Here is a 227,004-nt window from a genome sequence, read left to right on the forward strand (position 1 = left end):
GAGGAGGGGCCCCAGTCTCCAACAGGGCCCATAAGACACTCAAGAGCCACGAACAGTGGACAAGGGCCGTGCATGCTGGGGAAAACACAAACACCTCTGACTAACCTGCTTTCTATGGTTTTTTTTTTTTTTTTTAAGATTATTTATTTAAAAGTCAGAGTTACACAGAGAGGAGAGGCAGAGAGACAGAGACAGAGACAGAGAGAGAGGTCTTCCATCCAGTGGTTCACTCCCCAGTTGGCCGCAACAGCTGGAGCTATGCTGATCCGAAGCCAGGAGCCAGGAGCTTCCTCCAGGTCTCCTGCGCGGGTGCAGGGGCCCAAGGACTTGGGCCATCTTCCACTGCTTTCCCAGGCCATAGCAGAGAGCCGGACTGGAACTGGAGCACCCGGGTCTTGAACTGGTGCCCATATGGGATGCCGGCACTGCAGGCCAGGGCATTAACCCACTGTGCCACAGCACTGACCCCAGCCTGTTTTCAACTTTCTGCTTAAGCAATGCACCAGGACCTGAGAGCTGTGGGGCCAGCTGGACGTCCGGGACACGCCGTGGCCACTGTAACACTCAGGTGCTCACCTGTGTCACCGCCACCGGCCTCACAAACACCAGGTGGAGCAGGCCTGCTGAGACCCACAACGATGCTTCAGGACCACGCGGCCACATCTGAAGGTGCAGGCCAAGCTTGTAACACCTCCCAGGCTCCCTCTGTGCCAGCCACAGAACTGCGTGAGGCTGCCGGTTACAGGCATGACAGTCACCCTGCACAGGGGGCTCCCTGATGCACCCCTTTACTTCAGGGTCCGTATTACGTCCACGAAGCCACGCTGTGTCTATAACCGATGTGCTTTTTACACTTCCGGTTTAGGACTGGCAGGCTGTTTACTGCAGCGGCCGTGTCTAAGTGTAACAGGCCATGCTACTTCGTAACTTCAGCTAACATGGCTTGTCCCTAACAGGAACCGGAGCCAGACCAAGGGGATGTGGAGACCAAAGACAGAAAGCCAGGGCTCCTGGGGAACTAGCATGGGCAAGCACGGTCTCCGGCAGCTCTCGCCTCCCAGGCCCTTGTAGGCGGAGCTCCAGGTAAAGCAAGGGCGCCGCGCCGGGTGGTGGCCGCACTGGGATTGACCTCACCGCACACCTGCCCCAGGTCCTGAGGGGAGGTCCAGGGGGTGCGCCACACGCGCTTCTGGAACCTGCTGGGAGTTTCACCTCCCAACAGCATCAGTTTAGAATTCCAGGTGGCCTCTCCAGGTATAAAGCCCTGTGGAAAGTTTTCATGCTAAAGACAAATTTGTTTGGGTTAAGATGCACCACCACTCAGGGCGGGCGCTGGGCACCGGGATTGGAGACACTACTTAGGACAGCCGTACCCCATATCAGAGAGCCTGCTCCGAGTCCTGGCTTCTGTGCTTCACTCTGGCTTCCTGCTGATCACACGCTGGGAGGCAGCAGATTCAAAAGCACTTGGGTCCCAGCAGCCAAGTGGGTGGCCCAGCCCGAGTGCCCAGCTCCTGGCTTCGGACCGATCCAGTGCCAGCTGTGGCAGGCGTCTGAGGAATGGACGGGTGGATGGAAGATCTCTGTGTCCCTTTACCTTTCAAATAAAATGAAAATAATTTTTAAAAAAATGTTGGTCACTAAGTATCATGGAACTTGAACTGATTTTTTTTTTTTTTTTTGGACAGAGTTAGAGAGTGAGAGACAAAGAGAAAGGTCTTCCTTTTCCATTGGTCCCTCCCCCCCGCACACAAATGGGTACTACAGCCGGTGCTGCGCTGATCCGAAGGCAGGAGCCAGGTGCTTCTCCTGGTCTCCCATGGGGTGCAGGGCCCAAGTACTTGGGCCATCCTCCACTGCACTCCCGGGCCACAGCAGAGAGCTGGATTGGAAGAGGGGCAACTGGGACAGAATCTGGCGCCCTGACCAGGACTAGAACCCGGGGTGCCAGCGCCGCAGGTGGAGGATTAGCCTCGTGAGCCACAGCGCCGGCCATTGAACTGATTTCAACTCTCAAAAACTAACTGCTCACAGTCACTCAGGGGATAGCAAAAGCTCCCCTCACTCCAAAACACAAATCCCCAGGGTGGCGTGGCCAATGCTTTCATGGGGTAATGGCCATAGTGACAGCTGTGTACAGAAAAACAGGATCTGAAGTGAAATAATTCATAACCAAAACTTGAAGCCCCATCACCAAAAACACCATGACAAAAACACCCCAACTCCAGCTGCACAGTGTGTCTGAGCTTGGCAGGCCTGGGTATTATGAAATGGCCCGGTGCACTAGGAGCCTCCGCATGCCACATAGAGCAGCCACGGGGGGACTCAGGAGACTCCACGGGACCCAGACGCTGTGCCAGCCGGGCGGGTGGATCTCCCAACACCCAGAGTCTAACAGCGCAGCTTCTGGCCCCTGGACAGCTTGTAAGGGTTGTGGGCACACAGATCAGGGCACTGCAGCCCCCAGGAAGGGGCAACGGGAGCCCGCTCAGTTCACTGTACCTGCTGCTTCCTGAGGGCGGGGTGTAGAAATCCCAGTATAAAAGGAGGAGTCTCTGACTCCAGCCACTAGGTCCAACTTGGCGTCCTGACGGCCTGCCACTAGGTGAGCGCTCGCACCTGCTCTGCTCCATTCCGGCCACACCTCTCGGGACCCCACCTGGAGCTCGCTCAGGGCAACCCCTCCGCGGAGCACCGCCCGCCCCGTGTTTCACACTCCAGCTTGTCGCTCCCCCTCTTCGTGGAGGAACGACACTAAACCCTGCCTAGGCTTCATATCTGAGTCACGGCACCATTATGTCGCTCCCCGTCTTCGTGGAGGAACGACACAGGACCCTGCGCTGTTCTTTCGTCTGCTCGGCCCTCCCCGGGTTTGCTGCTGGTTCTTCCCGGGTTGGCTACCGTCCCTTCCACCTCCGTGGAAGGGCGGTTCCCCCTACCACATTCCCCACTTCCGCAGGGGAGCGGCACACCGCCGGCCAGCTCTCTCGGGGGCTGCACAGGTGTTCCTTCAGATAGATGTTCCCCTTAGATGTTCCTGGTGCATGTTGTCTCTCTCCTCCTTTATAGTCCTCTTCCACCAATCCCAACTCTGCTACCCACACGCCGAGTACGCTGCTCTCCTCCAATCAGGAGCAGGTCCTACAGTTTATTGGTTGAACTGGAGGCAGCTGTGTAGAAGCTGTTTCCCTTCTCAGCGCCATATTGTGGGAAAGCAGATGCATAGAATAAGTCTTAATTCCAGTAACTTAGTCTAGTCCGAGTTGCTCCCCACACCAGCTTTTTGTGGGGCGTCCTAGAGACAACATGCAGGCTGTCCATGATTTTATCCATTCTCCCACCTGTTTGAGGCTGTGATCTTTCTAACGGGCAGGACTCGCTGGCATCGCCACAGCTCTGTAAATGCCCCACAGCTTTCCCAGTCCCTCATCTCCCGCACCCTTCTCTTCTGTGATTAGCTGTTGTTGCTTTGTGATCAATGTTTACATTCATTCCGTTTCCTCAGTGCATTCGCTGTAGTATTTCCTTTGTTGTAACTACTGGATTCACATTCAACATCTTCATGTTTCACTCTCGTCGGAACCTGCGCCACAAACTGCCCCGGATGAGGTGACATACGCACACCTTCGGTGCCCCAGAAGAGAAGCTAATTATTCACCGGTCCCTAAACCACGCAGAACACAAAACGTGGATCACATGGTGGCGCTGGCGCCAGCTCACTCTGAGCCCCTGAGAGCTCCTGCCCAGGGTCTTCCTGCAGCCGTGTGACTTCCCCAGGGGTCTGCTGCAGCGCAGGTCTGGTGCAAACTCCCTCGGTGTCCACCTGGGGTCCTCACTTCGCCCTCACTTTTGAGGGACAGCTTGGCCGCCACAGGCTTCTCAGTGGGCCGCGTTTTCCTTCTCCTGAGAGCAATCTCTCCGCACCTCCCCGGGGACTCCTATGGAAGCCGCTCTTCTGTCATTTCAAGACGCAGTGTCTTCCACAGGCTTGGAGGTCCCGAGGGGTGGGAGTCCCTGAGCTAGCCCTCCTGGGAGCTCCTCTGCTTGCTGGGGGCTGGCATCCATGTCTCCCCTCTTCCAGTGCTGCTCTCTCCCTGGGGCGTGCTGTGCCCCTCCCTCTACTCAGTTCTCCTCCCCTCCCCCCAGGTTGCTCAGGCCCAGGCACCGGGCTGCCTGTCTCCATCTGGTCAGCTCCAGGATCTCAGCTGGCTGTGACTGTGCTGAGGCCGCACGGAGGTGCAGGCCACCCTCTGGATTTCCCTGCATGCACAGCTGAGTGTCTTGGTCTCCAGAGGGGGTAAGTGCAGGGGCGGGGGCTTCAGACACAGTGGCAGGGCTTGTCTCCTCGCTACTGACCAGAGCACAGGCCTGCCCTGGCTCCACACTGTGTGCACCCGTGTGCACCCATGTACCCATGTGCGGGCTGTGCCAGCACAGCAGGCAGCTGCCTGCCAGGGCTGGGCGGGGGCTGCCGCTGAGCGAGGAGCCAAAGCTGAACCAGAAGTGACGGCCCTGAAGTCGCGGCCTCTCCAGAGCCCCAGAGCAGCGAGGAGGCGGAGCCGCGCCCCACCACCTGGTGCTTCCTGCTCCGACTCCTTTCCAGAACCTTCCATGCTGTCATTCCTTTCTGAAGGGGAAACCTGTGGAATTCGTCTCGACCTTTAGGGCTGAGGAAGAGGCCAGGGAGCGCACGTGCTGTGAGCCGCAGGGTGGGGGGAGGGGCCCTGGCCGGGAAAGTGAGATGGAGCACACAGAGCTCGTTGAAAATGCCCATGCGCGTTTTATTAATAAAAACTAACAGTGCCGAGTTAAACAAGTCAAACAATTAAAGTCTCTTTATATTCCATAAAATATTACAGAAAAGTCTATTTGTGTTTCAATAAAAAGACTATCGTTTCAGAACAGGCAGCTGACAGCAACTGAGCAGTTAATGTTTCTGTGAATAAATCTTAAAAGACACTACTGCCTGTCCTTAATTTCCTTTTCTCTTTATAAAAAAAGAACTATTAAAAATGATTGACAAATTTTGAGTTAAAAAACTGTTAAAACATTCTCTATGTTTAATTTCAACTTTATAATAGATTACGGAAGATGCTCAGGAAACAAATCCCACATTTGTTTCGGTACGTGTCTTTAAATGACAGACTCATAGGTATGTAAACAACTATTTAATAAAAAGTTTCCAAACGCAGCCTGTAAGAAATCAGGCAAATTTTACCATAAGCAACAAACCTTCCAGAGTTTCCGCAGCCGCCCCAGCGGGCAGTAAACGTTGCCCAGCAGACCAAAACGACAAACAAAAAGAAAGAGGACTTTGCAATTTGTTGCTGCAATAGAGAGAGAGAGAGAGAGAGACGTCAGCTTGATGGAGTCACACCAGTCAGTATAATTTACGGAGCACACAGTCACGGCAGGACGCATGGCGCTGAGTGTTCGCTTCCGTCTTTGGACATCGCATGATTCACAAGAGGAAAACGCATCCTGCATCCGCCCCCCGCCAGCCCGACGCAGGGCGCCACACGCCGCCGGCGCCCGCGGCCACGGCAGGAGAGCGTCTTATTTTCATTGATGTGGATGAAGTAAGATATCTTCAGCAAACTCAGCGAGAGCTGTGAAGGGGCAAAAACGGACTCTGAACTTTAAAAAGAGCTAGAAACGGAAAGCAGACGCCTGCAAAGCGAGCAGTGCCCTGGCGGCGGCCTGGGGCCTGCGGGGCCCTCTCGCAGCTCACCAGCATCTTCTTGGGGGAAGGCCAGAAAGAAACAGAAAACCCCACGCTTAAAAAAAGTCTCTTCCCTCGCCGGCTCCTGAAGCCGGATCTGCGGGGAAGGGGCCGGGACGTCAGTCCTCCTCGTCATTGTCGTTGAAGTCGTCGTCGTCCTCGTCGTCCTCCCCAACGTAGGACACGGGCGTCTCCACCCTGGAGCCGCTGTACTGAGACCCGTTGGAGCTCGTGGCCAGCATGCCGTCGGCACCGTTGGTCAAGTCGCTGCAGGGACAGGAGGCAGACGAGCGTCAGGCACGGCCTCCACCCAGCCTGGCCTCAGCCTCAAGGGGAGATCGAGTCCCACAACATGGAACCCAGCCCTGCAGCCCCCGGGCCCCCACCAGCCCCGTCCTCCTGAAGCGGCTGTGCATGGCTCAGGTCAGGCCCCAGGTGAGAGAGAAGCCACACATGCACAGGCTCAAAGACGGCAGCCACGGCAGGTCAGGATGCCCGGGTGAGGGGCAAGACCACCACCTGGCAACAGGGGTAGCACCCCCAAAACCTGCCACAGCCCAGAGCTGCCAATGTGACCGACTGAAGACGTTTCTCCAAGGGTCGAAGTCAGGACAAAGCAGTTAAGCTGCCCCGCTCCCCCACCACGTCCAGACCGCATAGCGGAGTGCCTGGGGCTGACTGAGTCCTCCCCGGCCACGTGCAGACCACATAGCGGGGTGCCTGGGGCTGACTGAGTCCTCCCTGGCCACGTCCAGACCGCATAGCGGGGTGCCTGGGGCTGACTGAGTCCTCCCTGGCCACGTCCAGTCCGCATAGCAGAGTGCCTGGGGCTGACTGAGTCCTCCCTGTCCGCATAGCGGAGTGCCTGGGGCTGAGTCCTCCCGCGCCATGTCCAGTCCACATAGCGGATATAGTGGAGTGCCTGGGGCTGACTGAGTCCTCCCCGGCCACGTGCAGACTGCATAGTGGGGTGCCTGGGGCTGACTGAGCCCTCCCGCACCACATCCAGTCCGCATAGCAGAGTGCCTGGGGCTGACTGAGCCCTCCCGCACCACGTCCAAACCGCATAGCAGAGTGCCTGGGGCTGACTGAGTCCTCCCCAGCCACGTCCAGTCCGCATAGCGGAGTGCCTGGGGCTGACTGAGTCCCGCCTCTGCTTCTGATCCTGCTCCCTCTGATACACCTGGGGGGCAGCAGCTGACACCTCAAGTGCTTGGGCTCCTGCCACCCACACTGGAGACCTGGATGGAGATTCCTGGCTCCTGGCTCTGGCCTGGCATTTGGGGAGTGAACCAGTGGATGGGAGACTCCTCTGTCACCCTTTCAAATAAATAAATAAATAACTGTAAAACACAAGCGAAAGACTCCACACAGGCAGGGCAGCATTAGGTCTGGTGGTTAAGCCCCGGCTGGCCAGGCCCTTCACGCCCCAGACAGTGACGGGCGGAGTCCCAGCTCCCACTCCTGATTGCAGCTTCCTGCCAGTGTGCACCTGGGGGGCAGAAAGAAGGTGGCCATGGAAGACGCAGACTGAGCGCACGGTGCCCAGCTTCAGCCCAGCCCAGCCCAGCCCCACGCACTGTAGGTGCCTGGGGAGTCAACCTGGGAGTGGAAGCAGCCTGCGCCTCCTCCTCCCCACCTCTCAGTTTTAAAAACGTTAACGGTTAACACAAAGCGATACTGCAAAGCATGAGCCACGCAGGTCAGTGAAACCATGGTTTGCTCTGTGGACATTCACTGCAGAAGCTCCTCACAGCACCAAGTGGACACAGGGACAGCTCCTGCTCTGTGGCATTGCAGACCAAAGGTCAGGGCACGTCCACGGTCATCACAAAGCCCCTTCAGTAACAGCAGCGAAATGTGAAGTGAGAGAGACCGGAGAAGGAGACGCACGCACGCTGATGCCGACGCACGCGGCTCGGCGGCCGTCCGAGCCGGGGCCGCAGGGGCTCTGTCCCCTTGACAGCACTCTCCTTTCTAAACCCAGAAGTCAGCGTTCCGGGGGAGCAGCTGCCGAGAAAAGCCAGCTCTCCACGAGGGCGGCCGGCAGCCGCGGCCAGCACAGACAGCGTCTCCCCCGCCCATCACCTGGCAGAAAGCCTCGTGCCGTTGGACGTGGAGCCCGCCGCCGTGACGAACACACCGCCAATCGATCCCTGAGCCATTTCTGGAGAGGAAAACAAAGCAAACGATCGGGAAACTGCCACACTGCAAGCACCGCAGCAGGGACGGGGCCACAGGCCCACCAGGGCGGCAGGGTGCCTTGGCACACGCTTGCTCTGTGGTCTGGGGTCATCCTTCCTCAAAAGGCACGAGAATCCCTCCCCCACACACAGCATACCCTCGTCACACCCACTATGGAAGACACCGGCAGGTGCTGGGAGCAGCAGTTGAGCCACCGTGTGGGACACCCACACTGTGCCAGGGTTCTGGGCTCAAGTCCCAGCTCTGCTTCCAACTCAGCTTCCCACTAACATGCCTGGGAAGCGGCAGATGACGGCTCATGTACTTGGGCCCCTGCCACCCATGTGGGAGACCAGCTGCAGGTCCAGGCTACTGGCACAGCCCTGGCTATTGTGGGCATCTGAGGAGTGAACCCCTGGATGGAAGCACTCCATAAACATTTTTAAAAAAGACACAGACAGAAAGCAGAGGCACCAGAGGATGTAGCCAAAGCCCACAGTGGCACAAGGACCTCTGCCACCTGCCACTCCCACCCTGGGCCCCACCAGGAGCCAGACAGAGGGACAAGAACCTAGATTTGAGGCGGGGTCCTATCCCCCATCCCGTGGTTGCTGGAGGCGGGACCTGGGCCAGGAGCCCAGCATCACACTGGTGGGGACAGACCAGACTTCTGCTTGCCCTGGGGTGGGGATGGCAAAGGTCCTCCGGGTACACGGAGGAAGCTGACCACCCAGGAACAAGTAGAGGGCACAGCAGAGACGGCCTCCGGCAACTCCTCACCACAAAGCCAGTCTTGCTGGTGGTCAAAGCTCACTGCACACATGGACAGCTCACCCTTGGCAGGAGCAGGAGCCGTGCAGGGCTCTCTGTGGTCACTTGGAGGAGTGGTCAGCTTCCCTCAGCACTTCGATGTATAAACCACACAGGCAAATCCACAGAGGCCACTGTGGATGCAAACTGCCCACGGCCAGCAGGTGGGCACTGGCTGGACCCCATCCCTGCCCTGGCCCCACGTCTCTGCTCCTGGTCCCCAGGCAGGACTGACCTGTCACGTACGGTTCCAGAGCCTTGGGCACCAAACTTCTGGCCATTTTGAGGTCCTCGGCAGAGCAGCTCCCCGACTCCAGCCCGCAGGCCATGCCCATCCGCTTGAGCACCTCAATGTCGTCATGGATTTCAAACGTGTTGTCGAAGTTAAACAGGTACTCAAACCTGCAGGGGGCGACATGGTGAGAAAGAGCCCTGGACGGGGGAGGCCCGGCCACCTCAGGGCATCATCAGGCATCCACTACACATGCAGGCCCGGAGGCCAACAGCCTGAGAGGCCCAGAGGCAGCCCCGCCCGCACGCCCGTCACGCACTTGTCGTTGGAGATGCTGCAGTCGATGACGGTCTTCTTGCTGGTGTTCACGATGATGAAGGGCAGGTGGATGACCGAGTTGGGTGGAGGTGGCCGGCTGGCCTGCTGCTCCGCTTGGCGGTTTCTCTGCACCAGGTTCTTGAAGGCAATTTGCTAATGAGGAGGAACCAAGAGACACCCAGGTGGCAGAACCCCCAGGGACACAGGGCCACAGCGCCTGCCACCCTGGACACGGGGCAGAGGGAAAAACGAGATTGGGGAAGTTGAATCCTCTAAGTCCGCCTGTGCAGGCCACTGTGGCGGATCCTCAACAGCGGACGTCCACCTTGAGGGCCAAGCTCCCAGGAGACGACTCCCCCAGTCCTGGTGGACAGGGCGCTCCCAGCCCACATTCTCCAAGCAGCCACTCAGAGAGGAGCATCAGTGTTTTGGGAGGTCGTTGTGGCCTTGCCACACAGCCAACACCTGGGGTCCCCCACACACTGGCCCCCAAGAATGCTGTGTCTTCCTGGGCTGGTGCCACCCCTGTTGCCTGCAAACCCTCACCACTGGCTCTGTGCACTGCTCCCTGGAAGGTTCTAACACCTCACCAGGAGCCAGCCCCTCACAGACACCTGTGTTCTCACTACCACCCATTGTGCCCAATGCAGCTCCCCACACTCTCCACTGGGTCCAGCCCCCGCCCACAGCCATGCCTGTCACTCCCCCACTCAAACACTTGCTCCAGCACCTGGTTCTCAGAACAGGTTAACTCTCTGAGGACATTCTCTTGGGGGCCAGCGCTGTGGCACAGTAAGTTAAAACTCCACCTGCAGCGCCTGCATCCCATGTAGGTGCTGGTTTGAGTCCCTGCTGCTCCACTTCCAATCCAGCTCCCTGCTAATGCACCTGGGAAGGCAGTGGAGGATGGCCCAAGTGCTTGGGCCCCTGTATCGACATGGGAGACCCGGAGGAAGCTCCTGGCTCCTGGTTCCGGATCAACTTAGTTCTGGCTGTTGCAACCATTTGGGGAGTGAACAGCAGATGGAAAACCTTTCTCTCTGTCTCTCCCTCTCTGTAACTCTGCTTCTCAAATAAATAAATAAATCTTAAAAAAAAAAAAAAAAAGACGCAAAGGACATTAGAAAAACAAAGTTCTCTCAGCGCCTCTCCTGCCACTCACACATGCTCAGGACTCCGGCCCACACCACCACCACCGCGAATCACAAAGCAGAGGTTCTATTCACCGCGTGAGTGTGGCCCTGGGCAAGGCTCTGCTGCTGCAGGCTGCGCAGGGGACCGAGCACCTGCCCCCAAAGGCAGACAAACGCCGTGGCCGAGAACTAAGGACAAGGGTCCTTACCTGAAGAATGAGCTCCTGAAGCTGAGACTGCTTCTGCTTTATTCTCTCGAGTCTTCTCTGTCTCTCCACCTTCAGAAACAAGAACCATGCAAGAAATTCTCACAACTGCCTCACAGCAAACCCCACCCACCTCACCGTCACAACTGTCTCACAGCATCAAGTTCTGCCCACAATGCCACTGTCACAACTGTCTCACAGCAAACCCCGCCCACCTCACCATCCCAACTGTCACAGCAAACCTGCCCATATACAACTGTCTCAGCATCAAGCTCCGCCCACAATAGCACCATCACAACTGTCTCACAGCATCAAACCCCACCCACATCACCATAGCAATTATCTCACAGCATCAAGCTCCACCCACAACATCACCATCAAAACTCTCTCAGCATCAAACCCTGCCCACATCACCATCAACTCTCTCAGCATCAAACCCCAACCATGTCACATCACAACTGCCTCGAAGCGTCAAACCCCGCCCACATCACGATCACAACTGGCTCACAGCATCAAGCTCCGCCCACAATGTCACCATCACACCTGTCTCAGCATCAGACCCCGCCCACAACATCACCATTACAACGGTCTCACAGTATCAAACTCCACCCATACCACTGTCACAACTGTCTCAGCACTGAACGCTGCCTACAACATCACTGTCACCACTGTCTCACAGCATCAAGTCCCACGTAACACCTGAGCAAACTCTGGCCAAGAAAGGTGGCCCTGCACCTACTGGCACAGACAGGCAGGTTTCTCCTCATCCTGAGTATGGCTATGGAGCCTCCCATAAACAGGATTCAGAATGAACCCACACTAGGGTTCGAGGCCCTTGGTCAGGCCAGCGGCTACTGAAACCCCATGGCCAAGCATCTGTGGGACCTGGCTGAGGGGGGTCAAACTGCACCCATGCCAGAAGGGAAGAAGGACCTGGATGCACCTGCCCGCACACCACCTGTCAGGATAGCTCAGGCAGCCCCAGAGCCAGCAATGACACAAAGCCCACCACACCCAGCAGCACCCCAGGCTCCCACACCCCAGGGCCAGCACCTCTAGCCTCCCACATATCTGGGCTGGAACCCCCGGCCTCCGACACCCATGGGCTGGTACCTCAGGCTCCCACATCCTGGGACCGGCACCCTCAGCCGCCTGCCCCCGGCCAGTACCCCAGGCTCCCACATCCCGGGACCGGCACCCTCAGCCTCCTGCCCCCGGCCAGTACCCCAGGCTCCCACATCCCGGGACCGGCACCCGCAGCCTCCTGCCCCCGGCCAGTACCCCAGGCTCCCACATCCCGGGACCGGCACCCGCAGCCGCTTGCCCCCGGCCAGTACCCCAGGCTCCCACATCCCGGGACCAGCACCCGCAGCCTCCTGCCCCCGGCCAGTACCCCAGGCTCCCACATCCCGGGACCGGCACCCGCAGCTGCCTGCCCCCAGCCAGTACCTCCAGGTTCTGGCACTCCTGGGCTGAGTTGGTGGGCAGGCCAATCCACCTGATCTCCTTCTTCTCCTTGGAGATGATGTTCATGGCCATCAGCACGTTCAGGGCGTCGTAGACGCGGCGCCGGATGTTCTTTTGGTCGTAAGCCTGGGGGCAGGGCACAGCGTCCACGGCTCGGCCCACGGGCACGGGCGGGGGAAGGTGCTGCTGCCTACGGTCCTCACGCCCCCCGGGGCACGGCCGCGCACTCACGGACTCGCTGGGCAGGATGTGGCTGTCGGCAGCACTGAACTCGGCCACCAGCTCGTCGGCCACCTCGTTGTAGGAGGTCGTGCCCTTCCTCTGCACCTTCTCGCACACCTTCATGGAGAAGTGCCGCAGCCCTTTGCCGTTCTTCTCGCCCTTGCGGCTCCGCTTGCTGCAGCAGGGGAGACGGCAGACGCTACTAGCACTGTGACCGGCGGCGGCAGGAGACACCTGCCAGACCAAGGCCCGCCGGAGGCGGCTCGCCCGGACACTGACGACGGGCAGCGTTTCTGAGTGCCGAGAAGCGGACGAGAGCACACATCTCGGGCCAGATGTCCAAGGGGCTGGGCAACTGCATCTGAGGCACCACCGTGACCAGAGCTGCCGGCCAGCGCCAGATCCGCGCGTGGCAGAGGCAGTTCAGGGGTGTTCACAGCCCATGTTGACACACTGCCCCAGTGGAGGAAGGGGCTGACCCAGCTGCGCCCCCAGCTGGAGGCCACAGGGACACAGGCCTGCAGGCCTCCCGCTGCCAGAGCTGCCTGAGCCTGGGGTACTGTGGCTTCAGCACCAGCGCAGCCGGCTTCCCACTAGCACACTAGGGAAGCATCTGGTTAAGATGGACAGCCGACCGAGTGAAACCACGTCCATGCTAGGTTGTGCTTCAGTGGGAGCCAAGTTCTGGAGGACGTCCAAGGGCTGCAGCCAGAGCCTGCAAAGGCTGCCCGTGACCCTGGAGAAACCTGACCCCCACAGCCGGTGCAGGCAGCGGAACGAGGCTGCTGCCCACGCTGGGCACCACGGCTGGGTCTGTGCTGAAGTCTCCATGGGGGCCCAACCCCGAGCAAGGGAGCACACGGGTTTGGGGAATGCTCACCCGGCCGACCAAGGGGAGGAGTCGGAGGTCTGGTTCTGAGAGGCGAAGTGTGCGCTGGGTGTGTGCGGGCTCCCGACCACAATGGCGCTGGACGCGGCCGGCCTCTGGGGCGTGCCGATCACCTGCAGCGGAGTGCCAGGCCCATCAGAACAGCCCAGCGCCCCGGGCCCATGCTGCAGCTCCCTGCCCGTGACCTAGGCACGCACATAGCAGCGAGGACAGGACAAGGAAGCAAACATGGGGCATCTTCTCCAAACAAAAGCACCGGGGACCTGAGACAGCCCAGGCAAGGGAGCAGTGGACGAGGCCAATGGTAGGGGCGGGGGTGGCGATAGGACCAGACCCCAGTCCGCTGGGCACAGGGAACTGCAGCACATCTCTGCTGCCCACCACTTCCTGTGCTGCCCGCCACTTCCTGTTGACCAGAGGAACGAGGGCAGGAGCTTGACCACGAACAAGGCCAGAAAACAGCTCCCAATACCCATGGGACGCTGGACGTGCATTGCCGCGTTTGCCCCAGCGGCTCTCACAGGGGGCCCCACCTGCCCCAGGCCTCACAGTGCCCTGGTGGTGCACACCCGCCAGCCGCACACAGAGCCACGATGCCCTCGGAAAACAGGTTTGACCTTTGAGTTCTCTCAGACGCTACCTCCTCAAAGACCCTGATCTCCCTCTGCCCGAATCAGCTTCGCTGTTTGTCAAAGCTCTCGGAAAACGGGAAGAGGCGCCACTGCAGACAGCTGAAGTCCTGGGGAGTGGGGGCTCAGGCTGCCGGCCAAGAGCATCCCCCGAGCCCCTCCCAGGGGCACCTGACCAGGCTTTGCAAGGAGGAAGCACACACCACGCATCCTGCACCTCGGGCAGCTCAGGACCCCGCCCGGGCTTTCCCTGTGGGGCTTGCCGCCTTGCGAGGAGCCCGTGACATCCTGTCAGTCAATGCTCCAAGAAGCGCAACACAGAAACGAGAGGGAATCCCCGGGGTACGCAGGTGCTTCCCAAGACTTGCTGTCTTTGTTAAGCGCGTGGGGCACTGGGCCAGCACACAGCACACAGAACCTTCCAGAAGGGCTGCGGTAAGTCGTGGTGGGCAGGCCTGGAGGTACCTGGGCACAGTGCTGTCCTGGGGACAATGCTGCAGGTGAAGTTCCTGCCTCTGTGCTCACCCCACACACGTGTGCACAGCCTGAACAGTCCTGTGGTCAGCAGCCCACACTCTGGGCTGCTGCAGGCCAGGACACCCTCCTGTAGGCCAGGATGTAGAAGCCAAATGGGCCCTGAGCCCCTGCTCATGATGGCTGGGCCCATCAGGAACCCTTCATGTTCTTGGTCAACTATTTCACCTGGAAGTCAGAGTCGACTGGTACCAAGGAAAGACAGGTGGCCCGAGGCACAGGCCAAGGGTCTCCTGAGCCTGTCTGCACCTGCTGTTTCCACCCAAGCTCCCGGCTACCTGGCGTGCCACCTGCACCTGCTACTCCCACGGCAACCTCCCCTCCACCCGCAGTGCCGTCTGCACCTGCTGTTTCCATGGCAAGCTCCTCTCCACCCGGTGTGCTGTGCCTCGCACCATGACTCGAGTTCTTCAGTGCTGAGCCAAGGTTGGCACCAGGAGGGAGTGGCCTCAGAGGCTCTTCAGGGACACACCCAGCAGCCACACTGCTGGTAGAGCCAAGCGTGGGCTGCTCCTCGGGGCCGCGCCGCCCTTCTGGGGGCCCTCCTGTGTCTCCAGCACACGAGGAGCCACCCAGACAGACGCAGCTCTTCTGCATCACTCACTCCTTACACTCCTGCTACCCACACTGCATCCAGAGCCAAGACCTAGGTCAGGGGAGGGTGTGTGGGGCAGGAGGGGAGTGGCAGGCACCCAGACCACAGAGGCCGAGGGTGGCAGGACGGCCGGAAGCAGCAGGAGCACAGCACCAAGGCTGAGTACTAACACAGGGCCTGCGACGCCATATTGGAGTGCCCAGGCCCAGTGCCAGCTCTGCTCCCGACCCCAGCTTCCTACTAACACAAGGGAGTCATCAAGCGATGGCTCAGCTGCTTGGGCCTCTGCCTGTGTAGGAGACCCAGACTGAGTTCTTGGTCCCGGTTTCAGCCTAGTACAACCACGGCTGTTGAAGGCATCTGGAGGAGTGGCCCGGTAGACAGAGGAGATCTTCTTTTTCTCTCTCTTTCTCAAATAAATCAATACTTGGGGCTGGTGTTGTGGTGCAGCCGGTTAAGCCACAGCCTGCGATGCCAGCATCCCATATGGGCACCAGTTCAAGTCCTGGACGCTCCACTTCTGATCCAGTTTCCTGCTAATGTGCCCAAGAAATCAGCAGAAGTTGGCCCAAGTGCTTGGGCCTCTGCACCCACATGGGAGACCTAGAGGAGGCTCCAGTCTCCTGGCTTTGGACTGGCCCAGCTCTGGCCGTTGCAGCCATTTGAGGAGTGAACCAGTGGATGGAAGACGACCCCCCCCCCCCCCGCCGCCACTTCTGCCATTCTGTAACTCTGCCTTTCAAATAAATAAATAAACCTTAAAAAAAAGAAGAAGAAGAAAAGAGAAATGCAGCAGCCACACTGTGGCTGGGGCAGAGGCCACGGTACCCCAGAGAGCCACGGCTGTGGATGGCAGTGCCCACACCAACCAGCACTTTCCGTCTGTCCCCGACATCCAGGAGATGAGGAGTAGTGGGGGGCCAGGCACCCTGCTTCTCAGACCCAGGTGGCGGGAGCTCTTGCCCACCCCTCGAGCCACTGTGTGCTCTGCCAGGTCACCAACAGTCCAGCCCAGCAGCTACAGGAGATGATGATCCTGGCTCCAGGCCACCCAGTTTTCCAACCCCAAAGCTGTATAGCTACTGAGGGCAGCTGGGGGAGGGGGAACCAAGCAGTGGGAACGGCAGCCAAGGACTCGGCGTCCCAGCGCAGCCCAGCAGGTCCAAGCAAGCCCTGGTGCTTCAGGGCACTTTCTGCACCTTCGTGGTAAAAGCCAAGATGAACGGCATCGGGGTGCACGTGCCGGGTGATGGCCCTCACGGAGTCCCCAGTGCAGACCCCACCACCAGCAAGCTCCCCACACCGCATGCACGCTCCAGCGCAGCTGCAGGTTTTCTAGGGCACAGCTCTAAGGAACCTGAGCACTTCTGCCCACTGTTCTATCAGAATCTCAGAACCTGGCCTCCGCAGCCCCCTGCTGGCCAGTGAACAGCCCCCACGAGACGTCTCCCTCACTCTTGTCAGAATCAGCCCTGCTTTTTTTAAACCTTTGGTCTATAGAAAGCTCTAGGATACACCTGTAATTTGTAGGCTTCACAACGAATAGCGCCACCGAAACCAGCTTAATTTAAATCAGGGATTTGATTTTCCAACTCATAAAGTTTAAAGTTCATTCATTTAAAAAAAAATAGGTCATCTTCACAGGAGCTCTCCCCCACCTGTTATACCTGCAACAAAAGTGGGGCTGCAGCTACAATTAACACGGCTATTCCCGGGCCAACTCCGCTATGACATCACACACACAGCGACAAAGCCAAACTATCTGAAAGATAAAGCAAAACCAAAACTAATTTCTCAGCGTTTGTCAAGACAAACTCAGCAGAGAGCACACAGCAGAGAAGCCACAATGCACCTGCCCCAGCAGCTCCTCGGAAGCCTAGCAGGGCAAGGCTGCGGGCACCCGGGGGTTCCCTGACCCGAGAGCTGCACATCTGGATGCAGAGGAAACAAAAGGAGCACGGCAAGGGAGGGAGGGCGGCTCCAGCCCGCAAGGCCCACTCACTTGCCCCTCTCTGAAACCAGACCGAGAAGCTGCCCTGGGGCCACAGGCATGGCCCAGCCCTTCCGCAGGAGCTCATCCAAACAGGAGAGAGGGCCCCGCAAGGCTCAACCTGCGGCACGGCTGGCACCCACTCCCCCACCACACTGCCCCAACAGCAAGGCTCCGGGGGCTGCTGCAGAGGGCGGAGAGGGAGGGCAGCCCCTGTACCCCCTGCCCACATGGTCCTTGCCAGGCCGCCCAGCGTCCGGGCCCCTTACCACTTGCTGCGTGATGTTGACATTGGACTGTCCGAAGGTCTTTGGCAAGAGCTGCTTCCCGATCGTGTTCACAGTGGAGGGGTGGACGGCCACTAAGGACACCACACCTGCAACACACGGGCACAGGTTAGGAGCCACACTTTTGTCCTGGACGATGGCCCGGCTTCTCCTCACGCATCCTTAACCTGCCCCGATGTCCACCATTTCAGAGCCGTGGCTCCATGGCGGCCACATCCACTGAGCTTCATTTTCAATCTCAGAGGCATTGGTGCCTAGGCACCCCCAGGCGACAGCTCCAAGCCCCAAGGTGTCCATTCTAAACCTTGAAGCCAGGCCCAGACCACCTGCTTCCACAGCACCTCCCACTGGCCCCAGGAAGGCTGTGGTCAGTCTGCAGTGTGAAGGTGTCTCACTGTGTGGCCCTGTGCCAACCAGAGCCGGAATCTCCACACCATTCTTGGTCAAGACAGAGACACATGTTCTGAAGGTGGAGGAGTAAATTAGGACAGGGGCCAGAGAGCACGGTCCTGGAGCGATGCTGTGTCACTGCAAGCCTACAGCTAGGCCAGGATGGAGAAACACACGTGTCCCAAACCAGCAGTGCAGGGGGAGGTGTTTCTGGGAAGAAAACTGTCCAGGAATGCTTGTGGTCAGAGCTCCAGACCCGTGAACAGAAAAGGATGCTACGGTGGAACACTCAAATTCTTATTAAGTCTAGCCATTCCATCAATATCTAGAACTCCAAAGATGTCTTAGATGTTCGATGTTTTCTCAAAACGCACCTTGCCGTAACATGCTTACATTCCAGACCCCCAGTAAGTGTATACTCAAAGTAACTTCTGTTGAGTGCCACGCACGGCGTGCAGGTATGGGGTGCCAGTAAGAGCAAAGAGCCATCAAGTGAAGCAGGCAACAGAACCACCACAAGTCAGTAAGAGCCACGCATCCAGGAGACAAAATCCTGAGCCAAGTCAGCCACAGGCATGCGGCCGCCACATCTCACCTCACATGCCTGTACCCACATCCTCTCCTCACACCCCTGCACCCACGTCCTCTCTTCACACCCCTGCACCCACGTCCCCTCCTCACACCCCTGTACCCACATCCTCTCCTCACACCCCTGCCCCCATGTCCTCTCCTCACACACCTGCACCCATGTCCTCTCCTCACATGCCTGTACCCACGTCCCCTCCTCACACGCCTGTACCCACGTCCTCTCTTTACACCCCTGCACCCACGTCCTCTCCTCACACCCCTGTCCCTGTGTCCTCTCCTCACACGCCTGCCCCCGTGTCCTCTCCTCACAACCCTGCCCCCGTGTCCTCTCCTCACACCCCTGCCCGTGTCCTCTCCTCACACGCCTGCCCGTGTCCTCTCCTCACACCCCTGACCGTGTCCTCTCCTCACACCCCTGCCCGTGTCCTCTCCTCACACCCCTGCCCCTGTGTCCTCTCCTCACACGCCTGTCCGTGTCCTCTCCTCACACCCCTGCCTGTGTTCTCCTCACACCCCTGCCTGTGTCCTCTCCTCACACCCGTCCGTGTCCTCTCCTCACAACCCTGCCCCCGTGTCCTCTCCTCACATGCCTGTCCATGTCCTCTCCTCACACGCCTGTCCGTGTCCTCTCCTCACACCCCTGCCCGTGTCCTCTCCTCACACCCCTGCCCCCGTGTCCTCTCCTCACATGCCTGCCCGTGTCCTCTCCTCACACCCCTGACCGTGTCCTCTCCTCACACGCCTGCCCGTGTCCTCTCCTCACACCCCTGACCGTGTCCTCTCCTCACACGCCTGCCCGTGTCCTCTCCTCACACCCCTGCCCGTGTCCTCTCCTCACACCCCTGCCCGTGTCCTCTCCTCACACCCCTGCCCGTGTCCTCTCCTCACACCCCTGCCCCCGTGTCCTCTCCTCACACCCCTGCCCCCGTGTCCTCTCCTCACACCCCTGCCCGTGTCCTCTCCTCACACGCCTGCCCGTGTCCTCTCCTCACACCCCTGCCCCCGTGTCCTCTCCTCACACCCCTGCCCGTGTCCTCTCCTCACACCCCTGACCGTGTCCTCTCCTCACATGCCTGACCGTGTCCTCTCCTCACACGCCTGCCTGTGTTCTCCTCACACTGCTGCCCCTGTGTCCTCTCCTCACACCCGTCCGTGTCCTCTCCTCACACCCGTCCGTGTCCTCTCCTCACACCCCTGCCCGTGTCCTCTCCTCACACGCCTGTCTGTGTCCTCTCCTCACACGCCTGCCCGTGTCCTCTCCTCACACCCCTGCCCGTGTCCTCTCCTCACACCCCTGCCCGTGTCCTCTCCTCACACCCCTGCCCGTGTCCTCTCCTCACACCCCTGCCCCCGTGTCCTCTCCTCACACCCCTGCCCGTGTCCTCTCCTCACACGCCTGTCCATGTCCTCTCCTCACACGCCTGTCCGTGTCCTCTCCTCACACCCCTGCCCGTGTCCTCTCCTCACACCCCTGCCCCCGTGTCCTCTCCTCACACCCCTGCCCCCGTGTCCTCTCCTCACACCCCTGACCGTGTCCTCTCCTCACACGCCTGCCCGTGTCCTCTCCTCACACCCCTGCCCCCGTGTCCTCTCCTCACACCCCTGCCCCCGTGTCCTCTCCTCACACCCCTGCCCGTGTCCTCTCCTCACACCCCTGACCGTGTCCTCTCCTCACATGCCTGACCGTGTCCTCTCCTCACACGCCTGCCTGTGTTCTCCTCACACTGCTGCCCCTGTGTCCTCTCCTCACACCCGTCCGTGTCCTCTCCTCACACCCGTCCGTGTCCTCTCCTCACACGCCTGCCCGTGTCCTCTCCTCACACCCCTGCCCGTGTCCTCTCCTCACACCCCTGCCCCCGTGTCCTCTCCTCACACCCCTGCCCGTGTCCTCTCCTCACACGCCTGCCCCCATGTCCTCTCCTCACACGCCTGCCCGTGTCCTCTCCTCACACGCCTGCCCCCGTGTCCTCTCCTCACATGCCTGCCCGTGTCCTCTCCTCACACCCCTGCCCGTGTCCTCTCCTCACACCCCTGACCGTGTCCTCTCCTCACACGCCTGCCCGTGTCCTCTCCTCACACCCCTGCCCCCGTGTCCTCTCCTCACACCCCTGCCCGTGTCCTCTCCTCACACCCCTGCCCGTGTCCTCTCCTCACACGCCTGTCCATGTCCTCTCCTCACACGCCTGTCCGTGTCCTCTCCTCACACCCCTGCCCGTGTCCTCTCCTCACACGCCTGTCCGTGTCCTCTCCTCACATGCCTGCCCGTGTCCTCTCCTCACACCCCTGCCCGTGTCCTCTCCTCACACCCCTGCCCCCGTGTCCTCTCCTCACATGCCTGCCCGTGTCCTCTCCTCACACCCCTGACCGTGTCCTCTCCTCACACCCCTGCCCCCATGTCCTCTCCTCACACCCCTACCCGTGTCCTCTCCTCACACCCCTGCCCGTGTCCTCTCCTCACATGCCTGTCCATGTCCTCTCCTCACACGCCTGTCCGTGTCCTCTCCTCACACCCCTGCCCGTGTCCTCTCCTCACACCCCTGCCCCCGTGTCCTCTCCTCACATGCCTGCCCGTGTCCTCTCCTCACACCCCTGACCGTGTCCTCTCCTCACACCCCTGCCCGTGTCCTCTCCTCACACGCCTGTCCGTGTCCTCTCCTCACACCCCTGCCCCCGCGTCCTCTCCTCACATGCCTGCCCGTGTCCTCTCCTCACACCCCTGACCGTGTCCTCTCCTCACACCCCTGCCCCCGTGTCCTCTCCTCACATGCCTGCCCGTGTCCTCTCCTCACACCCCTGACCGTGTCCTCTCCTCACACCCCTGCCCCCATGTCCTCTCCTCACACCCCTACCCGTGTCCTCTCCTCACACCCCTGCCCGTGTCCTCTCCTCACACCCCTGCCCGTGTCCTCTCCTCACACCCCTGCCCCCGTGTCCTCTCCTCACATGCCTGCCCGTGTCCTCTCCTCACACCCCTGACCGTGTCCTCTCCTCACACCCCTGCCCGTGTCCTCTCCTCACACGCCTGTCCGTGTCCTCTCCTCACACCCCTGCCCCCGCGTCCTCTCCTCACATGCCTGCCCGTGTCCTCTCCTCACACCCCTGACCGTGTCCTCTCCTCACACCCCTGCCCCCGTGTCCTCTCCTCACATGCCTGCCCGTGTCCTCTCCTCACATGCCTGCCCGTGTCCTCTCCTCACACCCCTGCCCATGTCCTTTGCCTGGAGGCCTCCATTTCCTCCTCAGTACCCACTGCCTCCCTCCATCTCTCTGCCAGCTGTTTGTGTGCGTCTCACTTTTATGCAGCTTAAACTCCCCTGTGCTGGTCCCACGGTACTGCTCTCTGAGCCTGTCCTGTGGCACACAGCTCGTGCTCTGCACTGTGCAGACAGCCGGTGGGAGGGTAACAACCCCGGCATGGGCCGGCCCTGTGTCCCTGTCCATCTTCTCCCTGCTGACAGGTAGCTGCCTTTCTGGCCACCGTGGGCCTCTCAGGCACGGGTGGGGGTGGGGGAATGTGAATGCCGGGACCCCTGCCCTGCTCTGCGCCATGGCTGCTCCACCTCACTCCCAGCCTTTGCGTGCAGAGCCCCTCCTCTATGCCTAGTACAGTCCCTTCCCAGTTTTACGTCAGTGGCCGCTCACCGTGGTTCTGCTCTGCCCTCGCCTTCCTGGGCACTTGCCAGTCACTTGTCCACTTCTGAAGCCTGAGCTGGCAGAGCTCTCACTCTGCCCACTGTGCTACACACAGTTTGTTCACTAAAATGGCCTAAAGGGTCCCAGACCAGAGCCATTCTCTGCAGTTCTGGCCTGGCCACCACAGCAGGGACGTCTACTCCCCAACACACATGGGGAAAACGGGCTCCACGGGAAATCCTGGCTTGCATTCAAGTTCAGGGCCATAACCCTGGAGCTGGCACAGACAGCGCATCTCGCTCCAGAAACCCCAGGCCCACAGAGCCAGAGGTGGCCAGCGCATCAGCACAGCACACTCCTGATGACCTGCAGGTGCCGGCCCACGTCCACAGGTACCATGTCTGCACACAGCACAAGTCTGCACAGCCTGCATCTACATGTAGCACATGTCTGCACACGGCGCAGCCTGTATACGGCCCAGCCTGCACACAGCACACATCTGCACACAGCATGTGTCCGCACACAGCCCACACCTGCACATGGCACAGAGCTGCACACAGCATGCGTCTGAACACATGGCCCTAGTCTGCACACAGCACACATCTGTACACAGCATGTGTCCGCACACAGCCCACACCTGCACATGGCACAGAGCTGCACACAGCATGCGTCTGAACACATGGCCCTAGTCTGCACACAGCACACATCTGTACACAGCATGTGTCCGCATACAGCCCACACCTGCACAGGGCACAGAGCTGCACACAGCCCACACCTGCACAGGGCACAGAGCTGCACACAGCATGTGTCTGCACACATGGCCCTAGTCTGCACACAGCACACAACTGCACATGCTACACCACCCCACAGTCTCTCCTTTGGCTGTGCAGCCCTCTGGCATCCTGAGCAGCACTTCACTGAAGGGCCATCGTCTTCCACCCAGGAGCAAGGTCACCATGTGTGCAGAAGCTTCATTATTGGGCTGAAGATGGACACTGACTTTTCAAATTGTCCTTTCAGTTAGAAATAGGGGGTAGGGAGTTGGCCTTTGGCGGCCATTTGGAGAATGATCTAATAGTGGATGGAATATCTCTCTCTGCTTCAATAAATAAAGCTTTTTGATACAAGAGGTAGAAGGATAAAAGGAGAAGAAAAGCTGGCTGACGGTGTCTCCAGGAGACTCCCTGGGGGTAACCAGAGGAAGGGTGACAAAAGTTACCAGGGAAGGCAGGCCAGGTTGACCCCACGCACAGTCCACGTGTGTGCAGCCACGTGTGCTTTCTTCCCTCTGCCTGCCATTGGACCCTATTCTGAAGCCAGACGACCCAAGACTGGGGAGGGAGGAGAATAAAGACAACGAGGAGGAGGATGGGGTCTCTCGTGAGTCCACTCCAGGTCACCTCAACAACTGCCCACACCTGCAGGCACGCTGAGGATGAACACTCAGCCCGTGCGTGAGTCTCAGTGCCACAGTTCTTTCCGGAAACCACTGATGTGTATTAACAACCAACCAGAAGAAAGTTTCTACAAATAACATGTCAATCACACACTCCAGTTTTAAACACTACAACAGAAACAGCCAAAACAATGGAACTGTTAAGGTCAAAGAAACCCACACAGGGCCAGCACTGTGGTGCAGTAGGCTAAGCCTCTGCCTGTGGTGCCCGAATCCCATACAGGCACCAGTTTGTGTCTTAACTGCTCCTCTTCCGATCCAGCTCTCTGCTTATGGCCTGGGAAGGCGGTGAAAGATGGCCCAAGTGCTTAGGCCCCTGAACTCATGTGGGAGCGAGCCCACATGACACTCCTGGCTTCAGATTGGCTCAGTTCCAGCCGGTGTGGCCATTTGGGAAGTGAACCAGCAGATGAAAGATCTTTGTTTCTCCTTCTCTAACTCTACCTCTCAAAAAACAAAACAAAAGCCATACATTGTGCACCACAGCTGGAAAGTCAGTGATGCAACAGCAAATGCACAGAGAATACACATTCACACTTCCATGTGCACTCCTAGGTGCAGTGTGGCCGCTTTGAGTGCTAAATGAGGCTTAACTGAGACCCGGGAGACCTGAGCCAGCCCAGCAATCCCCCTTCCAAGTGTGTGCCCAAAGCAACACACACCTGTGTCCATGCACTGTCCAGCAATCTCTCTCCAAGCATTTGCCCCCATGCAATGCATGCCTGTGTCCACACAGGAATGTGTGTGTAAGCGCTTGTATCAGCATTTGCTATTCATAAAAAACAGGAACAACCCAAACGACTATCACCACTGCAGAGCCTGTTTGAAATCTCTTCCCTAAAAGTACACTGGAGGCTCTCATCCTTGGACGTCTGTGCATGCAAAATTTTACGAATCTGGAGTGTTTCTGGGGAAAAGAACTTCCAAGTTGTCAGGGGTGCAGTGGTCATTGTCGTCCGGAACACTGCTGGCTGGCCTGAGGCTCAAGTGCAGCTGCTCAGGAGCCCGTCAGAGGTTGGAAGCCAGGGCGCCGCAGCACGCAGGTGAGCATGCCTCTCGGAGCCTGGAGCAGCAGCAGCCCACAGCCGGGCTGGGAGCATCGGGGTGAGCAGAAGGGGAGAGGCAAGGGCCCAAATGCACATCTCAAAGACACACCACGCTGCACTTGCCAAGCCTGCTCAGCATCGCCAGCTCACAAGGAAATAGTACAGATTTAAGCACAGGCTTGCCAGCAAGAGGAGGAGGAGCGAGCCAGTGTATCGCACAGCAGGGTGCACCTGGGATCCCAGACACAGCAGGAGCTCAAGCAGCTGGGGACACAAAACCCAACATTTCCGCGGTTCCTGCCTCATCACTTAGACAGAAAACACCATGCCCGAAACTTCTGTGACATTTTAATCCAGTAAGCGACAGAGAACCAACACCTGCACAAGCGCCTGTGCGCACCGCAGGCCCAGGTGGACAGCCCTGCCCCCCTCACCCTCAGAGGCTCCGCGAGGCTCAGCAAACAAGCAGGAAAACCGTGGCCCCTGTGTGAGGCGTGCAGGGCACACGGGCTGTAGTGCACCCCACAGGGAAGCGGGAGCCTTCTGCAACCTCCAGCTCAAGCCTTCTGGACCTCTCTGCCCTGAACCCAGGGAGAGACCAGGAAGGACGTGCCCAGCCCTGGGGACATCTGGACCTGGCTCCTCTGGGTGTGGGTGGCTCCTGCCCAGCAGAGAAGGCCAAGTGGAGGCCATCACTACTCCCCACCCCTCGGTTCCAGGAAGCTTCCAAGATCACTTCCTAAGGCCTCACGGTTAGAGTAAAAACACTTTTATACTCGAGAGTAATCAGAAAAACTAGAAACAGGTAATGCTTAAAAACAACCTAAAATGCCACCACTCCACAAGCAAAGGGGACACCTCTTGGCCCTGCAGGCAGAGGATTCTCAGGACAAATGGAGACTCTCCGAGCAGGCTCACTGCAGACTGCACTGGAAGCATCCAGCATGCACCTCTGGCCCTTCATTCGTCCGGGACAGCCGCAGGGCAAACCCCGACGCAACGGCAGACTGAGCGCGCAGCCAGTGGAGAGGCAGGACTCCCAGATCTGCACCCCACTCCCTCTCAGGTCTCCTTGGGAGTCACTGGGTGCAGGAATGAAGTGCACACCCAGCCCCCATGTGAGCAGGCCTGAGGTGGGCACCCAAGCCCCAGGAAGAGCCGGCCTAAGGTGCACCCAGCCCTGGAGTAGAACTGGCCTGAGGCGTGCACCCAGGCCTAGGTGGAGCCAGTGTGAGGTGTGCACCCAGCCCCAGCTGGAGCCAGTGTGAGGTGTGCACCCAGCCCCAGGTGGAGCCAGTGTGAGGTGTGCACCCAGCCCCAGGTGGAACCGGCATGAGGTGCACACCCAGCCCTGGAGCAGAACTGGCCTGAGGTGTGCACCCAGCCCCAGGTGGAGCCAGTGTGAGGTGTGCACCCAGCCCCAGGTGGAGCCAGTGTGAGGTGTGTATCCAGGCCCAAGTGGAGCCAGCATGAGGTGTGCACTGAGCCTCCAGGTAAAACTGGCATGAAGTGTGCACCTAAGCCCCAAGAGGAGCCGGCCTGAGGTGCACACCCAGCCCTGGAGTGGAACTGGCCTGAGGCACGCACCCAGGCCCCATGAGCAGCCATCTTCCCTCTACGGCACCATTAGTGCTCCTGGCCACAAAGCAAACATCAGCCACACCTACACAACTGATGGGCAATTCATAATTCCTGGAGAACTCCATTTTCTTCTCCCAACCTGTCTACGGTTTTTCTCACTGTTGCAAACAGTAAGCCTAAATCAGAAACCAAAATGAACAGCTATGGCTGCGCAGGTCCCGGTGGGTCCTAATGCTGGAGCCCAACTCCACACGAGATGGCCCCTGGAGCAAGAGAGCCGTGCGTGGCGCTTCCAGTCACTGCTTCAGCAGCCACATGTCCGTGATGACATCAAGCTGGACGCACCCACTGGCAGACCCCCACTTCCGGAGGCGGTCCCTTACCTTTCCCGGGGCTGAGGTTCTGGTCGATGAAGACCTTCAGTTCTCCGTTGGCTTCAATCAGGCCGGCCTGCAGACAGCAACAAAAGCACCAGTGAGTTCAGCATCCGGAACAGCCCCTCACAGGCCAAACCCCTCAGAGGGCTCTGCAAAGTAACAGCCCCACAACAGAGGCCGCTGCTGTCACAGCTCACACCTCGGGCACAGGCCATGCCGACACACCGGACACCGACAGGGACGACTTCCAGGGGCCAAACAGCCAGTCTGCCAGGCACTCGCAACGACACAAGAACTCTGTGCCCATCAGCAACGGAGAGCAAATGCTCCCAACAGGCGTCAAGCAAAGGGCAGGGTGAGCAGCAGGCAAGCTCAGGGGGGGTCTCCAAGTGCCCCTCAGCTGCCCCCCCAGGGAACGCAGGGGACCGACCTTCCAATCTCCTGTTCTCAGCAAAGCATCAGCCCCAGGGTGAGGGCTCCCCAGGGAATTATGGGCTTCCTGCAGGCAACATGCATGCACACATGCAAGCGCACACACACACACACGCATACAAAGCACCTCAGTATAGCACATGCCAACTCCGTATACACACACACACGCACACAGCAGCTCAGCGCATGCACACAGGTCTGCAGACACACAAACACATGCGGAGAAACACACAACAGTTCAGCACATGCACATGGCAACTCCGTACACACGCGCATATACACAGGCACACAAAGCAACTCTGCACAACACTGAGCCCAGTGCCTCCACATACACAAAAGCTCAGTGCATGCACACGTGTGGGCAGGTTAGGCTAAGAGGCTGGGCTGTAGGGCAAGGCCTGAGAACAGGGCCAGGATCTCCAGTCAGCTGGGCGACCTGGGCAGGCACAGCCGGGAGTTTGGTCCAGAAGAAAGCAGAGCAGGTAACACCTCACAACAGTAAGGCCCACAGGACCACGCTAGGCAGCTAAGACCTGGTGAGCACAGCCCACGGGGAGCTCCAGGAGAGCGACACACATGTTTCAGGCCAGCGCACAGCAGGACGGGAAGGCAGGCAGGTAGGCAAGGCTGAGGGAAGGAGCCAGGGAGAACTGCTGGGAGGTTCAGGCCAGCTGCCCCGCGGCTTGGGGTGTGCGCGCGGCCTGAGCCCCAGCTTCAGCAGTCATTTCAGCGATTACAGCTGTGACAGATGGGCAGGCTGGGCCCCACCCTGCTTGGGGATGCCGTCCTTCTCTGGGCGCAGGTCAGTCCCACACGCGCTGCTGAGGCCTAACACAGCTGAGGGCCACGCTCACCCCACACTAGACGCAAAGTGGCACGGGTGCCCCTCTGACCACTCAGCCACACCCTAGCACCTGCAGATCCAGGATGACCCCAGGGGTCCCATGTCACGCTCCAAGGGCCTCTCTCTGAAGTTCACTGCTACCTGCCTACTCCTGAGCTACCTCACCACAGCCACTCAGCACAGTGTGGGCAGGGGCGGCGCCTGCTCCAGCGGCACCACGGGGACAGACTCGGAGCAGCCTGGCATGGCCATGGGGCCATGGTGCCCATGCCGCCTGTGCTCAGTTTACGCTGGGGCCCAGGCACTGGCCTCCAGGGTGGACACTGCCAGTTCTGAGACACAGACACCGATCTCCCAACAATGAGTTCTGCCACACAGACATCCATCCCTCCACCTGAGGGTCTCAAAGTCACCAGGGAAACACGCCGCTCCTTCCCGGAGGAATCAGGAAACGGAACAGCCCTAGTCTCTGGTTCAGCATAAGGCGACCTCGCGGAGCCGCAGCTCTGTGCAGCAGGGCCCGCACCACAGCGTGCGGCAGCCCTGTTCCCAGATGCCTGTGCCCGTCCCGGAATTCGGGTGCTGAACGGACGCGGCAAGGCCCGTGGGAGACGCGGTCCCGAGGGCGGAGGGTGGGATCGCACCCGAGACGGGGCCCCAGAGGGCTCTCCGGCCCGCCAGCAGCCGGGGACTCCCGGGCAGAGAGAGCAGCATCTGTGGCACAGAAGCCACCACTGTGCCCCGGGTTTGTGTCACAGCAGCCACGGGGTGAGGATGGCCCTGCTCTCCTCGCTGAGCGGCTCCGGCAGCCCAGGGAGGGCGGGCTGCCGCAGGGCTCTCAGAGGACGGCGCTGTCGCGGGGTCCCTCAGAGGACGCGGCTTGTGACGCGGGGTCTCTCAGAGGATGCGGCTCCTGACGCGGGGTCTCCCAGGGGACGGCGCTGAGGGGGCTCCTGACGCGCGCCGGGTCTCTCAGGGGACGGCGCTGAGGGGGCTCCTGACGCGGGGTCCCTCAGAGGATGCGGCTCGTGACGGGGGTCCCTGGGAGGGCGGGGCTGAGGCGGCTCCTGACGCGGGGGTCTCTCAGAGGACGCGGCTCCTGAGGAGGGGTCTCTGGGAGGGCGGTTCGGCTCCTGATGCGGGGTCCCCGGGGTCTCCCAGGGGACAGCGCTGACGCCGCTCGCCGCTCGTGACGCGGGGGTCTCTGGGAGGGCCGGGCTGACGCGGGGTCTCTCAGGGGACGGCGCTGAGGGGGCTCCTGACGCGGGGTGCCTGGGAAGGCGGGGCTGCCGCGGCTGCTGACGCGGGGTCCTCTGGCGGGGTCCTGGGGAGGGGTCCCTCAGAGGACAGCGCTGACGCGGGGTCTCTGGGAGGGCGGGGCTGAGGGGGCTCCTGACGCGGGTCCCGCAGAGGACGGCGCTGCCGCAGCTGGTGACGGGGGTCTCTGGGAGGATGGGGCTGCCGCGGGGTCCCTGGGAAGGGGTCCCTCAGAGGACGGCGCTGATGCGGGGTCTCTGGGAAGGCGGGGCTGCCGCGGCTCCTTCCGGGGTCTCTGGGAGGGCGGGGCTGCCACGGCTGCTGACGCAGGGTCCTCTGGCGGGGTCCTGGGGAGGGGTCCCTCAGAGGACAGCGCTGACGCGGGGTCTCTGGGAGGGCGGGGCTGAGGGGGCTCCTGACGCGGGTCCCTGGGAGGGCGAGGCTGCCACGGCTGCTGACGCGGGGTCCTCTGGCGGGGTCCTGGGGAGGGGTCCCTCAGAGGATGGCGCTGACGCGGGGTCTCTGGGAGGGCGGGGCTGAGGGGGCTCCTGACGCGGGTTCCGCGGAGGACCGCAGAGGACGGCGCTGCCGCAGCTCGTGAAGGGGGTCTCTGGGAGGGCGCAGCTGCCGCGGCTCCTGACACGGGGTCTCCCAGGGGACGGCGCTGAGGGGGCTCCTGACGCGGGTCCCGCGGAGGACCGCGCTGAGGGGGCTCCTGACGCGGGGTCCCTGGGAGGATGGGGCTGCCGCGGCTCCTTCCGGGGTCCCTGGGAAGGCGGGGCTGCCGCGGCTCCTGACGCGGGGTCCTCTGGCGGGGTCCTGGGGAGGGGTCCCTCAGAGGACGGCACTGCCGCGGGGCCTCTGGGAAGCGCGGGGCCAGGGCGCGCGCCCTCCAGCAGCAGGGGAAGCGCCGCCCCTGACGACAGACCGAGGCGGGGACGGACGAGCCACCCGGCCCCTCCCTGGCGCCCGGCCACAGCCGCCTCATTCTAAGCGGCTCTGAAGGCGCAGAGCGGTGGGCAGCGCCCGACCCGCACCGTGAGCGCAGCGGGCAGAGCCGGGGCAGACGCTTCCGGAGGACCCTGCGCCCGCGTGAGCCGTGAGTGCCCTGTGGGAACCAGAGCCTCCCTTCCCCAAAACCTCACCGAGCGCCCACCTTCCAGAAGCGCAGGCACAGGGAGTGGAGACCTGGGCAGAACCCCCCAGGAGCACAGGCAGCCGGGGAAGCCAGGCGTCGCCAACCACGCGCCTCCACACGAGCGCCGGGCCAGTGCCACTGGCCTGCCCCGCCCCTCCTCCTCCAGGATGGAGCCCAAGCGCCGCAGGAAACGGGGACCCACGCCTGCCCCAAACAGTGCTGATCAGGTGTCTGTGAAACTCGTGCCCAGCATGACCAAGTGTCCAGCCCTGCCCAGGACCAAGAGGGGCTCTAGGGTGCAGAACCTCCCAGGCTCACCCCAGGCAGGACTCGGGCTTGCTGGCAAGAGCCACTGGCCCCAGGAGCTGCCAACAGTGACACACCGGCACAGCTCACAAGGGGCTGCGCCAGTTGGCCCACAACCCTGCTCAGTTCACAGACAAGGGGCCGGCACAGCGACTGCTCCTGTGACCGCGCAAGGTCTCACCTCAAAAGCCAATCCCGTGTGAGTCTCCCAGGATCCAATGCCCCACCTTGTACCTGCCCCACCCGTAGCTGCCACTGGGGCTGCCCTAGGGAGCTGGGGCCTCCAACACTTTAGACATCAAGTCAGCCCAATTACAACATCAAACACAATTATCTGTCTAGGAACAGACTGAAATAGATCCAATTACAGGCTCTTTGACTTCTTGATGTAAGTAATTTTTCTTTTTTAAAAGATTTTGTTTATTTTGAAAAGCAGAGCTACGAGGTGGGAGGCCTTCCATTCACTGATTCACTCCCCAAATGGCCACAATGGACAGGGTTGAGCCAGGCCAAAGCCAGGAGCTTCTTCAGGGTCTCCCACGTGGGTGCAAGGACCCAAGCACCTGAGCCTTCCTCCACTGCTCTCCCAGGTGCACTAGCAGGGAACTAGATCAGAAGTGGAGCAGCCGGAGCCTGAACTGGAAGCTACATGGGATGCTGGAACTACAGGCAGTGGCTTAACCCACTGCACTACAGCCCCAGCCCCAGCCCCAGCCCCAGTGTAAATCATTCTTACAGATTAACATTGACTAAACAGCACAAAACCTCAATCACATAACCAGAAATCTTGCTGTGAAACAACTGTCACGTCACTCACCACACACCATCTACCACACACCATCCATGACTTGAAACCCACCATATGCCATCCCACAATGCACCATCTACCACACACCATCCAACAACTCACCCACCACACCATCCACAACACACCATCCCACAACTCATCTACCACACATCATGAAAAGCACACCATCCTGGGGCCGGCGCTGTGACGCAGTGGGTTAACGCCCTGGCCTGAAACGCCAGCATCCCATATGGGCGCTGGTTCTAGTCTCAGCTGCTCCTCTTCCGATCCAATTCTCTGCTATGGCCTGGGAAAGCAGTACAAGATGGCCCAAGTCCTTGGGCCCCTGCACCCACGTGGGAGACCCGGGAGAAGCTCCTGGCTCCTGGCTTTGGATTGGCGAAGCTCTGGCCTTTGCGGCCAATTGGGGAGTGAACCATCGGATGGAAGACCTTTCTCTCTCTGCCTCTCTTCTGTGTAACTCTCTGACTTTTAACTTTTAATAAATAAAATCTCTAAAAAAAAAAAAAAAAAAAAAAAAAAAAAAAAAAAAAAAAAAAAAAAAAACCACACACACACATCATGCCATCCCAGAGCTTTCCCCTAAAAGCTGTTGCCAGGAGCTGTGAACCATAGGGCATAGGGTCTTTTTTTTTTTTTTCTTGACAGGCAGAGTGGACAGTGAGAGAGAGACAGAGAGAAAGGTCTTCCTTCCGTTGGTTCACCCTCCAATGGCTGCTGTGGCCAGCGTGCTGCAGCCAGTGCACCGCGCTGATCCGAAGCCAGGAGCCAGGTGCTTCTCCTGGTCTCCCATGCGGGTACAGGGCCCAAGCACTTGGGCCATCCTCCACTGCACTCCCGGGCCACAGCAGGGAGCTGGCCTGGAAGAGGGGCAACCGGGAGAGAATCCAGCGAACCGACTGGGACTAGAACCTGGTGTGCTGGCGCCACAGGCAGAGGATTAGCCTATTGAGCTGCGGCACCAGCCAAACCATAGGGTCTTGATGATTACATCAGAATATAACTGCTGCAGGTTTTAAAGTTGGCACTGAAGTGGCCATCAGGTCTATGATAAGGGCTCCACATGAGGCTTAGGGCACAAACTCACAGCAGGTGCACCCTAGGGTCAGTGTGCAGCTCACATCAGGTACACCCCAAGTCAGGACACAGTCCCACAGCAGGTGCACCCCAGGTTAGGACAGAGACCACAGCAGGTGCACCCCAGGTTAGGACACAAACTCACAGCAGATGCACCCAAGGGTCAGGATGCAGCTCACAGCAGGTGCACCCCAGGGTCAGGACACAGACCCACAGCAGGTGCACCCCAGGGTCAGGACACAGACCACAGCAGGTGTACACCTGGGTCAGGACACAGACCACCACAGGTGCACCCCAGGATCAGGACACAGTCCTACAGTGGGTGTCCCCCAGGGTCAGGACAAAGTTCCACAGCCGGTGCACCCCAGGTTAGGACAGCCCCACAGCAGGTGAATCCAAGAGTCAAGACACAGATCACGGCAGGTACACCCCAGGTCAGGACACAGATCACAGAAGGTGCACCCCGGGGTCAGGGCGCAGACCCACGGCAGAGGCACCCAGGGTCAGGGCACAGACCTGTGCTCTCTCCTGTTCCCACCTGCACTGCGTGACAGAAGCAAACACTGCCGCTCTGTTGTCAGCGAGGACAAGGCTATGAGGCACTTGCACTGCATAGGAACAAGCCCAGGGCCTGCTGCTCGGCTCACAAAGGCAGTGTTTTAATGGAAAGCACTCATTTCTAAATCAGAACACAAATCAGAACAGGATGCCTTAAAACTTCACCTATCAGAGCCAGTGTTGTGGCGCAGAGTTAAGGCACCACTAACAATGCCAGCGTCCCTTACAGAACGCCACTTCCAGTCCCAGCTGCTCTACTTCCCATCTGGCTCCCTGCTAATGAACCTGGGAAAGCAGCGGGAAGATGGCCCAGGTGCTGCCACCCACGTGGAAGAAACCCACATGCAGTACCCGGCTCCCGGCTTAAGCCTGGTCCAGACCCTGGCTGTTATGGCCATTTGGGAGTACACCAGCAAATGGAAGATCCTCTGTCACTGTGCCTTTCAAATAAATAAATCTAAAATTTCACCTATCAGGGCCAGTGCTGTGGCACAGTGGGTAAAGCTGCCATCTGCAATGCCGGCTTCCTGTGTGAGTCCTGGTTGCTCCACTTCCCTGCTAATGACCTGGGAAAAGCAGTGGAAGGTGGCCCAAGGGCATCCATGCAGGAGACCCAGATGAACCTCCTGGCTCCATCCTGGCCACCTGGAAAGTAAATCAGCAGATGGAAGATACCTGTCTCTATTTCAAATAAATAAATACATATATCTTTAAAAAAAAAAAAAAAAACCTTCACCTATCAAAGCAAGTTCTGTGCACTTTCAAATTATCACCATCGAACTCAGTGCTGGGAAGGGAACAACTAGACCCTGACCCTCGGTCAGAGGTCAGGCCCCATCTCTACAGAAGGAATCTGGCAGGACGTCGCCGAGACAGCGCATGCCTGTGTGTGCATGTACGTGCATATTCATCTATCACTGCGCACACGCACATGTGCAGGGCTCACGGAGGTTCACTGTAGATCTCAACAAATTTGACAAAAGTTTTAACTGGAAACCACCAGAACCCCAGCAAGAGGCAGTGGACAACCACGTGTGGCACAGCCCCAGGCGGGGCAGGCAGACGCTCCCCTCCCTACAGCTGCCTCCCAAGTTAACTGCATCTCCCACTCCAGCTCCCTGCACACCTGGGCCACGTCCATGGCCACACCCTGTACTTTGTAGTTAAAGCCTGGAGATTCTGCCCAACAGCCTGGAGGCTGCACTTCCACGTCTCTCATCCTCCATCTAAAACAGCAGAGGCCGCAGATGGCTCACCCAAGACACTCAAGCACGGCGGCCATCTTGAAGGGGCCTTCAGTCCACAGACCAAGTTTACAGCGAGGTGCCAAGCCCAGGGCACTTGTACAGTTTCCCAGGGCAACTTAATTTTCCCATAACTGGCGTCTACAAATCCTGTCAATCAAACATACAGCTGCTAAAACCGTGGCAGGAAAAAAGTGCCTGCCATGAGACACTCACCGTGCACAGCGTGAAAGGAAGCCACGAGGGGAGCCAGCGAGCCCCATCTCTGTGCAGGAGCCCTCGCAATGTGGGAACCAGCTGGCACCCACAGGGACAGGCCACTACTCTGCCATCCCCCTGGGGACTGACTGATGGCACTGCTCTCTGCCTTCTGTTTTTCTATAAGTTTCCAAATTTTCTGCAACTCAGCTTACTTCCAAAAGCAGAAAACCACTACCTGAATTGTTCCTAATAATTCAAACTCTGTTCTACAGGACTTCCCACACACGGGCCATCACAGGGCAACCACAGCAGGAGAGGCCCCGGAAGCCAGCGGCACATGGGTCACACGTCAGGAACCTCGAGTTCCAGAGGCTCTCAAAGGAGCCCCCAGCATTCCTGCCACCAGGGCAGAGCGACCCGGGAGAGCAAGGCAGGGGCCAGAGCAGGGCGGTTCTGGGACACAGGCCGTCACTGTCTCATGACCTGCCCAGGGCCAGGGCAGGTACAGGCACCTGAGTGAGATGTGTACCCTAGACCTGCCCCGGAAGATTCCTCAGAAACAGGGTCCTATAAATCAGGGCTCTGGTGGACAGAGCCCTGAAGTCAAGTAAGGGACTCTGACAGAAGGGGCAGAAGCCACGACTCACCCGGGAGCCCCAGGGCTGCCTGTGCCACACCCGGCAGGGACCCAGAACCACCACACCTGCACCGGAGCCCCAAGGACGAGACCAGCTCTGCAGCAGCCTCAAAGGTACACTCCTTACGGGAGGGCTGCACTGGGCCCTGTGCTGGGCACGACACCCACAAGAGGCAGCAGCTGTGGCCAACACCTTGGTAACCCAGGACCACCTGGAGGCAGGGGTCATCGGATTCGACCTCTACCTCAGTTGACCCCAAAGCCCTGTGCATGCTCAGCCACAGCTGTCGGTTCTCTGAGCACAACGTGGGAAGCACCAGTCCTCGTAACACAGCATAGAACCATGCTGAAGGCTGAGCCAAGTACCAACTCCACACATGCACTGAGTGCTCTACAGTGAAAAACACTTTTTAAAGTCCCAGCAGGGAGGAGCTATCCTAAGCAGGTGCCCAGGTGAGGAACACTTCATGCCAAGAGTGCCTGGCAGGGGCTGCGGGTCCCCTCGGGGCTTCAGGGCCAACTCGGGGGACCCTGCCTCCAACACCCAAGCTACAGAAGAGACACCTTCACCTCAGCAACCTCGGGCTAGGTGTTCACACAACACCTGTAAAACAGGATGCGGGGCCAGCGCCGCGGCTCACTAGGCTAATCCTCCGCCTAGCGGCGCCGGCACACCGGGTTCTAGTCCCGGTCGGGGCGCCGGATTCTGTCCCGGTTGCCCCTCTTCCAGGCCAGCTCTCTACTGTGGCCCGGGAGTGCAGTGGAGGATGGCCCAGGTGCTTGGGCCCTGCACCCCATGGGAGACCAGGAAAAGCACCTGGCTCCTGGCTCCTGCCATCGGATCAGCCGCGGCGGCCATTGGAGGGTGAACCAACGGCAAAGGAAGACCTTTCTCTCTGTCTCTCTCTCTCACTGTCCACTCTGCCTGTCAAAAAAAAAAAAAAAAAAAAAAAACAGGATGCGGGGGCCACCGCCTGTGACACTGGCAGCCCTCGTGGGCACCAGTTCGAGTTCTGGCTGCTCCCCTTCCAATCCAGCTCCCTGCTAATGCACCTGGGAAAGCAGCAGAAGATGGACCAAGTGCTTGAGCCCCTGTATCCATGTGGGAGACTAAGAAAAAACTCCTGGCTCTTGGCTCTGGCCTGGCCCTGGCTGTGGCAGCCAGCTAGGGAATGAACCAGCAGATGAAAGATCTCTCTGTAACTCTTTCAAATAAATGAATAACTCTTTAAAAAAAAAAAAAAACGTTATGGGGAAACACTTCTAATTAAGCTGTGGTTTTTCTAATTTTTAATATCGGCTCAGTTTCTCCAAGCTCACCCATGTAGAATGCTCAATTCAGGAGCCAGTGATGTGGTGCAGTGAGTAAAGCCACTGCCCGAGACACCAGCATCCTGCATGGGCGCAGGTTCCTGTCTCGGCCCATCCAGCTCCCTGCTAATGGCCGGACAGCAGTGGAAGATGACCCATATATTTGGGCTCCTGCACCCATGTGGGAGACCCACACAAGAGCTCCTCGCTCCTGGCTTTGGACTGGCCCAGCTCTGGCCATTGCAGCCAATTGGGGCTTGAACCAGCAGATGGAAGACCTTTCTCTCTCTCTCTGTAAACTCTGCCATTCAAATAAATAAATAAATCTTTTTTACAAAAATAAAGAAAAAGAAAACACGAATTCTGCAACATGAAAAGCTGTCTAAGAACAAGCGCCCTGGGAGACTTCTCCCACGCTGAGCCCAGCAGCTGACCTCACTGCCCCGCACCTCACACACAAAGCCCTCTCCTCTAAGGCTGGGATCATGAATTGGCATTTGTCTCCGGAACTCACCTCCTCCAAGCCTGAAGGGGGCGGTCCCTGCTCCCCAGCAGTCGCAGGCAGGGACCCAGGCCTCAGCAGAGAACCCGGCTGCGTCTCTCGGGTCTCCAGCTTCCAACATCACTATGGAGGGATTGTCCCGTAAACTCCCGGGGCGGAAACCGGCATCACAAAGCGGCCTCCAGAAATGAGACACGGGTGCTGAGAGGGACCCACATAGTCCGGCTCTGCCCTGGGCCAGCATCATCCCCCAGCATCCACCGGGGTTGGTTCCAGGGCCCCAGTGGAGCTCAAAACCCACAATGCCCAAGTCCCGGCTGTAAGAGCTGTGGAGAACTTGCAAAGGCGCCCACAGGCCCTCCAGGTACAGAGAATCTAATACAATGTAAACGCCCTGGGAGGGCGCTCCTCATATTGTATTGTTTAGGAAGTAACAATGGGGAAACCTGTACCTGTTCAGTTCTGATACAATGTCTTCCGAACTCTTCCCACCCGCAGAGGACTCCAAACCCGCAGAGCCTGCAGACCGCTGGACAGATGGCTCTCAGCGCACAGCATGGCTTTGTTGGGGCACACACAGGCTGAGGGGTGGGGCAGCACCCTGACACAGCCCCACAATGCACATTCACGTGTATCCTCCCTCTCCACCTGCAGACTTTCCTGAGGCCAGCCGAGTGCTGAGAACACAGCCTCGCCAGAGGGGCAGCAGGGAGGGAGGCCCATGCCTGGCCCCTCCAAGGGCTCACTCCTCCGGGGGCAGGAAGCATGGGCTGTGACCTCCAGAGAGAGCCCTCACCTTTCCCTGCCACGGCCCCACCCAAGGCCCCTCCCGGGCCAGGTGCCTCCGCTGCTCCCAGCCCCTCTGCAGTGTGCTCTGGGGAACGGTCCAAGCACCTGCTGCCCCCCTGGTGAGCAGCTGGGCAGACCCTTTAGGGTGACAGCTTGGGAACTTGCTCAGGCCGCGTGGACCCCCAGCGTGAACACAGAGGAAAGGAAGGGCTGACCCAGGCCCCTGCTGTCACTACGCAGGCTTGGGAATGAACGGTTCCCCTAACATGGAAATTCCTGCCCCAAATGCCCATAGCAGAAGGCGACTCCCTCCTGTTCAATTTCTGGGGCGAAATGAGACTCGGGTCTCCGTCACTTCACTGTGGGGGCTGCTGTGTCTCTCTTCCAAGTCCCCCTCCACACAGGGCACCTCCCTGGGACATGTGTCAGTGCTACTCCATAAATGAATGTCAGAGGCAAAACCCAGGGAGGCAGGGCCCAGCACAGACACGGCGCCTCACAGGAAGGGACGCGTCCCTGACACCCTCCCTCCCCTCCCTGCACCCCCGCACCCATTTCCCTTGCATTCTCAGAGCCACAAGGATCTCCAAGCACCGGAATCGCTCCACAACGCGACAGCCCAGGGAGCGGCCTGCTTAACTGCACCTGGGTGAGGGGCACACAGACAGCTCACAAGAGAAGTACCCTGATGCGGGTACCTGCAACCGTCACACACAGGGCTGTGTGCAGACACGGCTGGGAGTCACAGAGCTCCGTGTTTATTACAAGACAACGGCAAGGTTTTCACCAGATTCCTTTCACATAGGCACGTATTTGTATTTAAGAACCAGAAAAGAGGGCACAAGATGCATACCCACGAGAGAAGAGACAGGTCGAGTGCCATCTGCCCAGTCCTGTGCCAGCCCCTCAGGCAGCCCTGCAGGTGCCAAGTGCATCTCCTTCCTGTCGGCCCTGATGTACCCGTCACCCCGGAGCAGCCACCACAGGCTGTGGCCAGCACGCACCCTCCCGGCCCACGGGCCCAGAAAGGGCTCACAGGATGACGAGGACGAACAGAGACCATCGTTCCTCACACACACCCCAGAGGCCACACAGAGGCCTGTGCGATCAGAAGCTGCTCATGACCGCAGAAATCACCGCATGAGATGAGCAGGGGGCACCAAAAACTAGCTTAGGGGCCCCCAGCGGGCTCTGGGCCCCTCAATTCACACCAGAGGGCCCACTCTGCAACAACCTCATCAGGCAACCTGTGCACAACACAGCCACTGGCCCCCCACGGGCCCTCACCCTTGCTGGTCGCCCATCCACCCTCCAGCATCACCTGCCCACAGCCTCCATTTCCAGCTTGTCCCCGACACCCTGACTTCTTGTCTGCAGAACACGGAGGCCACCCTGCCATTCTGCCCTGCCAGCTGCATCTCAGCCCGTGAGACCCTGCCACCGCCTAAGAGCACGTGGATGACAAGAAAGCAGCGTCACCAGCCACGGGACCAGCACAGCCCTTGTCTGTAGAACACGGAGGCCACCTTGCCAGTCTGCCCCACAGCCACTCCTCAGCCCGTGAGACCCTGCCACCTCCCAACAGCACACACTCCGAGTCCTTCAAATGCAACGATGACCAGCTAGGGGGCCAGCACAGCCCGTGCCCTGGCCCGGCGACCTTGCTGGGGTGGCGGGGTCCCCCTCCTCCAGCACCTGTCTGTCCTTCCCTCCCACGCCTCTCTCCGTGCCACACAGACGGTGCCAGCCACACCAACGTGGAACCACAAAGGGCTTCGAAGATGACATCAGTGAGTATCTAAGCATTTAAAGAGACGAGAGCAAACTGGTCCAGAAACCAGAAGCATGCGGCTGGGCATGGGTCTGGCACCACCCTTTCTGGGCAACTGTGGGAGTCCAGCTGCTTCGGGGCACCTGCCACATGTTGGCACCTCCAGGAGTGATGGCACCAACCAAATGACAGCAGTTTTAAAATGAACATCAAACCAAAACCCTGCACACAGCGCCCGGAGGGCTGCGCGCCTCCCTGCGCAGGCCTGCATCCGAGGACAGGGAGCCCCTGACCGGCACAGACAGAGGACGCGGCTCAGGAAGTTCGGGAAATCTGAGCTGACAGAAGGCGCTCCAAAGCCACCCAACCTGCAGTCGCGCACAGAGGCAGCAGGACCAGCCTGCTTCCAGCTCTATGCAGGAGACGAGCACGCAGCCCGTCTGCACCAGTGTGCAAAGACCCCGCGTTTCAGGGAATCTGACGGCATGATGGGAAACTCAGTTCATTCTTGGACCTAAGAGCCTATTTCTCCACCCAACTTTAAAAAGTTACCGAGAAGGGGATGGTATTGTGGCACGCAGAGGGTTCAGTGGGCACCTGCAATGCCAGCATCCCATAGGAGCACCAGTTCAAGTCCCGGCTGCTCTGCTTCTGCTCCAGCTTCCTGCTAATGCGCCTGGGAGGGCAGAAGATGGCCCAACTGCCTGGGCCTCTGTCATCAGGCTGGGAGACCCAGATGAAACTGTTGGCTTTGGCCCGACCCAGATGTGGCTATGTGGCCATATGGCCATCTGGGGAGTGAACCGGCTAATGGAAGCTCTCCCTCTGTCTCTCACCCTTCCAAATAAACAAACCAACCTCTCTTAAAAAGCCAGGAAATACTAATAACTCAGGTTTTGCCCCTCTGACAAAGGCACAAACAGGAGGGGCTGGTGCCAGGCACAGGTGTTTGAGCATTAAGCAAAGGTACTCACATCTTTTGCCATGTTACCAGGTCCAGGAAACCAATGCTATCAACATTCACTCTCCAAGGAAGAAAAGACTTTTCTGGTTAAAAAAAAAAAAAAGAGAGAGAAAAAAGAAAAATGAGCAAGGATGAAAAACTAAGTTTACAAGATGTCCCACTTTAAAGGAGACGTCTCCCCCGCCTGCACGAGGGCCTGGCGGCTGAGATTTCTCGCTAGAGCCTGGACGCAAGGCTCTCGCAGCGCTCGCCACCCTCAGACCCCGCGAGCAGCCCGGAACCCCCCCGCCCCGCGCACCCCAAATGGCCGGTCCGGAGGCGAGACCGCGGTGAGCCCGGGGCGCGCTGCCCGCCTCCGCAGGGTGGGCTTGGGTCCCCCACTTAGGCGCACACGACCACCCAACAGGGCACAGCCCAAACGTGCAAGTTCCCAGGTCTTCCCCCGGACCCTCCAGGGGCTGCGCGCCGGGCTGCTCGGCCGCCGACCGGTAACTCTGACAGGTGGGCTCTCGGGTCCCCGCCCGCTGCGATCTGTCACTAGGCCGCAGCCACCGCGCGCACTCCAGCCCCGCGGCGCCTCCCGCCCCGCCCCGCGCGGCCCGGCCCCGACCCCGACCCCGACCCCCAAGGCGCGGGCGCGGCCATCGGCCCCGGAGGCCAGGCCCCGTACCCCCGCCCGCCCCGCCCGGTCACCTGGGAGCCCCCGCCCGCAGCAAGGGCGCCTGGCGCGGGGCCCCGGCGCCCAGGAGCGCGCGGGGCCCGGAGGGCGCGGGAGGGCCGGGGCCGCGCGGCGCCCGCACGCGGCGGGGACGCAGCTCGGGGGCCGCCGCCCGCCCGCGCCCCGCGTGGCCCGCGCCCCGCGCTCGCCCGGCCCCGTCGCGCCGGCTCCCACCGCATCCTCCGCCGCCCGCACCTGGCTCGCCCGGTATGGCCGCGCAGTCTGGGGCGCGGGCCGCGCGGGGACACGGCCGCGGGGCGCGGGCGGGCGGCGGGGGCCGGGCGGCGCTCCCGGCCCTGGCGGGGTCCCTGCCCTGGGCCAGCGGCGCCGGGACGCGGGGCTCACCCTGGCCGAGCGTCGGGCCGGCGTGACGTGCGCGCGGCGCGGTGACGTGGGCGGCGGCGGGCCCGCTCCGCGCAGCGCGCCTGCGCGCATTTTCGCGCCTTCGGAGCCCTCCTCCTCCTCGGCGCCCTCCTCCTCCTCCGCCCCTCCTGCTCCCGCTCCTCCCGCCGGCGCTGCCGCCCTGGGGGAGGGGAGGGCCGTGCGCGCGTGTTCGAGCCTGCGCGTGCGCCGGACGGGATGGAGCCAGCCGGCGCTAGGGATGCGCGCGCGGGTCAGAGGGGCCACGTGTGTGCGCGCATGAGTGTGTGTGTGTGTGTGTGTGTGTGTGTGTGTATGCACGGAGCGAGACTGTGGGAGGAGACCCAAGCTGTGTGTGCGCACACAGAGCTGCAAGGGGGCCGGGGTGGGGGGCAGAGCTGGAGGCGAGACATGGGTGTAGGGGGTGGAGAGGAGGCACCTGCAGGGCAGGAGGCCAAGAGCACTTGCTGTGTGCATGGAAAAGGGGGCCAGTTGTGTGCTCGCCTGTGTGCATGGGGCTGGGGCTGCTGTGTACACCAGTGCGTGTGCACAGGGAGGAGAAGGGGTCAGGTGCAAGTGTGCACGTGGAGGAGTAGCAGATGGAGGCAAGCCAAGCGCGAGGGTGCCGCACAGACCAGGGTCCTGGGCGCGTTGGTTTGCATGGATGCAGGGGTGGAGGCAGGCGCTGAGCTGGCGCAGGTGTCTGGGCAGGGAGGGGAGGGGAGGGGAGGTCTCCAGCCCTGCTCCGCATCCCGGCGGCTTCCTCACAGAGTCCCAGCGACTCCACACCTCCTGGGCGCCAGGGCAGGCAGCCTTTCCACGGAGAGTGGAACTGGGCCCTGCCCTGCAGACACAGCTGTCACCTAGGGCTGGCGGCAGGCTGTGGAGGCCGGTCCCGAGCCCAGGCTGCACGGAGTCCCACACAGCCATAACAAGGGCTCTCCCACCCTGCACCCCTCTGCACACCTCCAAGTCCCACCCCATCCACACCCACTGCACCCACTCCTGCCCAGGAGAGCCCCACCCTGGCAGCCTGTCCTCTGTGCCAGCAGTTCGGTTTCTTTGTGGCAGAAACCTTCCTGTCTGGTTAGCACACAGTAGGTCCTTAGAGAAGGTTGATGGGGCTGGGGGGAGCGGTGTTTGGCCCAGGGATGAGGACACTGATCATGTCACCTGAACCCCACAGGGCTTCAAGGCCCAGCTCTGCCTCTGACCCCTAATCTGCACCCTTGGAGGCAGCAGGTGATGGCTCAAGTACCTGGGTCTCTGCCACCACATGGGGGACCTGGATGGAGTTCTTGGTTCCTGGCTTCTGCCTGGCCCAGCCCTGGCTGTTGTGGGCAGACTGAAGATCTCTGTCTCGCACACTCCTTCTCCCTCTGCCTTTCAAAGAGATAAGTAGAATAAGACAGCTCCTGACTCCAGTCGTGGGCGGCAGTGCTGAGAGCCCAGGAGCTGGGTGCCCACCACCCACGTGAGTGCCCTGCTAGGCTGGTGCACAGCCACGTGGGCATCTGGGAGTGAGCCAGGGGTGGGGCAGTCCCTCCCGCTCTCCCTCCGTCCCCCCGCCTCTAAGATCAAAACCCTAAAATCCTCCTGTCCCGGGAAAGCCTGTGTTCCGTGCAGTGGGATCGCGCCGCCGCCCGCCAGTCCCGATTTGCAAGTGTGTCTCCTGCATTCTGTCCTCAAAAGCCGTGCGTGTTCCTCGCTCTTCCTTTCCCTCGCTCTTCCTTTTGTAGGATCTTATTTTTCCCTAAACTCGGGTTAGGGACTCTCAGCAGCAGCGAGCCCCCTCCCAGCCTCGTGGAGCGGCCTGGACAGCAAGCTTCCCGAGCCCACAGGCCGGGGTGACCCACGCTGGACTCCAGGGGCCCCACAGCAGCGGCAGCTCCTCGAGGACACCCAGCCGCCAGGGAGCCTGCCTCTCGCTAACAGTCGGCGGCAGCTCCCTCATTCTGGGTGGCGGGTGCAGATGTCTTACAGGGCCCGGGATGCAGCCTTGAGCAGGCCGACCCCACGCCCTGCGGTGAGCTGACCCCTGGGCACACTGCGTCTCTGAGCCTGGCCGTGCAGGAGGCCTGGTCTCGGCGAGAGCCGTAGTCGCTGTTGAGCCATCCCATCCCAGGGGCTGGTGTCCAGCCCTGGGTGCACACGGGCACCATGCCGGCTGAGGGTGCCGGCCACGGCTCAGAAATGCTGGGCTCTGCGTTTTACCAGACGAAAGTGACAGGCGCTCCTCTCCCACACGCTCTCGGGTCTGCCTGCCCTGCAGGGCTCCCGGCTCCTGAGAGAGTGAGCGAGCGAGGACGTGGGCCAGAAGGCGCGGGCCTGGGCACACTGGAGAGTGCCCACTGCAGCAGGGCTGGGTGAGGTGCCGGCTGGGAGTGACACAGGCCACCCCTGCCAGGGCCGCCAGCACTGTGGACGCTAGGCCCAGCTGGAGCCTCCAATCGGCCCAGCACCCTCCAGTGCCCTCGCTTGGGCCCTGGGGCTTCCACCGGAGAGGTGATTCCTGTCACGCCAGCAGGGAGCAGAGCAGTTTCCCGAGCCAGAGGTGCTGGCTCACTTCACTGGTGCGCTGAGGGTGCATGAGGCCATGCTGAGGACGGGAGGCAGCAGGCGTGGTGGACAGGGAGCTCCTGGTGTGCAGGACGAGCTCCGAGCACCTGTCACGGGGGAGCACCTGGGCCTGGCGCCCACGGGAGAAAGCTCCAGGCGGACCCATGCTGTGCCCGAGGAGGTGCTGAGGACCCCACCCCTCCCTTCTCTCTGGCTCTGCCCTCCCTCCACGGGGGCCCGACCTCCGGGGACAGCACCCTCAGGGGATGCTGGCCACTTGGGGTCAGACGACGGGGAGGTCAGAGGACGGGAGAAGGGGGTGGGGAAGGCCGCCCTGCCCTCTTCCGGCCTGGTCTCCATGCACAGCCCTCAGGTGTGCAGCCTCCTGGGCCTGGGGCGGTGCTGGCTTCCTGCAGGCCCTCGGCCCCCTCTGCTGGGCCCCTGGCTGAAGAGGAAGGGAGTGGCTAAGTGGGTTAGCAGTGAGGCAGTCAGCAGGTGGGGCAGAGGCCAGGGCCTGGGCTCCAGGAAAGCAGAGAGGAGGTGGGAGTGCCCTGTGGGGGCGGGGAAGGAAGATGGCCTGGCAGCTCCTGGGAGAGGCAGGCGCAGCCACGGTGAGGGACGCGCGCGTCTGGGAGGGAAGATGGGCAGTGGGACCCACGTGATTTCACTCAAGTCCAGCTCCTCACACAAACCCACCTACCGCGCCACTCAGGGCGAGCTGCTCGACCCTCCCCTCCAGTTACCTCACCAGTTAGGAAGCCCCCGACCCACGCCAGAGTGCTGGGTTCAGATCCCGACGGCAGGCAGCTTCCTGCTAAGGCATCGGCCCTGCCACCCACGTGGGAAACGGGTTCAGCCCCGGTCCCTGTGGATATTCGGGACTGGCCGAGTGGGTGGCCGCCCCACCCCCGCCTTTGCCTCTCAGATTTAAAACAATGCTCTCCTCTGATACAGAGTGGATTTCCTCCAGACCTGGGTTTGCCCGTCCATGACGAGAACACGAAGGTAACGGTGGGAACATTGACGAGGGTGACTCTCATGAGTGGAACCAGGCCATCGGCTAATCCTGAGGCCTCTCGGCCTGGCTGCTCCTGGCTCATGAACTCATGACTGCCTTGGGCCAGCTGTCCCCGGCCCCGCAGTCCCCAGCTCAGGAAACGAACTCCACTAGCCACAGTGGGGTGCACATGAGTGTCCCCAATGTTCCACGCTGACCCCACAAGAGCCGTGTTAGTGGGCGGGGTCACTGTGGTGACTGGGTCTCAGGATGGAGCTGAAATGGGACTGGGGTCTTTGTCAGAAGCCAGATTCGCCTTTGCCCTTTCCACCACAGACAGCCCAGCAGAAGAACACTGTCCACAAACAGCCAGCGAGTCCCACATGGACACCTGCCAGAACCTCCCGGAACCCTGGGAGTACATGCCTGTGGGTTATCCGCTGCCCACTTACAGTCAGTTTCTCTTTGCTGCAGTCCCAGGTTTCCTAGGAAGTTTAGGGCACAGCAGACTCCAAGGGCTCCTCGTGGGTGCTGAGTGCGTCCTGGGCTCCCTTCTCGTCCTCACGGGTCTGCTGATTGCTCCTCCTGTCACAGAGCTGACCTCGCTGCCTCCCACTGTCCATGTTTGCACTGTACACGGAAGCCCTGGTGCTTGGTGGTACAGACATGAATCCTTTTAAAGATTTATTTATTTATTGACGAGAGCCACAGAGAGACAGAGAGAATCGAGATCTTCCATCCTATGGTTTACTCCCTGGACAGCTGCAACAGCCAGGACTAGGCCAGCAGCCAGGAGCTTCTTCCAGGTCTCCCACGTGGGTGCAGGGGCCCAAGCACATGGGTCTTCTGTTGCTGCTTCCCCAGGCCATTAGCAGGGAGCTGGATCATAAGTAGAACAGCCAGGACTCAAACCAGCACCCACATGGGATGCTGGCGTCACAGGCAGTGGCTTTACCTGCTGTGCCACAACACCAGCTCCATATTTATAATTCTTAAGTCTTCGTGGTGAATTGACCCCTTCTAGAAATTTTTAAAATTTATTTATTTTCATTTTATTTGAAATGTAGAGAGAAAGAAATCTTCCATTCCTCTGTTTCCCCCAGACAGCCACGGTTGAGCCCAGGCCAAAGCCAGGAGACCAGAGCTCAATCTGTATCTGCCACATGACTGGCTGCGATGCAAGGACGTGACCCCAGTGGCTGCTCCCGGGATGCACATCAGCAGGGGGCTGGGCGGAAGTGGAGGGGCTGGGACTTGAACAAGGCACTCGGACATGGAGTGCAGGCGTCCCACGTGCCGACCCCTGACCTGACTCATCTAATATCCTTGTCTCTTGTGACAGTTTCTAACGTTACTTAAAAGGCAGAGAGACAGAGTCAGACAGACACCCCCCCCCATCTGCTGGTTTGTTCCTCAAATGCCCCTAGCAGCCAGGGCTGGGCCAAAGCTGGGAGCCGCATGAGGGGCGGGGACCCAGCTACCGGGACCATCGGTGCTCCCAGGGTGCACGTCAGCAGGAAGCTGGAAGTGGGAATGGAGCTGGAACGTGAACCCCGGCACCTGCCCCGTGGCAGTGTTCGACTTCCAGAACGTTCTGTGAGATCAGCATGGCTGCTCTTGCGTTTTCAGTCACTCTGTGTGCAGTCTCCCCTTCCTCTCTCTTTGAGTCTCTGCATGTCTTAGAGCCGAAGCAGTTCCTTTGTAGACAGCAGTAGTTAGATCCTGGTTTTTAGCCCATTCTGCCAATCTTGTCTTTTGGTGGGTGAATGTATTCCATTTATATATTTTTTATTTTTATCTTTTGAAAGGCAGAGTCACAGGGAGAGAAAGAGAGAGAGAGAGCTTCCATCCGCTGGTTTACTCCTCAGATGGCTTCAACAATCAGGGTTGGGCCGGCCAAAGCCCGTGATGCGAAGGTAGTTCAACGTAAGCTAGTAAGTCAGCGTGACTTGTTAGCACATGCACACACACATGTTCACTGTAGCATTAGTCACGGCAGCTACAGGGTGGAAGGACCCTCAGTGCTCACCAACAGAGCCGTGGACACGGGGGATGGAATCGGACGCGGGCCACAGCACAGAGGAACCCTGAACGCTCTGTGCTAAGTGAGGTCAGACGGGGATGGAGACGCTGTGGGGCTCCGCCGTCGTGACCTGGCGGAGGCGACCCACAGAGACAGAGCCCGGTGGTGGCCGCTCTCCGCTGGGCTCACGCCAAGGTTGCCAAGGGTGAGTGCTGATGGCTGCACAACGTTAGCACCAGACCTGTACACTCCCAGTGCTTACGGTAGCAAATTCTGTTACATGTTTCGTATGACACTGTTCAACAGGACACCAGGAAACATTGTAGAATTTAAATGAGCAACTGTATGGCATGTCAACTATGTATCCATAACGCCATTTTCTAAAAGCTATCAAGGACATTTTGGGGAGGACGGGGGAAACTGTTTCTAATGTCAGGTAAGAAGGGAACTAGGGGCCATCACGGCTGTCCCATTGCAGAGACCCGCTCATTCTTAGAAGCAGCATGGTGATGGGTTTAGGCGCCAAGCATCAGGATAGTGACAGTTTCTTGCAGACGGTTCAGAAGAAGCCCGCATCTGTGTGAGAACGCCTTCAGATGGCACACGAAGAGCGGGGGAAGCGGCGCACTCCTGAGGTGCAAGGGCTCTGGACCTCGAACGTTTCAAAACTGGGCAAATCCTGCTGCTCAGCAACACGCATCAGGAGGTCCAAGCAGCACCCCGGGGGACCCTCTGTGCGGAGCTGGCGCCCCAGATGCCGGCAGCGCCACTACAGCCGAGGCCACACACCACCAGCCAACCAGAGGGACCAATCAGGAGTCCTTTAAATGTTCAGGAGTTCCACAGAAAAGATGTAAAGCGCTGCTTTAAGAAGTGGGGCTGGCGCTGTGGTGCAGCGGGTTAGCACCCTGGCCTGCAGTGCCAGCATCCCATACGGGCACTGGTTGGAGTCTCGGCTGCTCCACTTCTGGTCCAGCTCTCTGCTGTGGCCTGGGAAAGTAGAAGATGGCCCGAGTCCCTGGGCCCCTGCACCCATTTGGGAGACCCAGAAGAAACTCCTGGCTCCTGGCTTTGGATTGGCCCACCTCCAGTCATTGCAGTCATTTGGGGGGTGAACCAGCAAATGGAAGATCTCTGTGTGTGTGTGTGTGTGTGTGTGTGTGTGTCTTTCTTTCTCTGTAACACTGCCTTTCAAATAAATAAATCTTTGGGGGGAAGAAAAACTGCTGATACCCTATACTCACAGAATGGGAGACTCAGTATCGTTATGATGGCTGGTGTAACTAACTAATCGACCTAGAGATTCAACACAATCAAAATCTTGGCACTTTTTTCCAGAAATTGACAACTTGATTTTTTTAAAAAAAGATTTACTTATTTATGTGAGAGGCAGAGTAACAGAGAGAAAGGTCTTTCATCTGCTGGTTCACTCCCCAAATGGCCGCAATGGCCAAAGCTGGGCCGATCCAAAGCCAGGAGCTTCTTCTGGGTCTCCCACGTGGGTGCAGGGGCCCAAGGACTTGGGCCATCTCCCACTGCCATGTGGGATGCTGGTGCCATAGGCAGATGCTTAACCTGCTATGCAAAGCACCGGCCCCGACAACCTGATTTTTTAAAAGGCTATTTTTTTTTTTTTTTGGCAGGCAGAGTGGATAGTGAGAGAGAGAGACAGAGAGAAAGGTCTTCCTTTGCCATTGGTTCACCCTCCAATGGCCGCCGCAGCCAGCGCGCTGCGGCCAGCACACCGCGCTGATCCGATGGCAGGAGCCAGGTACTTATCCTGGTCTCCCATGGGGTGCAGGGCCCAAGCACCTGGGCCATCCTCCACTGCACTCCCTGGCCACAGCAGAGAGCTGGCCTGGAAGAGGGGCAACCGGGACAGAATCCGGCGCCCTGACCGGGACTAGAACCCGGTGTGCCGGCGCCGCAGGCAGGGGATTAGCCTATTGAGCCTCGGCGCCGGCTTAAAAGGCTATTTTTAGAGCTGTTTTAGATGAACAGCAACAATGGGCAGAGTTCCCATTAACCTTGCCCTCCCCATCCTCTCCCCAGCCACCCCAGCATGCCCACCAGAGTGGCACAGTCGTCACAGTGGGGAGCCTGGGTTGCCGCGCCACTGTCACCATCACCAGGAGGCTGTCACTTATGTTAGGCTTGCTCTCGGCTGTCCGTTCTGTGGGTCTGGACAGACAGCAGCAGGCTGGCCCCAGTTGGCGCCGCTCGCATACTGAGGCCCCCTCGGGATGTCACACACACACTATTTAATCTTCTATTTAACACGCCCTGAAGCTCCTGGCGCCTCCCGTGGCTCCACGGCTCCTTTCTCTTCAGCACTGGTGGACCACGGCTTGCTGTCCCTTCACCCACTCAGGACATCCTGGCTGCTCCCACGTCCGGGCACAACCAGGAAGGAGGCCCTGGAAGAGGTTTCCGCGAGGCCCTGAGCCTTCAGCCCACCTGGGCCAATCTGCAGAGCACAGCTGCAGGGCCCTGTGGCGAACATCCAGTGTGTCACCATTCCAAGCTGCCCTCCTAAGTGGCTGCACCACTGGCCCTGCCGCCGGCAGTGAGCGAGGTGGAGCCTGGCCACGCACACCCTCACGCATGCCGGTGTCTCCTGCGGCTGAAGGCTCCCTGCTGGCAGACGGCTGGGAGACTTCACCACCCGGAATCTGGAGAAGGCGCCTGCTCAGGTCTTTTGCTCGTTTTTCAACCAAGCTGCCATTTTCTTACTTAGTTTTTTAAAGTTCTTGGTACATTTCTGACAATGATCCTGCACGAGAAAACCAGAAACACACTGGCAAATTACCTCCTCCACAGTGTGGCTGTGTCCCCCTCGAAACAGCGTCTCTCCCAGAGCAGGAGGCACTGGAGAGCCGGGGGCCCAGAGATGACCTTCAGGATGAACCATTAACGGAAATGAAAGTGCCTTTTTTGTTTTTTTTAAAAAAAGATTTATTTATTTATTTGGAAGTCAGAGTTACAGAGAGGAGAGGCAGAGAGAGAGAGGTCTTCCATCTGATGGTTCACTCCCCAGTTGGCTGTAACAGCCAGAGTTGGGCCAATTTGAAGCCAGGAGCCAGGAGATTCTTCCGGGTCTCCCACGTGGGTGTAGGGACCCAAGGACTTGGGTCATCTTCTACTGCTTTCCCAGGCCATAGCAGAGAGTGGGATTGGAAGTGGAGCAGCCGGGTCTCAAACGGGCACCTGTATGGGATACCGGCACTTCAGGCCAGGGTGTTGACCTGCTGTACCACAGCGCCGGCCCTCAGCTTTTTGGTTTTTAAGATTTATTTATTTGAAAGGCAGGGTTACAGACAGGCAGAGGCAAAGAGAGAGAGAGAGAGAGGTCTTCCAAGTGCTGGCTCATTCCTCAAATGGCCGCAATGGCCAGAGCTGGGCCCATCTGAAGCCAGCAGCCAGGAGCTCCCTCTGGGGTCTCCCACATGGGTGCAGGGGCTCAAGGACTTGGGCCATCTTTTACTGCTTTCCCAGGCCATAGCAGAGAGCTGGATGGAAAGTGGAGCAGCCGGGACTTGAACCGTCATCCTTATGGGATGCTGGCGCTTCAAGTGGTAGCTTTACCCACTATGCCATAGCCCCGGCCCATTTTTATTTTTAAAAAAATATTTATTTATGTACTTGGAAGGCACAGTGACACACACAGAGAAATCTTTTATCAGGTGGTTCACTCCCTGAATGGCCACAACAGCCAGGCCTGGGCCAGGCCAAAACCAGGAGCCAGGAGCTTCATCCGTCTCCTGCGTGGGGGCAGGGGCCCGAGCGCTTGGGCCATCTTCCACTGCCTCCCAGCAGAAGGAACCAAAGCAGAGCATCTGGGACCCTCACCAGCTGCCCTGACATGATACCAGCATTGCACACAGTGACTTGACCCACTGCGCCTCGATGCCAGCCCCTAAGAGTACTTCCTAAAGCCACAAACACCATAAAGCAAAGTGCATTTTTAAAAATTTATTTGACAGGTAGAATTATAGACAAAGAGAGAGAGACAGAGAGAAAGGTCTTCCTACCGTTGGTTCACTCCCCAAATGGCTGCTACAGCCGGCGACGCGCTGATCCGAAGCCAGGAGCCAGGTGCTTCTTCCTGGTCTCCCATGTGGGTACAGGGGCCCAAGCACTTGGGCCATCCTCCACTGCCTTCCCGGGCCCCAGCAGAGAGCTGGACTGGAAGAGGAGCAACCGGGACTAGAACCCGGCACCCATATAGGATGCCGGCACCACAGGTGGAGGATTAACCAAGTGAGCCACGGCGCTGGCCCCGCAAATTGCATTTTAATCAGCTATTCTCACTCAAAGGGCGCTGCTGGAGTCCCTGGGCCTGTGTCCTGAGGCTGGGGGTTGCAGGTCACAGGTGGGCTCCTGTCCCACACTGAATTGGATGCAGCCGCAGCAAGTGTTGAATTCTTTCCTTTATGAAAATCCGTATACTCGGGGCCGGCGCTGCGGCATAACGGGTTAAGACGCCATCTGCAACGCCAGCAGCCCATGTGGGTGCTGGTTCTAGTCCTGGCTGTTCCACTTCCAATCCAGCTCCCGGCCAATGGCCTGGCCAAGCAGCGGAAGACGGGCCAAGTACTTAGGCCCCTGCACCCACGTGGGAGATCTGGGTGAAATTCCTGGCTCCTGGCTTCAGACTGGCCCAGCTCCAGCCATTGTAGCCATTTAGGGAGTAACCCAGCTGTCGGAAAATCTCTCTGTAACTCTCTCAAGTAAATAAATCTTTTAAAAATACATATGCTGATTTATTTTCATTTTTTATTGAAAACGCGCTCACACACACACACAGGATCTTTCATTCCCCAAATGCCCACAACAGCCAGGAACTCCACCCGAGTCTCCGAGCGCGCGGCAGACTCGAGCACTGGGCAGCACGGCCACCTCCCAGGAGGCTGGGGCGGAAGCAGCATGGGGACCCAGCCTTTCGAGGGCTCCCCAAGCCCTCCCAGGTCTGCCAGGCTGGCGATGCTGGTGGGAGTCGCTGCTGCAGCGTCAGCCCCTGCAGACTGCAGGACAGGGGTGTCCTCGCAGCTCCCCGTGGCCCCCGAGCCTTCCCGCCCCAGGAGCGTCTGTGGGCCTAGGCACCACCACTCGCCCTGACCCTGGCACTCCCTCGCAAGCTCAGGGCTTCTTCTGCTGGGTTTGGGGATGTGAACCCCAGCCAGGGGAGACTCCCATGAAGTGGCCGTCCAGTCTCAGGGGCACAGGCCATTCGAGCGGACGCCGGCCACAGGCCGGCGCCACGGGGGGTTGTGCCAGCCAGGCCAGATCAACAGGCAAATGCCCCGGAGCCTTTGCGTGAACCAAGGCACCGGCTGGCGTCGCTCTGCGGGAGAGCAGGTGTGGATGGAGGGGCCTCTGAGACCTGCTGGCCGGGGGCTCCGCCCTGGGCTGTGCCATGGGGCACAGGACGGCTGTGCACCAGGTGCGGAGCCGAGAGGTGCTTTGTCGCGGTGACGCCAGGAGCGCCATCTGCAGTAACTCAAGATGCTGCCCGGGACGACGTTCCCCAGCAGCTCCTTGGGGCTGCACAGACGCAGGAAGTGTGCCATCACAGAGCCGGAAGTGTGCCGTCACAGAGCGGGAAGTGTGCCATCACAGAGCGGGAAGTGTGCCATCACAGAGCCGGAAGTGTGCCGTCACAGAGCGGGAAGTGCGCCGTCACAGAGCGGGAAGTGCGCCGTCACAGAGCGGGAAGTGTGCCCTCACAGAGCGGGAAGTGTGCCGTCACAGAGCCGGAAGTGTGCCCTCACAGAGCGGGAAGTGTGCCCTCACAGAGCGGGAAGTGCGCCGTCACAGAGCGGGAAGTGTGCCCTCACAGAGCGGGAAGTGTGCCGTCACAGAGCGGGAAGTGTGCCCTCACAGAGCGGGAAGTGTGCCGTCACAGAGCCGGAAGTGTGCCGTCACAGAGCGGGAAGTGTGCCCTCACAGAGCGGGAAGTGTGCCCTCACAGAGCGGGAAGTGTGCCGTCACAGAGCCGGAAGTGTGCCGTCACAGAGCGGGAAGTGTGCCCTCACAGAGCGGGAAGTGTGCCCTCACAGAGCGGGAAGTGTGCCCTCACAGAGCCGGAAGTGTGCCGGCACAGAGCGGGAAGTGTGCCCTCACAGAGCCGGAAGTGTGCCGTCACAGAGCGGGAAGTGTGCCGGCACAGAGCGGGAAGTGTGCCCTCACAGAGCCGGAAGTGTGCCGTCACAGAGCGGGAAGTGTGCCCTCACAGAGCGGGAAGTGTGCCCTCACAAAGCGGGAAGTGTGCCGTCATCATGGACCTTCCCAGGTGACACCGAGAGCCCTCAGTCAAGGCTGACTGTCTGCTCAGCGCGAGGCTCTCTGTCCCGTAGTTGCATGAATTGATAAGTTAATTCCAGTCACTGGTCGGTGACTCTGCTTAAACCCAGGCTGCCCAGGGACACTGCAGCCCCTCTCCCCCACGTGCCCTGGGCAGCTGTCACCCCCCGACGCCCAGTGGGGTCAAGGCTGGCCCTGGGTGCAGCCGGGCTGCAGGCCACGAGTGGCTCCGCCCACCATGGGCGCCGCAGGCTTCCCGCTCCAGCGCCCGCCCCCATCACCACGAAGGGACAGCGCCGACCCGGCCCCACACAGCCGAGGCTCCCGGCCGTCTCCACCGTGACAGCATGACGGCGTCCCGTCAAGCAGCAGCCGGTGAGGCTCGGTAAGACCTCGGAGGGCCTGTGAGCGGGGCTGAGCTGGCGCAGCGGGGCTCCCTGTCACGGAGACGCCACAGGAATCAGGCCAGGGAGGCCAGAGTCCTTCAGGTAACCGTGAGATGCAGGGCGCCAAGGGCAGCAGACCCAGGACAGGCATGCGAGACACGGCCAGCACCCGCCGCCGCCTCTGGATGCCTGCCACGCTCTGGGTCGGCCTAACCCCTCCTACCCCTCCCCATGGACAGAGGCCCCTCCTATCCCACCATGGACAGAGACCCCTCCTACCCCCCCACGGACAGAGACTCCCCCACCCCCTCCCCATGGACAGAGACCCCTCCTCCACCCCCCCTGGACAGAGACCCCTCCTACCCCCTCCCCATGGACAGAGACCCCTCCTACCCCCTCCCCATGGACAGAGACCCCTCCTCCACCCCCCATGGACAGAGCCCCTCCTCCACCCCCCCATGGACAGAGCCCCTCCTACCCCCTCCCCTGGACAGAGACCCCTCCTCCACCCCTCCCCGTGGACAGAGACCCCTCTTCCACCCCCACCTCATGGACAGAGATCCCCCTGTCTCCCCACAACCCCGGAGGCTGGGGCCTGGGGAGTTCGCAGCTCTCAGCTACAGGCGGTGAGGACAGGATCAGCACCGTGGCCCCAAGGCAGGCGGCTGCCCTTGGAGGTGCGACTGAGAGGGGCTGAGTGGGAACAGCTGGTTTATATTTTCTTAAGTTTTTTAATATTTTTAATTTATATTTTACAGCAAAAGCCAAATGACAATGGCCAACAAACGGCTGGTGGTGGCCGTCTGAGGGTGGAGCTGAGCCCCTGGCGCAGCCTCCGATGAGTGGCTGCTGCCCGACAGGCCCGCCCCAGCCCAATGTCAGGAGCTGACTCAGCGTTTAAGACCCAAACGTCACGACCCTCATGCGTGGAGCAGTCAATGTGTCCCTGGGGCTCGCCCGACCCCGCCTCAGCCGCGAGAGCTGGGGAGGGGGCGGTGCGGCAGGGCCCTGCCAAGGCCTCGCGTGGGTCAGGATGGAGGGGCAGCGGGACGGGGAGGCCGAGCGCTCTCCCCAGGGAGGTCACGCCAGGTCTTACCTGCGTCACCTGCCAGCGACTGAACTCTCGAAGGGCACAGGTCTCCCGTCACCAAGGGCTCGTGTTCACTGCTCCGCTGCCACGCGTGACAGATTTCGTGCTGTGGGAGGACTTCTTCAGCTAACAGAACCACCAAGTCCCGGCAGGCACAGGGGCAGGAAACCTCCGAGGGCCCGGGCGTCGCACGTGCTGATGGAGACCGGGAGCCCGGCGGGACAGGCCCCAGCACCCTCAGCCACGCGGGAGCAGAGCCCTGCCCCTCCTTCAGCAGCGGGAGGTCTAAGGAGTCCCAGCAGGCACACCTGCAGCGTCTCTGCACTGACGTGCTCCAGTGTGCACCTGCACATGCGTGTGTATGTCTGTGTACACGCATGCCCAACGCCTGCACCGCTGTCCTTCAGGCGGAGCGCTAGGCTCTCACAGCCGTCACCCAGACCCACTGTGAAGTGCCTGCCGCCTAGGACATGGCGAGCCGGTCAGCTCTACCTGTCAGTTAGAGCACACGGATGGGAGACAAAACCCGCACCTGCTCTGGTTTGAACGTGTTCGCCCTCACAACCGCACGGCTTGGAAACTCAGCCCAGACGCAGGGGTGTTGGGAGGGGGTCTCAGGCAGTGGTGTCACTGTGAAGAGGGCTGTGGAGGGCTCCCTCTCCCGCTCCCGCCCGTGGGGCCCAGAGGTCTTGGCTCCGCCCACTGGTGCTGCTTGGACTTCAGCCCAGGAACCTGTATGACTCTCTGGGCCTCAGGTGTTCTGCCAGAGCCGCACACAGGGCAGGACGACCCCGCGGGGAAACCCTGCTGCAGTCGGGCCCTAAAGCACAGCACACAGCACCCACAATACACTTGCTACACATCAGTTAGGATTTAAGCTTTTCAAATGGTACTGCACTAATGCAGAGAAGGGTAAAGTGAAGAATGAATCATCCAAATGAGAAAAGTAGCTGGGTTCTGTGCAGATTAGCTCGGTACAAAAGTTTCATTTAAAAAACAATTTTTCAACAAATTTCATTTATACCCTGATCATAATTGCCCTTTATTAAAAATGTATATTCCTGTGATTCAAAACCACATATGGTTTTAAGTCTGAGGGAGGGAGGGGGAGAGGGAGGGAGGAAGGGGGGAGGGGTGGGAGGGGGCTGGTTCCCTTCCCAGGTGCCCTCAATGGCCTGGGCTGGGATGGACACCAGGACTCAGGAACTCACCCATCCGGTCTCCCACATGGGTGACCGGACCCCAGCTGAGCCCCTCTCATGACCCGGGGTCTGCATTAGCGGGAAGCTGGAGTCAGGAGCCGGAGCTGGGACTGGAACCCAGGCACTCCAACAGGGGACGCAGGCGCCTTAACCACCAAGCCCAGTGCATGCGTCCCAAATAAAATACTTGTAGAGTAACGAACCTAATACAAACTGACATGAAAGTGTTTTATTTAAAATAGCTATAATAAAAGGTAAATAGACATCTGTAAGATAGCCGTCTCAGAAAACAGGATTTCAAGATAAAAGTTCCCAACTCCTTAAATTAAATTCAAAAGGATTAAAATTTCATATCACAGAAATGTTAAATAACAAATACTTAAAAAGTAGGTTATACTTCTAAAGATGTACAATAAATAAAAAAGCAACCTAATTTTTCCTCTTGACCGAAAAAATCAAACTGACGAATTAATAATAAAGTTAATTGCAGTTTCTGAAAAAAGGCGCTTCCAGGCGCAACAGCCCCGGCCACCTGATGCCTCTGCGCCTGCGAAGGAGACGCTGCAGGTGCGGGCCAAGCAGACCGGCTCCAGCACAGCTCTGGCCGTCACAAGGCCCTCCCCAAGTGGGCGTCCACACAGTGCTTCAGAGGCTTGACCGCCGCTCAGGTCGGGGCACGCACTTCAAAATGGCAGCTCTCCACAGCACCGGGGCCAGTAAGAGGCTGAGCGTGGTCACACTCAGGATGAGGAGGTACACCTGCAACAGTGAACACAGACTGTGGTCACTCTGACACCGGCAGGTGCTCTGCACAGGTACACGGCCCTGTGTGGTCACTCTGACACCAGCAGGTGCTCTGCACAGGTACACGGCCCTGTGTGGTCACTCTGACACCGGCAGGTGCTCTGCACAGGTACACGGCCCGGTGTGGTCACTCTGACACCGGCAGGTGCTCTGCACAGGTACACGGCCCTGTGTGGTCACTCTGACACCAGCAGGCACACTGCACAGGTACACGGCTCTGTGTGGTCACTCTGACACCAGCAGGCGCACTGCACAGGTACACGGCCCTGTGTGGTCACTCTGACACCGGCAGGTGCTCTGCACAGGTACACGGCCCTGTGTGGTCACTCTGACACCGGCAGGTGCTCTGCACAGGTACACGGCCCTGTGTGGTCACTCTGACACCGGCAGGTGCTCTGCACAGGTACACGGCCCTGTGTGGTCACTCTGACACCGGCAGGTGCTCTGCACAGGTACACGGCCCTGTGTGGTCACTCTGACACCGGCAGGTGCTCTGCACAGGTACACGGCCCGGTGTGGTCACTCTGACACCGGCAGGTGCTCTGCACAGGTACACGGCCCTGTGTGGTCACTCTGACACCGGCAGGTGCTCTGCACAGGTACACGGCCCTGTGTGGTCACTCTGACACCGGCAGGTGCTCTGCACAGGTACACGGCCCTGTGTGGTCACTCTGACACCAGCAGGTGCACTGCACAGGTACACGGCCCTGTGTGGTCACTCTGACACCAGCAGGTGCTCTGCACAGGTACACGGCTCTGTGTGGTCACTCTGACACGAGCAGGTGCACTGCACAGGTACACGGCTCTGTGTGGTCACTCTGACATCAGCCGATGCACTGCACAGGTACACGGCCCTGTGTGGTCACTCTGACACCAGCAGGCGCACTGCACAGGTACACGGCCCTGTGTGGTCACTCTGACACCGGCAGGCACACTGCACAGATACACGGCTCTGTGTGGTCACTCTGACACCGGCAGGTGCTCTGCACAGGTACACGGCCCTGTGTGGTCACTCTGACACCAGCAGGTGCTCTGCACAGGTACACGGCCCTGTGTGGTCACTCTGACACCAGCAGGTGCACTGCACAGGTACACGGCCCTGTGTGGTCACTCTGACACCAGCAGGCGCTCTGCACAGGTACACGGCCCTGTGTGGTCACTCTGACACCGGCAGGCGCACTGCACAGGTACACGGCCCTGTGTGGTCACTCTGACACCGGCAGGTGCTCTGCACAGGTACACGGCCCTGTGTGGTCACTCTGACACCGGCAGGTGCTCTGCACAGGTACACGGCCCTGTGTGGTCACTCTGACACCGGCAGGTGCTCTGCACAGGTACACGGCTCTGTGTGGTCACTCTGACATCAGCCGATGCACTGCACAGGTACACGGCCCTGTGTGGTCACTCTGACATCAGCAGATGCACTGCACAGGTTCATGGCCCTGTGTGGTCACTCTGACACCAGCAGGCACACTGCACAGGTACACGGCCCTGTGTGGTCACTCTGACACCAGCAGGCACACTGCACAGGTACACGGCCCTGTGTGGTCACTCTGACACCAGCAGGTGCATTGCACAGGTACACGGCCCTGTGTGGTCACTCTGACATGAGCAGGTACACTGCACAGGTACACGGCCCTGTGTGGTCACTCTGACACCAGCAGGTGCATTGCACAGGTACACGGCCCTGTGTGGTCACTCTGACATCAGCAGGCGCACTGCACAGGTACACGGCCCAGTATGGTCACTCTGACATGAGCAGGCACACTGCACAGGTACACGGCCCTGTGTGGTCACTCTGACATCAGCAGGCGCACTGCACAGGTACACGGCCCTGTGTGGTCACTCTGACATCAGCAGGCGCACTGCACAGGTACACGGCCCTGTGTGGTCACTCTGACATGAGCAGGTACACTGCACAGGTACACGGCCCTGTGTGGTCACTCTGACACGAGCAGGTGCACTGCACAGGTACACGGCCCTGTGTGGTCACTCTGACACCAGCAGGCACACTGCACAGGTACACGGCCCTGTGTGGTCACTCTGACACCAGCAGGTGCTCTGCACAGGTACACGGCCCTGTGTGGTCACTCTGACATCAGCAGGCGCACTGCACAGGTACACGGCCCTGTGTGGTCACTCTGACATCAGCAGGCGCACTGCACAGGTACACGGCCCTGTGTGGTCACTCTGACATCAGCAGGCGCACTGCACAGGTACACGGCCCTGTGTGGTCACTCTGACACCAGCAGGCGCACTGCACAGGTACACGGCCCTGTGTGGTCACTCTGACATCAGCAGGCGCACTGCACAGGTACACGGCCCTGTGTGGTCACTCTGACACCAGCAGGTGCTCTGCACAGGTACACGGCCCGGTGTTTTCACGGAGCACGAGGCAGCTCACCCGCAAATCAGATATCCCCCAGGTCTCACCTGAGTACAACCCCTCCTGAGGGGCTTCGTGGGTGCATTGAGATCTATGTTCAGTGAGGTCTGGGGTCAGCTCTGATGAGCCAGGTTCTTCGTCTGCAGGCAGTGCTGGCCTGAGGTCAGCTGATGCACCCAGAAGCCCTTAGCACAGTGCAGCTTCGGGCAGGCCCCATTCCTCTGCTCTCCCACACCGGCAGGGTGGGAGAGAGAACGCTGAACACTCGGGCTTAGTCGCCCTTTGCCGGCGCCCCCTGAACCTGCTGCAAGCAGGCAGCCCACGTGTGTGGTGTACGTTTCCGAAGCCTGAGTCCGTACTTCGCTTATAAATGGGCTCTCCTCACAGAAACGTCAGTGACGTAACAGTGCCCACTGGCATTAACTAGCTTTCCTCCGAAAGATTCCACACGTGGCGCGGCAGCGTGCCTGCCCAGCCTGAACGGGCTGCCGGGTGCTGGGCCTGACTCACAGATCCGGGAAGGGCAGCGCTGTCCGGCCAGATGGTGGACACTCACCTCCCGCGAGATGACGCCTGCTCTCCGCGCTCGGCTCCCCAGGACGAAGGAGAACTCGCTGACCTGGGCCAGCCCCGCGGAGACAATCCACTTGATGTACTGGCTGCTCTTGGGCAGAATCAGAGACAAGACCAGCGCTGCCAAAAGAAACTGCAAGGGAAGTGTGCCCATTACCACGGAAACAGACCCCAGACAACACCAAAACACAGGCACACAGGAAGCCACGGACACTGCACTGACTGAGGAACTGCCGGAGAGGACAAGCAGGCAGAGGGGCCGGCCGAGGGCGTGTCTGGAGAGCCAGAGAAAATTTCTCCCTTCCCAGCTGCTGGTAATTCCCGGAGTAACACCCCCAACTCGGGCCAAAACTGCCCGGACTGACAAACCAATCCCCAGCCTGGCACAGCGCAACCCCGCAGGGGGAATGCGGGCCACCTCCCCTGGCCTGGCGCAGTGTGGCCCCACTGGGGGAACGCGGGCCACCTCCCCTGGCCTGGCGCAGATGAACAGCCTTGGTGCTCCACAGCCTGGACGCTCTCCCGGGCTGGGATTCAGGCCCCACAGGAAGTGCCTGTGCCCACAGGGACGAGGACAACGGTACCTTCATGGCCACCACGGAGAGCGTGAGGAAGGCCAGCACGGCGAGCTCGTAGACCACGAACGTGGGGAAGACGTGCAGCCCTGTTGGGAAGGGAAGGGACGTGTCACTGCCACTGTCACGCCTCCGTTGCACAGCACCACCTGCGGCTCAGGGAGCCTCAGGGCAGAACTCAGCTGAAATCCTCGACACTGTGAGGGGCTGACAAAGGCACAGCGGCTGTGAGGGGCTGACAAAGGCACAGCGGACGTTAGGCAGCTCTGTGGAGCCCTGTGCTTCCCGCAGGGATCTGGGTGACCTGGGCGACCCCTGCCCCAGGCTGCCCCCACAGGCTCTGCCTACCAAGGCCCTGGGGGGCAGCTACTCGGCCAGCCTGGCTGGCTATTATGAAAATGCTGTGCCCGGGGCAAAGGGCCCAAGACGCTGGACAAGCAAGAGCAGCCGCACGACAGAGGCGGCCTGGGTCTCATCAGGATGCCCAGTGGCACCGAGATGCACGCCCAGAGGCTGCGGACCGCCAGCACGCCTCTTCCTTTTCCGTATCACTCACCCATTTTGGAAAATCACAGGATTTTCCCTGGACAATTACCGCCACCCCCACCAGCCCCCCTCCGCAGTGACTCCCCCAGAGGCCTCACCCACCCATCCTAAAACCACAGCTGGGTGCTGGTGGGGCCGCAGAGGCCCTGTCTGGCTAGAGACATGCAGGGACGGGCCCCACTCACTGCTCGCCAGCCACCTGGGCCTCGGCCTGCCTTGCTGCCGCTGGCACCCTCTCCCCGAGGAAGCTGGTCATCCTGGGACGCCAAGGCCACCACAGCTTCCCGCGCACATCCCAGGCCTTTCTGGGTTCCTTCCTCTAGCCCAGTCCCTCTGGGGGGCCATGGCTGCCCCTTCTCAACATTTATTTTCCAAGTCAGCTCCTCAAACTGGCCCTTTCACCCTGGACCCCTGGAGACCCACTGCCTCCCCTCACTGCGCGCCCCAGCAGCTTCCTCATGTCCCCTGGGGGCTGTCGCGCTCTCCGGCTGCCTGCAGGGTCCTGTCCCCGCTCTGTCCCCGTCCCTCCAGGACACGACCCTCTGCAGCACTAGTGTTAGCTGATCTGAGGTCACAGGTAGCTGATCTGAGGTCACAGCGGCTTCCTCGTGTCCTCTGGGGGCTGCTGCGCTCTCCTGCTGCCTGCAGGGTCCTGTCCCCGCTCTGTCCCCGTCCCTCCAGGACGCAACCCTCTGCAGCACCAGTGTTAGGGCTGCTGGTGCTGGGACGCCATCCACACGTAGCTGATCTGAGGTCACAGCGGCTTCCTCGTGTCCCAGGCCTGGCACCGGCAGAGCCTCCCGGGACAGTCTGAGGGCTGCGCTCGGGGACCCCCAGCTGCCTCTCTGGCTGCCACCCACAAGTCACGCCAGGCAGAAATTCCAAACCTCAGAGGCATGCACGAGGGTTGGAACCCAACAAGCTCTGAATGTGGGTCTCTGTTGTCATCGGCACCGGAAGGGCGAACCCCTGCAGAAGGCTGTGGTGGACTTTGCCCAGATCCAGGCACCGCTGCCTGGCAGGGGCGTTCCCATCGGGCTGCAGTGAGGGCTCCACACCAGCAGGGGGCGCACGCTGCTCCCGCTGCACGCCCAGCGGAGCTCTGGGAGGCCAGGCGCACTGTCCAGGGGCAGCGGTATTTTCCGAGCAGGTCTCAGCAGGGGGCCTGAAACACTCGGTGAACAGACGTGGGTCGTCGGGGCTCTGCTGCTGTGGTGACAGCACTGGCCGCGCAGGCGGTGTGGCAGGTCAGCCAGCAGTGGCCGCCTGTGAAGTGGCCGGCTGTGAGGGCCCCCAGCAGTCGGCCTGCCCTGTGAGGCTCAGAAGCGGGCCCCGGCTTCTCCTCTGCTGACGCTGTCACCTCCACTGAGAATCCGTGGCTGCAAGGAGCTGCCCCCACCCGTGGGCTCAGTGAGACCCCGGCTCCCACAGCTCCTGCACACACGTGCTGGCTCACGACAGACTGGTCTCACCTCAGCCCTCAGGGACCGGCCTCTGCTGCTCCAGCTCCTCTGCCTGCCTGGGCTAACTGTGGAGCACCCGTGGCAGACCACCCACGGCAGGGCTGGTCTTCTATCCGGAACTTTCTCCACGTTAGCATCAGGCAGCTCCCCTGTCTCGCCAGGCATGTGTTCCCTGCGGCTCTGATCCTTGGCACCTGGCGGGAGGGGCTGAGTGCGGCCCAGCCCGGCTCCGACGTGGCCTCCTCGCTCAGCTCAGTCACTTTTCCTCCTGACTTACAGTGGCAGACGTCGGCTCTTCCTCTCACGTGAAAACGAGAGGCTGTTGCGGGGCTATTTGGGGGCCGGACTTCAGCACTGGTGTGTCTCAGAGAACAGGGAGGCTGGATGGCAGGGACGGAGAGGGAGCAGCCAGCACACACGACCTCTGTGGGTTGAGTTCATGGCTCACCTGGCGCCTCTGAGGCACCCACATCACAGCACAGTAACGAGGAACACGTCTGAACCACGGGAGGGTTCCTGAACCGTGCCCGAGACAGCCCTGAGCAGGCGCCGCTGGAGAACAGGCCCACGGCACTGTGGAGCGCGAGGGAGCAGCGGCCAAGGCAGAGGAGAGCTCACCTATCGACGCGAAGAAGATGATGGCCAGGAAGTCGCGCACAGGCTCCATGTAGGCGGTGATCTCCTCGGTGACTGCGTGGCCCTGAGAGGAGATGAGGGCCCCGGCCAGGAAGCAGCCCAGCTCCATGGAGACGTCCAGCAGCTCGGTGACCTGAGTGAGGACAGGGCCCAGCCCAGGTGAGGACACATGGTGGCACCGGGTCAGAGAGAGGACAGGGCCCCGCCCAGGTGAGGACACACGATGACACTGGGTGACAGAGTGAAAGCAGGGCCCCGCCCAGGTGAGGACACACGGTGGCACCGGGTGACCTGAGTGAGGACAGGGCCCTGCCCAGGTGAGGACACACGATGGCACTGGGTGACAGAGTGAAAACAGGGCCCAGCCCAGGTGAGGACACACGGTGGCACCGGGTCAGAGAGAGGACAGGGCCCTGCCCAGGTGAGGACACACGGTGGCACCGGGTCAGAGAGAGGACAGGGCCCAGCCCAGGTGAGGACACACGGTGGCACCGGGTCAGAGAGAGGACAGCGCCCAGCCCAGGTGAGGACACGCGGTGGCACTGGGTCAGAGAGAGGACAAGGCCCAGCCCAGGAGAGGACACGTGGTGGCACCAGGTCACCCCATCTGCTGTCCAGGGGCCACAAACACAGCCATGACCGAGCGTCTGCGGAGACTCCTGCTCACCTCTGAGTCCCCAGGGAGCCTGCACTGGGACAACCCAGGATGAATTAACTGAACCTACAATCTCTGACATCATCGTTTCCTGGCTGTGGCTGTTTCTGAGAATATGAGCGCATCTTCCAAAACCTTCCGTAAGTGTTTGTGATCCGTTCTCCTCACCTTGAAGGGACGACAGCCTGGCTGTGGCACTGACAAGCATGTTTACCATCCCCAGCCCCAGACACAAACGACGGGCAGCTAAAACACGGATAAATCCCCAAACGCTAACATTAAAACTCATTTATTTTTATTTTATTTGAAAGGCAGAGAGACAGACTTTCAGTTCACAAATGCCTGCAGGAGCCACGCAGGCAAAGGGTACCCGAGCATCACCACTGACTCCCAGCGTCAGCATTAGCAGGAGCCTCAATCTAAAACCCCACGTGGACTACGGAAAGGTCACGGGCATGGGCAAGATGACCCTGACTACAGAGAGGCCACCAACACGATCCTGACACAGATGCTGGAGCCCGAGTGCACCAGACACCAGGCTAAGGACAGCGTCAGAGCAGGCGAGGGTACACTTCACACAGCACACTCGATGCATGGACACACATGCCACTCGTGTAGTCACACACACACATGTGCATGCCACAAGTATGCACATCACATGTATACACGCCACACACATGCACACACATGCTAGTCACAAACACATGCACACACATGCACATGCCACAAGCATGCACACCACGCATGCACATACATGCACACCATACATGCATACCACGCAATGCACACACATGCCACACATGTAGCCACAAACACATGCACATACATGCACATGCCACAAGCATGCACACCACACATGCACACACATGCACACCATACATGCATACCACGCAATGCACACACATGCCACACATGTAGCCAGAAACACATGCACATACATGCACATGCCACAAGCATGCACACCACACATGCACACACATGCACACCATACATGCACATACCACTCAATGCACACACATGCCACACAAGTAGCCACAAACACATGCACACACATGCACATGCCACAAGCGTGCACATCACATATGTACATACACACCGCACATGCACACACTACATGAACACATGTGCACATGCACAGGCATGCACACATCACACACTCGATGAACACACATGCCACACATGAAGTTGCATACATCTCACACTGCACATGCACAACCACATGCACACACACTAGGACACATACACATGACACTGGCACGCACACAGCACATGTACATACACCACACATTACACACACGCACACACTGGCATACGTACCACATGCATGTGCACCACACACATGCACATACTCATATACGCCCCCACACACACCACACAGTATAGACACGCACATATACCAGCATCCTTGCATGCATGCGTGGGCACATATGCACCCACAGTGCACCCTACACATGTGCGCATATGCGCGTACATGCGCGCGCACACACACACACACACACACACACCCGGCTAATTGGATTCTGAGGTGCGAGGAGCAGGCCAGAGGTCTTTCCACACACAGCATTTGGAATTACACGTGAGAAAATGATCACTTGTCCTCACGGCAGACTGCGCTCAACTCCAGACAGACTGCGACTAAACAGAGGAGGCGACAGAGGAGAGCCAAGCGTCTCCCTGACTCGGGCAGCACGGAGATCTTTTACACAGAACATACGTGCCAACCATGATGAAAACCACGGACAATCAGCTACACCGAATTCAAGGACTTCCGTTCATGAAAACACTACTGAGTGAGACGGAGAGGCCCAGACCAGAAGACGTCAGCAAGAGAAGACGTGACGTGGACACTGCTCAGTCGCCAGGAGGGGTGAAGGCCAGCAGGCGACAACAGGGGCGAGCCGGGCGTGGCGCTGAGCAGAGTGGGTGGACAGGAAGCCCCCGCGGCGTCCTTCCCAGTCGTCAGGGCACACGGCGGACACGTGTCACTGGGATGGGGGTGTGACCTGGGGGACTCGGGTTGGGTAAGGGATGGGGACCAGGGCCACACAGTGCTCGGGAAATCACTGCACACACACGTTAACACTGCACGCACACGTTAACAGGGCGACTTTCATCTCAGTGAGGAGAAAGTGACAGTCTGCCAGATACACGGAGAACTCCTGCAAACACGCAGGAAAACAATAACCCGAAGACCCTCTCAGGCACACGGCAAGCAGATGCCTGGACGCCCCAGACATCCCTGGAGGTGCTGAGACGCCACGGCCACCGGCAGCGCTGAAATCAGGGAGTGGGGACGAGCACACCTGGACCCCCGTGCGCGCTGGGGTGAAAACCAGTGCACCACGCCGGCAGAGTGAACAGCCACGCAGTCCTGATCTAACAATGTGTATACGCCACGGCCCAGCAATCCCAACTCCGGACAGCACCTCGTGAGAAACCCGGGTGAGCACGCCAAGCAGCTCTGTCCGCACTGACAGGCAGAGGAAGGTGACCCTTGACGTCCGTGTGTGGCACGCTCGGCACATGGCAGTATGCAAGGGAAGTCTGACGCAGGCCTGACAGAGCGCCCGGCACGCAGAGTGCGGGCACCTGGCGTGACACAACAGATGCCGGGCCCGGGCGGGCCACAAGGAAGCCATCTGGTAGACACGGTTGCTGGAACTTATTCCCAAAGAGAACAGATAAAGCCCGTAAAATGCAGAGAAGTCAATCTTGACACAAGGAAGCCCATTACAGAGCTCTGAGAAGACATGAATCGTAGCCCTCTCCAAAGGTCACAAAACCTGAGCAGCAGTGCAGCGCCCAGAGGGCACGGTTTCTGCTCGTTTTCTTTCTCAAAACGCACCCAATTACTTCAAGACACTTACACACTCACACACAGTCGTAAGAAACGAGAGTGCTCTGCCCCCTCGCTGGGCTCCCAGTGAGGATTCGGCCCTCGCAGGGCAGCCCCGCCCTCCTGAGCCCATCCCACAGATGCCACAGGACCCAGTGACCCCCCCTGGGGCCCCGCCCTCCTGAGCTCATCCCACAGATGCCAAAGGACCCAGTGACCCCCCATGGGCCCCGCCCTCCCGAGTTCATCTCAGGGGCACCACAGGACCCAGTGACCCCCCATGGGGCCCCGCCCTCCCGAGCTCATCCCACAGATGCCAAAGGACCCAGTGACCCCCCATGGGCCCCCACCCTCCCGAGCTCATCTCAGGGGCACCACAGGACCCAGTGACCCCATGGGGCCCCCACCCTCCTGAGCTCATCTCAGGGGCACCAAGGGACCCAGTGACCCCCCCATGGGCCCCCACCCTCCCGAGCTCATCTCAGGGGCACCACAGGACCCAGTGACCCCCCATGGGCCCCGCCCTCCCGAGCTCATCTCAGGGGCACCACAGGACCCAGTGACCCCCCATGGGGCCCCCACCCTCCTGAGCTCATCTCAGGGGCACCAAGGGACCCAGTGACCCCCCCCATGGGCCCCCACCCTCCCGAGCTCATCTCAGGGGCACCACAGGACCCAGTGACCCCCCATGGGCCCCGCCCTCCCGAGCTCATCTCAGGGGCACCACAGGACCCAGTGGCCCCCCATGGGCCCCGCCCTCCCGAGCTCATCTCAGGGGCACCACAGGACCCAGTGACCCCCCCCATGGGCCCCCACCCTCCCGAGCTCATCTCAGGGGCACCACAGGACCCAGTGACCCCATGGGGCCCCCACCCTCCTGAGCTCATCTCAGGGGCACCACAGGACCCAGTGACCCCCCCTGGGCCCCCACCCTCCCGAGCTCATCTCAGGGGCACCACAGGACCCAGTGACCCCCCATGGGCCCCGCCCTCCCGAGCTCATCTCAGGGGCACCACAGGACCCAGTGACCCCCTATGGGCCCCCACCCTCCCGAGCTCATCTCAGGGGCACCACAGGACCCAGTGACCCCCTATGGGCCCCGCCCTCCCAAGCTCATCTCAGGGGCACCACAGGACCCAGTGACCCCCCATGGGCCCCACCCTCCCGAGCTCATCTCAGGGGCACCACAGGACCCAGTGACCCCATGGGCCCCGCCCTCCCGAGCTCATCTCAGGGGCACCACAGGACCCAGTGACCCCCCATGGGCCCCGCCCTCCCGAGCTCATCTCAGGGGCACCACAGGACCCAGTGACCCTCCATGGGCCCCGCCCTCCCGAGCTCATCTCAGGGGCACCACAGGACCCAGTGACCCCCTATGGGCCCCCACCCTCCCGAGCTCATCTCAGGGGCACCACAGGACCCAGTGACCCCCTATGGGCCCCGCCCTCCCGAGCTCATCTCAGGGGCACCACAGGACCCAGTGACCCCCCATGGGCCCCACCCTCCCGAGCTCATCTCAGGGGCACCACGGGACCCAGTGACCCCCTATGGGCCCTGCCCTCCGAGCTCATCTCAGGGGCACCACAGGACCCAGTGACCCCCCATGGGGCCCCCACCCTCCCGAGCTCATCTCAGGGGCACCACAGGACCCAGTGACCCCCCCATGGGCCCCCGCCCTCCTGAGCTCATCTCAGGGGCACCACAGGACCCAGTGACCCCCCATGGGCCCCACCCTCCCGAGCTCATCTCAGGGGCACCACAGGACCCAGTGACCCCCCATGGGCCCCCACCCTCCCGAGCTCATCTCAGGGGCACCACGGGACCCAGTGACCCCCCTATGGGCCCCACCCTCCCGAGCTCATCTCAGGGGCACCACAGGACCCAGTGACCCCCCATGGGCCCCGCCCTCCCGAGCTCATCTCAGGGGCACCACAGGACCCAGTGACCCCCCATGGGCCCCGCCCTCCCGAGCTCATCTCAGGGGCACCACGGGACCCAGTGACCCCCCACAGGCAACCTCCCCGTGCTCTGGGTGAGCGCTCACTGCAGGTCCGTGACGGTGCTGACAGTTTGTGTGCGGCCATGGCCGCTGTCCCCACTCCTCAGGGAAGCCTCCAGAGCGGGTCTTTTCTGTGACAGTGTGCAGTGGAGGCTTCCCATTAACGGCTTGTCAGCACAGACAGCACTCACGTCCCGTCAGCTGCAAGTGGAGGTGTGACAGAGGAACACGGGTTGATACTCCGGCTTTTCACAGCCATAGATGTGTGCTGAGTTCCGCACTCGACATTTGCACAAAGCGCTTGAGCGTAGGAGCGGAAACAGCTAACCAGGTCTGGCTCCAAAGATTCGACAGCCATCAAGGTGGAAACTAAAGAGCTGACCTAAGCGTCCCGGGAAACAGGCTACCAATCAGACGACAGAAGTAACAGAGCCTGGCTTACCGTCAGCATCAGGAAGACGAACGCAGATATTCCCAAGACGAGGATTTCTTTGTTCCCTTTGCCCTCTGCGTGCAGCTTGCGGTAGTAGGGGCCCACGAGGTAGGTCTTCAGGACAAGACAGAGAAGCAGGACGGCGGCCAGTGAGAAGAGGGTCTGCCCGGCGAGCAGCAGGACACGCAGCAGCTCCAGGAGCGCGCTAGGGGCGAGAGAGACCGTCAGCCACCTCTGCTGCAGACACGCCTCTCTGAAGCCCGGCTGCTCCCTCTTATTCTGGAGCACGGCACACGAATTACCCGATTCATACACAGCTTCTAACTACTGCAGTCAAGCCTGTGACCCCTACAGACCTCAGGCATTCGGCCAAGTCCCCTGCGGGAGTGGACGGCCCCCGCTGAGAGCTTCTGGGTGCACCGCCCCTCACGCGGGGGCAGCCCCCCACCCCAGGCCCTGCGGGGCAGCAGCCAAGCGGACACCAGCACAGCGCGCATGTGCCCGGGTGCTCGCCCCGCCCCAAGCCGGGCCTGGGGAGAGGCACTTCCACCACGCGCTGTGAGGGACTACGGACACCCACGCTCAGCTCCCCACTGCTCCGCTGCGTTCTGGCTTCCAATCCTCCTCCTCGACGGAGGAGACCTGTGACCTCGGAGGATCCGTCTCCGATTCCCACAAGTGGTGTCGGGACTACAGCAGAGCAGGGCGCAAAGCTAAGACAGAGGACAAGGAAGTCACCCACGGGCACACCACAGCCGCCGGCGAGCAAGCCTCAGAGGCCGCAGACACCGGGAGAGCCGTGTCTTCAGAACGTGGAGGGCCAGGCCACCACACCCCTCACAGCTGTCCCCATCCTCTAGCCTCGTGCCAGTCTGCCCTGGCTGGGCTGGCTGCCCCCCAGGCACAGTGGATGAAGCCAGACGTCTCTGCCCAGGCACACACTGTGGACCCCACCACGCAGGTCCCGCCAGGACCTGCTGCAATGTCCCTACCTCCACCCTCCTGCCGGACGGGCCAGCCACGCCCCTCAGACTACAGCTGCACCATCTGGCACCTGCGCAGACGCCTGCCCAGGCCCGGTGGTCGCAGCCGTTCACGAGCCCAACGGCCCACTTCGACCCACTGCAGAGCACTCGTGAGAGGAGACGCTTTCCATCCTGGACCCCACATTCTCCCTCCCAACACAGCGGGGGCCTCGTGCCCCTTCCCAGGGACCCCCAGCCCCCGGGGCAGCAGGTACACCATCTTTACTTCCCACCTAATGACTCTGGAAACAAGCGTCTCTCTATCGGCACAAGCCTTATTTGCTTGAAGGCTCAGCCGGTGTCCCCCGGCGTGCACCATGGCTCACTGGGCCGCACAGCAAGGCGGGCGCCTCATGGAAGCAGGCATCCCGGTAAGTAAAAGACCTGACCGCATAGCTTTTCCCAATCCTTTATCTAGCTTTCTGCAGTCTGTTTTTATTTATTTATTTATTTATTTATTTATTTGAATTGCTGTGAGACAGAGGCAGAGAGATCTTCCAGCCACTGGTTCACTCCTCAAACGGCTGCAACAGCCAGGGCTGGGCCAGGCTGAAGCCAGGGGCCTGGAGCTCCACCCAGGTCTCCTATGTGGGTGGCAGGGACTCAGGTACTTGTGCTGCCTGGACACACCGGCCGCAGTGGCCATCTGGGGGGTGAACCAATGGAAAAAGGAAGACCTTTCTCTCTGTCTCTCTCACTGTCCACTCTGCCTGTCAAAATAAATAAATAAATAAATAAAATAAAGGAGAGACCTGGAGACCCGGCAACGGTGCGTGCCCTGCCTCTGCCCTCTGGGTGCCCCTCAGATGCCCCCAGGGACTCGGAGACACGAGCACCCCTGGGGTCACTGTTCGTGGGCTGCGAACCTCCAAACTCGGGCGAAGAGCTCCTCCCTGTCAGAGGTTTCTCTCAGTACTTCAGCTGTGCGCAGGGAAGCCGGAGGAGCGCATCCGTGCTGAGTCTGTTTCTGCTGTTTTTACTGTGAGGTTTCCCTGGTTATCAAAACTGGAAGGCAACCTTCCCTGCCACAGAAAATGTCACACAGCAGACTGCGCTGCGCGCCTTCGCTCAGAGTACCACAGCGGCGCCCAGCTGGAAACCAGTGCCAGCACACAACTGGGAACCTCCCCGTGCCTGGAAACGAAGCCTGCCTCCCAGCACCACCAGGGTCAAGCAGGAGGAAAAGGGGATTTTAAATATCCGCTGAGCTGCCTGCAAGTAAAAATACAACATCTCAGTGTTTGCAAGATTCGGCAGAAACAGTGCTGAGAGGGAAACTGGTAGCACTAAACCCCAACTGTACAAAACAAGAAAGTTTTCAAAGCTATTATCAAAATTCACACAAGTATCTAGAAAAAGAGCAAAAAAACCCAAAGCAAGCAGATGGAAAGAAATAAAGAACAAAAAGGTGGAAACTAAAAGCAGAAAAATGGCAGAGAAAATCAATGAGGCGGGGCCAGTGTTGGCAGCAGGTAAAGCCACCGCCTGCAGTGCCGGCATCCCATACGGGCACCGGTTTGAGAACCTGCTGCTCCACTTCCACTCCAGCTCTCTGCTGTGGCCTGGGAAAGCAGTAGAAGATGGCCCAAGTCCCTGAGCCCCTGCACCCTCATGGGAGACCCAGAGGAAGCTCCTGGCTTCGGATCAGTGTAGCTCCAGCCGTTGCAGCTAACTGCAAAGTGAACCAGCAGATGGAAGACCTCTCTCTTTCTCTCTGCCTCTCCTTCTCTCTCTGTGTAACTCTGACTTTCAAATAAATCTTTAAAAAAGAAAAAGAAAAAGGAAATCAATGAGGCAGAGTCAGTTATCTAAAACCATCAATAGATTGGCCAGACTCCTGGGACGACTGACAGAGAAGAGAGAGGACTCGGGCCACAGTGTCAGGGACAAAGCAGGGAAGCTCGGGGCAGGCCCCGCAGGCAACAGGACGATGAAGGAGCACACGAGCAGCTCTGATCAGAAACGCGCAGCCACACCCTGAACACCTCGGAACCATTCAGCAGGCTGGATGTGAAATGTAGGAAAGCTACCCCAAAGGAAATCTTAAAACCCGCAGGACTTCACAGGAGAATTCTGCCTCATATTTAAGGAAGAATCAACGTCAACTTCATAGAGTATTTTCCAGAAAGAGAAGAATGAACCGTTCCCAATCACTGACAAGCCCAGCGGGACTCAACACCCACCCCGTCAGTGTGCGAAACCCAGAAACCCTCAATAGACGGGCACACTAGAGGCAGAAATGCATGCCTGAATCTGGGGACGCAAGGCTGGGAGACCCGGCGTCGACGTGGCCCCCAGTCGGGCAGCACATGGACAGACGCAGCCCCCGCCTGCAGTGAAAACCCAGCAGCCAGGAGCAGCGCGACCCCTCAGTCCCACACAGACCTGCACACGAGCACGGTACACCACACCGAGCGGCGGGAGGCTGGGCACCGTCCCCGGACACTAAGGCCGAGGCAGGCTGCCCTCTCACTTGACCTCACCGGCAGCATGCTGGATGGCCCAGGCAGTGCCACAAGGCCAGGAGACAGCCATGGCGCGTGGACCAGACAGGAAGCACGCAGGGGACTCGGATGGGCTCGCCCAAGTCTCCCCAGCCGCAAGAGCGACCTCACCGTGTATGGATCTGGGCTGCATGCGGTGTAGCAAGGCAACCTCCAGAGGTGCTTACACACAACACCTACACGCGTGTGCTGAGCAGGCCTGCTCCACACAGACCAGGTTCCTGGTCCTGCTCCCACACACTCTACAAGCTCCACACTTCCCCTTGTGCTCATTTCTGGCTGACATTCTCCGAGTGTGCTTCCAAGAACCCATATCGTGGACAGAAATCTGATCTCCAACCAGGCGGCACAGCCAGCAACTTGCTGGTTAAATGGCGCTCCCTCTGGCTTCCCCTCCACACGAGCCTGTCCACTGTACTCAAGGTTTGGGATTGTAGTGGGAAGATGGAAGGAAGGACTGGAAACACGGGAGCAATGACAAAGAAAAGGCTCACATACAAACCTCACACATGTACACAGATACACACCACACACATGTGCACATACACATATCACACACCACACACACATGCACACATATGCACATACCACATGCAGGATACACACCACACACACAAATATACATACCACATGCATGGCACACACCACACACATACACACACCACACACATGACACATACAACACATATACACATGTCACATGCAGGACACACACACATGTACACATACACATACCACATGCAGGATACACAGCACACACATGCAAACATGCATACCACACACGTGACACACACCACACACGCACACAGATACACACCACACACAGGATAAACACACGTGCACATGTACATATCACACAAGACACATGCACACATATACACACCACACCACATGCAGGACACACATCATACACACATACACATACCACATGCAGGACACACATATACACATACCACATGCAGGATATACACCACACACACATGCAAATATACATACCACATGCATGACACACATCACACACACATGCACACATATACACACCACACACAGGCCACATACCACACATATACACATGTCACATGCAGGACACACAGCACACACATGTACACATATACATACCACACGCAGGACACACATCACACACATGCACATGCATATACCACATGCAGGACACACACATAATCATACCACATGCAGGATACATACCACACATTCATGCACACACATATATACCACATGCATGACACACATCACACACATATACACACCACACACAGGACACATGCCACACATATACACATGCCACATGTAGGGCACACATCACACACATATACACATACCACAAGTAGGACACACATCACACACATATACACACCACATGCAGGACACATACAACACACATACACATACCACATGCCACACATGTACACATACACATATCACACACATGCATGCATATACATAACAAACACAGGACACACACTATACACATGCAAAAACATACACACCACATGCAGGACACACGCCACACATGTGAACATATACCACATGCATGACACACACATATACACATACCACATGCAAGATGCACACCATGCACACATATACATACCACATGCAGAACACACACCACACATACACACCATATGCAGGACACATACCACACACTCATATACACACCACACACAGGACACACACCACACACATGCACACATATACATATACTACACTCAGGATACACACATGCACATATATACACATACCCTATGCAAAATACACACCACACATACATGCACACATATACATACCACATGCAGGACATACATCACACATATACACATACCACATGCAGGACACACATCACACACATATACCACACTCAGAATACACACATGCACACATATACACATACCCTATGCAAAATACACACCACACATACACGCACACATATACATACAACATGCAGGACATACATCACACATATACACACCAAACACAGGACACACACCACACACATGCACATATATACACACCACACGCAGGACACACACCACACATACACATATCACATGCAGAACACACACCACACACATGCACACATATACACACACCATATGCAAGACACACACTATGCACACATGCACATATATACACACCATGTGCAGGACACACACCACACACATATGCACATATACACACAGGACACATATCACATGTGGGACACACACCACACACATGCACACATATATACACACCACACACAGGACACACACACACAGGACACACACCACACACACAAGCACACATATATACACCACACACACATGCACACATTACAGGTCTTGTTCCAAGCATGCCTGTGTCTTAACTCACCTTGTGGGCAAGTACTATTAGCCTGCGCCCATCCCACTGGACAGAAGACAAGGGGAGAACACACCTTCAGGTGACAGGCTCACGTGGAGAGGTGGCCAGGGACAACGCTGGACAGAAGACGAGGGGAGAACGTGTGGCCAGGGACAGCACCAGACAGATGACAAGGGGAGAACGTGTGGTCAGGGCAGAGCCAGCGCCTTGCCCAGTCGGTGCTGCCTGTCAGGACACCTCGGAGGAGAAAGGCAGCAGACACACGCCCACAACTGAACGAGGAACACAGCTGTGTGCAGCACACGCACCTGGAGGACGTACTTGCTCCCGCCTGCAGCATCGTGGGCATCACGGCCACGAGCAGCCCGAGCTGCACGTCCTGCGCCACCAGCATCCCCAGCAGCACGGTGCTGTAGTCGAGGTCCCCTGCAGGAAAGCCACACAGTCAGCCACGTGTGCAGCCCTCAAACGACCTGGGCGTCTCAAACAAGAACAGACCCTCGATCTCTCTGCAGGGAGGGCACTGTGGCTCAGCGGGTTAAGCCCCTTGTGAGACAGCACACCCTGTTACCAGCTCTCTATAAATGCACCTGAGAGGTAGAGGTGATGGCTCAAGTACTTGAGTTCCGAGTTCCTGCTCCCGACCCAGCTGCTGGAGCCACTTAGGGGAGGGAACCAGCTGACAGAAGCTCTCTCCCTCTCAAGTAAAATAAATATTCAAAAGAAAATCTCTTTAAGGGCAAACACTGAAGCATTTTAAAGACTAAAACATCTTTAAAACTTATAGGAGCTGGCACTATGGCACAGAAGGTTAAGCCTCTGCCTGTGATGCCAGAATCCCAAATCAGTGTTGGTTTGACACCTGTCTGTTCCATTTCCAATCCGGCTTCCTGCTAATGTGCCTGGGAAAGCAATGGAAGATGGTCCAAGTGCTTGGGCCCCTGCCACCCACACGGGAAACCCGGATGGGAGTTCCAGGCTCCTGGCTTCATTCATTCAGCCTGGCTGTTGTGGCCATTTGGAGATGAACAAGCAGATGGAAGATCTCTGTTTCTCTGTCACCCTTTCAAATAAATAAACTAAATATTTTTTTAAAATTGTTTATTTGAGAAACAGAGAAGAGAGAGATTTCCCATACACTGGCTCACTCCACCAATCCTCTAAACAGCCAGAGCTGGGCGAGGCTGAAGTCAGGAACCATAAACTCCATCCAAGTGTCCCACGCGGGAGGCAGGGACCCAAACACTTGAGCCAGCGTCTGCAGGAAGCAGGTGTCAGAGCTGGGACTTGCACTAAGGCACTGCAACATGGGGAGCGGGAACCCCAGCAGAACCGTCACTGCGAGGCCAACCCCTGCCCCAAACACTAACGTCCTCCTGTGAACAACATCGCCAGCAGGCGGGCACTTTGTGCAGCAGCTTCAGCCACGCTTGGGAGACCCGCAGCCCACGGCAGAGCCCCTGGTTTAGACCCCAACGCTCTGCTTCTGACCCAGCTGCCTGCTAATGCGCATCCCAGGAAGCAGCAGGCAGGAGCTCAAGCACTTGGGTTCTCGCTTCCCATGGGGAGACTTGCATGGAGTTCTGGGCTCCTGGCTTCACCTGGCCCAGCTCTGGCTTAGTGGGCATTTGGGGAGTGGACCTATGGATCAAAATCTCTTTCTTCTTCCTTTTAGTTAAAACAAAAATAAATTTAAAAAAAATTTTTTTTAAAAAGAGGGAACGGCACAGCTACCCTAGGAGGAGGAAGGGACGGGGACACGTCTTCATGGACATGGCCCTGGTGTAGGGCCCTTCAGAAGTAATGTCATCTGCATCCCAACACAAGGCACTCACATCTCCAAGGAGAGCTGCTGGAATCAGATTTTTAGGCTTACATAAAAGGAAGGGAGAGCCCAAACCAAGGCCAGGGCAGAGCCCTCTGCCCCAGCAGAAGTCTTACTCTGGTCACGAGCCTCCTTGCAGGGGCCGCTTCACTTACTGCACACAACCACATTCCTGGTGACCAGCGTATCCTGGCCTGGGACTTCAGAGTGCTCTGAGCACATGGCCACGGCTGCGCCTCCGCCCAACCAGCACAGAATTCTGGGATATCTCCAAAGTCAGCAGGTTTTCCCCGTCCCGGCTCGATGGAATCTCGGTCACTGCCTCTCGAGCCCTCCAGCTGCAGCCCGTCCTGCGCCTCCTCTTCCCAGAAACGAAGACCTCCCGCCACCCCACACTTCACACACAGGCCCGAGGAGGCTCGGCCAGCCCTGTGACTGCCTTCGCACCTAACACAGGGAACAGGCGGAAACGAGTGGCCAACCGCCAGGACCACAGGGAACACGAGTGAGCACGGCAGTAAAGCAACACGAAGACAGCAGTTACTTGCCGGGAAACGGCAGACGCCAAAGACCCACTGCGTCTCCCACGTCTGTCTGTCCGCACTTCACACTGAGCCCAACTCTTCCTTGATGTTTCCTGGACCGTTCATTACACGTCCTGGATTTTTTTTGTAAGAAATTTACTTGTCTTAAAAAAATCCAAATGCTGGTCTTGCCCAGAAAAATTTACCCGTAAGTTTATTTCCAACTGCTATAAAGCTGAGCTGCTGAAACTCGCTTGCTGACATTCTGACTTGCATTAATGCTTTACGTTCCCGCATTTACGTTAAAAATCCACACACGAACGAAAATGGAAAAACTGCCAATACTGTTTTCTGTCCTGTTTTTCCTCCGGCAATCATATACTTAGGTACCTTTTGACCCCTTGGGGAAAAAACATCTACCATTCAGAACTACCGACAACAGGAAGCCCACAAAAAAACCACTTTGAGAATGTCGTTTCCCGTCACAGTGGATTTTCAAGCATGCTCTGCACGTATGTGGCATGCTGGCTACATGTCTGTTGGCATAACTGTCACTTGTCTGGCACGGATACACACAGGCTAGTGTCTTCAAGAGGCCAGACAGGGGCCGGCGCCGCAGATCACTAGGCTAATCCTCTGCCTGCGGCACCGGCACCCCAGGTTCTAGTTCCGGTTGGGGCGCCGGATGCTGTCCCGCTTGCTCCTCTTCCAGTCCAGCTCTCTGCTGCGGCCCGGGAGTGCAGTGGAGGATGGCCCAGGTACTTGGGCCCTGCACCCCATGGGGGACCAGGAGAAGCACCTGGCTCCTGGCTTCGGATCGGCGCTGCACACAGCCGCAACGCGCCGGCCATAGCGGCCACTTGGGGGGTGAACCAACGGAAAAAGGAAGACCTTTCTCTCTGTCTCTCTCTCATTATCTAACTCTGGCCAGACAGGCCTCACTGGCCCCCTGCAAAGCACCAACTGACCTGCGCTGAGGAAGCACAGATCTGTTTGGAAGTCCAGAGCAATTTCCCGTGCCAGACGTTGGAAGGGGAGTTTGTGAATCAGGAGCTCAGTGCACTTCTGACAAAGTCTAATTTCACGGAGCGCCCCAGCACCAGGCCTGTAATGAGGCTTCTCCACCCCTCCAGTAGAGGGCGCACTCTTGCGAGTGGCTTCTGTAGCCTGTTGCCTACTGGTGCTTGTCCGGCAGTCTTTGCACAAGCCACGGCAGGAAGACCTCCTCGCTCATCCCCCGTCCTCGGCTGCAGCTCTGTGAGTGAGAGGCAGCGCTGGCGCTAGACAGCGATGGCTCCTGCATACGTCAGATGCACAGAAAACAGAGCATACCAGTGCCCACAGGCTCTCACTCACTCAAGCTTTTTAGAAAGAAATTAAGTCCCACAGGTGTGCTACCTTGGAGCCCTGTGACACTGGGCTGCCGGAGCCACTTCCCTACTCCACTCCCCAGCTATTGCTTTTTTTTTTTTTTTTTTTTTTTAGGATTTATTTTATTTACTTGAAAGGCAGAGTCTCTGTCTCTGTCTCTGTCTCTGTCTCACACACACACACACACACACACATCTGCTGGTTCAATACCCAAATGGCTGCCAGCGTCGGGGCTGGTCCAGGCTGAAGTCGGGAGCCAGGAACCCCACCCAGGTCTCCCACATGGGTGCAGGGGCCCAAGCACTTGGGCCATCACCTGCTGCTTTCCCAGGTGACTTAGCAGGGAGCTGGATGGGAAGCGGAGCAGCCGGTGCTCTGACAGGATCCAGCATCCAAGACGGTAGCTTCATCTGCTGTGCCATGATGCCCTGGTTTTTTGTTTTTATTTATTTATTTACTCAAAAGGCTGAAAGAGAGAGACAGAGAGCCCTTATACGCTGGTTCACTCCCCAAATACCCACAACACCCAGGACTAGGTTGGAGCCAGGAGCCAGGAGCCAGGAACACAGCTGGGTGGCAGGGGGACCCAAGTACTTGAGCCTCCCAAGGTGCATATTAGCAGGAAGCTGAGGCAAGGAGCCAGTCAGGACTCAAACCCAGGCACTTCGATGTGGGACGCGGGTGTCTTAACCCTCAGGCTAAGTGCGTACCCCATCACCATATTTCTTGTGTTTTGTCCCTCGAATGAATTCTACTTTAAAGTAGTAACGTCTGTGTATCTAGAAACAGCAGAGTTTACTATTTTCATTTCAAACCTGTAAGCTGACTTTGGTACAACCTGCTCCTTGTGTTCTGCTGCCCTTTGAACACCATCCATGTGGGGCCAGCATCGTGGTGTAGCAGGTAAAGCCCCTGCCTGCAACACCAGCGAACCATATGGGTGCTGGTTTGTGTCCTGGCTGCTCCACTTCTAATTTAGCTCCCTGTTAACGTACCTGGGAAAGCAGCAGAGAATGGCCCAAGCGCTTGGGTTCCTGCACCCATGAGGGAGTCATGGAAGAAGCTGCAGCTCCTGGTTTAGGCCATTTGGGGAGAGGGCCAGTTGACGGAAGATATCTCTCCCTCTGTCTCCGCCCGCCCCCAACTCTGCCTTTGAAATAAATAAATAAATATTTAAAAAGGAAAAGAGAGAGAACCATCTGTGTGACACACAAAGCTCTGACTCTCTCAGTCACAGCAGACCCTGCCTGATGGACACTCAGGTTTCCACTCTCCGCTCTCACAAACAGGCTGTCAGGAACATTCTGGTTGCTCATTTTCCCACCAGAGTTCCTTCCTTCCTCACCACTGGGGCCCCTTACCCTACCCTGCACACATGGCTCCCACCTGTCCTCATCCCTGGGGGAACCAACCAGGCCACAGCACAGGACTCAGAGTTCCCGTGCAGCCCTGGGCTGTGCAGGCCAGGTCCCACCCAGGAGGCCTCCACGTGTCAGTGCTGGGCTGTGTCTCATCCCCGCCCACGGATGAGACACACTTTCGAAGCCAATGCCCACCACAGTCCAGCTGCTGGCTGGCTTCCAGCTGCCAAGACTGAATGGAGCAGACATGTAGGGTGGGCGTACATACTGAGCGCCTTCGAGGGGCTCCCTATATCTGACGAACTGGTTTCAGAAGCAGAAAAACAGCACAAAATAAACCAGAACTCCCCAGGGGGTGTCTCAGCTGTGTGGGCGGCTCTGGGCTGCGGTGGGCTGGCATTAGGTCCGGGTTGTGCAGGAACTCCTGACAGCATTTTCTAATACATGCAGCCGAAGAATGCAAGGAACACCAGGAACACCCAGCCCGGTTTCAACCATCAGCTCGCAGCTGCCTGTGCCCACCGACGCTCCACCCCGCGGTCCCCGAAAAGCACAGCTCCGAGCACCTCTCAGAAGCGAGGCCGGCAGCCGGAGGGATGGAATCCCCTCAGTTCACAGCCGCAGATCCCTCGTGGAGAAAGCAAAAGACTGCAGCGACAAAACCCAAGACAACCCCGCCATTTACTGCAGATCAGGAGCAGGGTGGACCCCACGGGCAACGGGCCTGGATGCTAGACTCAGAGCACAGCCGATAGAGACCCAAGACGCCCCAGTGGCTACAGCACCTCCCCAGCTCCATCCGTGTTTTCTGAAGAAACAGGAAAATCCAAAACCACCCTGAAGAGAACAAAGCTGGACCCACAATTCGTGATCAAAACTTAGGACAAAACTGCAGTCATCAAAATGGCGTGGTTTGGAATCCTCGGACCACGCTTCCACGTTTTAGTGGCTATCCATTGTTTCAAAAACAATTATTACAAGTGCCACACTTGGGACCGACCCTTGCAGAGCCGTCTCCAGGCTTCTAGCGAAAGCTCGGCAGGTTTTCAGAGTTGGTACCCGAGGTCATGACACACGCTACTTCTGCATCTGCGTTCCTCCCAGGAGCTCAGGTTCTGCAGTACCCAGGGCCAGCGTCGTGGCCCAGCAGGTTAAGCTTTGGCCTGTGATGCCAGCACCCCATGTCAGAGTCCTGGTTCAAGTCCTGACTGTTCCACTTCTGATCCAGCTCCATGCTAATGCTCCTGGGAAAGCAGCAGAAGATAGCAAAAGTCTTGGGCCCCTGCAACCTGCGTGGTAAACTCAGATGGAGTTCCTGGCTCCTGCCTTCAGCTGGCCCAGCTCTGACCACAGTGGCCATTTGGGGGATGAACCAGCAGATGGAAGATCTCTGTCACTCTGCCCTTCAAATAAATAAGTCTTAAAAAAAGAAAAAAAAAAAAAAAGAGCAAGCTCTGCAGCACCCCAGCACACGAACATGCTGCTGTCAGCCAGTCACGGGGGGTGAGTGAACACTGCGACCACGCGCCAACCCTGCCACTGACGACGTGGCTGCCACGGATGTGTGCTGATCTCAGGAATCCTCTAGTCTTCTGTCTAGAAATGCAACTTTCGGTTGGCAAAATGGTTCTCTTCTGAGAATGCTAAGGAGTCCTGGAGACCCTACGCTCTTCCTGGTGTGAAGACGTCGGTCTGAAAATCCGTGCCCCTCCCCACGGTCACTGGTGCCTCGCAGCTGCTGACTCTCGCGAGGGCAGCGTCTTCACCATCAGTCATCCTGTTCCCTTCCTTCCTGAGCTATGGCTGTGCTTGGATGTATGGGAACTTCCAGCACATTCTCAACAGTCACCTGTTTTTCTGTCCGTAGTGAACGCCTTCCCCTAGCCTGTGACTTATAAAATACCTTTAAACAAAGGCACCAAGTTAGTGTGTCCACTGTTATTATTTTCTCTTCTGGGTTCTCTCTTCTCCAGTCGCCCACATTTCCTTTCAATAGTTCTGAAGTTTTGCTATTCTCGTTTCCATGTCTGATCAACGGAGAAGCAGATTTTTGCAGTTTTGGTCGGGGCTGCTTTTGCTTTTTTCCATGTGGATGAGTGGTTCTCACTCATCAATGATGCCACTTTCCCCCCTCAGTTTTGAAAAGCAAACATTTTTTGCATGTGCTGCTTGCACAAGGTTAGATTCAGAACAGGAGTAAGTGCATGCAAGGTTAACAAAGGAACATCAGAGGCAGTACTCACACGCTGTGGCGCAAGGCCCTATTCACCTAGAAGCGTGAGAGCGGACAGAAGGGCTGCAGACACTCGCGACGCCCAGGGGAAGCAGCAGTAACTCAGACTCCGAGAGGAGGAGTTGGCCATGGTTACGTCCCTTCCTTGAACTAACGGAAACTAAACCAGAAAAAGATGGGAGGATGGGAGGATTCTAAATTTCTTTACCTGGGGCACCCTGCTGTGCCCCCCCCCCCCTTTAAAGCCACAGCCTAGGCGGGCAGCACTCTGGAACTAGCATGGACTGGGCTGGACAAGTGGCAGGGGCAGGTGTTAGTAACGATTTCTGCCCTCTGGCCGCAGCCTCCCTGGTCTCCTTCCTCCCAGTACCCATCACCCAGCAACTCCTAAGATTCTATCATGGGGTCTTTGGCTTCCATTCCCCGTCCAAAATCGATGTTCACATGGATCTGTTTCCTTGCTTTACCCACATTTCACTCTAAACTGCACCGTGGGGAAGGGGCAGCCAGCGCGGAGCCCTCTCAGAGCAAACCCCATCATCTGGCACTGGAAAGCACTGTGTGACAATATCAATGCAGTGTCAAGTGCAGCAGCTCAAGTGACCTCCCGGGTCGGGGGAGAGCAATCAAGCTTTAGCAACTGCTGCCAGGATCCCAGGCAGGATAGTTAATGTGGAGAAGGGGTGGGGGCAGTGGGCAAGGGGAGATGGGGACAGCTATCCTGTGACCACACCAGGAAGGAGACAAGCGTGTGAAATAAGTTTTCTCACGCTCCGCATTTCCTTTGTCCTCTCATGTTCCCACCTGTCTCCAGGGGTGGCTGGGCTCCTGGGATGGGGTTTCCCTGAGAGGCCGTCTGGGTGTTAAAAGGGGAGATGTCATAGGCTGGACTCCGGCGGTTCTGAGTTGACCACAGCACACTGGAGGACGCCACGCCGAGACAGATCTAAGCTGGGTGGCTCAGTCGGCATGCTTCCATGATCCTTTCCTAAGTTCAACCTTCCAGCCTCAGAAGGGGTCCCTTCCGGCCCGAAATGACCACATCCTTGTGCTATTCTCACATGGAGCCTGTGGCCCCCAGCTGGTGGCCCCTCCTGCAACCACCCGTAGTCCCACCTGCTGGCCGACAAGGCAGGCTGGGGGGACGGGGCACAGAGAGATCTCCTGTGGGGCTGGGGTGGGACATACGCTGCCGTGTCAGCTCCTGTACACGGCAAGGAGCAAGAAGAAGCCCAAGTAGGTGAGAAGGGTGCCCAGAGGACTGGACAGCACTGTCCTCTGGAGTCCAGGGTCCATCTTGCTTGTAGCAGTTTTTATTTTAAGTGAACTTTAGATCAGTTTGACAAGTTTCATGGAAAACTAATATTTTATTACAATAACCACGAGTTTATAGATCTGGGGAGAAACAGCATCTTTACACAGTAACACTTTGTATCCATGACCATGGATTTTCTCCATTGATGTCTTCAATAATGTGTGATTTTAAAAAAATTTCATTTATTTACTTGCAAGGCAGAGTTACAGAGAGAGAGAGACAGAGAGAGAGAGAGGTCTTCCATCTGCTGGATTACTCTTCAAATGGCCACAGCTAAGGCTGAGCCAAGCTGAAGCGAGGAGTTTCATCCAGGTCTCCCACAAGGGTGCAAGGGTCCAAGGACTTGGACCAGGTCCAAGGTCATCAGCACAGAGCTGGATCAGAAGAGGAGCAGCTGGGGCTAGAACTGGCGCCCATATGTGATGCCGGTGTCACAGGCTGCAGCTTAATCTGCTATGCCACAACGCCGGCTCCCATCTTTTGATCAGTAGTCGAACGAAGGACTGGTACTTCCTTTCGGTGATAGAACAATGTTTTGCCCCAGCTCACATTTTCTAACTGGGCTGCAGGTGCACACGTCTCCAGCAGGCTTAACTATCAACTCCCACTGAGATCTACAGCCCAGCACAGAGCCCACACAGTGGCAACGCCTCCATCTCCTCACTTCAGGCTTTAGCTTGGCCTTTATAAAAAGGACACCAAGGGCTGGCACTGTGGCAGAGCGGGTAGGCACTGGCATCCCATATGGTCACAGGTTCAAGTCCCGGCTGCTCCACTTGCGATCCAGCTCCCTACTAATGTGCCTGGGAAAGCAGCGGAGGATGGCCCAAGTGCTTGGGCCCCTGCACCCACGTGGGAGACCCAGAGAAGCTCCTGGCTTTGGATTGGCCCAAGTCCAGCCACAACTGCCATCTGGGGAGTGAACCAGCAGATGGAAGATCTCTCTCTAACTCTGCCTTTCAAATACATAAATCTTGTTTTTTTGTTGTTGTTGTTGTTAAAGACACCAACAGGCGTTCAGCCTGGTGGTTAGGATGCTCATGTCACACATGGAGTGCCTGGGTCGATTCCCAGCTGCAGCTCTCAACCCAGCTCCCTAGTGCAGGTCCCGGGAGCTGATGGCTCAACTACCTAGGTTCCTGCCACCCATGTGGGGGACCTGGACTGGGTTTCCAGCTCCCGACTTTGGCCCAGCCCCAGCCCAGCCCCACTGCATGCTCACGTACGCCCTCTCCCATGTGCAGACACGTCACCTACCTTCTTTATCACCCCGAGCACTGCCCACGAGGAACCTGGACACGAGGGGTGTGCTGGACAAGGACAGACAAGCAGAAATGAAGACGCTCTGCGTGGGCCCGATCCGCAGAAAGTGTCCCCACAGCAGGCCAAAGGCAATCATCAGCAGTGTCATGTAGCACGGGCCTTGCAAGGAGATCTTCCACACCTCAGAGAGATCACAGCAGCGGATGCCTCAGCACAGCACACAGCCACGCGTCTGCTCCGAGACAGCACTCTGCCGCTGTCTACGGCCACTCCTACAGGACAGACGAGGCGCCCTCTGCGGTCACACACCCCGCGGCTGTCCACGCTGACTGCTGAGCCCGTGCCAGCCAGGTGCAGCCCATGCCGAGAACCTGCAGCTCCCAGGTGACGGGGACCTCAGGGAACGTCCACTGTGCCTTAATGGGAAGTGACCTTCCCACAGAGAGCCGTGGTAGGAGGAGTGCACACAGACCACTCCAACACTCAAGCCCGTCAGAACATCCTGCTGACTCCAGGGTGATTGACAACCCCAGGCTGAACCGCGCTGTGTAAATCTGACTCAGCATGTGACCCCTGTAGGGAAGTGTAAACCCTGGCACTGCTTACACCTGACTCAGCACATTTCGCCTGTAGGAAAGAGTAAAACCCAGCACTGTGTAAACCTGACTCAGCACATTTCTCCTAAAGGAAAAGTGCCCCTGGCTCCTGGCTTTGGCTGGGCCCAGCTCTGGCTGTTGTAGGCATTTTGGGGAGTGAACTCTGGATGAAAGATCTCTCTCTGCCTGTCAAATACAATGAAAGTAAAATTAAAAAAAAAAAAAAAACAAAGCCACTATGTTCACATTTTTATGTTATGTAACATTATCACTTACCTTTGAATGCTACAGGAGATAACTAGAATAACTAGGAATAACTAGGAGATTTAGAGACAGGAATGTGAACTCTCACACTGCTGGTGTGTCCTCATGAGGACCCCTCGCACCCGTCTCCCCACCCCAGTCCACCCCGCCCTGAATCACAGCTTTCTATAAACGTCTGTAGCTCTGACACACACAGAAACCCACACAGGCCCAGCGTGCTAGGAAACAGAAGCCTTGTATTCCATGGAGCGGGCCCAGGTGGCATTTGTGGAGGCGAGGCCTGGCTGCTCTGGCTCTGACCACCGGAGCCTGGGTCCCTCCCTGCACACACCTCTGGAAGGGCCGCAGAGGGATGGGCCACTTCTGTCAGGTCCCAGGAACAGGGCGATTCCCTTAAAATGTCTCTGTATGAATTGCTTACTCAAAAGACAGCGAGATAGAGACAGACACGGAGCTCCCATCTGCTGGTTGACTCTCCAAATGCCCACAATGGCCAGACTGGGCCAGGCCAAAACTGGGAGTCAAGAACTCAATGTAGGTGTCTGTCACAGGTGGTAGGAACCCAACCACTTAACCATCACCTGTTGCCTCCCAGGTGTGCATCAGCCGGAAGCTGACCCCAGGCACTCTGATGTGGAATGCAGGTGGATTAACCACTGGGCCAAATGCCCACTTCTTTAAACCCTGGACTCAGAAACTGACAGGTGGGAATTATCAAGCCATACCCTAAAGTAACTCAGAATACCTGTACAGAGGCACACCTGAGAGGTGTGCAAAGGGAGAGGAGCAGTGGGCAGGCACAGGGCACTCTCTGCGTTAGAAGGACCTGGCCCACAAATAGCCAGGGAGCTGTGGCAGGGGTCAGCGACACTGTTACAGGAAACCAGGAAAGTGGAGGAGAAGGAAAACAAGCTGCCCACAGTTACTGGCACACGGCTGCCCACGTGTCTGTGCTTCCGGGTTCCATGGGCCTGTCACAGGCTCATGCTTGTCTGTCAAAGTTAGGGCACAGTGCTTTCTTCCTTCCTGCACATTCTCCGGCAGTGGCTGTGTCACAGGTTAGCCACTGACACTCAGTGTGTAAATTCTTTTTTTTTTTTTTTTCATTTTTTTGACAGGCAGAGTGGACAGTGAGAGAGAGAGACAGAGAGAAAGGTCTTCCGTTTGCCATTGGTTCACCCTCTAATGGCCGCCGCGGCCAGCGCGCTGCGGCCAGCGCACCGCGCTGATCTGAAGCCAGGAGCCAGGTGCTTCTCCTGGTCTCCCATGGGGTGCAGGGCCCAAGCACTTGGGCCATCCTCCACTGCACTCCCGGGCCACAGCAGAGAGCTGGCCTGGAAGAGGGGCAACTGGGACAGAATCCAGTGCCCTGACTGGGACTAGAACCCGGTGTGCTGGCGCCGCAAGGCGGAGGATTAGCCTACTGAGCCGTGGCGCCGGCTGTAAATTCTTTGTTAATCTACGTTTGATCCCTCCTGTGCTGGGAGACCTGGGAGTGCAGAAGAGACGAACAATTCCAGGCTACCAAAAAGGCCAGGAGGCTGTTCCCAGCATGGTGATCACCCCGGGCCACCCTGATGTTAGCACTAAGGTTAATTCAAGAAGTGCATGGCAGAAAATGGAATTAAAAGTGAGTCTAGGGGATGGTGCAGTGATGCAGGTTAAGCCTCTACCCATGGTGCCAGCATCCCTTACGGGCGCTGGTTCAAGTCCCCAGTGCTCCTCTTCCTATCCAGCTCTCTGCTATGGCCTGGGAAAGCAGTAAGATGGCCCAAGTCTTTGGGCCCCTGCACCCACATGGGAGACCTGGAAGAAGCTCTTGGCTCCTGGCTTCAGATCAGCCCAGCTCCAACCATTGTGGTCATTTGGGGAGTGAACCAGAGGATGGAAGCCCTCACTCTGTCTCTCCCTCTCTCTCTGTAACTCTACCTCTGAAACAAATAAATCTTTAAAAAAAAGAGAGAGAGAGAGTCTATTTTGGTGCAAAATGCTTTGTGATCCATGTAGTTTGTTCATAACACATTATCTACATATTCTGAAAAGTTTCTGTTCTTCATACTTTAATTCTGTTTTCCACTCACTTTCTGAAGCAGCCTCGTGCTGAAGGCACTTGGCACCTGATCTTACTTTAGTTTTTTCTTCACCACCAGTGTTCACTGTGTCCCTCTTTTTTTTTTTTTTTTAAAGATTTATTTATTTGAAAGTCAGAGTAACACAGAGAGAGAGGAGAGGCAGAGAGAGAAGTCTTCCATCCACTGGTTCACTCCCCACTTGGCTGCAAAGGCCGGAGCTGTGCCAATCTGAAGATAGAAGCTTCTTCCAGGTCTTCCACATGGGTGCAGGGGCCCAAGGACTTGGGCTGTCTTCCACTGCTTTCCCAGGCCATAGAAGAGAGTGGGATCAGAAGTGGAGCAGCCGGGACTCAAACCAACACCCATATGGGATGCCGGAACTGCAGGCAGTGGCTTTACCTGCTTCGCCACAGTACCGGCCCCGACTGTGTCCCTCTTCTAAGAGCTCTGCTGGGAAACAAAGTGCCCGTCAATCAGTTCCGGCTGAGGCACTTCCCTGACAGTCTGACACCTCCGGGAAGTCCTGCCCTTCTCAGACCTCTGCAACCAGCAAAGCAATTCCAGCTGAATGTATGGTCCAAGAACAGCACCACACTAAGTACCACCTTCTGTTCCACGACACCAGCCGGGAGCAGCCCGACCCCCGGCCCTGAGCTGTGGGGTCTCACCTTCCTCAGCTTCTCTGGGGAAAACTCCAGGCCAACAAGGAACAGAGTGAAGAACACCCCAAATTCTCCCAAAGTCTCCACTTGTACGATAGACTGAAAAACAAGACACAAGGTGGCGTGAGGCTGGTGCTCAGCGGGAACACCCCTCCCCTAGACACCCAAGGCAGCACATTCCCCAGAGGCCATTCTCTGAATGTCTTCTGCATCACAGAATCCGGGCCTCCTGGTCACGGTGGGCTCCCCGGGCTCCGGCTCGGCTGCAGTGTCCACTTCCTTCCACTTTCCAGGAGCCACTCCTGGACTTGCTGCACTTCCATCTCCATGAGTCCTTAATAGGTCACCAACACCGTGGAGACAGTGCCCTCACAGGTAGAGCAAGACAAAGCCCCAGGAGCAGGGCGGCCCAAGTGCGAGGGGCAGACACACAGCTGGACCTGAACGTTTACCTCTCCTGGTAGCAAGTCGATGGCTTGCAATCGTTAAGAAGCACAGGCTTTTTAAAGATCTATTTATTTGAAAGCCAGAGTTACAGAGAGAGCTTCCATCTGCTGGTTCACCCCTCAAATGGCTGCAACAGCCAGGCCTGGGCCAGGCCAAGGCCAGGAGCCTGGAACTCCATCTGGTTCTCTTACATGGGCACAGGGGCTCCTACCCCTGGGCCATCCTCTTCTGCTATCTCAGGCCATCAGAGAGGAGCTGGACTGAAAGTGGAGCAGCTGAGACTCCAACCAGCACCCACGTGGGATGCCAGGGGCACAGGTAGCGCCTTAACTCACTGCCTCAGCACCAGCCTCAGGAAGCACAGGGTTTTCAACTCTTACTTTGAAGTCATAAGTCACAACCTAATTTTGAGAATAAATAAGAAAACAATAGTAGCAAGGAAGTGTGGCAGAGGACATGAAATGAGAGAAATAAACGAGCAGGGGCCGGTGCTGTGGTGCAGCAGGTAAAGCCTCCACCAGCAGTGCCGGCATCCCATATGGGCACCAGTCTGAATCCTGGCTGCTCCACTTCTGATCCAGCTCTCTGCTGCGGCCTGGGAAAGCAGTGAAGATGGCCCAAGTCCTTGGGCCCTTGCACCCACGAGGGAGACCTGGAAGAAGCTTCTGGTTCCTGGCTTTAGATCGGCCCAACTCCGGCCATTGTGGCCAACTGGAGAGTGAACCAGCAGATGGAAGATCTCTCTCTCTGTCTCTACCTGTCTTCTCTCTATATAACTTGGACTTTCAAATAAATCAATATTTAAAAAAGAAAAGAATCATAATTTTTATGGTGTCCAGTGCTCAGGAGCCAGCTCTGCTGTTCAGAAAGGAAGGGGAGTGTGGTAAATTCCATCTGCAAACGCCCTGCCAAAGGGAGGAGTGGGCGGGGCAGGAAGAGGCTGCAGCTCGGCTTCCAATCAGGTGAAGAAAAGGAAGTTGCGCAGGGCACTGCTCCCAGAGGCTACGTCAGCCCAGCCAAGGCCCTGCTCGCAGACGGCCAGGCGCGGCTCCAGCACCTCGGTAGTCTCGTGGGCCGATTCCTCGACTGCTGTTGTTCCAGGCAATCCTGGAGGCCCTCCGACCTGGCTTGCTTGTGAACTGGCTGCAGAGGGCGCCAGGCTCCCAGGGGAGATCGGGAGGTTGGGGGGTCTGTGGCTGCAGGGTGTCACCTTGGCCCGGGGCTCCTGGCCCACACAATGTGTACACTGATGACAGCCTCGGAAGCCCCCGTATGTGGGCAGGGCCATCCGCCTGCCCCACAGACAGCCCCCATGAGAGCAGTCTCGCGGCTGCCCTGCCTGTAGAAGCCGGGTCCTGGTCAGTTTGCACACGTCAAGGACTGTCTAGGACACATTTGATTCAGCGCTGCCGGGGGTGGGAGCTTCTGAAGTCTGGTCCACCACAGGAGACGGAACCTTGGAAACGGACCTGACCCAGGGTGCTCTCCAGCCAGGCCACCCTCCGTGCGTGACCCCTGATTTAGAGGGCCTTCTGACGGAGCCCCAGGGATGCCTCCGGTCACCTGGTCCCCTTCCTAGTCTTCATTCTCTCCAGGGCTGGGGAACCCACTTTCTGCCGAGGGCCATTTGGATCCTTGCAACATCACTCGCAGGCCACCAGGATCACCAGCTGACAAGTCAGTCTGCTACAGCTGCACTGAACTTGGAGCCTTGCCTGTGGTTACCTTGGCAAGGCCAGACCAGGTGACGTGGCTGGCCTAAGACGGCCCGTGGGCCAGACATGCCACACCCGTAAACAGATCCTGCAACAGTCACTCTGCTCTTACCTTAATGCTGTTCAGTCCTGAAGGTCCCAGCAACACCCCACAGATGACGTAACCGAACATCGTGGGCAATCCGATGGCTGTGCAGAGCCAGCCACAGGGCAGGGACAGCATTCCTATGGTGACGATGTCCTATGCAGAGCAAAACAGGCAGCAGAAATGTGAGCTGACAGGTAGCTGCTGGGACAGCAGCAGGGGACGACAAAGCGGCCTCCACTTGGAACGCACGCGTGCCGGGGCCCCACACTGTGCACCCTACGTCTGAGCAAGGCCACACGGCACTCCTCACGGGGGCTTTCTATGTCACTGAAAACGGTTTCCAGAGAGCTGAAGATAGGAGCCTGACAAAAAGTCTTCTAAACTCTCAAAAGCAGAATCACATTTCATTTCAACATTAACATGGGTATTCCACTAGGAAAAAGTTAACATTACGTGAGACATCTCAGATCAGAGACAACGTAGGTCTCTGTGAACGCTCAGAAGACCAGGCTGCAGTGGGATACGCCCGGCACACGTGGTCCCCGCCCTGATCATGTGGTGGTCTGCCCACATGGACACGTCCAGCACACGTGGTCCTCACCTTGATCAGGTGGTGGTCTGCCTGGGTGGACACGCCAGGCACACGCAGTCCCCATCTTGATCAGGCAGTGGTCTGCCCACGTGGGACAAGGCCGGCACACACTGTCTCCACCCTGATCATGTGGTAATCTGCCCACATGGGACACACCAGGCACACGCGGTCTCCACCCTGATCACATGGTAATCTGCCCACATGAGACACACCAGGCACATGTGGTCCCCACCTTGATCAGGCAGTGGTCTGCCCATGTGGGACACGCCCGGCACATGCGGTCCCCACACTGACCATGTGGTAATCTGCCCACATGGACACGCCAGGCACATGCAGTCCCCACCCTGATGATGTGGTGGTCTGCCCATGTGGGACATGCCCGGCACATGCGGTCCCCACCCTGATCCTGTGGTAATCTGCCCACATGGACACACCAGGCACATGCGGTCCCCACCCTGATCATGTGGTAATCTGCCCACATGGACACGCCAGGCACACGCGGTCCCCACCTTGATCAGGTGGTGGTCGGCCCGCGGCATGGTTGAGTCTCTGGGCTTGGTCAGCACGTACTGGTTGTTCTGGGAGTCGATCAGCATGCTGAGCCCCAAGTCCCCCTGCGCGTCGCGCCGCGTCATGTTCTGCTTGGAGCTGGCCTCTTCGTCCTCCACCCTCAGAACTGCCTCAAAATTGACCCCTTTGACCTGAAAGGACAACCGGCAGCACCGACCGAGATCAACTCAATGCTCTTACACTCAGTGTCTAGAAAGCAACTGCCACCCAGGAGAACATTCTGTGAGGTGTCCATCAGCAGGCGGTGGGACTTTGTTCTAAAACAAAGACGTAATTTCCAGGATCGAAACGTCAGGACTTCTGCTACTTCCAAATACCTACTTTAGGGCACACGCTTTCAGAAATCCAGGGCCAATTTTGTAAACGTCCCTTTCTTTCTCCCCCTCTTTGCTCTGGCTTTACTCAGATGTGGTTCACCACTAACTGTTCGGAGTCTACACCGAGACCCACAGTCAGTTTTCGGCATCCATCTTAACTCCCCCTCAGAATCCTGGACACCTCTAACGAGGGGGCAGTCAGAGTCCTGCTCCAGACGCAGATGCTGTCAGCAGAGTTCACGGACCCACCTTCGGCACTGGAGTCACCTAAGCTTTCTAGAGACCAGAGGCCAGTGCCCCTGGGGGCACAACTGGCCAGCGAGACGGGCCCGACGATAATGGGTGACTCACTCCTGGAGGCGCAGTCTCCCAGAGCATGCCCGCATGCCACCTTCCTAGGCCTCCCACCCTGCTACAGCCCACACGGGGGCGGCTCCAGCCACACGGCGCCTACCGCCTTGTTGTCGTCGAAGGCGTGCTCGCCGATCTCCTCCTCCAGGCGGTCCGCCGCCCTCCTCACGTCCTCCAGGATCTCGTCCAGCATGGACAAGCTCTTGTTGCGATGCTGCATGTTCTTAAGGGCTTCCACTTGATGCTTTTCTGCAGCCAGAAGTTCTACGTACTCCGTCTCTTCCTATTTGTTTGTGGGAAACAGAGTGAGGTTTACTAGGAAATAAACCCCCAGGCTTCCGCGGGCTGCTCTGTCCACGGAGGAGGGACTCCGGCGCCAGCTGGCCAGGACGGGCGGGGCGCCCCAGTCCCTGCCTGGAGCTGCGCTTGGCAAGTGTCTATGGAGAGTCTCTCATACACACACACATGCCACAAGTGTGACCTGTGACGGAGCACACAGGTCATATGTTCATGAGCGTGGAGATGCCCTGCCTACACTTTAACACAGCTGTGATACTGAACATTCAGCCGCTACCTACGTCTTTAAGCAAGATACACAAAGTCACTTTCCATTTACAAAGGGGGATTGTTCCAGAAAACATGTAGAAGCTGACAGTGTTACTTACACGGAAACTGATGGGCAGGGCATTTTATACACTCACATGTAATCATTACCCTGACTGTTGAAATATTCACCCACATCTAAGGGGGTGGGGCCGGTTGGGACAGTGCCAGCACCCTGTGACCACGGCCACCTTCTGTGCCTCTGACACAGACGCAGGAGAATCCTGGACAGCAGGGCGGCTGGAGCACTACAGAGCCACACAAGTGGAAAGGACTTGTGGGCGTCTGAACCAGCATCAGCTACTCGAGCTCCTGTCTGTCTACTTCATGACAAACCTGGATCCCTCTTTAGAACGACAAACCCAAACGTCACATTGTGCAGAGTAACAACAACAATCTCGTGCAACAGTAACACCTCATCAAAGACAGCTCCTGCTCTGTCCTCGCCCACAACAGCAGTCACGGAGCTCACACGTGTAACACACACACGTGTACATGGGCCAGGCGACGGGGCTCACAAGCACCTACCACAGGCAGGGTGACTGATGGTGTTCACACATGTGTAACACTGGCAAGACTGACAGGGCTCACACACACGTGTAACACCAGCAACATGACTGATCAGGGCTGTTGATGACCTTGACATAAACATCTGACAATCACCATATTTCTACCCAAAAAAATCTACAGTTCAGTGATAAAAATTTAGTAATTCTGTATCCCCTCGCCCATTTTAGGCTGCGGTAACACCATGGTTTTCCTGTGGTGATGCAACGCTCTTTCATCCGTTCCAGGCTGCAGCACATGCCTGGCCCAGAGCAGGGACTCCAGAAACAAAGGCTTAAGGAGATGTGTGTGACAGCGCGTCTGGTGCCATGGTGTTGGAAGGCGACACAAACAATGTGACATCTGAGATAGGCTCTCATCCTTTTAAAAGTAAACTGGGACAAACTCCTCACTCTAAATGTATACACTGTTTAAAACTGACTTTGAAATTCTTTTTTCAATATGTGGACAGTGACTAGACCAAGCCTGTCACAAACACTGAGGCTATGACATGTGGTGGCCCTCACAGGACCCCGGGGTGGGGTGGGGGGCTGAGGCAGATCATGAGGGGCTGAGGTGGACCCTGAGGGGCTGGGGAAGACCCTGGGGGACTAAGGCAGGACCCTGGGGCCTAGGGCGGACCCTGGGGGGCTGAGGTGGACCCTGAGGGGCTGGGGCAGATGCTGGGGGGCTGGGGCAGGACCGTGAGGGGCTGGAGCGGACCCTAGGGGGCTGAGGTGGACCCTGAGGGGCAGGGGCAGATACTAGGGGGCTGGGGCGGACCCTGGGAAGCTAAGGCAGACCCTGGGGGGCTGAGGTGGACCCTGAGGGGCTGGGGCAGACTCAGGGGGGCTGAGGCAGACCCTAGGGGACTGGGGCAGGACCCTGAGTGGCTGGGGCAGACCCTGGGGGCTTTAGGTGGACCCTGGGGGTTAGGACGGATCCTGAGGGGCTGGAGCAGACCCTGGGGGGCTAGGGCAGACCCTGGGGGGCTGAGGCAGACCCTGAGGGGCTGGGTGGACCCTGGGGGTCTGGGTCAGGACCCTGAGGAGCTGGGCCAACCCTGGGGGTTAGGACGGACCCTAGGGGGCTGGAGCAGGACCCTGAGGGGCTGAGGTGGACTCTGGGGGGCTAGGGCGGACCCTGGGGGTTAGGATGGACCCTAGGAGGCTGGAGCAGGACCCTGAGGGGCTGGGGCGGACCATGGAGGGCTGAGGTGGACCCAGTGTCCGAACTCCTCCTGCACAGCCTGCACCCGACACTCGTCTCTGCGTCAGTTTGCTGGCAGAATGTGGGTAACACTCTGAAGGACTGGGGAGCCCAGGTAAAAGGCCCACTGCCCGCCCCGCCAGGGCTTCCCGGCAGGTGGCCTCACCTTTATGGCGGCCTCGCGCAGGGCCTCCAGCCGCTGGCGGCTGCTCTCCTTCATGTTCACCACGTCCTTGTAGTCCCCCTGCAGGGCGCGCTGCAGCCCGTAGACGGCCTGGAACACGGAGTTCTCACTTTCGTTCAGCTCCTTCTGGAAGATTTCGAACGTGTGCACCTGGAACAGCCTCTCCGCCTCCGACAGCCCGGGGTCTCTCTCCACCGCGCGGACGGCGTTTCTCAGCTTGTCCAGCACCACGCTCTTCTGGTGGAGGAGGCCGGACAGCCTGCGGCAGCCGCCCAGCAGCCACTGCCGGCGGGGAGCCGCGGCGGCGCCCTTGCCCCGGTGCAACTCGATGGCGTGCCGGGCCACCTCCTCATGCTCGGCCGCGCCCGCCGGCCAGGGCAGGCACAGCAGCAGTGCCCAGAGCAGAGGCTGCCCCCGCAGCGCCCTCATGGCCCAGGCAGAGAGGCCACGGGCGGGCAGCGCACAGGTTTCTGCTATGCTGGGCTTGCATTTTAGAGCCGCATTTTCAGCTGGAAAACAGATTTGTTGCCACATGTTAGGACCAAACGATCCGAGCCTGGACACGTCGCCCTCCGGAAGGGGTGCTCTCTGTCCCGGGCTGGTGCCCACCTCAGCCACTCACTTCAGCAACTCAAAGCCAGGCACTCAGACCAAAGCAGAGTCAAATTAGAATTTAAACCACTGAAGGGCCTATCTGGGTACTTGATAAAGAGCTGAGATCACAGGTTAGCTACACCTAAATAAGAAGTAATTAAGAACCTCACAGCACTGTGGCATAGTGGGTTAAGGCTCCGCACACAGCACCGGTATCCCAAATAGCTGCCAGTTCAAGTCCCTGCTGCTCCTCTACTTCTGATCCAGGTCCCTGCTAGTGGCCTGGGAAAAGCAGCTGCAGACGGTCCAAGTCCTTGGGCCCCTGCACCCACATGGGAGACTGGAAGAAGCTCTTGGCTCCTGGCCATTGCAGCCCTTTGGGGAGTGAACGAGCAGATGGAAGAATCTCTCTCTCTCTCCCCCCTCTCACTCTGCCTTTCAAATAAAAACCAAACCAAACATACAAAAGTACTCATATCCACCAGATCCACCATGTACAAAAGGCAGAAACCGGCCCACTGAAGGGCCCACAGGCCACAGGCCAGAGGTGCCAGAGGCCCTGCCACCATCAGTGCACACGAGCCTCCTCTGAGCTGCTGGGCACGCGGCCCTGCCACTCTGCTCACTTCCAGAAGCACCGTGGGGCTCCCAGTCTGTGGCCAGGCGCTGGTAAGGCATTGAGGCGGAAAGGAAGCATCACGTGGTAGCGCTGTACCTGGATGTCCCGGCTTCACTGGACGGCCAGACCACGGAGGTGCCGGCTGCTTCTCTTCCTCTCCTCAGGGAGACCTGGAACGACACGGAGTGAGGTTACCCCGGCCAGTGCCACACGCACAAGAGCCCACTCCCCGATGGATCTCTGACAAGTGGGGAAGCTTCCTGTGGTGGCGGAGTGGGTGTCTGGAGGGCAGGGCAGAGCTCCTCGAATGAGCAGGTGGGAGAGCAGTCGGCAAAGGTCACTGAGCAAGGACGAGCTGAGCGCTGGAAGCAGCGACTGGAGACGTGGGAGAGGGAAGAGAGGCTGCGAGATGAGCTCTGAGTGGAATCCGGGAATCCGGCCGTGGCAGACCACTGACCACAGAAGTTACGCCAAAACCAAGGACACAAACCTGTCACTGACAGAATTTATAACCTAAAGAAAACATTAAGCATTGATGAGGACCCTCCCAGCACTCAACAGAGGCCGAGAGGGGAACACTGATCCATAGAGAACCCAGAGGGGAACCAGACCCTCCCAGCACTCAACAGAGGACCCAGAGGGGAACACGGAACCTCTGAGCACTCAACAGAGGACCCGGGGTGGGACACAGAACCTCCCAGCACTCAACAGAGGACCCAGAGGGGAACCGGACCTCGCAGCACTCAACAGAGGACCCAGAGGGGAACCGGACCCTCCCAGTGCTCAACAGAGGACCCAGAGGGGAACGGGACCCTCCTAACACTCAACAGAGGACCCAGAGGGGAACGGGACCCTCCCAGCACTCAACAGAGGACCCGGGGGGGACACAGAACCTCCCCGCACTCAACAGAGGATCCAGAGGGGAACCAGACCCTCCCTGCACTCAACAGAGGACCCAGAGGGGAACGGGACCCTCCCAGCACTCAACAGAGGACCCAGAGGGGAACGGGACCCTCCCAGCACTCAACAGAGGACCCGGGGGGGACACAGAACCTCCCCGCACTCAACAGAGGACCCAGAGGGGAACCAGACCCTCCCAGCACTCAACAGAGGACCCAGAGGGGAACGGGACCCTCCCAGCAGCACTCAACAGAGGCCGAGGGGGGAACACGGACCCTCCCCGCACTCAGTCGTGGCACCCGCATTCTGCCATGCCCTGCCATGCTACTCAGCCATCAAACACGCCCATATCTCCCCTCCCTGGACCCTGCTTTCTGGAAGCTGCAGACGCACTGCAGTGTTACTGCTGTCGCCAACTCTCAGTCTTCACTCTGGCTTCCAGGCAAGCAGAGACCTTTCCAGACGGCGTTCTCAGCCCAGCAGGGAGCACGGTCAACAGACAGAGCCCACAAACCTCCACAAGGAACCCAGAGGCCTCCTGGTCTGCACTCACTGCGCCCTGCTGGCCGGGCACGCCACAAGGTCAGACTTGGAACCCAAACTCACCTGCAGAGTCTACCGTCTGCTAGGACAAGCTGTGGAACTCAAGAGGCGGCGGCTCCCGAGACCTTTCCCAGCCCGGCCTGCTGCCCCCACCTGCACGGCAAGCGAGAGGCCGAGCTGCTTTCCACACGGCTCACAGGACGTCACCTCCTTGAAAACAAACTGAGCTTGTCACACAGAGCAAACACGGATGTGTGAGCTCAGTGACTCACTCTTGTTCCGACAGGGCAAGGCACACCCTTTCTGGATCGCCCAGAACCAAGACAGAGGCTGGAGAGGCCCCAGGTGGGCTCCCTCGTTCCTCAAGAGTCCTCACATGACGAACCCGTCACGGGCTCCATGGCGTGCCCACGTGCGGCCCTCACACGGAGACCCTGTACGGGCTCCATGGCGTGCCCACGTGCGGTCCTCACACGGAGACCCTGTACGGGCTCCATGGCGTGCCCACGTGCGGCCCTCACACGGAGACCCTGTACGGGCTCCATGGCGTGCCCACGTGCGGCCCTCACACGGAGACCCTGTACGGGCTCCATGGCGTGTCCACGTGCAGCCCTCACACAGCCCGTGAGGGGCTCCATGGATGCCCACGTGCAGCCCTCACACACTGACCCCGTCACGGGCTCCAAGGACGTCTATGCCCGGCCCTCACACACTGACCCCGTCACGGGCTCCAAGGACGTCCATGCCCGGCCCTCACACACTGACCCCGTCACGGGCTCCACGGACACCCACATCCAGCCCTCACACACTGACCCTGTCTCAGGCTCCATGCCCCCAACCCCGCCCAGGGACCCCACATCAGCCACCCCCTGGCCACAGCTAAGGCAGCGTCCATTTTTCTGAATCCACATCATCTTCCTCTGAAACACGCGTCTGACAAGTACATGAGATCCGCCACCCTGCAAGTGAGTCACCCTTTCGTAACTCCTCCTTTCACCTCAAACACGTCTCGTGTCACCTCAAACACGTCTCGTGTCGGCGGTTCCAGGACAAATTAAACCAGCAGCGTTAGCACACTGGTAAACACTCAGCTTCAGGGTCATTTTGTCAGTTACTTTCAGTTATTAAAGACTTCTCGGGGCCAGCACTGTGGTGCAGAGAGTGAGCCAAAGCCTGTGGCACCGGCATCCCACGTGGGCGCCTGGGAGTCCCGGCCGCTCCACGTCCAACCCAGCGCCCTGCTAACTAACGGCCTGGGAAGGCAGCAGAGGACGGCCCAGGCCCAGGCCCGGGGACAGGTGCCTCCGCCGCACAGGGAGCTGCACGCGAGTGGGGCACTGCCGTGGGGGCCAGCGCTGCAGGCGGACCGAGGCCTAGCTCCCAGCCACAGGTCTCACGCAAGGACACGCTGCAGACGCAACGGGCTGCGGGGCGGAGGAAGCAGCAGGGCTCCGCATCTTTCCACGCCCCCACACCAGGGCCCCACGCTCGCTCCCGCCCACTCGCTCTCAGGCACATTCACACTGGTCACTCACCCTCGTATCACACACACTGGCTCTCACACTCACTCACCCTCATATCACACACACTGGCTCTCACACTCACTGACCCTCATACTCATCACGCTTGCTGACTCGCCTGCATTCACTCTCATCACACTCACTGGCTCTCACTCTACACACTCGCTCACACACTGGCTCTCACACTCGCTCACACACTGGCTCTCACACTCGCTCACACACTGGCTCTCACACTCACCCTCATCACACTCGCTCACGCACTCACTGGCTCTCACCCTCATCACACTCGCTCACGCACTCACTGGCTCTCACCCTCATCACACTCGCTCACGCACTCACCGGCTCTCACACTCACACTCGCTCACACACTCACCGGCTCTCACCCTCATCACACTCGCTCACGCACTCACCGGCTCTCACACTCACACTCGCTCACGCACTCACTGGCTCTCACAACCTCACCGGCTCTCACACTCACACTCGCTCACGCACTCACTGGCTCTCACACACTCACCGGCTCTCACACTCACCCTCATCACACTCGCTCACGCACTCACCGGCTCTCACACTCACACTCGCTCACACACTCACCGGCTCTCACCCTCATCACACTCGCTCACGCACTCACCGGCTCTCACACTCGCTCACACACTCACTGGCTCTCACCCTCATCACACTCGCTCACGCACTCACTGGCTCTCACACTCACACTCATCACACTCGCTCACACACTCACCGGCTCTCACCCTCATCACACTCGCTCACGCACTCGCCGGCTCTCACACACTCACTGGCTCTCACGCTCACACTCGCTCACGCACTCACTGGCTCTCACACTCACACTCGCTCACGCACTCACTGGCTCTCACACTCACACTCGCTCACACACTCACCGGCTCTCACCCTCATCACACTCGCTCACGCACTCACCGGCTCTCACACTCGCTCACGCACTCACTGGCTCTCACCCTCATCACACTCGCTCACGCACTCACTGGCTCTCACACTCACACTCATCACACTCGCTCACACACTCACCGGCTCTCACCCTCATCACACTCGCTCACGCACTCGCCGGCTCTCACACACTCACTGGCTCTCACGCTCACACTCGCTCACGCACTCACTGGCTCTCACACTCACACTCACTCAAGCACTCACTGGCTCTCACACTCACACTCGCTCACGCACTCACTGGCTCTCACACTCACTCACGCACTCACTGGCTCTCACACTCACTCACGTACTCACTGTTTCTCACGCTCACACTCGCCTGCCCGCGTGATGCACAGCTGCCGGCGCTCTAGGGAAGGGGCGGGGCCTGCGCCGAGGGTGGGCTCTGGGCTCTGAATCGGTTCCCACAGTGAGTCCGCAACCAGACAGGCAGCCCCATCACGCAGGGGAGCCGAGCGAGCGGGACAACCACGCACGCAGGGGTGGGGGCGTCCGGCGAATTCCCTGGGTGCTGTGCGTGCCCCCGAACCTCCAGACGCCCAGACGGCCCGGGCAGAGAGAGCCCCCGCCCCTGAGCCCGGGAAAACCAGCCCCGCGCCGCGCCCCCAGGAGAGGAACCCCGAAACGTGCTCCAAGGCGGACGAGGACCCGACCGCGGGGGACGTCTGGACGCCCAGGACGACGCCTGCGCCAGAAACGCACCCGGCACGCCCCGACTCCTCGCCCGCGCGCCGGCCGCTGTCCACCGAGGCGCGCCCGCTCCCGCAGGGAGGACGCGGTCGGGTCCAGCGCCTCGGCCGGCGGGAGACGAAGGCTGCGGCCGCGCCCCGCGTCCACCGCGCCCAGGGCCCCGGGGGGGCTCGCGCAGGCAAGTGCGGGAACGAGCGCCGAGCGCCCCCACGCGCGCATCCAGCCGCACGCACCCGCGGGGCACGGTCCTGAAGCTCGGGTTTGTGACCCGACACGCAGGCGGTGTAGGCGGAGGGCGGGGCAGGGACGGGGACAAGCGCCGGGCGTCAGCGCAACGCGGCGGACGCCCGAGATGCCACCAGGCCACCCGCGCCGGGAGGCTGAAGACCCGCAGAGCCCGCGCAAGGCCCGCGGCGACGGGCGTGCGGACAGCAGGGACAGGACCGCCCTCCGCGGGGCGCTTGCGGCCAGGGGCGTCCGTCTGTGACAGCAGCCGGGGCCGCAGGCCGCCGGAGAGCCGGGGGAGGACCGCGCCGCCGTGCGCCCCGCAGCGCTCACCCGGGCGGAGGAGGTCGCGCCCTGCTCGTCCAGCCCCCGAGCCGGAGCGCAGTGCGCGCGGGCCGTCCCGCATCCCTTCCCGGGCGCCCAGGGCGTGACCCGCGGGGAGGACCGGGGCCGCCTCAGCCCCGCGCCGGCTCCGCGGACGCGCGTCAACTGCGGAGGGGTGTGCGGCCCCTTTAAGAAGTCGAGTCGGCGCGTTCCCGTCGGCCCTCGGGCGGCGCTGTGAGTACCGGGAGTTGCAGTTCCCGGGACCGACCTGCTCCTCGTTCCCGGAGCACCTCGGGCGGGAGAGGGGCTTCGGAGAGGCAGGCGGGTCGGACTTCGCCCCTGTCGGAGCGCGCGGCGCGTAGGCCCCGAGGACGCGGGACGCCGTGCACGCCCGGAAGCGGAGGAGGGGCGGAGCGAGATGGACGTCCCGTCGGCCCCTGCGTGGCGCCGTGCACGCCGGGAGTCGGGGCTCTCGGACACAGCTTTCGCCCGGGCCGGCGGCCGGCTGCCGGCTGCGCCTGCGCAGAGCGCGGGCCCACAGACGCGGTGCTGCTGCCGAGGATGGTAGGTGCCGGCGTCGCCCTTGCGGGTCGGGGTCAGGGTCGGCGTTCGGCGGGAGCGCGGGGCGGGGGCGCGGGACGGCGGCGAGGGCCCCGCGCCTGTGGCGGCCGCGGCGTCCCCTCCGAGGCGGGGAGGCGGCACGGACGCTGCGGGCCAGGCTGGGGAGGCCGCCCCGCCGTCCGCCTGGCGAGGGCAGCCCGAGAAACTCCCTGGCGGGGCGCTGAGAGGGTTGTCGGGGCTCTGGCGCGCGCGTGGGTGTCCGTGGCCGTCTCCTGCGCCGTGAACGTCCTGCAGTTTAGTGCATTTTAGCAGAATACGGCGACGAAGCGAAGGCCCTTCCCCTCTACTCGCTGGCCTTACTTTCTGCACCTGCTACCTCCGCGGGGGTTGGTTTTCGGCTTCTGTCGCCTTCAGTCCCGCCTGGGTGGGCACGCGCCCCCGGCCCGTGCGACTGTCAGCGGAGGAGCCGCCTTTTCCAAAGAGGCCGCGAGTTCCCCTGGGCAGGTGCACGGGCGGCCGGCGGTCACTGTTGTTTCCGAGGAAACCTGCGCGGGACCTCTGCTGGCCGGGGTCGGGCGGTGTGGACAGCCTGGGGCGGGGACGGGGTCGGGCGGTGTGGACAGTCTGGGGTGGGGGACGGGGTCGGGTAGTGTGGACAGCCTGGGGCGGGGGACGGGGTCGGGGTCGGGCGGTGTGGACAGCCTGGGGCGGAGGACGGGGTCGGGGTCGGGAGGTGTGGACAGCCTGGGACGGGGGTCGGGGTCGGGCGGTGTGGACAGCCTGGGGCGGGGGACGGGGTCGGGGTCGGGCGGTGTGGACAGCCTGGGGTGGGGGACGGGGTCGGGCGGTGTGGACAGCCTGGGGCAGGGCTGGTCCGGAGGCCTGGCTGCAGAGTGCTGGCTGTCATTACGCCGGCCGGCTGGCCCCACTTCCTGCACGTGTCTTCATGGCTGGCCTGGCGCCTTCCTCTGGGCCCTGGCTAAAGCTCTCAGTCAATTTTGAAGTGAACTCCGCGGCGGTCCGTGCACTCACGGAGCTGTGTTAGCTCGGGAACGTCTAAATCTCCCGGAGAACGCCGGTGCCTACCAAAAGCCGCTCCTCTGCTCCCGCTCTCCGGAGTTGCCGGTTCTAAGTGTTGCATAGAAGTGGGCCTTCCGGGCCGGCGCCGCGGCTCACTAGGCTAATTCTCCGCATGCGGCGCCGGCACACCGGGTTCTAGTCCCAGTCAGGGTGCCGGATTCTGTCCCGGTTGCCCCTCTTCCAGGCCAGCTCTCTGCTGTGGCCCTGGAGGGCAGTGGAGGATGGCCCAAGTGCTTGGGCCCTGCACCCATGGGGGACCAGGAGGAAACACCTGGCTCCTGGCTCCTGGCTTCAGATCAGCGCAGCGCACCGGCCGCAGCGGCCATTGGAGGGTGAACCAACGGTAAAGGAAGACCTTTCTCTCTGTCTCTCTCTCACTGTCCACTCTGCCTGTCAAAAAAAAAAAAAGAGAGAGAGAGAAGTGGGTCTTCAGAAAGTTCATGGGCGTGAATATGATGAAAACAACTATGCACAGATTTCAAGCATTTTTTAATTAATTAATGTATTTGTTTATTTTGAGAGACAGCTCCCAGGCTCTGGTTTCCTGCAGTGGACAGGGGCAGAGCCAGGAGCCAGGAACTCAACCCCGGCCTCCCAAGCGGGTGGTGGCTACTTGAGCCGTCACTGCTGCCTCGCATGTTGGCAGGCAGCTGGAGGCAGGCGAGGGCCCCAGTGGGAAACCAGGCTCAGCCTCTGAAGGGAGACGCAGGCATTTCAGCCCTACGCCCACAGCTCAAATCGCCTTGTAATTCCATTGTTTGGTAAAGCTTTTGAGGTCCAATCACATTTGGCCTTTTTTTTTTTAAAGGTTTTTATTTATTTATTTGAGTGACAGAGTTACAGTGAGAGGAACAGACAGGGAGAAAGGTCTTCCATCTGCCAGTCCACGATGGCTGCAGCTAGACCAGTCCGAAGCCAGGAGCCAGGAACCTCCCCCTGATCTCCCACGTGGGTGCAGGGGCCCAAGCACTTGAGCCATCCTTTACTGCTTTCCCAGGAGATAGCAGAGAGCTGGATTGGAAGAGGAGCAGTCGGGAATAGAACCCGTGCCCATACGGGATGCCACAGGCGGAGGATTAACCCACTGTGCCGCAGCGCCGGCCGCAACATGTGGCCTTTTGTGTCTGGCATCATCCACTCAGCATAATGTTTTGTTTTTTCTTTAAAAGCATGATTTTTAAATTTTTTTATTTGGAAAACAAGGAGACATGGTCAGAGACAGACCTCCACTCAGTGGTTCGCTCCCCAAATGTGCACAGCAGCCGAGGCTAAGCCAGGATCCGGGAACTCGGGTGTCCCGTGTGTGTGGCAGGCACCCAGGTGCTGGAGCGTTCCGCGGTCTCAAGTTGGGCATCGGCAGAGGCTGGATTAGCAGCAGAGCCAGGCCTTGAGCCCAGGCACGCCGGTAGAGGATGCGGCCCCACTGGTGTCCCAGCTGCTGCACCAAACGGCCGTGCCAACATCGTGTTGTCACGGTGTCCGTGGTTCATTCTTCTTTGTGGCTTCGTGGAACTTCATTTTATGGACATAGCAGACCTTGTCCCATCGCCGTGGCAGGACTGACGACTGTCCCGTGATCACGACATTGCGGCTGTTCCTCTTGGGACCGTGTGACTCTCTTTGTCCTAAGGTCGGAGGTGGCTGTCAGCATGGGCGGGCTGCCCGCCTCCTCAGCGGGTGCTGGCTCCCTGCCCGGGCACAGCTCTGCCCTCACGTCGCTCGTGTGATCTCACCAGAGGGCGGCCTTGAGTTCTTGCTGGTGTTCTCAGAACTCACCGTCAGGAAGGTGTGTAGAGCGTCTGTTCCCGTGTGCCTCCAGCCTAGGGTCAGTCGGCAGCCATGGTCACGGGCAAGCTGCGACTTCACACACCACCTTCCGTGCTGTCTGGGCCTGCCGAGGCGGCCACGGGCAGACTGGAAAGTCAGGTCTGTAGCAGCGGGCTCTAAACGGATGGTCTTACGTTGCTGTGAGTGGTGTGATGAATGTCCAGGTGTCCTTGCAGGAAATGGGTCCCCAGACGTCTGTGGCCCAGCGCCTTTCCCACCTGGGTCTTGAAGAGAGTGTTTGCCTCTGCCACCCTCCGCGCCCCAGAGACCACAGGTGGGCTCAAAATGGCTATGGGACCCCCAGAGTTCCTGCAAGACCACATGCACAGGACAGTACCATGTATGTGTCCCCCCGGGAGGACTCCTGATGTACACTATTCTGAATGGGACCCCAGACTCCCTGAACATGGAGTCATGGTCCCGATGGAGGGCGTGTTAGCTCCCAGAGCCCGCCTCTGCCAGCTGCTCACAGGCTGTTTCTCACAGAGCTTCTGCTTACGTTGGAAACAGTCATCAGTGTTTGGCCATGTTGGACATTACATACATTTTCTAAGTTAGCAGTGATAAATCCATTTCACAGCCTTATCAGAGTTCATTTCTCAGATCTCGTGCATTCAGTCTGTCGGCAGACCACGCGTCTCGCAGCCCCCGAGGCCTCTCCTGTGGCTTGTGAGACACTGAGAATTCTTGGGAAGACGGCTTTGGGGAGGCCAGCTGCAGAGCCTGCTGGGGGAGCCATGGCCGAGGCTCCCCGTGCCACCTGCCGACGGTGTCTGGCGTTGGGTGGTAGCGAGCCCTAGGGAGGGAAAACGTGACTGCTTGCCCCGCTGTTTGCTGTTGGCATCCTGGCGAGGACTCGGTGGCGAGGCCACGGTGCGTGTGCACCTTTGGAGGGAGGCCACAGAGCCGGTCCCTCGGCTCTCAGGACAGGCGTAGAGCCACAGGTGAAGCACTGGAGGTGTTCAAGTCTGACTGGAACTGTGGTCAGCGGGGAAGCTGGGAGCCTGCCTCCAGCCCACTACCCCTCTGGCTGGTGGGCCTCTTTCCCTTTCGTGTCTCCCTCTCAGTGTCTCCATCTGGTTCTCCATTCGTACGTTTCCGTCAGTTGTAATTATTCTGTGTTTCTGTAAATCGCCTCATCTGTATTCGAACAAGCTGGAGTGCGGTCCTTTAAATGACGTTGCTCCCTTACTCTAGAGAACATTTGTGGCCATAGAGCTGTTTGGTGTTTCTGTCATGGGGTTTCCCATCCTGTCTCTGGAAGCAGTACGGTGTTACTTTGTTTCAGGAGTTACTATATATAGTACAGGTACTTGACAGTGATTTATCACCTACCACAGCTTCTGCCCTATGTTTCATTTTATTTCTGTCTCGCATACACAGACGTCCTTAGTATTATCATTTTCATTTAACTGTAATTGGCTCCTTGTGCCTCCTTGTGGCACTTCAGTAGTTAGAACATTTTTGTTAGGGGTGCATGTATGTTTTCATCAATGTGGTCCAGTTGAATGTAAAGTGAGGAAACTCTTAAAACGTTCCTAAGCTGTGAAGCTTCCTCCCACGGCTCGCAGCCTGAATTTGAAGACCGAGAGCGCGCAGATGTGTCCCAGGGTGACAGCAGGTGCCTCGCATCAGGGGGCTGAGTGGACGCTGCAGACGTTGTGCCGAGACTTGGAAAACGTTGTGCCGAGACTTGGAAAAATGCTGATCTGCCTGTGCAGAGTCAGCCGGGGAGGATCAGAGTGTGTGTTGTACAAATTCCGTTTTCCTAAGACTGTGCAGTCTTAACTGAAGAACAAGGCTTTTCTCTCCCTGCAGTTCCGAAGTGGAGTCACCCAACAAAACAAAGTCCAGTTAAAACACAGGCCTTGGGGCCATCGTCGTGGCTCAGGGGCTTAAGCGGCCACCTGCAGTACTGGCATCCCAGGAGACCCAGATGGAGTTCCAGGCCATGGCTTCCACCTGGCCCAGCTCTGCTGTAGCTGTTGGGGAGTGAACCAACAGCAGGTCTCTCTCCCTCTTGCTCTGTAACTGTGCCTTTCAAATAAAATTTTTTAAAGATTTATTTATTTGAAAGGCGGAGTTACAGAGAGGGAGAAATAGAGAAAAAGGCCTTCCATTTGCTGCTCCACTCCCCAATGGCCGCAATGGCCAGAGCTGGGCCAATCAAAAGCCAGGAGCTTCTTCCAGGTCTCCCTCCTGGGTGCAGGGGCCCTAGGGCCTGGGCCATCTTCCACTGCTTTCCCAGACCATAGCAGAGAGCTGGATCGGAAGTGGAGCAGCCAGGACCCGAACTGGCGCCCATATGGGATGTCAGCACTGCATGTTACCTGCTACATCTACAGCACTGGTCACTCAAATAAATAAATCTCTAAAAATTATATATATAGGCCTTAGGAGTAGAGACAGAGCAGCCCTGCAGTGTCTCACTGGCTTTCCGGTGTCCCCCATGTCCCACAGCATAAGCTGAAGTCATCTCAGAAGGACAGAGTCCGCCAGTTTATGGCGTGTACTCAGGCTAGCGAAACAACCGCCATCTACTGCTTGACGCAAAATGAGTGGAAACTGGATGAGGCCACGGACAGCTTCTTCCAGAACCCAGGCTCGTTTCACAGAGAGTCCCTGCGGAGCAGTGTGGACCAGAAGAAGCTAGAACAGCTATACGGCAGGTACAAAGGTAAGGGGTGTCATGGCAGCAGAGCTGGACCGAATGCGTGTCTGGCATGCAGGGTGCATGGTATGTGTCTCAAATGTCTGGTCCAGGTTCCCTTCCTCGTCTCCCTGGTTCTCAGCAGCAGGACCCACTTCCCTCAGTCTGAGTGAGACTGGACCGTGACTCAGGATAGACTGGGGAGGCAGGGAGGAGGGGGATGCCAAGGTTAAGCAAGCCCTCGCCCAACTTCTATGCAGTGAGAGTGGCGTCATGGCAGCCAGTCTCAGGCTAATAAAATCACCGAGTGCCCTGGCAATGGGTATGCCTGTAAATACAATGTTTTCTTTCTTTCTTTTTTTTTTAATATTTATTTATTTATTTGAAAGTCAGAGTTACACAGAGAGAAAAGAGGAAGAGAGAGAGAGAGAGAGAGGTCTTCCATCCGATGGTTCACTCCCCAATTGGCTACAACCGCCAAAGCTGGGCCGATCTGAAGCCAGGAGCCTCTTCTGGGTCTCCCATGTGGGTGCAGGGGCCCAAGCCCTTGAGCCGTTTTCCACTGCTTTCCCAGGCCACAGCAGAGAGCTGGATCGGAAGTAGAGCAGCCGGGAATAGAACCGGCATCCGTATGAGATACCAGCACTGCAGCCAGCCCCTAGGGTTACCTTGAAAAATAGTGTAACTTCTTTCTCTCTTCATGTTGACTGCAGACCCACAAGATGAAAACAAAATCGGAATTGATGGAATTCAACAGTTCTGTGATGATTTAAGCTTGGATCCTGCCAGTATCAGCGTTTTGGTCATAGCATGGAAATTCAGGGCAGCAACTCAGTGTGAATTTAGCAAAAAGGAATTTATAGAGGGAATGACGGAGCTTGGGTAAGTAAATTGGTTTCAGTTAAATTTTTTCAGAAAGGAAGATACTTTCAGCATTAATTCTGTTTCACCGTCCCGTGAATACCAGTTTCATGTCTGTGTTTTTCCTTTGTGTGTCTTGGAATTTCTTAGTATGTTTGCACTACTAAGCCTTTGGCTTACCTTTAGGTTCCAGTGTAAAGTTTTATTTACTATTTTTATTTCCTTTAATCACTTTTGTAACTAATTTTTTTAAAAAAATTTTCCCTCTCTGTCCACTCTGCCTGTCAAAAAAAAAAAGAAAAAAAAATTTTTTCCCTTCCAATTTGAATTAACAGTAAAAACAGGATTATTTTCAGCCATTCAGTTATTTTATAATGTTACGTACCCAATGTGTAATTCATTACATTGCTATATTAAACATTAATAAAATATTTTGGTTTTTGCTTGTAACGTTTGTCTATCTATGGTCAGGGTTGGGGTGAAAGCCTAATTTATTAAGTAAATCTGTATGTAGCATGTTTCTCGCCTGTCGGGTAAGTCATGGAAGCCGCGAGAGCCCCGGTGGGAAGCTGAGGGAACTGTTCCGTGGGGTGGTGTGCGTCCAGCCGCTTGCTGACACGTCAGGGGGCTCCGCGCCACGCCGGGGAAGAGCTCGTCTCCAGCTGCCCAGAAGAACTGCAAGCTTGAAAGCCGGGTGGCGACGTCAGCCGCGGTCTGTGGGAGCCCGCGGGGTCGTCTGGTCTCCAGCCTGCCAGGGCAGCCACAGGCAGGACTCGAGATCCAATAAGGTTGTGGCAGGCTGGTGTGTTTTCAAGATTTACTTGTTTATTTGAACGGTAGAGTTACACAGCGAGAAGAAGACAGAGAGAGAGGTCTCCCATACGCTGGTTCACTCCCCAAGTGGCCACAATGGCTAGGGCTGTGCCAGGAACAAAGCCAGGAGCTTCTTCCGGGTCTCCCGCACGGGTGCAGAGGCCCGAGGACTCGGGCCACCTTCCGCTGCTTCCCAGGCTCATTAACACAGAGCTGGATTGGAAGTGGAGCAGCCAGCACTTGCACTGGTGCCCATGTGGGATGCTAACACTGCAGGCCTCAGCTTAGCCGTCTGTGCCACCGTACCGGCTCCTGCAGGCTAATATTTCAGCTGATAAATTCGTGTGGCCTGAGAATGATGTTATAAATATCCAGCTAGCCCCTGGCAGAGAAAAGTCTCCCCACCCCGTGCCTTCAGGTGATCAGATGTTCTCACAGCAAGGAAGGGGGAAAGCCAGCAGTGCTTGTTTTCTGCAGACCTAGTGAGTGCCCTGTGTAGGCGTGCAGTCTGTGAGACTTCTGGTGAGTGTCCCACGCTCCTGCTGGTTGTCGAGGACCAACAGAAGCCCGAGCCTGCAGTGCTGTGACAGCTGAGGCTTTGCAAGTCTGACGGCCTGGGTGGATGGCTGCTTGTTTTTGGAGTGGAAAACACTGCTGGAAGTGGCGTCCCATCAGGGTAGGCTGTGCCATGTCCCCAGCTAAAACCTCCACAGGAGGGGCGGTCCCGGGCATAGGTGCTTCCTGCAGAAGCACTTAGCGGTGTGTCCTGGTTGTGGGCCACAAACACGTCGTAAAGGAAAGTTTCCAAAGTTCCTGTTAGCCTAGTACACGGCATAACCAATTTTAGAGATTTTTGGCATGAATCTTCCCAAATAGGACAGTTTCTTGCCTTCTTGTCCCAGGTAAATGATCTAAGGTTATAAGGTTTATGATGGGTAATAACACCACTCTCCATATCTGACACTGTAAGCCTCGCAAATATTAAAAATCTCTGGATTATTAATGTCCCGTGCTTCTAGAACTGCTTGCTTTAATCTAAGTAGCACTGAGTTTTAAAAGCATTTTAGCTCTTTTGTTTACACTATTTTTATTTTTTCATACTTTTTCCTATCAACTCTCCTGACTGAAGTTAGAAAACCTCCCTTTTTTTTTTTTTTTTTTTTTGACAGGCAGAGTGGACAGTGCGAGAGAGACAGAGAGACAGAGAGAAAGGTCTTCCTTTTCCCTTGGTTCACCCCCCAATGGCTGCTGTGGCTGGTGCGCTGCGGCCAGTGCGCTGCACTGATCAGGAGCCAGGTGCTTCTCCTGGTCTCCCATGGGTTGCAGGCCCAAGCACTTGGGCCATCCTCCATTGCCCTCCTGGGCAACAGCAGAGAGCTGGCCTGGAAGAGGGGCAACCGGGACAGAATCCAGAGCCCTGACCGGGACTAGAACTCGGTGTGCCAGTGCCGCAGGCAGAGGATTAGCCTAGTGAGCCATGGTGCCAGCCAGAAAAACTCCTTTTAATAGTGCTACCTCACTTCGTTGGGGACTTGAGGATTCTTAAATAAACCAGATGAAATTTCTGAGTGTGGTGTGTAGCAGTGGTGTACTTAGAGATTCACATGACTTGGACCACAGGGATAGCTGGCACACTGGACAGGGATAGCTGGAACACTGGACCACAGGGATAGCTACAACACTGGACAGGGATAGCTGGAACACTGGACCACAGGGATAGCTAGAACACTGACCACAGGGATAGCTGGAACACTGGACAGGGATAGCTGGAACACTAGACCACAGGGATAGCTGGAACACTGGACAGGGATAGCTGGCACACTGGACAGGGATAGCTGGCACACTGGACAGGGATAGCTGGAACACTGGACCACAGGGATAGCTGGCACACTGGACAGGGATAGCTGGAACACTGGACAGGGATAGCTGGACCACTGGACCACAGGGATAGCTGGAACACTGGACAGGGATAGCTGGAACACTGGACAGGGATAGCTGGAACACTGCGAACATTTTTTTTTTTTTTTTTTTTGAAATCTGCTTGAAGGATCAAAGGGCTCACAAGGTAGTGAAGACTTGGGAAGCAGAGACCCAAAGAGGTGAGCGCAGCAGCCGGGCCTGCTTTTCCCTAAGGTGCTTGCCAGTTGACAGCCTTTTCTCGGTGTGGAGACAGGAACGGAACTGAAGGCGGCGTCCAGGTGCAGGGACAAGCGGAAGTCCTCACCGGAGCTGCTGTCACCCAGGCCATCTGAGCCTAGAAAGTAACAACCTCTGAATTCTGCATGGCTGAGGCTCAGCGATTGCTGCCAGAGGAAATTGAAATACTATTTGGAAAAATCTTATTTCTACAAACAGGTTTTTCTAATGCAGTGTCCACCACAGTACCAGAAATAAGCAGAAATGTGAGAAGATAGGATTACGTGAAAAGAGCCAGCAGGAACACCGGACGGTAGAAAAGGGCCCGGGGGTTCCAGGTGATAGGATGTTTAAACAGACCTTAAAGAGCTCGACTCGCTTTGCTCAGCAGATGGAAGACTGTAGGGTTACCAGTGAGCTAGACGTTAAAGTCTCGTGCAGAACTTGAGACAGGTGAATGCAGGTGACGTCATGCCGCCTGACGTCACAACAGGACAAAGCAGCCCAGGGCCGGTTTTCCCTCTGAGGAGCCACGGCGTTTCAGTGAGGGGGGGCTCCTGAGCAGGGGAGGGGAAGCACTAGGAGTGGGAAGACTCCAGCCTCGGTCTCTGCCTCCTGGTGTCTGTCAGGGTCAGCCCGATTGCAGAGCCAGACAGCAATGCAAACTGTGAAGTTTTCACACAACAAAAACTATTTTTGTGACTTTGAGCTAAATAGCGCTTGCTTAGAAAGATATAAAGAACAACATAAAAGAAAAGTTGGTAAATGGGACTTGATCTGACTTCACAACTTCTGCTTATCCACAGGTGTCAAGGGAATAGAAAAGGCAAAGGGTCATGGGAGGAAATGTTTGTGTAAATATCTCATAAATATCAAGTATCTTAGAAATACAAACACCAAATACCTCAAATATCAAATATCTCACCTCATAACTATCAAATACCTCATGTTCCCTATAACTCTGTCATAAGTATCTCAAATACCTCATAAATATAAACATCAAATACATCAAATCTCAAATACCTTAAATAGCTCAAATATTAAAATCATAAATACCTCAAATATCAGATATTTCAAATGTTATAATACTTCATAAATAGAAATATCCAATATCTGGAATCTCATAAATACCTCATAAATACTAATATCAAATACCTCATAAGCATAAATACTTGTAAATACCTCATCAAATATCTGACATCAGATACCATGCACCTCAAAAATATGTTACAGGTGTCTCATAAGTACATCGTAGACAGATAGCAAATATCTCCAGCACCGCACGCAGACGCGTATCTCAGAAGCACTTCTCATATCTCACGTGCATGTGGTCGGTATCCCACAGGCTCCTCACGGTTGCTGTGCAGGTAGGAGTCCAGCCACGGTGGTGTTGGCACAGCAGTTAGTGTCTGTGTCCTTATCAAAGGCCTAGGTTTGATACCTGGCTCTTTGTGACTCTGTCTTCCTGCTAATGTGGACCCTGGGAGACAGCAGTGATGCCCAAGTAGCTGAATCCTTGCCACCTACGTGAGAGACCTCGATTGAATTCCTGGCTCCTGGCATCTACCCCTGGCTCATGGCTACAGGGAGCATTTGAGTGAGAAGTGAGCGTTATCAGACTGTTCTGTATCTTTCTATTTGCTAAATAAATAATACAGTCAAAAGAATGCAAGGAAAATTAGGCAGGCAATGGATGATTTAAACCAAAATGTCAGTAACTACATAGTTGTATTAAACTAAATGCAAAATGGATCTTTTTTAAATCAACTAACCAGCTATTGTGCATACCGCTAACAATGGATTTAAAACATGGGGCAGAGAAAAATGAATGTATCATGATGAAGATATAGTCACTTCAAAAATATTCTAGAAACCTGGTAAAAATGGATGATACTGGCCATAAAGTGAATTGGAACAGTTTCAGAGGATCGAAGCTATCCAGGTATGTTTTCTGGCCGTAGTACACTTAAACCAGGAGTGTAACAAGATAGCCAGACAGCTTAAAATATATGTGGATATTGTATATCTCTAACCCTTGGATTGAAAATAAAGGCTACAATGGAAATTGGAAAATATTTTGAATGATGAAGAAAAGTCTGATATGAAAACTTGAAGAATTCAGCTTAAATGCATGTTTTAGAAGAAAAGACAGTAAGTGTCGTGATACCAGTGAGCAAGACATCCTGTCAGGGAGCAGAAAGTTAAAGATGGTGGAAGGAGGGAACTCATTTTTTAAAACTGATTTAATAGAATAATAGTTAAATAGAAACAAGTTGTCAACAGAGAGGTCAGTGAAACCAGAGGCTTGTTATTTGAAAAGGCTTCTAGAAGTAGTAACAACCAATACAGAATAAAAAGAACATCTCTGTAAACTTATAATTTAGAAAATAAGTATTGTGAACAACTTAATGCCAATAAATTGACGATCTATGTGAAATAGAGAAATTCTTTTAAAGAAACAACTATTTTTTATTTAGGATTTACTCTGTTTCTTTTTGAAGGGTATAGTTAGAGAGGGGGAGAGACAGAGAGAGGTCCTCCATCCATTGGTTCGCTCTCCAGATGGCTGGGGCTGGGTCAGGCCAGATCCAGGGGCCAGGAGCCTCTCCCAGCCTTCCGTGTGGGTGCAGGGGCCCAAGCACCGGGGTTGTCGTCTTCCACTGCTTTCCCAGGCGCATCAGCAGGAGCCAGACTGGAAGCGGAGCACCCACGTGGGACACCAGCGGCTGGCCCAACCCGCTACACCACAGTGCCAGCCCTCAAGAAACAACTTGCTGAAACTGACATAAAGAAATGAAGAAGCTTGTTGGATCATCTTTAGGGATTTGAGCCTGTAACGTAGAACTCAAGGGGAAACTACGGGGTGGGATGGCTTCGCTAGCACATCCTTCCAAACTCATTGCGGGGGAAATGTCACCAATGTTATAAACGTCTGGGAGAGAACAGCAGAGGAGGGAGATCCCCCATCTTAAGGCAGCGCAGCCCAGTGACAAGCGCTGGTAAGGAAGGGAGACTTGCAGGCTGCCCTCAGTGAGGAGACTCCAGAGGGAAGACAGAAGCTGCGGTGCCCTGAGCGTGCGGATGACCGGCAGAGTCGAGCTCAGGAGACACGTTGGCCGAGAGGCCGGGAGAACACTCGGGACTTGTCGTGTCCAGGAATGCGGGATTGTTCAACTTTCCCTATCACAGGAAGAAACGCTCCCTAATATTCTTCAGGTAAAATTCAGCATCCACTTAAGACTTTTTAAAAAACAGAAAAACTCCAAACCGGGGCTGTGGCATTGGGGGTTAGACCACCACCTGCAATGCTGGCATCCCATGTGGGCGCCGGTTCTCGGCTGCTCCACTTCCTATCCAGCTCCCTGCTAACAGCCTGGGAAGGCAATGGAGGATGACCCAAGTGCTTGGGCCCCTGCACCCATGTGGGAGACCTGGAGGAAGCTCCTTGCTCCTGGCTTCCCCCTGGCCCAGCCCCAGCTGTTGGGGCCACTTGGGGAATGGACCAGTGGATAATGGAAGATTTTTCTCTTAACTCTGCCTTTCAGGTAAATAAAATCTTAAAAACTGATAGATAACTAATCTGGCCAGAAAAAAAAAAATAACCCCACAGCAAACATACTCATTCAAGTCATAAGCTACTTGTTCCTTGAGGGAAGCAAACCCCGTGCCTACTTCTCACTGGCTGGACAGGAGACCTTGGCTAGTGCTACGAGAAGGACCAGCGCTGGCGGTGAGGTGCCCAGGCCACAAGACCAACGGCGAGCAAACAGCAGTCTCATATTTCAGACGCCATATGAATTTTAGATGTGCCATTTTCAGTATCAAAAAATGCAAAACCTTGAGGGTAAGTGTGGTTAAAGATGTAGGGAAGGCAGTGATTGAGAGGAGAAAAGAACTGAATGAGTTCTACTGAGAAGTAGAGGCACTCAGTATTTTGTCCCCAAGTTTATCTGTACATGTAGTACAGGTGCCGTCACAAACCCCAAGACCATGGATTTATATGTAATTTGACTTGAAATTTTTGTGGAAATGCAGTCAAAAATAACCAACAGAGGAAAATGAAGGCATTGGGAAGATTTTTCTCTATCGGATACTAGGCTTGGAAGCTACAGTAATACAGCTACGAGGTGGGGGTGGGCATTGGGCGCAGTGCTTCCACGGCTCGGAACACCCGCGTGCCATGTCAGAGTGCTTGGGTTCGAGTCCCAGCGCCACATCTGATCAGCTTCCTGCTGATGGCAGCAGGTGATGGCCCAAGTACTTGGGTCCCTGCCACCCACATGGGAGACCCAGATGGAGTTCCAGGCTCCTGGCTTCCGCCTGGCCCAGCGCTGGCTGGTGTAGGTGTTTGAGGAGTGAACCAGCAGATGAAAGATTGTTCTGTGTGTGTGTGTGTGTACCTGTGTGGCTTTTCCTTTTCAATTTTTTTTTTTTTTTTTTGAGAAAATGCTCCGTGGTACTGTCAGTGCAGCAGAATGGAGAGCTCGGAAGCCAGCCCGTGTGGGGATGTTCCAGAGGTGTTACCTGGGAGAAGGGGAGGAAAGACTGTGTGATAAGCAGTCCTGGGCGAGCGGGCTAGTCACAGGGGAAACTGGTCTTGCTCTCGACCTCGCAGCGTGTGTGAAGGGCAGTGGTGGTCAGTAGATTGTGGATTTCACTACAAAAGGTTAAATGGCAAAGTCAGAAAGCCCCTCGAGGGGCTGTGTTGTAGCACCGCAGGTCAGGTTGTCACTTGTGATGCGCAGCCGGCATGGGTGCCACTTCGAGTCCTGGCTGCTCCACTTCTGATCCAGGTCCCTGCTGATGGGCCTGGGAAAGCAGGAGATGGTCCAAGTGCTTGGGTCCCTGCTACCCATGCAGAAGACCCAGATGGAGTTCCCCGCTCCTGGCTTCGACCTGGCCCAGTTCCGGCCATTGCGGCCGTTTGAGGAGCAAAGCAGTGGAAGGAAGATCTCTCCCTCTTTGGTTCTCCCTCTCTCTGTGACTCTGCTTTTCAAATAAATCTTTTTTAAAAGCCGCTAGAAGATAACATGAAACTCTGAAAAGCAGTAAGGGTGGTTTAAAACGTGTCACCAAGAACAGGCCACGGGAGAGACAGAGTGCACTGTGCTGTAAACACTTGATTCTCGAGAAGTGGGAAGGCAACCAGCATACAGACTCCTACAGATCAGTGAGGAAAAGGCAGGCGGATTGAAAAGTGAGCAAGAAATGTGAACAGGCGCTTAGCGAAAGGGGTCACCCTACCGGCCAGTGGGCATGTGAGACGCTAGCCTGCCGCACTCATGACCGATGACAGCCACAGGGAATGGCTCCCTTCCTCAGCAGCACGTCGTGGACGTGTGGGCCACAGGAGGTGTGGGCCATAAGTTACAGAGCTCAAGACCCAGCTGGGCCACTCTGGGACGCACAGCTCGTGGAATGCGTTCTGTGTGTGCCAGGATCTGCGTGCTCGGAACCAGGAAACTAGAAACAGCAGGAAGCTTCACCCTCAGCAGGAGCTGCGAGTTACAAGCTACGGAGTTAGCGGAAGTTCACGAGGCAGACAAAAGGAGAAGCTGTGCCTGCCCAGAGATGGAGCTCAGGCCCGAGTACCACACCGGGAGACCCTTTCTGTGGGCTCAGAGACACCGCGGGTGGGGGTGCTCCTGCACGGGGTGCAGCCAGAAGAGCACCCAGCACAGGAGTCCGCCTGCCCCGTGCAGGAGCAGAGGCTGTGTCCAGGGGCCTTGTGGCTGGTGCTTGTCTGCAGCTGGCCGTGAGCTCCTGTGTGTGGCCCTGTGTGTGTTTCTGCGTGTGCTCGTGGGCTCCTGTGTGTGTTTCTGTGTGCTCATGGCTGCTCTGTGTGCTTCTGTGGGCTTGTGGCTGCTCTGTGTTTCTGCGTGTGCTCGTGGGCTCCTGTGTGTGTTTGTGTGTGCTTCTGTGTGCTCGTGGCTGCTCTGTGTTTCTGTGTGCTCATGGCTGCTCTGTGTGCTTCTGTGTGTGCTCGTGGGCCATCCTATGTGTTCCAGGGGTGCTGTCTGAGGCTTCCTCTCGTCTTTCCTTAGCTCTGCTCTGATTGGATAAGTGGATAAGGGAAGTGTTGCTTTTTCTAGTCCTCGCTGTTCAGTTGGAATAAAACAGGCTCTATTTCCTTTTCCAGGTTTTGCCTTACAGGTCATTTAGGGGTGGGCCATGGGTACAGTGCTTGAGACCTCACTGGGGACACCTGCCCCATCAGAGGGGCTGGACTTGGATCCCAGCTGCCTGCACCCCAGCTTCCTGCTGTGTGCCCTGGCAGTAACGGACGGTGGTTTAAGCAGCCGGATCCTCGCCGTGCCCGGGAGAAACCCTGGTTGTGTTCTTAGCCGTGGCGGTTGCCGGCATTTGAGGAGTGAACGAGCAGATGAAAGGTCTCTCTGTCTTTGAGTTTCTTAGCTGCCTTCCAAATAAAATTAAAACAAAAATTTTTAAAAATTGATTTTAAATGGCTATTTTATATTTCTAAAGATTATTTTTTGGAAGAAATTTTAATTTTAAAACTTGAGATTTTTTAAACTCAGATTTTTAAAAAAAAGATTTATTTATTTAAGGGCAGAATGACAGGAGGAGCAGAGAGAGAGCTCTTCCAACTACTTGTTCACTCCCTAAGTGGCCACAGTAGCCAGGGCGGGGCCAAGCTGAACCCAGGTACCTGGACCCCATCTGGGTCTCCTCTGTGGGGGGCAGGGCCCAAGGACGTGGGCTGCCGTCCTCTGCTTCCCAGGGGCGTTGTCGCAGCTGGATCTGAAGCAGAGCAGCTGGTCTTGAGCCGGCACTCCTGTATGGAGCGGCAGGTTAACCAATGTGCCACAGATGCCAGCTCCTGTACATGGCTGCCTTAACCAGCTGCAATGAAGAGTCCCGAAACACAGCATCTTCATGATGCAGGTTTACTTTTGCCTTGCTCGATAGCACAGAGAGGCAGTAGTGCTGTCCCACGGCCTGTCTACCCCATCATTGTGCTGTCTTCAGTGCCTTGGCCTGGGCACGGTTGAAGCTGCAGCTAACCCTTGCCCTTATTCAGGTTTACAGGAAGTGGTTCTGTTTGGACAGCAGCTTTGCTGAGACATAGCGCACAGGTTGTGTCTTCTCCCCTTTGAAGTCCACAGCCCGGGGCCAGTGGCATGATGCGGCCCCGTGATGCCTGCCTTCCAGGTCAGAGCACCTGTTTGCACCCTGTCCAGCTCTCTGCTGAATGCGCGGCAGAAGATGACCGGAGGCCTGGGCTCCTCGCCACCCGTGAGGGAGACCTGGATGGAGTTCTGGGCTCCTGGCTTCAGCCTGGCCAGCCTTGGGGCTGTTGAAGGGTTGAGCCAGCAGATGGAAGATGTGTCTGTCTCTGTCGCTGGCTGGCTTTCTCCCTTTCTCCCCCTTCTCACCCTCCTCCCTATCTCTCCCCTCTCTGTCTTTCAAATAAATAAATCTTAAAAGTTATGAAGTTCGCCCTCCATGGCTTCAGCATATGCACAGAGCTGTCCAGCCGTCACGCCTGCAGCCCAGAGCCTCTCAGCTCCCTCTGGGCAGGAGGGTGGGCCCTGTGACTCCCCCGGGCCCCGCACTCAAAACAGTGTCCATGTGTTGCATTGCAGGGGACACTGGGCAATGGGCGCCCCGTAGCCACAGCCCTACGGCACAGAGCAGGGAGGACCGGCTGGGGAGAAGTGTCTGCCCTGAGCCACAGCTGTCTCTCTTGCAGGTGTGACAGCACCGAGAAGCTGAAAGCACTTCTGCCGAGGCTGGAGCAGGAACTCAAGGACTCCACGAAGTTTAAGGATTTTTATCAGTTCACTTTTTCCTTTGCTAAGAACCCTGGGCAGAAAGGGTTAGGTGAGTATGACGCGCACCCCTGTGAGAGGCCAGGTCTTAGCGGGACTGTAAGTGGAGATGCTCACAATGATTTTGGCATAGCAAATGGTGATGGTAAGTTTTCAGTGCCGGCTGATTGTGTGCGTTCTGTGTCCCCTACACCTCACTGACCGGTTGGGATGGCCGGCAGTAGGCAGTGATGGTCGGAGCGTGGTGCCAGCTGGGCAGGTGACCTGCAGGTGGCTCGGCGGGTCGTGCCGTGCGCTGAGTGACCGCTGTGACTTGTGCTTTACTATGTGTTGTTCACGGGAAAACTTAATTTCCCAGTTTGAGATCCTGCTCATCTGAGATTTTGATCCTGCTCTGCTCTCTTCCTTCATTTCTGGCTCGCCGCTGTCTGAAAGCCGGGCTAAGTTGATCATACTTGTTGTCTTGCACCGTTCAGGGACGCCTCCTGCCGCTTTGGAGGGGCGGTCATGAGGCCTCTGAAGTAAGAATCAGACTGCAACAGAAGGTGCTCAGAGAGAGACTCCCGTCGATAAACAGTGTTCCAGATGAGAAGCATCGCAGGGGGAGCCGGAGAGGAGCTGGAACCCCCAGGTGGAAACTGCCAGGAGCACCAGGGTTTCCGTCCTGATGCCTCCCCGCTGCGTGCAGGGGCTGCCCACAGTGGTCGCTCCCTCCTTAAGAAGGCGGGGCTGTTACAGCCAGCGCCAGGTGCACCCACAGGAGTCAGAGCAGCTGTGAGCCCCTTCGCTGCTCTCCCTGTCTCCAGGAGACCCTGGCCTGCCCAGGGGAGTCACAGCTGCGGGACGGCCCAGCCTCCAGGCTGACACTCAGCCCCGGGGACGGAGAGCAGGCAGGAGCTGCACCGCCGATGTCGCAGCCCACAGTGAGTCCCTTCCTTGTGCAGCCTCCGCCAAGATGTATTTCTAGAACGCGCAAGCCTGGGCCGCCTCACACTTGAGCCCCGTCGCTCCTCCTGCTCGGTCTGGGTGGGTCTGCCTCCTCCAGGCACCAGCCCAGCTCATTTCTCACAGTGTGGCCTCCCCAGGGTCGTTGCTCCATTCGTCCACCCAGCGTCCTCCTTTGTCTGCTGTAAACACAGGGCCACAGACGTCCATTGAGATCCCTGCTTTGAAGTCGGTGGGGCTGCTGGGCGGGCACCGCCCTCCTGGCCTGCACCCTCTGCCGCGTCTCCCATCCCCACACCCGGACAGTGCCTGATCCGGCTGTTTCTGAAGTGGCGTCCTCATGGCTGTACTCAAGGCTGCTCTTTGAGCACCTGGTTTCTTTCCATGGGGACTAACACACTCCTTTTTTTCTGTTCTCTATCCCACACTGTTCTGTGGCAGAATTCAAGCTGTGACCCCAGTGACAGTGCCGTCATTGGTGTTTTCTAGAGCTTATTGCCAAGCTTGTCAAGAAATGGACAAGCAAGAAGCAGAGGCTCCCGCTGTACCACTGGGCCGTCTGGGTAGGATGGCGCCTGCTCCTGTGTGCCCTGGGCCGTCTGGACAGGATGGCGCCTGCTCCTGTGTGCCCTGGGCTGTCTGGGCAGGATGGCACCTGTTCCTGTGTGCCCCTGGGCCGTCTGGGCAGGATGGCACCTGTTCCTGTGTGCCCTAGGCCATCTGGGCAGGATGGCACCTGTTCCTGTGTGCCCTGGGCTGACTGGACAGGATGGCACCTGTTCCTGTGTGCCCCTGGGCCGTCTGGGCAGGATGGCGCCTGCTCCTGTGTGCCCCTGGGCCGTCTGGGTAGGATGGCGCCTGCTCCTGTGTGCCCTGGGCCGTCTGGGCAGGATGGCACCTGTTCCTGTGTGCCCTGGGCCGTCTGGGTAGGATGGCGCCTGCTCCTGTGTGCACCTGGGCCGTCTGGGCAGGATGGCGCCTGCTCCTGTGTGCCCCTGGGCTGTCTGGGCAGGATGGCGCCTGCTCCTGTGTGCCCTGGGCCGTCTGGACAGGATGGTGCCTGCTACTTTGTGCCCCTTTTCCATCCGGGCAGGATGGCACCTGCTCACCTGCTCCTGTGTGCCCTGGGCCGTCCGGACAGGATGGCGCCTGCTCCTGTGTGTCCTGGGCCGTCCGGGCAGGATGGCGGCCTGCTCCTGCCAGGTGGCCATTTCTCCTTACACTCCAGGGCTTCTACCTCTGTGTCTCCTGGGTCCCCTGTCTTCACAGGGACACTCACTCCAACAGGAGGGGCACCCCCCTGCTTTACTGAACTAGGGCCTCTTCTGGTCTGTGGCCCACCCTGGTTTTCGAGGGGCTTCAGGGGCCCGTTGCTGCTGGGTTGTCCCGGGAGGCGTTCCTGGCTTTGTGACGTTAGCCTGATCTGAGCTTGCGCCGTGGTGCCTGCTGGTTCTCGGGAGAAAGCACCTGCGCACAGCACGTGGCGCGCTCCTCGCTGCTCCGTGCCTCTTCAGCGTTTTCAGAGTAGCCTCCTCCTCCTCATTTGTGCTGCTTGCTGTGTGCGGGCTCGGCACCCTTCCTCTTAGGCTTGGAAGGGAAAGTGCCTACATGGTTGCATTTCCTGCGACTTCCAGGGGCGTGGTGTTTGAGATGCAGCAAGGGACGCGGGGAGCTGGGCTGCAGGCAGTGCCCACAGCACCGCTGGTTGGGTCGGCACCTGCCGCACAAGCAGCCGCCTCGGAAGCAAGGCGCCACACACGAGGGCTTGTTCCATAGCTCACGCTCCCGCGGGCTGGGCGGACGTGCCAGGGAGCCCTCGCCTCCTCCCCTGGGCTGTCCCTCCCAGGACAGCGCCACAGTGATTCCCAGCAGGTGGAAGTCAGGCTCTGCAGTGTCCGATTTGAGGTGACAGCGCTTGCTTTCCTCATGTATCCCAGCAGCATGCAGCCTAAGGATACGCCGAGTTTGACCCTCGTCTGCGATGCCGGACCTGATGCATTTTAGCATGAGGCAGGAGAACAGGCCGGCAAAGCCAAACCGGAGCAGAGCGTGTCCCCAGTTCCTCACTGACAGAGCGTGTCCCCAGCTCCTCACTGACAGAGCGTGCCCCCCGTTCCTCACTGACAGAGCGTGGCCCCCGTTCCTCACTGACAGAGCGTGTCCCCCGTTCCTCACTGACAGAGCGTGGCCCCAGTTCCTCACTGACAGAGCGTGTCCCCAGTTCCTCACTGACAGAGCGTGGCCCCCGTTCCTCACTGACAGAGCGTGGCCCCAGTTCCTCACTGACAGAGCGTGGCCCCAGTTCCTCACTGACAGAGCGTGGCCCCAGTTCCTCACTGACAGAGCGTGGCCCCCGTTCCTCACTGACAGAGCGTGTCCCCAGTTCCTCACTGACAGAGCGTGGCCCCCGTTCCTCACTGACAGAGCGTGGCCCCAGTTCCTCACTGACAGAGCGTGGTCCCCGTTCCTCACTGACAGAGCGTGGCCCCCGTTCCTCACTGACAGAGCGTGGCCCCCGTTCCTCACTGACAGAGCGTGGCCCCAGTTCCTCACTGACAGAGCGTGTCCCCAGTTCCTCACTGACAGAGCGTGGCCCCCGTTCCTCACTGACAGAGCGTGGCCCCAGCTCCTCACTGACAGAGCGTGGCCCCTGTTCCTCACTGACAGAGCGTGGCCCCCGTTCCTCCCTGACAGAGCGTGGCCCCCGTTCCTCACTGACAGAGCGTGGCCCCAGCTCCTCACTGACAGAGCGTGTCCCCAGTTCCTCACTGACAGAGCGTGTCCCCCGTTCCTCACTGACAGAGCGTGGCCCCAGTTCCTCACTGACAGAGCGTGGCCCCCGTTCCTCACTGACAGAGCGTGTCCCCCGTTCCTCACTGACAGAGCGTGGCCCCAGTTCCTCACTGACAGAGCGTGTCCCCCGTTCCTCACTGACAGAGCGTGGCCCCAGTTCCTCACTGACAGAGCGTGGCCCCCGTTCCTCACTGACAGAGCGTGGCCCCAGTTCCTCACTGACAGAGCGTGGCCCCCGTTCCTCACTGACAGAGCGTGGCCCCCGTTCCTCACTGACAGAGCGTGGCCCCCGTTCCTCACTGACAGAGCGTGGCCCCAGTTCCTCACTGACAGAGCGTGGCCCCAGTTCCTCACTGACAGAGCGTGGCCCCCGTTCCTCACTGACAGCAGATCATCTTCTACTCCTGGAGACACTTAAATGTTCACCAGGCGCCCACCAGGGACTTACAAGACACTGATTTTGTTTCTTTGCTTCATGGGAGTAATTGAAGAAAAATGAAATTACATTCAAACCATAGTCTGTTCAGAATTCTGGGATCGTGTGGCTGTTTCCTATAGATTACACACTGTTTTAGAAAATTTAAGAGCGCTTTAAAAAAGTAATAAAGCAAGAAGAATATTTTTGTGATCGTAAACCAAAACCAGAGTGGCCTATTTAAACCATTTCAAATCTGACTATCGCGAGGTCTCTGTCCCCGGGAGCTGGAACGCGTGGGCTCGGGGGGCAGGGGAGGCGTGCCCAGCGCCTCCTCCACTGCCGAGCCCCCGTCTGTGCACTGAGGCTGCGTGTGCTCACATGTCTTGTCCATGGGCATCCCAGTACAGGGGCTCATGAAGGTGTTTCAACTCTGTCTTCACGTAAGGAACTTGAGTGGCTTCCTCCTGGCTCGAGTTTGGAGCTAGCTCTGGGAATGCTGGTTCCTGACGTGGCTACGTCCTGTGTGCCCTGAGGTCCCTCCCAGGCAGAGAACCATCGTCTCACCGTCTTCGTCCGGCCCTAAGCGTTTCACGCTCAGGGGAGAGGGCCCAGGTCCTTGGGGAGAAAGCGGCCACTCTGGAACTCTGGCCCTCGTGCTGGCCACCTGCGGTCTCTGCTCTCAGTTTGACTCTTGTTACTGTGGTGGTTTTGCACACGGCTCCGTGTGGGACTGTGTTAAACGCTGTGCACAGACGGTAGCCATGGGAGACTCGCACCGTGCACAGGCGGTAGCCGTGGGAAACACACACTTTCTGTGAGTCGTGCGATTGTCAATCATGCAGGTCAGGTACTTTGTAAGAAAGGTTTCTAGGACCAAACTGGCCCGGAAGCAAGCAGGTTAAATGTTTGCCGTGAACTTTATTTCTCTTTCCTCCCCAGGTTCACCTCCATCTCTCTGTGAGAGCTTTACACCATTAAGATGAGCTGAATATAGATTGCAATTAATGTTGCTCCTAAGGGATAAGGATGTAGCCTTATAAGCAGGACAAGAGTAACCTCCTTAGCATTGCACTGCGGGCCCAATAGGTAAGGCCTAGAGAGCTGCCCACGCGCCCGTTCCGGGACGTCTGACCCCTCTCGCTTTCTGATCAAGACCCAGGGTGTCTGCCGCTCAGGAGGCCTCTGCGGGCCCTTCAGACACAGAAACAGAGCTCTTCCTTCAGCTGGCTGCTGCCTAGACCCCCTCCGTGTCCCCTCTAACAGGGATCAGCCCTGGCACGCTCCGAGCTCTGGCTTTGTCGCCGTTTAACACACATGGGACTACAGCAGGTTCAGCGGGAGATCTTTTGAAGAGCTTAATTGGGTATTTTGCCCTAAACGAATGTAGTCCCTTGACATATTTATTTTTTTATTTTATTTTATGTTTTATTTATTTATTTGACAGGTAGAGTTACAGACAGTGAGAGGGAGAGACAGAGATAAAGGTCTTCCTTCCATTGGTTCACCCCCCAAAAATGGCCGCCACGGTTGGCACTGCACCGATCTGAAGCCAGGAACCAGGTGCTTCTCCTGGTCTCCCATGGGGTGCAGGGCCCAAGGACCTGGGCCATCCTCCACTGCCCTCCCGGGACACAGCAAAGAGCTGGACTGGAAGAGGGGCAACCAGGACTAGAACCCGGCGCCCATATGGGATGCCAGAGCCACAGGTGGAGGATTAGCCAAGTGAGCCACGGTGCCGGCCCCCTTTGACATCTTTATTAATCTGCTTTTCACATGAGTTTATCTGGTGTGATCAGGAAACTATTTCAGTGTAACTGCTCTGTTGCCCACAAGCGGTACCCACTGTTCAACACACTAGAGGTGATTGGTTTTAAGAAATAAACCTCCTACCCTGTGTATGCACTTGGTCTGTCAAGCACACAACAGCAAACAGGAACCTTGCAGTGAGAGGAGAACAAGTCCGTGTTCCAAAGCCTATGGATGGGGGTCCTGCGAGCACGCACCCCGTCAGCCAGCTGCTGGAGACGGGGCCGACTGCCCTGCGGGCAGCACACAGCACGCTGGCCGGACCGGCGGCAGTCGCGACCTGGAAGGCTCCTGACCTCAGTGGCAGTGGGCGCTCTTCCCTGCGCTGCTCACGCGTCTGGCCGGTCTGGGAGTCGGCAGTTCCCAGAGCTGTTCTTGCTGGTGCAGGGACAGGGCAGGCCCGTGGGAGGGCGGCGTGTCGCTCCTGGACAAGACGCGCGCTGCAGCTTCCTGTGGAGAAAGGGCAGCGGCCTGTGTTAGAAATGCACGCGTTACCAGGGATCAGGTCAGGACCAAAGGACGCGCGCCCGTCTCCCGCGCTGACCGCTGAGGGACAGTCACCTCCCAGTGCAGACAGTGCGGCGCACAAGTCCTCTCCCCTGCGTCTGCAGAGCCCAGGGACACGCAGCCGTCGGCCCTCCTGTGACGCCTGGTGTTAGCCTGCGGGGAAGCTCATTTTCTTGGGCAATAGAGAAAAAGCGACTGGGTTTACTAACTGCCCTTTCTCTTTTTTTGCCAGATTTAGAAATGGCTGTTGCCTATTGGAAACTGGTATTATCTGGGAGGTTTAAGTTTCTAGATCTCTGGAACACGTTCTTACTGGTAAGTAGCGCCCCGTTTCTTGCTCTGTGTGCCCAGCCGGAAGGCGGGGTTGTCGGGTGTGCGGCTGTGTGCAGTCCTGTGGCTGGAGCTGACGCGGGGCAGTTCTGGGTGAGGGGATGTCCCACACAGAGTCCCTCAGGTCCCAGGTGAGCCGGTGCACGGCCTTGGCACCGCATGGAAGGCACGGCGGTGAGCCCAGGTGGGGACTGCCCTGAGGGGGTCCCAGAGAACAGCTCACGGCGCCCCACAAGCACCCTCTCCTCGGGTTCTGCAAGATCTGCCAGCCCCAGCAGCCCTCTGCCTGTCGCCGTCTGAACCCCTTGAACTAAATCAATGCCTCCCAGCAGGAAGCTTCTGGCCCCTAAGGAAAAAGCTTGGTGCAGCCACAGGGCCGTGCCTGGTCTCCAGCTGCCCCACGGCTCCCAGGCCAAGGGCGCTGGGACGTGTGTGTACAGTGGGTTTGTTGGCTAGGAGACCGTGGGGTGGGACCTGCAGCCACATCGGGCCCTTCTGGTGAGGTGGACAGCCCTGAGGGTGGCAGACCCACACGGCTTGTCCTCCCCATGGAAATCAAAGGCAGTGGTCTTCACAGCACAGCCCACGGCCTGGCCGAGCACCGGCGCCTCCACCCTCGGTTTATGGTGCCAGGTGGTGTGTGTACTTTGCCCTGCCACAGAAAGAGCCGTGTGTGCCTGAGTCTCCTCACGGAGGCACAGTACTCGCAGAGTGGGCGCGGGGGCGGCGGGAGCTGACTGTGAGAGGTGTGTTGAGAAACCTGCCCCATCCCGTCTGGCTACGTCTGTCCAGAGGGTGGAGGAAACCTTGCCCATGACGCCTTCCTCCACCTGGGGTCAAACCCGAATTGTAGACATTCCCAGTGCACAGGGTCAGGATGAACGTGCCCCTGGCCTTGTGACCACAGGACCCTGGAGCAGCCCAGTGTCCTCGGGTAGGGGACGAGTTAAACCTCAGCCCTGGTTACAGAGCCGCAGAGTGCATGAGCTCGGGTGGGCGGCGTCGGCCACAGGCTCGATCGCCGACATATGCTGAGTGGAAAAGACGGTGGCAGAAAACCAGGTATAACTTGGTAGGAGTTAGTGTTTTAAAGTGGTAAACAGCTTATAAGCTCTTGATGAGTTTACATATGGACGTGATTAACACGCCAGGACAGGCACGAGAGAGATGAGTGCTGACGGTGGGAGACCAGGCACTCCCTTGAGTCGGGGGCAGGGAGGACACAGCTCTTACATTACCTGTAGTGTTGAGTCACAGGTTACTTATTTATCTGTTCACTTACTTATTGATTTGAAAGATCAAGAGAGAGCTCTTCATCCTCTGGTTCACTCCCCAAATGCCCACACGTCCAGGGCTGAGCCAGGCCAAAGCCAGGAGCTGGGAACACACTTAGTCTCCCACAAGGGTGGCAGCGACCCAAGTCCTTGAACTCTCACCACGGCCTCCGAGGGGCAGGTTAGCGGGAAGCTGGAATCAGAAGCAGAGCCCGTGCCTCACGCCCATCCCCACGGTGTTCTTGGAGAGGTGTCGCGTCCCAGTGGAAGACCTGCCTGGCATATAACGAGATGAGTGTTTACAGTCGCTTGCACTCGTCCTGAACTCGTCTGCGGGAGGCAGAGGGCACGGTGCGGCCTGGTGTCTGAGCAGCGGCAGCTTCTGGCCTGGAGTGTGAGGTGTTCGCGGGGTCAAGTACGCCTGTTCCCTGTCTGGACGTGGGCATTGTTGCTCTTAGCCTGGGTGCTGCTGTCACTGTGACCTGTAGCGTTTCTGCTGTCGGGCTTGCTCCTGGGTTGACGAGGATCCCTCAGTGGGTGTGAACCGCCGGCCTGAACATCTGAGAGCTGAACTCGGTGTCAACCCGGGGGTTTTTCTCTTGCACGTTAGGAGCATCACAAAAGGTCCATTCCCAGGGACACCTGGAACCTCCTGCTAGATTTTGGAAACGTGATTGCAGACGATATGTCCAACTACGATGAAGAAGGTACTAGAGGTTGTGGGAGATGCTGTGTCGGACGGGGCTGTCACCTCTCCCTTTCTCCAGAGGGCTGAGGGCACAGGGGCCTGGAGGAGGAGAGGGGTTGACGGCTTCAGAACCAGCAGTCAGGCAGGTCCCGTTCGTCTCCCGAGACGCGGGGGACGGAGCGGCGCCTGCTGCTTCCTGCTTCTCAGAGCTCACAGACAGCAGCACGCTGTTCCGGCTTATGGTTTCCGTTTCTGTTCACTTACCCAAGTGGTGCCGGGATTTCAGGACCCTGCGTGTGTGCCACACTGGGAGAGCAGCAGAGCCTCTGGGCTGCAGGGTCCCTGAGGCCCCCTCACGTCTTCCTCGTGGCCACGCATCTGGCCAGGGCGTGCTCTGGGACAGCCTCGTCCCACACCTTCAGCCGGGGCACTGGGTGACTGGTATGCGGGTCGTTTTAGTTCATCCATCTCTGTCCTCAGCACCTCCCTTTTCCCATGCCTCACAGGCAGCGAACCAGGTCTGGGAAGTCCCAGAGGCTCAGCTTGCGGGAGCTGCGGGGTGCCCTGGGCCCTGTGTGGGTGGGCTCCCCTGGGGGGATCTGGCCAGCAGCCCCGCCTGGGGTCAGGAGCACCACTGACCGGAAGAGAGCTGCCCCTCATGGCTGCCTCATAGGACAAGTGGGCCTGGCTGCTGGGGGCCAGGCCCTGGAGCACACGTAGGGGCCGGGTGTGGGCTGCCCTCACAGAGCCCAAGTTAGCGTGCACCTGGCCTCCTCGAGCGTAAGGATTGTGGAACCTCAGCCGGCTTAGTCCATGAGCACGGCACGGGATTCTTGAAATGCAGGTGTTTTGTGGGAAAACCTTGTCTGACCGACTTAACCTTCTGTGTTTCCCTAGGCGCCTGGCCAGTCCTGATAGACGACTTTGTCGAGTACGCCCGGCCAGTGGTCTCGGGTGAGCCCCGCCCTCGCTAGGAGGAGAGTGGCAGCGGGGCCGGCTTGTGAGATGAACGCATCCCGCGCGGCCACGCTCTGGTCAGTCACTGCACGCCTGCCACCTTCAGAGGCCATCCGCGACCGGGGTGAGGCCGGCCTAGCCACCTCCGTCCACCCGACAGTGGCGGCCGACTCAGGAGACCTGTCCTCACGCTGCTGCTTCGGGAGACTGCTGCATGGTTTTTCTAGTTACAAAGAAACGGCCCACGCGGCCAGGGCTGCAGGGACGCTTAGCTCAGGGTCCGAGGTGACGCCAGCGGTCACCAGAACTCTGCACTGTGCTGTGATCGCCCTGAGGAGCCGCGCTGTGTCCTCGCGGGGCGCGGCACCTCCAGACAAGTCGGAGCTGTGGCAGATGCACCGAAGAAGGTGATCCTCTGCACGCGTCGTTTTCTAAATTTGTGCCAGAAATTCAAGAGTTATATTTTTTGAATTATCGAATGTCTAGATTTGCCAGATCTATTTTTGTTTGCACTTTCGGTAGTGTTTATCTGGAGATCACTTTCTGGTTTCTAAGACACCGTTGCAGTTTGCACGGGGGCGCAGGCAGCGGTCCCCAGTGAAGCTTTGCTTAGCTGCGTGCCGGAGGGGCCCGCCCCGCGTCTGATGCTGCTAGTCAACTTCCTGGGAAGTCCCAGAGTGTCTTTAATGTATTTTATTACATTCAAGAAGGAGTTTTTCCATGAGAAAGATTTCTGTTGAGTGACGAGTTAGATGTGAAAACCAGACGCGCTGGTTCCTGTCACCCGTGAGTGACACCCGCGCTGTCCAGCCATCGCAGGGTCATGCGCGCTTGATGCCGGCCCCAGGCCCTCGTCTCACCTGTGGGCCGCAGCCCACCCCTGCGCTGGGCACCTGGCCGGGCGTCTGTGCTCCTCCTGCCTCAGAGGGTCTGGACGCCCCCGCCCCTCTGGTGCTGAGCTGTGACCATCGCTCTGTGGCCACACCTCGCTTGCCACATTTGGCATCATAGGCCTGCCTTGCTGCCCGCCTGCAACTGGGCCATGAAACAGGTGGGCTGGGCTCGCTCTGTGGGGGAGGGCAACCCCCTCCAGACACCACAGAGAGCACCCGCACCCAAGGTGCCCTCTGCACTTCAGGGAATGCGCGCTGTTGTCCACAGTTTGTGTGCCCTACCCCAGGTGGGATGAGCCGGCCCTTCCCAGTCATGCGGCGATGTAACCAGTCACGTGGAGACATAACTAGGCCTATGAGGACAGAACTGGGATGTAGGGACAGAACTAGTTGTGTGAAGACCTAAGCAGTCACAGGGAAATAACTAGTCATGTGAGGGCATAACCAGTCACATGGGGACATAACTAGTTGTGTGAAGATGTAACTAGTCATGTGGGGACATAATTAGTCATATGAAGACATAACCAGTCACGGGTATACAACTAGTCACATGGGGTCATAGCTAGTTGTGTGAGGATGTAACTAGTCTTGGGACATAACCAGGCACATGGGGACATAACCAGTCACACGGGGACATAACCAGTGTGAAGACATAGCGAGTCGTGTGAGGATGTCACCAGTCACGTGGGGACGTACCTAGACGTGACTAGTAGAGTCTAGAGCACGCCACGCGCCCTTTCTCGCCTCTGCTCCCCTCTACATGAGCGGGCGCTGGGCCGTCTCTGTTGTACGACTCAGGCACGTCGGGTTCCTTCCAGGCTTCCCGCGTGCAGAGAAGTCCCCAGAGCTCAGCCCCGTGGCGGCCGCGGGTCTGGGCTCCCCTCTGAGACCTAAAGCCCGTGGGCTGTGCACACGTGGCGGAGGGGCTCGTCATTCTGTCACGTGCTGTGTGCCGTGCTGAGATCTGCAGAAACATTAAAGGCGACTGTTCCCTGGCCCTGTGTCGTCTGCTTCTGTTCTGGGTTGTGCCAGCTCCCGCCACTGGAGGGCGGGCCCCTGCGCGCTGGCCTGGGCCCCTCCCGGTGCGCACTCCATCAGCTGCGTCTCCAGGTCTCCAGGGGTTTTCTTCTCCAGCGTCTCGTGGTGTGCTTCCGTGGGAGCAGGCTCACAGAGAACTGAGGGGAGTTTTACAGCAGCACGACCCCCGGGCTTGTTAAAAGTGGTGTAAGGTCGCCTCTGCCCTCAGAATGCCCGGGACTTGTTAAAAGTGGTGTAAGTTCGCCTCTGCCCTCAGAATGCCCGGCGTAGACGCTGTCCTGTCTCAGTGATGTAGCGCATGCTGTGTACAGCTCCGTAAAGCTCACGGGCAACACGTGTGTTCTCTGCCCCACGGGGCCGGAGCGAACTTTACGCCACAGCCGCGGTTCCTGGGCCTGAGCGAGGAAGCCGGTGAGCTCATCTCAGTGTTGCCGCTGGAGCACAGGCCGTGGGGATTGTTCCGACTGTTGTCCGAGACCTGGCCCGGGACAGCGACTGCCCTGGAGCGTGCTGGGCGCCTGACTCCAGCTCCAGAACCCCGGTTTCCCAAGCACTGACACCGCGCCCCGTGTTTCAGGGCAGCTCACTGTCTTGCTGTAACCAAGAAGTTTTATTTTCATGGTGTATTTCCTTCTGCTCTGGAGCTGAGATCGGATCCCCAGGGAGGTGGGAGGGCGGCGTGGCCCCCTCCGGGGCTGGGGTGGGGTAATGACCCTGCTGCACCTGCCTCCTCCTCACAGCCTGGCAGGGCTCAGTGCGTGAGGCCCTGCGGTGACCAGAGTCACCGCCGCCTCCAAACCACAGCCTTGTGTGGAGGACACTTCACTTCTGCAACCTTTTTACAAGTTTTCTATCCCCAACATGAAAAGAAAACAAGCTTCCTAAGAGAGGAAACCAAGGTGGGCGGAGCTTCGCTGGGACAGAGCAGCAGGCACAGGCCGCACGGTGGTTCTAGCAATTTCTGGAAAATCTAGTCTGTGGCAAGGTAGACGCATTCGTTTGCAGTTCCTGGGAAAGGCGAGAGCCAGAGGCAACGGGTGAGCGGGGCGGTGGGCGCGGACCTCGTGCAGCGAGAGGCCCGCTGCCCACATGTGCACACGCCTCCTGCTGCGAGGGACAGCTCAGCTCGCACGGGAGCCCGGCAGCTGCTTTGCTCCGGACGCCAGGGAACCTGACACCTCCCACGTGGTGGGATACAAGCTCATTGGTGGCACCAGCACACAAGAAAGGAACGTCCAGCCCCTTAGAGGACGCGCTGACGGCAGCAGTGACAGTATAAATGTCAGCGTCGCTGGCCGAAGGCAGCAGAGGCAGGGACGAAGGCCGCAGCCGCAGCTGCCGTGCCCGGCCCCAGCGATGGAGAAGTTCAAGGCTGCGATGCTGCTGGGGGCTGCTGGCGACGCCCTGGGCTACAGCAACTGCTGCAGGGAGAGCAGCAGCGCGGGCTCCGTGCAGAGCGAGCTGCAGCGCAGCGGCGGGCTGGACCGCCTCGTGCTCTCCCCAGAGCAGTGGCCAGTGAGCGACAACACCATCATGCACATGGCCACCGCGGAGGCCCTCACCACAGGTAGGCCGGGCGCGGGCGCGGCTGTGCAGAGCTGCCAGCCGTGCGGTCAGGAGGGAGCCGGTTGAAGTCCAACACTCAGCATTGCTGGGCACCCTGAGCCCGGTGCATCAGGCGGCAGCGCCGCCAGCCGGGGCAGCTCGTACGTGAGCGGCCTCTCGAAAATCGTACGAGGTTGATGGAGTTGGGGGTGGGGGGGACAAAGTTTCCTCAGGTGTGCTGTGGAAGTGGATGCGAGTTTCGGGAAACAGCAGGTGTCACGCCCCACTCTCCCTCCCCGCACTGCAGGGTGAGCCCCGAGGGCAGCCGCTAAGTGAATGGGACTCGCTCGCCTGCTGTGGACCGCTCAGTTTAGTTCTGTGGTCATTCTGCAGGAATGCCGCCGGCTTTGCGTCCCTAAATAGCAGGGAGAGCTGGGGCGTGCCGATGGGGTGAGGCACCCAGCTGGGAGGCGGCGACGAAGCCGCCCTCTAGTCCTCCCGAGGTCGTCCGCAGTCTCAGGGCCACAGCGGTCCCCCAGTGGCCTTGGTGGTCACGCACACCCCCCAAGCAGAGCCGGTGCAGAACGGAAGGCCTGTGGATCAAGCTGCTGCACATGGCACCGTCGTCGGTCCTGCAGCACACTCCCCCACAACCCCTGTGCCCTGCATCTGGCGCTGGGCCTGGCGATCCCACAAGTGTGCCAGCCCCCGCGCATCCTGCTCTCTGTCAGCACCTGGTGAGTGTCACAGCCTACAGCCCTGCGTCTGGTCCTGCTGGGGGCCTGCTGAGCCCCTGAGGCTGGGTCAGTAGCACTCACGGTTGGGGCGGGGGTGCACTGAGCTTCTGAGAAGAATCAGTCCCCACGGGAGGGCGTCACGGCCATGGCCAGGGCTGGCAGTCATGGCGGAGCCTGAGTAGGCCAGCGCTCAGCAGAGGCCCCGAATCCCTCGCTCCTCTGCGGGGTAAGCGATTCTCCCAACTCGCTGAAAATCAAGTTTACATTTCATTGAAATTCACTTTCCAAGCAGCCCAGTGTTTTTAACAAATCCCAGCCTCCAGAAGAGGGTGGCAGGAGCCGACTCCCACGGTGCTGCGTGTCCAGGCACTGGCTGACGGCCATGTGTCCTGCAAGCCATTCCCCACCCCCAGGTGGGCTGGAGGCCGACTTGGTCACCATCCGACAGGAGAAGGAGCTGACGCACACAGGCAGCTACAGGAGGACGGCGTTGGGAGCGCCCCGAGCCTGGCGCCTCGCCGCCGCGTTCTTGAGCTTTCTCCCCACCCCCGGGGCCCCCAGGGCCATGCACATATTTCAGGGGTCACCATGTGCAGTGGTTTTCCATTTTCCAAAGCCAGGCATTCACGCGGGCAGCTACATCTTGGGGTCGCTGCCTAAGTTCCACTTGTGACTCCCGGGGGAGGCAGCCCGTGTGGCCTCCCCGTGTGGGGCGTGTCGCTGAGCAGGGCAGAGAGCAGAAGCAAGCAGGGAGGAGCAGCGTCCCGCGCCCGGCAGGCTGCGTCAGGGGCGGCGTGCATACAGCGCCGAACACGGTGCTCACGGTGCCTGAATCTCGCCAGGGCAGGCGTCCAGCGACCGCTTGTGTCCCCTGAGGGCAAGCTCTGGGGCCCCGGCTTGGCGCCACTGACTGGCCGAACACGGCCTCTGCCGAGGGCCGTGGGGGCTGGCGGGAGGGTGGGGGATGCAACCCCGCTGGTGCTCGGCCTGTTCTACCCCTCGTGCGTCAGGGGAGCCAAAGGCAGTCTCGGGAACTGAGTATCTGTTAAGCGACCAAGAGGTGACACGGAGAAGCGTAAGGTGGCTGCGTCACAAAACAGAAACGCTCCTTATTTATTTATTTATTGGAACGTCAGAGTTACAGGGAGAAAGATAGGTCTTCCATCTGATGGTTTACTCCCCAAACGGCCACACTGGACAGGGCTGGGCTAGAACAAAGCCAGGAGCCAGGAGCTTATTCTGGGTCTCCCACATGTGTGTGGGGGCCCAAGCGCTTGGGGCATCCCCTGCTACTTTCTCAGGTGCATTAGCAGGGATTTGAATTGGAAGTGGAGCATCTGGGACTTGAACCAGCGCCCATATGGGATGCTGGCGCCGTAGACGGCAGCTTTGCCCTCTGTGCCACAACGCCAGGCACAGCAACTTGGCACACGTGTTTCCAGTTCAATCCTAACTGCAAGACCATGCTTTCTGTTGATATACTTAATGGGCTTTTTCTTTCTTTTCTTTCTTTTTCTTTTTTCTTTTTTTTTTTTTTTTTTTTTTTGCTTTAAAACAACTAAATTCAGTTCAGTACAGACTTTAAAAAAATATTTATTTATTTTATTTGAAAGGCAGAGTTAGACAAAGGGAAAGACAGGGAGAGGTCTTCCATCTGCTGGTTTGCTTCCCAAATGGCCACAATGGCTGGCGCTGGGCTGATCTGAAGCCAGGAGCCTCCTCCAGGTCTCCCACACGGGTGCAGGGGCCCAAGGACTTGGGCCATCTTCCACTGCTTTCCCAGGCCACAGCAGAGAGCTGCATTGGACATGGAGAAGCCAGGACTCGAACAAGTGCCCACATGGGATGCCGGCACTGCAGGCTGCGGCTTTACCTGCTACACCAGTGCCAGCCCCCAGTACATTCTATGTATCTGATTCCAGAATAAAAGGAATTATGTGAGGGCCTTCAGAAGGGTTAACCCAGGACACAGTGCAGAGAGGCTGCTTGTGAGCAGATCACGCTGCTGCCAAGAGCCACGGCCCGTGGGCTGCGGAGTGGACGGGCCCAGCACAGGCTGCCGGAACAGGGCTCGTGTGCACTCAGAGCTGATCTCACTCCTGCAGGGCCACGGTGTCCACCCTCCCATGTGGCCTGCAGCCCTCGTTCCTCCCAACCTGTCTCCAGCCCGGCTCTGCCACGGGAAGCTCTGGGCGAGGCCTGCCTCCCTGGTCTCTTGCTTTTTTCCACCCTGAGACAAGGTGCCCACCAGCACAGGAAGACACGGCTGCTTCTCGGAGTCAGCCCCAAAGCCCTGAGTTGGAGCTCACTCAGAATGTAAGTGCATGGCTGCTCTCAGGGGACAGCGGCAGGTGCGCCCTGCTCCTGCGTCACCAGCCAGGGCCTGTTCCCTGGTGTGCTAGAGGATGCGTGGCCCTCTGTCCGCCCTGCTGTGAACCGACAGGGCCAAGATCGCACACAGCTTGGCAATCAGCATCCACTGGCAGGCAGGCGTTCAGCCTGGCAGTCAAGACGCCCACGTCCCCCGTCTGAGCCTGGCTGCAACCCTTCTCCGCTCCGGCTTCCAGCTTCCTGCTTCCTGCAAATGTGCACCCAGAGAGGCCGCAGTGGGGGCTCAGGAACCTGGTCGCTGCACCCACAGGGGACACCCAGGTGGAATCCCAGTCTGGCAGTCGTGAGCATTTAGGGAGTGAACCAGCAGACGAGAGCTCTTTCCGTTTCTCTGCCACTCAAAAAAACAAGTGTTTAAACCCATTGATGAGCCCCACCTTGGGCGGGACGCAGCACGTCCTGGAGCGCGGCAGGCGAGGACCTGCACCTGTGGGGAGGGGCTGGGGGCCGTATTTGTCCCCAGGTGGCTCTTGTGGGCTGGGGATCTGGTTTTACAGGAGCTGGCTGTGCAGGGCACAGGGTGTCCAGGGAGACAGGGAGCCGGCCACCACCCAGACACCGCTTCGTCACCCGAGAGCAGGTGGAATGCGGCTCCCCCGTCCCCGCCGGGACGGGGCCAGCAGTGCAGAAACAGGGTCTTGAGTTCTGCTCCAGATGCTCACGTATGTCTCTGATGCGTGCAGCAGCCACCCGTAATGTCTGAAACCTAGGGGAGCCGGGGCTGCTGTGTAGTGGGCTAAGCCTTCCCCTGCAGCGCCGCCATCCCATGTGGGCACCGATTTAAGCCCTGGTTGCTCCTCCTCCCATCCAGCTCCCTGCTAATGCGCCTGGCAAAGCAATGTAAGGTGGCCCAAGTGCCTGGGCCGCTGCACCCACCTGAGAGACTGGAGGAAGCTCCTGGCTCCTGGCTGCAGCCTGGCCCAGCCCTGGCTGTCCTGGCCATCTGGGGCATGAACCAGCGGATGGAAGATCCCGCCAGCACCTGTCCTTCTGCCCATCAAATAAACAAAATAAGTCTTCAGAAATACAAAGAACATCTAGAGTGATTGTCTCCCAGCTGAATTTCCCCAGGGAGCAGGTTCGGCTATGACAGGTCCCTAGAACCTCCCTCGTCCCTCTGAAGCTGGGAGGGAGGCCAGGGTCCCCGCAGAGCCTGCCCCACCCCACGGGAGGCGGGGGCAGGTGGCACTGCTCCGCAGCTCTGCACCTGACACGCTGCTCTCCACTCCCCTCAGACTACTGGTGCCTGGACGACCTGTACCGCGAGATGGTGAGGTGCTACGTGGAGGTCATCGAGAAGCTCCCAGAACGGCGGCCAGACCCAGCCACGATTGAAGGCTGCTCGCAGCTGAAGCCAGATAACTACCTCCTGGCCTGGCACACACCTTTCAACGAAAAGGGTCAGCTGGTGTGCGGGGAGCCTGGACTAGCCTGCCGCGCGCGCTAGCCCAGACACCACAGTCTGCCTCTGCCAGGGCCCCTAGGGCAGGACAAGGACCCTGGACTAACCTGCCGCCCGCACTAGCCCCGACACCACAGTCTGACTCCGCGCAGAGCTGGCCAGGGCCCCTAGGGCAGGGCGGGGTCCCTGGACTAACCTGCCAATCGAGCTAACCCCAACACCGCAGCCTGCTTCTGCTCAGAGGTTGGCCAGGGCCCCTAGGGCAGGGCAGGGACCCTCAGCGGGTCTAGGTGTGGCCTTCCCACGGGCACCAGACTGCCCACTAACACCACAGGAACAGCAGTGTGGGCAGCGTAGCCTGGACACAGGGAGGCTATGTGAGCAGTGTAGACTGGACACAGCGAGTCAGGGTGGGCAGTGTAGACTGGACACGGGAGGCAGAGTGGGCAATGTAGACTGGACACGGGGAGGCAGAGTGGGCAATGTAGACTAGACACAGGGAGTCAGGTGGGCAGTGTAGACTGGACACAGGGAGACAGAGTGGGCAGTGTAGCCTGGACACAGGGAGGCTATGTGAGCAGTGTAGACTGGACACAGCGAGTCAGGGTAGGCAGTATAGACTGAACACAGGGAGACAGAGTGTACAGTGTAGACTGGACATGGGGAGGCAGAGTAGGCAGTGTAGCCTGGACACAGGGAGGCTATGTGAGCAGTGTAGACTGGACACAGGCAGAGTGTGCAGTGTAGACTGGACACGGGTGTCAGGGTGGGCAGAGTAGACTGGAAACAGGGAGTCAGGGTGGGCAGTGTAGACTGGACACAGCGAGTCAGGGTGGGCAGTGTAGACTGGACACGGAGGCAGAGTGGGCAGTGCACAGCGCAGGAAGGCATAGCTGGCCCTGCTGGCTGAGCCCAGGGCCCTCTCCAGGGTGCAGTTAAGGCGCAAGCAGCTTCCCTGTGCCTGGAGGCAGCGCCAGCCTGAGAGGGAAGCCTGGGTCACCCATCAGCGCTGGGCGGATGCGTGCATGGGTCTGGCGGTTTTCCTTCAGACAGCTGAGATGTTCCTGGTGAGGTAAGGCTGCAGCAGCGAGGGCACTGTGTGTGCCGGGGCGCTGCGTGTGCCAGGGCACTGCGTGTGCCAGGGCGCTGTGTGTGCCAGGGCACTGCGTGTGCCAGGGCGCTGCGTGTGCCGGGGGACTTTGTGTGCCGGGGCGCTGCGTGTGCCAGGCACTGCGTGTGCCGGGGCGCTGCGTGTGCCGGGGGACTTTGTGTGCCGGGGCGCTGTGTGTGCCAGGGCGCTGCATGTGCCAGGGTGCTGCGTGTGCCGGGGTGCTGCGTGTGCACTGTCATTTATACCTGCCCCTCCCGGGACAGCCCCTCCTCCCTAAGGTGCTGGTGAGGTTGCCCATGCTGGCTGCACACAGTGCATCTGACCCAACCCCAGCTCTGTCACCAAAGGATACACAAAGAGGGAGAGTTGTACACACACATGTACACGCAGACTGTGTGTTCTGTACACATGTGTGCATGCTCAGACTGCATGTTTTGCACATGTGTGTGCATACTCATGCGTACTGCACATGTACACACAGACTGCATGTCCGGCACATCTGCACATATAGATTTGAATGTACTGCACACATGTGCCATCGCAGACTTGTGTATTCTGCACACACATGTACACAATCACAGATCTGCATTGCTGCACACACATGCAATCACAGCCTTGTGTGTTCTGCACATATATGCAACACAGCCTTGCATGTTCTGCACAATGCACATAACCACAGACTCACATATTCTGCACACACACACTATCATAAACTCATGTTCTGTACACACATGCACATAGATGTGTATGCCCTACACACACATGCATACACTTGTGTGTTCTGCATATGCGTGCACAGATTCACATGTTCCACACACATGTGCTCACTCTTATAGACCCATGTGCTGCACATGCATGTGGACACTATCAGACTCACATGTTCTGCACACATGTGCGCAGACTTACATGTTCCACACATGCACACACTATCATAGACCCGCATTGCTGCACATACATGCAGACTTGCATGCTGTGCACACGCGTGCACACAATCATAGACACGTGTGTTCTTAGAGCCGTTCTCTAAGGGTACTCGAGACTTCACAGTGGAGGCTGGAACTGTGGAAGCCGTGGAGTTCTTGCTTTTTAAAACTCTTTTAGTTCTCAATTGTTTTTTCATCTGATCTGAAAGGCAGAGACACAGAGAAGCCTGCAGCAGCTGCGGCTCACCAGGCCAAAAGCCAGGAGCCCAGAACTCCACCAGGTCTCCCCAGTGGGCGCCAGTGCCTGAGCCATCAGCTGCTGCCTCCCCCGTCCATGAGCCGGGAGCTGGGCTGGATGCACGGGAACTGGGCGGTGGAGCAGGTGCTCCCGTGGTCTGCGTGTGTCACAGCGGCTGCGACAGATGTGGGGTTTAGTTTCAGACCCTCATTCTGTATTTTCACCATGCACGTGTATAATCTCATTATGAAGGCCTAGTTTAAATACTGCTCATTTTAAGAACACAGCCTGGAATCAGAAGACCTGGCCTCTAACCTCGGCTCCGTGCCCGGAGGGCCTTGTGCTCACGGGGTGGTGCCCCACGCAGTCCCCAGCCACAGCCTCCTAGGAAGCCACCGTGGCCTGGAAGCAGGCTCAGAGAGAATCCAGGGAGGACAGAAAGGTGAAATGTGGACTGAAATGCGCAGCTCGCAGGGACACGCACTAGCGTTTCTTTTTCAGATTATTTATTTATTTCTTTATTTGAAAGGCAGAGTTACAGAGGCAGGGGCAGAGAGAGAGGGCTCTTCATCTGCTTGTTTGCTCCCCAAACGGCCACCGTAGCCAGGGTTGAGCCAGGCTGAAGCCAGGAGCTTCTTCCAGGTCTCCCACGAGGGTGCAGGGGTCCACACTCTTGGGCCATCTTCCTCTGCCTTCCCAGGCCATCCAGGCCATTAGCAGGGAGCTGGATCGGAAGTGGCACAGGCATGGCTAGAACCAGTGCCGGTATGGGGCGCTGGTGCTGTACGAGGTGGCTTACCCTGCTGTGCCACAGCACCGACCGCAACTTGCCACCTTTTAACACAGTTGATTTTTCCATTCTTACACTTTCATCCACACAGCAATGGTGCGAACAGCTGCGCGGGTGTTATTATCCCCGTGAGCTGGGCGTCCTGGGAGAGGAAGTGTTCACACTCCCACTGCTACCCCGTGCCCAGATGCCCGCAGCCCTAAAGTGGGGCTGGGAGGGAGCCCTGCCCCGCCCCTCGTGGCCTGGGCCTTCTCTGCTCTCCCACCCAGGGAAGACCCAGGCTGAAAGCCATTGGCTCAAACAAGATTCTTCAGCCTGTGAGGGCGAAGACACTGCCTTGGACCCCGGGTGGTAAGGGCCAGTCATTTTCACTTGTATTTTTATATGTATTTAAAGGCGGAGAGGGCCAGCGCTGTGGCTCACTTGGCTAATCCTCCGCCTGTGGTGCCGGCACCCCGGGTTCTAGTCCCGGTTGGGGCACCAGGTACTAGTCCCGGTTGCTCCTCTTCCAGTCCAGCTCTCTGCTGTGGCCGGGAGGGCAATGGAGGATGGCCCAAGTGTTTGGGTCCCTGCACGCACATGGGAGACCAGGAGGAAGCACCTGGCTCCCGGCTTCGGATTGGCGCAGCGCTGGCCGTAGCGGCCATTAGGGGAGTGAACCAGCGGAAGGAAGACCTTTCTCTCTGTCTCTCTCTATCTCTCACTGTCTAACTCTGCCTGTCAAAATAAATAAATAAATAAATAAAGGCAGAGAGACAGAGAGCTCCCACCTGCCAGTCACCCCACGAATGCCCGTTAACAGCCAGGCCAAAGCCGGGCTCTAGGGACTCTGTCCCATCCCCCACATGGCGGCAGGGACACAGTGTGGGCCCTCACTGCCACCTCCCAGTGTGCACACTCCCAGGAAGCTGGGGTCAGGAGCAGAGCTGGGACTTGAACCCAGGCATGGTAGCTGCCACGTCCAACTTCCTCACGAGGGTCAGAATCACCGTACACCTGCTCAGCTTCCAGAATATTCCAGAGTAATCTGCATGCATCGTCTCATTCAAGGCAAGCAAGGTAGGCACCGCCCCACCCCCAGCCCGCCCCACGACGCAGAGCGGTGCTGGCTCTGCCTGGTCTGTTCATCCCGTGCAACGCCTGGGGTTTATGGGGCCTTCAAAAACTCTGTAGAAAATGCATGTTACAAAAAACAAGTGCACAGAGTTTTTTAAGTTTCACAACCAAACATTTTTAATTACACTTTTCCATGAACATTTTTTAAGATTTATTTATTTGCCAGGCAGAGTTGCAATGGCGGGTGGGGGGCCACGGTAGTTGTCCATCTCTGGTTCACTCCCCAAAGGCTGCAGTGGCCAGGGCTGGGCCAGGCTGAAGCCAGGAGCCTCTTCCAGGTCTCCCATCTGGGTGGCAGGGCTTCTGCGGCTTTTCCCAGCCCAGCAGCAAGGAGCCAGGACATGAGCCGGCACCCACAGGGGTGCTGGTGTCTGCGGCTGTACCCGCTAGGCCACGACGCTGGCCCCTTCCCTGAACATTTAAAGCACCCTCGTGAGATAGGTGATCGAGGGATTGCTGCTTCAGGAAGTGATTTCTCTCCTGCACCAGCGTCTCTCGGAGTCCTGGCTCCTCTGCCGCTGCTCCAGCTCCTGTCAACGCACTCCCAGGGCACAGCAGTGAGGGCAAGAGCTCGGGTCCCTGCGGCACACGTGGGAGACCCAGCCTGGGTTCTGGGCCCCTGCATTCAGCCTGGCCCAACCTCGGCCGGTGCAGGCATCTGGGGAGCGGGTCAGCAGGTGGAGATCTCTGTCTTTTGGACAAAGTGAACACCCAGGCAGCAGGCAGCAGGACCCGGGTCTGCCGTCCTCCCCACGGGGCCACTTCGGCAGCTCTGCATCTGCGGGGCTTCTCGAGCCGCAGCCCAAGTGGCTCATGGGAGAAAGTGAGTGATCACAGCCTCTGTCGCCAGAGTACTTTCTAGAACGTTACTGCCATTATACAAATAGGCCCTCCTCACTAGAACCTTTAGAAAGCACAGGGGTTGTGAGGGAGCACACGGCCATGGGCTCCTGAGTGCGTGTTCCGCCAGTCCTGGGCAGCACCGTGCCTGAGTGTGGAAATAAGCACACCCCTACGTCTGCCAAAATGAATGACCCAGATACACCCTCTGTCTGGAGCAACCGGAGAGTCAGGCTCTGGGCACATTGGTTCCCTGGATGCTGGAATCAGTCCACGAATGGCACAGATCCCGGGAGGGACGTGAGGCCAGCTGTGGCCGGGGTCACCACCGAGGTCTCCAAGCCACAGTGCGGGGAAGGGCACTGAGGCAGAGCCTGCTGAGCCCACTCAGTGGATCCTGCCGAGTGTCCCTTGGGCATCTGGCCGGGCACTGGTCAGCCCTAGCCAGTCAGGAGGAACTCCCAGGGTTCTTCGCCCGCACGAACCAGGAAGCGCGCCTGTCCTCACCAGCAAGGCCACCCGGTTCACAGGGCACTGTAGGAACGCTGCTCTGGTCCTCAGAGTGAGACCCAACTCACCTTTTTTTTTTTTTAAGATTTATTTTTATTATTTTGAAAGGCAGAGTTACAAAGAGACGTAGAGACACACAGAGAGAGGTCTTCCATCTGCTGGTTCACTCCCCAGTTGGCCATAGTGGCCAGAGCTGCGCTGATCTGAAGCCAGGAGCCAGGAGCTTCTTCCAGGTCTCCCATGTGGGTGCAGGGGCCCAAGGACTTGGGCCACCTTCTGCTGCTTTCCCAGGCCATTAGAAAGGAGCTGGACTGGAAGTGGAGCAGCCAGGACTCAAACCAGTGCCCATATGGGATGTCACCGCTTCAGGCCAGGACCTTAACCCACAGGGCCACAGCGCCAGCCCCGAGACCCAACTCTTAGAAAGCAAGACTTGAAAAGGTCAATTATTTCCAAGCAATTAACTACACCCCAAGACAAAGCTCAAATATATCTGTAGGGATACGAAAATATCAGGACTCCCAAAGGAAAATTCACCACGGCTGGCGTTCGGTTGAGATCGCACTGGGCATGCAAAGAACGGGAACCCAGCCCAGAAGGAAGAGTCGAGTCAGTAGCACCTGCCGTGAGCTGACCCGGGGGCTCGGAGGGCCAGGCGGGGACCCCAGGCTCTGAAAGCTACGTGGAGACGTGGGAGGCGCAGAGACCGGAGCCACACTCCTTGAGATGAGAGCTGATGTCTGAGCTTGCCTCAAGAGCAGCTGATGAGACGTCTCAAAGAAAAGATCGGTGCCCTCGAGGGGGCAGCAACAGAGCTGCCCAGCGTGGCCCACGCACAGAGCCGCGGTCCAGACTACACAGGCGCCTGCGCAGCACAGAACAGCCCCAGAAATGCCTGGAAACTGCAGTCAAATGGCCAAAGTCCCAGCACGAGGATCACGAGGGGAACCACACCAGGCACAGAGCAGTCAAACCGCTCCGAGCGGCTGACACGGAGGCGGCAGAGGGACAGCGCAGGGAGGACAGAGTGGAGCCCCTCACCGGGGCTGGCCGCGGACGACTTCAGGTAGGAGTCAGGCATGAAGGCGAGCGGCCTTCCTCAGGACTACAGAGGTCGGTCCCTCAGGCAGACGGGGAGGGGGGAGCTGCAGCCACACGGGGCAGGGGAGAGAGAGAGAGAGAGAAGCTGAGACACATGGGCAGGTGAGAGAGAGAGAGAGGAGCTGCATCCACACGGGCAGGGGAGAGAGAGAGAGAGAGAGAGAGAGGAGCTGCATCCACACGGGCAGGGAGAGAGAGAGAGAGAGAGAGAGAGAGAGAGAGAGAGAGAGAGAGAGAGAGAGAGGAGCCGCATCCACTCGGGTATGTGTGAGAGAGAGAGAGCGAGAGTGGAGCCGCAGCCACACGGGCAGGGGTGTGTGAGAGAGAGCGAGTGGAGCTGCAGCCACACGGGCAGGGGTGAGAGAGAGAGAGCGCCCACCTCTGGCTCACACCCCCCGGATGCCTGAACAGCTGTGCTGGGCCATGGCTGAAGCCAGGAGGCAGACTCCATCCAGGTCTCCCAGGTGGGTGAGAGAAGTCATCGCCACAGCCTCCCAGGGCTCAGATCACGTGGGCAGTAACGAGTTAGGGATGCGCACGGAAGCCCAAGGCCTCCACGGAGACCACAGGCAGCAGCCAACAGAAGGGCTCACGCTGAATCCTTCAGACAACACCGAATCCCGCACTGGCAGGACAGCGCCGGAGGGCGACAGGTGAAGCCCATGGAAAACAAGCCAGCAACGGGCTGAATCACAGCCCCGGCGACATGGGCATCGGCCCTAGGGGCTCAGGATCCCACGCAGCAGGCGGAGCCGGCAGCCTGGAGGGAGAAGCAAGCCCCGCCCCAGGCCCCACACGCACGTGCACAAGTACCCGGAAGACAGGCGTGGTGCCTGCGTCGGTGCCACACACAGCGAGCGGCAGAGCCAAGACCGTGCTGGGGTGAAGAGGGCGGTCTCATCAGGGACGTGGGCAGGTTCTCAGGAGGCCAGCACAAGCCTACGTGACCAGTGCCCAGAGACCCCAGACACAGAGCAACCCGACAGCGTGGGAAGCGGACAAGTCCCAGCGACAGCAGACTCAGCAGCGAGTGGCGCCAGCCACTGCACTTTTCACTGCCCGGAACTAGAAAAATAAGAGCCAATCAGGCGCCAAGGCAGCAGAAGCAAGGGCATAACGAGTTTCAGAATGGAAATCAAAGAAGCCAAGAGCTGGTTCTTGAAGAAGATCAAAAAGGATAGGGTCCTCTCACAGGCCGGGTCCGACGAACCTGGGACGCCGCAAATGGCGCCGCCGCCACCGCGAGAGGGAGTCACGGACGAGGAAACACTGGCAACTTCACGCCAACGCGCGTGAAACGAACACATTCCGCGAAAGACAAACCCCAGCCATTCCCGCCACAGGAAGTGGCCCCTCCGAGGAAGGAGGTCACCAAGCAAACAGGCACCTGTGGCCTCCCGCCGAACGCCCCCAGACGCCTGCTGAACGCAATCTCCAGAGAACTGATGGGGAAGGGGCTCCCAAACCCCTCTCCGCTCTCGAGGCAGCGCTGTTGAAAGGATGGGGAGGGCGGCCAGGACTGGGCAGGAGCCCGGCCAGCACTGCACTGCGGGCGCACACAGAGGGCGGGCAGAGGCCTGTCCTGCCAAAGACAATGCACAGCCAGCACGTGAGCACCCAGCCCGCTCAGCGTCGGGCGTCAGAAAGCACAGGTAAACCCGCAATGGGCACCCTGCGTGTGCACGGGACGGCTGGGGTGAGGAAGGCGGAGCACAGCGAGTATCCCCGGGTGTGGAGCAGCCACCATCACCGGGGATGGGTCAACCCCCTTAGAAGCCAGCTTGGCAGCGTCTTAAAAAACGGAAATGTGATTGGGACTCTCCCTGACTACACACTTGCCTAAGAGAAAACAAAGCCACGTCCACTGGTGCCTCGTGTCCCCGCCAGCTCTGTTGGTAATGGCCCCAGGCTGAAACAGCCCGCTGAGGCTGGCACGGTGCTGTAGCCGGTAAAGCCACTGCCTGCACTGCTGCCATTCTGTAGGGTGCCGGTTCAAGTCCCAGCCGCTCCATGTCCAATCCAGCTCTCCGCTATGGCCTGGGAAGGCAGAGGAAGATGGCCCAAGTGTGTGGACCCCGGCACCCATGTGGGAGATGCAGAAGAAGCTCCTGGCTCCTGGCTTCAGACTGGCGCAGCTCCAGCCATTGCGGCTAGTTGGGGAGTGAACCAGCGGATGGGAGACCTCCCTCTCTCTGTCTCTCTGCCTCTCCTTCTCTCTGTGTAACTCTGACTTTCAAATAAATAAATAAATCTTAAAAAAAAAAAAAAAAAAGAAAAAGAAAGAAAGAGCCTGCCCACACGTCCACCAATAGGTACCTGGGGGACACCCCGGTGTCGACCCAGACAGTGGTCACCCATGAAAAGGGGACGCTGGAACACTGCTGCCGAGAGACAGAGCGAGGGGAGAGTGCGCTCTGTGTCACTGTATGAAGCCCGAGAACGTGCAGCTGTGCCCGGGCAGATCGGTGCCTGCTGGGAGGGGCAAGGGCCTGGGACAGCTGCCGGCCGCTGGACAGGGTCACTCTGTGACCAGGCGTGGCGTCACAGGGGACACGTGTCGAACCTCGCATGCCCCTCATTCTGTTAGGATAACGCTCACCCTGAGCAGGTGTTGTGGCGTAGCGGGTAAAGCCGCCACCTGCAACACCGGCATCCCCTATGGGCGCTGGGTCCAGTCCCGCCTGCTCCACTTCCGCTCCAGCTCCCAGCTAACGGCCTGGGAAAGCAGTGGAGGATGGCCCAAGTGCTTGGGCCCTGTACCCACATGGGAGGCCCAGCCCTGGCCGTCGTGAACAGTGGGGGAGTGAGGCAGCAGAGGGAAGACTGATCTCTTGTGTCCTCCATCCCTCTCTGTAACTCTGCCTTTCAAATAAATAAAATGAATCTTCATTAAAACAAGAAGAACGCTCAGTTCCGACGGAAGCGCACCGGGCACAAGCTCTGCCCTCACGCTTCCCCGAGGCAGGAACGTGTCTTTCACCGGCACATGCTCAGCCAAGGAAAGCCGGTTTTCAACAGCCGGGCCGCGTCCCAGCGTGAGGGTGCCGCGTGGCCTCCGTGCTGGCCGCCTGGAGGTTCGCCTGTCGGCCACTCGTTCAAGTCACACTCTGGCGAGCGCGTGGTTACACGCGGTTTTGCACTTTTCGAAGTATTTGTGAGGCCAGGCTGCCAGAGGTGGGACCGTTGGAGCAGCAGTGTGACGCAGGCGTCCCTGTCACCCGCAGGCTCGGGATTCGGAGCAGCCACCAAAGCCATGTGCATCGGCCTGAGGTACTGGAAGCCCGAGCGGCTGGACACCCTCATCGAGGTCAGCGTCGAGTGCGGCAGGATGACCCACAACCACCCCACAGGTACCGAGCTGCCAGCGGGGCCGCCCCGGCCTGCCCATGGGACTGCGGATTCGTGGGGGGCTTGACTTTTTCAATGTTTTCAACTTAAGAGTGGGACTGACGCTGAGTGCGGTGGTGCTGGAGAAAGTGTACAAGGGAAAGACTTCTCATTGGTTGCTGGTGTTGGTGCCCCTGGTGAAGCCAGGCTGGCATCAGGGACCCGGTTTGGTTGACATAGCGCTGTCGGCTGCGAGCCCAGGGAGCGGGCTCGGCCAGCCCACCAGCCCCGCCCCTCAGTTCCCTTGCCTGTTACAGGGCGACTGTAGCGAGGGAGCGCACACCCCTTCTTGGGCTGTGTGAGAAGACCCTAGGCTTCCCTGGGGTCCCTGCGGCATGGCCGGCTGCCTCCTGGGCCTTCTCCACACCCAGCCGCCCCGACAGGGAAGCAGCGGTCCTCACGGGAGGGCAGGCTGGGCGGCTACCACCACCAGTAGGACTGACACCGTCACAGCTGGTGTCACTGGGGCCGCCACCCTTTCCACTGCTGCCCTCCCTGACCACGATGGCTGCTGTGACCAGCACTACCGTCAGCCTCACTGCGGCCGTCAGCGGCTGGCACCATCACCACCGCCGCCCTCAGTGCCGCTACACCATGACCGTGCCGACCCTCGGCGCCATCCGCACTCCGGTCTGAGCAGGACCCAGTGGGCTGGCTGGCCGGCCGGGTGACAGCACCGCCTTTCTCTCCTTGACCTCCAGGCTTCCTGGGGTCCCTGTGCACAGCCCTGTTTGTGTCGTACGCCGTGCAAGGGAAGCCGCTGGTGCAGTGGGGGCGCGACATGGTGCGGGTGCTCCCGCGGGCCGAGGACTACTGCAAGAGGACCATCCGGCACATGGCAGGTGAGCCGGCCTCCCGCTCCTGTCACTCTGGCAGGCAGCGTCTGGCCTGAGGACTTTGCGGGGGTGGTGGACTGCACACCTCCTCATCCCGAGTCCGCCCTCTTCACCTCACGTTGCCCTGGGTTTTGTGAAGCCAAAGTCATCCCAGCATTCCCAGAGGCCCGAGTCCCAGGGTGGCCTGCACCCTCGTCCCAGCACCTGTCCTGGGACCTTCTGGTCTGCTGTGGCCAGGAAGACACGGCAGGAGCCAACGTCCCTCTGTGGCCGCCCGCCCCAGCCCCGATCTGATCTCAGCTCCGTGCTCCTGTAGGCGGGCGGTCTGTCGCCACCATCATGTCCCTGCACAGCTGGTGGGAGGGGCGACACGGGCCTGCGCTGAGTGCCCGCCTCCACCTGCAGCTCCTTGGAGGCTGTGGACGGTGACTGTGTTGTCAACTCTTTGCTGGGCCAGCAGCCTCCTGCAATGGTCTTCAGCCTCCTGACGTCTCTAGGGCTTAGACCGCGAGCTATTAATCAGGAACGGCGAAGCCCCTCCCTCCCAACTTTGCAGACACAGTGTTCAATTCACGAAGATGCGCAGGTTCAGAATTTGTGGAGGATACACTGAAAGCCTTCCGTTGCCGCCCTCATTTGAGGAGAGAGTTAAGCGACTCTGGAGCTTGACTTCCGCCCATCGCTGCTCCCTTACTGTTCCGAGACAACGGCAGGAGTCAGCATTGCCCTGTTCCTGGCACAGTCGCTCCGTGTCTCCTGAGCGGCGGGAGCTCAGTGCTTTGTGCACCTGCAGACGGAGGGAGACATCCTACCTCCCTCCCTCATCCACTCCGGCTGGACGGCCATCACCTCCGACACAGTCGCTCTCTTCTTCCCTTTAGAATACCAGGAGCACTGGTTTTACTTTGAAGCTAAGTGGCAGTTTTATTTGGAGGAAAGAAAGATCAGTGAAGACACAGAAAACAAAGCCATCTTTCCCGACAATTATGATGCAGAGGAGAGAGACAAGGTAAGTGTCACCTCCACACTGGGGCAATGCCTGGCACTGCTGTGGTGCTCAACAGGTACAAACAAGGGGGCGGAGAACGGACGCATGGATGGACGGTGGGTGGATGAGTGGGTGGGTGGAGTGTGGGTGGGTGGAATGGTGGACGAGTGGATGAGTGGGTGCATGGATGGATATGCAGGTAGGTAGAATGGTGGTCAGGTGGATGAGTGGGTGGGTGGATGGGTGGACAGGTGGATGAGTGGGTGCATGGATGGATAAGTGGGTGGATGAGTGGGTGGACAGGTGGTGAGTGGATGTGTGGGTGGATAAGTGGGTGGGTCAATGGGTGGACAGGTGGATGAGTGGGTGGGTGGATGGATGAATGGGTGGACAGGTGAATGAGTGGGTGCATGGATGGATGAGTGGTTGGGTCAATGGGTAGACAGGTGGATGAGTGGGTGGGTGGATGGACGAGTGGGTGGGTGGGTGGATGGACGGACGGATGGCTAGATAGCTAGATACACAGAGGAATGGATGGAGGGATGCAAGCAGGGAGGGATAAAGGAGGGAGGGACGAATGGACGATAAATGGATGGGTGACTGGGGCTAATGAGCGAGTGACAGCCTGTGGGGACACACGTTGCTCTGACGCACACGGCTGTGACATACGCTGATGTCTCTGCCTCTGACCTGGGTTACCCCTTCAGACCTACAAGAAGTGGAGCTCTGAGGGCCGAGGGGGACGACGAGGCCACGACGCCCCCATGATAGCCTACGACGCCCTCCTTGCTGCGGGCAGCAGTTGGGACGAGCTGTGTCGCCGTGCCATGTTCCATGGAGGTGAGAGGGCCCCTCAGGGCGTCCTGGGGCCAGACACGGAGCGGGCAACCTCTGGGCCCCAGCAGTGGCTTCTATTTCTGGAAGCTGGCCCTGCTGGCCACTGTCCCAGCATGCACCTGCAGGAACGCCACAGGCTCCAGGCGCCTGCCCTGGAGAGGCCAGCCCACTGTGCTCGGGAGGACAGCGTGGCCATCGGGCTCCTCTCCCTCACTGCCCCGGCTCGAGACTCAGAGTTTGCCCCCTGACCACGTGGGGGCTGTGAGGCCTCCTCACGCCTCCTTGCTTCTGCAGCCTCTGCACAGCTCAGATCAGTTTAGAATCAGGGGTCCTGGGTTGGGGTGGCACCACCCCTGGGTGCTGTGCCCTTGAAGTGAGATAGCAAGCACGCACCTCACTCCACATGGCACAGGGCCCTGGCGGGAGGGAGAGGTGCTGTCACGAGGGCTGGGTCTGGTCTCTCCTGCCAGGTGGAGGCGCTAACACTGCCTGGGGCCAGGTGCGGGAGCTCCTGGGGGGCCCGGGGACACCCAGCCGAGGACAGAATGAAGGACCTAAGTGGGGCATGTGGGGTCGGACGCAGGAGCTGGGCTGGAGGTTCTGTGCTGTGCAGTCTCCTTTGTGGGCACAGGGGATGGATGCCAAGTCCCTGAGGCGGGCAAGTGTGCGGGCAACGTGATGGGGTAGGGAGATGGCCAAGGGGGCCCAGCAGAGCCTGGGGGAGGCCCTGCTCGGAAAGGTCCTCTCTGACCGGGCCCCCGGGCAAGTGCTCTGTACAGCCTCGTACGCTTTGCCGTCCACTCCTACTAGAAAGTTCTGTGTGGGACAGAACTTTGTTGCACAGCTGAAGATAGGAATCAGGGTGGGGAGATGCCCAGCAAACCCTGGCCCTCCTTCTGCCTGGCCAGTGCGTGTCCTGGGCAGGGAGCAAGGGCGGGGGCGAGAGCTGCCCATTGGCCAGGGGTCTGTGTCCAGCCTTCCCTCAGGGCCAGCCCCCAGCCTGTGTCCACTCCTGGAGTCCCCTGCTGTGGCCCCTCACCTCCCCCCACCCACTGCAGCCCCAGCCTCATCAAGACCAGCTTCTCTTTCCCACGCATGTGCACGTGTGTGCGTGTGTGTACGTGCAAGCAGACGTGTGTGAAAAGGACAGAACTCAGCGATGCCCTGAGTGTGGAGGTGGGGGAAGCGTGATCCACAGGTGCTGAGGGGTCCAGCCCCAGAGACGCGGGGTGAAGTGCTTCTCACTCCCGTCCCTGGTCACACCCCGAGCCCTGCCGCAGCCTCCGGCTGGGAGCACACCCCAGGTCTCCCGGGTACCTGGGCCCCCACTGCTGCCTCCCAGGGCCACGTTAGCAGGAGCAGGGCCGGAACTTGAGCCCAGGCACTCTGACGTGGGGTTGGGCAACTCAACCACCAGGCCAAACGCCTGCTCCCCACGCTATTTTCCTTTATTATTATTATTCTCAGCAGGGAAATCTCCGAAGCCTCCTGTACTGCTAAAGTGATCGTTCCACATTCCCTGCTTCGCCGATTTTAAAAATGGATCCCTTGGCCGGCGCTGCGGCTCGCTAGGCTAATCCTCCTCCTGCGGTGCTGGCACCCTGGGTTCTAGTCCCGGTCGGGGCGCCAGATTCTGTCCCGGTTGCCCCTCTTCCAGGCCAGCCCTCTGCTATGGCCAGGGAGTGCAGTGGAGGATGGCCCAAGTGCTTGGGCCCTGCACCCCATGGGAGACCAGGAGGAAACACCTGGCTCCTGGCTTCAGATAGGCGCGGTGCGCCGGCCACAGCACGCCGGCCGTGGCGGCCATTGGAGGGTGAACCAATGGCAAAAGGAAGACCTTTCTCTCGGTCTCTCTCTCTCACTGTCCACTCTGCCTGTCAAAAAAAAAAAAAAAAAAAAAGGATCCCAAGGGAGTCGAGCAGCTTGCCCAAGCGCCGACCCCGAGACAGAGCGGGAGGCAGACAGAGCGGGAGGCAGACGTGTGCAGGCTGGATGGCACCTCCTTCACAGCGGTGTCCCGGGGGGGGAGGGGCCATGGGACACAGTGGTGGGGGGGGCTGGCTGAGGGCCGCCCAGGAAGGCCATGGGGGCGGCACTGGCACAGGCCCGCGTTTGCCGTTTCAGGTGAGAGCGGGGCCACGGGCACGATCGCCGGCTGCCTGTTCGGACTGCTGTACGGCCTGGACGCCGTCCCCAGGGGCCTCTACCAGGGGCTGGAGCACCAGGCACGGCTGCAGGACCTGGGCGCGGCCCTCTACCGCCTGTCCACCGAGGAGAAGTAAAGCTACTCTGGTTCCCTCCTAGGCAGCAGGCCCCAGAGTCCACACCACCCAAAGTCCTCAGTGAGGGTACCCCAGGGTTCACACCAATCATGGTCCTCAGAGAGAGTGTCCCAGCGTCTACACCACCCACGGTCCTCAGTGAGGGTACCCCAGCGTCCACACCACCCATGGTCCTCAGAGAGGGTGTCCCAGCGTCCATACCACCCACGGTCCTCAGAGAGGGTGTCCCAGGGTTCACACCACCCACGGTCCTCAGTGAGGGCAGCTCCAGCGTCCACACCACCCACAGTCCTCAGTGAGACGGCCCCAGTATCCACACCACCCACGGTTCTCAGTGAGACGGCCCCAGCATCCACACCACCCACGGTCCTCAGAGAGGGTGTCCCAGGGTTCACACCACCCACGGTCCTCAGTGAGGGTGCCCCAGTGTCCACACCACCCACGGTCCTCAGTGAGGGTGCCCCAGTGTCCACACCACCCACGGTCCTCAGTGAGGGTGACCCAGCGTCCACACCACCCATGGTCCTCAGTGAGGGTGACCCAGCGTCCACACCACCCACGGCCCTCAGAGAGGGTGTCCCAGTGTCCACACCACCCACGGTCCTCAGTGAGACGGCCCCAGCGTCCACACCACCCACGGTTCTCAGTGAGACGGCCCCAGCGTCCACACCACCCACGGTTCTCAGTGAGGGTGTCCCAGTGTCCATACCACCCACGGCCCTCAGTGAGACAGCCCCGTCGTCCACACCACCCACGGCCCTCAGTGAGACAGCCCCGTCGTCCACACCACCTGCGGTCCTCAGTGCGGGTGCCCCAGGGTTCACACCACCCACGGTCCTCAGTGAGGGTGTCCCAGTGTCCACACCACCCGCGGTCCTCAGTGAGGGCGGCCTCGGCGTGCACACCACCCACGGTCCTCAGTGAGACAGCCCCGTCGTCCATACCACCCGCGGTCCTCAGTGCGGGTGCCCCAGGGTTCACACCACCCACGGTCCTCAGTAAGACAGCCCCGTCGTCCACACCACCTGCGGTCCTCAGTGAGGGTGCCCCAGGGTTCACACCACCCACGGTCCTCAGTGAGGGTGTCCCAGTGTCCACACCACCCGCGGTCCTCAGTGAGGGCGGCCTCGGCGTGCACACCACCCACGGTCCTCAGTGAGACAGCCCCGTCGTCCACACCACCCGCGGTCCTCAGTGCAGGTGCCCCAGGGTTCACACCACCCACGGTCCTCAGTAAGACAGCCCCGTCGTCCACACCACCTGCGGTCCTCAGTGAGGGTGCCCCAGGGTTCACACCACCCACGGTCCTCAGTGAGGGCGGCCCCGGCATGCACACCACATCTTCAGCAGGGCAGGCCGCCTAGTGGGCTGCAGCCTGGTGTCAGGCCCAGGCTCAGGACCCAGCTGCCTGAGGAAACCACCGTTTGTCCTGTGAGTGTCTCGTTCACCTGCACCAAACCTTTGGCACCGCTGATGTCCCCTAGGTCTGCCACTCAGACTTGCAAATACAGTGTAACCAGCGGCCTCCCGGGCCACGGGTGTGTTTTATTGTCGCACAGCGGGTGCACCACTCCCCGCAGTGACCCAGCGACAGCCCCGCCCGCCCGTCGGTGGGCAGACCTACCACCTCACCACGCACGCGACCTGGGCCGCAGCTCGGTGCACTTGGCCCTCATGACAGAAAGTCAGTGCGCTTTCCCTCCAGGGCCCGTGTTTTCAGAAACACCCGCACTCTAAGGTCGACCCGTGGGGAATGGCTCATGGGGAAGACAGGCCGTGAGCTGCCCATGCTGTTCCTGGTGTCTCCGGGGCGCGCGGCAGAGATGTCTGGCTGGGAGAGACCTGGGAGGGAGAACACCGGTTCTGCGGTCCCACGTGACTGTGGGCAGGGCCTTCTGTGGCGCAGGCGAGTACAGGCGGCATGCACCCCGTGCTGTGGGGCAGGATGGGACTCCCGCAGCCCCACAGGGGAACGAGGCTGGGGCAGGTGGCAGGGGTGCAAATCAGACCCTCCCTTCATGGCGGGGATGGTGGGATTCTGTCTAAGGGGACAGCTGACAAGAGCCCCCAGCGGCCAGGCCCAGAACATGACGGAGACCACCGTGGCAGGCACGTCCCGGGGTGGGGAAGGGTGGAGGAGGCAGGGCGCCGCGCTGGGCCCGGCAGGCTGATGTTGCTCCCGTTTCTAAACAGCTTGTGGTTCCTTCTAAGCGTTGCTTCTGACTGCAACAGTGTTTTGTGTCCAGTATCTCTGAAATGCTGATGATCTTAGATGTTCTGTCCCCAGTTTAATCCTCCGAGCGCCCCTAACAGGGCGGTGTGGCTGCAGGGCCTTGGGGTGGCGCACGCCGTAAGTCGCGCCTGAGGCCCGGGTGAGCTCTCAAGGCAGGCGTGGGTGGGGCGGGTGACCCGCTGCACCTGCTTCCCCCACATCCGTCAGCAGTACCCCTTGCGGTGGCTTGGGTGGGGGGGACAGCGCGGATGGCCTCCTCGCAGGTGTAGCAGGCCCCGTGCCAGGGTTCTGTGGCCTGGTGCCCGGGGGAGGCCACGTGTGGACAGTGTGCATCAGGAGAGGGGTGCTTTTCCTCGGAAGTTCTTCTCCCCGCATCTTCACATCTGAGGACCAGCAAGAGGCAGGAGTGGCAGGTGCCGCGTTCTGTCCTGACCGTGCGGGGAGCACTCGGGTCACTCGGCTGCAGGAGTCGACCGCAGTGTGCGCTGGGGCCTCCCTAGGGTGAGGCGGCCCCACCCCGTCCGTCCCACTGCGCTGGGGTCCACGCACTCTGCCTCCTGCAGCGCGGGTGCTGACGCGCGGGGTGTGTAGCCGAGGGGTCGGCTGGAAGAGGGGGTGAGTTTCTCACCCAGAGCAAAGCAGCAGGTGTGAGAGCAATCTGGTCAGGTGACGGCCCAGCCCAGGCCCTCAACCCCGGAGTGACCTGTGTGACGCCAGCCCCGCTCACCCGAGCGGCCGGGAAATCAACCCAGGGTCAGTGACGGAACGGGAAACGCCCACAAGGACCTCAGAGCAAGTCTCCTTCACCCAAAAACTCACCCGGGGCCACACCAGCTCAGCTTAAACCCCCGATGGAAGCGACCTGGGGACCAGCACTGGGAGTGACTCTGGGACCAGTACTGGGAGTGACCCTGGGACCAGCACTGGGAGTGACCCTGGGACCAGCACTGGGAGTGACCCTGGGACCAGCACTGAAAGTGACCCTGGGACCAGCACTGGGAATGACCCTGGGACCAGCACTGGAAGCCACCCTGGGACCAGCCCTGAAAGTGACCCTGGGACCAGCACTGGGAGTGACCCTGGGACCAGCACTGAAAGTGACCCTGGGACCAGCACTGGGAGTGACCCTGGGGACCAGCACTGGGAGTGACCCTGGGACCAGTACTGGGAGTGACCCTGGGACCAGCACTGGAAGCCACCCTGGGACCAGCCCTGAAAGTGACCCTGGGACCAGCACTGGGAGTGACCCTGGGACCAGTACTGGGAGTGACCCTGGGACCAGCACTGGGAGTGACCCTGGGACCAGCCCTGGGAGTGACCCTGGGACCAGCCCTGGGAGTGACCCTGGGATCAGCACTGGGAGTGACCCTGGGACCAGCACTGGGAGTGACCCTGGGACCAGCCCTGGGAGTGACCCTGGGATCAGCACTGGGAGTGACCCTGGGACCAGCACTGGAAGCCACCCTGGGACCAGCACTGGGAGTGACCCTGGGACCAGCACTGGAAGCCACCCTGGGACCAGCCCTGGGAGTGACCCTGGGACCAGCACTGGGAGTGACCCTGGGACCAGCCCTGGGAGTGACCCTGGGATCAGCACTGGGAGTGACCCTGGGACCAGCACTGGGAGTGACCCTGGGACCAGCACCACAGCGCGGCCTCGTCCTCAAGCCCTGACTGTGCACGCGTTGCCAGTTAAAACCAAATGAGCCATCGCACACCCGGCACAGCTCAGGGTGAGAACCCACACGTGGCGACATTTCCCTGTCACAGCGAGGGGGCACATGGCCCTGCCCATCAGCCTGAAGCCGGGTTGTTTCCAGGGAGACACAGGCGTCCGGGTCCTCTGACCCCCCGTTAGCACAGCCTCTCCTGGCAGGAGACAGCCAGCAGCCGTGCACAACCTCGTGGCTCGGCCACACCGGGGCTGTCACAGCCGAGCTGGCGGCTTCAGGCCCGCTGGGAGGGAGATCCCCTCCCCCCCCCCCGCAGAAGGCCCCTGCCCCCAGCCCCAGCGTCCGTTTCCATACTCAGGAATCCAACACGGATTTATCTGCAGAACATCGGGAAGTTCCGACTTGTCTCGGTCTATAACCCACCTCACGGAGACCCTGCTCCGGTCTGGAGCCTGGCCCAGGCTGCTGCTCTCGCTGCGACAGTGACTTGCCAAATGGACCCTGGGCCCCAGTGGTCACCGCAGGGGAAGCCGGGCTCCAGGCAGTGCTGCTGGCTCATGGATGACCGCCCGGCCGCAGAGGTCACTCCCCACTGGCCTTTGCTAAAGCTTCGTGGACCCACACCCTGGCCTGGGCTCTGAGCTCTCGACAGCCAGGCAGACCGTCTGTCCTGTGAGGACCAGTGGAGCCCAGGAGGGCACCGGGCAGATGGCCCCGTCCCCTCCGCTCGCCTGCCCCAGGACACTGCTGGGTGCTGGTGTGCGGGGGCGGGGCTGAGGGGGCCCGGCCTCCCTGGTCCTTGTGGCCTGGTAGGGATGGACACAGCAGCCATTGCCTTGAGACTCACAGGCTCGTGTGTCCACAGGCATCGCTGTGTACCACGGAGGACAGAGGTGAGGACGTGGCTGCCTGTCTGGTCCGGGGTGTCACTGTGTGCCAGTGTAGACAGAGGTGAGGACACGGCTGCCTATCTCTGGTCATTGCATGTCCCAGGGTGTCGCTGTGTGCCAGTGTAGATGGAGGTGAGGACACGGCTGCCCATCTCTGGTCATTGTGTGTGCCATTGTAGACAGAGGTGAGGACGTGGCTGCCTGTCTGGCCCGGGGTGTCACTGTGTGCCAGTGTAGACAGAGGTGAGGACACGGCTGCCCGTCTCTGGTCACTGTGTGTCCCAGGGTGTCACTGTGTGTCAGTGTAGACGGAGGTGAGGGCGTGGCTGCCTGTCTGGTCACTGCGTGTCCCAGGGTGTCGCTGTGTGCCAGTGTAGACAGAGGTGAGGACGAAGCTGCCTATTTCTGGTCACTGCGTGTCCCAGGCTGTCGCTCTGTGCCAGTGTAGACAGAGGTGAGGACGTGGCTGCCTGTCTGGTCACTGAGTGTCCCTAGGAGTCGCTTGTGCGAGGAAGACTCCGTGGGGCGGGGGCACTGAGCCCCAGCCCTGTGCAGAGGTGCTCCAGAGGCAGATGTGAGGCCTTGGGTGGGACACGCACCACAGACCTCCTGCGAGCAGGTGACAGGGCCGCCATGGGCCAGGCCACCAGAGAAGCAGACAGGTGTGTGCTGAGGGCAGGCGCAGGGCGGTTGAGTCCCCAGGCGGGGCGGGGCGGGCTCGTGCGGTGCCATCACTCACTGCAGCTGTGGTTCATTTCCCAAGGGCACCTGAGCATCTTGGGGTGGGGGCAGGAGAGCCTGAGACCCCCTCCGAGGGGGGTGGAGGGTGCCCCCACCTGGGCACAGCGCGGCTCCGACTGGCCTCGGGATGCAGGGGGCCGCGGAGGGCAGGACGGTGATGGGGGCCCTGCTGGCGGCCACTCCACAGTGCACTCGTGGGCCTGAGGGTGTGGCCGGGTGGGCCAGGCGTCCCCTGAGAGCGCGGGGTCTGCCGAGGCCCCTGGCTGAGCAGGAAGGTGGCGTCCAGCCCAGGCGCGGGCCTGGGGGTGTCTCCCCGCGGGCTTCCCGGCCCCTCTGATACGCTCTCAGTGACTCTCACCGCTGGCTGGCTGAACATGGAAGGCTCGCGGCGCGGCTCATGCCGGCCCTGGAGGAGCGCACTCCACTCTGCCAGGGCCACGTCTGCTGCATCCAGGGTCGTGACCAGGCCCAGGCGCCTCCATGCCCCCCGCCGGCTCAGGGCCACTGACAGAGTCTGCGCAGTCTGCACAGGTCCAGGCTGTTGAGTGCCACGAGGTGCCCCAGCCATCGTCCCGGGGGCGCACAAGTGGGTGTGACGGGAAACGCAGGCCTCGCAAAACGTGCTTGGCTGCTCTGCTCTGAGGGCCACACTGCCACCCCAACCCAGGCCCTCACAGATCACCTGGGGAAGGGTTTTGAGGGATGAGTAGGAGTCTGCTGGGAGGGAAGGGACTGCTCCAGGCCCAAAGGCCCAGCATGCAGACCTGCAGCCAGAAGGCAGGTTCAGCTCCCGGGTCAGGTGGTGTAGCCAGTGGCCTCGCGTGGGTGTGGCTCCCCTGTCCTCTCCTGCTGGGGGCCCACCCCCATCCTCAGCCCATAGGGCCCAGAGCACAGCTGAGCTCCTCTGCAGGAGCATTCCCAGGGGGCACACATGCCTTCTGGAACCTGCTGGAACCTTCCCCAGAGCTGGAGACAAGAGCCCGCTGCAGTGGGCACAGGGAGTCAGGCCTCCTTCTAGTGGCCGTTAGCTTCGCTGGTTGCCCAATGCTGCCCTGGAACCGGGCCCAGCTGTGTCACTGGTCACCAGGGCCAAGGAACGTGGACCTGCTGTGGCCGCTGTGCTGGGCGTGGGCCCGCTGTGACGTCCGAGCTGTGAGAAGCACCGAGAAGTGACCACGGCACTCCCAGACCAGCGCTCTGCGCGGAACCGTGTCTGCAGAGCCCTGGGCTTCCTCCTGCCTGTGCGCCTCCGGGCACGACCACTCGCATTCCCGTCTCTCTGCCCAGAGCACGGAGCTCCAACACCGTCCACGAGGGTGAGCTTCACGGCCTTGGCCCGCCGGCCAGCACATGCCCACGGCGTGTGGTCAGTGTGGCTATTTCAGTCCTCGTAGTGACTCAGCGCCACAGTCATGCACACACTGAAATAGCCCAGAGAGCAGCAGCTGCTGTGTGCCGGGGCTCCGGGGAGGTGGCTGGGCCTGCCGGAGGCCCGGCACGTGGTCTCTTCAGGCCTGTGGCTCCCACTACCTCCACAGCTCAGACCCACCATCCCCACTGCCACCCGCTCTCCACGGGGCTGGGGCTCAGGCATCCAGCAGTGAGCAGAGACCACACGGGCCCACACGGAGCATGGCTGGGGCTCAGGTGTGCAGCAGAGACCACACGGGCCCACACAGAGCATGGCTGGGGCTCAGGCACTTGACAGAGACCACACGGGCCCACACGGAGCATGGCTGGGGCTCAGGCACCTGACAGAGACCACACGGGCCCACACAGAGCATGGCTGGGGCTCAGGTGTGCAGCAGAGACCACACGGGCCCACACGGATCATGGCTGGGGCTCAGGCACCTGACAGAGACCACACGGGCCCACACGGAGCATGGCTGGGGCTCAGGCACCTGACAGAGACCACACGGGCCCACACAGAGCATGGCTGGGGCTCAGGTGTGCAGCAGAGACCACACGGGCCCACACGGATCATGGCTGGGGCTCAGGCACCTGACAGAGACCACACGGGCCCACATGGATCATGGCTGGGGCTCAGGCACCTGACAGAGACCACACGGGCCCACACGGAGCATGGCTGGGGCTCAGGCACCTGACAGAGACCACACGGGCCCACACGGAGCATGGCTGGGGCTCAGGTGCCCAGCAGAGACCACACGGGCCCACACAGAGCATGGCTGGGGCTCAGGTGCCCAGCAGAGACCACACGGGACCTCACGGAGCACGGCTGGGCTCAGGCACTTGACAGAGACTACACGGGCCCACACGGAGCATGGCTGGGCTCAGGCACTTGACAGAGACTACACGGGCCCACACGGAGCATGGCTGGGCTCAGGCACTTGACAGAGACTACACGGGCCCACACGGAGCATGGCTGAGGTTCGGGCACCTGACAGAGAGCACACGGGCCCACACGGAGCATGGCTGGGCTCAGGCACTTGACAGAGACCACACGGGCCCACACGGAGCATGGCTGGGCTCAGGCACTTGACAGAGACCACACGGGCCCACACGGAGCATGGCTGAGGTTCGGGCACCTGACAGAGAGCACACGGGCCCACACGGAGCATGGCTGGGCTCAGGCACTTGACAGAGACCACACGGGCCCACACGGAGCATGGCTGAGGTTCGGGCACCTGACAGAGACCACACGGGACCTCACGGAGCATGGCTGGGGCTCGGGCACCCAGCAGAGACCACACGGGCCCACACGGAGCATGGCTGGGCTCAGGCACTTGACAGAGACCACACGGGACCTCACGGAGCATGGCTGGGGCTCAGGTGTGTAGCAGAGACCACACGGGCCCACACGGAGCATGGCTGGGCTCAGGTGTGCAGCAGAGACCACACGGGCCCTCACAGAGCATGGCTGGGGCTCAGGCGTGTAGCAGAGACCACACGGGCCCACACGGGCCCACACGGAGCGTGGCTAACCAGGAGCCGCAGATGTGCCACGTGCTGCCACAGCAGAGGGCAGGTCCCAAGGGACAGGAGCTGAGTGACCCTGAGAGGCACTGCTGAGGAGAGCGGGAGGTGGACCTCACGGGGGAGCCAGGAGGGCACAGGACGGTGGCCACGGCCGAGCTTCCGGCAGCTGAGGCCTTGGAATGAGCAGAGGCCCTGGAAGAGGAGGATCGGGGGTCCCGGGGTCCCGTGGCCGTCAGGAGCCTGGACTCCACCCTGAAACAGTGGGCGGCCCCTGCTGGAGCAGGCCTCCTTGCTGGGCCCGGGTGCAGAGCTGGGGGCCTCAGGCCAGCGTGGAGGCGGAGACTGGGGACGCAGTCTGCTAGCCAGAGGTGGCACCGGGTGGGAGCAGCCGACAGAGGACAGTCGGGCCTGGGGCTCCACCTACCCAGCAGGGGACACGAGGTGAGGGCGGCTGGGTTCGGTCACGTGACTTGATGCCTTTAAGACCCCAGACGTCCTGCCAGACACTCTGACCTGGACAGCAGAGGGGCAGCCCTGCGCTGCTGAACTGAGCGGCCATCAGCTGAGAGGTGCCCGTGGTCACTCACAGCCCCGCGGCTGAGGCCAAGTGGCTGCCCCACTGCTGCAGAGACCGCGTGGGAACTGCAGGCCGGGGGACGGGCACAGCACATGAACCCTAACTGAGGAGCAGGGGAGGAGGGTTGAGGGGGGCGCAGGTGCCCACAGTGCCCTCCTGGCCTGGAGACCCTGAGGGACGCCCTGCGGACCACGTCCTAGGAAGCGAAGCCCCCAGGGCCCAGCCCCGTGCAGCCTCCGCCGCTGACCTGGCCCTCGTGGAGGGGATGGGTTGGCAAATGGCCCAGGAGGCAAGGGAGGCAGCCGCTGGCTGTGGCCTCAGTGTCGTGGAGGCGTGGCCTGAGTGCCAGCCTCAGTGGGCACCGCCTGCACGGGCAGCTGCATGACCCTGGGAGCTTCCCTTCTGGTCCCCGAGATGCGGGGTGGGGCGTCTGGGCCCAGGGCGTGCGGCTGCCCCGGGACCGGTCTGCCAGCTGGGAGGAGAGGGGCGGCTGCCTCCCGGGCGGCAGAGCCCCCACGTGCCGTGCAGCTGCTGCGGGATCACTCTGCAGCCCCGCTGAGGGCGAGCTCGCTCACACCCGCCGTGGCCGTGGACGCATCCGGGCTTGGTGTGAGTCTGTCAGTGTCTGCACCAGCGTGCTGGTTCTGTAATCCACGGCTGTCCACGGTACGGGCTGGTCCTGCTCTCTCCGTGGGCTCAGGACGGGGCCCTGGACCAGCAGTGTTGGCTCTGCCAGCTCCCCTTAGGGGTGCAGGTTCCCAGGCCCTGCCCAGAGCTGGGTCACGGGGGCTGTGCCGTCGGTCAGGGCCCCACAAGCCTGCAGCAGAATGGCCACGCAGAGGCTATGACCACCTGGGAGGTGAGGGCAGGCCCGGGGGCCCTGAGGCGTGAGCGTGTACCCCAGTGATTCTGGGTTCTTGGCCTGTCTACGTGAGCAGAATGTGCCCATGTTCGTGTTCCACACGCCCCACCCAGGCAAAGCGGTTTTCCCCTGCTTTCACGAAGCTGGGTTTAAGACGGATTCATCGATTTGAAGGCAGAGTGAAGGGAGCTCTTCCATCCACTGGCTCACTCCCCCACCGCCCACAGCAGCCAAAGGTCTCCCAGGGCTGCGGGGACCCAAGCACTTGGCCCGGCCTCTGCTGCCTTCCCAGGGCGCCGGCAGGGAGCTGGATGGGAAGCGGAGGGGCCGAGACTTGAATTTCGCTCCAATATGGACTTGGGCATCCCAGGCTGCAGCTTAACCCGCCGCTCCACAGCACACACACACACACACACACCCCCCGCAAACACACAAACACCGAGTGTGAGCTTTCAAAGACGCCAGGAGGAGGGTGGGAGAAGCTACGGCGGCTTCGCAGGGAGTGGGCCCTGAGCACCCGTGGTGCCCCTGGCTGTGGTAGCCCCCCCGCCCCGCCCCGCCCCAGCCTCGCTCTTCCTCCTGGACCCCTGGGCACTCAGGAGGGAGACCCCCCTTAGAAACGTTCCGTAGCCCCTGGGAGGAGGCGATGACGAGGCATGTGACTGTGAGTTTCTCTCCACAGCCCACAGAGCCGGGAGCCCGGCGGCAGGGCGGTGCCGGCGCACACGCAGCAGGGTCTGAGGAAGAGGGTCAGCAGGACCTGGGACCCCGCGGCCCGCGCCCTGCTCGGCAGCCTCCTGCTGTACCTCGCCAGCCGTGCAGACGGGCCCCTGGCAGCCGAGGGCCCGGAGCACAGAGCCGGCCGCCCGCCGGGGCCCCAGGAGGCCCAGCGACGGCCCACACGCTTCCAGCTCCTGCAGGCCAAGTTCATGGGCTCGGGCCGAGAGCCCCACCTCAAGAGGACCCGGGAGGTGGGCCGGCTGATCTCCAGGGACAAGCAGGGGCCGGGCAGGAGCCTGGTGAACGCCACCATCCATCGGCTCCAGGAAAGCACCGGCCAAGCAGCCGGCGGCCCCGGCCAGAGGCCCCTCCCCAGAGAGAAGCCCCGCTGGGGCCCCCCGGCCGGGAAGAGCTTCGTGAAAAACATCCTGAAGAAGTTCCTGGCGGTGGAGGAGAAGGAGGCCGGCGAGAGGCCCCCCGCGGGCCGGCCCAAGGCCCCGGGCAGGAGCTCGGCCCTGTGCCGCCTGCGGGAGAGGTTCGAGCAGAGCAGCTGCCTGTGCTCCGAGGCCGGCCTGCTGCCCCTGCGCAAGGACTCGGGCAAGAGGAAGCACCTGCAGCGCCGGAAGATGCACAGGCCCCAGGTGCGCGTGCTGCACACGGCCACCATGGCCAGCACCTGCCTCAGGACGCCGCCCGCCCGCTTCCTGGCCTGCACGGCCGAGCCGCTGCCCGCCCTCAGCATCGCCACCGTGGTCTGCGGCCCCAGGAGCTGGCTGGCTCACTGCGCCAGAATCAGCCACGCGGAGTCCCGGCGCCGGCCCGCCCAGCACCCCACGCTGCCACTGATGGCCCACGGGGACGGCGGCCTGGCTCTGAGCACGGAGCGTGCTTCCCACGAAGGCCACGCCCTCCCCGGCCTCGTGCCTGTGCCATCCCCAGGGGGCGCCAGGTCAGCCGCAGGAGACAGGGCAGTGGAGCCCAGGGCCGGGGGCAGCGCAGGTGCCACCTGGGAGGTGAGGGCCGGCCCAGGGGAAGCCCCCGAAGTCACCATGACGGTGTGCAGTTCTGACGAGGAGGCCGAGGAGGCAGCCCCCGCCTGCGAAGGAGACCCTGTCTTTGCCACCCAAAAGCATCTCCCAGAAGAGAAAGGGCTGGAACTTATCCCCCCGCTCCAGCCGCTGGCCGTGCAGGCCGCTCGGCGGACACAGTGCGCCATGGAGTCCCCCCAGGTGACATTGCGCCTTCCCGTCGTCCACGAGATGCCCCCCGCCCCCCCGCAGAGCGTGGCGAGCACCCCCGGGGGAGGGCACGTGGCCGACAGTACACAGGCCGTGTTTCCCACCATGGCCGAGGACAGGATGGGTACCCGGGCTGCCGGGAGACCAGCTCCTGAGCAGGGGTTCCAGGCACAGCCGGCAGGCACGGCTGGGGCCGGTCCTGAGGGCCCAGGGGCAGCGCTGGGGCCAAAGGATGCTCCCCGCGGAGGGCAGGACGGCAGGTGCAGCTGCCAGGGCCCAGGTGTGCTCGGAGGTCCTGAGTGCGCCCCCGGAGAGCGTGCTCCCGAGCTCAGCTATGAGAAGCATCGGTTCCCGGCCCCAAAGGAAAACCCCACAGGCAGCCAGGGTGCAGCCTCGCATTCGCCCAGGGCCACAAAAAGCCACCCAGGAAAAAGCACCTGGCCGAGCCCCAGCAGTCAGCATGGAGAGGCCGGGGGAGGCTCTGCGGCCCAGGACGGCCGGGGGCCGGAGGGTGTCACCACGGCTGATGTGTGGGAGCAGGAAGAAGGCAAAAGGCCCCCAGAGACAGCACCTGCTCAGCCCCCGGGGGCTGCCCAGGGAGACGCCGGCCGTTCTGCCCAGAACAGGCTGCCCTCCTTGGACGAAGCCACGCCAGGCAGCAGAGGCTCTGGGCAGACGGCGGCCATGGGGAACACCGAGCCTCCCGCGGTGCAGTCTCCCGGCAGCACCCAGAGCCCCGAGACCAAGACAGCAGGAGAGTGGGTGACTTTGGACAAGAAGGAAGGTGCAGCCAGGCCGGCAGGCCGTGCAGTCGGGGAGGGAAGTCGTCTGCCCCGGGGTCTTGCCCCAGAACCGGGCGGCCGCCTCCCAGGGCTGTGTGCAGCTGAAGAGAACGGCGCCCCGGAAGGCACAGGGCAGCGTTACCCCCCGGGGCCGGCACCTGCTGAGCCCCAGCTGCGTCTTTCCAATGGGTGGGCAGCCAGCAAAAGCAGCAGAGCGTTAGGAAGCAGAAGCGAGGCCGTGGGGGAAGACTCTCGGGGTGACGGCGACCAGCCCCAGACAGCAGCTGCCAGGCACCCTGAGCCCCAGGGAGAGCACTCAGCACACGGCCTGGGCGGGCCGTGGGGACCCTTGGTGGCTGTGCAGGCCCAGGGTGGACAGCAGCCCCCTTCTGCCGCCGGGCCCTCCCATGCACATCTCACAGTGCCAGCCAAGGGGGCAGCCAGGCAGGCAGAGGGGGCCCAGGCTGTGTTAGGGGAGGGGGCCCAGGCTGTGTTAGGGGAGGGGGCCCAGGCTGTGCAGGCAGAGGGGGTCCGGGCTGTGCAGGCAGAGGGGGCCCAGGCTGTGCAGGCAGAGGGGGCCCAGGCTGTGCAGGCAGAGGGGGTCCGGGCTGTGTTAGGGGAGGGGGCCCAGGCTGTGCAGGCAGAGGGGGCCCAGGCTGTGTTAGGGGAGGGGGCCCAGGCTGTGCAGGCAGAGGGGGCCCAGGCTGTGCAGGTAGGGAGAACCCGGGGTCAGGAGCCCCCTGTCCCCGAGGCACATCTGACAGCTGTAGCAAGTCTGGAGGCAGAGCAGACGGTTGGCCTGGAGACAGAGTGCTCTGGGAGTGCGGCCCAGACCCGGCAAGCACGGGCAGGCGTGGGGGGGCGAGAAGGTGCCCGCGGGCCAGGCGTGCGGTCGCAGCAGCCCCAGCAGCCCCGTGGTTCTGGAAAGCGGAGGGCAGCCCCTGGGGGCCGGAAGGCTGAGCCTCAGGCACCGTCAGCTCCTGGCAGGCAGGTGAGGAGCCCAGCCCAGGGAGATGACACCCAGCGTGCAGATGCGCCCAGAGGCCAGGCCGCCTGGGGGCAGGCCCAGGCCAGCGGGACAGCAACGCAGGCCCGGGAGCTGCCTGTCAGCATGGTGGAAGGGCCACCCACTGCTGGCCGGCATGAGGAAGCCCCCGGTCCCACCCCTAGAGACAGCGGCCTTGGGAGCAAGAGCACCATGGCCTGTTCCCCAGGGCGCGATGCTGGAGGCCACCCAGGTCCCCAGCCCCCAGCATCGGAGGGAGCCCCAGGTGCCCAGGGGCCAGAGAGGGCCGCGAGGGCCTCAGTGGAGGGGACGCTGGGAGACGAGCGTCGGAGGTCGGTGCGCCTGGCAAAGTACAGGGCCCAGAGCTTCGGGGACCAGAGGTCCTTCGATTTGTCTTTCAGAACCACGGTCAGGGCCCACGAGGCGTGTGAGCTCCCCAAGTGAGGCCAGCTCTGGGCCCGCAGCGTCCACTCCCATCCCCGACGCCGCGGGCAGCCATGTCCTCCGCTGCCGCCCTTCCCCTCCCCTGCACCCGCGCTGGCGTGGACGGAGGTGACCGGCACGGGGCCTGGAGGTCTCTCTTTGCCAGGCCCAGGTTGGTCCACCTGGAGGCATCAGCCTCACTCCCCCATCTGCACACGCAGAGCTCGGCAGGAGCCCCGGGGCCTCCCACTGGGGCTCCCGCTGCTCCCCTGTGGCCAACACGTAGCCATGACACCTGGAGAGGACGGCCCCACGTCGGAGTGGGTGGGTTCGAGTCCTGGCTCTGCCACTGACATAGCCCCTGGGAGGCATCGGTGAGGGCTCCGTGGCCGGGCCCCTGCCACCCCCATGGGAGACCCCACTGGAGTTCCTGGCTCCTGGCTTTGCCTGGCCCAGCCCCAGGTGTTGTACAGATTCGGGGAGTGAACCAGCGGACGGGATATCTCTATCTGCCATTCGAATAAAAACAGATTATTAACACTTGGAGGGACTGCGGCCTCCCGTGCTGCAGGGGCCCTGGTGGGCCACACGGCACCAGGAACCTGGGCCTTGGGCCTGGAAACTCCACGCTGAGGTCCAGAGGGCGACCGCGAGGGGCTGAGAGGTCTCCTCTGTGCCAGGAGCTGCACGACTCCAGGAAGCCCCCGTGCGGAGCCCGCGTGGCCACTGACTGTCCCCACTGCGCCCCGAGTCTTCCACGTGGGCATCGCGTGTAGAAGTCGGCAGGAGGAAACAGTCCACCAAGGCTGTTCCTGTGAGCAGCCGGCAGTGTTCCCCGCGCTAAGTCCCAGCCGCCCGCCGTGCAGAGCCGCGTGCCCACACGCCCCGGGCCTCTCGGGCAGCCGCACACCTCCCGGCACACGGGGCTGCTGTGGCCACAGCCTGCACCCTGGCCCTCCCGGCTTGCTCACGGCCCTCTTTGCAGAAAGTTGACTTTGGCTTTTCAAAGGCTTCCCGGCCTTTGCTGCCTTGGCTCTGCCTCCAACGTCCAGCAGGGGGTGGGGGGTGGGGGTGGGGGGTGGGGATGTCGGCCCCTGGGCCACAGAAGGCCAGCAGAATCATGGTCTGGCCCGCGGATGATGTCACAGATACCCACTCGGCCCTGGGCAGCGGAAGCCGCTTTCTGACCTCAGCTTTGGGGAGGCCTCCCCAAGCCCATCCCGCCCACGGCGAGCCTGGGGCCACCGGGTCCCTGCTGCCGGCCGCCCGCTGCTCAGGGAGTGCAGAGCCGTGTCCCATCTGGCCTCTGCCATAGAGCAGTTTCCTCGAAATCCTACAAAGTTCTGTTGTCCTCCCCGCGGGGCCACGCTGGCTCCCCTTGGCACGCGGGGTCCCCTCCCCGCAGGGCCGCTCCCCTGCCCCCTTGCGGGGGTGGTTGCTTTGCTGGGTTCCTGGCTGCGCCCCATGAGCCTGAGAGTCGCCCAGATGCAGGTGCTGGCCCTCGGGCACAGTGTCAGGGACGAGACGACCCCCACCGGGACTTGAGGGCCTGTGGACTTGGCTTGGGGGTCTTGCTGGGCATCTGGGGAGAGTGGGGGTCCTTTCTCTGGGTGGGGGGCTGCAGGGCCGTGGTGACCCAGCCTGAGGAGTCAGAGGCGCCTGGCCTGGGGGTGGGGGAGCAGGCAGGGCCTGTGGGGCGGGCGTCTGCGTGGGGGCCAGACCGCGCTCTCTGGCTGGACCTGTGGTCGCACAGAGTGCTGGAGCCAGTGCCGGCGGGATGACAGGCAGGGCAGATAAAGATATCACACTCTCGGGCGGAAGCAAGCAGCCCAGGGCCTGGCTCTATTTTTACACAGTGCTGGAGAACGCGTTGAGTGGAATTATTTTAAGTGGTGGAAAAAACGCCCAGAATCTCGTGCGGGTGACAGGGAGGAAAGGCACGCGGGGGAGGGGCTCAAGGTCACAGCGCCCTCCGCCCTCCGCTCTGCTCCTGAAGCCCGCAGGGGCTCTGTGTGGGAACGGTGATTTCCCACGGCGCCCCCACCCCCCACGGCAGAGAGCCAGAACCAGCCGGGGCGGCCCAGTGGGGTGCCGGCTCCGCAGGAGACCCCCAGCCCCCGGCTGCGGCCACTGTTGCAGGCCCCGCCCTGCGCTGGCAGTTTGCTTTATTGGACAAGTTTTCCTTCAATTTCTATTTACTTATTTTTGTTCTCACCTTATCTGAAAGGCAGAGAGAGAGAGAGAGGGAGAGATCTCATCCACTGGTTAATTCCCCGATTGGCTGAAGGCAGCTGTGGCCGGGGCAGGCCGAGGCGAGGAGCCAGGAGCTCCGTGCAGGGCTCCCGCGTGGGTAGCAGGGACCCAGGTCCTGAATCACTGCTGTCACCTCCCAGGGTGCGCGCCCGCTGGGAGCCGGACTAGAAGCAGCGCCGAGACTCAAAGCCGGGCACAGCAGCGTCCCAACCACTGCACCAAAAGCTGCCCCTTGGCAGGCGTCTCAAATAAAAGCCGAGGGAAAGAGAAAAACCGCGTGTGTGTTCCAGCGTCCAGTCTGGTAGCCTTGTCTGCAGAGCTGACTGGCTCACAGTTCATGGCACACCTGCGGGGCTCTTAGTGTTGCCATGCACCGCCTGTGAGCCTGCACCACCCGTGACCTGTGAGCCACCTGTGAGCCTGCACCACCCGTGACCTGTGACTGTGGAGAGCTGGTGCCCTGGGTGCGGCAGACTCTGCCAGGAGCGACCTCCGAGGGCAGCCACAGGCGGACGCTCCGCCTGCAGCGTCACTGTCGGAATCAGGACCGCTGATTCTTCCTGGGGCGCCGTGGCCGTGCGCACTGGTCTGCGGTGATGGATTGAATTTCCCCTCTGTGCCCGTCTCCAAAACGGACTTGTTAGGAAAAGCTACTGAATGTATTCTGTTTATTCTCTTTTGAAGATTTGCTAACTTTATTTCTTTTCAAAAAAAGAAAGAAAGAGAAAGAAAGGAAAGAAAAGAAAACCCATTTCCCTTCAGGATGGAACAGAGAGAGGGCGGGCAGAGGGCGCCGTGGAGGGCAGTGGGCCAGCAGCCAGGGTCTGGGGCAGCGCAGCGACCTCCTGCCCGCCCGTCCAGCGTGGCGCGGGGCTTCCTTATGACTTAGAATTCTTATTTAAAAGCTCTGGCAGGGAGCAGGTGTCTGCTGCAGAGGCTAAGATGCCTCTTGGGACATCGCGTCCCATACCAGAGCTGGGGGGAGTCCTGCCTCCACTCCGACACAGCTCCCTGCTGGTGCAGACCCCGGGGGCAGCAGGGATGGCCAAGCACCTGGGCCCCTGGGAGACCCGGATGGCGTCCTCAGCTGCTGGTCTCGGCCTGGCCAGCCCGGCTGCTGCTGGCGTCTGGGACGAAATCCCGCCCCACTCGCTTTCTCCCTCCGCCTCTTTAAACACTCGCACTGCAAGGGCCCTTGAGCTGACAACCTGCAAATCTGATCACCTTCGTGGCAAACCTTGACGAGCCTGGGTTTCCTGCACAGGACAGCAAAGCCCCGGTCACCACGGAGAGTGTTCGTGACTCACACTTCTGGCACATTTGCCAACTCCTTCTTCACGGTCACGGTGTTTCTGATGGGGGTCGGTGCCACGCCAGAGCCTGCGCAGCCCCAGCCAGGCCTGCCCGGAGGCACCCGGCTCAGCTGTCAGTCTCACCCCAGGAGAGGCCTTGTTCGAGCCTGGCTCTGGGTCTGCACACCCTCGGCCCCTCCGGCAGCGCCCGTCTTGACCTAAGCGCAGCAGGCTGTAGTGGCCACGTTCTGAAAACAGCCCCGCAATGCCGGGAAATGTACCTGCTCTCCCCTCCCCGCACCCGCCCTTCCCACCCACGCCTGCTGGTCAAGGGACGTTGGCTGTCCTGGACACCTGGTTCTGTGTCTCCCGGCCCAGGCCCCTCACAGCAGCCTCTGTCCAGGGGCAGGAGGCCTGCAGGGTGTGCGGCTGGAGAAGCGCCCCTCAAACACCTGGAGCCCAGGGCGGCGGCCAGGCACAGGGCTTGGCAGTCAGGATGCTGGGTGGCCGGCCGTCGGGGTGCGGTCATGTGGCCACACCCCAAACACACAGCACAGAGGCCGCATGGCGCAGAGGCCCAGTTCCTGTGTCCCCGACCAGAGGGGGCTGGGGGCTGACAAGCGGCTGGCTGTGGCCCACACGGGGGCACGTCGTGGGTGGACCATGCCTAGCTCAGGTCCAGCTGACCCAGCCACTCCCCAAAAGGCCACAGCGGCCGAGCTGCGCTTTTCTGAAGCCAGGAGTGTCTTCCAGGTCTCTCACATGGGTGCAGGGGCCCAAGGACTTGGGCCATCTTCTACTGTTTTCCCAGGCCACAGCAGAGAGCTGGATCGGAAGAGGAGCAGCCAGGCCTCGAACCGGCATCCATATGGGATGCTGGTGCCGCAGGCACAGGTTTAGCCCACGCCACAGCGGCGGCCCAACAACTGATCTTCAGGGCTGACTCCAGACCTTGGCTTGGGGAAAAGGACACGGGTGGAGCCCAGGGCGAGCAGTTCCAGGGGACAGCTCCGTTGGCTCTGCCTTGGGCCAGGGACGTGCCCAGTAGGTGCTGAAAACATGGGCGCGTGGCCCAGCCGATAAGACACTGGCATCCCACATCCTCTGGGCAGAGCACTGTTTCCAGGCACCACGGTGCCTCCACCGCCCATCCACGTCCCTGCTGGTGGAATCTTGAGGGGCAGCCGGTGGTGGTGCCCGTGCCCCTCCGTGGGAGCCCCGGGTGGAGTTCCCGGCCCCTGGCTCGGCCGGCCCCCAGCCCTGGAGGTTGCAGGCGTTTGGGGAGTTAAGCAGTGGGTGGAGGTTCTCTCTCTCTCTCTCTCTCTCTCTCTCTCTCTCTCTCCATTTCAAATAAAATGAAAATAAATATTTTTAAAAGGACTCAGCGGAGGGAGGGCGGGAGGGGGTTGAAGCTCTGGCCTTCTGCACAGGCGGGGGTGGGACTTGCAGGCGGGCACAGGCTCTGCCCCACCCCCGCCCCCTGTGTCAGTCTCCCGGGACATCAGGGGATTCAGTGGGCAGCGGCTGAGAGAGCACAGATGAAGCCATCAGCCCCTCCGCACCCAGGGAGCCTCTGCACAGTTGCTGACCAAGGGTACTGCTGGGAGGGACACAGACGCACGAGAGCCATGCCGCCGGCCCTGGGGCGGGCGCTGCACACACCACAGGGGAAGAGCAGGAGCGACCACCCCCTCCCCGCCGCCCACGGGGCAGGACCCGGCCTCGGTCCCTCCCGACCCGGTGGGTGGATCTGCCGTATCAGAGGTGCCCGGAGGCCTCGTTGGAACCAGGGCCTGGGGCTGAGCACCTGCGTCCTGGCGAGGCTCCCGGTGCTGGGCTGCGGTCAGCACGGACTCAGGCTTGGAGAAGAGGCAAGCGAGTGGGTGGGCTTCTCTCACGGCCCAGCCTGGGGTGCCTGTGTCCTCTAAAACACGGCGCACTTCCTGCACGCTCCCGGGGTTGTCATTAGAGTGGTCCATTAGCAGCAGACAAGGGAGCGCACACACACTGACACGCTCAGTCACACGCACTGACATGCTCAGTCACACACTGACACACTCAGTCACACACTGACACGCTCAGTCACACGCACTGACACGCTTAGTCACACACTGATGCACTCATACACACTGACATGCTCACACACAGTGACACGCTCAGTCACACGCACTGACACACTCATACACACACTGACACGCGCACACACTGACACGCTCAGTCACATGCACTGACACGCTTAGTCACACACTGATGCACTCATACACACTGACATGCTCACACACAGTGACACGCTCAGTCACACGCACTGACACACTCATACACTCACACACTGACACGCGCACACACTGACACGCTCAGTCACATGCACTGACATGCTCAGTCACACACACTGACATGCTCAGTCACACGCACTAACGCACTCATACACTCACACACTGACGCACTGACACGCTCACACACAGTGACACGCTCAGTCACACGCACTGATGCACTCATACACTCACACACTGACACGCTCACACACTGACATGCTCACACGCACTGACACGCTCAGTCACACACACTGACACACTCACACACAGTGACATGCTCGGTCACACACACTGACACACTCACACACAGTGACACTCTCAGTCACATGCACTGACACGCTCAGTCACACGCACTGACACACTCACACACAGTGACATGCTCAGTCACACAAACGCACTCATACACTCACACAGACACGCTCACACGCACTGACACACTCACACAGTGACACGCTCAATCACACACACTGACGCACTCATACACTCACACACTGACACGCTCACACGCACTGACACGCTCACACACAGTGACACGCTCAATCACACACACTGACGCACTCATACACTCACACACTGACACACTCACACACTGACATGCTCACATGCACTGACACGCTCAGTCACACACACTGACACATTCACACACACTGACACGCTCAGTCACACACACTGACACACTCACACACACTGACATGCTCAGTCACACACACTGACACACTCACACAGTGACACGCTCAATCACACACACTGACACGCTCAATCACACACACTGACACACTCACACACACTGACACGCTCAGTCACACACACTGACACACTCACACACACTGACACGCTCAGTCACACACACTGACACACTCACACACACTGACACGCTCAGTCACACACACTGACACACTCACACAGTGACACGCTCAATCACACACACTGACGCACTCATACACTCACACACTCACACACTGACATGCTCACATGTACACAGTGTACACACTGACAGCCACACACATACACTAACATACTCACACACACTCACATGTACACAAACGTACACAGTCACACACACATTGACACTCATTCACACACACTCACATACACATATGCACACACACACACACACACACACACACGACAAGCCCCACCCCCTTTGGGTATTCAGTTAGGCTCCACCCCCATCTCACAAGAGCCTGATAACATGGGAGAGGCCCTTTTCACTCTTTTTTAATGGATTTATTTATTTGAAAGTCAGAGTTAGAGAGAGAGAGAGGGAGAGAGAGAGGGAAAGAGAGATCTTCCATCCGCTGGTTACTCCCCAGATGCGGGTGCAGGGGTTTGTCCTGGAGAAGACAGTGGGGGGCCCTGGCCAGACCTGCCCTGAGCCCCAGGCCTGCAGTGTGGGGGTCCCCCGGCCAGAGCCGCCCTGAGCCCCAGGCCCATAGTGTGGGGGTCCCCCAGCCAGAGCCGCCCTGAGCCCCAGGCCCGCAGTGTGGGGGTCCCCCGGCCAGAACCGCCCTGAGCCCCAGGCCCGCAGTGTGGGGTCCCCCGGGCTGTGCTGGCCGTGGCCCGAGGGCAGGAGGAGAGTCAGGAGGGCAGCAGGTCCCCAGCGCCCATCGGTCCCTGGGCCCACGACCGGCTGACCCAGCCCCGCCGAAGCGCAGAATAAAGGCCGTTGTTTTGGACATGGCTTCTGCACAGCCCAGGCAAAAAAATCCGACCGAGTCCCGGATGCCAAAGTCGCAGGCCACTGAGCTGAAACCTGAGCTGCTTCTGTGACCTTCCGAGAAACGGGACCCAGGAGTAAGCTGACGCCGGCCACTCCCTGCCTCACTGCTTCTGGCTGCTCTGCCGAGAGCCCGAGAGCGCCCCCTGCTGCATGGCAGGTGGCATCGCCCGATTCCGGAGCCGGAAACACAGCGTTCAGAGCTCGGCAGGCTTTTAGGTTTGCTGCCGGACGTGGTAACCCCTGGGACAGGGCTGCCAGAATTCGCAACTAAGTAACCCTCCACAGCACAGCTGGTGGACGGATGTCCGCGGGCAGGGGCAGCGAGGGTGTCGGGTTCCTGTGGATTTAAGGACAGGACACGGCCCAGGGCCAGGGGCAGGTTCTGTAGGAAGGCAGGCCTCAGCCTGTGTGTGCGAGACGGGCTTGGGACAGACACGGGACGTCCCCGGGGCGGAATGAGGGCAGACGCGCAGAAGACTGCCCGGGCGGCAGCCCAGCGTCGGTCACCCACCTCGTCCTCGTCCCAAAGCTCGCAGGCGGGCCCAGCCCTCCCCAGCCGCATCCGGTGGAATCTTCCACACCCTGTGCCGGTGCGCCCCTCCCCAGAAGAATTTCACAAATTCCACACCCAGAAGAGACCTCGTCCAGCAAAGTCCAGGAGGGGGAGGAGAAACCACAGGCCCCTTCCCACAAGAGCCCAGGGCTGCCCAGCCCGCCGAGGTCTCTCCGTGAACCTCGCCAGCTTGCTGGCTGCCCAGCTCCGTTCAGGTCTGAAGTGCTCTCCTCGCGGGAAGACGAGGCCCTGGGCCAGGAGGACTGGACCTGCGGGCGGAGCCCACGTGCACACCACAGCAGGGGCAGCTCCTGGGGAGTCCCTGCCGTGCCAGGGACCCGGGGACGCCCGTCTCCAGGTTCACGGTGGGACAGGGCCTTGTTTCTGTGGCGCAGCTGGTTAGGCCGCCACCTGCGATGCCGGCATCCCATATGAGCGCCGGTTCCTGTCCCGGCTGTTCCACTTCCGATGCAGCTCCCTGCTAATGCGCCTGGGAGGGCCGAGGAAGATGACCCAAGTGCTTGCTCGGGTCCCTGCCTCTCATGTGAGAGAACCTGACAATGCCTCTGGCTTCAGCCTGGCCCAGCCTTGGCTGGCGCAGTCATCTGGGGAGCGAACCAGCAGATGGAAGATCTCCCTCTCTCTCTCTCTCTCTCTCTCTCTCTCTCTCTCTCTCTCTCTCCTCTCTCTCTCTCTCTCTCTCTCTCCTTTCTCTGTATCTCTGCCTTTGAATTAAGTAGATCTTTTTTCAAAAGATAAATAAATAAACAGGGGAGGGCCTGTGTTTGGTGAAGCGTCCGCCTCTCCCCCCTGGTGTGCGGCTCCGGAGCTGCCTGCACCTGGCGGGGGCGCCACCCCCGAGAGCCTGAGGAAGCTCCCCGGGCGGCAGGACCGCGGCTGCCGGGTCCAGCTCCTGGGAACACACCCACTGGCCATCACGGCGGACGTGGCTTTGGACTAAGCGCCCAGAGCCCTCCCTGGTGTGAGCCAGGGACTCCCGGTGGGGCCTGGCGTCCAGGGGCGTCGGTGCGCAGGTGTGGGCTGCAGCTCCCAGCGTCCCGGGGGCACTCCTGTCACTGTCCCGCGGCCCTGTCTGTGAACGGCCTCTTTTCCTCCAACGGAGAGCCCGGCTCCCCGCGTCAGGCAGACCCCAGGTGGGCACCTCCTGCTTAGGCTTCTGGACTTTGGGGAGACTTCATACCCTGGTTCCCCTCAGAGATGAGAACCCCAGTAGTGTTTCCACCTGGGTCCTCCTCCAAGGGGCTGCACCCCAGCGAACGGCCGCAGCCTTGACTCTGCCCACCCAGGTCTCCAGCGAGGCCAGCACTGACCCAACGCACCCTGCAGCTGCCTGCCCGGCGGCTCTGAGCACCGAGCACGGGGAACACGTATGGGACAGGCCCTGGGGGTCGGGGCTGGAGGAGTGGAGGAGCTTGCCAGAGAGGAGGAAGAGGGGGTGACAGCCCCCTGCAGCCCCGGGACCTCGAGCCACGCGATGTTCTCAGTGGGCCCAGGACCAGAACGGGCCTGCCGCAGCGCTGACCCGCATGGAGCCCTGTCTGGTTTCAGGCTCTAAGGGGCACCCGTCATGAGGACAGGGGAGGGGGCCAGAGCAGGACCCCCAAGCACAGTCAAGCGGAAAAGCGGGCCTGTGATGCCGGCATCCCAAGTGGGCGCCGGTTCAAGTCCTGGCCGCTCCACTTCCCAGCAGCTCCCTGCCAAGGCACTTGGGAAAGCAGCAGAAGCCGGCCCAAGTGCTTGGGATACCTGGAAGTCCCGGCTCCTGGCTTTGGTGAGCCAGGGGATGGAAGACCTCTTCCTCTCTGCCTCTCTTTCTCTCTCGGAGTAACTCTTTCAAGTAAATAAATAAATCTTAAAAAAAAAAAAAAGATTTATGTTTTATTGGAAAGAGTCTGAAGCGGCCTTTGTGGCCAGCTGGACAGCAGGCGGGGAGCTCCGCGCTTGTCTCCCGCGTGGGTGCAGGGCCTGAGCATTCCCGCTCCTCCGGGCTTTCCCGGGGACCCCGGGCCGGGAAGCAGAGGAGCAGGGACTCCAGCCTGCGGGCGCAGGTGTGGTGGGAGCGGCTTATCCAGCGACACCACCGCTCGGGGCCGGGACGCTTGACGCGCTGGCCCCGCCCCCGCCCCACACGTGGTCCCGCCCCTCCTGGGACACCTGACACGTGGCCCTGCCCCTACCCGGACGCCTCACCCCTGCCCCGACACCGGACCCATGGCTCCGCCCCCTCCCGGGGCAGCGCGGGGCATCCAGACAGGCCTTCGAGTTCCCGGATGAAAGGGGTCTCTGGGCAGGAGGTGTCCAGTCGGGGAGGGGGCGCGGCGGGGCGGAGAACGCGGTGTCTGCGGAAGCCCCAGGGCTTGGAGGGGCGGGGCTAGGTCCGTCCCGGTCCGAGCCTGGGTTCCAGTGCTGGTGCGCGGCCTGCGCGGTGGCTGCGACAGGGTCTCCTCGCCCCGTGTGGGGCACCGCGGTCAGCATCCAGCTCCTGGCCGTCTCCAGCCCAGCCCGGGCTGCTTGTGGGCCCGTGGGCAGTGGGCCAGCCGCTGAGGGCTCCCCCCTCTCTCCATCTCACCTGTGTGTCCACCTCTGTCTCTGCCTTTCAAACAAATAAATAACAACAGTAATAAAATTTAGCACATTCAGAACGGCCAGCAAGCCCACGGAAACGATGCTGTCCACTACGAGCCCCCACGGGGAGGCAGCGGGTACCACCCCTGGCCGCGGGCCCCAGGGACTGGGGAGAACAGGCCGCGGGCTGCACTGTCGCAGGAATGGCCTCACACCGGCTCCCGGGTGCCGGGCAGCCGGCTGGAAAGCACGCTCTGCGATGACGCATGGCTCAGGGCGGCGGCCTGCACGGCTGGTGCCTGTGCTGCACGTGGTGGAGCATCGGCACAGAGGAGCCCAGGAGCAGGCAAGCCTGCTGAGGGGAAGTAGGAGGGGCCCCGGGGCCAGGGGCGGGACCAGTGGGCGGTGACTGCAGGCCGCTGTGGCTGTGCTCAGCACCCCTGGGCTGTGCACCCAGCACGGTCAGGACACAGATGGGGAATAAAAAAACCACGAGGCAGACAAGGCTGCTGGACAAGCCGGGGCCCATCCCTCCCCACCACCTGGCTGCAGCCGTGGGTGCCATGGGCCAGCCGCTCTGAGAGGTGTGGCCCAGGCAGGAGAAGCCACAGGCCAGCATGGAGGCAGAAGGCCGGAAGACCCAGGAGGAAGAGGGAGGAGGTGTTAGGTAGGAAGTCAGATATGAGCTTGTGTGTGTGACAAAGGCCTAGCATCTGCCCAGCATCTGCATCTGCACCTGAAAGTCATCCCCATAACATTTCAGGGCAGCCCGGTATCCGCATCCTGCTCTGCCCCTCCTACCCAATAACCTGCCAGGTGGGGGTCCCCCCCCTTCTGCCTGACAAATCTCCCACAATCTCCCAGGTGCAGCCCAGTATCTGCATCTCAAACACCCTGCTCCGGATCCCCATTCTCCAGGGGGCCCTGCTCACCCTTCCTCTGAACCCAGGATGGCGCCAGCAAGGCTTCCTCCTGTCTGATACCTTTAGGGAAAATTTCAGTTAGGAGCTTCTTAATATTTACATCCATAAAATCCTTTGTTTCAGGAGGAGATGTGTGAAGACAAAGACCCATCTCCTTAACCCCCCCACCCCCCCCACCCCACCCCCGGCCTCAACCAGACTGCGCTCAGCCCTCTGCCTCTGCTGAGCCGTCTGCCTGGCCTGCCCAGGTGTAATCTCTCCACTCAACCACGTAACCTCGCTCCTCCCCCAGTCCAAGCGACTGCACTCTCTCTCAGGTCTGGAGAGGTGCCCATCTGTTCTTACGGATGTCCCTTCCCTAATAAACCTTGCTAATTTACCTCCCACTAATCTGTCTCAAGCCTGAATTCTTTCTTGCACGAAGACAAGAACCCTGCCATTCACCGGTAACAGAGGGAGTCCCCGCCCTGATGCCTGGGCTGCGGCCTCCCTGCCCACGCGGCCAGACCACAGGCTTCTGTTCCCACAGTGGCGATGAGTGGCTGTGTCCTGCAGAACAGCTCAGCAGATCCAGGGAGCTTGGGGACACCTCATCTGAGAGCCTGCGTGGGCCCGGGGCTGTCAGAGCCCCTGCTGCCCTCATGGCCTCTTCAGAACACACCAGCAGTGACGCCTGCTGGCCATGGGCCCAGGGGACACCCGGGGTCCCGACTCCCAGTATCCAGAATGCAAGTTTGGAGACGGGGTCTTCGCAGAGGGTGATGAGGCAGAACAAGGACGCATGGTGGGCCTCTGACCGGCGAGCTCATAGGAGAGGAGGGGCGGGGGTCCTGGTCAGCAGGTGGAGACTCGGAATCCAGTCCTGCCCGCTCCCATCCAGCTCCCTGCCGGCGCGCCCGGGAGGCAACAGTGAGAGCTCACGCACGTGGGACCCGGGTGGAGCTCCTGGCTCCTGGCTTCAGCCTGGCCCAGCCCCGACTGCTGTGGCCATCAGGGGAGTGAACCAGGGGACAGAAGACTCTCTCTCTCTCTGTCTCCACCTCCCCATTTCTGTACTCCGTTTCACACACACACAAAAAAAGAGAGAACTCTTAAGAGGAGATGAGGACAGAGACATGGAGAGACGGCCATGTGGGGGCCGGGGACACAGGAGACGGTGGCATCTGCAGCCGAGGGGAGAGGCCCGGGTGCACCCCAACAACCCCCAAACTCACTGGAGGCATCACCACACCCCCACGCTAGGTCCGCTTGCCCGAGGCCCAGGCCAATCTCTGATGGGGGTGGGGTGGGGAGTGGGTGTTGATGGCAACGCACAGAGCAAGGAGCCGGGCAGTGGTCGCTTCATTCCCGGGCTCCTGAGCAGGGGCGGGGAGGGGTGAAGGTTCCCGGAGACAGAAGCTAGGGCTGAGAGCTGTGTGTTCAGCTCGCGTCCAGCTTCCTGGCCGGCCCATGGTCAGCGGTGCCCTGCTTTTCAGGGAACGTGCGGTGGCCAGGTGCGCTCCGCTGCTCCGGGGGTTCCATGCAGGTGGCAGCTACATTCCGCTCAGACCTGGAATTCCTCCGCACGAACCACCCCGGGACAACACTGCCCAGCCAGGTTCTGACCGACTGAGAAGCAATCACTCCTGCGTCCGGTGATTAGAACCCGCGCCAGCTGCGAGCTCCGTCTGCCGAAGGAGAGGCCAGGAGAGGCGGGGCCCTTTACTGTAGGGCTTCTATGTGTAAGAAGGAGGCCCTGAGCACACACCCGCCCCGTCTGTGAGAACACCCTCTGGCTAAGCCACCCGGCCCTGGCACTGACCCACACTCAGCGCAGGGTTCGAGGTCCCTGCCCCGCCCCCCAGGCTCTGCAGGGCAGACTCGGGGCTGTCCATCAAGGCACAGGCACACCCCTGCTGCCCAGAGACCTGGCTCCCTCGCCCTCCTCCTTGGGACACTTGCTCAGAACTTCTTGCAGTGTTTACACAGTGCCGCATTGCACGCTAGCATCTTTGCTAAAATCTTTATAAAGATTTTATGATCTCAGCATTTCCTCCCAAAGCAAAAGTCATAACTGCCCACAGTGTCCACAGAGCAAAATGTCCCACCGTCAAGACTCTGAGCTGCAGGACAAGGCGGCAGGACCAGACCGCAGATGTCCAGACTGCCCCTGGGCCAGCCCGAGGAGCGCTGCCCATCCCAGACCCGACGCTTGCCTTCGAGGGCTGGATCCCCAGCGCAGAGGTGCTCCCCACCTTTGGCTGGAGGCCAGTCCTTGTGCTCCGCCACGAAGGAAACCACGTGGGCACCGGCCAGCCACGCCCTCCCACCGCCCACATTCACCTTTGGCTGAGCCGAGCCACCCGTGGCCAGGACTGTGGGTGACTGGGGAGGGCTCCCTGTGTGCCTGCCCACATGGACCATCTACTGTCTCTGTGCCCAGCCTGGGTCTCCCCAGAGGGCAGGACACGGTGGGAGGCTGGAGGGCCCCAGGATGTGCTGTGCTGTGGCGGGGAGAGAGCGCGCACCCCCATTACTGGCTCACTCCCCAGATGCTCACAGCCCTGGGGCTCAGTGGGGTCCCCGTCTGGGTCCCCACAGTGGAGACAGGAGGCTCAGCTATGGCAGGAGCAGGAGTCAGAGGCCAGAGGCAGGACATGAACCAGGCGCTCCAGCGTGGAAAGCGGACGTCCTGCCCAGTCTCTTAGCCACTGCACAGACGTTCGGGGGGGGTACAGGGCGCCTCTCAAAACCACACTGTTCCCTTGGGTGTCCCCAACCCCTGACCATTCCTCTGCACTGTTCTACCTCCCACGGGCTCATTAAGTCCCCCTCACCCAACAGACCTGAAAGGGTGGTTCGGGCTGCAACTCCCAGACCATGCAGGCTGCCCAGCAGAGCACTGGGCCTCAGTCAGCATCATTCCTCGTACTGGAGTCAGTGCTAGTGTCGGGGTTAGTCCAGTGTCGGTGTTAGCATCACTGTTAGTGATAGTATCAACATCAGTACTAGCACCTATTAGTGGTTACATCAGTATCATTCCTCATACTGGAGTCAGTGCTAGTGTCAGTGTTAGGACTCCCATCAGTACTAGTGCTAGTGTTGCTGTACTGTGAGCACTAGTGTCACTATTAGTATCAGCACCGGTGTGGTACTGGTGCTGGTGTGACTGGTGGTAGCAGTATTAGCACAAGTGTCAGTGTTAGTGCTAGTGTCGGTGTTAGTACTAGCATCAGTGTCAGTGTTAGCATCACTGTTAGTGACGGTATCAACATCAGTACTAGCACCTATTAGTGGTTACATCAGTATTGTTCCTCGTACTGGAGTCAGTACTCATGTCAGTGTTAGGACTCCCATCAGTACTAGTGCTAGTGTTGCTGTACTGTGAGCACTAGTGTCACTATTAGTATCAGCACCAGTGTGGTACTGGTGCTGGTGTTAGTACTACTGCTAGTACTGGAAAGCGCCACTGCGGAGCTTGGCCAGGACCCTGGGACCCTGGGAAACAGAGAGAGGTAAAGTAACTTCCCTCATTCTTGTTCCAGGAATTGGCACTGCCAGTGTCCCCCGCCCTCAAGGCTGGGTGAAAACGGGTGAGTCCCTCATCCTCTGGGCCAAGCACAGACCCTCACAGCCCAGCCTTTGGCTGGGGGGCCCTGGACTTGCATCCCCTCTGAGCAGGGGCAGACATCCTGAGGAGCAGTTCTGGGGGCTCCCGAGCAGGGCCCCTCCTGAGGTCTGGTCCTCTGGCTTGGCCCCGGGCTAGCGCCAGCCCAGCCACCTGTGTCCCTGACCGCGGGAGCCTGCCCAGACCACAGTGCCAGAATGGCCTTGGTGCAGCCACTGACGACGCACCTGGTGCCCACTGCCCCTCACACCCAGGCGGCCAAATTCTCACCGGTTGTTTGCTGCCCTGGCAACCACCCAGCAGCCACCTGCCTCTGTGGATTTGGCTGATTTTGGTTTTGCTCCAGAAAGAGACAGTGTTGAGGGGGAAAATGAGAGGAAGGCTGGAACTGGTTCTTCACGGCACAGAAAGGAAAGGAAAAGGCAGGGCCGGGGGTGGGCAGAGTGGTGGACACTTCAGTCTGCAGGGCCAGGCACCCCAGGGCCCTGTGCCCAGTGTTAACCCAATCACCCACAGGGCCCTGAGCCCAGTGTTAACCCCATCACCCCCAGGGCCCTGTGCCCAGTGTTAACCCTGTCACCCCCAGGGTCTGTGTACCATGTTAACATCATCACCCCCAGGGCCTGTGTACCCAGTGTTAACCCCGTCACCCCCAGAGCCTGTGCCCAGTGTTAACCCCGTCACCCCCAGGGCCTGTGTGCCAGTGCTAACCCCATCACCCCCAGGGTCTGTGTGCCAGTGTTAACCCCATCACCCCAGGGCCTGTGTGCCAGTGTTAACACCATCTTCCCCAGGGTCTGTGTGCCAGTGTTAACCCCGTCACCCCCAGGGTCTGTGCCCAGTGTTAACCCCGTCACCCCCAGGGCCTGTGCCCAGTGTTAACCCCATCACCCCCAGGTTCTGTGTGCCAATGTTAACCCCATCACCCCAGGGTCTGTGTGCCAGTGTTAAGCCCATCACCCCCAGGGCCTGTGTGCCAGTGTTAACCCCGTCACCCCCAGGGCCTGTGTACCATGTTAACATCATCACCCCCAGGGCCTGTGTACCCAGTGTTAACCCCGTCACCCCCAGAGCCTGTGCCCAGTGTTAACTCCGTCACCCCCAGGGTCTGTGTGCCAGTGTTAACCCCGTCACCCCCAGGGCCTGTGTGCCAGTGTTAACACCATCATGCCCAGGGCCCTGTGCCCAGTGTTAACCCCATCACCCCAAGGGCCCTGTGCCCAGTGTTAACCCCATCACCCCCAGGGCATGTGCGCCAATGTTAACCCCGTCACCTCCAGGGTCTGTGTGCCAGTGTTAACCCCGTCACCCCCAGGGTCTGTGTACCATGTTAACATCATCACCCCAGGGCCTGTGTACCCAGTGTTAACCCCGTCACCCCCAGAGCCTGTGCCCAGTGTTAACCCCGTCACCCCCAGGGTCTGTGTGCCAGTGTTAACACAGTCACCCCCAGGGCCCTGTGTACCCAGTGTTAACCCCGTCATCCCCAGGGCCTGTGTGCCAGTGCTAACCCCATCACCCCCAGGGTCTGTGTGCCAGTGTTAACCCCATCACCCCAGGGTCTGTGTGCCAGTGTTAACACCATCACCCCCAGGGCCCTGTATGCCAGTGTTAACCCCATCACCCCCAGGTTCTGTGTGCCAGTGTTAACCCCGTCACCCCCAGGGCCTGTGTGCCAGTATTAACCCAGTGTTGGATTTTCCTTGATGATTGGTTGTAAACTGTGGGTGGCAATGCTCCCTGCTCAGCTGGTGACAAGAACTGATACAATCACTAATAGGACACCAGCACTAATGCATCACTAATAGTGGCACTGGTACTAACGACAAGACCAGCACTAATACTGGTACCAGCACTAACGCTGACACTAGTACTAATACTGCTACCAATACTAACACTGAGGCCAGTACTAACACTGGTTCCAGCACTAACACTGGTTCCAGCACTAACGCTGATGCTAGTACTGACACTAACACTAACGCTGACACTAGTACTGACACTAGTACTAATACTGCTACCAGTACTAATACTGCTACCAGCACTAACGCTGACACTAACACCCACCCCAGCATTAACACTGGTTCCTGCACTAACACTGATGCTAGTACTGACACTAACACTAACGCTGACACTAGTACTAATACTGCTACCAGTACTAATACTGCTACCAGCAGTAACACCCACCCCAGCACTGACACTGGTTCCTACACTGACACTGATGCTGTGGCGCTCCACTCATCAACTCCAGGGGGCAGTGCCACTGTCCCGTGGCTAGCTCAGGGTGCCCGTCTGTGTCCGTCCGAGGAGCAGTCACCTTCCCTCTGCGCCGAGAGCGCTGATGAGAAGTTCCCGGCAGAACCCCTGGCTGCAGCCTTACATTCATGCGCACCGCTGTGGCCTTTACCCGGATGTCTCCAGCAGGGCCAAGCTCTCGCCCTAGAGACTCACGCCCAGTGTTCCCTTAGACCCAGACAGACTGGAGTCTACCCGCTGGCAGAGGAAGGCCAGGGCGCACCCTCAACTTTGGACCCTGACTCACTCTTACTGCCCGACACGTTGGTTCCCAAGGCTGGACACACAGCTGCAGGAACGCGGGCAAAGCCATCCAGCCCCCCTGCGGTGGGGGCGGGGCGGTCAGGCCCACCGGGTCCTGGCAAATTTCCGGAGCAACAGTGAGGTCCTCGGGCCAAGGAGAGACTCAGGCCGGGGCAGCTGGGGGCCACCCGAGGCAGGCGCGGGGCCGCGGCTCCTCATCGGTGGTTCGTTCTCTGGCCTGAGATGCGGGGGCCAGCGAAAACAAGAGCCCCTCATTTGCTGCATAAAAACTTAAAAGCAGGCGTCAGATGGCAGGTGTCAAGGCGCGAGGGTCGGAGGGGCGCGAGGAGCCAGACCTCCCCAGCTTCCCGGCGCCGGCCCCCCCGGGGCGCAGCAGCAGGTGCAGCCGGGACTGCGAGCCCGGCTCCCCGCGCCCCGCCTCTCCTCCAGCCCTCCCCGCTCCGCGTCCCCTGCCCCTCCAGAGGTCCCCTCCCCCTGCTCCCTATTGGCCCCACCCCCGCCCCGCCCCGCCCCTGTCGGGTCCCTCCCGCTCCGGCGTTCCCCGCCCCTTCCCAAGTCACCCACCCCCACACCCGGCTCTCCACCCGGCGCCAGCCCCGCCCCCGTCCCGCTCCACCGGAAGGACGCGTCCCTGGCTCCGTGCGCGGACTTGGGACCCGCTGTCCCGGCTCCGCGGTCCTTGCGGCTCCGGGCGGGGCCCTGGCCCCCCTCCCGATGGAGCCGACCGAGTGCTTGCAGGACGCGCGCGCCCGGGTGCCCAGGTGGGTAGGGGGTGTCCAGGGTCCCAGGTGGGTGGCGATGGTAGGGGCGCGGGGGTCCGGACGCTCCCGCCAGCGTAGGGTCCCCAGCTCGGCCCCTCCTGCGTGCGGGGCCCTTCGCGGGCCCGCGTCCTCCCCACGACGCGCGCGGAACGCAGGTGCACGCAGAGCGCGGTGCGCGTGCTAAGTTGACCCGCAGCCGCCCCTGCCCCTTGCCGCGCAGGATTGACCCGTACGGATTCGAGAGGCCGGAGGACTTCGACTACGCCGCCTACGAGGAGTTCTTCTCCTCCTACCTCGTGGTTCTCACCAGGAGGGCGGCCAAGTGGTCCCGGCTGCTCCGGCGCAGCCGCGGCGTCCGCAGGAGCGGCACAGGTGGGCGCAGCTCCCCGGCCACGCGCAGCGCTGGGCGGGCAAGAGGAGCCCGGGGCCCACCCTGCCGGCAGGAGGAGGCTCGAAGGCCAGGGTCGCCGCGGGTCCGAGGAAAGCAGCGTCTTCCTTGTCTGGACCGGATCGGGCCTGGGACAAAACCACCCTCGCAGGACCCACCTCGGCCTGCCGCCCCTCCTCTGTCCCCCTCACCCCTCTGGGTCGCGCCTGATCCGTGCCAGCCCTAAAGGGAAGCATGGGACCCCTCCCCTCTTGAGGGGGTCCACCAGCCGGCTGCTCCCAGGCGCCCGCCGTTCCCTGCCTGCCTTTCTCAGCGCTGTGCCAGCGGCACAGGTCCCCCTGGGTTCTCTTCTGCTTGGGATCAGCACCCTACCTGCTCCGGCCGCCAGACCCTCAGTACCTGGAGCAGTGCTCGGTGGAACAGGACTCCAGTGTTGGCCGAAGCAGTGGCTGCAGAGACAGGACGGGCTCGGGGGGCAGAGTGGGGTGTTGGGGCTCCCAGTGAGAGGGGCAGCCCGGACCAGATGTGGGGGAGCATAGGAGATGACATGGGGACCCCGCACCAGGGCCTGGGGCTGGAACTGTGTGGTCAGCCAGAAGCCAGCAGAGGGAGGTGGCGACTAAAGGACTTGAGGAGGTTAGTGGGGTGTCTAGAGTTGCGGTCCATGTGGGCCCTGGGAGGTTAGTGGGGGTCTAGAGTGGTGGTCCATGGAGGTCCTGGGAGGTTAGTGGGGGTCTAGAGTGGTGGTCCATGGAGGCCCTGGGAGGTTAGTGGGGGTCTAGAGTGGTGGTCCATGGAGGTCCTGGGAGGTTAGTGGGGGTCCAGAGTGGTGGTCCATGTGGGCCCTGGGAGGTTAGTGGGGGTCCAGAGTGGTGGTCCATGGAGGTCCTGGGAGGTTAGTGGGGGTCCAGAGTGGTGGTCCAAGACAGGTCCTGGGAAATGCTGCCTGGTTGGAAGGAAGGGTGGGGGAGGCGGCCCATCCTCTGCGCTGTCCATGGTGGACTGCAGGGCAGCAGAGGCAGGAGCTGGGCTGGCAGAGTGACAAGGAGGACCTGAGAGAGAGAGAGAGACCGTCCATCTGCTGGTTCACTCCCCAGATGGGAGCAAAGCCAGGAGCCAGGGAACCCCATCTGTCTCCCATGTGGGTGGCAGAGACCCGACCGAGTACTTGGGCTGTCACCTGCTGCCTTCCCGGACGCATTAGCCCAAAGCTGGAATGGAAGCGGAGAAACGGAGTATCTGGGAGGTGGGAAGCCAACGCGGCAAGTAGCGGCTCAACCTGCCGCTCCACGGCGCTGGCCCCGAGCGAGCCAGCTGCGCACACGGTCAGCACTGTACTCAGCTGCAGGATGTGCACACAGGTGCACCCAGGTCCTGCGGCGGGTGCAGAAGGCCGCCCGTCTTGCAGCCATGAGCGGGGCCATGTCTGGGGCAGCTCCAGGTCACTGAGAGCTGGGGTCAGCCCTGTGCACCAGCCTGCTGTCTTCACGTGACAGACGCACACAGCCACTGCTCCTCAGTTCCATCCTCTCGTTCTGTCCCGTCTCTTTTCTTTCTTTTTTTTCTTTTTAAAGATTATTTATTGGAGAGGCAGAGAGGTCTTCCATCTGCTGTTTCAGTCCCCAAATGACCACAACAGCCAGAGTTAGGCTGATCTGAAGCCAGGAGCTTCTTCCGGCTCTCCCACATGGGTGCAGGGGTCCAAGGACTTGGGCCATCTTCTACTGCTTTCCCAGGCCACAGCAGGGAGCTGGATTGGAAGTGGAGCAGCTGGGAGTCGAATTGGCATCCGTATGGGATGCCGGCGCTGCAGATGGAGGCTTTACCTACCACACCGTGGCGCAGGCCCCCATCTCTGCTTTTCTGGGGTGAGGGTGGGTCTCCGGTTTCCAGCCAGGGTGGTTGGGGCCGACTCCTCCCAGGTTCTCACCCCCGCCCGCAGGCCAAACTCAGCAGCTGGTTTTTGCTTTACCTGAGCATGTGGCTTGTCGGCTCCTTCCCAGAGTGTAAGCTGGGTTTTATTGAAGCTGCAGCATGTTCGTTTGCCCTTGGATGTGGGGGTGAGTCCGGCTGTCATTTTGGTACGGTGACCCGGTCCTGGGCGCATGCGTGACTCAGCATCTGGGGTGTGGCCCTGGGGTCCTCAATGCTGGGGGCAGAGCTGCTGGGAGGGGCCTGCAGGACCAGCCCCTTAGCCCCCTAAGGGTGTTTGGGGTCTCACTGGCTTTTCCCCTGCTTTGAGGGGGAGGGTTTTCCGGTGTCCTTTCTGTCTTAATGCCCCCTAGTGACAGAATGGGGTCCAGGCTTGGCGTTTGGTGTCTTGGGAGACAGCTTCCTAAGGTGGTGTTTTCTGCTTCTTCTTGGGCCCCGTGAACCCTAAATTCTCTCTTCTATAGCAAGTGTGGCTTCTCTCATGTCTCCTCTGTTCCTTAGAAATCAAACTAAACCATGCAAACGGGAATTGCATCGCAGACACATATTCTCACAGACAGACACTGAAAGCCCAGCACCCATGTTGTGGGCAGCAAGTGAAGCCTGCTATGCCGGCTCGAGTCCCGGCTGCTCCGCTTCCAACCCAGCTCCCTGCTGATGCGCCTGCGAAGGCAGCAGAGGATGGCCAGTACCCAGGTACCCAGGATAGCCCCTGGGCTCCGTGTGGGAGCCCTGGGTGGAGTTCCAGGCTCCTGGCCTTGGCCCTGGAGTGACCCAGCAGACGGGAGTGCTCCATTGCCCTGCGCTTGCTCTTTCCCTGTCTCTCCAGTAAATAAACCAAGTAAGTTTGTAGGAGTGTCCCTGGGGCGGCCCCGAGGCAGGGGCTCAGGGTTGTAGGTGTCGGAGCTGGTGCCTGCGATCGCCGGACCGGCACTGCTGACCAGGGTGCACTGTGATGTCCAGTTTAGGCCGGCGTCATGCATGTTCACGCCCTGGTTTTTGTGTGAGCTTAGTTTTCATTTCTCTTGGGCAGACGCTGTGGAGGGGGTTCTGGGCCGGGTGCTGGTGTGTGTTCGGCAAGAAGGGAGTTGCACGTCGTGTTCCGAGGCCCGGGCGCCTTGGCTCTGTGTGAGGCTGTCTTCCTCCTGGCCCCTCCCTGCTGCGCACACACCTTTCCCTGCCACGGTGTCAGAGCGGCTGATCTGGGTGTGGTCTGTGTCGGGGTTCTTTATTACTCCCCCTTATTCCTGCCTGAGGGCTGCCCGTCGCCACGTTTCCTTTAGCACTGTGGCTTCATGACACGCCTTGACATCAGGCGGAGCCACTGCTGTGGCCTCTCTTCTAGTGGATTTGGTCCTTTCTGGTTTCTAGGTGAAGCTGGGGCCCTGTGGCCACGGCAGGGCGTCGTAGTCAGTTCGGGAAGAGCCGAGTCTTGGGGGGAGCCTGCCACTGAGAACCTGCCGTCTCCTCTGACTTCTTGTGCAGAGTTCAGCGCTCGGGTTCTGCAGATGTTGTTAGATTGATTTGTCCTTTGAGTTCTTGGTGGTGTTGTAAATGATGCTGTTTTGTTGATTGTTAAGGATTCATTTGACAGGCAGGGCAGAGCAGAGAGGAACCTTCCGTCCACTGGTTCACGCCCCAGATGCCTGCAGCAGCCAGTGTGAGCCAGCACCTGTTGTCTCATCCGTGTCTCCCCTGGAGGCAGGAACCCGAGAACGTGGGCCATCGTCAGCCTTCCTAAGGCCAGCAGCGTGAAGTGGGGCAGAGGCAGAGCTGGCCCGATGCAGGGTGGGCATTCCAGGCAGCGGCTAGCCTGCTGCCCCACAGTGCCCGCCCTGGAACCGTCTCGGAGTCTTTGGCTTCCAGTTACTCGTTAGTTTGCAGAAATGCCAGTGACTGCGGCCGGTCCTTTCTTTCTATCACTGTCCTGAGATCGGACCACCCCTGCCTTGTTGTTCTGGGTGGGCTGGGCACTGACTGTGCTAGGTTCTTCGTGCGCCAAGTGCTGTCTGACTGTGCTGGGTCCTGAGTGAGCTGGGCGCTGTCTGACTGTGCTGGGTCCTGGGTGGGCTGGGTGCTCTCTGACTGTGCTAGGTTCTGGGTGAGCTGGGTGCTCTCTGACTGTGCTGGGTCTTGGGTGGGCCGGGTACTGTCCGACTGTGCTGGGTTCTGGGTGGGCGAGGTGCTGTCTGACTGTGCTGGGTCCTGGGTGGGCCAGGTGCTATCTGATTGTTCTAGGTCCTGGGTGGGCCGGGCGCTGTCTGACTGTACTGGGTCCTGGGTGGGCCAGGTGCTGTCTGACTGTGCTGGATCCTGTGTGGGCCAGACGCTGTCTGACTGTGCTGGGTCCTAGGTGGGCCAGGTGCTGTCTGGCTGTGCTGGGTCCTGGGTGGGCCGGGTGCTGTCTGGCTGTTCTAGGTCCTGGGTGCTGTCTGACTGTGCTGGGTCCTGGGTGGGCCAGGTGCTGTCTGACTGTGCTGGGTCCTGGGTGGGCCAGGTGCTGTCTGGCTGTTCTAGGTCCTGGGTGCTGTCTGACTGTGCTGGGTCTTGGGTGGGCTGGGTGCTGTCTGACTGTGCTGGGTCCTGGGTGGGCCAGGCGCTCTCTGGCTGTGCTGGGTCCTGGGTAGGCCTGGTGCTGTCTGGCTGTTCTAGGTCCTGGGTGGGCCGGGTGCTGTCTGACTGTGCTGGGTCCTGGGCAGGAAGGCAGGGTTTGTGGAGCGCATGCATCAGTTTGGGTAGCGATGGACGAGGTTCTGATCTGATGTGTGCGTGAGGAGTGGCAGCCAGGGGTCTGGGAGTGAGGGGTGGGATCTTTCTCTGTGTGCCTGGGTGTGTGTACACGTGTGCGCATGTGCACATACATGTGCATGTGTGCATGCATGTGTGTGCGTGTGGAGTGGCAGCCAGGGGTCTGGGAGTGAGGGGCTGCTACAGCTGCCGCCCGCGTCTGCCGTGTCTTGCAGTGAAGCGCTATGTCAGGAAGGGGGTCCCGCTGCAGCACCGCGCCCACGTCTGGATGGCCGTGAGCGGAGCCCAGGCCCAGATGGACCGGAACCCTGGCTACTACCAGCGCCTTGTCCAGGGAGGCGGCAACCCCGGCCTGCAGGAGGCCATCCGGACAGGTGGGAGCGTGCGCTGGCCCGGGCGTGGGGTGCCGAGAGTCCCGGGCTGGGGGGAGACTGGTGGTAGGCGCGGGAGAATCCCGGGGGAACGCGGTCTCTGGGCAGCCAGGAGCGAACCTGGTGGTGAGCACACTGATTTCTCAAGGCGGCCCCTGAACAGCGGCCCCCGGAGACCGAGGGGAAGCGGGACACGCACCCCACCCGCAGCCAGCACCCCTGCTGCCGTGTCCTAGTGTCCCCGCCCCGCCCGGCCCGGCTGCTTTCTCCTGGGCGTGGGCACTGCGAGGAGCAAACACCACGACAGTTTCACCTGAACTCGTAGCTTTTTTGGCAAATAATCTGCTTTTCTGATTTTCATGGTCTTGGGGAAATTTAAATTAAATACAAAATGTGGGATTTTTGAAAGCCCTACTGCTTTAGAGAACTGAGAGGTTGAGGAAGCGGCTGCCCCAGCGCGGGCCGTGGTCGGGGACAGCGGACGGCCCCGGGAGGCCGAGGCCCGAGGAGGCCCCTAGTGTGTTCTGGACACGTGCTTTCTGACGATTTCGTCTTCCTGCGGGACGCTGCTGCAGCCCGTGACCCTGACTGCCCTGGGGGGCTGCAGGTGTGGGCCTCCCTCCTCCCCAGGCAGAGGCCAAAGCCTCGGGGACTGCTGGGTAACAGGCGTGCGCGTCCTCCTGACGGACGCCGGTGTCGGGCATGTTGAGAATTCCAGAACAGGCTGCCTGGCAGAGACGGGCGGGGCCCCGCGAGCTGGAGGCCGGGCTTACTGCCCTGCCGACCCTGGCCCTGGGGGGCAGTGGCCAGTGAGGAGGGGGCGGGGAGCCGGGTCAGCAGCCGCCTGGGCCCGCAGGAGCCCTGGTCCCGAGCAGAAGGCTGGCTGGGAGCCAGCACCCAGGCCGGCCCCGTCCTCCCTGGTCATCTGCGGTGTACCCAGGGCAGCGGCCGGGCCTTTCTCGGGGACTCAAGGGCAGCAGGGTGGGGACCACGGCTGAGACCCCGGGATGGGGCCTGGAGAGGGTCCTGAGTGCCCTTTGCTGTGATTCCTGAGCAGATCTGAACCGGACCTTCCCGGACAACGTGAGGTTCCGGAAGAGCGCGGAGCCCTGCCTGCAGCAGGCCCTGTACAACGTGCTGCTGGCGTACGGGCGCCACAACCAGGGTGTGGGCTACTGCCAGGTGAGTGTCAGCCCGGGCCGTATACTCCCTGCCACCAGGCCTCGCCAGGGCAGCAGCGGGTGTAGACGGGTGAGGGTGGGAGTCTGGAGGAGGGGGGTGACGGGACACAGAGCAGACACGCCCCGCTGTGGACTGCCCGTGTGCTGTGGGGACGGTGTGTCCTGGAGGCCACGCCCACTGTTTCAGTGCCGTGTGCATCAGCAGGGCTGGCCGTGTGCAGCGTTCCTACCTGCAGGCCAGCAGAGCCAGGGCCCGGGTCAGGTCCCTTCGCTGAGCTTGCCCTGGGCTGGGTGGGTGGCCCGTGCCTGGCCTCGCCCGGCACGGCACACAGCAGGAGCCCGAGCTGGCTGTCCCTGGCTGTCACCGGGAGCAGAGGGGGCCTCCCCTGCGCTGGGCATCATGAGCTCCTGGAGGCCGGGGCCCGGGTACCGTGAGCAGCAGCGCTGGGAGCTTCCGGAGGGGAGGAGGAGCGGGTTTAGCAGTAGCCTAGGGGCAGGCACCAAGGCGCTGGAGTGCCTGGCTCCTGTCCAGCGCCCGCTCACCTACGCCTGGGAGGCGGCAGTGACGGCTCAAGTGCTGGGGTTGCTGCCACCCCCGTGGGTGACCCAGAGGGAGCGCCAGGCTCCCGACTTTGGCCTGGCCCAGCCCTGGCTGTTGCAGGCATTAGATGGGAGTGGTCGGCCGGCGCCGCGGCTCACTAGGCTAATCCTCCGCCTTGCGGCGCCGGCACACCGGGTTCTAGTCCCGGTTGGGGCGCCGGATTCTGTCCCGGTTGCCCCTCTTCCAGGCCAGCTCTCTGCTGTGGCCAGGGAGTGCAGTGGAGGATGGCCCAGGTGCTTGGGCTCTGCACCCCATGGGAGACCAGGAGAAGCACCTGGCTCCTGGCTCCTGGCTCCTGCCATCGGATCAGCGCGGTGCGCCGGCCATTGGAGGGTGAACCAACGGCAAAGGAAGACCTTTCTCTCTGTCTCTCTCTCTCACTGTCCACTCTGCCTGTCAAAAAAAAAAAAAAAAAAAAAAAAAGATGGGAGTGGTCTCTCTCCTCTCTCTGTTGCCCTGCCTTTCAAATAAATACATCATTTCCTATAAGGACCATTTGCAATAACACCAGCAAATCAAAGCACAAAAGGGCATAAATCTAACAGAGTGCAGGATCGAAAGGTCCAGGCGCTTCTCGCAGTTTCTGGCAACTCCCACCCTCGGCCCCCTGTGCACTGGGAGCCCCCACCCAGTCTCCAGCACGAGTCGCGCTCCCGCGGTTCTGTCCAGGCGTGGGTTCTGTGGTGGCCCTGCGGTAGGCAGTCGGACTGAGCTTTCTAGAAGGCGGTGGTGAGCCTTGATTTCAGTGCCCCCCCAGGGGGCGGGGCCTCCCTGAGCCACGCCTCGCTCTCTGGATTCGCACTGGAACACAGCCTTTCCCGTCTCCCGGGTTCCGCGGGGAAGAGCAGAGGAGGGCCCCAGCGGCGAGCGGCCCCGCGACTCTGCGTTCGCGCCTCCCATTTTTCCAATTTCAGGGGATGAACTTTATCGCAGGCTATTTGATCCTTATCACGAAGAACGAGGAAGAATCTTTCTGGCTATTGGACGCGCTTGTTGGAAGAATACTGCCCGGTACGTGTGCCCGCCATGTGCCCACCTTGTACCCGCCGTGTGCCCGCCATGCTTCGGCTGTGGCTGTTGCTGCCAAGTGCAGGGCTGTCTGGGAGCTGAGTGCAAGTTCTCACCGTCGGCTTAGCGGAGAGGCGGTCCTAACCGGTGGGCGCCGACTCAGGCTTGGTGTCGGCTGTGGTCGTGTTTGCCCCGGGTCTGTGTGCTGAGGCCTGTCCGTGGGTGACGGGGCTCAACGTGGGCCCTGCACTCAGAGGCACTGAGGTCCTGGGGGCCCCATACTCCCGCTGGAGCAAGTTGTCCTCCTCGCTCCCCGGGAGGCTGCACCTGGGCTGCGGGGCTGGAAGCCCCCAGCACGGAGCTGGCTCACCTCGGCTCGGGCCCTGAGACCCCCTCCAAGGCTGCACCTGGGCTGAGGGCTGGAAGCCCCCAGCACGGAGCTGGCTCACCTCGGCTCAGGCCCTGAGACCCCCTCCAAGGCTGCACCTGGGCTGCGGGGCTGGAAGCCCCCAGCACGGAGCTGGCTCACCTCGGCTCGGGCCCTGAGACCCCCTCCAAGGCTGCACCTGGGCTGAGGGCTGGAAGCCCCCAGCACGGAGCTGGCTCGCCTCGGCTCGGGCCCTGAGACCCCCTCCAAGGCTGCACCTGGGCTGAGGGCTGGAAGCCCCCAGCATGGAGCTGGCTCGCCTCGGCTCGGGCCCTGAGACCCCCCTCCCCAGAGGCTGCACCTGGGCTGCGGGGCTGGAAGCCCCCAGCATGGAGCTGGCTCGCCTCGGCTCGGGCCCTGAGACCCCCCTCCCCGGAGGCTGCACCTGGGCTGAGGGCTGAAAGCCCCCAGCACGGAGTTGGCTCGCCTCGGCTCGGGCGTTTCACGGCTGCACTGAAAACGGCCCTTCAGCCCTGTGGTCCCCTGTGGGCTCTGCTCCGTGGAGGCGTTGGGACCTCCCTGACGTTCGTGTGGACTCAACTCTGGGAGCCAGTGTGACCTCACACGTGTGCGTGTGTGGGACTGCGGGGGCAGGCGGGGACACAGGTGTGTGTGTGCATGTGTGAGAGGTCAGGTGACCTCACGTGTGTGTGTGTGCATGTGTGAGGGGAGGCGATCTCATGTGTGTGTGTGTGTGTGTGCATGTGTGAGGGGTCAGGTGAGGTCACAGGTGTGTGTGTGTGAGAGAGGTCAGGTGGGGGTCACAGGTGTGTGTGTGCGTGAGAGGTCAGGTAGTGTCATAGGTGTGTGTGTGTGTGCGTGTATGAGAGGTCGGGGGCCTCACATGTGTGTGTGAGAGATCAGGCGACTTCACATGTGTGTGCATGTGTGAGGGGTCAAGTGGGGTCTCACGTGTGTGTGCATGTGTGACTGAGGGGTCAGCTGGCCTCACATGTCTGTGTGCGTGTGTGAGGGGTCAGGTGGGGCCACAGGGGTGTGTGTGTGTCTGTGTGTGTGTATGAGAGGTCAGGTGGGGTCACACATATTTGTGCGTGTATGACTTAAGGGTCAGGGGGTCACAGGTGTGTGTGTGTGTGTGTGTGTGTGTGTGTGTGAGGGGTCAGGTGGGTCACAGGTGTGTGTGTGCGTGTGAGGGGTCAGCTGGGCTCACGTGTGTGTGTGCGTGTGCGTGTGTGAGAGAGGCAGGTCTTGGATCGAAAGCCGCGTTACAGAAGGCCCTGTGGACTCGGCCGGGGCCGGGGCCAGGGCGGGCTCAGCCAGGTCCTGCTCTCAGGCAGGTGTCGTGGGGTCTGCCGGCTGAGCTGCATGATGGGAGCGGTGTGCCAAGCGCCAGCCGTGTTGATTTGGCACGGAGGGTGACAGGGCCGGGGTGGTGCACACCCCTGGGTGCTGGCCGCCCCTGCCCGGCTCCTCAGCTCTCACCGACGCCCTGCCTGCCCAGGCCCATGTCAGTGCCGCGGTTACCCTGCCCTTAACTACACAAGGCACGTGCGGAGCTGGTCTCGCTGCAGAAGCGCAGTGGCCACAGCGCTGAGGACAGAAGAGGTGGCTCCTGACACACCTGTCTCTCTGTCACGCGGGTGTTTTGGGAAAACACAACCTAACAGAGCTGCCCTGTGGCACACAGATTTCCACGCCTCCCCAAGCCTTGGAGCAGACAGCTCCTCTGTTTCCAGCAAGTCCTGCAGGAGAGAGGAGAGACAGCTGCTGACCAACTCCGGGTGCGCGGACACCCGGCGCACGCAGGCTGAGCCAGGGTGACCGAACCGACAGGCTGGCTGCCGAGTCTGTCCACACAGTCACCCCTGGAATGCAGCGATGGCTCCATCCCGGGAGAAGTCCAGGCAGAGCAAAGCCAGGCAGCCAGGGTGCCACGGTGCTCACAGGGCAGCATTGGGGCAGACGGGCGAGAGCCGGTGGCAGAATCGAGGTCGCTGCTCCGAGCCCCGCCCGTGGGTCAGAGACTCCAACGTGAGAGGGCGAAACTTCAAATCCCTGAGAACAAGGCAGGCGGCCCAGGACCGAACACCCCTCAGAGGTATGAAAATACGATTACGTAAGAATCGACAATGACGTTGGAGAGACAGGCTGCTGGCCTGGAGTTACAAAGATCGGCGGTGCTCCAGGGCGGGAGTGCGGGCCCAGCGCCCAGGCGGTTCCCTGAGGCAGTCGCGGCCCTGAGCCCTCCCCTGTGGCCGGCCACCCTGGATCCCCAGTGTGGGTGGCCTAGGGACTGGGCTGGGATCGCCTGTCGCCCGTGGCCCCAGCCTGCACACGGCCAGCAGGGTTTGCAGGCCCAAAGATGCCAAGGCCACAGCCCCTCCGTCTCCAGTGCGGTCACAGGCGGCTCGCGACGGTGGGGACCCGGGGGTGGGCAGCCTGTGCGGGTGTGTGCTGGGCACCTGGGCGCTCACCAGCCGGCCCGTGTGAGTGCATGAGCGGGAACACGTGTGTCCGGTACAAAAGGAAGCTAGGAGGTGCCGACACCAAGGGCTGGGGTGGGACGGAATGGGGCACCTGGATCCCTGATGAGGGGTGTGTGAGGGACTGGCAAAGGTGCCGGTGTCCCCAGGGGGGCAAGGACAGGCCAGGGCCACTTTCTGGAGGCATCAGGCAGCCTGTGAGTGGCCCTGACCGGGAGCTGGAGGCACCTCTGTGCGTGGCCAGCCGGGGGCTGTCCTTGCTGTCCAGGAGGCGTGGCAGGAGCTGCCCGGCTTAAGGTAATCCCGGCACCGGCTCAGCTGTGGTGCCCCGGGCGGGAGGTAAGCGCCTCTATTTCTGGAAGCTGCTCTGACCTGGCCAAGGTCACGCTGGGCCTTGGCCGGGATTCCTGGCGCTGGCCTCCTCTCCGGCGCCACGTGGGGTCTGGGGGTCAATGCTGACCGCCCCTCGCCTCCCTGGCTGGGTGGAGGAGGAAAGGGGAGGATTGTTCAGCGCTTGCTCCTTTGTGGCTGAGGTGGCTTTTGTGGCTCTCAGTGGCCCCTGGCCGGACGTGAGCTTCCTCAGCCACCCCTTGCCTGAGGCTGTGCCGTGGCCCGGTCTGTGGGTTCACGGCGAGGTCAGGGGTGTGGACCACTTGCCGGGTCTCCTCTGGCACAGACCACATGTGGACATTCACCGCGTCGCAGTAACAAGCTGGAGAGGCAGAGGCCCGTGCCCAGGGAGATGGACACACACGTGTCCGTCAGTCTGAGCGTGCATCTGTTTCTAGAGCCACTCATCTCTGGACTTCCTCGTCTTCCCCAGCGGAAACTGCCCCCACTAGACAGTGTGGGGCCCACGGCAGCCGCCAGCCATTTCTGACTCGGGCCCCCATGCCGGTGCTTCCTGCGTCTGCCACCTCACGGGTGCTGGCAGGTATCAGAACCCCTCCAGGGGACCACTCTGGCCTGCTGTCCATCCCCGGCGGGCACCTCCAGCTGTTGTGGCAACACTGCCGTGAGCATGGGTGCTTGCTTGTATTTATTTATTTTTCACTTAGAGAGCAAGCGAGCACACTTCTATGTGCTGGTTCACTCCCCACATCCCTGCAACAGCCACGGCTGAGCCAAGCCAAAGCCAGGAGCTTGGAACCCCATACAGGTCTCCCAAGTGGGTGGCAGGAACCCAAGTACCCAACCCATCACCCGCAGCCTCCCAGGACACACACGCAGGGAGCCAGGTGGGCAGTAAGGAAGCCAGGACTTAGCCCAGACCCTCCGACACAGGGTGCAGGGGTCTAAGCGATGACCACCACACCACACGTCTGGCCAAGGTCTGTTTCTGCCTGCAGACTTGTTTGTGACCTAGGTTTCTGTTTTAAGGTGTGTTGTTTTTTTTTTTTTTTTTTTTTTTTTTTTTGAGAGGTGGAGTTACAGAGAGGGAGACAGAAAAACAGAAAAGTCTTCCACCTGTTGTTCACTCCCCAAATGGCTGCAAGGGCTGGAGCTGGGCTGATGCGAAGCCAGGAGCCAGGACCTGGGTCTCCCACGTGGATGCAGGGGCCAAGGACCTGAGCCATCCTCCACTGCTTTCCCAGGCCACAGCAGAGAGCTGGGTTGGAAGTGGAGCAGCTGGGACTCAAACCAGCATCCGTATGGGATTCCAGTGCTGCAGGTGGAGACGTACTACACCATAGCGCCAGAACCCCTCCTTCTAATTCTTTAAGATTTATTTGAAAGGCAAAGTGACAGAGTCACAGAGACATCTTCCATCTGCTGGTTCATCTCCAAATGGTCCAGCAGCCAGGTCTGGGCCAGGCTGAAGCCAAGAACTCCATCCTGGTCTCCCACTTGGGTGGCAGGGGCCCAAGTGCCTGGATCATCCTCCACCGCCTTCCCGGGTGTATCAGCAGGGAGCCGGATGGGACTGGAACCCGGGCTCGCCTGCAGGTTACAACCACCCTGACCCCCGGCCGTCCCCCCTTGAGTCCTCCTCGGGGGACGGGCAGCCTGACTCCGGCTCCTTTCCCACTCCTGTGCAGATTACTATAGCCCTGAGATGCTGGGCCTCAAGACTGACCAGCAGGTGCTCGCAGAGCTGGTCAGGATGAAGCTGCCGGCCGTGGCGGCCCTCATGGACGGGCACGGCGTGATGTGGACGCTGCTCGTGTCCCGCTGGTTCATCTGCCTGTTTGTGGACATCCTGCCCGTGGAGGTGAGTGGCCGCCGTGGCCTGTCTGGGTGCGTCCCCCGCAGACCGTGCTGTGGACCTGGGACTGCCTGTCGGTGGACATCCTGCCCGTGGAGGTGAGTGGCCGCCGTGGCCTGACCGGGTGCGTCCCCTGCAGACCGTGCTGCGGATCTGGGACTGCCTGTTTAACGAGGGCTCCAAGATCATCTTCCGTGTGGCCCTGACCTTGATCAAGCAGCACCAGGCTCTGATCCTGGAAGCCGCCAGTGCGCCAGACATCTGTGACAAGTTCAAGCAGATCACGCGGGGCCCTTTTGTGACCGAGTGCCATGCGTTCATGCAGGTGAGTCTGCGGTGTCCCAGCGGGCGGGGCTGTCCCAGGGCTCACGCGTGTCAGAGGCTGGTGGTCTGAGCGCCCGTGGGGGGCTGAGGGGCTGCTCACCTGACGTACCCAGTGTCAGAGCTACCTGGCCACGGGACGGTGGCGGCAGCCTGGGGCCTGGTCGAGCCCTGACGGACAGCTGGGGCCCGCGTGTGCCCCTTTCCAACAGCCCCGTCTCTCCCCAGAAGGTGTTTTCGGAGCCTGGGAGCCTGCCCATGACGACCATCACCAAGCTGCGTGAGACCTGCAGGGCCGCGCTGCTGGCCCAGGGCTGAGCCCACCCACAGGCGCTGGACTGAGCACCGCACTTGCTGTGGATTCTTACGGCGTGTAAACGGCCCCGCCCGTCACGCTTGTGAGGAAAGCCTGCTGTCATCAGACATTAGGGATGATGTACAATGAGGTGTTTGCTAATAAAGCATCTCAACGCCTGTGCCTTCGTGGTCACCCACTGGGAGTGACTGCAGTGCAACCACGGGGCAGGCTGGTGCCTGGTGCCAGTCCCCTGCTCCACTTCCGATCCAGCCTCCTGCTCACATGCCTCGGAAAGCAGTGGAAGGCGGCCCGGAGTTGGGCCCCTGCATCCACATGGGAGCCCCCGATGGAGTTCCTGGCTCCTGGCTTTGGTCTGGCCAGCCGGGCTGGGAGTACCCAGTGGATGGACGCTCGCTCTCTCCTCCTGTCCCTGTGCCTTTCAAATACGCGAACAGGGCACTGTCCTCTGGTGGGACTGGTGTCGACCCAGCACTCTGCTGCCTTCCGTGTGTGCAAGGTGCACGGAGGGGCCCAGGTCAGCGTGGAAGGCAAGACTCACAATGGGCCTCACAGGCCTGGTCCCGGGCCAGGGGCACAGGTGCAGCACACCTGGGGACGGGCGGGGCTGAGCTCCCGGCAAACCCCTCGGTTCCTTGAAGGCCGTTTCTTTCTAGGTGGTGGTCTGCCAGGACTCTGGCGGCCCCCAGGGGCGGCTGGCTCCTCCAGGGAACCCGGCGTTCGTAGGCAGAGGGCCCCGCAGCCTGGGGGACTCTGAGGAAGGCAGGCTGGACCAGGCCCAAGATGCGGTCACGTCCCAGGGTCTGACTTGTGTACCTGTTCAGGGACCGAGGCCGCCTGGTGCTAACATGTTCACAGCACACACGTGACTGATGTGCACGCCTGGGGAGCCCCCCCCCCCGGCCTAGCCATCCCAACACCCTCGCACCAGCGGCCACCCGAGCCTCATCTCCCCAGGGGCTTATGGGGGCCCCAGAGGCCTTTGCTCTCCACACTAGATGCTGCGAAGCCCGCACTTCCTGCCTCCGTCCCGGCCTCAGGATACCCTCCCTCTTCAGCCCAGGGGTGATGTCTAAGCCTCAGCTGGTGGAGACCCCACCCTGCTCCTGGCTCAGCTCCCATGGCTCCCTGCACCCCTATGGTTCTCCCCGAGTTTTATGGGGCTTGGAGCCCACCTGCAGGTCTGTGTGCAGGGCAGATCCTGGGACAGGGTGCTGGGGTGCAGGTCGGAGAATGAGAGCCCAGGGCCACCTGGCAGGCCGTCCTCGGCCACACCCACAGGCCAGACCCTGAGGCCAGGGGGTTTGCTCCTGCTGCCCACCTCGGGACCAGGGCAGGGGCTGCCTCTTCAAACGGGGCGTCTGCAGAGCCCAGGCCTGCCTTTATGAACAGGGCTGTGTCTGAGGCTGCTGCTCTGGGAGCCGAGGTCTCCCAGGGGTCAGGGCTGAGGGAGCTCGCACGCTGGCCCGCCTTGTTCCTCATGGCACAAGGGGTGCTGGCTGCAGAACCCACGGAACTGGCCGTTGACTGTCCCGGTCTGAGGTCTGGAGCTGCTACCCAGAGCTGTCCCCCAACCCCGGCCCACAGCGACACAAGCACGGGGTCCTCACAAAGAGGGCCTTTTTATTAGCACTGTTACAGGCAGCCGCTGCACGCGGGCCGGTCCCCAGCACACAATCAGCAGTGAGCCTGGTGTCACACACAGCACAGAACAGGGTCACCCCAACGCCAAACCAGGGCTGGAAACCACTTCACAAGAAAGTCAATGAAAGACCGCCCGCTCTTGCGCAGGAGGCGGCAGGGCCCCGGCGGCCCCGTGCTGACCAGAGCTGCTTTCCCTTTACGAGGCTTTCATCCGAGGAAGGAACGAGGAAACCAACACCAGAATCTGAAGAAGCCGAACGAGCGGGACCCCGGCGGCCGGAGCGCCCCTGCCTCCCAGGGCCCCGCAGAGCTCTACTGTGGTAAATAGGGACGTTTAACCAGTTAGCAACATGTGGAACCCGGTTAGCAAAATGAACAGCTCCTCTCCGCGGCCGCGCCTCCGTGCGGCGGGCCGCGGGGCGGGCCTCGCCCGCTGAAGCAGAGGTGGACAGCTGGCTGGGAAGCGCGCCCCTGCACGCCCGCCCGGGCTCGGGGAGCGGCCGCGGGGCGGGCGGCGCCGGCCGGATGCGCTAGATGGTCTGGTAGCCGGCGTGGCTCCGCTTCCTGCCGATGAGGTAGGCGATGAGCACTACGAGCACCAGGCCGGCCAGGGCGCCGCCCACGGCGATGGGGATCAGCATGCTGTCCTGGTCCAGCAGGCACTCCTCCACTGCGGGGACAAAGGCGTCACCGCTGACCCCACGCCACCCCACCCCACCCGGCCATCGCGTGGCGCCTTTTCCCACCTCAGAAACCAAGGCGCCGACCCTGCTCACCAGCAGCGGGGGAGCCCAAACCTCTCCACCCAGCACAGACACGCCAACAGCCCTGCCCACGCTGTCCCGGCTACTCACCAGACCCGAACTTGTCACCTTTGACCTGGAAAGCCTGGACCCACACCTTGAAGATGCTGAGGGAGAAGGCGGGCGTGACGCGGACATGCTCCTCGGAGTTGCACTTGTAGGAGTTGCCCAGCGTGGCCTGCAGCGCCCTCAGCGAGCTGTTGCTGGCCGAGAAGGCGGGCTCTGCAAGGCGCAGTGGAGGCTGTTACCCCGGCCCCGCCCCGCCCCGGCCTGGCCCCGCCCCACCCTGGCCTGGCCCCGCCCCGGCCCAGGCAGGCGGGGAGAAGGGGGACTCTCACCCCTGGCATCAGGAAGAGTTGTGTTCAGAAGGACTCCTTGCAGGAAGTACTGGCCAGAACTCGCGTTCTTAAAAGGGAGAAGACAGCCCAGTCACGTGCTGGACTCACCGTGAAGAGAAACGGACTGTGCCCATCAGCCAGGGCTGGCAATCCCAGCCTGAGTGGCACCGGGAGGCCAAAACCCCCGCCAAGGGCCGCCCGTTCATCAGTCCCTTCGCACGGCAAAGTCCACGCGCTCTCTCTGCACGTGGCTCCCCCAGGCACAAAGTGCAGGACGCACAGCCACTGCCTCCGCCAGCCCTGCACTGCCCCTCCTCTCGGGAGCCCAGCTCCCACTGCGGAGCATACAGGAGGCCCTCCCGGGAGGGTCCAGAGTTCCCAAGAAGGTGGGAACTGAGGGGCCCGGGAGACGCCAGACACGTGCAGGGCAGAAGCCACAGTCTCCCCTCCCTGAGGCAGAGCTATGACCGCCGGGGCTCTGCCCACGTTCGCCGTGGTGCGTGGACGTGGCTCAGCAGCCCTGGGCCTCCGAGAGGGTGGGGACGGCAGGTGCCCGAGCTCACCATCCCGAACTGGAAGACCAGCACGGTGCTCCTCTCACTCTGCAGCTCCAGGGTCACCTGCTGGGCGTCGCAGTGCCCGCTGGGCTTGGTCTTGTTCGGGTTGATGTTGAACACTCTGGTCACGGTCTGAAGAAGGAAACCCCAAGTTAGCACTTCTGAGCCCCTCACTCTTGAAGAAACAAAGCGGTCGTGACACTGTCCCTGCCAGTCCACAGTCATTTTAACCAAAGCCAGGAACACCGCAGCACCTGCTGCACACTTCCGGGGAGTCACCTACCTGTCCCTCCAGCAGCCACAGCCCCGGACCTCAGGCCAGCAGGCTCCCCAGGGCCCTGCACTGTGTCACCGGGAGGTCAGTCCACACGTGTGTGCGTGAGGGAGATGGGCCGCTCTACCAGGGGCTGCTTCAGAGCAGGTTGGAGGCTGCCCCCCCCCCCCCGAAGCAGGCCCCGGCATGCGCTGGGAGACCCGTGTTCCTACCGCGTTGTCTCTGTGCACGTAGGTGAGGTTCAGCTGCAGCCCCATGCTGGCCAGCAGGCAAGTCGCGTTGCCGTCACTCACGTTGTACCTGGACACGGAGGGGCTCTCGGGCTTGGGCGGCGGTGAGGGGCTGGGCGGGCTGGGCGGCACGGGCGGCGCCGGCGGTGCCGTGGTCGGGGAGGGCATGTCCTGCCGGCAGCGTGACTCTGGGTGGACGATGGAAAGAAGAGACACTGCCGCCTTCCCGCAGGCACCAGGAGCCACCGCACAGCCTGCATCCGGGCTCCCAGCAGACGCCTGTCCGATCCTCCACCCTCCTGGAGGCACGGGCCGGAGCCACGTGTGCAGGCGGCAGGCTCGGCAAGCAGGAGGAAGCAGGACACAGAGCACCCTCCCCACCGGTCAGCACCTCCTGCCCACACTCAGCCCAGCCTCGGCGCCCAGCCACGCTCAACAGAGGGTCCATAGTTCCTGCTGCTGCCCCGTGGGCCACACACCACCTGCACTGGTGACAACGGCCGTCATCTGGGCCGTCACACGCCAAGCAGAGGGCAGCACCGGCCTGACTGCGGCAGGGAGGCCACGTGCGAGCAGAGGGTCAAGCGGGAAGGGGCCAGATGCCCCAGGTTGCTACTTGGGGTGAGGGCACAGGCGAGGGAAAGACGCAGGCGGGAGAGCGGCGTGGGCAACGCGGGAGACAGGAAGCGCCTTGCGGCGGGGGTCTCCAGCCCCAGGCCCATGCTGGAGAGTCTGCACACGACGGCCCCTCAGAGCTGTCCTTAAAGATTGCTCCCAACACAAACGTGATTCAAGATGGAGGCAGAGCGAGCCAAAGCCTCTGCGTGAGCAGACAGGCCGGGACTGGCTCCCGGGGCAGCCGTTCCCGTGAGAATCAGGGTGTGCTGAGCAACGTTTACATAACTCCACCCAGTTTCTTTCCGCACTTCCGACAGGTGGGGCCGCGGGACCATGGCCCCAAACATCCACAGGTGGGGGAGGAGGGGTGTGCCTCTCACTGAAGCAGAAAGAGCCCCGGATTTAGAGGAGGAAGGGCCCCGGGGGCTGGCCCAGGAAGTGCCCACGAGCTGAGCTGACAGCTGGACTCTGACCTCTGGCTTCCCCACGGCTTTCTGAACCCTCCCAGAACCCTGGAGATGATATGCACAGATCAATACAGGGCAGACGGCCACACCCCTTGACAACTGTTCTTAATGTAGCCGACACATCCGTCTTCCTACCGCATTTTCACGAAGCAGGTTACAAAATGTCAAGTCGTAAACACCAATGCACACCCTCAGAAATCAGCAGGGAGCACGCTGTGGTTCAGCAAGGTCTCGGGCACCACCACTCGACTCACACAAGCCCCGCTGCCAAAGACCTGCGAGCACTCACAGTACGAGAGGAGCCCAGAGGCACCCTGGGAGCTGTGGTCCAGCAGCTCCGGGAGCTGGGGGCACGTCCAGGCCCTCTGCCCCCAGGGACAGGGCAGGCAGGAGGGCGAAGCTGGCCCAATGAGCAGGGGCCACACCCGCACACCCGCAGGTCAGAATCAGGAGGATCCTAATGCCAAGAGCTATTCTAGCACTAGCGCCCTCAACCGCAGCCAGCTGTTCTCCACCAGGAAAGCTGGTGGGTAGAAATGATCCACGACTGCCAGTGTGGGAAGCAGCTTTAGTTCTACTTTTAGTGGCTACAGAAGTCCCTCGATTCACTCACAAGCGCACACATGCCCCGTTCCTCTGCGGACACTTAGACCAGGTGCCCACCTGGGCCTACCTCACACCTCCCGTGAGGCCCAGGTGCTGGGCTGGGTACACCCCACACCTCCCGTGAGGCCCACGTACTGGGCTGGGTGCACCCCACACCTCCTGTGAGGCCCAGGTACTGGGCTCAGACCACACCACACCTCCTGTGAGGCCCAGATACTGGGCTCAGACCACCCCACACCTCCTGTGAGGCCCAGGTGCTGGGCTGGGTACACCCCACACCTCCTGTGAGGCCCAGGTGCTGGGCTGGGTGCACCCCACACCTCCTGTGAGGCCCAGGTGCTGGGCTCGGTCCACCCCACACCTCCCGTGAGGCCCAGGTGCTGGGCTCAGACCACTCCACACCTCCTGTGAGGCCCAGGTACTGGGCTCAGTCCACCCCACACCTCCTGTGAGGCCCAGGTGCTGGGCTGGGTACACCCCACACCTCCCGTGAGGCCCAGGTGCTGGGCTCGGTCCACCCCATACCTCTTGTGAGGCCCAGATACTGGGCTCAGACCACACCACACCTCCTGTGAGGCCCAGATACTGGGCTCAGACCACCCCACACCTCCTGTGAGGCCTAGGTACTGTACTCAGTCCACCCCACACCTCCTGTGAGGCCCAGGTACTGGACTCAGTCCACCCCACACTCCCTGTGAGGATCAGCTGATGGGCTGGGTGCACCCCACATCTCCTGTGAGGCCCAGGTGCTGGACTCAGTCCACCCCACATCTCCTGTGAGGTCCAGGTGCTGGGCTCAGTCCACCCCACATCTCCTGTAAGGCCCAGGTGCTAGGCTGGGTGCACCCCACACCTCCTGTGAGGCCTAGGTACTGTACTCAGTCCACCCCACACCTCCTGTGAGGCCCAGGTACTGGGCTCAGTCCACCCTACACCTCCTGTGAGGCCCAGGTGCTGGGCTGGGTGCACCCCACATCTCCTGTGAGGCCCAGGTACTGGACTCAGTCCACCCCACATCTCCTGTGAGGTCCAGGTGCTGGACTCAGTCCACCCCACATCTCCTGTAAGGCCCAGGTGCTAGGCTGGGTGCACCCCACACCTCCTGTGAGGCCTAGACACTGTGTACTCAGTCCACCCACACCTCCTGTAAGGCTCAGCTGATGGGCTGGGTGCACCCACAGCCTCTCACCTGGCCCGGAATGGAACACAGTCCTGACAGAGACTCACTTGCCTGGCTCTCTGCAGCCTCCAGGCTAAACAGCACCAAGACCATTCCGGAACAATCATCATCTGCCCCACTTCAAGATCCTTAGAAAGAAAATATCTGTTTTGTTCAGAACTTAGCTTCATTAGCAAAACTGACAGGAAAGGCAGTTGAACCTTGGCTTCTGCTTTAATTCCTTGTGACATAAAATCCAGGGGCAGGCGTGTGGCACGCAGGTTAAGCATGTAGTCCCAGCTACATGCTTTCTTTTTTTTAAAGAATTATTTTATTTATTTGAAAGGCAGCGTTACAAAGAGAGGTAGGGACAGAGAGAAAGGTCTTCCATCTGCTGGTTCACTCCCCAGTTGGCCGCAACGGCCGGAGCTGCACCGATCCGAAGCCAGGCGCCTTCCCTGGGTCTCCCACGCGGGTGCAGGGGCCCAAGCCCTCGGGCCATCTTCCACTGCTCTCCCAGGCCACAGCAGAGAGCTGGATTGGAAGAGGAGCAGCCGGGACTAGAACCAGCGCCCATATGGGATGCTGGCACTGCAGGCCAGGGCGTTAACCAGCTGCGCCACAGCGCCGGCCCTGGCTACATGCTTCCAATCCAGATTCCTGCTATGGGCACTCCGGAGGCACTGGAACATGGCCCAAGCGCTGGGCCCTGCCGACCACGTGAGAGCCCCGCACGGGGTTCTGGCCCAGCCCTGGCTATTGTAGCTATTTGGAGAGTGAACCAGCAGGAGGAGGGTCTCTGTCTCTCCTTTATCACTCTGCACTTCAAATAAATAAATAAATCTTAAAAACAAAAATTGGGGGTGGGAGGAGGGCTGGCAGTGTGGCAGAGTGGGTAAAGCCTCCACCTGCGGCACCGGCATCCCATATGGTCACCAGTTCAAGTCCCGGCTGCTCCACTTCTGATCCAGCTCCCTGCCATGGCCTGGGAAAGCAGCAGAAGATGGGTCAAGTGCTTGGGAACCTGCATCTGTGTGAGAGAACTGGAGGAGGCTCCTGGCTCCTGGCTTTGGATTGGTTCAGCTCTGGCCACTGTGGCCACTTGGGAAAGACCAGCGGATAGAGGATCTCTCTCTCTGTCCCTCCCTATGTCTGAGGCTCTGCCTCTCAAATGAATAAATAAATCTTAAAAAAAAAAAGGGGGCCAGTGCTGTGGCGTGATTTGTGAAGCCACTGCCTGCTGTGTCAGCATTCCATGTGGGCGCCGGTTGGAGTACTGGCTGCTCCACTTATGATCCAGCTCTCACCTATGGCCTGGGAAAGCAGCGGAAGATGGCCCGAGACCTTGGGCCCCTGCACCCGCATGGGGGACCCGGAAGAAGCTCCTGGCTTCAGATCGGCACAGCTCCAGCCGTTGTGGCCATTTGGGGAGTGAACCAGCGGATGGAAGATCTCTGTCTCTCTTTGTCTCTGCCTCTCTGTAACTCTGCCTTTCAAATAAATAAACAAATCTTTAAAAAAAAAATAAATAAAGGCAAGAGGAACAAGGCTTTCTGGGCACGAGCATGAGGGGAGGAGTCATCTTGTGACCACCCCTCACAGAAACAAGTCCACTCAACAGTTACTCATGAGGAAGCCACACGGGCACAAGAGACCAGGAGACATGGGCACACACGGAACAGAACTGGCCTGCACCCTCTCCCCAGAGCAGCTGTGGAACTGGAACGCAAGTGGCACAGGAGAGGGGACGGGCCCGTCTGCCAGTTACAGCGCCCACGTCCCTCACTGGGATGCCCGCGTTCAATCCTGGCTCTAGCCCGCTCCAGCTTCCTGCTAATGCAGACCCTGGGAGGCAGCAGTGACTGCCCAGTGAGTGGGCCACTGCTACCCACGTGGGAGACATGATGGGGTTTCCAGCAGCTGGCTTCAGCCCGGGCCAGTCCCGGCTGTTGTGGGCATTTGGGAGTGAACCAGCAGATGGGAGTTCTCTCTCTAATAACACCAAAAGTTCTTTTAAAAAGAGAAGCTGCTCAATCTAGACAGAAGTCAAGTATTTCTACGCAGTTTACAGTAGTATCCAGTCACTTCAGATCTCCTCCCATCTACAGGGAAAACGTTGGTCCATCACTCGCAAAGTACGACACCCCCACGGCCAAGAGGCCTAAAGAACCGTGCACAGAGCAGCGAGAGCTCTGGGCTCTGCGAGGCGCCCTGAGCCACTCCCAACATCCCAACAGCTGTGCTCCCACGAACGCCCACACTGGCTCCCCTGGGCTGCCACACGTGCCGCAACGGACCAAAGCCCCCAAAATGGCAAGTAACACGAGGACCCACAGGTTGTGTGACAGCCGAGGGTGGAAGCGACTGAGCCGCACTTGCTGGGGTCCTGATGAGCAGGGGCCACACAGCTTCCCGCAGAGACTCCATGACCCACGCGGCTTCGAGGAACTTCTCTGGGGTCTCCCCCTCCTGTCACCCTGTGTACTGACACATGCTCTGGTATTTCTGAGAACAAAGCAAGATCCCTTTCCCAAAGCACCCACATATCTACACAGGCACATACAAAACCACACCCACACTGACGAGAGGGCACAGGCTGTGGGAAGGCGTGGGGTGAGGACGGGCTCACCGGTGCCCGCGCTCCAACCCTGGGACTCGACCCAGCAGGCCAGGGCCGGGATGGCCTCCCTGACAGAGGCCTCAACAGTGATGGACTCACGGTGGGCAGAAGCCCAAAGCTGCAGGCGGCCCCTGGCCAACACGAGCCACTGCAACACCACAGCTGCCTCTGGGGCTAGTGTGGCTGGGCCAGGAGGACCCCGCCTCACCCCCAGACCTTCCCCACTTGCAATCACACGGACACTCTGCACAAATGCTGCTGTGGGATGCGGACGGCCGGGAGGCTGTGCCTGGCGGGGGCGGGCACGTATGCAACCATTCCACTTTGCTGAGAACCTAAAACTGTTCTAAAAACGAGTGTGTCTGTAAAAAGAACAATTAGCCTTCAAACACACAGCGGATGTGTCTGGCACGTCCTGTCTGATTTCAGTCTGGAGAACAAAGCTCCCGGTCCTAGGGCTCCTGAGATCCTGTGGAGCCCCCACGATGAGCCGGGAAGCAGAAGCGAGCAGCCAGCACGTGACCTGAGCATGGGCTCAAGGAGCCACACTCAGGCTCAGCCGGCAGGCAGGGAGGTCACAGACAGGCCACACGCCAGACTCTGCTTCCCCTTCTACTGTTCAGAACTAGTGAGAACACAGACGCAGGCCACGGGCGTGGGCACGTTGCATGGAGGTTCCCAGCTGTGAGCACCCGCCCCTCCAAACAGCTGTCACGCCCCTTGAGGTCACCTCCAGCTCCACACCAAGGACGGCTGCAGGCAGAGGCCACACTCAAGCACGTGCGGTCTCAGGTTCTGGCTCGCACAGACCCAGCAGACACTGCTGCTGGCCTGGGGGTAGACAGACTGGGCGGGACCCCAGCTGCACTCTGCGTCGTCGTGGGTGAGAAAGGAGCCACCAGCACTGCCCTGGGGACTGCTGCAGACGTGGCGTGTGTGAGGGGCACAGCTCGCCAGCCTCGGCGGCCTGTGCAGCCTGCTGCCCCGGGGCTCCTCCTCCCCTGCTCGGTGAGCCTATTTCTCCCACTCACACCTGGTTTTCAAGAACGAGGCTCCCTGTGCCCTGGTTCTGTCACCAATATTGCTCCACACTGCATCAGGGGCTGGCAAATCTTTCCATACAGTGACAGCCGTGAACAGTCCAGGCCTGTGGGCTGTTCCCCGTGGCGACAACTCAGGCCTGCACTGGCGGTGGGCTAGCGGCGGGAGCAGTGACCATTTCTGTGTGAGGAGACTGCAGGGGTGGATGTCTGGCTTAGCCCCTCAGATGCTGCTGGCATCCGAATTCCATGCTGGAGGGCTTGGGTCAGAGTCCTGGCTCCTCTTCCAACTCCAGCTTCCTGCTAGTGTGCACCCTTGGAGCCAGAGGGTGTCTGCCACTCACAGAGACCTACACTGAGTGCCTACCTCCTGCTGCTGTGGGCATCTGGGGACTGGACCAGCAGACAGAAGATCTGTTTGTCTGTTTCTCTTTCAAGTAAATAAAACAAAAATTAAGATTTTATATATACACACACAAAAAGCTACTTACTTATTTGAAAAAGGGAGAGATCTTCCCTCTGCTAGCTCATCCCCAGATGGCCACAATGGCTAAGGACAGGGTCAGGCGAAGCCAGGAACTTCATCCCCGTCTCCCATGTAGGGGATGGGGCCCAAGGTCACAGGCCAACTTTTGCTTCTTTCCCCAGAACATTAGCAGGGGGGTGGATCATCAGTGCAGCAGCCGGGACACACACTGGTGTCCGTACGGGATACTGCGTTGCAGGGTGCAAGTTTAAACACAGCCACAGCACTAGCCCCAAGAAATTCATTCTTCAGGAGTGGGCATTACAATGCAGCACGTCAGGTCGACTGTGGGGACACCCACCAATCACATCAGAGCGTCAGCTCACGTTCCAGCTGCTCCCCCTCCAACCCAACTTCCTGCTAACGCCTCCTGGGAGGCAGTGAACAAGACCCAGGTGCTGGCCCCGCCCCTCATGTAGGAGACCCAGATGGAGCCCCGGGTTCCTGGCCCAGCCTGGCCCAGCCTGGCCATTGCAGGTATCTGAGGAGTGACCAGCAGGAGGAAGCTCTCCCTCCCTTTCTCCCTGTCACTCTGCCTTTCAGCTAGATAAAAATAATAAAAATAAAAAAGCAAGGGGGCTGGGGCTGGCGCATAATAAGCCTCTGTACATGTGGGTACCAGTTCTAGTCCCGGCTGCTCCTCTTCTGATCCAGCTCCCTGCTATGGCCTGGGAAAGCAGCAGAGGATGGCCCAAGTGCTGGGGCCCCTGCACCCGTGTGGGAGACCTGGAAGAAGCTCCTGGCTCCTGGTTTTGAACTGACCCACCTCTGGCCATTGCAGCCACTCAGGGAGTGAACCAGCAGATAAAAGACCTCTTTGTTTCTCTGTCTCTAATTGTGCCTCTCAAATAAATAAATAAATATTAAAAATAAGCCAAAAAAGGCAAGAATTTTTTTTTAAAAAAAGAAACAGATTCTTTTAAAAATGTTTTCTTCTTGGAGTCAGTGCTGTGGCATAGTGGGTAAAGACACTGCCTGTGACACCAGCATCCCATATGGGCACTGGTTTGAATCCCAGCTGCTCCACTTCTGATCCAGCTCCCTGCTGCTATGCCTGGGAGGGCAGTAGAAGATGGCCCGAGTACTTGGAACCTGCACCCCCTTCTGGGAGACCCGAAAGAAGCTCCTGTCACCTGGCTTCAGTCTGGCCCAGCTCTGGCCATTACGGTCATCTGGGGAGTGAACCAGCAGACTGAAGATTTCTCTGTCTCTCCCTCCGTCCCTACTCTGCCTTTCAAATCAATAAAACAAATCTTTTTAAAAACCGTTTTCTTCACATCCTGGCTGTACAGAAGCTGGGCCTGCACCAGTGAGGGTGAAAGCCTGGGAGACGCCTGTAACAGACCCCCGTCAGCACTGGGACACGGCCAGCCCCTGGCCGCTCGGCACTGCGCCCTGGTCACCGTGGAGCCTTCCAGCAAGAGGGCTGAGGAGCACCGTGCAGAAGGGCTCAGAGAGGGCAACCCGAGGCTCCAGCAAGCCCTCCTAGAGAGACAGCTGAGGGTAACCAGTGTGCGTGATGTCTGCTGCCTGTTGAGTGTGCCAGGTGTGCTGTCGGGCTGGACACAGGGTAAGCACTTCCTACAATTCCTCTAGATCTCTTTGTTACCCCTAACCGCCTGCAAACGCAGGCTATGCTTCTTACTCCACAGCAGAGGAGCTGAGAGGAGGCGCGGCGGCCCGATGCTGCCTGGTGAGCCCTGGGTCAGTGGGGCAGGTCAGAGGCCACGACCTCCTCAGAAGGGCACCGCTGCTCCTCCCAGGCGCCGGGCACCAGCCTCAGCAGAGCAGGGGCAACGAGGCCTCGTGGCCTGGTCCAGTGGAAGCCGCCACGGGGCCATACAGACCTGCTCTCACCTGCTCTGCCCCTCTGCCGTCTTGAAAACAAACACGTCTGCATTCACCCTCCGCACTGTGGAATGCGCAGGCGCCATGGACGGTTAACTGAGCGTCACCTCCCACACCCACGCGTGCCGCAGCCAGCACTCACGACTCTCAGCAGCACCCAGCAGACGATCCTGCAATGAACCAGCCACCGGACCACCACGCCCCTCCACTCCTCCCCCTGACACAACCCTGTGCCCTGTGCCCAACAACCCTCACCCCGCCCCACGACACACCACCACACACCTGCCCACGTCCCCTCCTGACACCACCTCGTACCCTGTGCCCACCAACCCTCACCCCGCCCCAGTCCCCACCACATACCTGCCCACGCCTCCTCCTGACACCACCTCGTACCCTGTGCCCACCAACCCTCACCCCGCCCCATGACACACCACCACACACCTGCCCACGTCCCCTCCTGACACCACCTCGTACCCTGTGCCCACCAACCCTCACCCCACCCCAGTCCCCACCACACACCACCACACACCTGCCCACGTCCCCTCCTGACACCACCTCGTACCCTGTGCCCACCAACCTTCACCCCACCCCAGTCCCCACCACACACCACCACACACCTGCCCACGTCCCCTCCTGACACCACCTCGTACCCTGTGCCCACCAACCCTCACCCCACCCCACGACACACCACACACCTGCCCACGTCCCCTCCTGACACCACCTCGTACCCTGTGCCCACCAACCCTCACCCCACCCCAGTCCCCACCACACACCACCACACACCTGCCCACGTCCCCTCCTGACACCACCTCGTACCCTGTGCCCACCAACCCTCACCCCACCCCAGTCCCCACCACACACCACCACACATCTCCCAACTCCTCCTACCCTTGCCTACCAACCCTCACCCCGACTCAGTCCCCACCACACACCACCACACACCTGCCCACGTCCCCTCCTGACACTGCCCCAGTCCCCACCACCCTATCTGTGATTTGTGCCAGAGAACTTTAGAAGGTTCACGAAAACAAGACAAGTTTATTTTGAAGCAAAAGCACTTCTGAAACCCATGCACACAAGCTGTGTTCAGAAAATACGTGGAAAATATGTATTTTGAAAAACTAAGCACGGTTTTCAAATCTTTCTGCACCAAAATAAACTGTCTTAATTTCACTTCCACCAAGTTTCCCAAGAGCCCTTGGCTGTGGCCAGCCAGCGTTTCACAACTCCACAGTGAGCGCACGCCTGCCCCTGCCGCTGCCCCGGCCCCGGCCCGGCGCGTCCTCGTCCACCTCCGACGCTCTGCACCGCGGTGTGCCCGCCCCGTCTACAGAGGGAAAGGCCCGTGTGCAGTGCTCCGCGCAGTACGCCAGGGAGCACGGAGGAGCGTGTGCCCACCTGCCTGGCTGAAGCTGTTGTTCCACAGGTAGGCCTGGATGGTGGCGTCCTGCAGGGTGACGGTCACGTTGCCCATGGGGACCTTGCTGTCGCTGACACACCGGTACCTCTTGTCGATGTCTGCCTTGATGTCAGTGGTGGAGCCCACAGTCTTGATGTCTAGGTCGGAAAGGAAACAGGAACAGACTGCCCGTCTGCTCAGAAGCACTCCCCACACTGTCCGCCCGCCTCCTGCCCGCCGGCCCTACCCTTGGAGCTCGCGTTGGGGAACAGGTCTGAGTCTGACAGGTTGTACACAAAGCTCAGGAGCGGGACACTGTAGAGCGTTGCGTTCCTCGTGAAATTGAGGGCCAGGACGTGTCCTCTTCCGAAAGCAATTTGGAGGCTGGGGTTGGACGTGTTCTCTCTACCACAAGAGCTGGTGTTCTGTACTTCTGCAGTGGCTGGCAGCTCAAAGGACGCGTTCTAGGACAACACAATGCCAGCAGAAGCCAGTTAGAACGCAGGGCGTCCAGGCGACTCCGGACACCAGAGACAGACAGTGTTTGGCCTAGTGGAAAGACAAGAGCTACGAAGCCCCCTTCCCATTCAGGAGCGCCTGGGTGTGACGCACAGCTCTGGGTGCAGGCAGCAGGGAGGGCTCATGTGGCTGGGTCACTGGCTCCTCTGTGGCACACCTGTGCTGTGTCTTCAGCTACTGGCTATGGCCTGGGCAGTGCTGGCCACTGCGGGCATCTGGGGAGTCAACAGCAGATGGGATCTCTGTCTCACACGAAAGAAGGAGCTCTCTGGACAAGCTGATGCAAACTCAACCTTCGCTCCATCTCAGACCTAACGGTTAAGGTGCAAGTATTCTTTCCTTACATTTTATTTAAGATTTTATTTATTTATTTGAGAGGTAAAATTACAGACAGAGACACGGAGAGACAGAGAGAAAGCTCTTCCATTTGCTGGTTTACTCCCCAGACGGCCGCAACTGCTGGAGCTCGGCCTATCTGAAGCCAGGAGCTTCTTCCAGGTCTCCCACGTGGGTTCAGGGGCCTAAACACTTGCGGCATCTTCCACTGCTTTCCCAGCCCATTAGCAGAGAGCTGCATTGGAAGAGGAGCAGCTGGGACACAAACCGGCACTTATATGGGATGCTGGCGCCGCAGGCAAAGGCTTAGCCTACTGCACCACAGCGCCAGCCGCTAAGGATTATTTTATTAAACACTGACACCTAACAGTTGTCTGTGGTTGTGGGGAATGCACACTGTAACGACCCTCTCAGGCGTAGGCGTTCCACCCACACACGTGCTGGGACCTTCAGACTCCGAGCGACCCCAGTGCAGCTGTGTCCCCTCTGTCCTCTGGCACACGCGTGCTTCCCAGAAACGAGCACTCAGTATGACACCTCCCTAGCAGACTGAGAAGTCAATCAAGAGAAAATGGACTCAATCACTAATAGAACAAAAAAATTCTGATTCAGTTAAAATGATTTTCCAGGGGCTGGCGCTGTGGCGTAATGGGTAAAGCTGCTGCCTGCAGTGGCAGCATCCCATCTGGGCACCGGTTCTGGTCCCGGCTGCTCCACTTCCGATCCAGCTCTCTGCTATGCGCTGGGAAAGCAGTGGAGGATGGCCCAAGTGCTTGGACTCCTGCACCCACGTGGGAGACCCAGAAGAAGCTCCTGGCTCCTGGCTCCGGATTGGCCCTGCTCCACCTGTTGCAGCCCATTGGGGAGTGAACCAGCAGATGGAAGACCCCTCTCTCTCTCTCTGCCTCGCCTTCTCTCTCTGTGTAACTCTGAATTTCAAGTAAATAAATAAATCTTTAAAAAAATAATTTTCCAAAACGAAAGTAACCGTCACCCTAACGAGTCACAGCTGAGCAATCTGCTCCTTCCTGCGTGGAGACGTCCTGTGGAGGTGCCGCCGCCGCCGCAGAGCGTCTGCACCCCCGTCCGTCTGCACCCCTGTCCGCCTGCACCCCTGTCCGCCAGACGGGCGGCTGGCTCGGACGAGCCGCCGCGGCAGACCCTGCTGTTGCCAAGGCACCACAGGAACCGCCCGACGGGGCAAGGACACGTTTTGTGAAACAATAAAGGACAGGGCGACACCTTGACACCTTTAACACGTCACAAACGGACACCTTAGGAACCCAATACAAAACTGTAAGGTGCTTGCCAAGCATTTACAATCTGAGAGTTTTGTAAAACCAGCCCTCCCCAGTTGTCCTTAGTGTTGAGACACAGCTGCAGAGAGAACAATGGGTCCCACAGGCCAGGGAGCCGCACCGCGTCCAGCACGCTCTCGGCAAGTGCAGATCTGCACGCAGCCCTGGGCCCCGACACAGCCCGCACGGTAACACAGACAGGCGCTGTCTCAACAACAAATTCAAAATAAAATCTGGCTTAGAGATGTATTTAAAAAGCAAATATCAAAGAGAACGAGCACATAAAATGCCCATTAATGGAAAAGTAACAAAGGAAGAGGGAAGAGAAGGGCCAGCATCAATGCACAACACATTAAGCCAGGCACCCTGTATCCCATATCAAAGCCCAGGTTCGAGTCCCAGCTGCTCCACTTCCAATCCAGCTTACTGCTAATGCGCCTGGGAAAGCAGCAGACAATGGTCCAACTGCTTAGGATCCTGCACCCCAGCTAAGACCTGGATGCAGTTCCTGGCTCCTTGGCCCATGCTGTGGCCACATGAGGAGTGAACCCCTGGATGAAAAATCTCTTTCTCCCTGTCTCTGCTACTCTGCCTTTCAAAACAAAAACTTTCAAAATAGGGGCTGGTGCCATGGCTCACTTGGTTAATCCTCCAACTGCGGCTCTGGCATCCCATATGGGCACCGGGTTCTAGTCCCAGCTGCTCCTCTTCCAGTCCAGCTCTCTGTTGTGGCCCGGGAGTGCAGTGGAGGATGGCCCAAGTGCTTGGGCCCTGCACCCGCATGGGAGACCAGGAGAAGCACCTGGTTCCTGCCTTCGGATCAGCGCGGTGCACCGGCCGCAGCGGCCATTGGTGGGTTAACCAATGTAAAAGGAAGACCTTTCTCTCTGTCTCTCTCACTGTCTAACTCTGCCTGTCAAATTAAAAAAAAAAAAAAAAAAAAAAAAAACCTTTAAAAGTAAACAAACAAAGGAAGAACTACAAACACACACAGCCTGCTTTTCTGGAGAGATCTCTGAAACATATCTGCTCGTCTACTTTGCTGCACGCACAGAGCTGTTCACAGAACCACTAATGGAGCATTTTAAGCGAAGCAGCCGAGCACCGAGCACCGGGCACCAGGCACCGGGCACCGGGCACCGGGCAGCTGTTCACCTACACACTTGCTGCAGTACAACGATGTATGTGCAGTGAATTCCACAGACCAAAAAAACTAAGTCACAGAGCAACCCTCTGGGCAGGAGAAAGCTCACCAGCGACCCACACAGGAGTGTTTTAACAAGTCACGACCGATCAACCTAACGAAGTACGGCGCCCTGGTTACAAAAGGCAGGAAGACACTCACGATGAACAGTGCAGGAGGACGCACTGGGCAGCACGCACACACCGCAGCAAGGGTCACTGACCGTCCTCAGAACGGGCACAGCTGAAAGGAACCCTGGGACACCGCGACGCTGTGAGCTTCGAACACCCTCACGGGGTCTCTCTCCCTCCCTCTCTCACAGCACACACACCCACACAGGCGGGCATCGCGCTCCCGTCCCGCAGAGAGAAGCCCGAGCTACCATGCCGGCTCTTACCTTGTAACCACTCTTGCTTTCGTAGATGACGGAGAAGACTGCTGAGAAGTTGGCCATGATACACGCTGTGCCGTTGCTGTTTCTCACCACGAACACCGCTGAGGCGCCATGCACGAGACCTGCTGGTTCCACACAGAGATCACACACCTTTCCGAAAAGAACCGCGAGCTGTGCAACCACGCTCTCACCCAAAACCTGGCTGTGCTGCTTAAGCCACTGACGAACTGGGTGACTGTGCAGCCCACTGTGGTCCCAACTGGTGTCTAAGTTCGAGCACCTTTTTAATTCTCATGAACCGGTGGTGTGCTAAGAAAAACCACACTGTCTTGGGGCCAGCGCTGTGGCAAGCGCATAAGCTGCCGTCTGCAGCACAGGCGTCCCCTATGGGTGCCGGTTCAAGTCCCGGCTACTCCACTTCTGGCTTACTGCCAATGCACCTGGGAAAGCAGTGGAAGACGGCCCCAAGTACTTGGCCCTGGTACCCACGTGAGACCTGCGCAGCCCTGGCCGTTGCAGCCATCTGGGGAGTGAACCAGCCTTGGAAGATCGGCTCCTCCCTCTGCCTCTGCCTCTGCCTCGCTGGAACTCTTTCAAATAAACAAATCTTAAAGAAAAAAGGAACCAGCACTTCTACAACGTGCACATCTCTTCACGAGCTCTAGAGCGACACATCTGTCTGTGACCGAGGAGGAGGAGGGTCCGGGGCTCTGTGGTGCCAAGCTCGTGTGTGTCCCCCGCCCTGCACTCACACCACGGGCTAGAGCAGCCCTCGCTTTCCCCTCAGTGCCCTCACTCGGGTGGGTGCCTGGTCTTGCGGTTTAGACCACTCAGCTCGCTCGCTCTCTTTGAAACAAACTGAAAAAAAAAATCCTATTTCCTGGGAAAGTGATGGACTGCAATCCACCACTTCTGACCCTCAGGACTCTACAAAACCAAACCTTTAGAGCAACTGCTGCTTAAGCCTAAACCAAGGAATCTAGTCCCAGGACTCCACGCCACCCTCAGCTCCTAGTAACAGCAGTACCAGAATTCTCTGTGCACAGCACAAAGCAAGGCAAGAACGAAGCAGCCTACGGTACATCAGGAAACCTGTGCCGGTAACTCTTTCCTGTGCCTCTCACATACACCCCCTATTACTCGGGCAATTTCCTATTAAAGCTGTTCTTTTTTTGCTTTTAAAAGATTTATTTATTTGAAGGCAGAGTTACAGGGACAGAGAGAAAGAGAGAAAGAGAGAAAGAGAGAGAGAGAGAGAGTGAGAAGTCTTCCATCCACTAGCACACTCCCCAAATGGCCGGAGCTGTGCCCATCTGAAGCCAGGAGCTTCTCCTGGGTTTCCCTCGTGGGTGCAGGGACCCAAGGACCTGAGTCACCCTCTCCTGCTTTCCCAGGTCACAGCAGAGAGCTGGATCGGAAGTGGAGCAGCCGGGACTCGAACCAGCGCCCATATGGGATGCCAGCACTGCAGGCGGTACCTTTATCCTCTACGCCACAGCGGTGGCCCCGTTAAAGCTGTTCTTGAGAATGGTTATTCCACCATAGAAATCCCTCGCGGGAATTCCCAAGTTTCTTTTGATGCAGCGAGAGCAGACGCAACAGCCTCGTTCTGCCTGTGGGGTGAGGACGAGTCCCAGAGCCACTGGCGAGCACAGGCCGGGCGGAGGCAGCCCCTGCACCTGTGCAGGCGTGGGTGTGGAAGCCAGAGGAGAGTGCACCCTGCCTCGCACGCCCACATCTGCCCAGGCCTCCTCAGCCTGCGATGAGCTTAGCAGCAGGGTGCTGGTGAGCACGCACGCCCGGCAACGCCTGGCCCATGGCCGACGCCCGCGCCAACTCTCACCAAGCTACTCCTTCGTAAAACACTTTCCTAAATTTAAAAAATCTTCTTAGCAACCCAAGTACTTCACTAGTAGACGCTTCACAGTAAGTAACTTTCTAAAGTGTTTATTTACTTGAGAGAAGGGAGACATCCTCCATCTGCTGGTTCACTCCCCAAGTGCCCACAGTCACTAGGGCTCTGCCGGGCTGAAGCCGTGCACGCAGGAACCCAGACCCTCGGGCATGACCTGCAGCCTCCTGGGTGCACAGCAGGAAACAGGGTGGGAGGCAGAGGTGGGACTTGAGCCCAGGCACGCTCCACCTCTGATATGGGCAATTATGTCCATCCCGATGAAGGGCTTTATTTATTTTTTTTAAAAAAGATGTATTTACTTATTTGAGAGGCAGAGGCAGAGAGAGAGATCTTCCATCTGCTGGTTCACTCCCCAAGTGGCCACAACGGAGGGAGCTGGCCAGTCCAAAGCCAGGAGCTGTGGCTTGTCTGACAGGCAACTGAGCCAAATGGCAGCACCTGCAGGCGGCACCCACGGGTGCCTGTGTCTGTGGCAGCCGTCCACCCAGTCTCAAACACAGTGGTTCCCCCGGGTCACAAGACCACAGCTCTGGCTGCTCCTTCAACACTCCCACTTGCAGAAATTCCAATCTGAGACAAGCACAGCTGTGGGCAACACACACGCTTCTGAGTCAGACCTCGGTTCTCGGTGGTTCCTCCACCCTGAACAACCGTGTGCTCCTGGACCTGCGGCAACCCCAGCCCTCAATCCATCAGCACTTGGTGCACCTGACACAGTCTGAGTCGGCGAGCACTGTAAGGCACCTACTGTGTGCCAGGCACCGCCCTGTTACCGTCAGTTACCGTGCTAACCTGACGACGAGACTCCCTCCTGCAGAGCTGGAGACCAAGGCGCACAGACGCTGACCCCTTGCTCCAGGTCACACCCCAGAGACTGGTCCCGAGCCCGGCCCGGAGTGGGTTCTTCTGCCTGGCCCAGGCCTGACCACACCGCCTCCAGGCGTGGTGAGGAGGGACCAGGCTTCAAAGCGGCGAACTCCTGAGGCAGAGAGCTGGCGTCTGGTCTAGAGGTTACCACGGGTTCAGATGCCTGCATCCCACCTGCACAGCCACCTGGGTTAGATACTCAGCCCCACCTGATTCCAGCTGCCAGCTCATGTGTCCCACAGGAGGCACAGTGATGGCTCAGAAGTGGCTGGGTTCCTGCCACCCACGTGGGAGACCTGGACTTAGCTGGGTCCTAGCTTTGGCCCAGCCCAGCCCTGACTGGTCAGGGCGTTGGGGGAGTGAACCAGCATATGGGAGTTCTGCCTCGCTGCCTTTCACATAATTTTTAAAATTATGGAACACAGGCTTTGACATGAAAAAGGCTGCTATCTGAAGTCTACCCTTCGAAGCGCCAGCTTCCCTAAGCACACCCTCACCTGTACCATCTAGATTCCTCAAGCCCAGGGGCTTCCCTGGTAATCAATGAAATGCACAATCATCTATGGAGATTGAAGGGAGAGAAAGACCAAGTCCGACCCCGCACACGGGCTCGCAGCCTCTGGAGGCCCTGCATGTGCGCACACGCACACACACACACACACCCCTACAGAGCTGCCTCGTGCTGAGGGCGGGGCCGTGAAGACCGGGCATCTCCTCACACGGTACCAAGCAGGGCGAGCTGTCGGGCAGGGCCGGGCCTCGGGTGGGGGAGGCAGAGGCCCGGGCAGGAGCAGTCGCAGTACAGCCGACAGAGACCACAGAGCACACGCTACACTTCCTGGTATGCACAGAGAGGGGCCCACCATGCAGACTTTACCACAAACAGAAACTCAAAGCCACAGGTCCACAAAAACACTCCGGTCTGCAACCTGGCGAAGAATTCAGGAGCGACTCTCAGGCCCAGGGCAACGGTAATGCGCACGAAACTCTCCACAGTGCCTAAGTAACAGGTCTCCCGGTGGCCCACAAGTCAGACGACTGCTGCGAGTCCTACGTGTCAAATACAAGTCTCCCCAGGTCTGCGGAACACTGGAACAGCTTTAACTCCAGATTACTAATGAGAACAGGAACTGAAGAATCAGTTTCTCGTAATGAAAACATGCCTTTTGGTGTTTTACATTAAAACTTTTTTTTTAGACAGACGTGAATTCAAGTTGGTAAAAGACCTTTTGAAGAGCTGGGTTGTACTTGAATACAAAACCCGAAAGCCGCTCTGCTTCCAGCCAGCTCCCTGCCCGGGCTTCCAGGGCCCTGCCACCCACACGGGAGGCCCGAATGGAGCTGCAGGTTCGAGGCTTCTGCCTGGCCCGGGTGGCTGAACCAGGGGATCCCAGTGCTCCGCCTCTGCCTTTCAAGTAAACAAACAGTTAAAAAAAGCAAAAGACGCTGGGCTTCGGTGCCGGCTGGCTGCACCCCAGCTTCTGCCGGACGGCGCTCTCCGGGCGGCAGCAGCGAGGACTCCGGGCACTTGGGTCCCTGCCACCCACGTGGGAGACCTGGTTTGGGTTCATAGCTTCGGGCCACAGCAGCCATTTGGCGAGTGAACCAGAGACTGGAGGCTTGCCGTCTGTGCCTCTCAAAAAAAAAAAAAGAGAGAGAGAAAGAAAGAGCCCAATCGCAGGCACAGTACTCCAAGCTGCCCCAATACTAACAAGTTACGAATCTTCATTTTATTGATCCCAAGGCCGGTGCGGTGTGCTTACAAAGAGTGACGCAAGCTTTGCGACGCGGGAGAGCTGGTCTAACTAACCGCACCTGCTGCCAAGGGTCACGGGCGCCCGGCCCCGGCCAGGGCGTCTCTTGCGGCTGCTTATGCAAGTCCTGGAATACGTTCGCTCAATTAGCAAGACAAGACCCATCCGCAGACGGAACTGTGGGGTTCGGGGGGACTCCACCAACACCCCCAGCGCTCACGCGCAGGTGCGCGTCTACCTGACGCACGCGCATCCTCTCCCGGTCCCTGCGACCAGCTCCGCACGTTACTGGGGCGGGGGTCTGCGGGCCGGGGCCGAGGCAGGTGGGCGTCCGGGCGCACACTCCGCCCTCACCCCTGCTTCCCGGAGCGGGCACGGCCGCCACGACCTCTCCGCCCGGGGGCCGGGGCCGGGGCCAGGCCCTCTGATCGCCCGCCGCGCCAGGCTCGGACCCCCCGCGGCACCGCCCACGGCGCCCCCCGAACTCGTCGCCGGTCCGACCTCGGGCTGCGCGCAGCCGGGCCGCGGCGGGGGCTCCTCCCGCCCCGCGACGCCCGCGCCCCGACCCGGCGGCCCCGTCCCGCCGCCTCCCGCGGCCTCACCGAGCAGCAGCAGCAGAAGCAGCGGTCGCCGGGCGCCGCCGGGGGCCTCCATGGCGCGAGGCGGCCGAGCCGGTGTTGGGAGCCTGGCGCGGGCCGGGCGGCGTCGGTTGGGCCTCGGCTGCGGGCGTGGAGACTGCGGGAGGGGCGGCGACGACCACCGACTCGACGGGCCCGACAGCTGCGGCGCCGGCACCAAGGAGACCCCACGGCCGGCAGCGCCTGTCACGTGACCCGCGCCGCGCCCGCCGTCACGTGAGCCGCGGATCTCGCGAGAGCGCGCCCGTCGTGCGCCGGGGCTCGACGCCCGCAGGGGCCGGGTCTCCCGGACGTCCCCCGCCGTCTGCGCGCGTGACCTGGCCCGGCACGTGACTGTGGGGCCACGTGACCGGCCGCGCCCCCTCCTCCCCGGCCCGCCCCGGGCTCCGGGGGTCTCCGCGCGAAACGGAAAGTGCGGTGGCTCCGGGGAAGAGGAAGGAGAAAGGCCGCGGCGGGGGAAAGTGAGGGCCGGGAAAGCGGAAGCGCGCGGGCGGGCGGGCGGGTGTGTGCGGCTGCCGCCCGCCGCGCGAGCAGAACGCACTCGGGGGGCGTGCGCGCGGGGAGGGGGACCCTGCGTGCTGCGGGCGCCGCTGCCGCGCTCGGTGCGGCCTCAGGCCCGCGGCTGCCCCTCTGCCGTCGTTGCTTCCTCCGCGCGGCCAGCACCGCGCCGGGCGCGCTAAGGGGAGAGGCAGGGCTCAGCCAGGGCTCGGCGGCCGCGGGCGCGGGTCCCGCCTCCGGCTCAGCCCGCGAGTCGCTGTGATCACTCCGGGGAGGCGCGGGAGATGGCTCGGGGACTGGGGCTCCGGCCGCTGGGGCCGTCCCACCTGCCGCAGGCACTTGTGGGAGCGACCCCCGCACAGAGGCACGGTCCCCCTCCCTGTCCCCCTCTCCCCCCACCCCGTCCTCTGCCTGTCTCTCGGCGCCTGAATCAGGTAGCGAACCTGGGATACACACTCCCCTCTCTTTCGCTCTAAATTACGGTTCTCCGTGAGAAATGGTAAACAGAGGCAGTAATTTTGCATAGAGTTGTAACTTATGTTTGTTTTACCAAAATGTACTTTAAAAAATAAAGATCCAGTGGAAGGGGCCCAGTGTGCCGCCGGCTGCTGGTGTGCACCTGTGCTTTCTGGATGCTGTGAAGCAAGGTCCAGGCACTACTTTTCTTGTATGTGTATCACTTTCTTTTTTTTATTTATTTTTTTGGTTTACTTATTTGAGAGGCGGACTTACAGAGAGAGAGGTCTCCCATTTGCTGGTTCACTCCCAGATGGCTACAGTGGCCGGAGCTGGGCCAATGCAAAGCCAGGAGCCAGGAGCTTCTGCAGGTCTCCCTCGTGGGTGCAGGGGCCCCAGCACTTGGTCCATCTTCTACTGCCTGTTTCCCAGGCCACAGCAGAGAGCTGGAGCAGAAGTGGAGCAGCCCGGACGTGAGGCAGCCCCGCACGCCCAGGCTGACCCTGCTAGGCACAGTGTGCCGGCTTCCTGTGGGACCTCACCGCCATCGTCTAGGCACAGTGTGCCGGCTTCCTGTGGGACCTCACCGCCATCGTCTAGGCACAGTGTGCCGGCTTCCTGTGGGACCTCACCGCCATCATCGCACCTAACCGGGGAGCCCTGCACAGTGAGGCCGCGTGTCTGCCTTTCGCCAGGGCTGTAAGAAGTGCTGCTGGGCGCGTCTGTGCGTCTGTCCTGCGACACCTGCGTGCTCGGGAGCCCTGCGTCTCGCAGCACGCGGCACTCGGCACAGTGGCCCCGGGCGGAGGGCAGGACCAAGGGGCGCAGGCGGGCACCCAGGAGGGAAAGTGAAGAGGGCGCGGGGCTGCTTTGCAGCCAGCGTGTGTGGAAAGGCACAGTTCTGTCTAAAGGCTGAAAAGCGAGAGGGCAGCTCTGCTTCTCTGTAGCTCGAACGGTTTTGTCAGCGAGGCCGTTTTGGGAGAGCACAGCCCGGTTTCTGTCTGTCGTGTGGTAGGACTCCAGGCGGAAGGGCTCGTGCAGCACCGCTGACGGGTGCGTGTCTCGGGGGTGGGTGAGCGGTTCTGAGACGACCTTGTGTTTTCCAGGGTGCACAGGTACACACACTTGCAGACGGTGGCCGTTGGCAGGTCCGTCACTGAAAGGAAGACGTGACAGGTCGGAGAAAGACTTAGTCCTGCCATACTGCCAGGGCAGGCTCTGAGATGTCTGTGAACACGCGTGTGTAAAAAGCAGGTGTGGGTGGGGGCTGGCACCGTGGCGCAGCGGGTAAAGCCTCCGCCTGCAGCACTGGCATCCTGTATGGGTACCGGTTCTAGTCCAAGCTGCTCCACTTCCAACCCAGCTCCCTGCTGTGGCCCGGGAGGGCAGTGGAGGATGGCCCGAGTCCTTGGGCCCTGCACCCGCATGGGAGACCAGGAGGAAGCTCCTGGCTCCTGGCTTCAGATCTGCAGAGCTCTGGCCGTTGCGGCCATCTGGGGAGTTAAACAGTGGGTAGAAGGCATATCTCTCTCTCTCTCTCTCTGTCTTTCAAATAAATAAATAAATAAATGTTTAAAAAAAAAAAACAAGCAGGTGGACGGGCGTGGGACCCACATGGTTTCCGGGACCTGATCGGAGTCCTCTGCTCCCCGTGCAGCTCCCTGCTCGCGTGCACCTGGGACGCGGCAATGATGCTCCAAGTCCTTGGGCCCCTGCCACCCATGTGAGAGACCCGGATGGAGCTGAGGCTCCGGCTTCAGCCTGGCCCGGCCCTGGCTGTGGGGGCCATTTGGGGCATGAACCAGCAGGTGGAAGAATGTCTCTGTCTCACCTGTGTGTGTCCTGACTACCTTTCAGATAAATAAATCTTAACGGGGTGGGGGGAGCAAAAGAAGAGAGTGACAGACAATTCCAATTAACATGGAAGGGACTGGGACCTGGAAACCTGCTTCCCACCCCCAGGGGCCGAACGTCTGACGAGAGGCGGATTTGGATAGTCTTGTGATGTGGGACAGCTTAGATAACGCCAAGTTCCTGAGTGGAAGCCGCACCCCCTTTGCTCTGTGCTGCCATGTTCGCCTACCTGTCAGTCAGGGGACCCCTCCCCAGGAGGTGCCTCCTCCTACCCAGGACGTGGGCGTGGTACCACGTGAACACTTCCCTTGTTCTAAGCACAAATAAAGCTAGAGGAACGGAAGCTCGCGCCCTCCTCCACGTGGACTCAGGACGAGCCCGGCAGGGTATGATAATTCCCGTCCTTTGGCCCCATTCTCCCTTAGTAAGGCCCTAATGGGCCTGTGTATGTTTCTCACTTTGTAAGGAAAGTCCAGCACACTGCATGCCGTGTTTGGGCCTGTATTTAGAATTCTCTAAGTAAAGACAAGAGTTGGAAAATTAATTTAGGGACAACCTAGCCTATAGCATCAGGGTGTGACGTGGCAGTGGAGGGGACCGTGGGGCACACATCCAGCCCAGGGAGGACCCTGTCCCCGGTCCCATCACCAGCATTGGTTCCTGCGAAGCCACACCCTCCCCCACGGGGCACCCTGAGAGACACAGGTGGAGCTGCAGGAACAGGAGCGTGGCACTGTCACAGGCCCGAAGACACCAGGGCACAAGAGAGCTGATGTGACAGGGGTCCTGGGCCAGGTCGCCCGGAGGAAGCTGGCAACAGCCAGTGAGCTCCAGTGTCAGTGACGGAGTCGCACCAGCGTTCATTGCTAAGGGTGCATTTACTTATTTATGTGTACCTATTTGGCAGAGCGCAGGGGGAGGGAGACTGATCTTCCATCCGCTGATTCACTCCCCAAAGGGCCTCAAAGCCAGGTCTGGGCCAGGTGGGAGCCAGGAGCTCCATCCAGCCTCCTGTGGGTGGCGGCCATCGCCTGCTGCCTGCCAGGTGTGCTGGCACTTGGACTAGAGACCCAGGACAGGGGTAGCAGGCGGCACAATGGCACCACGCCCGCCCTAGTCTCACCTGAGCATGTCCAGCCCGAGCCAGGTCCACCGAGCGTCTTGAGTGAGCACCCTAGCTTTTGTAATAGAAAGTCGGGACATGTAGAGAAAGGGGAAGCCAGTTCTTACCCAGGGCAATCTTGCCACACTTTTCTGCGAATGTGTGCTCTTAGTAAATGTCACTGTGTTCCGTGCCCCACTGTTTGACTATAACCCAAGCTCTCCATGTATTGCAGGGTGCAGAGCCTGGTTTTAACAGACGCTGTCATCTGGCTCTAATATTTTACGTAATGGTGTCCATTTTTGCATGGTCTCACCTTCATCTTTTGCTGAAATACGTAAATATTTGTGAGGATAAGTTTGTTCCCCAGGGAGTGACAGTCTCGGGCGGGAGGCGGTGGTGGGTGGTGCCCGGGGCTGTCTATACTCTGCCCACAGGAACCTCTTCGTTCTCAGCTCGGGTCCCTCAAACTGGAAGGGACCACGGGTGGTGAGAACGTCACACGCTGGGAGGAGGAAGTGAGGGCGGCCAGAGGCTGTCTTGCTGCCCTTGGTGCCTCAGGGCCCAGCTTGCTTTCTCTGCTCTGGGAATGACTACGTGACTCTGAGGAAGGAACGTCAGACAGAAGACAAAGTTTCCAAGTGAGATCAGTACAAGTGAGAAAAAAGCGAGATTCCATCATACGACAGTTGTGGAGAGATGGGCTGACGCCGTGGCTCGCTGGTTAATCCTCCGCCTGCGGCGCCGGCATCCCAAATGGGCACCGGGTTCTAGTCCCGGTTGCTCCTCTTCCAGTCCAGCTCTCTGCTGTGGCCCGGGAGGGCAGTGGAGGATGGCCCGAGTGCTTGGACCCTGCACCCCATGGGAGACCAGGAGAAGCACCTGGTTCCTGGCTTCAGATCGGCACAGCTCCAGCCATAGTGGCCATTTGGGGGTGAACTCTGTCTCTCTCTCATTGTCTATCTGTCAAATAAGTAAATAAATTATAAAAAAAGAGGCCTCTGTAGGCATCGGATTGCTCTCTGCTTCCTAAAATCCTGCCACTGTGAGCAGCTTCTATGCATTTGTCTTCTGCACTGAGTCAGTGTATCAGCTTCATAAATATACACAACACACACACATATACATGTATGTATACACGCATATATGTGTATATATGTGTACATATATGTACATATATATAAACACTTTTTAAAGATGTATTTATTTAAAAGGCAGAGTTAGGGAGAGACACAGACAGAGCTTCCATCTGCTGATTCACTCCCCAAGTGGCTCAATAGCCAGGATTGGGCCAGACCGAAGCCAGGATCCAGGAGCTTCCTCCCGGTCTCCCACACGGGTGTGGGGCCCATGAACTTGGGCTGCCAACCTTTGCTGCTTTCCCAGGCCCTTTAGCAGGGAGCTGGAGCAGCCAAGGCTTAAACAAGTGCCTATACGGGTGCCAGTGTCGTGCGATGGTTTTCCCAGCTACACCAAAGCTCCGGCCCCTTCATGTGTGTTTTTTTTTTTTTTTTTTAAGATTTATTTATTTATTCTAAAGGCAGAATTAGAAAGTCTTCCATCCCCTGGTTCACTCCCCAAATGGCCGCAACGGCCGGAGCTGTGCCCTTCTGAAGCCAGGAGCCAGGAACTCTTCGGGTCTCCCACGTGGGTGCAGGAAATCAAGGACTTGGCCCCTCCATATTTTCAAGTGATCCAGCCTCAAGTTTTTGTTTTTTTTTTTTTTCTTCTTTTTTTCAAGATTTATTTACTTGAAAGGCAGAGTGACAGAGAGATCTTCCATCTGCTGATTCACTCCCCAAGTGGCTGCAGTGGCTTCACTGGTCCAGGCCAAAGCCTAGACTCTGGAACTCCATCTCCATCTCCCACATGGGGGCAGGGACCCAAGCCCCTTGGGGCCTCTTCCACTGTCCCAGGTGCATTTGTAGGGAGCTGGGTGGGGAGCGGAGCGGCGGGAACTTGAGACAGTGCTCCAGTACGTCCGGCTGCCCGCCTTCGAGTGGCACTGAACGCTGGCCCCAGCCTCG

The 227,004-nt window shown here is 59.7% G+C and overlaps 6 protein-coding genes and 1 long non-coding RNA gene across 38 annotated transcripts; 4 read left to right on the forward strand and 3 right to left on the reverse strand.

Annotated features, from left to right (window-relative positions):
• Nucleotides 1-4,757: 4,757 nt before the first annotated feature.
• Nucleotides 4,758-41,273, reverse strand: TFDP1 (transcription factor Dp-1). Of its 4 annotated transcripts, none has more exons than XM_051841995.2 (12): nucleotides 41,192-41,273; nucleotides 40,139-40,211; nucleotides 26,296-26,362; nucleotides 17,201-17,307; nucleotides 13,175-13,296; nucleotides 12,304-12,469; nucleotides 12,055-12,198; nucleotides 10,609-10,677; nucleotides 9,268-9,419; nucleotides 8,952-9,118; nucleotides 7,811-7,889; nucleotides 4,758-5,989 (listed from the first exon to the last, which is right to left on the reverse strand). In XM_051841995.2, exons 2-12 carry the CDS (start codon nucleotides 40,148-40,150, stop codon nucleotides 5,842-5,844), a joined length of 1,233 nt encoding a protein of 410 aa, XP_051697955.1. In that variant the 5' UTR covers nucleotides 40,151-40,211; nucleotides 41,192-41,273; the 3' UTR covers nucleotides 4,758-5,841. The 4 variants fall into 4 exon arrangements, with proteins under 4 accessions (XP_051697955.1, XP_051697954.1, XP_051697956.1 ...); XM_051841994.2 differs by lacking the exon at nucleotides 41,192-41,273 and adding an exon at nucleotides 41,042-41,180; XM_051841996.2 differs by lacking the exon at nucleotides 41,192-41,273 and adding an exon at nucleotides 40,822-40,845.
• Nucleotides 41,274-49,715: 8,442 nt separating this feature from the next.
• On the reverse strand, nucleotides 49,716-101,448 carry TMCO3 (transmembrane and coiled-coil domains 3). Of its 20 annotated transcripts, none has more exons than XM_070048543.1 (15): nucleotides 101,311-101,448; nucleotides 95,983-96,056; nucleotides 94,656-94,799; nucleotides 92,235-92,414; nucleotides 91,403-91,594; nucleotides 90,326-90,454; nucleotides 88,058-88,150; nucleotides 84,452-84,638; nucleotides 74,874-74,991; nucleotides 68,682-68,877; nucleotides 62,732-62,882; nucleotides 60,114-60,193; nucleotides 59,513-59,662; nucleotides 54,571-54,670; nucleotides 49,716-49,992 (listed from the first exon to the last, which is right to left on the reverse strand). In XM_070048543.1, exons 3-15 carry the CDS (start codon nucleotides 94,707-94,709, stop codon nucleotides 49,925-49,927), a joined length of 1,698 nt encoding a protein of 565 aa, XP_069904644.1. In that variant the 5' UTR covers nucleotides 94,710-94,799; nucleotides 95,983-96,056; nucleotides 101,311-101,448; the 3' UTR covers nucleotides 49,716-49,924. The 20 variants fall into 20 exon arrangements, 18 of the variants coding, with proteins under 18 accessions (XP_069904644.1, XP_069904635.1, XP_069904639.1 ...); XM_070048534.1 differs by having other exon boundaries at nucleotides 94,656-95,182; XM_070048538.1 differs by having other exon boundaries at nucleotides 94,656-95,182; nucleotides 101,285-101,399.
• DCUN1D2 (defective in cullin neddylation 1 domain containing 2) lies at nucleotides 101,431-130,371 on the forward strand. Of its 3 annotated transcripts, XR_011378692.1 has the most exons (8): nucleotides 101,431-101,606; nucleotides 106,971-107,187; nucleotides 107,874-108,042; nucleotides 118,685-118,815; nucleotides 125,465-125,547; nucleotides 127,447-127,543; nucleotides 128,422-129,806; nucleotides 129,863-130,371. XR_011378692.1 is itself a non-coding variant. In XM_051841697.2 (7 exons), exons 1-7 carry the CDS (start codon nucleotides 101,604-101,606, stop codon nucleotides 128,496-128,498), a joined length of 777 nt encoding a protein of 258 aa, XP_051697657.1. In that variant the 5' UTR covers nucleotides 101,431-101,603; the 3' UTR covers nucleotides 128,499-130,371. The 3 variants fall into 3 exon arrangements, 2 of the variants coding, with proteins under 2 accessions (XP_051697657.1, XP_051697658.1); XM_051841697.2 differs by having other exon boundaries at nucleotides 128,422-130,371; XM_051841698.2 differs by lacking the exon at nucleotides 101,431-101,606 and adding an exon at nucleotides 103,247-104,469 and having other exon boundaries at nucleotides 128,422-130,371.
• Nucleotides 130,372-131,459: 1,088 nt separating this feature from the next.
• Nucleotides 131,460-166,072, forward strand: ADPRHL1 (ADP-ribosylhydrolase like 1). Of its 5 annotated transcripts, none has more exons than XM_051841684.2 (8): nucleotides 131,460-131,979; nucleotides 136,321-136,485; nucleotides 146,341-146,466; nucleotides 147,205-147,345; nucleotides 148,221-148,348; nucleotides 149,035-149,167; nucleotides 151,289-151,442; nucleotides 162,042-166,072. In XM_051841684.2, exons 1-8 carry the CDS (start codon nucleotides 131,502-131,504, stop codon nucleotides 165,547-165,549), a joined length of 4,833 nt encoding a protein of 1,610 aa, XP_051697644.2. In that variant the 5' UTR covers nucleotides 131,460-131,501; the 3' UTR covers nucleotides 165,550-166,072. The 5 variants fall into 5 exon arrangements, 3 of the variants coding, with proteins under 3 accessions (XP_051697644.2, XP_051697645.2, XP_069904634.1); XR_011378687.1 differs by lacking the exon at nucleotides 162,042-166,072 and adding an exon at nucleotides 152,734-152,970 and having other exon boundaries at nucleotides 131,666-131,979; nucleotides 151,289-152,578; XR_011378688.1 differs by lacking the exons at nucleotides 131,460-131,979; nucleotides 162,042-166,072 and adding exons at nucleotides 132,389-132,694; nucleotides 152,734-152,970 and having other exon boundaries at nucleotides 151,289-152,578.
• Nucleotides 166,073-183,869: 17,797 nt separating this feature from the next.
• GRTP1 (growth hormone regulated TBC protein 1) lies at nucleotides 183,870-198,197 on the forward strand. 3 transcript variants are annotated; one of them, XM_051841702.2, is made up of 8 exons: nucleotides 183,870-184,091; nucleotides 184,312-184,463; nucleotides 189,375-189,533; nucleotides 190,588-190,712; nucleotides 192,227-192,323; nucleotides 197,231-197,403; nucleotides 197,537-197,722; nucleotides 197,947-198,197. In XM_051841702.2, exons 1-8 carry the CDS (start codon nucleotides 184,045-184,047, stop codon nucleotides 198,034-198,036), a joined length of 1,029 nt encoding a protein of 342 aa, XP_051697662.1. In that variant the 5' UTR covers nucleotides 183,870-184,044; the 3' UTR covers nucleotides 198,037-198,197. The 3 variants fall into 3 exon arrangements, with proteins under 3 accessions (XP_051697662.1, XP_051697664.1, XP_051697663.1); XM_051841703.2 differs by having other exon boundaries at nucleotides 183,920-184,091; nucleotides 197,950-198,197; XM_051841704.2 differs by lacking the exon at nucleotides 184,312-184,463 and having other exon boundaries at nucleotides 183,881-184,091.
• A 1,440-nt stretch (nucleotides 198,198-199,637) lies between these two features.
• On the reverse strand, nucleotides 199,638-221,314 carry LAMP1 (lysosomal associated membrane protein 1). Of its 2 annotated transcripts, none has more exons than XM_002723463.5 (9): nucleotides 221,032-221,314; nucleotides 215,897-216,015; nucleotides 212,411-212,627; nucleotides 212,163-212,321; nucleotides 201,863-202,068; nucleotides 201,383-201,508; nucleotides 200,820-200,886; nucleotides 200,533-200,703; nucleotides 199,638-200,348 (listed from the first exon to the last, which is right to left on the reverse strand). In XM_002723463.5, the coding sequence occupies exons 1-9, from the start codon at nucleotides 221,081-221,083 to the stop codon at nucleotides 200,209-200,211; spliced, it is 1,257 nt and encodes a 418-aa protein (XP_002723509.3). In that variant the 5' UTR covers nucleotides 221,084-221,314; the 3' UTR covers nucleotides 199,638-200,208. The 2 variants fall into 2 exon arrangements, with proteins under 2 accessions (XP_002723509.3, XP_008250129.3); XM_008251907.4 differs by having other exon boundaries at nucleotides 215,897-216,018; nucleotides 221,032-221,286.
• Nucleotides 221,315-221,400: 86 nt separating this feature from the next.
• LOC138843744 (uncharacterized) lies at nucleotides 221,401-223,607 on the forward strand. The gene is made up of 2 exons (XR_011378693.1): nucleotides 221,401-221,528; nucleotides 222,454-223,607. It is a non-coding gene; the product is annotated as an uncharacterized lncRNA (long non-coding RNA).
• Nucleotides 223,608-227,004: the final 3,397 nt, after the last annotated feature.

This window comes from Oryctolagus cuniculus, chromosome 9 (genome assembly GCF_964237555.1).
Source record: "Oryctolagus cuniculus chromosome 9, mOryCun1.1, whole genome shotgun sequence".
NCBI classification, from domain to species: domain Eukaryota; kingdom Metazoa; phylum Chordata; class Mammalia; order Lagomorpha; family Leporidae; genus Oryctolagus; species Oryctolagus cuniculus.

Bases quoted from the DNA above. Each gene is read 5' to 3' on its own strand.
- TFDP1 (XM_051841995.2), bottom strand. The intron at 17,308-26,295 runs GTAAGGGACCGC...CGTGTGTTGCAG, and splicing joins GAACCTCAGCCCCGGGAAAG to GTGTGGTGTCCTTAGTGGCC. The intron at 10,678-12,054 runs GTACTGGCTGGG...TTGTTTCTGAAG, and splicing joins AGGAGTGCCAGAACCTGGAG to GTGGAGAGACAGAGAAGACT.
- TMCO3 (XM_070048534.1), bottom strand. From the start codon at position 95,102: ATGAGGGCGCTGCGGGGGCAGCCTCTGCTCTGGGCACTGCTGCTGTGC. The intron at 68,878-74,873 runs GTGCGTGTGCTG...TCTCGCCCCTAG, and splicing joins GGAGCAAGTACGTCCTCCAG to CGCGCTCCTGGAGCTGCTGC. The intron at 54,671-59,512 runs GTGAGTGTCCAC...GTCCTCCCACAG, and splicing joins CAGGCGTCATCTCGCGGGAG to CACGAAATCTGTCACGCGTG.
- DCUN1D2 (XM_051841697.2), top strand. The intron at 107,188-107,873 runs GTAAGGGGTGTC...TGTTGACTGCAG, and splicing joins GCTATACGGCAGGTACAAAG to ACCCACAAGATGAAAACAAA. The intron at 127,544-128,421 runs GTACTAGAGGTT...GTGTTTCCCTAG, and splicing joins GTCCAACTACGATGAAGAAG to GCGCCTGGCCAGTCCTGATA.
- ADPRHL1 (XM_051841684.2), top strand. From the start codon at position 131,502: ATGTGCACACGCCTCCTGCTGCGAGGGACAGCTCAGCTCGCACGGGAG. The intron at 131,980-136,320 runs GTAGGCCGGGCG...CACTCCCCTCAG, and splicing joins CGCGGAGGCCCTCACCACAG to ACTACTGGTGCCTGGACGAC. The intron at 136,486-146,340 runs GTCAGCTGGTGT...TGTCACCCGCAG, and splicing joins CACACCTTTCAACGAAAAGG to GCTCGGGATTCGGAGCAGCC.
- GRTP1 (XM_051841702.2), top strand. From the start codon at position 184,045: ATGGAGCCGACCGAGTGCTTGCAGGACGCGCGCGCCCGGGTGCCCAG. The intron at 184,092-184,311 runs GTGGGTAGGGGG...CTTGCCGCGCAG, and splicing joins GCGCGCGCCCGGGTGCCCAG to GATTGACCCGTACGGATTCG. The intron at 192,324-197,230 runs GTACGTGTGCCC...ACTCCTGTGCAG, and splicing joins TGTTGGAAGAATACTGCCCG to ATTACTATAGCCCTGAGATG.
- LAMP1 (XM_008251907.4), bottom strand. From the start codon at position 221,083: ATGGAGGCCCCCGGCGGCGCCCGGCGACCGCTGCTTCTGCTGCTGCTG. The intron at 212,322-212,410 runs GTAGGGCCGGCG...TTTCCGACCTAG, and splicing joins CCCCAACGCGAGCTCCAAGG to ACATCAAGACTGTGGGCTCC. The intron at 201,509-201,862 runs GTAGGAACACGG...TTCCTTCTTCAG, and splicing joins ACGTGCACAGAGACAACGCG to ACCGTGACCAGAGTGTTCAA.